Source organism: Zea mays, chromosome 4, assembly GCF_902167145.1.
Source record: "Zea mays cultivar B73 chromosome 4, Zm-B73-REFERENCE-NAM-5.0, whole genome shotgun sequence".
Classification (NCBI taxonomy): Eukaryota; Viridiplantae; Streptophyta; class Magnoliopsida; order Poales; family Poaceae; genus Zea; species Zea mays.
In genome coordinates this window covers 247,138,144-247,426,501 of record NC_050099.1, presented here as the reverse complement: position 1 = coordinate 247,426,501, position 288,358 = coordinate 247,138,144, and the positions used below count along the sequence as shown (strand labels likewise).

Here is a 288,358-nt window from a genome sequence, read left to right as displayed (position 1 = left end):
TCGACTCTCGTGCCTGGCTAAGCTCTCTAGCCTCGCTCTCGCGCGTAAACATGCGTCAGCTCTCGTACCTCTCTGGTCTCGACGGCCTAGAAGACGGCGTCGCGGACTGCGACGGCTCCTGCGACCTCCGCGACGACGGACCGCCGTGCCTCCTCCACAGCGGTCTCTGCTGCCCCACCGGTCCGCTGGACGATGAAACCGACACCGTCGCCATAGCAATCGACAACGACAAGGAGTTGTTGCAGGACCTTGCCGTGGCCGCCTCGCTGTCGTCGGGCAATAGCCCATCCAGTTCGGCGGTCGAGACCACGACGACGCTGCCGCCGACGCCCTGGCGTTTCGTCATGCCCAGGAGGAAACGGAGGAAACGACGGGACCGCAGGCCCGTCGTCATGCGCGGCAGCATTAGGCCAGGCATCCCTACACTTCACGCGGCGGCTATGTCGTCGTCGTCGTCGGGCAACTGGCCATGCAGTTTGGCGGCCGAGACGACGCCGCCGCCGCAGCTCTGGCGTCTTGTTGTGCCCACGAGGAAACGGGGCAGAAGGTCCGTCGTCATGCGCGACAGCATTAAGCGGTCTTGCTCGCTGGGCACGACGCCAGGCATCCCTACACCTCACGTGGCGGGTAATAGCAACCCTAGCAGCAGCGGCGGCGGCAGCGGCGGCGGCAGTACAGGAGCCCGCCGGCAGTTGGAGAGCCTGCAGGTGCGGCCGCGACCGCCGCCGACGAACAGGCAGCGAGTTCAGAGAGTGTGCAGCAACTGCGGCAGCACGGAGACGCCGCTGTGGCGCATGGGGTCCGACGGTTCTGCCACCCTGTGCAACAAGTGCGGCCTACGGCTATCAAGAAATCGACAAGCCGCCCAAGCTTCCTGAGCGGCATGCCCTCGAACAGCCACGGGAAGGTGGTAAGCTAAGGGTTTATTTGGTGACAAAATAATCACGGGGTGATTGGAGGGGATTGAGGGGGTAATTTCCCCCTCAATCCCCTCCAATCCTCCTGAGTCACCAAGCATGTGTTTGGTTTCGGAACGACGTAGGTCGGGTCGGAGAGCCGACCTATTTTTCTAGGTTGGGTCGGACCTGTTCCATATTTGGCTTGAGTGACAGGTTGAATCTAGTTTCTTGTTTAATTATAGAGTTAAAGTGGGTTAGAGTTGTACCATCTCTTATTTGTTTCTTGATGAAGGATGAACTGAATATGGTCATCTTCCTAGTCAAATTACCACACTCAGAAAAATATCTTCAATTCAATAAGATGACATCATTCAAAATAAATGAAACTGACATTATTTTAATATTCGAGGAATCCATAAGCATAAGATATAAATGAATTAAAGCCATTATTGACTAAGTCGTAAATTTTTAGTGACGAGGTCTCACTGTTACATTTTAGTCATAATTAAAGGAACATCCTAACAACATCAAGATGCATTTTAGTGAATTTTAACATTTGCTATCACTAGCAGGCTTGTCTAGACGGTGACGAACACTGACCTTTACCTGTTCGACGACAGCACTAGCAAGGCTCGTGGGTTATGCCTACTAGAGAACACACCGGCATCGGAGGGTAGGCCAGCGGGGTACTGACGACAGGAGGCAGGTAGGGATGGCAATCAGGCGGGTAGTACACGGATATATAATTCGTGAATCCATATCCGCGAGACAAAACTCAATACATACCCGTACCCCTAAACGTTCGTTGGTATGGATATGTATCCATACCCGTACCCGCCGGGTATTCGCTATCCAGTGGATACCCGTTACCCGCCCGCCCACTACAATTTTAGCATTCAACACCAAACAACAATTTCATCACATTTCGAAATAATTATCATTCTAGTAGCATCAAATGATAATTTAGCACCAAACAACATGTTATGGATAAGAATTGAAAAATAATAATTCATGATAATATATAAATCAGGATGGCCCACATGTTAGATATCTATTGGATAACGAGTATGGATACTGGATATCCATGCCCACAAAAAAATATATCTACGGTTACCTTATTATATCCATAACCGTATCGCGGATACCAAATTCCACCATACCCATATCCAATGGATAATTAGCCGCTGTTATTTACCCATACCCATACCCATTGTCATACCTAGAGGCAGGCGGAGGATTAACATCGAAGGGTAGGTTGGCGGGGATCCCTCGTCCCAGCATGGGTGACGAGAGGGTGGAGAGGAAGTGGGTCGAAATGGTTCGCTTGTTTTTAAGGAATCACTAGAACCCACATTTTCAATAAGTATTTCGACCCAGAACCAACCTAACTCGCGAGCCTTTTGAACCAAACACGAGTTGTTGTGGGTTGAACCCGTTCCAACCCGCATCAACCCGCTAACCAAACACACTACAAATCAGCCCTAAGGGATCAGAGACGCCCATCAGCTTTGGATACTCAATAAGATGGATTGAGATGTAAATTGAATACTATAGTATTTAAACAAAACCTTAGGGATGACGTTATCCATAGATAACTCGTGCAAATTAAACCATCAAAGCCCCTATCAAGTTATATATGTGTATCATATGTTTACTTTAATATTAAATTTACTTTTTTAATAATATCAAATATAATTGTGTGTCGTCACACCGCACAGACATCATACTAGTTTTAATATATATGTCTAAATTCATCATTGTCTATTTAATTAAATATCTCTACTCGTAATTAGCACCAGTTTTCAACTGTCGTCCTGCGTCAACGATTCCAAAAAAACACCTTACTGTTTTTTTTTCGAAACCAAACACGAGCTTCCACAATCCTAACAATCAGGTAAGATAAGCCTCGTGCGCAACCATGCAAGATGCAGCCACCAGAATCTTCCTCTGCACCGCCGCTCCGGATGACGAGTTTAGTTTTGTATTGGTTGTTGGCAAAGAATGTATGAGATATTGAGATTGATGATAATATATGTATTGTTGTTTTTATGTAAACGTTGTGACTGATCGTTATGGTGTTTAATGCTATTATCATTTCTTTTCATTTCTTTGCTTCCTTTATAAGGGTTTAATTTGCCAATTATGGGTAGTGTGTAATATATATTCAAATTTGTGGCTATTTATATGTGCATGTCTTGTTTGTTCCAAATTTGATCCTCAAGCTAGAATGATTTAGAAATTCTAAATGAGATAAGATGCTAACATCATCTCCAACAAGAAATTCTTTATTTGAGTCCTACAAAATAAAAAAGGACATAATTTGAAGTGTTTAGGGTCATAAAAATATTTACAACTCGAGCAGTTGAGTCCTACACCATGTTTATTAGAAATAGATCATGTTATTTAGAAAATAAAAAGTTGGGGTTCTATATTTAGGAACTGAGAGACCGAGCTCTATAATTATTTGATAAACTTTTATGAGATAGTTAGTCCTATGTTTCAAAATACAACTCCGTTAGGACTTCTGTTTGATCGCTATGATGTTTGATGCTATTAGTTTGATAGGATATAGCTATTAGTTTGATTTCACCTGGTATAAACTAGAATAGGAAAAATGGTGATCATGATTGGCAACTAGAAGAGCTGGTTTCAAATGGAACATCCAAAATAAATTTATTTGCTATAGTAACTTTCATGTTGATTTGGTGCTAAAACCTTTTCTTTTACAGGCAACATGGCTCCAGCAATATACGGGGCGCTGGTGAGTTCATGGATGCTCTATAAATTGATTGTGGTCTATACATGAATGTCTTGTATGTTAAAATTTTTATTGTGAAGCTAGGGTGATTCAGAAATTTGACATGAGATAGGGCAGTATATGGGTATCAAAATTGACAGTAAAGCAATGGTGATTGGTGAACTTGCTTGCCAACTAGAACGTACGACAGGCTTAATATCCCAAATGAATGTATTTGTAGGGTAACTTTCATGTTGATTTGGTGCTCAAAGCATCCCTTTCAAGTACCAAAAACAGTCATGTACTTAGTTATATCATGCAAAGAACCCACACATATTACACATCAAAATGAGCAGTCACGAAAACAATCCCTACATGTTTATCAATGGATATACCAATTCATGATAAACTCTGGCAGCAACAGCAATCTACCAAGCAAATTGTGTGGTTAAAATGGATCAACATTCAACAAGACAATTAATCGCCAAAAAACCAATATACAACTCAATTTAATACATGTTCATGGAAATGTCCATTGATCGTTGATTTACAAACACAAAAGAATAGGAATTTGATATACAAGATATAAGGAAATAAAATAAAATACCAGCCTCTTCTCTAGTGTCTATAGCCTGATTTATGCTACTTCATACATAACAAGCATATTTGCTAACTCTGCCCCCATCTTTGCTCCAAACATGCTGCATCAAAGAAGATAAAATTAGCAACAACATCAGAGTCAGGGAATGAATGGTAGACACATAGACATAGTCCTATGGAAAAACATGAAAAAAATCACACTAGAACATGATTTTTGAATATCTAGATTCTAGAAACTACTAGTGTGCATAAGTATTATCATGAAAGTCAACATCATGAAAAAACTAATGATATTGAGTATTATCTACCAGTCTAGATAATTATAATGTGAAACTTTCAGAAAATCAAATGTGCATGCAAAAAAGGCTTAGTAATGATTATGGACCCCTTTTTTCCTTATAGGAAACTCTTAAAGGCGTACCATCCAGAACCTAATTATGATGCAATTTACTATTCAGTGTTACTCTCTTTTGCCTCTTCTTATACCTAGTCTGCAACACTTTAGGATTTATGATTTGTAGATACCACAGTAGCGTCTTTATGCAGTAAAACAAATGCTTGCAACAAAATTATTCTTGTTACCTGTCGGGGACCATAATTAGGGGTACCCTCAAGACTCCTAATTCTCAGCTGGTAACCCCCATCAGCATAAAGCTGCTAAGGCCTGATGGGTGCGATTAAGTCAGGGATCAGTCCATTCGAGCGACTCGATCACGCCTCGTCCGAGCCTAGCCTCGGACAAGGGCAGCCGACCCCGGAGGATTTCCGTCTCGCCCGAGGCCCCCCCCTCCGACGGCGAACATATCTCCGGCTCGCCCGAGGCCCTGCCTTCGCCAAGAAGCAACCCTGACTAAATCGCCGCACCGACCGACCAAGTCGCAGGAGCATTTAATGCAAAGGTAGCCTGACACCTTTATCCTGACGCGCGCCCTCCGGCAGAGCCGAAGTGACCGCCGTCACTTCGCCGCTCCACTGACCGGCCGGACAGAAGGACAGCGCCGCCTGCGCCACTCCGACTGCAGTGCCACTTGACAGAGTGAGACTGACAGGCAGTCAGGCCCTGCCAAAGGCACCATAGGAAGCTCCGCTCCGCCCGACCCAGGGGCTCGGACTCGGGCTAAGTCCCGGAAGACGGCGAACTCCGCTCCGCCCGACCCAGGGCTCGGACTCGGGCTAAGACCCGGAAGACGGCGAACTCCGCTCCGCCCGACCCAGGGCTCGGACTCGGGCTAAGACCCAGAAGACGGCGAACTCCGCTCCGCCCGACCCAGGGCTCGGACTCGGGCTCAGCCCCAGAAGACGACAAACTCCGCTCCGCCCGACCCAAGGCTCGGACTCGGGCTCAGCCCCAGAAGACGACGAACTTCGCTCCGCCCGACCCCAGGGCTCGGACTCCGCCCTGGCCTCTGCCGACGACCTCCGCCTCGCCCGACCCAGGGGCTCGGACTCGGCCTCGGCCATGGAAGACAGACTCGACCTCGGCTTCGGAGGAGCCTCCACATCGCCCAACCTAGGGCATAGGCTCGCCACGTCAACAGGAGGCGCCATCATCACCCTACCCCAAACTGACTCGGGCCGCAGGGAACAAGACCGGTGTCCCATCTGGCTAGCTCCGCTAGATAGGCAATGATGGCGCCCCGCATGCTCTGTGACGACGGCGGCACTCAGCCCCCTTACGGAAGCAAGAGGACGTCAGCAAGGACCTAACCGCTCCGACAGCTGTCCCTCCGCCGGGCTCCATCGCTCCTTCGACGGCCACGACATCACACCAGCTGGGTGCCAAAATCTCTCCGGCTGCCACATCGGCATGTACTTAGGGCACTAGCTCTCCCCCGCTAGACACGTAGCACTCTGCTACACCCCCCATTGTACACCTGGATCCTCTCCTTACGCCTATAAAAGGAAGGACCAGGGCCCTCTTAGAGAGGGTTGGCCGCGCGGGGACGAGGACGAGACAGGCGCTCCCTTGGGGCCGCTCGCTTCCCTCTCCCGCGTGGACGCTTGTAACCCCCTACTGCAAGCGCACCCGACCTGGGCGCGGGACGAACACGAAGGCCGCGGGATTCCCACCTCTCTCACGCCGGACTCCGGCCGCCTCGCTCCTTCCCCCCTTCGCGCTCGCCCTCGCGCTCGACCCATCTGGGCTGGGGCACACGGCGACACTCACTCGTCGGCCCAAGGGACCCCCCGGTCTCGGAACGCCGACAGTTGGCGCGCCAGGTAGGGGCCTGCTGCGTGTTGACGAACAGCTTCCCGTCAAGCTCCAGATGGGCAGTCTCCGGCAACCTCTCCAACCCGGGACGGTGCTCCGTTTCGGGAGTCTTGAGTTCATGTCCCTCGACGACAGCTACGACATGATACTCCTTCCGCCGCCGTGCGACAATGACAATGGCGGCCGACAGCCCGCCCGCCGGCGGCGAAATCGACGACGTCTTCCCCGCGTGGCGGAAGAACAACATTCGAGCTCGTCCCGCCTTCTTCCTCGCCGACGGAGGGGAAGGCAGGGCAACCAAGGCCAAGCAGGAGGCAGCGCCTCGTCGGCTGTCGAGCAAGTCGACAGCGCCGGCACCCCAACGAGCGGTGCACCGGGTATCGACTTCGCGCCTGAGACGAAGACGAGCGCCGTCTCCCCGCGACACGCCAAACCCGAGCAAGTGGACGACGCCAGCGCGCTTGCGAAAAGCTTGCAGGACGTCGCCCTCGTACCTGAGGCGACGGTGCAGTCAGTCCTCGACGTGACTTCATCGCCGCTCGATGACCAAAAGGTATCGACCGATTCCCATCCTATGTCTTTTGGATTCAGCCTCAACCCGCCTAGCAATCTCGATTTGGCGGACGCTTTTGTGGAGGCGAGTCCAAACCCTCTGGGGTTCCGCATGCGGTCGCCTTGGGACCGGTTGATGGACGTCTCGACCTACGGGCCCTCTGGGTCCGAGGAAGACGACGACCCCAGCATCTGTTGGGATTTCTCTGGACTTGGCAACCCCAGTGCCATGCGGGACTTCATGACCGCATGTGACTTCTGCCTCTCCGACTGTTCCGACGGTAGCCGCAGCCTCGATGACGAGGATTGCGGCCCAAGCCGCGAATGTTTCCACGTCGATCTAGGGGGTCCCTCCGAAGGCAATCATCTCGGCATGCCAGAGAACGGTGATCTCCCTAGGCCGGTGCCTCGCGCTGACATCCCACGGGAGCTAGCTGTGGTCCCCGTTCTGGCGGGGGGTCACGACCCACAGCTCGAGCAACTCCGCGGGGCGCAGGCCAGGTTCGACGAGGGAGCAGGAGCGCTTGAGCCAATCCGCCGGGACGTCGGGCAGGCATGGGCGGGCCAACCCCCGGCCGGAGAAATACGTCACCTGCCCCAGGGTCTCCAGCACCGCGTCGCCGATGACGTCAGGTTCAGGCCGCCACCCGCATCCAGTGGGGTCGGCCAGAACCTGGCTGCAGCAGCGATGCTCCTCCGCGCGATGCCGGAGCCATCCACCACCGAGGGTCGGCGAATCCAGGGGGAGCTCAAGAATCTCCTGGAAGGCACCGCGGTCCGACGGGCCGAGAGCACTGCCTCCCGAAGGCAAGGATACCCCTCGGAACCTCATGCCGCGACTTCCCGATTCATGCAGGAAGCCTCGGTCTACACCGGGCGCACACGCAACACCGCGCCTGTGGCCCCGGGCCGCCTCGGCAACGAGCAACATCATCGCGACCGTCGGGCCCACCTCGACGAGAGGGTGCGCCGAGGCTATCACCCCAGGCGTGGGGGACGCTACGACAGCAGGGAGGATCGGAGTCCCTCGCCCGAACCACCCGGTCCGCAGACCTTCAGCCGGGCCATCCGACGGGCACCGTTCCCGACCCGGTTCCGACTCCGACTACTATCACAAAGTACTCGGGGGAGACGAGACCGGAACTGTGGCTCGCGGACTACCGCCTGGCCTGCCAGCTGGGTGGAACAGACGATGACAACCTCATCATCCGCAACCTCCCCCTGTTCCTCTCCGACACCGCTCGCGCCTGGTTGGAGCACCTGCCTCCGGGGCAGATCTCCAACTGGGATGACCTGGTCCAAGCCTTCGCCGAAAGTTTCTAGGGCACATACGTGCGCCCCGGGAATTCCTGGGACCTCCGAAGCTGCCGGCAGCAGCCGGGAGAGTCTCTCCGGGACTACATCCGGCGATTCTCGAAGCAGCGCACCAAGCTGCCCAACATCACCGACTCGGATGTCATCGGCGCGTTCCTTGCCTGCACCACCTGCCGCGACCTGGTGAGTAAGTTGGGTCGCAAGACCCCCACCAGGGCGAGCGAGCTGATGGACATCGCCACCAAGTTCGCCTCTAGCCAGGAGGCGGTCGAGGCTATCTTCCGAAAGGACAAGCAGCCCCAGTGCCGCCCATCGGAAGATGCTCCCGAGGCGTCTACTCAGCGCGGCGCCAAGAAGAAAGGCAAGAAGAAGTCGCAAGCGAAACGCGACGCCGCCGACGCGGACCTTGTCGCCGCCGCCGAGTACAAGAACCCTCGGAAGCCCCCCGGAGGTGCCAACCTCTTCGACAAGATGCTCAAGGAGCCGTGCCCCTATCATCAGGGGCCCGTCAAGCACACCCTTGAGGAGTGCGTCATGCTTCGGCGCCACTTCCACAGGGCCGGGCCACCCTCGGAGGGTGGCAGGGCCCGCGACGATGACAAGAAGGAAGATCACCAAGCAGGAGAGTTCCCCGAGGTCCGCGACTGCTTCATGATCTATGGTGGGCATGCGGCGAATGCCTCGGCTCGGCATCGCAAGCAAGAGCGCCGGGAGGTCTGCTCGGTGAAGGTGGCGGCGCCAGTCTACCTAGACTGGTCCGACAAGCCCATCACCTTCGACCAAGCTGACCACCCCGACCACGTGCCGAGCCCGGGGAAATACCCGCTCGTCGTCGACCCCGTCGTCGGCGACGTCAGGCTCACCAAGGTCCTTATGGACGGGGGCAGCAGCCTCAACATCATCTACGCCGAGACCCTCGGGCTCCTGCGCGTCGATCTGTCCTCCGTCCGAGTAGGCGCTGTGCCCTTCCACGGGATCATTCCCGGGAAGCGCGTCCAGCCCCTCGGACGACTCGACCTCCCCGTCTGCTTCGGAACGCCCTCCAACTTCCGAAGGGAGACTCTGACGTTCGAGGTGGTCGGGTTCCGAGGAACCTACCACGCGGTACTGGGGAGGCCATGCTACGCAAAGTTTATGGCCGTCCCCAACTACACCTACTTGAAGCTCAAGATGCCGGGCCCCAACGGGGTCATCACCGTCGGCCCCACGTACAAACACGCGTTCGAATGCGACGTGGAGTGCGTGGAGTACGCCGAGGCCCTCGCCGAGTCCGAGGCCCTCATCGCCGACCTGGAAAACCTCTCCAAAGAGGTGCCAGACGTGAAGCGTCATGCCGGCAACTTCGAGCCAGTGGAGACGGTTAAGGCCGTCCCCCTCGACCACAGTGGCGACGCCTCCAAGCAGATCCGGATCGGTTCCGGGCTCGACCCCAAATAGGAAGCAGTGCTCGTCGACTTCCTCCGCGCGAACGCCGACGTCTTCGCGTGGAGTCCCTCGGACATGCCCGGCATACCGAGGGATGTCGCCGAGCACTCGCTGGATATTCGGGCCGGAGCCCGACCCGTCAAGCAGCCTCTGCGCCGATTCGACGAGGAGAAGCGCAGAGTGATAGGAGAGGAGATCCACAAGCTAACGGCAGCCGGGTTCATCAAAGAGGTATTCCATCCCGAATGGCTTGCCAACCCTGTGCTTGTGAGAAAGAAAGGGGGGAAATGGCGGATGTGTGTAGACTACACTGGTCTCAACAAAGCATGTCCGAAGGTTCAAATTGTGGATTCCACTACTGGTGCGAAACCCTGTTGTCGGGGACCATAATTAGGGGTACCCTCAAGACGCCTAATTCTCAGCTGGTAACCCCCATCAGCATAAAGCTGCAAAGGCCTGATGGGTACGATTAAGTCAGGGATCAGTCCACACGAGTGACTCGATCACGCTTCGCCCGAGCCTAGCCTCGGCCAAGGGCAGCCGACCTCGAGAGACTTCCGTCTCGCCCGAGGCCCCCCTTTTAACGGCGGATACACCTCCGGCTCGCCCGAGGCCTTGGCTTCGCTTAGAAGCAACTCTGACTAAATCGTCGCGCCGACTGACCAGGTTGCAGGAGCATTTAACGCAAAGGTGGCCTGACACCTTTATCCTGACACGCGCCCCCCGGCAGAGCCGAAGTGACCGCCGTCACTCCACCGCTCCACTGACCAGTCTGACAGAAGGACAGCGCCGCCTGCGCCACTCCGACTGCAGTGCCACTCGATAGAGCGAGTCTGACAGGCAGTCAGGCCTTGCCAAAGGCGCCATAGGAAACTCCGCTCCGCCCGACCCAGGGCTCGGACTCGGGCTAAGACCCGGAAGACGGCGAACTCCGCTCCGCCCGACCCCAGGGCTCGGACTCGGGCTAAGACCCGGAAGACGGCAAACTCCGCTCCGCCCGACCCAGGGCTCGGACTCGGGCTAAGACCCGGAAGACGGCGAACTCCGCTCCGCCCGACCCAGGGCTCGGACTCGGGCTAAGACCCGGAAGACGGCGAACTCCGCTCCGCCCGACCCCAGGGCTCGGACTCGGGCTAAGACCCGGAAGACGGCGAACTCCGCTCCGCCCGACCCAGGGCTCGGACTCGGGCTAAGACCCGGAAGACGGCGAACTCCGCTCCACCCGACCCCAGGGCTCGGACTCGGGCTCAGCCCCGGAAGACGACGAGACTCCGCCTCGCCCGACCCCAGGGCTCGGACTCCGCCCTGGCCTCGGCCGAACGATCTCCGCCTCGCCCGACCCGGGGGCTCGGGCTCGACCTCGGCTTCGGAGGAGCCCCCACGTCGCCCAACCTAGGGCACAGGCCCGCCACGTCCACTGGAAGCGCCATCATCATCCTGCCCCGAGCCGACTCGGGTCACGAAGAACAAGACCGGCGTCCCATCTGGCCAGCTTCGCCAGATAGGCAATGATGGCGCCCCACAAGCTCTGTGACGACGGCGGCTCTCAGCTCTCTTACGGAAGCAGGGCGACGTCAGCAAGGACTCGACCGCTCCTACAGCTGTCCCTCCGCCAGGCTCCGTTGCTCCTCCGACAGCCATGACATCACACCAGCAAGGTGCCAAGACCTCTCCGGCTGCCACATTGGCATGTACTTAGGGCGCTAGCTCTCCCTCCGCTAGACACGTAGCACACTGCTACACCCCCCATTGTACACCTGGATCCTCTCCTTACGACTATAAAAGGAAGGACCAGGGCCTTCTTAGAGAAGGTTGGCCGCGCGGGACCGAGGACGGGACAGGCGCTCTCTTGGGGCCGCTCGCTTCCCTCACCCGCGTGGACGCTTGTAACCCCCCTACTGCAAGCGCACCCGACCTGGGCGCGGGACGAACACGAAGGCCGCGGGACTTCCACCTCTCTCACGCCCGTCTCCGGCCACCTCGCCTCTCCCCCCTTCGCGCTCGCCCACGCGCTCGACCCATCTGGGCTGGGGCACGCATCACACTCACTCGTCGGCTTAGGGACCCCCCGGTCTCGAAACGCCGACAGTTGGCACGCCAGGTAGGGGGCTGCTGCGTGATGACGAACAGCTTCCTGTCAAGCTCCAGATGGGCAGTCTCCAGCAACCTCTCCGGCCCGGGACGGTGCTCCGTTTCGGGAGTCTTGAGTTCATGTCCTTCGACGGCAGCTACGACATGATACTCCTTCCACCGCCGCGCGACAACGACCATGGCGGCCGACAACCCGCCCGCCGGCGGCGGAATCGACGACATCTTCCCCGCGTGGCGGAAGAACAACATTCGAGCTCGCTCCGTCCTCTCCCCCGCCAACGGAGGAGGAGGCGGGGCAACCAAGGCCAAGCGGGAGGCCGCGCTTCGTCGGCTGTCGAGCGAATCGACGTCCCCGACGCCCCGACGGGAGGCACGCCGGGCGTCGACCTCGCGTTCGAGACGAAGGCAAGCGCCGTCCCCCCGCGACACGCTGATCCCGAGCAAGAAGACGACGCCAGCGCGCTCGCGGAAAGCCTGCAGGACGTCGCCCTCGTACCTGGGACGACGGTGCAACCAGTCCCCGATGTGACTACGTCGCTCCTCGTCGACCAAAAGGTACTGACTAACTCCCATCTTACGTCATTTCGACTCGGCCTCAACCCGCCAAGCGACCTCTCTTTGGCGGGCGCTCTCATTGAGGCGAGTGCAACCCCACTGGGGTTTCGTATGCGGTCGCCTTGGGACCGGTTGACGGACGTCTCAACCTACGGGCCCTCTGGGTCCGAGGAAGATGACGATCCCAGCATCTGTTGGGATTTCTCTGGACTTGGCAACCCCAGTGCCATGCGGAACTTCATGACCGCATGTGACTACTGCCTCTCCGACTGTTCCGACGGAAGCCGCAGCCTTGACGACGAGGACTGCGGCCCAAGCCGCGAATGTTTCCACATCGAGCTAGGGGATCCCTCCGAAGGCAACCATCTCGGCATGCCGGAGGACGGTGATCTTCCTAGGCCGGTGCCTCGCGCCGACATCCCGCGGGAGCTAGCTGTGGTCCCCGTTCCGGCGGGGGGTCACGACCCACAACTCGAGCAAGTCCGTGAGGCGCAGGCCAGGCTCAACGAGGGAACAGGAGTGCTTGAGCCGATCCGTCGGGATGTCGGGCAGGTATGGGCGGGCCAACCCCCGGCCGGAGAAATACGTCACCTGCCCCAAGGTCTCCAGCACCGCGTCACCAACGATGTCACGGTCAGGCCGCCGCCCGCATCCAGCGGGGTTGGTCAGAACCTGGCAGCCGCAGCGATACTCCTCCGCGCGATGCCGGAGCCATCAACTACCGAGGGTCGGCGAATCCAGGGAGAGCTCAAGAATCTCCTGGAAGGCGCTGCGGCCCGACGGGCTGAGAGCACTGCCTCCCGAAGGCAGGGATACCCCTCGGAACCTCAGGCCGCGACTTCCCGATTCATGCGGGAAGCCTCGGTCTACACCGGGCGCACGCGCAACACCGCGCCTGCGGCCCCGGGCCACCTCGGCAACGAGCACCATCGACGCGACCGTCGGGCCCACCTCGACGAAAGGGTGCGCCGAGGCTACCACCCCAGGCGTGGGGGGCGCTACGACAGCGGGGAGGATCGGAGTCCCTCGCCCGAACCACCCGGTCCGCGGACTACCGCCTGGCCTGCCAACTGGGTGGAACGGACGATGACAACCTCATCATCCGAAACCTCCCCCTGTTCCTCTCCAACACTGCTCGCGCCTGGTTGGAGCACCTGCCTCCGGGGCAGATCTCCAGCTGGGACGACTTGGTCCAAGCCTTCGCCGGCAATTTCCAGGGCACATACGTGCGCCCCGGGAATTCCTGGGACCTTCGAAGCTGCCGGCAACAGCCGGGAGAGTCGCTCCGGGACTACATCCGGCGATTCTCGAAGCAGCGCACCGAGCTGCCAAACATCACCGACTCGGATGTCATCGGCGCGTTCCTTGCCGGCACTACCTGCCGTGACCTGATGAGCAAGTTGGGTCGCAAAACCCCCACCAGGGTGAGCGAGCTGATGGACATCGCCACCAAGTTCGCCTCTGGCCAGGAGGCGGTTGAGGCTATCTTCCGAAAGGACAAGCAGCCCCAGGGCCGCCCATCGGAAGAGGCTCCCGAGGCGTCTACTCCGCGCGGCGCCAAGAAGAAGGGCAAGAAGAAGTCGCAATCGAAACGCGACGCCGCCGACGCGGACCTTGTCGCCGCCGCCGAGTACAAGAACCCTCGGAAGCCCCCCGGAGGTGCAAACCTCTTCGACAAGATGCTCAAGGAGCCGTGCCCCTATCATCAGGGGCCCGTCAAGCACACTCTCGAGGAGTGCGTCATGCTTCGGCGCCACTTCCACAGGGCCAGGCCACCCGCGGAGGGTGGCAGGGCCCACGACGACGACAAGAAAGAAGATCACCAAGCAGGAGAGTACCCCGAGGTCCGCGACTGCTTCATGATCTACGGTGGGCATGCGGCGAATGCCTCGGCTCGGCATCGCAAGCAAGAGCGCCGGGAGGTCTGCTCGGCGAAGGTGGCGGCGCCAGTCTACCTAAACTGGTCCGACAAGCCCATCACCTTCGACCGGGCCGACCACCCCGACCACGTGCCGAGCCCGGGGAAATACCCGCTCGTCGTCGACCCCGTCGTCGGCAACGTCAGGCTCACCAAGGTCCTGATGGATGGGGGCAGCTGCCTCAACATCATCTATGCCGAGACCCTCAAGCTCCTGCGCGTCGATCTGTCCTCCGTCCGAGCAGGCGCTGCGCCCTTCCTTGGGATCATCCCTGGGAAGCGCGTCCAGCCACTCGGACGACTCGACCTCCCCGTCTGCTTCGGAACGCCCTCCAACTTCCGAAGGGAGACCTTGACGTTCGAGGTGGTCGGGTTCCGAGGAACCTACCACGCGGTACTGGGAAGGCCATGCTACGCGAAGTTCATGGCCGTCCCCAACTACACCTACCTGAAGCTCAAGATGCCAGGCCCCAACGCGGTCATCACCGTCGGCCCCACGTACAAACACGCGTTCGAATGCGACGTGGAGTGCGTGGAGTACGCCGAGGCCCTCGCTGAGTCCGAGGCCCTCATCGCCGACCTGGAGAACCTCTCCAAAGAGGTGCCAGATGTGAAGCGTCATGCCGGCAACTTCGAGCCAGCGGAGACGGTTAAGGCCATCCCACTCGACCCCAGTGGCGACACCTCCAAGCAGATCTGGATCGGTTCCGGGCTCGACCCCAAATAGGAAGCAGTGCTCGTCGACTTTCTCCGCGCAAACGCCGACGTCTTTGCGTGGAGTCCCTCGGACATGCCCGGCATACCGAGGGATGTCGCCGAGCACTCGCTGGATATTCGGGCCGGAGCCCGACCCGTCAGGCAGCCTCTGCGCCGATTCGACGAGGAGAAGCGCAGAGTGATTGGCGAAGAGATCCACAAGCTAATGGCAGCAGGGTTCATCAAAGAGGTATTCCATCCCGAATGGCTTGCCAACCCTGTGCTTGTGAGGAAGAAAGGGGGGAAATGGCGGATGTGTGTAGACTACACTGGTCTCAACAAAGCATGTCCGAAGGTTCCCTACCCTCTGCCTCGCATCGATCAAATCATGGATTCCACTGCTGGGTGCGAAACCCTGTCCTTCCTCGATGCCTACTCAGGGTATCACCAAATCCGGATGAAAGAGTCCGACCAGCTCGCGACTTCTTTCATCACGCCGTTCGGCATGTACTGCTATGTCACCATGCCGTTCGGTTTGAGGAATGTGGGCGCGACGTACCAGCGGTGCATGAACCATGTGTTCGGCGAACACATCGGACGCACAGTCGAGGCCTACGTCGATGACATCGTAGTCAAGACAAGGAAGGCTTCCGACCTCCTCTCCGACCTTGAAGTGACATTCCGATGTCTCAAGACGAAAGGAGTCAAGCTCAATCCCGAGAAGTGTGTCTTCGGGGTGCCTCGAGGCATGCTCCTGGGGTTCATCGTCTCCGAGCGAGGCATCGAAGCCAACCCGGAAAAGATCGCAGCCGTCACCAGCATGGGACCCATCAAGGACTTAAAAGGCGTACAGAGGGTCATGGGATGCCTCGCGGCCCTGAGCCGCTTCATCTCACGCCTCGGCGAAAGAGGCCTGCCTCTGTACCGCCTCTTAAGGAAGGCCGAGTGTTTCGCTTGGACCCCTGAGGCCGAGGAAGCCCTCGAGAACCTGAAGGCGCTCCTTACAAAGGCGCCTGTCTTGGTGCCCCCAGCTGATGGAGAAGCCCTCTTGGTCTACGTCGCCGCCACCACTCAGGTGGTTAGCGCCGCGATTGTGGTCGAGAGGCAAGAGGAAGGGCATGCACTGCCCGTTCAGAGGCCAGTCTACTTCGTCAGCGAGGTACTGTCCGAGACCAAGATCCGCTACCCACAAGTTCAGAAGCTGCTGTATGCTGTGATCCTGACGAGGCGGAAGTTACGACACTACTTCGAGTCTCATCCGGTAACTGTTGTGTCATCCTTCCCCCTGGGGGAGATCATCCAGTGCCGAGAGGCCTCGGGCAGGATCGCGAAGTGGGCGGTGGAAATCATGGGCGAAACGATCTCGTTCGCCCCTCGGAAGGCCATCAAATCCCAGGTGTTGGTGGACTTCCTGGCCGAATGGGTCGACACCCAGCTGCCGACGGCTCCGATCCAACCGGAGCTCTGGACCATGTTTTTCGACGGGTCGCTGATGAAGACAGGAGCCGGCGCGGGCCTGCTCTTTATCTCGCCCCTCGGAAAGCACCTGTGCTACGTGCTACGCCTCCATTTCCCGGCGTCCAACAATGTGGCCGAGTACGAAGCTCTGGTCAACGGGTTGCGGATCGCCATCGAGCTAGGGGTCAGACGCCTCGACGCCCGCGGTGATTCGCAGCTCGTCATCGACCAAGTCATGAAAAACTCCCACTGCCGCGACCCGAAGATGGAGGCCTACTGCGATGAGGTTCGACGCCTGGAAGACAAGTTCTACGGGCTCGAGCTCAATCACATCGCTCGGCGCTACAACGAGACTGCGGACGAGCTGGCTAAAATAGCCTCGGGGCGAGCAACGGTTCCCCCGGACGTCTTCTCCCGGGATCTGCATCAACCCTCCGTCAAGATCGACGACGCTTCCGAGCCCGAGGCACCCTCGGCACAGCCCGAGGTACCCTCGGCCCCCGAGGGCGAGGCACTGGACGTCGAGGAGGGGCAGAGCGGGGCCACGCCTGATCGAGATTGGCAGGCCCCGTACCTGCGATATCTCCGCCGAGGAGAGTTACCCCTCGACCAAGCTGAGGCTCGGCGGGTAGCGCGACGCGCCAAGTCGTTCGTCTTGCTGGGCGATGAGGACGAGCTCTACCACCGTAGCTCCTCGGGCATCCTCCAGCGGTGCATCTCCATCGCCGAAGGTCAGGAACTCCTGCAAGAAATACACTCGGGGGCTTGCGGCCATCATGCGGCGCCTCGAGCCCTTGTCGGGAATGCTTTCCGGCAAGGCTTCTACTGGCCGACGGCGGTGGCTGACGCCACTAGAATTGTCCGCACCTGCGAAGGGTGCCAATTCTATGCGAAGCAGACCCACCTGCCCGCTCAGGCTCTGCAGACGATACCCATCACCTGGCCCTTCGTTGTATGGGGTCTGGACCTCGTCGGTCCCTTGCAGAAGGCGCCCGGGGGCTACACGCACCTGCTGGTCGCCATCGACAAATTCTCCAAGTGGATCGAGGTCCGACCCCTGAACAGCATCAGGTCCGAGCAGGCGGTGGCGTTCTTCACCAACATCATCCATCGCTTCAGGGTCCCAAACTCCATCATCACCGACAATGGTACCCAGTCACCGGCAAAAAATTCTTGGATTTTTGCGAGGATCACCACATCCGGGTGGACTGGGCCGTCGTGGCTCATCCCATGTCGAATGGGCAAGTAGAGCGTGCCAACGGCATGATTCTACAAGGGCTCAAGCCTCGGATCTACAACGGCCTCAACAAGTTCGGCAAGCTATGGATGAAGGAACTCCCCTCGGTGGTCTGGAGCCTAAGGACGACGCCGAGTCGTGCCACGGGTTTCACACCGTTCTTCCTGGTCTACGGGGCCGAGGCCATCTTGCCCACTGACCTGGAGTACGGCTCCTCGAGGACGAGGGCCTACACCGATCAAAGCAACCAAGCTAGCCGAGAAGAATCGCTGGACCAGCTGGAGGAGGCTCGGGACAGGGCCTTACTACACTCGGCGCGGTACCAGCAGTCCCTGCGACGCTACCACGCCCGAGGGGTCCGGCCCCGAGACCTCTAGGTGGGCGACCTGGTGCTTCGGCTGCGGCAAGACGCCCGAGGGAGGCACAAACTCACGCCCCCCTGGGAGGGGCCGTTCGTCATCGCCAAAGTTCTGAAGCCCGGAACGTACAAGCTGGCCAACAATCAAGGCGAGATCTACGGCAACGCTTGGAACATCAAACAGCTACGTCGCTTCTACCCTTAAGATGTTTTCAAGTTGTTCATATACCTCGCACCCACGCAAAGTTTAGTCATCAAGGAAGGGTCGGCCTCGCCTCGGCAAAGCTCGACCCTCCCTCGGGGGCTAAAAGGGGGGAGACCCCCTCTGCGTCGAAATTTTCCTCGAAAAAGGATCTCTTCTTAGCAGAATTTCTTTCGTGCTTTTTGACTACTTCGAAAAGTGGATCCTGGAAACGACGGAGTACACGTAAGCAGCCAAGGCTGACCGAGCCGAGGGACTCCTACGCCTCCGGGATACGGATACCTCACTCATCACCTTCTGCGATAAGTAACTCGCGTTCGGATAAAGTGATTCCGCGGACCGAACAAGTCTTCACGTTCGGAAGCTCTTCTGCCGAGACGGTCCTTCAAGCCTTCTCGACTGAATCGGTGACAGGGCCTCATGGACGGGCGAAAGTACGCGTAAGCGGCAAGGCCGACCGAGCCGAGGGACTCCCACGCCTCCGGGATACGGATACCTCACTCATCACCTTCTGCGAGAAGCAACTCTCGCCCACACAAACATCCCTGTTACCGACGGAAAGTCCAGATGCTCGAAATAAGAGGAAAGAAGACGCGGCTTTACAATGCGGCGAGGGTGTGTTTTCTGGCCTCGGCGGCCGCAGAAGGCACACGCTACAAGACAATCTGATCCTGCAGGCTCAGGTCTTCACGCTGAAGGGGGCCATAGCACCCTCGGCATCGACGACGCCTTCAGCAAGGTCCGACCCAGCCTCGGACGGCGGCGCGGTCAGGGACTTCTCCGGGAATCCGGCCCGAGCAGGCGGCTCGGCCGGTTACCCCTGGGGCCTCGGCCAACCATCTTCCAAGGGCGCTAGCCCGACCCGAGGCCTCGGCTGATCGACTCCGGTGTCGGCTCCGCTGACGGACGACCCGGCTAGGCTCCGGCCAACCAGGTTCCCATTTTTGAGCCAACTCCGCCTCTGTTCGTACTGATATCGCTACCCCTGGCCTCGGCTCATCGAAGAGCGGCCGAGGGGTCTCTTTAACTAAGCTAGAGGAGCCTCAGACAACAAGGTCGATCGAGCCGATGGATTCCTACGCCTCCGGGATACGGATACCTCACTCGTCACCTTGACACGGGGCGACTCATGCTTGGTGAAGCGGTTCAGATAATCAACAGGCGAGACTTAGTGCTCGAAAATGAGGAAAAAACACGGCTCCGTGCCGAAGTTACATACATGTTCAGGCCTCGACAACCGCAATGAACAAAAACACTGGCATTCGAAGTGCCATTACGAACGGAACTCCGGTTCCCCCTCCGCAGGTACGAACGACCCCGCTCCATGGGGAAGGCCTGCGGAGCAACAGAAGACTGACGAGCGGCTCGCCGCCGCCCGTTCTGATTACAACGACAACCACCCCCGCCCCAGGCGGCGAAGCGGCTTCGGCAGCAGCTTCGAGGCAGGTGTTACGACAGGGGGGCTCTCACCCGCAGAGGACGAGAACCAGCCATTCAGGCCGGGAGACGGAGACCCAGGGCTACCGGCGCCCTAGCCGAGTAACGGCGGCCTACCTATCCCGGCATGGCTGGAGGAAGTCCCCGTGAGACTGGAGGATGCCTTTCTCCCCCAGGCGTCGGGGGAAGAAAAGGGCAGCCGGCCCATGCGGGGACAGGCCCCCGACTCGCCTCATCCTCCATCTTGGCCTGGATGACGAAAATCCTTGAGGCCAAGGGAGGGGTAAAGGCCGCAGCTTGGCTCGCTTTCCCCCACCGCCAAACTGGAGGTCACCATCTTGGGTGACCGTCGGTGGGGGGATGTGGCCGGGCTGCGTGATGAAAATCCTTGAAGCCGAACGATGGCTGAAAGGTACCAACTCCCACGGAGTTGCGTTCCTCCAACGAGGAGGCGGGAAGACGGCGGATACCCCCCATCCGGGGGCTTGGAAGATGGGAAGACACGGCGCATAAGGGAGGAAGAAGACATGGTTGCCTTCTGAAAGGGGTCGCCCTCCTTTTAAAGGCAACTCTCCCTACGTGCGCCCCCAAACGCCACGGGCTGAGTCTTCTCCAACACGCTCCAAGGCCCTCCCCTGCGACTCGGGGGCGGGGTCTCGCATGTCATGCAAACCGGCTCAGAGCAGAAGAAGCCAAACCGCCGCGCGTGGTGCGCACAACCGCCCAGCGGTTACAAGCGACCCCCACTTTTGCCCAGACCAACAGGCGGAAGGGGCGGGCAGCCATGCAGGCGGCATGCAACCGCGCCAGGTGGACGCGCTTCTCCGACTTCTGACACGTCGGCTTGGAGGCCCAGGCCCACGCGTCGCGCAACCAGCGCACCAGTTGCTGCATGCAAGCAACCGCACCGCCACTTGTGCCACCGTCGCACCTCTTCGGTTGCGGAGCCTGTGCCGCGACTCAAGGCGACCCAGCGCACGACCCAGCAGCACCAGCCTGGCGCGACGGTCAAAGCAGCCGAAAGTGGGCCGGCAGTAATGGCGGTGGCAGGCGGGCGGGCGCAGCAGTCACGTCGTCAGCCAGGCTCACGTCCCATCCTGGGACAGCAAGAAAGCCTCCTCCCACGGCGTGAAGACGGTGCACCCGTGATCCGTTCCTCGAACGGCTCGCGAACGCGCGACGGCCACCCCGCCAACCACTCGCCCCGTCGCATTAACTCCGCGGCGGGACAGGCGGCGCCTTTGGTAGGAGGAGCGGACGACGCTTCGCCTTCGCCGTAATAACCGCGTCAAAAAAGGTACGCCACGTCGTTCGATTTCGTATCCTTTTCCTTTTTCCTCTTTCTCTATCTCTTGCAACAGGGACCGGGAAAGGGGGACACCCCGAAAAGGGTCCTTCTCTGTGAAGGAACCGGGCTCCGAGCCCCCCCTACTGATCAGAGGTTCGAAGGCTGGCCCTCCGAGGGGTTCAACAGTCGCCTCAAATCGCGTGGGCCCGACACCCACTACTGGTCAGGGGTTCGAAGGCCAGCCCCCCGAAGGGCACCATGGCCGCCTCAGGCCACTCGGGCTCCGTGCCCATTACTGATCAGGGGTTCGAAGGCTGGCCCCCGAAGGGTTCACAGTCGCCTCAGACGCCGAGCGAGGGATGACCAGGGGTACGTTCGATACATAACCAAGGCTCGGGCTGCGCTCCCGAGGTACGCTAGGACATTTCCGAGACCAGCGGGAACGATCTTGTAACGGAATCCCATCGGAGGGAGGCATCGAGCCCTCGGACCCCGTCGCCAGGGGACCGGGTCCGGCAGATCACCCGCAGGTACTTTTGGGCATGCCTCTGGGCCCCTAGCCGACCCCCAACGAACGGGGCACGAACGTCCACTCGGATCACCCGCTTGCAGCTCACCGGAGACACCATGTTCGGTGCCCATCGAGGGTAACATGGCGCTCTCCCCCCCTCCTCCTTGCGGAAAGGCGACGTAGGGGCGTATGTAAAAAAGCCGAGTCTGTCCCTGATCGTCCTCTCGCCCTGTGCGGAGGCTCGGGGGCTGCTCTCGCAAACCCGGCTCCGGCCAAACCGTTGACAGCGTCAACATACCAGCCCGAGAGCTTGGGCCCCGACCGTGCACCCGGGCTACGGCCAGTTCGCATGAGGGAACAACCAGACCAGCCGAAGCATTACGCAAGGCATTAAGACCTCGAAGGAGTGTAACCACTCCTCCGAGGCCTCGGGGGCTACACCCGGCGGGTGCGCTCGCGCGCACCCACCAGAACAAAATGCAACCGAGAAAGGCTGGTCCCCTTGCAAAAAAGTGCGACGAAAGCCTCCAAGCGAGTGCTACACTCCCTTCGAGGCTCGGGGGCTACTGTCGGGGACCATAATTAGGGGTACCCTCAAGACGCCTAATTCTCAGCTGGTAACCCCCATCAGCATAAAGCTGCAAAGGCCTGATGGGTACGATTAAGTCAGGGATCAGTCCACACGAGTGACTCGATCACGCTTCGCCCGAGCCTAGCCTCGGCCAAGGGCAGCCGACCTCGAGAGACTTCCGTCTCGCCCGAGGCCCCCCTTTTAACGGCGGATACACCTCCGGCTCGCCCGAGGCCTTGGCTTCGCTTAGAAGCAACCCTGACTAAATCGCCGCGCCGACTGACCAGGTTGCAGGAGCATTTAACGCAAAGGTGGCCTGACACCTTTATCCTGACACGCGCCCCCCGGCAGAGCCGAAGTGACCGCCGTCACTCCACCGCTCCACTGACCAGTCTGACAGAAGGACAGCGCCGCGTGCGCCACTCCGACTGCAGTGCCACTCGATAGAGCGAGTCTGACAGGCAGTCAGGCCTTGCCAAAGGCGCCATAGGAAACTCCGCTCCGCCCGACCCAAGGCTCGGACTCGGGCTAAGACCCGGAAGACGGCGAACTCCGCTCCGCCCGACCCCAGGGCTCGGACTCGGGCTAAGACCCGGAAGACGGCGAACTCCGCTCCGCCCGACCCAGGGCTCGGACTCGGGCTAAGACCCGGAAGACGGCGAACTCCGCTCCGCCCGACCCAGGGCTCGGACTCGGGCTAAGACCCGGAAGACGGCAAACTCCGCTCCGCCCGACCCCAGGGCTCGGACTCGGGCTAAGACCCGGAAGACGGCGAACTCCGCTCCGCCCGACCCAGGGCTCGGACTCGGGCTAAGACCCGGAAGACGGCGAACTCCGCTCCACCCGACCCCAGGGCTCGGACTCGGGCTCAGCCCCGGAAGACGACGAGACTCCGCCTCGCCCGACCCTAGGGCTCGGACTCCGCCCTGGCCTCGGCCGAACGATCTCCGCCTCGCCCGACCCGGGGGCTCGGGCTCGACCTCGGCTTCGGAGGAGCCCCCACGTCGCCCGACCTAGGGCACAGGCCCGCCACATCCACAGGAAGCGCCATCATCATCCTGCCCCGAGCCGACTCGGGTCACGAAGAACAAGACCGGCGTCCCATCTGGCCAGCTCCGCCAGATGGGCAATGATGGCGCCCCACAAGCTCTGTGACGACGGTGGCTCTCAGCTCTCTTACGGAAGTAGGGCGACGTCAGCAAGGACTCGACCGCTCCTACAGCTGTCCCTCCGCCAGGCTCCGTTGCTCCTCCGACAGCCACGACATCATGCCAGCAAGGTGCCAAGACCTCTCCGGCTGCCACATTGGCATGTACTTAGGGCGCTAGCTCTCCCTCCGCTAGACACGTAGCACACTGCTACACCCCCCATTGTACACCTGGATCCTCTCCTTACGACTATAAAAGGAAGGACCAGGGCCTTCTTAGAGAAGGTTGGCCGCGCGGGACCGAGGACGGGACAGGCGCTCTCTTGGGGCCGCTCGCTTCCCTCACCCGCGTGGACGCTTGTAACCCCCCTACTGCAAGCGCACCCGACCTGGGCGCGGGACGAACACGAAGGCCGTGGGACTTCCACCTCTCTCACGCCCGTCTCCGGCCACCTCGCCTCTCCCCCCTTCGCGCTCGCCCACGCGCTCGACCCATCTGGGCTGGGGCACGCAGCACACTCACTCGTCGGCTTAGGGACCCCCCGGTCTCGAAACGCCGACACCTGTCTTTCCTCGATGCCTACTCAGGGTATCACCAAATTAGGATGAAAGAGTCCGACCAGCTCGCGACTTCTTTCATCACGCCCTTCGACATGTACTGCTATGTCACCATGCCGTTCGGTTTGAGGAATGCGGGCGCGACGTACCAGCGGTGCATGAACCATGTGTTCGGCGAACACATCGGTCGCACGGTCGAGGCCTACGTCGATGACATCGTAGTCAAGACAAGGAAAGCTTCCGACCTCCTTTCCGACCTTGAAGTGACATTCCGATGTCTCAAGGCGAAAGGCGTCAAGCTCAATCCCGAGAAGTGTGTCTTCGGGGTGCCCCGGGGCATGCTCTTGGGGTTCATCGTCTCCGAGCGGGGCATCGAGGCCAACCCAGAGAAGATCGCAGCCATCACCAGCATGGGGCCCATCAAGGACTTAAAAGGCGTACAGAGGGTCATGGGATGTCTCGCGGCTCTGAGCCGCTTCATCTCACGCCTCGGCGAAAGAGGTCTGCCTCTGTACCGCCTCTTAAGGAAGGCCGAGTGCTTCACTTGGACCCCTGAGGCCGAGGAAGCTCTCGGGAACCTGAAGGCGCTCCTCACAAAGGCGCCTATCTTGGTGCCCCCAGCTGCTGGAGAAGCCCTCTTGGTCTACGTCGCTGCGACCACTCAGGTGGTTAGCGCCGCGATTGTGGTCGAGAGGCAAGAAGAGGGGCATGCATTGCCCGTTCAGAGGCCAGTTTACTTTGTCAGCGAAGTACTGTCAGAAACTAAGATCCGCTACCCACAAGTTCAGAAGCTGCTGTACGCGGTGATCCTGACGCGGCGGAAGTTGCGACACTACTTCGAGTCTCATCCGGTAACTATGGTGTCATCCTTCCCCCTGGGGGAGATCATCCAGTGCCGAGAGGCCTCGGGCAGGATTGCAAAGTGGGCGGTGGAAATCATGGGCGAGGCAATCTCGTTCGCCCCACGGAAGGCCATCAAGTCCCAGGTCTTGGCGGACTTCGTGGCCGAATGGGTCGATACCCAGCTACCGACGGCTCCGATCCAACCGGAGCTCTGGACCATATTTTTCGACGGGTCGCTGATGAAGACGGGAGCCGGCGCAGGCCTACTCTTCGTCTCGCCCCTCGGGAAACACCTACACTACGTGCTGCGCCTCCATTTCCCGGCATCCAACAATGTGGCTGAGTACGAGGCTCTGGTCAACGGGTTGCGGATCGCCATTGAGCTAGGGGTCCGGCGCCTTGACGCCCGTGGTGACTCGCAGCTCGTCATCGACCAAGTCATGAAGAACTCCCACTGCCGCGACCCAAAGATGGAGGCTTACTGCGATGAAGTTCGGCGCCTGGAAGACAAGTTCTACGGGCTCGAGCTTAACCACATCGCTCGGCGCTACAACGAGACTGCAGACGAGCTGGCAAAAATAGCCTCGGGGCGAACAACGGTTCCCCCGGACGTCTTCTCCTGGGATCTGCATCAACCCTCCGTCAAGATCGACGACACGCCCGAGCCTGAGGCGCCCTCGGTCCAGCCCGAGGTACCCTCGGCACAGCCCGAGGCACCCTCAGCTCGGCCCGAGGCGCCCTCGGTTCAGCCCAAGGTACCCTCGGCCTTTGAGGGTGAGGCACTGCGCATCGAGGAGGAGCGGAGCGGGGCCACACCTGATCGAAATTGGCAGACCCCGTACCTGCAATATCTCCGCCAAGGAGAGCTACCCCTCGATCGAGCCGAGGCTCGGTGGGTAGCGCGACGCGCCAAGTCGTTCGTCTTGTTGGGCGATGAGAAGGAGCTCTACCACCGCAGCCCCTCAGGCATCCTCCAGCGATGCATCTCCGTCGCCGAAGGTCAGGAACTCCTGCGAGAGATACACTCGGGGGCTTGCGGCCATCACGTAGCGCCTCGAGCCCTCGTCGGGAATGCTTTCCGACAAGGCTTCTACTGGCCAACGGCGGTGGCTGTCGCCACTAGAATTGTCCGCACCTGCGAAGGGTGTCAATTCTATGCGAAGCAGACCCACCTGCCCGCTCAGGCTCTGCAGACGATACCCACCACCTGGCCCTTTGCTGTGTGGGGTCTGGACCTCGTCGGCCCCTTGCAGAAGGCGCCAGGGGGCTACACGCACCTGCTGGTCGCCACCGATAAATTCTCCAAGTGGATCGAGGTCTGACCTCTGAACAGCATCAGGTCCGAACAGGCGGTGGCGTTCTTCACCAACATCATCCATCGCTTCGGGGTCCCGAACTCCATCATCACCGACAATGGCACCCAGTTCATCGGCAGAAAATTCTTGGAATTCTGCGAGGATCACCACATCCGGGTGGACTGGGCCGCCGTGGCTCATCCCATGTCGAATGGGCAAGTAGAGCGTGCCAACGGCATGATTCTACAAGGGCTCAAGCCTCGGATTTACGACGACCTCAACAAGTTCGGCAAGCGATGGATGAAGGAACTCCCCTCGGTGGTCTGGAGCCTGAGGACAACGCCGAGCCGAGCCATGGGTTTCACGCCGTTCTTCCTAGTCTACGGGGCCGAGGCCGTCTTGCCCACTGACCTGGAATACGGCTCCCCGAGGACGAGGGCCTACGACGATCAAAGCAACCAAGCCAGCCGAGAAGACTCGCTGGACCAGCTGGAAGAGGCTCGGGACAAGGCCTTACTACATTCGGCGCGGTACCAGCAGTCCCTGCGACGCTACCACGCCCGAGGGGTCCGGCCCCGAGACCTCCAGGAGGGCGACCTGGTGCTCCGGCTGCGACAAGACGCCTGAGGGAGGCACAAGCTCACGCCCCCCTGGGAGGGGCCATTCGTCATCGCCAAAGTTCTGAAGCCCGGAACATACAAGCTGGCCAACAGTCAAGGCGAGGTCTACGGCAACGCTTGGAACATCCAACAGCTACGTCGCTTCTACCCTTAAGATGTTTTCAAGTTGTTCATATACCTCGCACCCACGCAAAGTTTAGTCATCAAGGAAGGGTCGGCCTCGCCTCGGCAAAGCCCGACCCTCCCTCGGGGGCTAAAAGGGGGGGAACCCCCTCTGCGTTGAAATTTTCCTCGAAAAAAAGATCTCTTCTGCCAGAATATCTTTCGTGCTTTCTGACTACTTCGAAAAGTGGATCCTGAAAATGACGGAGTACACGTAAGCTGCCAAGGCTGACCGAGCCGAGGGACTCCTACGCCTCCGGGATATGGATACCTCACTCATCACCTTCTGCGATAAGTAACTCGCGTTCGGATAAAGTGATTCCGCGGACCGAACAAGTCTTCACGTTCGGAAGCTCTTCTGCCGAAGCGATCCTTCGAGCCTTCTCGACTGAGTCGGTGACAGGGCCTCATGGACGGGTGAAAGTGCGCGTAAGCGGCAAGGCCGACCGAGCCGAGGGACTCCCACGCCTCCGGGATACGGATATCTCACTCATCACCTTCCGCGAGAAGCAACTCTCGCTCGCACAAACATCCCCGTTACCGACAAAAAGTCCAGATACTCGAAAAAAGAGGAAAAGAGACGCAGCTTTACAACACAGCGAGGGTGTGTATTCTGGCCTCGGCGGCCGCAGAAGGCACACGCTACAAGACACTCTGATCCTGCAGGCTCGGGTCTTGACGCCGGAAGGGGGCAGCAGCACCCTCGGCATCGACGACACCCTCAGCGAGGTCCGACCTAGCCTCGGACGGCGACGCGGTCCGAGGATCTCCACTCTGGAGGACGACGTCATCGCCACGCCCGGGCAACCGCTGCCAGGGACTTCTCCGAGAATCCGGCCCGAGCAGGCGGCTCGGCCGGTTACCCCTGGGGCCTCGACCAACCATCTTCCAAGGGCGCCAGCCCGAGCCGAGGCCTCGGCTGATCAACTCCGGCGTCGGTCCCGCTAACGGACAACACGGCTAGGCTCCGGCCAACCAGGTTTCATTTTCGAGCCAACTCCGCCTCTGTTCATGCTGATATCGCTACCCCTGGCCTCGGCTCGTCGAAGAGCGGCCAAGGGGTCCCTTTAACTAAGCTAGGGGAGCCTCAGACAACAAGGCCGACCGAGCCGAGGGACTCCTACGCCTCCGGGATACGGATACCTCACTCGTCACCTTGACACGGGGCGACTCATGCTTGGTGAAGCGGTTCAGATAATCAACAGGCGAGTCTTAGTGCTCGAAAATGAGGAAAAAAACACGGCTCCGTGCCAAAATTACATACATGTTCAGGCCTCGATAGCCATAATGAACAAAAACACTGGCATTCAAAATGCCATTACAAACGGAACTCTGGTTCCGTCCCCGCGGGTATGAGCAACCTCGAGCCTGCGGGGCGACGAACGTCGGGAGACCTGCCAGCGACCTCTGCAGCAGCAGCCATGGTCCCGGGTGGACACGGCCATCGGAGGGCTCTTGTTCGCGTTCCCACTCAAGGGACGCGAACCAGCTATTAAAGCCAAAGAGCGGGCCGCTCCCAAGCGCACCGGCAGGTCCTCGCCGCCGTCCTCGCCGCGAATGCGAGGGAGGGGGCGGAATGTTGCATCCTAGCTGGGCAGCAACAGTTCGCCTTCCCCGGCATGGCTGGAGGACGTCTCCGCCGCAGGGCTGGAGGGCGATTGCCACCACCAGAAGCTGGAAGAAGAGGTGGCCCGCCGACCAGCGCAGGAGGTAGAGCCCCGGCTCGCCTCGCTCACCGCCCCGGCGAGGATGACGAACACCCTCGACGCTGAGGTCGGGGTCGGGATCACAGCCCGGCTTGCCTCTCCCCATCCAGGAGCTGGAGGTCACCGTCTTGGGTGACCACCAGCGGAGGGGAGCAACCGGGCTGTGTGATGAAAATCCTTGAAGCCGAACAATGGCTGAAAGGTACCCACTCCCACGGAGTTGCGTTCCTCCAACGATGAGGCGAAAAGACGGCGGGTATCCCCCATCCGGGGGCTTGGAAGGTGGAAAGACACGATGCATAAGGGAGCGAGAAGACATGGTCGCCTTCCGAAAGGGGTCGCCCTCCTTTTAAAGGCAACTCTCCCTACTTGCGCCCCCAACCGTCACGGGCTGAGTCTTCTCCAACACGCTCCAAGGCCCTCCCCTGCGGCGCGGGGGCTGGGTCCCGCGTGTCATGCAAGCCGGCTCAGAGCAGAAGAAGCCAAACCGCCGCGCGTGGTGCACACGACCGCCCAGCGGTTACAAGTGACCCTCCACTTTTGCCCAGACCAACGGGCGAAAGAGGCGGGCAGCCATGCAGGCGACATGCAACCAGGAAAAGCGAGCGACACTTCGCCTTCGCCGAAATAACCGCGCCAAAAAAGGTACGCCGCGTCGTTCGATTTCGTATCCTTTTCCTTTTTTCCTCTTTCTCTATCTCTTGCAACAGGGACCGGGAAAGGGGGATACCCCGAAAAGGATCCTTCCCCGTGAAGGAACCAGGCTCCGAGCCTCCTTACTGATCAGAGGTTCGAAGGCTGGCCCCCCGAAGGGTTCAACAACCGCCTCAGATCGCGTGGGCCCTACACCCACTACTGGTCAGAGGTTCGAAGGCCGGCCCCCCGAAGGGTTTCCACGACCGCCTCAGGCTACTCGGGCTCCGCGCCCATTACTGATCAGGGGTTCGAAGGCTGGCCCCCGAAGGGTTCACAGCCGCCTCAGACGCCGAGCGAGGGATGACCAGGGGTACGTTCGATACATAACCGAGGCTCGGGCTGCGCTCCCGAGGTACCCTAGGACATTTCCGAGACCAGCGGGAGCGATCTTGTAACGGAATCCCATCAGAGGGAGGCATCGAGCCCTCAGACCCCGTCGCCAGGGGACCGGGTCCGGCAGATCACCCGCGGGTACTTTTGGGCGTGCCTCTGGGCCCCTAGCCGACCCCTAACGAACGGGGCACGGACGTCCACTCGGATTACCCGCTTGCAGCTCACCGGAGACACCATGTTCGGCGCCCATCGAGGGCAACATGGCGCTTTCCCCCCCTCCTCCTTGCGAAAAGGTGACGCAGGGGCGTATGCAAAAAGCCGAGTCTGCCCCTGATCGCCCTCTCGCCCTGTGCAGAGGCTCGGGGGCTACTCTCGCAAACCCGGCTCCGGCCGAACCGTTGACAGCGTCAACATACCAGCCCGAGAACTTGGGCCCCGACCGTACACCCGGGCTACGGCCAGTTTGCATGAGGGAACAACCAGACCAGCCGAAGCATTACGCGAGGCATTAAGACCTCGAAGGAGTGAAACCACTCCTCCGAGGCCTCGGGGGCTACACCTGGCGGGTGCGCTCGCGCGCACCCACCGGAACAAAATGCAACCGAGAAAGGCTGGTCCCCTTGCAAAAAAGTGCGACGAAAGCCTCCAAGCGAGTGCTAACACTCCCTTCGAGGCTCGGGGGCTACTGTCGGGGACCATAATTAGGGGTACCCTCAAGACTCCTAATTCTCAGCTGGTAACCCCCATCAGCATAAAGCTGCTAAGGCCTGATGGGTGCGATTAAGTCAGGGATCAGTCCATTCGAGCGACTCGATCACGCCTCGTCCGAGCCTAGCCTCAGACAAGGGCAGCCGACCTCGAAGGATTTCCGTCTCGCCCGAGGCCCCCCCTCCGACGGCGAACATATCTCCGGCTCGCCCGAGGCCCTGCCTTCGCCAAGAAGCAACCCTGACTAAATCGCCGCACCGACCGACCAAGTCGCAGGAGCATTTAATGCAAAGGTAGCCTGACACCTTTATCCTGACGCGCGCCCTCCGGCAGAGCCGAAGTGACCGCCGTCACTTCGCCGCTCCACTGACCGGCCTGACAGAAGGACAGCGCCGCCTGCGCCACTCCGACTGCAGTGCCACTTGACAGAGTGAGACTGACAGGCAGTCAGGCCCTGCCAAAGGCACCATAGGAAGCTCCGCTCCGCCCGACCCAGGGGCTCGGACTCGGGCTAAGTCCCGGAAGACGGCGAACTCCGCTCCGCCAGACCCAGGGCTCGGACTCGGGCTAAGACCTGGAAGACGGCGAACTCCGCTCCGCCCGACCCAGGGCTCGGACTCGGGCTCAGCCCCAGAAGACGACAAACTCCGCTCCGCCCGACCTAGGGCTCGGACTCGGGCTCAGCCCCAGAAGACGACGAACTTCGCTCCGCCCGACCCCAGGGCTCGGACTCCGCCCTGGCCTCTGCCGACGACCTCCGCCTCGCCCGAACCAGGGGCTCGGACTCGGCCTCGGCCATGGAAGACAGACTCGACCTCGGCTTCGGAGGAGCCTCCACATCGCCCAACCTAGGGCACAGGCTCGCCACGTCAACAGGAGGCGCCATCATCACCCTACCCCAAACTGACTCGGGCCGCAGGGAACAAGACTGGTGTCCCATCTGGCTAGCTCTGCCAGATAGGCAATGATGGCGTCCCGCATGCTCTGTGACGACGGCGGCACTCAGCCCCCTTACGGAAGCAAGAGGACGTCAACAAGGACCCAACCGCTCCGACAGTTGTCCCTCCGCCGAGCTCCATCGCTCCTCCGACGGCCACGACATCACACCAGCTGGGTGCCAAAATCTCTCCGGCTTCCACATCGGCATGTACTTAGGGCACTAGCTCTTCTCCGCTAGACACGTAGCACTCTGCTACACCCCCCATTGTACACCTGGATCCTCTCCTTACGCCTATAAAAGGAAGGACCAGGGCCCTCTTAGAGAGGGTTGGCCGCGCGGGGACGAGGACGAGACAGGCGCTCCCTTGGGGCCGCTCGCTTCCCTCTCCCGCGTGGACGCTTGTAACCCCCTACTGCAAGCGCACCCGACCTGGGCGCAGGACGAACACGAAGGCCGTGGGATTCCCACCTCTCTCACGCTGGACTCCGGCCGCCTCGCTCCTTCCCCCCTTCGCGCTCGCCCTCGCGCTCGACCCATCTGGGCTGGGGCACGCGGCGACACTCACTCGTCGGCCCAAGGGACCCCCGGGTCTCGGAACGCCGACATTACCGATTAGTTCAGGTCAGGTAGTTTGGATTTTATTAAATTCGGGTAATAGAAATTGTTACTAGATCACAGTTTTTAAAAAACGCGACCCGCAATTTCGGGCTCGGGTATACCCAATTTACCCGAGATATTAAAAGCACAAGTACCTCCATATCTGAATGCACATTGTAACAAGAACAAAATGCATATACAGAAAGCAACAGCTCACTGAACAAAACGCAGATTAATGAATTACTACTAACAGAACATCTTAAGATCATAATCTAGTATAGATAACAAACCTTATGTAGAGGAGCGAGAATTCAAGAACCAATACAGCCGACAGGTACTACCTACTAGTACTAATGTAGTGAGTGCTCGACGACGACAAAAGATACAAAAGTGCAAGGCTGCAAGGCATTAAGCCTGCTGCGGTGCTGCTGTTGCCTGCCAGTGACAGCCGCCAAGTGCCATTGCATTGCATCACAAATCCACAAGAAAAATACAGTTTGGACTTCACAGATGGTTCATACTTCACACTTCAGGCTTCAAAGTCCGAAATTCTCCACAGCAGTCAGCAATCCACTTCTCCACAGAAATCCAGCTCCAGCCGTCCGTAGTCCGCCTACCGGTGAGGTGAGTGAGGATGTGAGAGACAGAGGACAGAGGTGCGAGGAGTAAGGGCAGGCTTCTCACCAGCGATAGCGAGCGGTGAGCGTCGTGTCCCATGATGCATGTGGAACACTTGAGGTCGCCCCGGTGTCCGGGATCCGGGCAGGCGGGCTCCGCCGCACCGAGGAGAGTGGCGGCTAGGTTAATGGTGACCGGAGGCGGAGGAGAGCACGACGGAGAAAAGGAAGCGGCGCTGGAAATCTGGAATACTGGATTGATAGCTGATGCCTTGTTAGGTTGTTAGGTTAGATTGTCCCTATGCTATAGGGATGTGTCGATCCACTCCAAACCGAATAAAGGGTTGCCGACCACGTGGCTGACATCCACATGTATTGTACGTGGCCGACATCCGCGCGTATTGTAGACATGTAGTCCACACGACTACATGAGGCGCCCGGTGACACACACACACTATTTCGGGTAGTTCGGGACCTAAACTAAATTCGAGTAACGGGGCGTTTGGATCCCTTTATTTTAGAGAGATTGGAATTCACTCAATAAAGTAACTTATTTAGTTTAGAATTTAACATTCCACCACTTTCCAAAGTTAAGATATAAGTCTATCTCAAAAATTTAGAAGACATTGAACTAAACTTCTATAGTATATAAACTCTTTCTATATATAATATGTATATTTTAGCATTTAGAAGAGGCTTTAATAAAGCATCATAGGCTCATGAGTGGTAGGGGCTCAAACCCCACCAGTTTTGCGGCTGCCTCCGTCAAGTAAAGATGGTCTTTAGGGGTGTTTGAATGCACTAAAACTAATAGTTAGCTGGCTAAAAATTATTAGTGTAATTAGCTAGCTAACAAATAACTACTCCCTCTGTTTTTTTATAGTTGACGTTGGTTAGTGTAAAATTGCACTAGCTAGCGTCAAGTAAAAAAATAGATGTGGTACCTATCTATTAGCTAATTTACTAAAAATCGCTAATAGTTGAACTATTAGTTAGGGTGTTTAGATGTCTCAACTAATTTTAGCCGTAACTATTAGCTTTAGTGTATTCAAACATTGACACCATCGGCTAAAAAATGGGATAAAAGGTGTTTTTTTAAACCAGGACTATAGGTGCGCTCTGTACTAGCTAGCGTGGTTTATTGTTTTCGGTCACATGGCTACTTAAATTTTATTTGGGTAGCTAGCTAGCTTTGAGCTAGCTTTATTCCAGTGGATGGGAGAACTTATTTGATGAGGTGAAGCAATTCTGTAATGAAAAATTGAAAGGGAATTAGGCTTACACCTAGTTCCTAAATAATTTTGGTGGTTGAATTGCCCAACACAAATAAATTGGACTAACTAGTTTGCTCTAGTGTATAAGTTATACAGGTGTCAAAGGTTCACAACAAGCCAATTAAAAAGACCAAAGTTGGGTTCAAAATAGAGAGCTAAAGACATCCCGAAAGGCTCCCTGGTCTGGCGCACCGGACAGTGTCCGGTGCACCAGGGGACCTCGCGCAGAACTCTTCAGCCTCGGGAATTTTCAGAAGCCGGCGCGCTATAATTCACCGGATTGTCCGGTGTACACCGGACTGTCCGGTGTACACCGGACTGTCCGGTGTACACCGGACAGTGTCCGGTGCTCCAAGAGGACGCGGCTCTGGAACTTGGCAGCCTCGGGAAATCACGAAGACTGCTCTGCTATAATTCACCGGACATGTCCGGTGTACACCGGACTGTCCGGTGTAACAGCGGGGCAACGGCTACTTCGCGCCAACGGTCACCTGCAGGCGCATTCAATGCGCGCCAGAAGCGCGCAGAAGTCAGGCACGCGCGGGCTGGCACACCGGACATTGAACAGTACATGTCCGGTGTGCACCGGACATCCAGGCGGGCCCAGAAGTCAGAACTCCAACGGTCAAATTCCAACGGCTTTGGTGACGTGGCTGGTGCACCGGACATGTCCGGTGTGCACCGGACTGTCCGGTGCACCATACGACAGACAGCCTCCACCAACGGTCATGTTTGGTGGTTGGGGCTATAAATACCCCAACCACCCCACCATTCATTGCATCCAAGTTTTCCAGCTTCCAACCACTATACAAGAGCTATACATGTACATGTGGGCCGGCCTGGCCCGGCACGGCACAGGCCCACAAAAGCACGGCCCACAAAGGCACGGCCCACAAAAGCACATATCTAATTATGGGCCGTGCCGTGCCAGCACGTGTGCCCAGTCATCGGCCCACGGCACGGCCCACAATTAGTTATGTGTGCCAGGCCGGCCCAAATAGCCCAAAATACCTTAATGTGCCAGACCGGCTCATATATATACAACAGTAATATATCAACAAAAAGTATAAAATATATATGACCAAAATAAAACTAAGATGTTTTGTGGATGCACATTATAAACCTTTGGTCAGAAAGAAAAAAAAAATAGTACAACTAGCTCACAAATAATATTCAGTTCTCTATTTAGTGTTTAATTGAGTACTATACATCAATACAGAATACATATACAATGATCATCATCACTATTCACTATCCATATCTAGGTATTGGTTCTCGATGGCTTATTGAAGCTCTAGATTCTCCAAGTTATGCTAGTCATGTGGGCTTTGACGGATTTTAGTTAAATACTGAGTCTATATTTAGTGGGCCTCGGTGGGCCTTAGTTAAATGGGCCGTGCCAGGCCGGCCCGTGGGCTTGAATTGAGGCCCAGGCACGGCCCACAATGTGGGCCGTGCCGGCCCAGGCCCACAATTAGGTTGGGCCGTGCCAGATATGGGCCGTGCCAGAAATTGTGTGCTTTGGGCCGGCCTATTAGGCACAGCACAAATGTACACCTACAAGAGCTAGCATTCATTGCAAAGCACACCAAAAGAGATCAAATCCTCTCCCAACTCCACACAAAGGCTTAGTAACTAGAGAGAGTGATTTGTAGTGTTCATTTGAGCTCTTGCGCTTGGATCGCTTCTTTTCTTTCGCATTCTTTCTTGTGATCAAACACTCACTTGTAATTGAGGCAAGAGACACCAATTGTGTGGTGGTCCCTGCGGGAAGTTTGATTCCCAAGTGATTTGAGAAGAGAAGCTCACTTGGTCCGAGGGACCGTTTGAGAGCGGGAAGGGTTGAAAGAGACCCGGCCTTTGTGGCCTCCTCAACGGGGAGTAGGTTTGCGAGAACCGAACCTCGGTAAAACAAATCCGCGCGTCACACTCTTCATTTGCTTGCGATTTGTTTTCCACCCTCTCTCCCGGACTCGTTGTTTATTTATATCGCTAACCCGGCTTGTAGTTGTGTTCATATTTGTAAATTTCAGTTTCGCCCTATTCACCCCCCCTCTAGGCGACTATCAATTGGTATCAGAGTCCGGTGCTTCATTAGAGCCTAACCGCTCGAAGTGATGTTGGGAGATCACGCCAAGAAGGAGATGGAGACCGGCGAAAAGCCCACTACAAGCCACGGGAGCACTTCATCGGGAGAGTCCCGCACCAAGAGGAAGGAGAAGAAAGACTCCTCTAAGGGGAAGGAGAATAAGAAGGACTCCTCCAAAGGGAAGGAGAAGAAATCTTCTTCACACAAAGATAAGAAGGAGAAGTCTTCCTCCCACAAGCCGCAACGGAGTGGGGACAAGAAAAAGAGGATGAGGAAAGTGGTCTACTACGAGACCGATTCTTCATCGACATCCACCTCTGGCTCCGACGCGGTGTCCGTCACTTCTAAACGCCAAGAGCGTAAGAAGTATAGTAAGATTCCCCTACGCTACCCTCGCATTTCTAAACATACACCTTTACTTTCCGTCCCATTAGGCAAACCACCAACATTTGATGGTGAAGATTACGCTAGGTGGAGTGATTTAATGCGATTTCATCTAACCTCACTCCACAAAAGTATATGGGATGTTGTTGAGTTTGGTGCACAGGTACCATCCGTAGGGGATGAAGATTATGATGAGGACGAGGTTGCCCAAATTGAGCACTTCAACTCTCAAGCAACAACAATACTCCTCGCTTCTCTAAGTAGAGAAGAGTATAACAAAGTACAAGGGTTGAAGAGCGCCAAGGAGGTTTGGGATGTGCTCAAAACCGCACACGAAGGAGATGAGCTTACAAAGATCACCAAGCGGGAGACGATCGAGGGGGAGCTCGGTCGGTTCCGGCTTCGCAAAGGGGAGGAGCCACATAATATGTACAACCGGCTCAAGACCTTGGTGAATCAAGTGCGCAACCTCGGGAGCAAGAAATGGGATGACCACGAAATGGTTAAGGTTATTTTAAGATCACTTATTTTTCTTAACCCTACTCAAGTTCAATTAATTCGTGGCAACCCTAGATATACACTAATGACTCCCGAGGAAGTAATCGGGAATTTTGTAAGTTTTGAGTGCATGATCGAAGGCTCGAGGAAGATCAACGAGCTTGATGATCCCTCCACGTCCGAAGTTCAACCCGTCGCATTCAAGGCGACGGAGGAAAAGAAGGAGGAGCCTACATTAAGTACAACACCCATCGACGCCTCCAAGCTCGACAATGAGGAAATGGCGCTCGTCATAAAGAGCTTCCGCCAAATCCTCAAGCAAAGGAGGGGGAAAGACTACAAGTCCCGCCCCAAGAAGGTTTGCTACAAGTGTGGTAAGCCCGGTCACTTTATAGCTAAATGTCCATTATCAAGTGATAGTGACAGGGGCGACGACAAGAAGGGGAGAAGAAAGGAGAAGAAGAGGTACTACAAGAAGAAGGACGGTGATGCCCATGTTTGTCGGGAGTGGGACTGCGACGAAAGCTCTAGCGACTCCTCCTCCGACGAGGACGCCGCCAACATCGCCGTCACCAAAGGACTTCTCTTCCCAAACGTCGGCCACAAGTGCCTCATGGCAAAGGACGGCAAAAAGAAGGTTAAATCTAAATCCTCCACTAGATATGAATCCTCTAGTGATGAAAATGTTAGTGATGAGGAAGATAACTTACGATCTCTTTTTGCCAACCTTAACATGGAACAAAAAGAAAAATTAAATGAATTGATTAGTGCTATTCATGAAAAGGATGACCTTTTGGATTCTCAAGAGGACTTCCTTATTAAAGAAAATAAGAAGCATGTTAAGGTTAAAAATGCTTATGCTCTAGAAGTAGAAAAATGTGAAAAATTGTCTAGTGAGCTAAGCACTTGCCATGAGACTATAGACAACCTTAGAAATGAAAATGCCAATTTATTAGCTAAGGTTGATTCTCATGTTTGTAATGTTTCAACTTCCAATCCTAGAGAGGTTAATGATGATGTGCTTGCTAGGATTGAAGAATTGAACATTTCTCTTGCTAGCCTTAGAAATGAAAATGAAAAATTACTTGCTAAGGCTAAAGATTTTGATGTTTGCAACGCTACTATTTCCGACCTTAGAAGTAAAAATGAAATATTGCATGCTAAGGTTGTAGAATCAAAATCTTGCAAACCCTCTACATCTATTGTTGAGCATGTATCTATTTGTACTAGATGTAGAGATGTTGATATTAATGCTATTCATGATCACATGTCTTTAATTAAACAACAAAATGATCATATAGCAAAATTAGATGCTAAAATTGCCGAGCATAACTTAGAAAATGAAAATTTTAAATTTGCTAGAAGTATGCTCTATAATGGGAGACGCCCTGGCATCAAGGATGGCATTGGCTTCCAAAGGGGAGACAATGTCAAACTTAATGCCCCTCCTAAAAGATTGTCTAATTTTGTAAAGGGCAAGGCTCCCATGCCTCAGGATAACGAGGGTTACATTTCATACCCTGCCGGTTATCCCGAGGACAAAATTAGGAGAATTCATTCTAAGAAGTCTCACTCTGGCTCTAACCATGCTTTTATGTATAAGAGTGAGACATCTAGCTCTAGGCAACCAACCCGTGCTAAGTTGCCTAAGAAGAAAACTCCTAATGCATCAAATGAACATAGTCTTTCATTTAAAACTTTTGATGCATCTTATGTTTTGACTAAAAAATCCGGCAAGGTAGTTGCCAAGTTTGTTGGGGGCAGACACAAGGGATCAAAGACTTGTGTTTGGGTACCCAAAGTTCTTGTTTCTAATGCCAAAGGACCCAAAACCGTTTGGGTACCTAAAGTCAAGAACTAAAATTGTTTTGTAGGTTTATGCATCCGGGGGCTCAAGTTGGATACTCGACAGCGGGTGCACAAACCATATGACATGGGAGAAAAAGATGTTCTCCTCCTACGAGAAAAACCAAGATCCCCAACGAGCGATCACATTCGGGGATGGAAATCAAGGTTTGGTCAAAGGTCTTGGTAAAATAGCTATATCTCCTGACCATTCTATTTCCAATCTTTTTCTTGTAGATTCATTAGATTACAATTTGCTTTCTGTGTCTCAATTATGCAAAATGGGCTACAACTGTCTTTTTACTGATGTAGGTGTCACTGTCTTTAGAAGAAGTGATGATCCAATAGCATTTAAGGGGGTGTTAGAGGGTCAGCTATACTTGGTAGATTTTGATAGAGCTGAACTCGACACTTGCTTAATTGCTAAGACTAACATGGGCTGGCTCTGGCATCGCCGACTAGCACATGTTGGGATGAAGAATCTTCACAAGCTTCTAAAGGGAGAACACATTTTAGGACTAACGAATGTTCATTTTGAGAAAGACAGAGTTTGTAGCGCATGTCAAGCAGGAAAGCAAGTTGGTGCCCATCATCCACACAAGAACATCATGACGACCGACAGGCCGCTTGAGCTACTCCACATGGATCTATTTGGCCCGATTGCTTACATAAGCATAGGCGGGAGTAAGTATTGTCTTGTAATAGTGGATGATTATTCTCGCTTCACTTGGGTGTTCTTTTTGCAGGAAAAATCTCAAACCCAAGAGACCTTAAAGGGATTCTTGAGACGGGCTCAAAATGAGTTCGGCTTAAGGATCAAGAAAATTAGAAGCGACAACGGGACGGAGTTCAAGAACTCTCAAATCGAAGGCTTTCTTGAGGAGGAAGGCATCAAGCATGAGTTCTCTTCTCCCTACACGCCACAACAAAATGGTGTAGTGGAGAGGAAGAATAGAACTCTATTGGACATGGCAAGGACTATGCTTGATGAGTACAAGACTTCAGATCGGTTTTGGGCCGAGGCGGTCAACACCGCCTGCTACGCCATCAACCGGTTATATCTACACCGAATCCTCAAGAAGACATCCTATGAACTCCTAACCGGTAAAAAGCCCAACATTTCATATTTTAGAGTCTTTGGTAGCAAATGCTTTATTCTTGTTAAAAGAGGTAGAAAATCTAAATTTGCTCCTAAGACTGTAGAAGGCTTTTTACTAGGATATGATTCAAACACAAGGGCATATAGAGTCTTTAACAAGTCCTCTGGACAAGTTGAAGTTTCTTGTGACGTTGTGTTTGATGAGACTAACGGCTCTCAAGTAGAGCAAGTTGATCTTGATGAGATAGGTATTGAAGAGGCTCCATGCATCGCGCTAAGGAACATGTCCATTGGGGATGTATGCCCTAAGGAATCCGAAGAGCCTCCAAATGCACAGGATCAACCGTCCTCCTCGATAGTCGCCTAGAGGGGGGGTGAATAGGGCGAAACTGAAATTTACAAATATAAACATAACTACAAGCCGGGTTAGCGTTAGAAATAAACAACGAGTCCGCGAGAGAGGGTGCAAAACAAATCGCAAGCAAATGAAGAGTGTGACACGCGGATTTGTTTTACTGAGGTTCGGTTTTCGCAAACCTACTCCCCGTTGAGGAGGCCACAAAGGCCGGGTCTCTTTCAACCCTTCCCTCTCTCAAACGGTCCCTCGGACCGAGTGAGCTTCTCTTCTCAAATCACTTGGGAATCAAAACTTACCGCAAGGACCACCACACAATTGGTGTCTCTTGCCTCAATTACAAGTGAGTGTTTGATCACAAGAAAGAATGCAAAAGAAAAGAAGCGATCCAAGCGCAAGAGCTCAAATGAACACTACAAATCACTCTCTCTAGTCACTAAGGCTTTGTGTGGAGTTGGGAGAGGATTTGATCTCTTTTGGTGTGCTTTGTAATGAATGCTAGCTCCTGTAAAGTGGTTGGAAGCTGGAAAACTTGGATGCAATGAATGGTGGGGTGGTTGGGGTATTTATAGCCCCAACCACCAAACTTGACCGTTGGTGGAGGCTGTCTGCGTATGGTTTACCGGACAGTCCGGTGCACACCGGACATGTCCGGTGCGCCAGCCACGTCACCAATGCCGTTGGATTCTGACCGTTGGAGCTTCTGTCTTCTGGGCCCGCCTGGATGTCCGGTGCACACCAGACATGTACTATTCAATGTCCGGTGCGCCAGTATAGGCGTGCCTAACTTCTGCGCGCTACTGGCGCGCATTGAATGCGCCTGCAGGTGACCGTTGGCGCGAAGGAGCCGTTGCTCTGCTGGTTCACCGGACAGTCCGGTGTACACCGGACAGTCCGGTGAATTATAGCGGAGCAGCCGCTGCGTATTCCCGAGGCTGGCGAGTTCCGGAGGCCGCTCTTCCTTGGAGCACCGGACACTGTCCGGTGTACACCGGACAGTCCGGTGAATTATAGCGGAGTGCCTCTGGAAATTCCCGAAGGTGGCAAGTTTGAGTTGGAGTCCTCTGGTGCACCGGACACTGTCCGGTGGTGCACCGGACACTGTCCGGTGTACACCGGACAGTCCGGTGCGCCAGACCAAAGGTGCCTTTGGTTGTCCCTTCGCTCCTTTGTTGAATCCAATATTTGATCTTTTATTGGCTAAGTGTGAACCTTTTACACATGTATAACTTATACACTAGAGCAAACTAGTTAGTTCAATTATTTGTGTTGGGCAATTCAACCACCAAAATTATTTAGGAACTAGGTGTAAGCCTAATTCCCTTTCAATCTCCCCCTTTTTGGTGATTGATGCCAACACAAACCAAAGCAAATATTGAAGTGCATAATTGAACTAGTTTGCATAATGTAAGTGCAAAGGTTGCTTGGAATTGAGCCAATATTAATACTTATAAGATATGTATGGATCGTTTCTTTGTTTTTAACATTTTGGACCACGCTTGCACCACATGTTTTGTTTTTGCAAACTCTTTTGTAAATTCTTTTCAAAGTTCTTTTGCAAATAGTCAAAGATAAATGAATAAGATTTTGTAAAGCATTTTCAAGATTTGAAAATTTCTTCCCCTGTTTCAAATGCTTTTCCTTTGACTAAACAAAACTCCCCCTAAATGAGATCCTCCTCTTAGTGTTCAAGAGGGTTTTGATATACCATTTAAAATACTGCTTTCTCCCCCTTTTGAACACAATAAGATACAAATTGAAAAATACTCTTTGAAAAACTAGATTTTTGAAATTGGTGGTGGTGCGGTCCTTTTGCTTTGGGCTCATACTTTTCTCCCCCTTTGGCATGAATCGCCAAAAACAGAATCATTAGAGCCCTCGAAGTGCTTTTCTTCCCCTTTGGTCATAAATAAATGAGTTAAGATTATACCAAAGACGAAGTCCTTTTGCTCTCTCCCCCAAAGATGGAGAATGGCTCGGAGTGACGGCGAAGGATGAGTTACGGAGTGGAAGCCTTTGTCTTTGCCGAAGACTCTAATTTCCTTTCAATACACCTATGACTTGGTTTAAAATAGACTTGAAGGACACATTAGTCATAGCATATGAAAGAGATATGATCAAAGGTATACAAATGAGCTATGTGTGAAAGTTAGCAAAAGAAATTGCGCGAATCAAGAATATTGAGCTCATGCCTAAGTTTGTTAAAAGTTTGTTCATCAAGTGGCTTGGTAAAGATATCGGCTAATTGATCTTTAGTGTTAATGTAAGAAATCTCGATATCTCCCTTTTGTTGGTGATCCCTAAGAAAATGATACCGAATGGCTATGTGTTTAGTGCGGCTATGCTCGACGGGATTATCCGCCATCTTGATTGCACTCTCATTATCACATAGCAAAGGGACTTTGGTCAACTTGTAACCGTAGTCCCGCAGGGTTTGCCTCATCCAAAGCAATTGCACGCAACAATGGCCTGCGGCAATGTACTCGGCTTCGGCGGTGGAAAGAGCGACCGAATTTTGCTTCTTTGAAGCCCAAGACACCAAGGATCTTCCCAAGAACTGGCAAGTCCCCGATGTGCTCTTTCTATTGATTTTACACCCTGCCCAATCGGCATCCAAATAACCAATCAAATCAAATGTGGATCCCCTAGGATACCAAAGCCCAAACTTAGGTGTATAAGTCAAATATCTCAAGATTCGTTTTACGGCCGTAAGGTGAGCTTCCTTAGGATCGGCTTGGAATCTTGCACACATGCATACGGAAAGCATAATATCCGCTCGAGATGCACATAAATAGAGTAAAGAACCTATCATCGACCGGTATACCTTTTGATCCACGGACTTACCTCCCGTGTCGAGGTCGAGATGCCCATTAGTTCCCATGGGTGTCTTGATGGGTTTGGCATCCTTCATTCCAAACTTGCTTAGAATGTCTTGAGTATACTTCGTTTGGCTAATGAAGGTGCCCTCTTGGAGTTGCTTCACTTGAAATCCTAGGAAATATTTCAACTCCCCCATCATAGACATCTCGAATTTCTATGTCATGATCCTACTAAACTCTTCACATGTAGATTCGTTAGTAGACCCAAATATAATATCATCAACATAAATTTGGCATACAAACAAATCATTTTCAAGTGTTTTGGTAAAGAGTGTAGGATCGGCCTTTCCGACTTTGAAGCCATTAGCGATAAGGAAATCTCTAAGGCATTCATACCATGCTCTTGGGGCTTGCTTGAGCCCATAAAGCGCCTTAGAGAGCTTATAGACATGGTTAGGGTACTCACTGTCTTCAAAGCCGAGAGGTTGCTCAACATAGACCTCTTCCTTGATTGGTCCACTGAGGAAGGCACTTTTCACGTCCATTTGATAAAGCTTAAAGCCATGGTAAGTAGCATAGGCTAATAATATGCGAATTGACTCAAGCCTAGCTACGGGTGCATAGGTTTCACCGAAATCCAAACCTTCGACTTGGGAGTATCCCTTGGCCACAAGTCGAGCTTTGTTCCTTGTCACCACACCATGCTCATCTTGCTTGTTGCGGAAGACCCATTTGGTCCCTACAACATTTTGATTAGGACGTGGAACTAAATGCCATACCTCATTCCTAGTGAAGTTGTTGAGCTCCTCTTGCATCGCCACCACCCAATCCGAATCTTGGAGTGCTTCCTCTACCCTGTGTGGTTCAATAGAGGAAACAAAAGAGTAATGCTCACAAAAATGTGCAACACGAGATCTAGTAGTTACCCCCTTATGAATGTCGCCGAGGATGGTGTCGACGGGGTGATCTCGTTGGATTGCTTGGTGGACTCTTGGGTGTGGCGGCCTTTGCTCTTCATCCTCCTTGTCTTCCTCATTTGCATCTCCCCCTTGATTGTTGCCATCATCTTGAGGTGGCTCATTTGCTTGATCTTCTACTTCATCAACTTGAGCTTCATCCTCATTTTGAGTCGGTGGAGATGCTTGCATGGAGGAGGATGGTTGATCTTGTGCATTTGGAGGCTCTTCGGATTCCTTAGGACACACATCCCCAATGGACATGTTCCTTAGCGCGATGCACGGGGCCTCTTCATCACCTATCTCATCAAGATCAACTTGCTCTACTTGAGAGCCGTTAGTCTCATCAAACACAACGTCACAAGAAACTTCAACTTGTCCAGTGGACTTGTTAAAGATTCTATATGCCCTTGTGTTCGAATCATATCCTAGTAAAAAGCCTTCTACAGTCTTAGGAGCAAATTTAGATTTTCTACCTCTTTTAACAAGAATAAAGCATTTGCTACCAAAGACTCTAAAATATGAAATGTTGGGCTTTTTACCGGTTAGAAGTTCATAAGATGTCTTCTTGAGGATTTGGTGTAGATATAACTGGTTGATGGCGTAGCAGGCGGTGTTGACCGCCTCGGCCCAAAACCGATCCGAAGTCTTGTACTCATCAAGCATGGTTCTTGCCATGTCCAATAGAGTTCTATTTTTCCTCTCCACTACACCATTTTGTTGTGGCGTGTAGGGAGAAGAGAACTCATGCTTGATGCCCTCCTCCTCAAGGAAGCCTTCAATTTGTGAGTTCTTGAACTCCGTCCCGTTGTCGCTTCTAATTTTCTTGATCCTTAATCCGAACTCGTTTTGAGCTCGTCTCAAGAATCCCTTTAAGGTTTCTTGGGTTTGAGATTTTTCCTGCAAAAAGAACACCCAAGTGAAGCGAGAATAATCATCCACTATTACAAGACAATACTTACTCCCGCCGATGCTTATGTAAGCAATCGGGCCGAATAGATCTATGTGGAGTAGCTCAAGCGGCCTGTCGGTCGTCATGATGTTCTTGTGTGGATGATGGGCACCAACTTGCTTTCCTGCTTGACATGCGCTACAAATCCTGTCTTTCTCAAAATGAACATTGGTTAGTCCTAAAATGTGCTCTCCCTTTAGAAGCTTGTGAAGATTCTTCATCCCAACATGGGCTAGTCGGCGGTGCCAGAGCCAACCCATGTTAGTCTTAGCAATTAAGCATGTGTCGAGTTCAGCTCTATCAAAATCTACTAAGTATAGCTGACCCTCTAACACACCCTTAAATGCTATTGAATCATCACTTCTTCTAAAGACTGACACCTACATCAGTAAAGAGACAGTTGTAGCCCATTTTGCATAATTGAGATACGGAAAGCAAATTGTAATCTAAAGAATCTACAAGAAAAACATTGGAAATAGAATGGTCAGGAGATATAGCAATTTTACCCAAACCTTTGACCAAACCTTGATTTCCATCCCCGAATGTGATAGCTCGTTGGGGATCTTGGTTTTTCTCATAGGAGGAGAACATTTTCTTCTCCCCTGTCATGTGGTTTGTGCACCCACTGTCGAGTATCCAACTTGAGCCCCCGGATGCATAAACCTACAAAACAAGTTTAGTTCTTGACTTTAGGTACCCAAATGGTTTTGGGTCCTTTGGCATTAGATACAAGAACTTTGGGTACCCAAACACAAGTCTTTGACCCCTTGTGCTTGCCCCCAACATATTTGGCAACTATTTGCCGGATTTGTTAGTCAACACATAAGATGCATCAAAAGTTTTAAATGAAAGACTATGTCCATTTGATGCACTAGGAGTTTTCTTCTTAGGCAACTTAGCACGGGTTGGTTGCCTAGAGCTAGATGTCTCACCCTTATACATAAAAGCATGGTTAGGGCCAGAGTGAGACTTCCTAGAATGAATTCTCCTAATTTTGTCCTCAGGATAACCGGCAGGGTATAAAATGTAACCCTCGTTATCCTAAGGCATGGGAGCCTTGCCCTTTACAAAATTAGATAATCTTTTAGGGGGGGCATTAAGTTTGACATTGTCTCCCCTTTGGAAGCCAATGCCATCCTTGATGCCAGGGCGTCTCCCACTATAGAGCATACTTCTAGCAAATTTAAATTTTTCATTTTCTAAATTATGCTCGGCAATTTTAGCATCTAGTTTTGCTATATGATCATTTTGTTGTTTAATTAAAGCCATGTGATCATGAATAGCATTGATATCAACATCTCTACATCTAGTACAAATAGATACATGCTCAACAATAGATGTAGAGGGTTTGCAAGATTTTAATTCTACAACCTTAGCTTGTAACATGTCATTCTTAGTTCTAAGGTCGGAAATAGTAGCATTGCAAACATCAAAATCTTTAGCCTTAGCAAGCAATTTTTCATTTTCAATCCTAAGGCTAGCAAGAGAAATGTTCAATTCTTCAATTCTAGCAAGTGAATCATCATCATTATTTCTAGAATTGGTAATTGAAACATTACAAACATGAGAATCAACCTTAGCTAACAAATTAGCATTTTCATTTCTAAGGTTGTCTATTGTCTCATGGCAAGTGCTTAGCTCACTAGATAATTTTTCACATTTCTCAATTTCTAGAGCATAAGCATTTTTAACCTTAACATGTTTCTTATTTTCTTTAATAAGGAAGTCCTCTTGAGAATCTAAAAGGTCATCCTTTTCATGAATAGCACTAATCAATTCATTTAATTTTTCTTTTTGTTCCATGTTAAGGTTGGCAAAAAGAGAGTGCAAGTTATCTTCCTCATCACTAACATTTTCATCACTAGAGGATTCATATCTAGTGGAGGATTTAGATTTAACCTTCTTCTTTTTGCCATCCTTTGCCATGAGGCACTTGTGGCCGACGTTGGGGAAGAGAAGTCCTTTGGTGACGGCGATGTTGGCGGCGTCCTCGTCGTCGGAGGAGTCGCTAGAGCTTTCATCGGAGTCCCACTCCCGATAAACATGGGCATTGTCGCCCTTCTTCTTGTAGTACCTCTTCTTCTCCCTTCTTCTCCCCTTCTTGTCGTCGCCCCTGTCACTATCACTTGATAATGGACATTTAGCTATAAAGTGACCGGGCTTACCACACTTGTAGCAAACCTTCTTGGAGCGGGACTTGTAGTCTTTCCCCCCCCCTTTGTTTGAGGATTTGGCGGAAGCTTTTGATGACGAGCGCCATTTCCTCATTGTCGAGCTTGGAGGCATCGATTGGTTGTCGATTTGGTGTAGACTCCTCCTTCTTTTCCTCCGTCGCCTTGAATGCGACGGGTTGAGCTTCGGATGTGGAGGGATCATCAAGCTCGTTGATCTTCCTCGAGCCTTCGATCATGCACTCAAAACTTACAAAATTCCCGATTACTTCCTCGGGGGTCATTAGTGTATATCTTGGGTTGCCACAGATTAATTGAACTTGAGTAGGGTTAAGGAAAATAAGAGATCTTAGAATAACCTTAACCACCTCGTGGTCATCCCACTTTTTGCTCCCGAGGTTGCGCACTTGATTCACCAAGGTCTTGAGCCGGTTGTACATGTTTTGTGGTCCTCCCCTTTGCGAAGCCGGAACCGACCGAGCTCCCCCTCGATCGTCTCCCGCTTGGTGATCTTTGTGAGCTCATCTCCTTCGTGTGCGGTTTTGAGCACATCCCAAACCTCCTTGGCGCTCTTCAACCCTTGCACTTTGTTATACTCCTCTCTACTTAGAGAGGCGAGGAGTATTGTTGTTGCTTGAGAGTTGAAGTGCTCGATTTGGGCCACCTCATCCTCATCATAGTCTTCATCCCCTACGGATGGTACCTGTGCACCAAACTCAACAACATCCCATATACTTTTGTGGAGTGAGGTTAGATGAAATCGCATTAAATCACTCCACCTAGCATAATCTTCACCATCAAAAGTTGGTGGTTTGCCTAATGGGACGGAAAGTAAAGGTGTATGTTTAGAAATGCGAGGGTAGCGTAGGGGAATCTTACTATACTTCTTTCGCTCTTGGCGTTTAGAAGTGACGGACGCCGCGTCGGAGCCGGAGGTGGATGTCGATGAAGAATCGGTCTCGTAGTAGACCACTTTCCTCATCTTCTTTCTTGTCCCCACTCCGACGAGGCTTGTGAGAAGAGGATTTTTCCTTCTTCTCTTTGTGTGAAGAAGATTTCTTCTCCTTCCCTTTGGAGGAGTCCTTCTTCACCTTCCTCTTGGTGCGGGACTCTTCCGATGAAGTGCTCCCGTGGCTTGTAGTGGGCTTTTCGCCGGTCTCCATCTCCTTCTTGGCGTGATCTCCGACATCACTTCGAGCGGTTAGGCTCTAATGAAGCACCGGGCTCCGATACCAATTGATAGTCGCCTAGAGGAGGGTGAATAGGGCGAAACTGAAATTTACAAATATAAACACAACTACAAGCCGGGTTAGCGTTAGAAATAAACAACGAGTCCGCGAGAGAGGGTGCAAAACAAATCGCAAGCAAATGAAGAGTGTGACACGCAGATTTGTTTTACCGAGGTTCGGTTTTCGCAAACCTACTCTCCGTTGAGGAGGCCACAAAGGCCGGGTCTCTTTCAACCCTTCCCTCTCTCAAACGGTCCCTCGGACCGAGTGAGCTTCTCTTCTCAAATCACTTGGGAATCAAAACTTCCCGCAAGGACCACCACACAATTGGTGTCTCTTGCCTCAATTACAAGTGAGTGTTTGATCACAAGAAAGAATGCGAAAGAAAAGAAGCGATCCAAGCGCAAGAGCTCAAATGAACACTATAAATCACTCTCTCTAGTCACTAAGGCTTTGTGTGGAGTTGGGAGAGGATTTGATCTCTTTTGGTGTGCTTTGTAATGAATGCTAGCTCTTGTAAAGTGGTTGGAAGCTGGAAAACTTGGATGCAATGAATGGTGGGGTGGTTGGGGTATTTATAGCCCCAACCACCAAACTTGACCGTTGGTGGAGGCTGTCTGTGTATGGTGCACCGGACAGTCCGGTGCACACCGGACATGTCCGGTGCGCCAGCCACATCACCAATGCCGTTGGATTCTGACCGTTGGAGCTTCTGTCTTCTGGGCCTGCCTGGATGTCCGGTGCACACCGGACATGTACTATTCAATGTTCGGTGCGCCAGTATGGGCGTGCCTGACTTCTGCGCGCTACTGGCGCGCATTGAATGCGCCTGCAGGTGACCGTTGGCGCGAAGGAGCCGTTGCTCTGCTGGTTCACCGAACAGTCCGGTGTACACCGGACAGTCCGGTGAATTATAGCGGAGCAGCCGCTGCGTATTCCCGAGGCTGGCGAGTTCCGGAGGCCGCTCTTCCTTGGAGCACCGGACACTGTCCGGTGTACACCGGACAGTCCGGTGAATTATAGCGGAGTGCCTCTGGAAATTCCCGAAGGTGGCAAGTTTGAGTTGGAGTCCTCTGGTGCACCGGACACTGTCCGGTGGTGCACCGGACACTGTCCGGTGTACACCGGACAGTCCGGTGCCCCAGACCAGAGGTGCCTTCGGTTGTCCCTTCGCTCCTTTGTTGAATCCAATATTTGATCTTTTTATTGGCTAAGTGTGAACCTTTTACACCTGTATAACTTATACACTAGAGCAAACTAGTTAGTTCAATTATTTGTGTTGGGCAATTCAACCACCAAAATTATTTAGGAACTAGGTGTAAGCCTAATTCCCTTTCACTCCTCCACGCAAGCATCTCCACCAACTCAAAATGAGGATGAAGCTCAAGTTGATGAAATAGAAGATCAAGCAAATGAGCCACCTCAAGATGACGGCAATGATCAAGGGGGAGATGCAAATGATCAAGACAAGGAGGATGAAGAACCAAGGCCGCCACACCCAAGAGTCCACCAAGCAATCCAACGAGATCACCCCGTCGATACCATCCTCGGCGACATTCATAAGGGGGTAACTACTAGATCTCGTGTTGCACATTTTTGTGAGCATTACTCTTTTGTTTCCTCTATTGAGCCACACAGGGTAGAGGAAGCACTCCAAGATTCGGATTGGGTGGTGGCAATGCAAGAGGAGCTCAACAACTTCACTAGGAATGAGGTATGTCATTTAGTTCCACGTCCTAACCAAAATGTTGTAGGAACCAAATGGGTTTTCCGCAACAAGCAAGACGAGCATGGTGTGGTGACAAGGAACAAAGCTTGACTTGTGGCCAAGGGATACTCCCAAGTTGAAGGTTTGGATTTCGATAAAACCTATGCACCCGTAGCTAGGCTTGAGTCAATTCGCATATTATTGGCCTATGCTACTTACCATGGCTTTAAGCTTTATCAAATGGACGTGAAAAGTGCCTTCCTCAATGGACCAATCAAGGAAGAGGTCTATGTTGAGCAACCTCCCGGCTTTGAAGATAGTGAGTACCCTAACCATGTCTATAAACTCTCTAAGGCGCTTTATGGGCTCAAGCAAGCCCCAAGAGCATGGTATGAATGCCTTAGGGACTTTCTCATCACTAATGAATTCAAAGTCGGAAAGGCCGATCCTACTCTATTCACTAAAACTATTGAAAATGACTTGTTTGTATGCCAAATTTATGTTGATGATATTATATTTGGGTCTACTAACGAGTCTACATGTGAAGAATTTAGTAGGATCATGACACAAAAGTTCGAGATGTCTATGATGGGGGAGTTGAAGTACTTCTTGGGATTTCAAGTAAAGCAACTCCAAGAAGGCACCTTCATTAGCCAAACGAAGTATACTCAAGACATTCTAAACACGTTTGGGATGAAGGATGCCAAGCCCATCAAGACACCCATGGGAACTAATGGGCATCTCGACCTCAACACGGGAGGTAAGTCCGTGGATCAAAAGGTATACTGGTCGATGATAGGTTCTTTACTCTATTTATGTGCATCTCGACCGGATATTATGCTTTCCGTATGCATGTGTGCAAGATTCCAAGCCGACCCTAAGGAAGCTCACCTTACGGCCGTAAAACGAATCTTGAGATATTTGGCTTATACTCCTATGTTTGGGCTTTGGTATCCTAGGGGATCCACATTTGATTTGATTGGTTATTCGGATACCGATTGGGCAGGGTGTAAAATCAATAGAAAGAGCACATCGGGGACTTGCCAGTTCTTGGGAAGATCCTTGGTGTCTTGGGCTTCAAAGAAGCAAAATTCGGTCGCTCTTTCCACCGCCGAAGCCGAGTACATTGCCGCAGGCCATTGTTGCGCGCAATTGCTTTGGATGAGGCAAACCCTGCGGGACTACGGTTACAAATTAACCAAAGTCCCTTTGCTATGTGATAATAAGAGTGCAATCAAGATGGCGGATAATCCCGTCGAACATAGCCGCACTAAACACATAGCCATTCGGTATCATTTTCTTAGGGATCACCAACAAAAGGGAGATATCGAGATTTCTTACATTAACACTAAAGATCAATTAGCTGATATCTTTACCAAGCCTCTTGATGAACAAACTTTTAACAAACTTAGGCATGAGCTCAATATTCTTGATTCGCGCAATTTCTTTTGCTAACTTGCTCACATAGCTCATTTGTATACCTTTGATCATGTCTCTTTCATATGCTATGACTAATGTGTTTTTCAAGTCTATTTCAAAACAAGTCATAGGTGTATTGAAAGGGAATTGGAGTCTTCAGCGAAGACAAAGGCTTCCACTCCGTAACTCATCCTTCGCCGTCGCTCCATGCCTCTCTCCATCTTTGGGGGAGAGGGCAAAATGACTTCATCTTTGGTATAATCTTAACTCATTTATTTATGACCAAAGGGGAAGAAAGTACTTCGAGGGCTCTAATGATTCCGTTTTTGGCGATTCATGCCAAAGGGGGAGAAAGTATGAGCCCAAAGCAAAAGGACCCCGCACCACCACCAATTTCAAAAACTTAGTTTTTCCAAAGAGTATTTTCATTTGGTACCCTATTATGTTCAAAAGAGGGAGAAAGTAGTATTTCAAAAATGATATATCAAAACCCTCTTGAACACTAAGAGGAGGATCTCATTTAGGGGGAGTTTTGTTTAGTCAAAGGAAAAGCATTTGAAACAGGGGAGAAAATTTCAAATCTTGAAAATGCTTTGCAAAATCTTATTCATTTACCTTTGACTATTTGCAAAAGAACTTTGAAAAGGATTTACAAAAGAGTTTGCAAAAACAAAACATGTGATGCAAGCGTGGTCCAAAATGTTAAGAACGAAGAAACGATCCATGCATATCTAGTAAGTATTTACATTGGCTCAATTCCAAGCAACCTTTGCACTTACATTATGCAAACTAGTCCAATTATACATTTCTATATTTGCTTTGGTTTGTGTTGGCATCAATCACCAAAAAGGGGGAGATTGAAAGGGAATTAGGCTTACACCTAGTTCCTAAATAATTTTGGTGGTTGAATTGCCCAACACAAATAAATTGGACTAACTAGTTTTCTCTAGTGTATAAGTTATACAGGTGTCAAAGGTTCACAACAAGCCAATTAAAAAGACCAAAGTTGGGTTCAAAATAGAGAGCTAAAGATATCCCGAAAGGCTCCCTGGTCTGGCGCACCGGACTGTCCGGTGGCGCACCGGACAGTGTCCGGTGCACCAGGGGACCTCGCGCAGAACTCTTCAGCCTCGGGAATTTTCAGAAGCCGGCGCGCTATAATTCACCGGACTGTCCGGTGTACACCGGACAGTGTCCGGTGCTCCAAGAGGACGCAGCTCTGGAACTTGGCAGCCTCAGGAAATCACGAAGACTGCTCCGCTATAATTCACCGGACATGTCCGGTGTACACCGGACTGTCCGGTGTAACAGCGGGGCAACGGCTACTTCGCGCCAACGGTCACCTGCAGGCGCATTCAATGCGCGCCAGAAGCGCGCAGAAGTCAGGCACGCGCGGGCTGGCACACCGGACATTGAACAGTACATGTCCGGTGTGCACCGGACATCCAGGCGGGCCCAGAAGTCAGAACTCCAACGGTCAAATTCCAACGGCTTTGGTGACGTGGCTGGTGCACCGGACATGTCCGGTGTGCACCGGACTGTCCGGTGCACCATACGACAGACAGCCTCCACCAACGGTCATGTTTGGTGGTTGGGGCTATAAATACCCCAACCACCCCACCATTCATTGCATCCAAGTTTTCCAGCTTCCAACCACTATACAAGAGCTAGCATTCATTGCAAAGCACACCAAAAGAGATCAAATCCTCTCCCAACTCCACACAAAGGCTTAGTGACTAGAGAGAGTGATTTGTAGTGTTCATTTGAGCTCTTGCGCTTGGATCGCTTCTTTTCTTTCGCATTCTTTCTTGTGATCAAACACTCACTTGTAATTGAGGCAAGAGACACCAATTGTGTGGTGGTCCCTGCGGGAAGTTTGATTCCCAAGTGATTTGAGAAGAGAAGCTCACTCGGTCCGAGGGACCGTTTGAGAGAGGGAAGGGTTGAAAGAGACCCGGCCTTTGTGGCCTCCTCAACGGGGAGTAGGTTTGCGAGAACCGAACCTCGGTAAAACAAATCCGCGCGTCACACTCTTCATTTGCTTGCGATTTGTTTTCCACCCTCTCTCGCGGACTCGTTGTTTATTTCTATCGCTAACCCGGCTTGTAGTTGTGTTCATATTTGTAAATTTCAGTTTCGCCCTATTCACCCCCCCTCTAGGCGACTATCAAAAATCTATTCCAGTGCCAAATATGTTTGATGAAATACCAGTCAGAGGTAGATCGAGGCGTGAAGGGTTCACTGTTACTAACCTTCATCATTATCGGGCTGAGATTTTCTATGTTGTGGTTGATAAAATTTGTGTGGAAATGAATCATCGGTTTGGTGAAGCAAACACAGAGTTATTAGTTTGCTTCTCATGTCTTGATCCAAAAAATTCATTCTCCAAATTTGATATCAATAAGCTTGCTCGACTTGCTGAAATTTATGATGCAGATTTCTCGGATGGTGATCGTGCAATAATAAGAAGCCAACTTGAGACTTATATTCATCATGTGAGAAGACATTCTGCCTTTTCTAGTTGCATGGATATTGGAAGTTTGGCAGTAAAGATGGTTGAAACTGAAAAGCATATGGTTTTTCCTTTAGTCTACAAGCTTATTGAGTGTCACACCCGGATTTAAGAAACAAAGCCGGTTCTCATATATGCGCCAGAGAAGACAACACATATAATAACAGAGTGCATAGAGATAAATATCATAAATACTTATTACTTTGCGGAAGTCTTACAAAAATAAATGATAAAGTAAAGCGAACTAAATATTATTCTCTGGCGCCACAAAGCTGACTGGGAGACGTCACCTAGATCAAGTCGAAAGCCTCAGTGCTAGGCGGCTCCTCTTTGACCACCTATTCTTCTCCTGTGGGGGTGTGAGACAGCAAGAGTGAGCTCACATACGTTCATAGCTCAACAAGTCGTGAGGAATAATGTGCATGAATTCACCAAAGGTGGGAGTTCATGTGAAGTGTAAGGCTGATCAACAAAGTAAAGGCTGAAGCTGAGCATTGCTTTTATAAGTTGGTCAAAATTTTATTAGCAATTACTAAGTATAAGTAAATACCAAACCTTAATAATAAAGAAAAGTAATAATAAAATGATCCCAAATGCGATGCAAATGTCAAATTGAGTTTTAATTCCATAGATTAATTATGTGAGGGTCCGAGCTGCTCATGACAGTGAGTACGGCTAGTATACCAGTTTTACACTCTGCAGAGGTTGCACATCTTTACCCACAAGTCATGTTACCCATCTGCCAAGAGACGGCCAATCCCATACACCTCTACCGAGGAGGCGAGGCAGGGTAACACTACAAGGCCTTTATAAAGTTCCACTAGCTTCAGAAATCCCGCTACAGTTTATAGGAAGCTCCAGTGCAGGAATCCCTCGCCTGACCGCCATCGCAGAAAAATCAACCCAAGGACCTCCCTACACTGACCACTCCCCTACTTCCCTTGCCTCTTTCGGGTAAGGAAGACATCCACTAGCTTTCTTAGTTAATCAGCCAAGGGCGTCCCATTAAACCCTTGTGGTAGCATTGTTTTCCCGGGTGGTCGCTCCATGTTCCCATTAACATAATGATCTTAACATGAACTGTAATAGCAAAAAGATAATAAAAGTGTAATCATGAATAGTGTATCTCCGTACCCAAATCCACATAAAGCAATAGCAGGTACTACCCAAAAATATTTCAGTGGTGAACAAGGTATAAAGATAACCAAAACTGGGGTGACCTAAAGGATCCCATCAAAATTAACCTATGCAGATCATTATAATTAACAAGAACATGGCTCAGAAAAAGTAAGTGATCAAGGGCACAACTTGCCTTCAATGAGCTCCTGCTCAGCTACTTCTACTTGCTGAACCTCAGAATCCACAGTGGCTTGCTCGTCTACTCGCATCAACACAATACATACATAGTATAGCAAAAATTCACATTGCACCAAACATGTGAATGAAATACACAATAAAAATCTACACATTAAAATAAGAACCTAGGAACAGGAATCATTAATTTTGGAGTTATAGATTTTGAATTATGAATTTCCAAAGGTTTAATGTGCTTGAAATGAAATTGCATGAGAAATAAATTTTCTTTCTGTTTTCATGCCAAAACAGAGACACCAAATGATAGACAATAATATTACAAAATTTTAGAGACTGGAATGGATCGATTTGGATTTAAAATGAATTTTCTATGAATTTTACAAGTTCTAACAATTGTTTTTGTGTTAAAAAATGCATTTACTATTTCATTTATTCCTTTAAATAAATTCTAGACTGGGCGCACTATTTACAGGGAACTCAGGGGCCTCGGGGTAAAACAATTTGTAGACACAGAGCACTATTTGTAGTATTGCGGGTTGATTTCCGGAGAGGTTAGGGTCTCTTTTACAAAACCTATGGCCGAAGGGGTATCGCTTAATATCGGTCGCCCGATCTGAGATGTACGCACCAGATTAAAATCAGGCGCCAGACTCAGCCGCACACTACCCTGACCGACGGATCCGAGATCGATGGCATACAACACTCCACGCCAGGCTCCAATCTCTACTGGACGATCTGCAACCTATGGTCAAGATTCAATGAAGCGAAGGGTTTTCCTGACTTCTAATCGCAGCCGACCGAGAAGGATCGGACGGCCCCAGTCAACCCCGATACTCACCCGAGGCGGCGCTACACTCGACGGCGGCCATGGCGGCACAACACTCCGGCGAGCAATTCATAGCACCCCAGCCCACTATTCTACCAGAATTCTGTTGATACATGATGATTGAAACAACGCGAGGCTATGGGAGAGGGTCATACCGAGAGAGAAGGCGGGGACGCGGCTGCCTGCGGCGCACGGCGGAAATCTGCGGGTCTACGACGACGGTGAGCAATTCGTTGCCCTGTGATCCCAATCAACGCACCAATTGTGGCGGGGAAACGCGTGACGAACACCAGGGATCACACCCCTGCTACGAATTGGGGCTCGGGAGCTGTAATTCCCGGAGTCAACCACGGCGACCGGTCACCATTGCCTTCACTGCCCGCGACGAAGGACCAACGGATGGGGTGGATGGCGGCGCACGTGAAATTGAGGAGGAGAGAGGTTGCGGCCGGCTCTTATGGGTGCACGAGGACTGGCTTGAATTCATCGCCACGACGCCGTCAAATTCGCAACGACGCCCGCGGGGTTCGGCGAGGAGGTTGACGAGCTATCCGACGCTTCGGCCCCACACGTCAGCGTCACTTCGCCACCCGCCGCGTAGATTTGGTGAGGCGCCGACCGCTTGGTCCCTCCTGTCAGAGATGCCACGAGCGGGGCGCGAGACGAGGCTGGCGGGCGGGTCCATTGTGGCAGCGGTTCATCACGCAGAGAAGTAAGGCACACGAGGGTGACAAGTGGGGCTGCGGTGTCAGCGCCCTAATCTCCCAGTGGACTGCTGCGCGCATGGGGAAAGTGGGCCGAATTTCTAGGATTTTGGCCTAGCGGAAGTGTTCTTCGTTTTCTTTTCTTTTCTGGTTTTCTTTTCCTATCTTTTCTCTATTTCTTTGATTTCAGATTTAAATCCAAATTTGGTACTAAACATAAATACCCAAATTTAGACACTATTATGGATAAAATATTATTTACCAAATTTATTTTGTGCTACATAATATTTATCTCCCACTTTATTTATATTGTTCTCAATTCCCTAAATTGCACTTTTGGATCAAATTCAAATTTCCCTCTCATTGTTATATTTCTCTTATTATTATTTTATTATCAAGTGCACAAACAAGCAAAACTCCATCCTAATGCACAATTAAATAAAACTCAGCATGATGCACATATTAATTTATGTGTTATTGGTTATTTAATCCCCTTTTTGATGGTGTTTATTCACATGTGATAGTAATTAGAGATGGTACACACATACAGGTAAAGGAAATATTCTCTTATCATATGATTTACAATTTGAGTATTACATTGAGTTGTCATTAATACTGCTAGTTTCAACAGCATCAGTTGAAAGAGCCTTCTCTGCAATGAAAATAATTAAGAACAAACTGCGCAACAGGATTCAGATGAATGGTTCAATCACTTGATGGTGTGTTACACGGAGCGGGAATTATTCAAAGCACTTGATACTTCTACCATAACACGACGCTTTCAAAGTATAAAGACTCAAAAAATGAGTCTACCTCGTGTTATACGAGACTAGCACATTATATACATGTAAGCAATTCTTTAACTACTTTATAGTATATGTATTATTTTTTTACATCATATGATCTTTTAAAGTTGCCCAGGCTTCTAAAAATTTTTGGCTCCGCCACTGGCTGCACATTCTCGGTAGCTGGATGGACATGGATCGGCCATCGTCGTGCTCCGGCTCGGTGACTGTAGTTGGCTGCTGCATTCTCTCGAAGTCGAAGCTGACTTGGGCGGCCAACACCGGACCACCAGATAGTGGATGGACGGACTGGCCGTCGTCGTTCTCCGACTCGGCGACTGTAGTTGGCTGTTGCATTCCCTCGAAGTCGTAGCTGATTTGGGCGGCCAACACCGGACCACCAGACAGTGGATGGATGGACTGGCCGTCGTCATGCTCCGACTCGGCGACTGTAGTTGACTGCTGCATTCCCTCGAAGTCGAAGCTGACTTGGGTAGCCAACAACGGATCACCAGACGTAGGATGGATGGATCGGCCGTCGTCGTGCTCTGGCTCGGCGACATTAGTTGGCTGCTGCATTCCCTCGAAGTCGAAGCTGACTTGGGCAGCCAACAATGGATCACTAGACGTAGGATGGATGGATCGGCCGTCGTCGTGCTCCGGCTCGGCGACATTAGTTGGCTGCTGCATTCCCTCGAAGTGGAAGCCAACATAGTGCCCGTGCCCGTGCTGTTGCACATCTGCTTCTTGTTGATGGATCAAGCTGGCTGGCGTCGCTTCCGGGTGGTCCGGCTCGTCTGGCATCATCTCCATGATGTCTATGTCATAGTCGTCAACGTTTAACTCTTCTTCGATGCTGATGCTGAAGCTGGAGCCGCTGTCGTGCCCGTGTTGTTGCACATCTGCTTCTTGCTGATGGATCAAGCTGGCTGGCGTCGCTTCCGGGTGGTCCGGCTCGTCTGGCATCATCTCCATGATGTCTATGTCATAGTCGTCAACGTTTAACTCTTCTTCGATGCTGATGCTGAAGCTGGAGCCACTGCCGTGCCCTTGCTCTGACGAGCAGCAGACCTTGAACCGGACGTCGTGCTCCGTCTCGGCGTCGGTAGGCTGTTGTATTCCCGGCTCCGCCACCGGCTCGTCTGGCAACATCTTTAACTCTTCGACGATGTTGAACCGGCCGTCGTGCTCCGTCCTGGCGTCGGTTGGCTGCTGCATTCCTAGCTCCGGCACCGGCTCGCCTGATAACACGTCTGGTAACATCTCCATGATGTCTATATCGTAGTCTTCGACGTTTAACTCTTCGACTTGCTGCTGCTGGATCAACTTGCTGGCTGGCGCCGCCTCGGGGTGGTCATCGCCACAGGCCTTCTCTTCGACTTGCTACTGCTGGATCAACTTGCTGGCTGGCGCAGCCTCGGGAGCGTTTACGTCCATATTCCCAACCTCGGTCGTGTCGCGTTTGCCTCACCTCGAAAAAATTAACTATTTGCCACTATTTGTGGTGGGTGGTAAATTTTTTGCCATGTCAATGAGACAGTGACTCATGTGTCTGTGACACATGATTAAGGGGATTTCGTAAAGACGACAAATAATTAAATGTCCCCCTCACCTCGCCTGCCCCGAGGCCCATCAATCCCTTCTACTGCCCATCTACACCCCCACTAGGGATGAAAACGTTCAGAAATGGTATTTGTTCGGTAACCAGTTTTTAGTCGTTTTCTTTTATTACGAATAAATAGGATATAGAATCTACTATAAAAATGTGTATACTTGTTGTTAACAAAAAAGAATCATAAATGGTAAACTCACATTCATCTTATATTTCCTAAAATGATAGATATAAAAATAAATATGGATTCGGAAACAAATTCAGTAACCTTGTACTCCCATGGCTTCAGATCTTGTTCACCAGGGTCTTGAGCATGTTGTACATGTCAGTTGGCTCCTCACCCCTCTTCATGGAAAACCTCCCCAGCTCACCTTCCAGCAACTCTATCTTGGTGATCATTGTGGCATTGTATCCCACATGAGCAATTTTGAGGTTGTCCCATATCTCCTTGGCATTGTCCAAGCCACTAACCTTGTTATATTCATCCTTACATAGAGATGCTAAAAACACAGTAGTGGCCTTGACATTTTATGAATTTGCTCATGAATAAAAATAGCATTATCGGTACTATCAAAATGCATTCTATTTTCTACTACTTCCCAAATGCTCGGATGAAGAGAAAATAGATGACTACACATTTTATGATTCCAAAACGAATAATCATTCCCATCAAAGTGAGGGGGCTTGCCAAGAGGAATAGATAATAAATGAGCATTGGAGTTGTATGGAATTTAGGAATAATCAAAAGATTAGTTTTGGTTAACCGTCTTTTCTTGGAAGAAGAGTCGTCACCGTCATCCTTCTTTGGTGAAGATGAAGAGGCATCGTTGTCGTAGTGGATTATCTTCTTGATGTGCTTCTTATTCTTCCTGTCCTTCTTCTTGTTGTTTGAGTCTGAGTCGATGGGCTTTTCTCCCTTTGGCTCGTTGTTGACGGTCTCCTCTTTCTCGTCGATCACAATCCCCTTACCTTTAGGATCCATCTCTTTGAGCGGTTAGTCCCTTAATGAAGAGAACGACTGTGATACCAATTGAGAGCACCTAGAGGGGGTGAATAGGTGATCCTGCAAAACTTACTCAAACCAACACAAACTTGGGCTAAAATGTGAGTGAGAGGGAATTAGAACAAAGTTTGAGAATAGAGAGAAGTTCTTTCACTTAATTGCTCTATCAAGATTTCATTTAGACTTAGAGCAATATCACAAGTGAAGAATTGGAACAAGAAAGAGATAAAGATGACAATAATATAAATGACACAAGAGACACGACAATTTTATCACGTGGTTCGGTCAAGCGTAATATGTTTGGCTACTCCATGTTGTGGCGTCCAATGGACGAGGGTTGCACTCAACACCTTTCAAGTAATCTAAAGATCAAACTTGAGTACCACAGTTCTTTCTTATGTTTCACAATATCCCTTTTGTGAGGAATCTCCACAATTTGGAGTCTCTCGCGCCTTACACAAGTGATCACAATCAAAAACAAGAGTAAGGGAGGGAATAGAGTACGCACACAAGACACACAAATGTGAATAAAAAGAGAGTGCAACAACAAAATGACAGAGTAACGACTCACGAAAACCAAAACGACCTCGAATGGAAGGGCATTGCGAGGTTCAGGCACCGGAGCACATGAGTGCATCTATTTCTATTTCTATTTGATCAAAGATAGCCAACCGTATACACTTAGCATATCGTATCTAATGTATTCTGAGCCAAAAAAAATCCTCACCTATAGGATTTGAAACTGTGTAGGGAAAATCCATCAGGTTTCAATCTTGTCTCCTTAACCACTAGGACACATCACCTTCATGATTGAAGTAACCAAAGTATTTTATATATTTGCATACAGAGTTCAGATACGAAGAAGACACATTCTGATTAGAGTCACGTGTTACATGCATTGCATGCATCAGTGTAAGTCGATCTTAAGAAAGGCAACTACTGCAAGAAGAGATAATCAGCTACAATTTAAAAGAGCAAAGAATGTGCATCATCAGGTCCTTGAAGAAGCCCGCTGCGCTGTATCTTGGTTGCAGATGTGTGCACCCCACTCGGCGTGTAGCTGCACATTCTCGGTAGCTGGATGGACATGGATCGGCCGTCGTCGTGCTCCGGCTCGGCGACTGTAGTTGGCTGCTGCATTCCCTCGAAGTCGAAGCTGACTTGGGCGGCCAACACCGAACCACCAGATAGTGGATGGACGGACTGGTCGCCGTCGTTCTCCGACTCGGCGACTGTAGTTGGCTGTTGCATTCCCTCGAAGTCGTAGCTGATTTGGGCGGCCAACACCGGACCACCAGACAGTGGATGGATGGACTGGCCGTCGTCATGCTCCGACTCGGCGACTGTAGTTGGCTGCTGCATTCCCTCGAAGTCGAAGCTGACTTGGGCAGCCAACAATGGATCACTAGACGTAGGATGGATGGATCGGCCGTCGTCGTGCTCCGGCTCGGCGACATTAGTTGGCTGCTGCATTCCCTCGAAGTGGAAGCCAACGTAGTGCCCGTGCCCGTGCTGTTGCACATATGCTTCTTGCTGATGGATCAAGCTGGCTGGCGTCGCTTCCGGGTGGTCCGGCTCGTCTGGCATCATCTCCATGATGTCTATGTCATAGTCGTCGACGTTTAACTCTTCTTCGATGCTGATGCTGAAGCTGGAGCCGCTGTCGTGCCCGTGTTGTTGCACATCTGCTTCTTGCTGCTGGATCAAGCTGGCTGGCGTCGCTTCCGGGTGGTCCGGCTCGTCTGGCATCATCTCCATGATGTTTATGTCATAGTCGTCGACGTTTAACTCTTCTTCGATGCTGATGCTGAAGCTGGAGCCGCTGCCGTACCCGTGCTCTGACGAGCAGCAGACCTTGAACCTGACGTCGTGCTCCGTCTCGGCGTCGGTAGGCTGTTGTATTCCCGGCTCCGCCACCGGCTCGTCTGGCAACATCTTTAACTCTTCGACGATGTTGAACCGGCCGTCGTGCTCCGTCCTGGCGTCGGTTGGCTGCTGCATTCCTAGCTCCGGCACCGGCTCGCCTGATAACACGTCTGGTAACATCTCCATGATGTCTATATCGTAGTCTTCGACGTTTAACTCTTCGACTTGCTGCTGCTGGATCAACTTGCTGGCTGGCGCCGCCTCGGGGTGGTCACCGCCACAGGCCTTCTCTTCGACTTGCTGCTGCTGGATCAACTTGCTGGCTGGCGCAGCCTCGGGGTGGTCACCGCCACAGGCCTTCCTCTTCTTGGCCGTCGGCGGCTTGGACGAGGAGGCATTCTCGTTCTGGCCGGAGGAGGAGGAGGACGGCAACGATGACTTCCCTTTCGCGAGAGCCGTTCGATACACTTTGCAGAGCACGTAGTTGCTGGCGGCGTCGGCCTCGGCCAAGTCATCGTACTCTACCATCTTCCAGCCCAGTCTATTAACGACGACGACCGATCTAGTGGAGCGCTCCTCCGTCTTGTGCTTGCGGCCGTAGGTGAAGGTACAGAACGTGCCGCCACCGGATCCCTGGACGTTCTTGCGGCCTATCTCCGGGTGCCAGGACGCGCCGCCACCACCGGTGATGGCGCGCTGCCTGTACCCGCTGAGCTGGCCTCGCTTGTTCGTATATTTCTTGGCACAGTAGAGGTACCAGACGCTGCTATAGCCCGGCACCGGTTCCAGGTTCGCGACGAGAATCTCTGGAGCAGCATCGCACACGTCCACGCCATGGACGAAATCCACGTGCTCTCCGGCACGGATGCGACGCAGGAGGGCGATGGAAGCCTTGTCGTCCGTGGGGCGGCGATCGTTGTCGTTGGAAGCCATGTCGCTCGTCGAGATGTACTTGCTGCCGATGGATGGATGGATGGATATGATCGACGACGATCAGCTCTGGGTGGATGGGGGCGGAGTCGTTCGTGCGTGCGTGAAGGTGAAGAAGTGCAAGTCTGGCGGGGAGCGATGCTTCTGGTTCTGGTTATTTATAAGGCCTAGGGGTGACGGTGTCCTAATAATTAATTATCATATCTAATTACTTCTATTTTTCGCGGTAACAGATTCTTTTCCAATCTATTTGTTATAGATAGATCTGAAGATTCCTTTCCAATCTATTTGTTATAGATAGATAGATCTGCATTGATTCATGACGCACGACGCCGGAGTTCGGCCGGGGAGGACGCCAGGGTCTGGGACCGCGAGAAGCTCGTCGTCATCCCGGACCACTACATCTTCACCAGCGACGACCGCGCCAACCGCAACGTCGACATCCTCAGAACGCCAAGTACTTCTATGACATCAAGGACCTCAGGCAGCGATTTCGGAGCTACAATACAAAGGCGTCTGCCACCCGCCGACCAGGCGAGGTACCTTGCCGAGTCTTTCAGCTACAGCTCGCCTGTGCTTGGACATACTGGGTGCCGTTAATTAACCTGCTCCTATTTCTGTTAGGTTCTCTTGGGCACTGATTCTCATACATGCAATGCTGGAGCCTTTGGTCAGTTTGCAACTGGAATGGGAAACACTGATGCTTATAAGCTGTGCTACATTTGTTCCTTTCTTAGGATCTACCATGTAATCGGGACTTATTCCGTGTGATTGGTTGCCGCATGTTAGTAGCCTGGTTCGGCTTGGCCAGCACATGAGGAGCCATGCTCATATGGCCAGGCTAGCTTCATACGGTAGACTATTGTTTGGTTGTTTGCATTAGTGTATTCAGGTTAGATATAACTCTTGTTTGGTTGGCTGTATCAGAACAAAGATATGATAAAATAAATAAATAAATAAATCTTTAAAATTTATATGATAAGTGCACTCTAATTTTGTTCGTAAAAATATCAAGAACGTAGATCTGAAGTTAGCTTAGTTATTGAACATTTCAACTAAGATATATGATAAAAAAACAAAATAAAAAAAATATTTAGGAACACGTATCGAGGCTCTCATATGCATGCATGCAGCCTGCAAATCAAGTTATGCTTTGAGGATCCGCGGCTACAGGTGATCGGTACATGCAAGGAACCAAACATACGGATTATTCTTGTTAATTGCTACTTACAGATTATTGGTGAGATTTCAGTATCTGGTGCAACCTACAAATCAATGGAGTTTGTTGGATCAACTGTAGAAAGACTAACCGTGTGTTTCTGGCTCAAGATTATCTTAATTAATTGCCACACTGCATAACCTTGAACTTAGTCCTTTTCGCATATTTGCTAGATGGAAGAGCGTATGACACTGTGCAACATTGTTGTGTAGATGTTAGCAATACAACACAGTTTGCTACATAGATATATTTAGCAAAAACAGCTACAATTAAGGACATGTGTAACCTCATTTAATATAGAGTCTCTTGACTAATTGAAAAAAAATACAAGAGACAAACTGTTCGCAAAGAGTCTGTCTCTACACGACTATCCATACATATTGTCTCTTGACTGTATTATTTATGGTCTAGTGTTTTGGATTGTATCATACAGTCTTTTAAGAGCATGTACAAAACTAAGATACTAGTTCGATTTTTTAAGAATAAGAGACGATTAAAAGATTGCATGATATAACCCTGAGACTCTAGATCATTAATATAACTAAGAAACAACATGTATGGAAAATCGTGAAGAGACGAGTTCTTTATAAAGAGATCGTCTCTTGTATTTTTTTTAATTATAAAGGCTCCTCAAAAACTTTATAGAGAGGTTGTACATGTCCTAACTGTCTTTTGTATTTAGAAAAACGAGTCACCGTCTCATGTTTGTACATGTCTAATGTTGAAGCTTGGGAGGGTAATAAATCCTTCTCGACGACGACGGACGAATGAGAGCAAGAATAATGTAGGACGGGACAGAATCTGATGCCGTACGGTACGTACCTCCTCTCTCAGGGCCTATTCGTTTATGTCGGATTTCACTAGGAATTATTCTAGCCCATCAAATTTTATATAAGTTAGATAAACAATCTAGCTAGGAATCATTCCGGGTGCTTAAACGACCGTTAGCGGCATGCAGCGAGTCCGCGCGCCACATTTTTACATTTACAACCCTAGCCAACCCGTAAATATCTCTTATCTCTAACTAACACTACATCCAACCGTTAGCCCTGCTATATAACCAACACCCGCGACCGCGAGACAAGCGGCGGTGCATGCCTGCCTCGACTCTCGTGCCTGGCTAAGCTCTCTAGCCTCGCTCTCGCGCGTAAACATGCGTCAGCTCTCGTACCTCTCTGGTCTCGACGGCCTGGACGACGGCGTCGCGGACTGCGACGGCTCCTGCGACCTCCGCGACGACGGACCGCCGTGCCTCCTCCACAGCGGTCTCTGCTGCCCCATCGATCCGCTGGACGACGAAACCGACACCGTCGCCATAGCAATCGACAACGACAAGGAGTTGTTGCAGGACCTTGCCGTGGCCGCCGGGCGCGTTGCCGCCTCCCCGCTGTCGTCGGGCAATAGCCCATCCAGTTCGGCGGTCGAGACCACGACGACGCTGCCGCCGACGCCCTGGCGTTTCGTCGTGCCCAGGAGGAAACGGAGGAAACGACGGGACCGCAGGCCCGTCGTCATGCGCGGCAGCATTAGGCCAGGCATCCCTACACTTCACGCGGCGGCTATGTCGTCGTCGTCGTCGTCGTCGTCGGGCAATAACAGGCCATGCAGTTTGGCGGCCGAGACGAGTTCGCCGCCGCAGCTCTGGCGTCTTGTTGTGCCCACGAGGAAACGGGACAGAAGGCCTGTCGTCATGCGCGGCAGCATTAGGCGACCGTGCTCGCTGGGCACGCCAGGCATCCCTACACCTCACGCGGCGGGTAATAGCAACCCTAGCAGCAGCGGCAGCGGCAGCGGCGGCGGCAGTACAGGAGCCCGCCGGCAGCTGGAGAGCCTGCAGGTGCGGCCGCGGCCGCCGCCGAGGAACAGGCAGCCAGTTCAGAGAGTGTGCAGCAACTGCGGCAGCACGGAGACGCCGCTGTGGCGCACGGGGTCCGACGGGTCTGCCACCCTGTGCAACAAGTGCGGCCTACGGCTATCAAGAAATCGACAAGCCGCCCAAGCTTCCTGAGCGGCATGCCCTCGAACAGCCACGGGAAGGTGGTCGAGCTAAGGGTTTATTTGGTGACAAAGGAATCACGGGGTGATTGGAGGGGATTGCCCCCTCAATCTCCTCCAACCCTTTCGAGTCACCAAATCAGCCCTAAGGGATCAGAGACGCCCATCAGCTTTGGATACTCAATAAGATGGATTGAGATGTAAATTGAATACTATAGTATTTAAACAATACCTTAGGGATGACGTTATCCATAGATAACTCGTGCAAATTAAACCATCAAAGCCCCTATCAGGTTATATATGTGTATCATATGTTTATTTTAATATTAAATTTATTTTTTTAATAATATCAAATATAATTGTGTGTCGTCACACCGCACAGACATCATACTAGTTTTAATATATATGTCTAAATTCATCATTGTCTATTTAATTAAATATCTCTACTCGTAATTAGCACCAGTTTTCAACTGTCGTCCCGCGTCAACGATTCCAAAAAAAACACCTTACTGTTTTTTTTCCGAAACCAAACACGAGCTTCCACAATCCTAACAATCAGGTAAGATAAGCCTCGTGCGCAACCATGCAAGATGCAGCCACCAGAATCTTCCTCTGCACCGCCGCTCCGGATGACGAGTTTAGTTTTGTATTGGTTGTTGGCAAAGAATGTATGAGATATTGAGATTGATGATAATATATGTATTGTTGTTTTTATGTAAACGTTGTGACATCCAATAAATTAGGTGATCGTTATGGTGTTTAATGCTATTATCATTTCTTTTCATTTCTTTGCTTTCTTTATAAGGGTTTAATTTGCCAATTATGGGTAGTGTGTAATATATATTCAAATTTGTGGCTATTTATATGTGCATGTCTTGTTTGTTCCAAATTTGATCCTCAAGCTAGAATGATTTAGAAATTCTAAATGAGATAAGATGCTAACATCATATCCAACAAGAAATTCTTTATTTGAGTACTACAAAATAAAAAGGACATAATTTGAAGTGTTTAGGGTCATAAAAATATTTACAACTCCAGCAGTTGAGTCCTACACCATGTTTATTAGAAATAGATCATGTTATTTAGAAAATAAAAGGTTGGGGGTTCTATATTTAGGAACTGAGAGACCGAGCTCTATAATTATTTGATAAACTTTTATGAGATAGTTAGTCCTATGTTTCAAAATACAACTCTGTTAGGACTTCTGTTTGATCGCTATGATGTTTGATGCTATTAGTTTGATAGGATATAGCTATTAGTTTGATTTCACCTGGTATAAACTAGAATAGGAAAAATGGTGATCATGATTGGCAACTAGAAGAGCTGGTTTCAAATGGAACATCCAAAATAAATTTATTTGCTATAGTAACTTTCATGTTGATTTGGTGCTAAAACCTTTTCTTTTACAGGCAACATGGCTCCAGCAATATACGGGGCGCTGGTGAGTTCATGGATGCTCTATAAATTGATTGTAGTCTATACATGAATGTCTTGTATGTTAAAATTTTTATTGTGAAGCTAGGGTGATTCAGAAATTTGACATGAGATAGGGCAGTATATGGGTATCAAAATTGACAGTAAAGCAATGGTGATTGGTGAACTTGCTTGCCAACTAGAACGTATGACATGCTTAATATCCCAAATGAATGTATTTGTAGGGTAACTTTCATGTTGATTTGGTGCTCAAAGCATCCCTTTCAAGTACCAAAAACAGTCATGTACTTAGTTATATCATGCAAAGAACCCACACATATTACACATCAAAATGAACAGTCACAAAAACAATCCCTACATGTTTATCAATGGATATACCAATTCATGATAAACTCTGGCAGCAACAGCAATCTACCAAGCAAATTGTGTGGTTAAAATGGATCAACATTCAACAAGACAATTAATCGCCAAAAAACCAATATACAACTCAATTTAATACATGTTCATGGAAATGTCCATTGATCGTTGATTTACAAACACAAAAGAATAGGAATTTGATATACAAGATATAAGGAAATAAAATAAAATACCAGCCTCTTCTCTAGTGTCTATAGCCTGATTTATGCTACTTCATACATAACAAGCATATTTGCTAACTCTGCCCCCATCTTTGCTCCAAACATGCTGCATCAAAGAAGATAAAATTAGCAACAACATCAGAGTCAGGGAATGAATGGTAGACACATAGACACAGTCCTATGGAAAAACATGAAAAAATCACACTGGAACATGATTTTTTAATATCTAGATTCTAGAAACTACTAGTGTGCATAGATATTATCATGAAAGTCAACATCATGAAAAACTAATGATATTGAGTATTATCTACCAGCCTAGATAATTATAATGTGAAACTTTCATAAAATCAAATGTGCATGCAAAAAGAGCTTAGTAATGATTATGGACCCCTTTTTTCATTATAAGAAACTCTTAAAGGTGTACCATCCAGAACCTAATTATGATGCAATTTGCTATTCAGTGTTACTCTCTTTTGCCTCTTCTTATACCTAGTCAGCAACACTATAGGATTTATGATTTGTAGATACCACAGTAGCGTCCATGGTTAGCGGTAAAACGTTAAAACGTTATGAACCAACTTTTCAATGTTTAAACGTTTAAACGAACGTTGAAACATCTTTTCAGACTTGACATAGAATTTCAAATATAGAATAAGTTCATACATAAGTTGAGTTCACAAACCAAATAGCATTAGCATAAAAAGAAACAAATCAAGTTCAACCACACAACACAAGTTACAACTTTCATGCATGATTAGTGGGTCATAGGAGTCATTAGCCTCGCTATTTGTTGCCATTGAAATTGAAATTCACTGCCACACTTTAGCCTGCAACACACATTAGAATGGTATTATACATTTATACTGTTGCAACCACACTGGGCAGCGGCGGCTGGAGCACTGCGCACTGGCTGGTGGCTGCTTCACTGCGCACTGGCTGGAGCACTGCGCAGTGCACACTGGCTGGTGGCTGGCGGCTCGCTGGAGCACTACGCATTGGCTGGCGGCTGGACCTGGGTGGCTGCACACTGGCGGCTCGCTGGAGCACTGCGCACTGGGCGGTTGCGCCTGGACTTGGAGCAATGGCGCCATGTCCGGTTGGCGCTTGTAGGTGGAGGGAAGAGGGAGGACCGGAGGAGGGAGGAGGGGGGCCGTCGGCGTACCTGGAGGGCGGTGGAGGACGACCGACGACGGCTGGCATCTGGCGGCTCCGCGGATGTGGCGTGTGGGCAGTTTGGCGGCTGGAGCAGTTTGGCGGCTAGGCAGTTTGGCGGCTGGAGCTGGCTGGTTAAAGGCTCATTTAAGGCCCACGGACGCATAGAACGTCCGTAGAACGGGTAAAACGTCCAGAACGCGCGTTCCGACGTTAAAACGGACGTTCTACACAGTTTTTTAAAAACGTACGGACATTTTAACTCCTAATCACGTTTTAGCGCTTAAACGATGCTTTAATAACCATGGTAGCGTCTTTATGCATTAAAACAAATGCTTGCAACAAAACTATTCTTGTTACCGATTAGTTCAGGTCGGGTAGTTTGGATTTTATTAAATTCGAGTAATAGAAATTGTTACTAGATCACAGCTTTTAAAAAACGCTACCCGCAATTTTGGGTTCGGATATACCCAATTTACCCGAGATATTAAAAGCACAAGTACCTCCGTATATGAATGCACATTGTAACAAGAACAAAATGCATATACAGAAAGCAACAGCTCACTGAACAAAACGCAGATTAATGAATTACTACTAACAGAACATCTTAAGATCATAATCTAGTATAGATAACAAACCTTATGCAGAGGAGCGAGAATTCAAGAACCAATACAGCCGACAGGTACTACCTACTACTACACTAATGTACTGAGTACTCGACGACGACAAGATACAAAAGTGCAAAGCTGCAAGGCATTAAGCCTGCTGCGGTGCTGCTGCTGCCTGCCAGTGACAGCCGCCAAGTGCCATTGCATTGCATCACAAATCCACAAGAAAAATACAGTTCGGACTTCACAGATGGTTCAGACTTCACACTTCAGGCTTCAAAGTCCGAAATTCTCCACAGCAGTCAGCAATCCACTTCTCCACAGAAATCCAGCTCCAGTCGTCCGTAGTCCGCCTACCGGTGAGGTGAGTGAGGATGTGAGAGACAGAGGACAGAGGTGGGAGGAGTAAGGGCATGCTTCTCACCAGCGATAGCGAGCGGTGAGCGTCGTGTCCCATGATGCATGTGGAACACTTGAGGTCGCCCCGGTGTCCGGGATCCGGGCAGGCGGGCTCCGCCGCACCGAGGAGAGTGGCGGCTAGGTTAATGGTGACCGGAGGCGGAGGAGAGCACGACGGAGAAAAGGAAGCGGCGCTGGAAATCTGGAATACTGGATTGATAGCTGATGCCTTGTTAGGTTGTTAGGTTAGATTGGAGGAGATTAAATCCTTCCCTATGCTATAGGGATGTGTCGATCCACTCCAAACCGAATAAAGGGTTGCCGACCGAATAAAGGGTTGCCGACCGCGTGGCTGACATCCACATGTATTGTACGTGGCCGACATCCGCGTGTATTGTAGACATGTAGTCCACACGACTACATGAGGCGCCCGGTGACACACACACACACACACACTATTTTGGGTAGTTCGGGACCTAAACTAAATTCGAGTAACGGGGCGTTTGGATCCCTTTATTTTAGAGAGATTGGAATTCACTCAATAAAGTAACTTATTTAGTTTAGAATTTGACATTCCACCACTTTCCAAAGTTCAGATATAAGTCTATCTAAAAAATTTAGAAGACATTGAACTAAACTTCTATAGTATATAAACTCTTTCTATATATAATATGTATATTTTAGCATTTAGAAGAGGCTTTAATAAAGCATCATAGGCTCATGAGTGGTAGGGGCTCAAACCCCACCAGTTTTGCGGCTGCCTCCGTCAAGTAAAGATGGTCTTTAGGGGTGTTTGAATGCACTAAAACTAATAGTTAGCTGGCTAAAATTTATTAGTGTAATTAGCTAGCTAACAAATAACTACTCCCTCCGTTTTTTATAATTGACGTTGGTTAGTGTAAAATTGCACTAACTAGCGTCAAGTAAAAAAATAAATGTGGTACCTATCTATTAGCTAATTTACTAAAAATCGCTAATAGTTGAACTATTAGTTAGGGTGTTTAGATGTCTCAACTAATTTTAGCCGTAACTATTAGCTTTAGTGTATTCAAACATTGACACCATCGGCTAAAAAATGGGATAAAATGTGTTTTTTAAACCAGGACTATAGGTGCGCTCTGTACTAGCTAGCGTGGTTTATTGTTTTCGATCACATGGCTACTTAAATTTTAGTTGAGTAGCTAGCTAGCTTTGAGCTAGCTTTATTCCAGTGGATGGGAGAACTTATTTGATGAGGTGAAGCAATTCTGTAATGAAAAATCTATTCCAGTGCCAAATATGTTTGATGAAATACCAGTCAGAGGTAGATCGAGGCGTGAAGGGTTCACTGTTACTAACCTTCATCATTATCGGGCTGAGATTTTCTATGTTGTGGTTGATAAAATTTGTGTGGAAATGAATCATCGGTTTGGTGAAGCAAACACAGAGTTATTAGTTTGCTTCTCATGTCTTGATCCAAAAAATTCATTCTCCAAATTTGATATCAATAAGCTTGCTCGACTTGCTAAAATTTATGATACAGATTTCTCGGATGGTGATCGTGCAATAATAAGAAGCCAACTTGAGACTTATATTCATCATGTGAGAAGACATTCTACCTTTTCTAGTTGCATGGATATTGGAAGTTTGGCAGTAAAGATGGTTGAAACTGGAAAGCATATGGTTTTTCATTTAGTCTACAAGCTTATTGAGTGTCACACCCGGATTTAAGAAACAAAGCCGGTTCTCATATATGCGCCAGAGAAGACAACACATATAATAACAGAGTGCATAGAGATAAATATCATAAATATACTTATTACTTTGCGGAAGTCTTACAAAAATAAATGATAAAGTAAATTGAACTAAATATTATTCTCTGGCGCCACAAAGCTGACTGGGAGACGCCACCTAGATCAAGTCGAAAGCCTCAGTGCTAGGCGGCTCCTCTTTGACCACCTATTCTTCTCCTGTGGGGGGTGTGAGACAACAAGAGTGAGCTCACATACGTTCATAGCTCAACAAGTCGTGAGGAATAATGTGCATGAACTCACCAAAGGTGGGAGTTCATGTGAAGTGTAAGGCTGATCAACAAAGTAAAGACTGAAGCTGAGCATTGCTTTTATAAGTTGGTCAAAATTTTATTAGCAATTACTAAGTATAAGTAAATACCAAACCTTAATAATAATAAAGAAAAGTAATAATAAAATAATCCCAAATGCGATGCAAATGTCAAATTGAGTTTTAATTCCATAAATTAATTATGTGAGGGTCCGAGCTGCTCATGACCGTGAGTACGGCTAGTATACCAGTTTTACACTCTGCAGAGGTTGCACATCTTTACCCACAAGTCATGTTACCCATCTGCCAAGAGACGGCCAATCCCATACACCTCTACCATACACCTCTACCGAGGAGGCGAGGCAGGGTAACACTACAAGGCCTTTACAAAGTTCCACTAGCTTCAGAAATCCCGCTACAGTTTATAGGAAGCTCCAGTGCAGGAATCCCTCGCCTGACCGCCATCACAGCAAAATCAACCCAAGGACCTCCCTACACTGACCACTCCCCTACTTCCCTTGCCTCTTTCGGGTAAGGAAGACATCCACTAGCTTTCTTAGTTAATCAGCCAAGGGCGTCCCATTAAACCCTTGTGGTAGCATTGTTTTCCCGGGTGGTCGCTCCATGTTCCCATTAATATAATTGAAAGGGAATTAGGCTTTCACCTAGTTCCTAAATAATTTTGGTGGTTGAATTGCCCAACACAAATCTTTGGACTAACTAGTTTGCCCAAGTGTATAGATTATACAGGTGAAAAAGGTTCACACTCAGCCAATAAAAAGACCAAGTTTTGGATTCAATAAAGGAGCAAAGGGGCAACCGAGGGCACCCCTGGTCTGGCGCACCGGACTGTCCGGTGTGCCACCGGACAGTAAACAGTACCTGTCCGGTGCACCAGGGGACTCAGACTCCAACTCTTCACTCTCGGGAATTCTCGGAAGCCGGCGCGCTATAATTCACCGGACTGTCCGGTGTGCACCGGACATGTCCGGTGCTCCAAGGAAGCTCGGCCTCCTGAACTCGCCAGCCTCGGGTTCGCGCGGCAGCCGCTCCGCTATAATTCACCGGACTGTCCGGTGTGCACCGGACTGTCCGGTGTGCCAGCGGAGCAACGGCTCCCTGCGACGCCAACGGCTCCCTGTGGAGCATTTAATGCGCGCACAGCGCGCACAGAAGTCAGAATCGCCCATGCCGGTGCACCGGACATCAAACAGTGCATGTCCGGTGTGCACCGGACACCCAGGCGGGCCCACAAGTCAGAAGCTCCAACGGTCAGAATCCAACGGCAGTGATGACGTGGCAGGGGGCACCGGACTGTCCGGTGTGCACCGGACTGTCCGGTGCGCCATCGAACAGACAGCCTTCCAACGGCCACTTTTGGTGGTTGGGGCTATAAATACCCCAACCACCCCACCATTCATTGCATCCAAGTTTTCCACTTCTCAACTACTACAAGAGCTCTAGCATTCAATTCTAGACACACTAAAGAGATCAAATCCTCTCCAATTCCACACAAAGCCCTAGTGACTAGTGAGAGTGATTTGCCGTGTTCATTTGAGCTCTTGCGCTTGGATTGCTTCTTTTCTTTCTCACTTGTCCTTGAGATCACAACTCCATTGTAATCAAGGCAAGAGGCACCAATTGTGTGGTGGCCCTTGCGGGGAAGTTTTGTTCCCGGCTTTGATTTGAGAAGAGAAGCTCACTCGGTCCGAGGGACCGTTTGAGAGAGGGAAGGGTTGAAAGAGACCCGGCCTTTGTGGCCTCCTCAACGGGGAGTAGGTTTGCAAGAACCGAACCTCGGTAAAACAAATCTCCGTGTCTCACTTGCTTATTCGCTTGGGATTTGTTTTGCGCCCTCTCTCTTGGACTCGTTTATTATTACTAACGCTAACCCCGGCTTGTAGTTGTGTTTATATTTATAAATTTCAGTTTCGCCCTATTCACCCCCCCTCTAGGCGACTATCAATTGGTATCAGAGCACGGTGCTTCATTAGAGCCTAACCGCTCGAAGTGATGTCGGGAGATCACGCCAAGAAGGAGATGGAGACCGGCGAAAAGCCCACTACAAGCCAAGGGAGCACTTCATCGGAAGAGTCCCACACCAAAAGGAGGGAGAAGAAGAAGAGCTCCTCCAACAAAGGGAAGGAGAAGAAATCTTCTTCTCACCACAAAGAGAAGAAGGAAAAATCTTCTTCCCACAAGCCGCATCGGAAAGGCGACAAGCACAAGAGGATGAGAAAGGTGGTCTACTACGAGACCGACACTTCATCAACATCGACCTCCGACTCCGATGCGCCCTCCGTCACTTCTAAGCGCCAAGAGCGCAAGAAGTATAGTAAGATCCCCCTACGCTACCCACGCATTTCCAAACATACACCTTTACTTTCCGTCCCACTAGGCAAACCACCAACTTTTGATGGTGAAGATTACGCTAGGTGGAGCGATTTAATGCGATTTCATCTAATCTCGCTCCACAAAAGCATATGGGATGTTGTTGAGTTTGGTGCGCAGGTACCATCTATAGGGGATGAGAACTATGATGAGGATGAGGTAGCCCAAATCGAGCACTTCAACTCACAAGCCACAACAATTCTCCTCGCCTCACTAAGCAAAGAGGAATATAACAAAGTACAAGGGTTGAAGAACGCCAAGGAGGTTTGGGATGTACTCAAAACCGCGCACGAGGGAGATGAGCTCACCAAGATCACCAAGCGGGAAACGATCGAGGGGGAGCTCGGTCGGTTCCGGCTTAACAAAGGGGAGGAGCCACAACACATGTACAACCGGCTCAAGACTTTGGTAAACCAAGTGCGCAACCTCGGGAGCAAGAAGTGGGACGACCACGAAGTGGTAAATGTTATTTTAAGATCTCTCATTTTTCTAAATCCCACTCAAGTTCAATTGATTCGTGGTAATCCTAGATATACTAAAATGACCCCCGAGGAAGTTATCGGGCATTTTGTAAGTTTTGAGTGCATGATAGAAGGCTCGAGGAAAATCAACGAGCTTGGCGAGCCATCCGAAGCTCAACCCGTTGCATTCAAGGCGACGGAAGAAAAGAAGGAGGAGTCTACACCAAGCCGACAACCAATAGACGCCTCCAAGCTTGACAATGAGGAGATGGCGCTCGTCATCAAGAGCTTCCGCCAAATCCTCAAACAAAGGAGGGGGAAAGACTACAAGTCCCGCTCCAAGAAGGTTTGCTACAAATGTGGTAAGCCCGGTCATTTTATTGCTAAATGTCCCATGTCTAGTGACAGTGACCGAGGCGACGACAAGAAGGGGAGAAGAAAGGAGAAGAAAAGGTACTACAAGAGGAAGGGCGGCGATGCCCATGTTTGTCGGGAATGGGATTCCGACGAAAGCTCAAGCGACTCCTCCGACGACGAGGACGCCGCCAACATCGCCGTCACCAAGGGACTCCTCTTCCCCAACGTCGGCCACAAGTGCCTCATGGCAAAGGACGGCAAACGGAAAAAGGTTAAATCTAACTCCTCCACTAAATATGAATCTTCTAGTGATGAAAATGCTAGTGATGAGGAGGATAATTTGCGTATTCTCTTTGCCAATCTTAACATGGAGCAAAAAGAAAAACTAAATGAATTGATTAGTGCTATTCATGAAAAGGATGACCTTTTGGACTCCCAAGAGGATTGTCTAATTAAAGAAAACAAGAAACATGTTAAGGTTAAAAAGGCTTATGCTCTAGAAGTAGAAAAATGTGAAAAATTGTCTAGTGAGCTAAGCAAATGCCGTGAGATGATTGACAACCTTAGAAATGAAAATGCTATTTTAAATGCTAAGGTTGATTCACATGTTTGTAATGTTTCAATTCCCAATCCTAGAAATAATAATGATGATTTGCTTGCTAGGATTGAAGAATTAAACATTTCTCTTACTAGTCTTAGATTAGAGAATGAAAATTTGATTGCTAAGGCTAGAGATTTTGATGTTTGCAATACTACCATTTCCGACCTTAGAACTAAGAATGAAATGTTGCATGCTAAGGTTGTAGAACTTAAATCTTGCAAACCCTCTACATCAAATGTTGAGCATGTTTCTATTTGCGCTAGATGTAGAAATATTGATGTTAATGCTATTCATGATCATATGGCTTTAATTAAACAACAAAATGATCATATAGCAAAATTAGATGCTAAAATTGCCGAGCATAACTTAGAAAATGAAAAATTTAAATTTGCTAGAAGTATGCTCTATAATGGGAGACGCCCTGGCATCAAGGATGGCATTGGTTTCCAAAGGGGAGACAATGTCAAACTTAATGCCCCTCCTAAGAACTTGTCTAACTTTGTTAAGGGCAAGGCTCCCATGCCTCAGGATAACGAGGGTTACATTTTGTACCCTGCCGGTTATCCCGAGAGTAAAATTAGGAGAATTCACTCTAGGAAGTCTCACTCTGGCCCTAACCATGCTTTTATGTATAAGGGTGAGACATCTAGCTCTAGGCAACCAACCCATGCCAAGTTGCCTAGAAAGAAAACTCCTAGTGCATCAAATGATCATACTATTTCATTTAAAACTTTTGATGCTTCTTATGTTTTGACTAACAAATCCGGCAAGGTCGTTGCCAAGTTTGTTGGGGGCAAGCACAAGGGATCAAAGACTTGTGTTTGGGTACCCAAAGTTCTTGTTTCTAATGCCAAAGGACCCAAAACAGTTTGGGTACCTAAAGTCAAGAACTAAATTTGTTTTGTAGGTTTATGCATCCGGGGGCTCAAGTTGGATACTCGACAGCGGGTGCACAAACCACATGACCGGGGAGAAAAGGATGTTCTCCTCATATGAGAAAAACCAAGATCCCCAACGAGCTATCACATTCGGGGATGGAAATCAAGGTTTGGTCAAAGGTTTGGGTAAAATTGCTATTTCACCTGACCATTCCATTTCTAATGTTTTTCTTGTTGATTCATTAGATTACAACTTGCTTTCTGTTTCCCAATTATGTCAAATGGGCTACAACTGTCTATTCACTGATATAGGTGTCACTGTCTTTAGAAGAAGTGATGATTCAATAGCATTTAAGGGTGTGTTAGAGGGTCAGCTATACTTAGTAGACTTTGATAAAGCTGAACTCGACACATGCTTAATTGCTAAGACTAACATGGGTTGGCTCTGGCACCGCCGACTAGCCCATGTTGGGATGAAGAATCTTCATAAGATTCTAAAGGGAGAGCACATTTTAGGATTAACAAATGTTCATTTTGAGAAAGACAGGATTTGTAGCGCATGCCAGGCGGGAAAGCAAGTTGGAGTCCATCATCCACACAAGAACATCATGACGACCGACAGGCCGCTTGAGCTACTCCACATGGATCTATTCGGCCCGATTGCTTACATAAGCATCGGCGGGAGTAAGTATTGTCTTGTAATTGTGGATGATTATTCTCGCTTCACTTGGGTATTCTTTTTACAGGAAAAATCTCAAACCCAAGAGACCTTAAAGGGATTCTTGAGACGGGCTCAAAATGAGTTCGGCCTAAGGATCAAGAAGATAAGAAGCGACAACGGGACGGAGTTCAAGAACTCACAAATTGAAGGCTTCCTTGAGGAGGAGGGCATCAAGCATGAGTTCTCTTCTCCCTACACGCCACAACAAAACGGTGTAGTGGAGAGGAAGAATCGAACTCTATTGGACATGGCAAGAACCATGCTTGATGAGTACAAGACACCGGACCGGTTTTGGGCCGAAGCGGTCAACACCGCCTGCTACGCCATCAACCGGTTATATCTTCACCGAATCCTCAAGAAGACATCCTATGAACTCCTAACCGGTAAAAAGCCCAACATTTCATATTTTAGAGTTTTTGGTAGCAAATGTTTTATTCTTGTTAAAAGAGGAAGAAAATCTAAATTTGCTCCTAAAACTGTAGAAGGCTTTTTACTTGGTTATGACTCAAACACAAGGGCATATAGGGTCTTTAACAAGTCCACTGGACTAGTTGAGGTCTCATGTGACGTTGTGTTTGATGAAACTAACGGCTCTCAAGTAGAGCAAGTTGATCTTGATGAGATAGGTGAAGAACAGGCTCCATGCATCGCGCTAAGGAACATGTCCATCGGGGATGTGTGTCCTAAGGAATCCGAAGAGCCTCCAAGTACACAAGATCAACCATCCTCCTCCATGCAAGCATCTCCACCAACTCAAAATGAGGATGAGGCTCAAAATGATGAAGAGCAAAATCAAGAAGACGAGCCACCTCAAGATGATAGCAATGATCAAGGGGGAGATACAAATGATCAAGAAAAGGAGGATGAGGAAGAACCAAGACCACCACACCCAAGAGTCCACCAAGCAATCCAACGAGATCACCCCGTCGACACCATCCTCGGCGACATTCATAAGGGGGTAACTACTCGATCTCGGGTTGCTCATTTTTGTGAACATTACTCTTTTGTTTCCTCTATTGAGCCACACAGGGTAGAGGAAGCTCTCCAAGATTCGGATTGGGTGGTGGCGATGCAAGAGGAGCTCAACAATTTCACGAGGAATGAGGTCTGGCATTTAGTTCCACGTCCTAACCAAAATGTTGTAGGAACCAAATGGGTCTTCCGCAACAAGCAAGATGAGCATGGTGTGGTGACAAGGAACAAAGCTCGACTCGTAGCCAAAGGGTATTCACAAGTCGAAGGTTTGGATTTCGGTGAAACCTATGCACCCGTAGCTAGGCTTGAGTCAATTCGCATATTATTGGCCTATGCTACTTACCATGGCTTTAAGCTCTATCAAATGGACGTGAAAAGTGCCTTCCTCAATGGACCGATCAAGGAAGAGGTCTATGTTGAGCAACCTCCCGGCTTTGAAGACAGTGAGTATCCTAATCATGTCTATAGGCTCTCTAAGGCGCTTTATGGGCTCAAGCAAGCCCCAAGAGCATGGTATGAATGCCTTAGAGATTTCCTTATTGCTAATGGCTTCAAAGTCGGCAAGGCCGATCCTACACTCTTTACTAAAACTCTTGAAAATGACTTGTTTGTATGCCAAATTTATGTTGATGATATTATATTTGGGTCTACTAACGAGTCTACATGTGAAGAGTTTAGTAGGATCATGACACAGAAATTCGAGATGTCGATGATGGGGGAGTTGAAGTATTTTCTAGGATTCCAAGTCAAGCAACTCCAAGAGGGCACCTTCATTAGCCAAACGAAGTACACTCAAGACATTCTTGCTAAGTTTGGGATGAAGGATGCCAAACCCATCAAGACACCCATGGGAACTAATGGGCATCTCGACCTCGACACGGGAGGTAAGTCCGTGGATCAAAAGGTATACCGGTCGATGATTGGTTCATTGCTTTATTTATGTGCATCTCGACCGGACATTATGCTTTCCGTTTGCATGTGTGCAAGATTCCAATCCGACCCTAAGGAATCCCACCTTACGGCCGTAAAACGAATCTTGAGATATTTGGCTTATACCCCTAAGTTTGGGCTTTGGTACCCTCGGGGATCCACATTTGATTTACTTGGTTATTCGGATGCCGATTGGGCGGGGTGCAAAATCAATAGGAAGAGCACATCGGGGACTTGCCAGTTCTTGGGAAGATCCTTGGTGTCTTGGGCTTCAAAGAAGCAAAATTCGGTCGCTCTTTCCACCGCCGAAGCCGAGTACATTGCCGCAGGACATTGTTGCGCGCAATTGCTTTGGATGAGGCAAACCCTGCGGGACTACGGTTACAAATTAACCAAAGTCCCTTTGCTATGTGATAATGAGAGTGCAATTAAAATGGCCGACAATCCCGTCGAGCATAGCCGCACTAAGCACATAGCCATTCGGTATCATTTTCTTAGGGATCACCAACAAAAGGGGGATATCGAGATTTCTTACATTAATACTAAAGATCAATTAGCCGATATCTTTACCAAGCCACTTGATGAACAATCTTTTACCAGACTTAGGCATGAGCTCAATATTCTTGATTCTAGAAATTTCTTTTGCTAAGCTTGCACACATAGCTCATTTGAATACCTTTGATCATATCTCTTTTATATGCTATGACTAATGTGTTTTCAAGTCTATTTCAAACCAAGTCATAGGTATATTGAAAGGGAATTGGAGTCTTCGGCGAAGAAAAAGGCTTCCACTCCGTAACTCATACTTCGCCATCACTCCGAGCAACTCTCTCTTCTTTGGGGGAGAAATGAGCATCAAGGAAAAGGACTTCATCCTTGGGGGAGAGAGTAAAAGCTCAAACGCAAAAGGACCGGATTTCGTCTTTGGTATAATCTTAACTCATTCATTTATGACCAAAGAGGAGGAACTTACTTCAAGGGCTCTAATGATTCCGTTTTTGGCGATTCATGCCAAAAAGGGGGAGAAATGAGCCCAAAGCAAAAGGACCGCACCACCACCACCAAATTCAAAAACTTAGTGCTTTCCAAAAGTCTTTATCATTTGGTATCCTATTGTGTTCAAAAGGGGGAGAAAGTAGTATTTCAAAAATGGTATATCAAAACCCTCTTGAACACTAAGAGGTGGATCTCTTTTAGGGGGAGTTTTGTTTAGTCAAAGGAAAAGCATTTGAAATAGGGGGAGACAATTTCAAATCTTGAAAATGCTTTGCAAACTCTTATTCATTTACCTTTGACTATTTGCAAAAGATCTTTGAAATGGATTTACAAAAAGAATTTGCAAAAACAAAACATGTGGTGCAAACGTGGTCCAAAATGTTATATAAGAAAGAAACATTCCTTGCATATCTTGTAAGTAGTTATATTGGCTTAATTCCAAGTAACCTTTTCACTTACATTATGCAAACTAGTTCAATTATGCACTTCTCTATTTGCTTTGGTTTGTGTTGGCATCAATCACCAAAAAGGGGGAGATTGAAAGGGAATTAGGCTTTCACCTAGTTCCTAAATAATTTTGGTGGTTGAATTGCCCAACACAAATCTTTGGACTAACTAGTTTGCCCAAGTGTATAGATTATACAGGTGAAAAAGGTTCACACTCAGCCAATAAAAAGACCAAGTTTTGGATTCAATAAAGGAGCAAAGGGGCAACCGAGGGCACCCCTGGTCTGGCGCACCGGACTGTCCGGTGTGCCACCGGACAGTAAACAGTACCTGTCCGGTGCACCAGGGGACTCAGACTCCAACTCTTCACTCTCGGGAATTCTCGGAAGCCGGCGCGCTATAATTCACCGGACTGTCCGGTGTGCACCGGACATGTCCGGTGCTCCAAGGAAGCTCGGCCTCCTGAACTCGCCAGCCTCGGGTTCGCGCGGCAGCCGCTCCGCTATAATTCACCGGACTGTCCGGTGTGCACCGGACTGTCCGGTGTGCCAGCGGAGCAACGGCTCCCTGCGACGCCAACGGCTCCCTGTGGAGCATTTAATGCGCGCACAGCGCGCACAGAAGTCAGAATCGCCCATGCCGGTGCACCGGACATCAAACAGTGCATGTCCGGTGTGCACCGGACACCCAGGCGGGCCCACAAGTCAGAAGCTCCAACGGTCAGAATCCAACGGCAGTGATGACGTGGCAGGGGGCACCGGACTGTCCGGTGTGCACCGGACTGTCCGGTGCGCCATCGAACAGACAGCCTTCCAACGGCCACTTTTGGTGGTTGGGGCTATAAATACCCCAACCACCCCACCATTCATTGCATCCAAGTTTTCCACTTCTCAACTACTACAAGAGCTCTAGCATTCAATTCTAGACACACTAAAGAGATCAAATCCTCTCCAATTCCACACAAAGCCCTAGTGACTAGTGAGAGTGATTTGCCGTGTTCATTTGAGCTCTTGCGCTTGGATTGCTTCTTTTCTTTCTCACTTGTCCTTGAGATCACAACTCCATTGTAATCAAGGCAAGAGGCACCAATTGTGTGGTGGCCCTTGCGGGGAAGTTTTGTTCCCGGCTTTGATTTGAGAAGAGAAGCTCACTCGGTCCGAGGGACCGTTTGAGAGAGGGAAGGGTTGAAAGAGACCCGGCCTTTGTGGCCTCCTCAACGGGGAGTAGGTTTGCAAGAACCGAACCTCGGTAAAACAAATCTCCGTGTCTCACTTGCTTATTCGCTTGGGATTTGTTTTGCGCCCTCTCTCTTGGACTCGTTTATTATTACTAACGCTAACCCCGGCTTGTAGTTGTGTTTATATTTATAAATTTCAGTTTCGCCCTATTCACCCCCCCTCTAGGCGACTATCAATAATGATCTTAACATGAACTGTAATAGCAAAAAGATAATAAAAGTGTAATCATGAATAGTGTATCTCCGTACCCAAATCTACATAAAGCAATAGCAGGTACTACCCAAAAATATTTCAGTGGTGAACAAGGTATAAAGATAACCAAAACTGGGGTGACCTAAAGGATCCCATTAAAATTAACCTATGCAGATCATTGTAATTAACAAGAACATGGCTCGAAAAAAGTAAGTGATCAAGGGCACAACTTGCCTTCAATGAGCTCCTGCTTAGCTACTTCTACTTGCTGAACCTCAGAATCCACAGTGGCTTGCTCGTCTACTCGCATCAACACAATACATACATAGTATAGCAAAAATTCACATTGCACCAAACATGTGAATGAAATACACAATAAAAATCTACACATTAAAATAAGAACCTAGGAACATGAATCATATTTTGGAGTTATAGATTTTGAATTATGAATTTCCAAAGGTTTAATGTGCTTGAAATGGAATTGCATGAGAAATAAATTTTATTTCTGTTTTCATGCCAAAACAGAGACACCAAATGATAGACAATAATATTACAAAATTTTAGAGACTGGAATGGATCGATTTGGATCTGTCGGCGTTTCGAACCCGGGGGGTCCCTGGACCGACGAGTAAATTGTCGCCGCGTGCCCCAGCCCAGATGGTTCGGCGCGAGACGGAGCGCGAAGGGGGGAAGAAGCTAGAGGGAGGCAATCGTAAAAGGGGAAACCCGCGGCCTTCGTGTTTGTCCCGCGCCTAGGTCGGGTGCGCTTGCAGTAGTGGGTTACAAGCGTCCACGCGGGAGGGAGCGAGCGGCCTTACGCGAGCGCCGTCCCGTCCTTCCCCGCGCGGCCAACCCTCTGTAAGAGGGCCCTGGACCTTCCTTTTATAGGCGTAAGGAAATGATCCAGGTGTACAATAGGGGGGTGTAGCAGTGTGCTAACGTGTCTAGCGGAGGAGAGCTAGTGCCCTAAGTACATGCCATCATGGCAGCCGGAGAGGTTTTGGCACCCGGTTCGCGTGGTGTCGTGGCCGTCGGAGGAGCGCTGGAGCCTGGCGGAAGGACAGATGTCGGGGCTGTCGAGTCCTTGCTGACATCCTCTTGCTTCCGTAAGGGGGCTGAGAGCCGCCGTCGTCATAGAGCATGCGGGGCGCCATCATTACTTATTTACCGGGGCAAGCCAGATGGGACGTCGGTCTTGTTCCCCGTAGCCTGAGTTAGCTTGAGGTAGGGTAATGATGGCGCCTCCTGTGACGTGGTCGGTCCGAGTCCTGGGTTGGGCGAGGTGGAGGCTCCTCCGAGGTCGAGGTCGAGTCTGTCTTCCAAGGTCGAGGTAGAGTCCGAGCCCCTGGGTCGGGCGAGGCAGAGACCGTCGGCTGAGGCCAAGGCTGAGTCCAAGCCCTGGGGTCGGGCAAAGCGGAGTTCGTCGTCTTCCGGGGCTGAGCCCGAGTCCGAGCCCTAGGGTCGGGCGATGCAGAGTTCGTCTTCTTCCGGGGCTGAGCCCGAGTCCGAGCCCTGGGGTCGGGCGATGCGGAGTTCGTCGTCTTCCGGGGCTGAGCCCGAGTCCGAGCCCTGGGGTCGGGCGATGCGGAGTTCGTCGTCTTCCGGGGCTGAGCCCGAGTCTGAGCCATGGGTCGGGCGAGGCAGAGTTTCCTATGGCGCCCGAGGCCGGACTTGGCTGCTGTCAGCCTCACTCTGTCGAGTGGCACAGCAGTCGGAGCGGCGCAGGCGGCGCTGTCCTCTTGTCAGGTCGGTCAGTGGAGCGGCGAAGTGATTGCGGTCACTTCGGCTCTGTCGACTGAAGGGCGCTCGTCAGGATAAGGTGTCAGGCCGCCTTTGCATTAAATGCTCCTGCGATACGGTCGGTTGGCGTGGCGACTTGGCCAAGGTTGCTTCTTGGCGAAGACTGGGCCGAGGGCGAGCCGAAGGTGTGTCCGCCGCTGGAGGGGGTCCTTGGGCGAGACGTAAATCCTCCGAGTTCGGCTGCCCTTGCCCAAGGCTGGGCTCGGGCGAGGCGAGATTGTGTCCCTTGAGTGGACCGATCCTTGACTTAATCGCACCCATCAGGCCTTTGCAGCTTTGTGCTGATGGGGGTTACCAGCTGAGATTAGGAGTCTTGGGGTACCCCTAATTATGGTCCCCGACAGTAGCCCCCGAGCCTCGAAGGGAGTGTTAATACTCGCTTGGAGGCTTTTGTCGCACTTCTTTGCAAGGGGACCGGCCTTTCTCGGTTACATTTTGTTCCGGTGGGTGCGCGCGAGCGCACCCGCCGGGTGTAGCCCCCGAGGCCTCGGAGGAGTAGTTTGTCTCCTTCGAGGTCTTAATGCGTTTCGCGATGCTTCGGCCGGTCTGGTTGTTCCCTCATGCGAGCTGGCCGTAGCCCGGGTGCACGGTCGGGTCCCAAGTTCTCGGGCTGGTATGTTGACGCTGTCAACGGTTTGGCCGGAGCCGGGTTTGCGAGAGCAGCCCCCGAGCCTCCGCATAGGGCGAGAGGACGGTCAAGGACAGACTCGACTTTTTTACATATGCCCCTGCGTCGCCTTTCCGCAAGGAGGAGGGGGGGAAGCGCCATGTTGCCCTTGGAGGGCGCCGAACATGGTGTCTCCAGTGAGCTGCTGACGGGTAATCCGAGTGGACGCCCGTGCCCCATTTGTTAGGGGTCGGCTAGAGGCCCGGAGGCGCGCTCCAAAAGTACCTGCGGGTGATCTGCCAGACCCGGTCCCCTTTTGGTGGGGTCCAAGGGCTCGATGCCTCCCTCTGATGGGATTCCGTTACAAGATTGTTCCCGCTGGTCTCGGAAATGTCCTAGGGTACCTCGGGAGCGTAGCTCGAGCCTTGGTTATGTATCGAACGTACCTAGGGTCATCCCTCGCTCTGCGTCTGAGGCGGCTGTGAACCCTTCGAGGGCCAGCCTACGAACCCCTGATCAGTAGTGGGCGCGGAGCCCGAGTGGTCTGAGGCAGCCGTTGAACCCTTCCGGGGGGCCGACCTTCGAACCTCTGACCGGTAGTTGGCGCGGAGCCCGAGCGCTCTGAGGCAGCTGTTGAACCCCTTCGAGGGGTCGGCCTTCGAACCTCTGATCAGTAGGGGGGCTTGGGGCCCGTTTCCTTCACGAAGAAGGATCCCTTTCGGGGTATCCCCTTTCCCGGTCCCTGTTGTAAGAGAGAGAAAGAGGAAAAGGAAAAGGATACGAAATCGAAACGACGTGGCACACCTTTTTTTTTGACGCGATCGTTATGGCGAAGGCGAAGCGTCGCCCGCTTCTCCTGCCAAAGGTGTCGCCTGTCCCGCCGCGGAGTTAATGCGATGGGACGAGTGGTTCGCGGGGCGGCCGTTGCGCGTGTGCGAGTCGTTCGAGGGACGGAACACGGGCGCGCCGTCTTCACACCGTGGGAGAGGGTTCTCTCGCCGTCCCATGAGGGGACGTGAGCTTGGCTGACGACGCGACCGCTGCTTCCGCCCGCCTGCCACCGCCATTACTGCCGGCCCATTTTTGGCAGCATCGACCGTCGCGCCTTCTCTCGCGGCTGACTGGCCTGTGATCGATGCGCCTGGCTGGCACTGTTGGGTCATGCGCAGGGTTGCCTCGAGTCGCGGTACTGGTTCCGTAGTCGAGGAGGCGCGGTAGTGGCGCGAGGGGCGGTGCAGTTACTCGCACGTAGCAACCGGCGCGCCGGTTGCATGACGTGTGGGCCTGGGCCTCCATGCTAGGCGCGTTGGAGTTGAAGGGGTGCGCCCACTTGGCGCGGTTGCATGCCGACTGCATGGCTGTGTGCCCTTTCACCTGCTGGTCTGGGCGAAAGTGGAGGAACACTTGTAACCGCTGGGCAGTTGCATGCACCGCGCGCGGCGGTTTGGCTTCTTCTGCCTTGGGCCAGCTTGTGTGACGCGTGGGACCCAGCCCCTGTGTCGTAGGGGGAGGACCTTGGAGCGTGTTGGAGAAGACTCAGCCCGCGATGGCTAAGGACGCAAGTGGGGAGAGTTGCCTTTAAAAGGAGGATGACCCCCTTGAAAGGCGACCATGTCTTCGCGCTCCCTTATGCATCGCGTCTTTCCACCTTCCGAGCCCCCGGATGGGGAACACCCGCAATCCTTCCGCCTTGTCGTTGGAGGAACGCAACTTTGTGGAAGTTGGTACCTTTCAGCCATCGTTCGGCTTCAAGGATTTTCATCAGGCAGCCCGGCCGCATCCCCTCGCCGGTGGTCACCCAAGACGGTGACCACCAGCTCCTGGGTGGGGAGAAGCAAGCCGGGCTGCGGCCTCTGCCCCTCCCTCAGCTTCAAGGATGTTCATCATCAGTGCTGGGGAGGGGAGTGCGCCGAGTTGGGGTCGGTCTCTGCGCGGGCAGCGGCCCGCTCCTTCCCTCAGTGATCGGGGGGAAGGGCGTCCGCCATTCGTGGCGCTGGCAGTTGCCGCATGCCCGGCTCTCTGACCCGAGCGGCTTCGGAGCCGCTTCCGGCGCCGCCTTCCGCCACGGCAGCCGGAAGAGGTTTCTCCGCCGACAAGATAGCCGGTGCCGCCCACGGACTGACCTCCAACTCTACGGCCTTCTGCTCGTCCTTTCCTCTCGAGTGAGTAAGTGGGCGAGGGCCCTATGGCAGCAGCATCCGCCCTGAGGTCATCGCTGCTGCTGTTCGGCCCCTCAGAGCAGAAGTCGTCGTCGTCGTCGTTGGAGGGGCGGCGGCTAGCCACCCGTCAGCCTTCTGTTGCTCCGCAGGCCCCCCAATCGTGTGGGGTTGTTCGTACCTGCGGAGGTGGAACCAGAGTTCCGTTTGTAATGGCACCTTGAGTGCCGGTGTCTTGTTCATTGTGGCTGTCGGGGCCTGAACATGTATGTATTTTCGGCACGGAGCCGTGTTTTTTCCTCATTTCGAGCACTAAGACTCGCCTGTCGGCTATCTGAACCGCTTCACCAAGCGTGAGTCGCCTCGTGCGAAGGTGACGAGTGAGGTATCCGTATCCCGGAGGCGTAGGAGTCCCTCGGCTCGGTCGGCCTTGCTGTCCGAGGCTTCTCTTGCTTAGTTAAAGGAACCCTCGGCCGCTCTTTGATGAGCCGAAGCCGGAGGTAGCGGTGTCAGCGCGGACAGAGGCGGAGTTGGCTCGAAAAGAAGACTTGGTCGGCCGGAGCCTGGCCGGGCCATCCACTGGCGGGACCGACGCCGGAGTCGAGTTGCCGAGGCCACGAGCCTGGCTAATGTCCTCGGGGTACAGCTGGCTGAGGCTTCAGGGTGGCCGGCCGAGCCGTCTGCTCGGGCCGGATTCCTGGAGAAGACCCCGGCGGCGATGGCCCGAGCATGGTGCTGATATCGTCCTTCGGAGTGGAGATCCTCCGACCGCGTCGCCGTCCGAGGCTAGGCCGGACCTCGCCGAAGGTGTAGTTGACGCCAAGGGTGCTACTGCTCCCTTCAACTGTCAAGATTCGAGCCTGCAGGATCGGGTTATCTTGTAGTGTGCGTATGTTTTCTGCGGCCGCTGAGGCCCAAACATACTGTCGTCGTGTTGTAAAGTTGCGTTCCTTTTCCTGTTGTTTCGAGTATCTGGACTTATTTGTCGGTAACAGAATTGCTTGTCCGAGCGAGAGTTACTTTTCACGGAAGGTAACGAGTGAGGTATCAGTATCCCGGAGGCGTAGGAATCCCTCGGCTCGGTCGGCCTTGTTGCTTACGTGCACTCTTACTCGTCCATAGGGTTCTGTCACCGACGTAGTCGAGAAGGCCCGAAAAATCGTTTCGGCAGAGGAGTTTTCGAGCGTGAAGACTTGTTCGGTCCGCGGAATCACTTATCCGAGCGTGAGTTACTTATCGCAGAAGGTGATGAGTGAGGTATCCGTATCCCGGTGGCGTAGGAGTCCCTCGGCTCGGTCAACCTTGGCTGCTTACGTGTACTCCGTCGTTTTCAGGATCCACTTTCGAAGTAGTCGAAAAGCACGAAAGACATTCTGGCAGAAAAGATCTTTTTCCGAGGAAAATTTTGACGCAGAGGGGGTTCCCCCCTTCTAGCCCCTGAGGGAGGGTCGGGCTTTGCCGAGGCAAGGCTGAACCTTCCTTGATGACTAGACTTTGTATGTGGCCGAGGCGTATGAACGACTTGAAAGCATCTTAAGGGTAGAAGCGACGTAGCTGTCGGATGTTCCAAGCGTTGCTGTAGACCTCGCCTTGACTGTTGGCCAGCTTGTACGTTCCGGGCTTCAGAACCTTGGCGACGACGAACGGCCCTTCCCAGGGAGGCGTGAGCTTGTGCCGCCCTCAGGCGTCTTGTTGCAGCCGAAGCACTAGGTCGCCCACCTGGAGGTCTCGGGACCGAACCCCTCGGGCGTGGTAGCGTCGCAGGGACTGCTGGTACCGCGCCGAGTGTAGTAAGGCCATGTCCCGAGCCTCTTCCAGCTGGTCCAGTGAGTCTTCTCGATTAGATCGATTGCTTTGGTCGGCGTAGGCCCTCGTCCTCGGGGAACCGTATTCTAAGTCTGTGGGCAAGATGGCCTCGGCCCCATAGACTAGAAAGAATGGTGTGAAGCCCGTGGCTCGGCTCGGTGTTGTCCTCAGACTCCAGACCACCGAGGGGAGCTCCTTCATCCATCGCTTGTCGAACTTGTTGAGGTCGTCGTAGATCCGCGGCTTGAGCCCTTGCAGGATCATGCCGTTGGCACGCTTTACCTGCCCATTCGTCATGGGGTGAGCCACGGCAGCCCAGTCCACCCGGATGTGGTGATCCTCGCAGAAGTCCAGGAACTTTCTGCCAGTGAACTGGGTGCCGTTGTCGGTGATGATGGAGTTCGGGACCCCAAAGCGATGGATGATGTTGGTGAAGAACGCCACCGCCTGTTCGGACCTAATGCTATTTAGGGGTCGGACCTCGATCCACTTGGAGAATTTGTCGATGGCGACCAACAGGTGCGTGTAGCCCCCGGGTGCCTTCTGCAAGGGGCTGACGAGGTCCAGACCCCACACAGCAAACGACCAGGTGATGGGTATGGTCTGCAGAGCCTGAGCGGGCAGGTGGGTCTGCCTTGCATAGAATTGACACCCTTGGCAGGTGCGGACAATTCTAGTGGCGTCGGCCACCGCGGTCGGCCAGTAGAAGTCTTGTCGGAAGGCATTTCCAACAAGGGCTCGAGGTGCTGCGTGATGGCCGCAAGCCCCCGAGTGTATCTCTTGTAAGAGCTCCTGGCCTTCGGCGATGGAAATGCATCGCTGGAGGATGCCTGAGGGGCTGCGGTGGTAGAGCTCCTTCCCGTCTCCCAGCAAGACGAATGACTTGGCGCGCCGCGCCAACCGCCGAGCTTCGGCTCGGTCGAGGGGTAGCTCTCCTCGGTGGAGATATTGCAGGTACGGGGTCTGCCAGTTTCGATTAGGCGTGGCCCCGCTCCGCTCCTCCTCGACGCGCAGTGCCTCACCCTCGGGGGCCGAGGGTACCTCGGGCCGAGCCGAGGGTGCCTCGGGCCGAGCCGAGGGTGCCTCGGGGTGAGCCGAGGGTGCCTCGGGCCGAGCCGAGGGTGCCTCGGACTGAGCCGAGGGTGCCTCGGGCTGGGCCGAGGCCTCCTCGGGCTCGGGTGTGTCGTCGGTCTTGACGGAGGGTTGATGCAGGTCTCGGGAGAAGACGTCCGGGGGAACTGTTATTCGCCCCGAGGCTATTTTAGCCAGCTCATCCGCAGTCTCGTTGTAGCGTCGAGCGATGTGGTTGAGCTCGAGCCCGTAGAACTTGTCTTCCAGGCGCTGAACCTCATCGCAATAGGCTTCCATCTTCGGGTCGCGGCAGTGGGAGTTCTTCATGACTTGGTCGATGACGAGCTGCGAGTCACCGCGAGCGTCGAGGCGTCGGACCCCTAGCTCGATAGCGATGCGCAACCCGTTGACCAGAGCCTCGTACTCGGCCACATTGTTGGACGCCGGGAAATGGAGGCGTAGCACGTAGCGTAGGTGCTTCCCGAGGGGCGAGATGAAGAGCAGGCCTGCGCCTGCTCCTGTCTTCATCAGCGACCCGTCGAAAAACATGGTCCAGAGTTCCGGTTGGATCGGAGCTGTTGGGAGCTGGGTGTCGACCCATTCAGCCACAAAGTCCGCCAAGACCTGGGACTTGATGGCCTTCTGAGGGGCGAACGAGATCGTTTCGCCCATGATTTCCACCACCCACTTTGCAATTCTACCCGAGGCCTCTTGGCACTGGATGATCTCCCCCAGGGGGAAGGATGACACCACAGTTACCGGATGAGACTCGAAGTAGTGTCGCAACTTCCGCCGCGTTAGGATCACCGCGTACAGCAGCTTCTGAATTTGTGGGTAGCGGATCTTGGTCTCGGACAGTACCTCACTGATGAAGTAGACTGGCCTCTGGACAGGCAATGCATGCCCCTCTTCTCGTCTCTCAACCACAATCGCGGCGCTAACCACCTGAGTGGTAGCGGCGACATAGATCAAGAGGGCTTCTCCGGCAGCGGGGGGCACCAAGATGGGCGCGTTCGTGAGGAGTGCCTTCAGGTCCCCAAGGGCTTCCTCGGCCTCAGGGGTCCAAGTGAAGCACTCGGCCTTCCTTAAGAGGTGGTACAGAGGCAGGCCTCTTTCGCCGAGGCGCGAGATGAAACGGCTCAGAGCCGCAAGGCATCCCGTGACCCTCTGTACGCCTTTCAAGTCCTTGATGGGCCCCATGCTGGTGATGGCCGCGATCTTCTCCGGGTTGGCCTCGATGCCCCGCTCGGAGACGATGAACCCCAAGAGCATGCCTCGGGGGACCCCGAAGACACACTTCTCAGGATTGAGTTTTACGCCTTTCGCCTTGAGACACCGGAATGTCGTTTCAAGGTCGGAAAGGAGGTCAGAGGCTTTCCTCGTCTTGACTACGATGTCATCGACGTAGGCCTCGACCGTTCGGCCAATGTGTTCGCCGAACACGTGGTTCATGCACCTTTGGTATGTCGCACCCGCATTCCTCAAACCGAACGACATGGTAACATAGCAGTACATACCGAAAGGTGTGATGAAAGAAGTCGTGAGCTGGTTGTACTCTTTCATCCTGATTTGGTGATACCCTGAGTAGGCATCGAGGAAAGACAGGGTTTCGCACCCAGCAGTGGAATCCACGATTTGATCGATGCGAGGCAGAGGGTAGGGAACTTTCGAACATGCTTTGTTTAGACCAGTGTAGTCTACACACATCCGTCATTTCCCTCCTTTCTTTCTCACAAGCACAGGGTTGGCAAGCCATTTGTGATGGAATACCTCTTTGATGAACCCTGCCGCCATTAGCTTGTGGATCTCCTCGCCTATGGCTCTGCGCTTTTCTTCGTCGAATCGGCGCAAAGGCTGCTTCACGGGTCGGGCTCCAGCTCGGATATCCAGCGAGTGCTCGGCGACATCCCTCGGTATGCCGGGCATGTCCGAGGGACTCCACGCAAAGACGTTGGCATTTGCGCGGAGAAAGTCGACGAGCACTGCTTCCTATTTGGGATCGAGCTCAGAGCCGATCCGGATCTTGAAAGGGAATTAGGCTTACACCTATTTCCTAAATGATTTTGGTGGTTGAATTGCCCAACACAAATAAATTGGACTAACTAGTTTGCTCTAGTGTATAAGTTATACAGGTGCTAAAGGTTCACACTTAGCCAATAAAAAGACCAAGAACACGGTTCAACAAAGAGCAAGGGATAACCGAAGTGTGCCCTGGTTTAGCGCACCGGACTGTCCGGTGTGCCACCGGACAGTGTCTGGTGCATCACCGGACAGTGTCCGGTGCACCAGGGGACTTCACGCTGAACTCCTCACCTTCGGGAAAATCCAGAGGCGCTCCGCTATAATTCACCGGACTGTCGGTGCCCCAGGGAAGAGCGACTCTGGAACTCGCCTGCTTCGGGAATTTGCTCCGCTATAATTCACCGGACATGTCCGGTGTGCACCGGACTGTCCGGTGAGCCAGCGGAGCAACGGCTACTTCGCGCCAACGGTCACCTGCAGGCGCATTTAATGCGCGCCAGAAGCGCGCAGAAGTCAGGCACGCGCGCGCTGGTGCACCGGACACTCTACAGTGCATGTCTGGTGTGCCACCGGACATCCAGGCGGGCCTAGAAGACAGAGCTCCAACGGTCAGAACCCAACGGCCTTGGTGACGTGGCTGGCACACCGGACATGTCCGGTGTGCACCGGACTGTCCGGTGCACCATGCGACAGACAGCCCCACCAAACGACTAGTTTGGTGGTTGGGGCTATAAATACCCCCAACCACCCCACATTGAAGTCATCCAAGTCTTCCTACCTCAACCACTTACAAGAGCTCTAGCATTCAATTCTAGACACACCCAAGTGATCAAATCCTCTCCAAATTCCACATAACGCCTTAGTGATTAGTGAGAGAGATTTGCTTGTGTTCTTTCGAGCTCTTGCGCTTGGATTGCTTTCTTCTTTCTTTGATTCTTCATTGCGATCAAACTCACTTGTAATTGAGGCAAGAGACACCAATCTTGTGGTGGTCCTTGTGTGAACTTTGTGTTCCAAGTGATTGAGAAGAAAAGCTCACTCGGTCTAAGGGATCGTTTGAGAGAGGGAAAGGGTTGAAAGAGACCCTGTCTTTGTGACCACCTCAACGGGGAGTAGGTTTGCGAGAACCGAACCTCGGTAAAACAAATCCACGTGTCTCACTCCTTATTCGCTTGCGATTTGTTTTGCACCCTCTCTCGTGGACTCAATTATATTTCTAACGCTAACCCGGCTTGTAGTTGTGATTATTTTTGAGAATTTCAGTTTCACCCTATTCACCCCCCTCTAGGCGACTTTCAATTGGTATCAAAGCCCGGTTCTTCATTAGAGCCTAACCGCTCGAAGTGATGTCGGGAGAACACGCCAAGAAGGAGATGGAAATCAGCGACAAGCCCACTACAAGCCACGGGAAGGCCTCATCGGAAGAGTCCCGCAACAAAAAGAAAGGGAAGGAGAAGAAAGCTGTGGGGGACAGATATCCCCCGGGTCCACCGGAAGGGTAAAAGACCTCACGAGAGGCCCAAGAGCCCAATAAATCGTAAGGTCATTCCTTCATGGGCCTGGGGAGGGACAATCAGTAAAGCAGATTGATGTAAGGCCGGATTGGTGCAAGCCCGGACGGCCCCACAACGTTGAGCAAGCAACCACAACAGAAGATCCGACTTTCCCGCGCTGGAGCCCCATGCAACGGAACCAGGCGAGGATAGGTCGGCAGAATCATAGGAAAATAGACTCAAACGGTTCACTATCTTTTAGGTGCACATTGTTATCATATCCACGTGTATTGCCCCACGGTCGAATATATAAGGCCTAGGGGGCACCCCTTCAGAATGATCGACCCCATTACTATTCTACCATCCACCTCAACTCTCTACGCTTTGGAGAGCAACCTTGTATTCAATACGCAAAGCATACTCACCAGGACGTAGGGTATTACGCATTTCCAAGCGGCCCGAACCTGTAAACATTGTCCATTGTTCCTCGTGCATCGGGCACGAACCATTTAGCTACAGTCGGCGACACCGTCCTACTCCTAAAACACCTTGAGGGGCAACCCCGGGTGTGCGGTCGGACCCAAAACACTGATAGCTGGTGCGCCAGGTAGGGGGTGTGTCGACGATCCAAGCTAGCTCAATGGCCATCACTTTCCACAGCAAGATCACCCTCTGTCCCGGATCCGTATTCTGCTTTGGAACAATCTCATCCATAGCAGATGAAGATGGAACTCTACATCGCATTGTAGATCCACCGAAAAAGAAATCTCCTCCAACAAACCCCGAAAATACCGGAGAAGCGCAACTTCCAGCTCTCCGAAAAAGATCGCCTTCAGAAAGTCAGGGGCCAAGGGCCCGCTGGCCCGGAGAACTCCACTGTCTACTTCCCCGACGAAAGAATGGACACAGGTCGCAAGGAAGAAAGAGGCCAGGAGAAAGCAAGTTGTTCTTTCTGTTCCTCCGCCCTCAAAGGAGAACGGAAAAAAGATCGTCACGACCGCCGTACCATTCTACCCCGACGTCCTCTTCATCGGGAGAGTGGAGTCGCCCCCCGTCTCCGACGACGAGCCGATCGCGCCCGGAGAAGAACCACCTCAGCGGGAATCCCGCCGACGGAGAAACCGGCGCCGAAACATTCGGCGACACCACGAGGCCGGAGAACGGGATCCGGAGCAACCTGTTTCGTGGGACGAGGTCTCGGAGATAGGAGAAACTCCGGAGGAACGCGTCTTCAAAGAACGAAGGAACTCCCGACGACGTGATCGTCGCCGGGCTCAGGAACAAGCCGAGCAAGATGCAAGGCAACGCCGAGAGAATCCACTCTTCGGGCGCAACCTGAATCCCGACTTCGCCCGAGCCATGAACACGCCGAGTGAAGTCGGAGGAGTACTAGCTCGGATAGCTGATGGACTCCCTCGGACTTCTGACGCCGAGGGCTATCGACGACTGTTCACTCAGGCGGCCAACCATCTTCTACCGCTTGCTCACCCGCCGAACGATCTACGACACGCTATCAACAGACGTCGGGACGCGCGAAGCTCCATCAATGCTTCGCGTGAACGACGGCATGAGAACGAGATCCGCCGCCGGGAGGAGTACGACAGGGATCATGGCATCCCAGCTCGGAGCCAGGCCACCAGAACTGAGTCGGCAACGGCCTCAACTGGCGGTACTACCCGGGGACGGTCGAGGAACCACAACAACTACTCCCCTCCCCGGGACAGACACCATCCCCGATGACAGGAGGACACGTGTGGAGTGTCTGCTCTTACTCCATGCCTTAGGGCCATCCAATGTCCCCCTAACTTCAAGGTATCCAATGTCGATAAATATGAACCTAAGCAGGATCCAGGGGGCTGGCTAGCCGTCTACACCACCGCTGCTCGGGCCGCCAGGGCGTCCGAGGACGTGATGACCGCGTACTTACCCATTGTCCTCGGGCAAGACGCGCTGCAATGGCTGCGACATCTACCCCGACACTGCATCGACGACTGGGGCGATTTTAGTAGACGCTTCACCGCCAATTTTCAGTCCCTCTCCGACAAACCAGCGCAACCGTGGGACCTCAAATCCATCAAGCGCCGGGGGGACGAAACTCTCCGGTCATACCTCAAAAGGTTCCAGACCATGAGAAATCGTATCCCTGAGGTCACGGAGGCGACCGTGATCGAGGACTTCTACAGAGGATCCAATGACTCGGCCTTCGTCCGAGCCATATTGCAGAAGGCGCCGACTACCTCTGAGGAGCTGTTCCGGGAAGCCGACCTCTACATCACAGCCGACGAGCGAGCCCAGGACCTCATCGGAGGAGCGAAGCCCGCACTGGCAGCACCACGATGCGACGCGAACCAGCAACCCGACAAACGCTGGGAGAAGAGACCTCGCGAAGAAGTACACGCCGCCGGACCACCAGCCTCTCGTGCCCGGGGAGGACCTCGCGGAGGCGAGCGCACGCTGGACGACATCCTCGACGCCCAGTGCCCGTACCACAAGGACATGCACCACACTCTTCGGAACTGCCGAGACTTCAAGCACTCCGTCGGGCACGGCCGACCCTTCCAACCTCTACCTCCTCCTCCGCCGAGGGGAGGGCCAGAAGAACCACGACAACCCCAGCAGCAGGAGGAGGGAGGAGGAGGAGCTTTCCCTCGTGTTGACAGGGAGGTCAACGTCATCTTCGGCGGACACAGATCGCAGGAGAATAGAAGACAATAAAAGCTCAACGATCGCCAGATATTGGTGGCAACCACCGGTCCTCCCGCCCCATACCGATGGTCGGAGCACCCGATCACTTTCACTCGGGCGGATCAATAGCTCAACTTCGACCACCCAGGCAAATACCCGCTCCTCATCGATCCGGTGATCCGAGAGAGCAGGGTGAAGAAGGTGTTAGTGGACGGGGGGAGCAGCATCAACGTCACCTTCCCCTGGACACTCCAAGGCTTGGGAGTTCACCTCAAAGAGCTCCACGAGTCCGACACTCCTTTCTTCGGCATCTTGCCGACTGAAGGAGAATACCCGCTGGGCCACATCTACATGCCCGTCACCTTCGGAACTCCGGATAACTACAGAACCGAGTTCCTGAGGTTCGAAGTGGCGAACTTCGACTGCGGGTACAACGCCATCATCGGGAGGCCGGGATTGGCAAAATTCATGGCCATTCCGCATTACACGTACATGATACTGAAGATGCCAGGACCACAAGGAATCATAACTGTGCGCGCTGACCTCCAAGGCGCTGCAGAGTGTTTCCGAGTGGCCATCCAAGCGGCCCTCACCACCAAGCCGTCAACGACTTCTTGAACACAGGCGAACTCTAAGCCTGAGGAGGACCTTGTAGCACCGGCGAATGAAGCTCAGGTCGCGACCTCTATGCGGCCGACTGAAGAAACTAAAAGGATCAACCTGGGGTTCGCTGATGAACGCAAGACTGCCATCATCAGCTCCAGCCTGGATGACAAATAGGAAGACGCGCTCGTCCAGTTTCTGCAAGATAACCGAGACGTATTCGCATGGCAACCTGCGGATATGCCGGGAGTCCCAAGAGAACTGGCCGAGCACAAACTGAAGGTCTATCCCCAGGCAAGGCCGATCCGGCAAAAACTACGTCGTTTCACGCCCGACAAGAGAGAGGCCATTCGCGCCGAGCTAGCTCGCTTGGTCGCGGCTAGATTTATTAGAGAGGTGTTACACCCCGAGTGGTTAGCCAACCCTGTTCTTGTACTCAAAAAGAATAAAGTGGATTGGCGCATGTGTGTCGACTATACTGATCTCAACAAACATTGTCCAAAGGATCCCTTCGGGCTCCCAAGGATAGATCAGGTAGTAGACTCCACCGCTGAATGTTCTGTGCTATCTTTCCTGGATTGCTATTCCGGATAGGCGGATACCATCAGATTAGCTTGGCGAAGGAAGACGAGGAAAAAACAGCATTCATCACTCCGTTTGGTGCTTTCTGTTACACCTCCATGCCGTTTGGCCTCAAAAACGCTAGAGCGACTTATCAGAGAGTCATTCAAACATGCTTAGCCGATCACTGGGGCAAGCGTGTGAAAGCCTACGTAGATGATGTAGTAATCAAAACGGAGAACTCGGAAAACTTCATTGAAGACTTACAGCTGGTTTTCAACAGTCTACGGCGGTACTGATAGAAGCTTAATCCCGAAAATGTGTTTTTGGGGTACCAGCAGGAAAGTTACTCGGATTTATTGTCAGCCACCGGGGAATTGAGGCTAATCCGGATAAGATTGAAGCTATCATGAAAATGGAAGCACCACGATCACAAAAGAAGGTTCAGCAACTTACTGGATGTATGGCAGCTCTGAGTAGATTTATATCCAGGCTGGGAGAAAAAGGTTTACCATTTTACAAGCTACTCAAGAAAGTGGATAAGTTTCAGTGGACCTCAGAAGCACAGGAAGCTCTAGATGCACTAAAAAAATTCTTGACAACACCACCAGTACTGAAGCCGCCACGGCGAGCCACGTCAACTCAACCAGTTGAAGATCTGCTGCTGTATATCTCTTGCACGACTCACGTGGTAAGCACCGTGTTGGTAGTCGAGCGAGCAGAAGAAGGACATGCCTACCCAGTGCAACATCCCGTTTACTTCATCAGTGAAGTTCTGGGTCCCTCGAAGAAAAAGTATCCTCAAGTTCAGAAGCTATTATATGCAGTACTTCTAACTGCCCGCAAGCTACGTCACTACTTGTAACACCCTGAATTTGGGGGTATAAAATTTCTTTGCTCATATTCACAAATTCAGGTGTTACTTCTCTTTTCACACCCTTCCCAACCCCCTCTTTCTCTTTTCTATAGAAGAAAAGTGGCTATTTACTTTGTGTAATTATAGTCTATTAGACTAAAACTCCAAGGAGTATGTATTGTGGCATCATGTCAAACCCTAAATTCCACTTTTGTTTGGTGCATAATACTTGGAAGTGCTAATTTGAATTTGTGGCCTATTTAGAGTTGAATCAAAAAGAGTAAATAAAAAGAAAAGGGAAAACAAATGCTAGAATAAAAGAAAAAAGGAAAGAAGCCCGCACCCCCCGCCCCCTCGGCCTTTCGGCCCATCTGGCCCATCCCGCGCGCGCGCCTTCCTCCCCCCTCTTCTCTCTCTGCCCTAGCGGGCCCACCCATCAGCGCAGCCGCTTTCCCCGCGTCCGCGCCCGCTTCCCCCGCTCTCTCTGCCCGCGGGCCCCGGCTGTCAGCTCCTCCGTCTCCGCGTAACCGCCGCCCCGAGCTACGCGTGCCGCGGACTCCGTGCCCACGTCGCGCGTGGAGCTCGCAACCACCTCGCCCTCGGCCACTTGAGCCTGGAGCCTCGCCCACCCTCTCCCCCTCCCTCATTTGCGCACCTGCAGACCTCCTTTCCACCTCCCCACGCTGCTCACACGCCAAAGCGCCGCCGCCATTAACCGCCGCCACCCGAGCCCGTTTCTCCGTCGTCGTTGGAGCCCCGCCGTGCCCTCTGCCACGGTGAGCTTCGCCCCGACGTCCGCAACCCGGGACACGCCCCAATTTCCCCTCTCCCTCCCCAATTTTCTCTGCCCGCGCTCACCCGCCGTTCTCTGCGTAGTCGCCGAGGTCCGCCACCGTCGACTCGGGCTACCGCCGCGCCTTCGCCGCCACCGAGGAGTCCCCGGAGTTCGCCTTGAGGTAAGGGACCTCCCCCGCCCTCTCCCTTCCTTTTTTATTGTCCCCGCTGCGCTTAATTCCTCACCGGAGTCCTTTAGCGCCACCGCCGAGCTGCTTCGCCGTGGGCCGCCCCCCTCCGGTGCCCCTGCCCCGACCTAGTCCCCACCGGAAGGTTCCCCGCGCCCTCCCCAACCTCCCCGGCCATCCAGGTCGCCCCAAGGACCCGCAGAGCCCCCGCGCCCCTCGTCTCCGGCGAGTTCTCCGCCGCGGGAACGGGCACCGCCGCCTCTGCTAGCCGGAGGGGAAGACAGAAGCCGGCCGCCAGATCTCCGTCGCCCAGCTTAGATCGGACGACCCTGTTTCAAATAGGCCGAGCCCAATCCTAGCCGTCCGCCTGAGATCCAACGGCCCAGGGCCGTTCCCCCCCCCCCCCCGTACCCCGCCTTCCTACCATTTGGGCCCCGCCTGCCAGCCGTTCGCCCCCGCGCTGCCCGCCCGGCCCCGCCTGTCAGCCGTCCACCCCCGCGCTGCCCGCCCGGCCCCGCCGCGCGCTCGCGCGCCCGCCCGCGGATCTAATCTCGGGCGTTGATCTGAGATCCAACGGCCGTAGAAGCCCGATACCCCTTCGCCCGCGCAATTTCTTAAAGAGACCCCCGGCTTTCTGCAAATTAACACGCCGTCCCTGGATCTTCGCAGTTAGGTCCTCGGACCTTTTATTTAATCCAAAATAAGTATTTAAGGCATATTTTTAATCCCTAAACTTGTAAAATTCATAACTTTGTCATATGAACTCCAAATTAGGTGCTTCAAATTGCAAAATGTTCATAATATTTTTATCTATCTATTTAAACAATGTTTCCTTGCTGTTTTTATGTCCCAATTAATAGTTGATCACTAGGGTAAAATTAATGTTATTGGAACCCTATTTGAGATAAATAGAAGATAGTAGACTTTAATAAAAGTTGGAGCACCTAAGTTTATGGACTTAAAACCATGTAATGATTTAACCCCACCACTGACTTAGACCTGATTAGTGGATAATGAATCATTTTGTGTATTCATCTACCCTAGACCTAGGGAACACCAGATTGCCAACCCTTTTCTACTGTGAACTTGGGATCTCTCTGCTGCATATGTTTGGTTTATTGCTTTTGTTTGTTATTTCCCAAGTGCATAGAATGAATGATTACTTTACGTAGACAACGGGCAGTCTGTGTTTCCCGAGGAAGTTGCAGAAGAAGTCCCTGATCAGCAGTTTGGTGAAGGCAAGTGTCCTCTGACCCATTATGTCCTATTCACTTATAATTCACTTTCCCGCATTACTTAATTGAAACCTAAGGATTGACTAGTTGTATACTTTACCTTATCCTTGATGACCTTTTGGGTTATTATTATGGTTAGCATTTTGCTATTGCCTTAACCTAATCAATGAACATGATGTGACTATTTATGATACGATACTGTTATCCTGATGATATTGATGATCTTGTGATACTCTAGGGGGCTCAGGCTGTTTCCTGAGTACCTCTCCGTAAGGACCTGTTCGTTGAGAGACCACCCGGGATAACAGTGCAACCATGAGGGTGAAATGGGATGCCCTTAGCTAATTAATTAGAGGAACTAGAGATGTAGTTGCTCCGCCGTCGTGCCGTCAATGGGGTCCAGGCACAGTGCTTGCTCTGCCGAGGCTGAGTGCCGAGGTTCTTTCGTTTTGCTTTTTGTTAGTCACTCTCCTGCGGGGAGGGGTACTGTGTTTATTAAACTGGAGAAACCTAACGGGCAGCTATGATCTCTAGGGAATCTTTGTAAAAGCTACGTAGTGATACCCTGCCGGACCACCTAGGAAGTGATCAATGGGGATTAGCTCTCCCCGGGCAGAACGGGAATCACGGCTCATGGGTAAAGTGTGCGACCTCTGCAGAGGGTAGTGAAACTGATATATCAGCCGTGCTCACGGTTAAGAGTAGCCTTGGGATCCTCTTTGATTAGAGATACTCCGGATACACTGCAGATGATGTCTCTAATGATGATGGTTAATGTTGGTGACTTTAATTATGTATTTTGGTATTTCCTCTCAGAGGAAGTACGTTTGGGTCTATAACTTGGGCTTGATGATAAAATCTGGCTTCTACTAACAATAAATACCTGACCAACTAAAAGCAACTGCTTGAGCCTAACCCCACATAAAGCTAGTCCACTTCAGCCAAACGGGGCATTTGCTGAGTACATTGATGTGTACTCATCCTTGCTTTACCACAAAACACCAGGTTGTCCACATTGCAACCACTGCTCAGGAGAAGACGAAGCCGGGGAAGGAGACTTCCAGGAGTTCCAAGACTACGACGAGTTTTAGGTGTGGGTTGGTGGCAACCCCCAGTCAGCTGCCTGTGAAGGCCTTATCTTTACTGCGTTTCGCTTAGCACTTTGATTTACCAGTTAAGTTGATGACTATGTGGATGTCTCTGACTCTGTGATGTAATAAGTTAATACTCTTTTATGTTGTTATTCGAGCACTGTGCGATGATGTTCATTTATGTAATCGCTGTGTACGTGAGTTCTGATCCTGACACGTACATAGTTCGCATTTGGTTTGCCTTCAAAACCGGGTGTGACACTACTTTGACGACCACAAAGTCCTAGTAGTCACTGGTTTTCCAATAGGGGATATTCTTCACAACAAGGAAGCCATTGGCCGAATAGCCAAGTGGGCCTATGAACTGGGATCTCATGACATCGAATTTCGACCTCGCACTGCCATCAAAACTCAAGCATTGGTTGACTTTGTATCAGAGTGGACTGAACAACAAGTACCAGATAACCCAGAGGCTGCAGAAGTATGGCGAATGTATTTTGATGGCTCACTGAAGCTGCAGGGAGCAGGAGCAGGAATTCTCTTCACCGCACCTGGAGGCGAGCACCTCAAATATGCCCTCCAGTTGCTGTTTCCAGCCTACAACAATGCAGCCGAGTATGAAGCTCTGATCCATGGATTGAACATCGCCATATCATTGGGCATCAAGAGACTGATGGTGTACGGAGACTCTCTGGTAGTCATAAGCCAGATAAACAAAGAATGAGATTGTTCAAGCGATTCAATGGGAAAGTACTGCACCGCCGTCCGAAAACTGGAAGATAAATTTGAGGGTCTAGAATTTCATCATGTAGAAAGAGATCGGAACACGGCAGCCGATGTATTGTCCAAGCTAGGATCCAGTCGAACTCAGGTCCCACCTGGAGTCTTTGTACAAGAAATACTACAGCCGAGCATCTCAATGGATCAAGCAGAAGAGTGTAATATTGTGAATCAACCAGAGTCAGACTCTGATGACTGGAGAAGGCCCATCATCAGGTATATAAAGAATGAAGAGGAACCAGATGACAAAAATGCAGCCGCGCGTATCGCCAGACAGTCGGCTCACTACACCCTCATTGGGGAGACATTATACAGATGGGGTGCATCAGGCGTCCTCATGAAGTGCATTCTCTCATCTACTGGGAAGCGACTTCTAGACGAGGTCCATGCTGGGCAATGTGGAATACACACAGCGTACAAGACACTAGTCAGGAAGGTCTTCAGGTCAGGATTCTATTGGCCAACAGTGAAGAGTGACGCAGCCGAGTTAGTTCAGAGGTGCGAAGCTTGCCAGTACTTGTCAAAGCAACAACATCTACCAGCACAGCAACTACAGACCATACCAGTGACTTGGCCCTTCACATGCTGGGGACTAGATATGATTGGACCTTTCAAGAAAGCTCAAGGAGGATACACTCACGTACTGGTAGCAATCAACAAATTCACTAAATGGATAGAGTTCAAACCCATCGCTTCTTTAACCTCAGCTAAGGCCGTGGAATTCATACAAGACATAATATTCAGATTCGGGATACCAAACAGCATCATAACTAACCTAGGATCCAACTTCACAAGTTCAGAATTCTTCGATTTTTGCGAGCAAAAAAGCATTCAGATCAAGTATGCTTCTGTAGCACACCCAAGAGCCAATGGGCAGGTTGAACGAGCTAACGGGATGATATTGGAGGCACTCAGGAAAAAGGTCTTCGATAAGAATGAAAAGTTCGCGGGAAAGTGGATAAGGGAATTGCCCTATGTCGTCTGGAGCCTAAGAACCCAGCCTAGCCGAGCTCTGCATGGAAACACTCCTTTCTTCATGGTCTATGGGTCAGAGGCAGTGTTACCCGCCGATCTCAAGTTCGGGGCGCCAAGGCTGATCTTCGAAAGCATAGCAGAAGCCGAAGCCACTAGGATGGAGGACATTGATGTACTCGAGGAAGAACGGCTGAATGCAATAATCCAATCAGCACGATACCAACAGACTCTAAGGCGCTATCACGACAAAGCCGTGCGACAGCGATCCTTCTCAGTAGGAGATCTCGTCCTCCGCCGAATTCTAACGGGGGAGGGACGGCACAAGTTATCGCCCTTATGGGAAGGACCCTTCATAGCAGCAGAAGTCACTCGGCCAGGATCATATCGTCTCACTCAGATGGACGGCACAGAAATTGGGAACTCCTGGAATATAGAACACCTCAGGAAGTTTTATCCCTAGCTGTATTTCAAAAGCTATCGGGACAATAATGTACTCTGTAAAGTGGGAAATATGTCATCAATAAAAAAGGCTTCAAGAATACTCAGTTTGTTCATGGTCGACTTGCATTCTTACTTAACTCGGGGTGACCACTATGCCCTGCTAACGGAGCAATCTGCTTAAGTCAGCAACGACTTAAGCCGGTGCAACATGCTCGCGCTTACTTAACTCAGGGTGACCACTATGCCCTGCTAACGGAGCAATCGGCTTAAGTCGACAATGACTTAAGCCGGTGCAACATGCTCGCGCTTACTTAACTCAGGGTGACCACTATGCCCTGCTAACGGAGCAATCGGCTTAAGTCGGCAACTACTTAAGCCGATGCAACATGCTCGCGCTTACTTAACTCAGGGTGACCACTATGCCCTGCTAACGGAGCAATCGGCTTAAGTCGGCAACGACTTAAGCCAGTGCAACATGCTCGCGCCTACTTAACTCAGGGTGACCACTATGCCCTGCTAACGGAGCAATCGGCTTAAGTCGGCAACAACTTAAGTCGGTGCAACATGCTCGCGCTTACTTAACTCGGGGTGACCACTATGCCCTGCTAACGGAGCAATCGGCTTAAGTCGGCAACGACTTAAGCCAGTGCAACATGCTCGCGCTTACTTAACTCAGGGTGACCACTATGCCCTGCTAACGGAGCAATCGGCTTAAGTCGGCAACGACTTAAGCCGGTGCAACATGCTCGCGCTTACTTAACTCAGGGTGACCACTATGCCCTGCTAACGGAGCAATCGGCTTAAGTCGGCAATGACTTAAGCCGGTGCAACATGCTCACGCTTACTTAACTCGGGGTGACCACTATGCCCTCCTAACAGAGCAATCGGCTAAAGTCAGCAGCGACTTAAGCCGGTGCAACATGCTCGCGCTTACGTAACTCGGGGTGACCACTATGCCCTATTAACAGAAGCAACCGACTTAAGTCAGCGGCAACTTAAGGCGATTTGACACGCTTACGATTACTCATATAGGGATGACTTCTATATCCCGCAAACAAGTTTCAAAACCATCACACATCATTTTACTACTGCAAATTTACGTACTGATTGAATTCTGAAACAATAGGAGAATAACAATATCATTCAAGTGCTAAACTGGTGTCCTCTAACAAATGTCTGACCATGCTAACCGCGCGCTCAAAGCACGCAAAATATTTCTCTATTTCGTGATATCTTTCTCAGGAGCAATCGACGAGGAAGGGCGACTTGAGGAATCAGGAGCAGCATTCACGTCAGCCCTTATGTCTTCAGGAACAACCACGCCAGGTCTCCTCATCAAGATTCGCCCCGCCCGAATGGCCTTATCCATGGCCCTGTCGCGCTGGGCTCTCAGAGTAATGGAAGTTTCTTCAGCAACCTTGGCAGCCAATTGAGCAGTTTCTAGCTCTTGGGCGATGGATTTCTTGGACGCACGGAGTTCTTTGATAGTAGCATCCTTCGCTGATATCAACTGCCTGAGACGGATTACATCATCCGTGGATTCTTGCAGTTTACAGCGATGATTGTCTAACTCCTCCATGGTGAAGCGATGACTCCTCTCCAGGATGGTCAACGAGTTGCTAGAGTCACGATACAGTCTGTCAAGATTGTCGCGAGAAGCAGCAAGGACACGTTTTTCTTCCTGCAAACAAGAATCAACTCCTTCAAACATCAAGCAAGAAATAGGAACACAGTAAGGCAAGGCACAGTTTCATAAGTCACCTTTTCAGAATCAAGCTGAGCGCGAAGGGAAGAGCTCAGTGCATTGGCGTCATCTAGGGCAGCAGAGACCTGAGCTATTTCAATCTGGCTTTGAGAATACTTCTCTTCCAAATCAGAGCACCGCCGGACAAGTTCAGCCTAATCTCGAGAATGTTTTTCTTCAAGAGTGGAAATCTGCCGAGTCATATCTAGCAGGAGACAATCAAACAAAAGGGGTCAGAATGTAAGGCAATTCAATAATGAAGACAAAGAGAAGCAAAAAAGCACTAACCAGCACTGGTCGCCTCCAAGTCAGAGACACGATGTTGAAGTAACACCGGATTCCAACGTGCGAAAGACAAAGCTCCTTCTGGAACAGAAGCACCCTGCAACCTCAGTTGGCTAGCCATCCCGTCCACCAATGCCTGATAAGGAGAACAGATAAGTGTAATAACAGCAGTACAGGCGGTGTAAAAGTCAAGCTAAAATATATCACAGTACCTGGAGATTGGAGAAGAACGAAGGGACTCCCAAATCGTGAGAGATAAATTGATGATCGGGCGTAAGGTCGCCACCCGAAGTAGCTTGCAAAGAACCAGCAGGAACCAACTCAGTAACATCAACAGAGCCCAAAACTTGGTCAGCGGGAACGCTGCCCTCTAAAGCGACTCCCTGGTCCAAGGCTTGGGCTACCACCATGCAGCCGGAGTGCGGAGACGATCCCGCATGAACGTCCATGGAAGTACAAGAGGGAGACCTCGCTCGGACACCCTCGGGGGCTGGGTCATAGTCTGCGCTGCCCACTTGAGCCGGATCATCTCCGGCAGTACCCTCGGGGGCTGGGTAGTGGCTTGCGCTTCCCACCCGAGCCGAGTCATCCTCGACAACACCCTCGGGGGCTGGGCAAGCGTCAACACCATCCTTGAGGGCCAAGTTCTCTGCAGTAGCCGCCTCTAAGGCTGAAGGCCCCTCAGTTACTTCCATAGGATCAAGATGATTCAAGTCAGTCTCCTGACCCTCAAGACCGCGCTCTAAGGTCGATGAGGCGCGAGATGACCTCAACCCAGCATCGAGCACATCAGCACAAACCTCCATCACACCATCATCTGCTGGCTCCGATAACAGATCCTCTGGAACCATATCTTCAAGAGTCTGATCAAAATTCGCCAGGGACAATTCTTGCAGACCAATGAGAGCAGACAAAGCAGGAGAAGGAACTCCACTACTTTCACCACTGGCGACATACTGCTGACTGTTCTTCCGAGTCAGAGGGACCTCATCTTCTTCCTCCCCGTCGTTTTCACCAACAACACAAACAATACCCCCACTGGGACCAGCAGCAGATGGAGCACACCCATTGGGATCAGCAGCAGATGGAGCACACCCATCGGGATCAGCAGCAGATGGAGCACACCCATTGGGATCAGCAGTAGATGGAGCACCCCTATTGGGGTCAGCGTCAGTAAATTCAGGCACAGACACTTCTTCAGTAGCAGGAATCGAAGGACCAGCGTCCCAATCCAAACTAGATACTCACCGGAGGCGTCTCTTTTTCTTTTTATGCTCATCAGCAGAAGGATCAAGTTGATTGGCTCGGCAAGGGCGTCTCGGGCGAGCACTGGCGGGCTTCTGAATATCCAAGGTTATACCAGCTTCTGGGAGAGGCGCCATCACCAATGTCCCGGCAGGAGCAGCATCAGAAGAGTCCTCAGCCAGCAAGTCAAGCATAGCACTTATTTCTGCTTCACTAGGATCCAAAGGCACCTCAAAGTGGACCTGCCGTTCATCATCAGGAATTTCCCCGAGCGAGGCAACCAAAGTGTTAACCTCTTCGGCAGAGGGTCGCACTCTAAGGCCCAAACCGCCATCAGCGACAGGTGGATTCGACACAAAAAGAGTGAAGGCCTTGGGAGGAGGCAGATTCCATGCTGAGTATGCCACTGGGGCACCAACATTTGATACCTTGCCTCTAAGAATCATCTCAAGTCGGTTCACCAAGTCTACAGAGGGAATTCTTCTGTTGGTAACCCGAGTTGAGTCAGCTAGGCCTCGGTACAGATAAGCCGGGTATGCCCTGTCTTTCAACGACTGAATATTCTTGAAAACAAAATCAGCAACCACAGCCTCAGCAGTCAGACCCCTCTCTTTCAGCAGTCCAACTTCAGATAGCAAAGCCCCTGCCTCAGTTACCTCCTGATCCGTGGGGGACTCGGTCCAACTCGGAGTGCGAACATCCGGCTGTCTTCCCAACCGTGGGGGGAGAGAATTTCCATGGTTCTCAACAATAAACCATTCCAAGCACCATCCCTTGATACTATCTTTGAGAGGGATTTCAAGATACTCAGTCTTCCTCCCACGGCGCATCTCCAAACTAGCACCCCCAACCAGCTGATGCTGCCCCCCGGCCATCCCAGGGCGACAGTGATACAAGTACTTCCACAACCCAAAATGTGGCAGCACGCCAAGAAAAGCTTCGCACAAATGAATGTAAATGGAAATTTGCATAATGGAATTGGGATTAAGATGGGTCAGGTTAAGACGATAGAAATCAAGGAGGCCGCGGAAAAAGGGAGAAATGGGAAGACCGAGACCGCGGAGAAGAAAAGGAACGTAAATTATGGACTCATGGGTATCCTCTGTCGGGACAGTGACCCCATGACAAATCTGCCAAGAACAGAGCTCCCTCGGGGGAAGGACCCCGATGGACACGAGGTGGAGAAGGTCGGGCTCGGAGACAACATACATGTGGTTACCTGCGAAAGGCAACTGACTGTTGAGGTCGATTGGGGGAATCACCGCGGCGGATGAACTCGAGGCCTTCCTCTTGGGCGCCATCTCAACTCTACTGGCGAACAGAGCGGGAGCCGAATTGCAGAGAGGATTTGGAGGCAGGAAAGCAAGAACTAGGGCACAGAAAGCAGAGGCGGCTAAAAGCGCAGTACTTATGGGATATTCCCGAGTCAGATGTCGTTTCCAAAAGCGCCCAGTCAGCACCCGGCAGTTACTTCCAAAACACCGGTGTACCACATCATCACTCGGCTATTACCCTCAACATGGCCGACGCGGCCCGTTCTCACTTGGCAGTTACCCCTAAAACGCTGATGTCATCGAGTCACTCGGCAGATACCTCTAGAACGCTGATGTCATCAAGTCACTCGGCAGTTACCTCTAAAACGCCGATGTCGTCGAGTCACTCGGCAGTTACCTCTAAAACGCTGATGTCGTTTCAGTCGCTCGATGGTTACCTCTAAGACGCCGACGACGTCATAAGTCACTCGGCTCTTTACCTCTAAAAGCGCTGGCGCGGTCATCAGTCATTCCGACGCCGACATGGCTTCGTCACCACTCGGACGCTATCTCAAAAGCGCAAATGTTGACAATAATAGCTCGGCCATCACCCCTAAAAGCGTCGATGTGATGCCCGAGTTATTTAATTACTATCCCAAAGGAGTCAACTTCAAAAATAAGGCGGGTGGAGGAATAATTCAAAAACTCTAGGTTATGCCACAAACACAACAGCAAGATAATCGACACAGAGGAGACGAAACCATTCTTCATTAAGGGAAGTTGGCATACTTACAAATCAACTCATTATGAGTTAATACTTCCCTACTGTTACTACTACTACTACTACGCTACACTACTAAATACTACTACATTATTTTACTATACTATACTAACATCTAAGGACCAGTGGCATCTAGCCACTGGCCCTGTTGCTGCCTCTGCCGCTGCCGCCCCTGTTGCTGCCCCTGCTGCTGCTGCCGTCGCCATCCTTGCTGCCGCCGCTGCCGCCCCTGTCGCCGCCGTCACTGTCATCGCCGCCGTCACTGTCATTGCCGCCACCGCCTCCGTCATCGTCGTCGTCGCCGCCATCGCCGCCACCGCCCTCGGACGAGTCCTCCTCGTCCGAGGAGTACTCTGACTCATCCGAGCCCTCGAGCCCGGAGCGCTCGACGGCCCGGATATAAGTCCAGACCTCCGCCGCAAGCCCCTGGGAGTCGTCTGAATCGTCAGACGACTCACGCAGAGGGATGGGAGCCGGAGACCCCTCGGACTCAGAGGAGAACTCCTCTGAGTACTCCGAATCACCGAAGTCCTCCGATGGAGGAGTCGGTTCACGCTTGCGCTTGTTATTCTTGCCCATGGTGGAAGCGCAAGAAGGAGAAGAAAGCAAGCAGCGGAGAACAGCAAGAGATGTGAAAAAACCAGAGAGGCAAAGGCACTATTTATAGAAGAAGAAGGCAACCGCTCACCTCCAACCACGGTCACTGAATAGTCGCGAAGCATTCAATACACACTTCAACCCGTCTGAAGACACGTCAGGCGGCTGACGCCGTTTCACGCAACGCAACACCCATCGGGACTCCAGTCAACAGCGTGGATGATATGATTACGCCCGCCGTCGCATCACATTACTACTCAGAAGCAGTCGGCTAAAACACTCAGCGTACCAAGCCGTCCCTTGTCCACACCCATTGGGGGGGACGCCCAGGAATTATCAGTATATTTTTCAAAACTGTCACATTCGTGCAGGGCATGCAATGAATACCTCAAGACAAAAATGAGATATCAGTAAGGATCAGAGGAAAGCCAAATATAGCCAGGGAAGTACAAAATCTGACCGACAGAAGCGACGTGAAGACTAGCCCGGGAACGTCCATCAAATGTCCAATCAGTCGCAGAGCAAATAAATTGCACCACCTAGCAAGATATGGGCGGATCACGAACTCGGCTGCAAAAGACAAAATACATGCTGACCTCTGAAGCATAATATTGATGACATAATGCTGACCTCTAAAGCATAATGTGGATGACATAATGCCGACTTCTAAGGCAGAAAAGATAACCTTCAACAAAAAGACACGAAAGGAAGACCTTCGAGTGGATTATCCTCAAAAATCCACTCGAAGCTCGGGGGCTACACCCATTGGGTGCACCTCCGGTGCGCCCAATGAACCACCATTTCAAGAGGAGACAACACCAACTTCTAAGGCATAAGGCAAGATTGAAGACAAAATTGGTCCTCAACCAAAGTACAAGTGGAAAATAAAAATATTTTCTGATGAAGACCTTCGAGTGGATTATTTTTCAAAATCCACTCGAAGCTCGGGGGCTACACCCATTGGGTGCACCTCCGGTGCGCCCAATGAAGTTCAGGGTCCTACAAAGAGAAATGCCGACCTCTAAGGCACAAGCATGAAGCAAGGCTCCAGTCTACGAGTGATCAAAGCAGAAGGAGACAGTAAGAAATCGTTTTTCTCCAAATTACCTGCAAGCTGGACCCGGGATCTTTGGGCTGATTACCTCAAAATCAACCCAAAGATCGGGGGCTTGTGGGGGACAGATATCCCCCGGGTCCACCGGAAGGGTAAAAGACCTCACGAGAGGCCCAAGAGCCCAATAAATCGTAAGGTCATTCCTTCATGGGCCTGGGGAGGGACAATCAGTAAAGCAGATTGATGTAAGGCCGGATTGGTGCAAGCCCGGACGGCCCCACAGCGTTGAGCAAGCAACCACAACAGAAGATCCGACTTTCCCGCGTTGGAGCCCCATGCAACGGAACCAGGCGAGGATAGGTAGGCAGAATCATAGGAAAATAGACTCAAATAGTTCACTATCTTTTAGGTGCACATTGTTATCATATCCACGTGTATTGCCCCACGGTCGAATATATAAGGCCTAAGGGGCACCCCTTCAGAATGATCGACCCCATTACTATTCTACCATCCACCTCAACTCTCTACGCTTTGGAGAGCAACCTTGTATTCCATACGCAAAGCATACTCACCAGGACGTAGGGTATTACGCATTTCCAAGCGGCCCGAACCTGTAAACATTGTCCATTGTTCCTCGTGCATCGGGCACGAACCATTTAGCTACAGTCGGCGACACCGTCCTACTCCTAAAACGCCTTGAGGGGCAACCCCGGGTGTGCGGTCGGACCCAAAACACCGACAAAAGCCTCCTCCCACAAGTCGCATCGGAGTGGTGACAAGAAAAAGAAAATGAGGAAGGTGGTCTACTACGAGACCGACACTTCATCACCTTCCACCTCTGGCTCCGACGCGCCCTCCATAACTTCTAAGCGCCATGAGCGCAAGAAGTTTAGTAAGATCCCCTTACATTATCCTCGTACTTCTAGACATACTCCATTACTTTCTGTTCCATTAGGCAAACCGCCAACCTTTGACGGTGAAGATTATGCTAGGTGGAGTGATTTAATGAAATTTCATCTAACCTCACTCCACAAAAGTATATGGAATGTTGTTGAGTTTGGAGCACAGGTACCATCCGTAGGGGATGAGGATTATGATGAGGACGAGGTGGCCCAAATCGAGCACTTCAACTCCCAAGCCACAACCATACTCCTCGCCTCTCTAAGTAGGGAGGAGTACAACAAGGTGCAAGGACTAAAAAGCGCCAAGGAAGTTTGGGACGTGCTCAAGACGGCGCACGAGGGTGATGAACTCACCAAGATCACCAAGCGGGAAACGATCGAGGGGGAGCTTGGTCGCTTCCGTCTTTGCCAAGGGGAGGAGCCACAAGATATGTACAATCGGCTCAAGACCTTGATGAATCAAGTGCGCAACCTCGGGAGCAAGAAATGGGATGACCACGAGGTGGTTAAGGTTATTTTAAGATCACTTATATTCCTTAACCCTACTCAAGTACAATTAATTCGTGGTAATCCAAGATATACACTAATGACTCCCGAGGAAGTAATCGGGAATTTTGTGAGCTTTGAATTTATGATCAAGGGCTCACGGAAGATCAACGAGCTTGACGGTCCCTCCACGTCCGAAGCTCAACCGGTTGCATTTAAGGCGACGGAGGAGAAGAAGGAGGAGTCTACACCAAGTAGACAACCAATCGACGCCTCCAAGCTCGACAATGAGGAAATGGCGCTCGTCATCAAGAGCTTCCGCCAAATCCTCAAACAAAGGAGGGGGAAGGACTACAAACCTCGCTCCAAGAAAGTGTGTTACAAATGTGGTAAGCCCGGTCATTTTATTGCAAAATGTCCTATATCTAGTGACAGTGACAGGGGCGACGACAAGAAGGGGAGAAGAAAGGAGAAGAAGAGATACTACAAGAAGAAGGGCGGCGATGCCCATGTTTGTCGGGAGTGGGACTCCGACGAAAGCTCAAGCGACTCCTCCTCCGACGAGGACGCCGCCAACATCGCCATCACCAAGGGACTTCTCTTCCCCAACATCGGCCACAAGTGCCTCATGGCAAAGGACGGCAAAAAGAAAAAGGTTAAATCAAAATCCTCCACTAGATATGAGTCCTCTAGTGATGATAATGCTAGTGATGAGGAAGATAATTTGCGTACTCTTTTTGCCAACTTAAACATGCAATAAAAAGAGAAATTAAATGAATTAATTAGTGCCATCCATGATAATGATGATCTCTTGGACTCCCAAGAGGACTTCCTAATCAAGGAAAACAAAAGGCATGTTAAAGTTAAAAATGCTTATGCTCTAGAAGTTGAAAAATGTGAAAAATTATCTAGTGAGCTAAGCACTTGCCATGAGACTATAGACAACCTTAGAAATGAGAATGCTAATTTGTTAGCTAAGGTTGATTCAAATGTTTGTAATGTTTTAATTCCCAATCCTAAAAATAATGATGATGATTTGCTTGCTAGGATTGAAGAATTAAACATTTCTCTTGCTAAAAATTTTGATGTTTGCAATGTTATAATTTTCGATCTTAGAGATAAGAATGATATATTGCGTGCTAAGATTGTTGAACTTAATTCTTGCAAACCCTCTACATCTACCGTAGAACATACCACTATTTGTACTAGATGTAGAGATGTTAACATTGATGCTATACATGATCACATGGCTTTAATTAAACAACAAAATGATCATATAGCTAAATTAGATGCTAAAATTGCCGAGCGTAACTTAGAAAACGAAAAATTTAAATTTGCTAGAAGTATGCTCTATAGTGGGAGACGCCCTGGCATCAAGGATGGCATTGGCTTCCAACAGGGAGGCAATATCAAACTTATTGCCCCTCCTAAGAAATTGTCTAACTTTGTTAAGGGCAAGGCTCCCATGCCTCAGGATAACGAGGGTTACATTTTGTACCCTGCCGGCTATCCCGAGAGCAAAATTAGGAGAATTCATTCTAGGAAGTCTCACTCTGGCCCTAACCATGCATTTTTGTATAAGGGTGAGACATCTAGCTCTAGGCAACCAACCCATGCTAAGTTGCCTAAGAAGAAAACTCCTAGTGCATCAAATGAGCATAACATTTCATTCAAAACTTTTGATGCATCTTATGTGTTAACTAACAAATCCGGCAAGGTAGTTGCCAAATATGTTGGGCGCAAGCACAAGGGGTCAAAGACTTGTGTTTGGGTACCCAAAGTTCTTGTTTCTAATGCCAAAGGACCCAAAACCATTTGGGTACCTAAAGTCAAGAACTAAACATGTTTTGTAGGTTTATGCATCCGGGGGCTCAAGTTGGATTATCGACAGCGGGTGCACAAACCACATGACATGGGAGAAAAAGATGTTCTCCTCCTATGAGAAAAACCAGGATCCCCAACGAGCTATCACATTTGGGGATGGAAATCAAGGTTTGGTCAAAGGATTGGGTAAAATTGCTATATCTCCTGACATTCTATTTCCAATGTTTTTCTTGTAGATTCTTTAGATTACAATTTGCTTTCTGTATCTCAATTATGTCAAATGGGCTACAACTGTCTATTCACTGATGTAGGTGTCACTGTCTTTAGAAGAAGTGATGATTCAATAGCATTTAAGGGAGTGTTAGAGGGTCAGCTATACTTGGTAGATTTTGATAGAGCTGAACTCGACACTTGCTTAATTGCTAAGACTAACATGGGTTGGCTATGGCACCGCCGACTAGCCCATGTTGGGATGAAGAATCTTCATAAGCTTCTAAAGGGAGAGCACGTTTTAGGATTAACAAATGTTCATTTTGAGAAAGACAGGATTTGTAGCGCTTGCCAAGCAGGGAAGCAAGTTGGCACTCATCATCCACACAAGAACATAATGACGACCGACAAACCACTGGAGCTCCTACACATGGATCTATTCGGCCCGATTGCTTACATAAGCATCGGCGTGAGTAAGTACTGTCTAGTTATTGTGGATGATTATTCTCGCTTCACTTGGGTGTTCTTTTTGCAGGAAAAATCTCATACCCAAGAAACATTAAAGGGATTCTTAAGATGAGCTCAAAATAGTTCGGCTTAAGGATCAAGAAAATTAGAAGCGACAACGGGACGGAGTTCAAGAACTCACAAATTGAAGGCTTCCTTGAGGAGGAGGGCATCAAGCATGAGTTCTCTTCTCCCTACACACCTCAACAAAATGGTGTAGTGGAGAGGAAGAATCGAACACTATTGGACATGGCTAGAACCATGCTTGATGAGTACAAGACTTCGGATCAGTTTTGGGCCGAGGCGGTCAACACCGCCTGCTACGCCATCAACCGGTTATATCTACACCGAATCCTCAAGAAGACATCATACGAACTCCTAACTGGTAAAAAGCCCAATATTTCATATTTTAGAGTCTTTGGTAGCAAATGCTTTATACTTGTTAAAAGAAGTAGAAAATCTAAATTTGCTCCTAAGACTGTAGAAGGCTTTTTACTAGGATATGATTCAAACATAAGGGCATATAGAGTCTTCAACAAGTCCTCTGGACAAGTTGAAGTTTCTTGTGACGTTGTGTTTGATGAGACTAATGGCTCTCAAGTAGAGCAAGTTGATCTTGATGAGATAAGTATTGAAGAGGCTCCATGCATCGCGCTAAGGAACATGTCCATTGGGGATGTGTGTCCTAAGGAATCCGAAGAGCCTCCCAATGCACAAGATCAACCATCCTCCTACACTCAAGCATCCCCACCAACTCAAAATGAGGATAAAGCTCAAACTGATAAAGGAGAAGATCAAGCAAATGAGCCACCTCAAGATGACGGCAATGATCAAGGGGGAGATGCAAATGATCAAGACAAGGAGGATGAAGAGCAAAGGCCACCACACCCAAGAATCCATCAAGAAATCCAACGAGATCACCCCGTCGACACCATCCTCGGTGACATTCATAAGGGGGTAACCACAAGATCTCGTGTTGCACATTTTTGTGAGCATTATTCTTTTGTTTCCTCTATTGAGCCACACAGGATAGAGGAAGTACTTCAAGATTCGGATTGGGTGGTGGCTATGCAAGAGGAGCTCAACAACTTCACTAGGAATGAGGTATGGCATTTAGTTCCACATCCTAATCAAAATGTTGTAGGAACCAAATGGGTCTTCCACAACAAGCAAGATGAGCATGGTGTGGTGACAAGGAACAAAGCCCGACTTGTGGCCAAAGGATACTCCCAAGTCGAAGGTTTGGATTTTGGTGAAACCTATGCACCCGTAGCTAGGCTTGAGTCAATTCGTATATTATTGGCCTATGCTACTTACCATGGCTTCAAGCTTTATCAAATGGACGTGAAGAGTGCCTTCCTAAATGGACCAATCAAGGAAGAGGTCTATGTTGAGCAACCTCCCGGCTTTGAAGATAGTGAGTACCCTAACCATGTGTATAAGCTCTCTAAGGCGCTTTATGGGCTCAAGCAAGCCCCAAGAGCATGGTATGAATGCCTTAGAGATTTCCTTATTTCAAATGGATTCAAAGTCGGAAAGGCCGATCCTACACTCTTTACCAAAACACTTGAAAATGACTTGTTTGTATGCCAAATTTATGTTGATGATATTATATTTGGGTCTACTAACGAGTCTACATGTGAAGAATTTAGTAGGATCATGACACAAAAATTCGAGATGTCTATGATGGGGGAGTTGAAGTATTTCTTAGGATTTCAAGTAAAGCAACTCCAAGAGGGCACCTTCCTAAGCCAAACGAAGTATACTCAAGACATTCTAAGCAAGTTTGGGATGAAGGATGCCAAACCCATCAAGACACCCATGGGAACCAATGGGCATCTCGACCTCGACACGGAAGGTAAGTCCGTGGATCAAAAAGTATACCGGTCGATGATTGGATCTTTACTCTATTTATGTGCATCTCGACCGGATATTATGCTTTCCGTATGCATGTGTGCAAGATTCCAAGCCGACCCTAAGGAAGCTCACCTTACGGCCGTAAAATGAATCTTGAGATATTTGGCTTATACTCCTAAGTTTGGGCTTTGGTATCCTAGGGGATCCACTTTTGATTTGATTGATTATTCGGATGCCGATTGGGCGGGGTGTAAAATCAATAGGAAGAGCACATCGGGGACTTGCCAGTTCTTGGGAAGATCCCTGGTGTCTTGGGCTTCAAAGAAGCAAAATTCCGTAGCTCTTTCTATCGCCGAAGCCGAGTACATTGCCGCAGGCCATTGTTGCGCGCAACTACTTTGGATGAGGCAAACCCTTAGGGACTAAGGCTACAAATTAACCAAAGTTCCTCTTCTATGTGATAATGAGAGTGCAATCCGCATGGCGGATAATCCCGTTGAGCATAGCCGCACTAAACACATCGCCATTCGGTATCACTTTTTGAGGGATCACCAACAAAAGGGAGATATCGAGATTGCATACATTAATACTAAAGATCAATTAGCCGATATCTTTACCAAGCCACTTGATGAACAAACTTTTAACAAACTTAGGCATGAACTAAATATTCTTGATTCTAGGAACTTTTTTTGTTAAAATTGCACACATAGCTCATTCATATACCTTTGATCATGTCTCTTTCATTTACTATGACTAATGTGTTCTCAAGTCCATTTCAAACCAAGTCATAGGCGTATTGAAAGGGAATTGGAGTCTTCGGCGAAGACAAAGGCTTCCACTCCGTAACTCATCCTTCGCCGTCACTCCGAGCAACTCTCCATCTTTGGGGAGAGATCACTGTTCTACTTTGGTATAATCTTAACTCATTTATTTATGACCAAAGAGGAAGAAAGTAATTCTACGGGCTCTAATGACTCCGTTTTTGGCGATTCATGCCAAAGGGAGAGAAAGTATTAGCCCAAAGCAAAAGGACCGCACCACCACCTAATTTTAAACAGAGTTTTTCAATTGGTATGATTCTCAATTAATAAATTTAAAATTGGTATCTTATTGTATTCAAAAGGGGGAGAAAGTAGCATTTCAAAATTGATATATCAAAACCCTCTTGAACAATAAGAGGAGAATTTTGGAGTCTTGTTTAGTCAAAGGAAAAGCATTTGAAACAGGGGGAGAAAATTTCAAATCTTGAAAATGCTTTGCAAAATCTTATTCATTTGCCTTTGACTATTTGCAAAAGAACTTTGAAAAAGATTCACAAAAGAATTTGCAAAAAACAAAACATGTGGTGCAAGAGTGGTCCAAAATGTTAGAAATAAAGAAACAATCCATGCATATCTTATAAGTATTTATATTGGCTCAATTCCAAGCAACCTTTGCACTTACATTATGCAAGCTAGTTCAATTATGCACTTCTATATTTGCTTTGGTTTGTGTTGGCATCAATCACCAAAAAGGGGGAGATTGAAAGGGAATTAGGCTTACACCTATTTCCTAAATGATTTTGGTGGTTGAATTGCCCAACACAAATAAATTGGACTAACTAGTTTGCTCTAGTGTATAAGTTATACAGGTGCTAAAGGTTCACACTTAGCCAATAAAAAGACCAAGAACAGGGTTCAACAAAAGAGCAAGGGATAACCGAAGTGTGCCCTGGTTTGGCGCACCGGACAGTGTCCGGTGCATCACCGGACAGTGTCCGGTGCACCAGGGGACTTCACGCTGAACTCCTCACCTTCGGGAAAATCCAGAGGCGCTCCGCTATAATTCACCGGACTGTCCGGTGTACACCGGACAGTGTCCGGTGCCCCAGGGAAGAGCGACTCTGGAACTCGCCTGCTTTGGGAATTTGCTCCGCTATAATTCACCGGACATGTCCGGTGTGCACCGGACTGTCCGGTGAGCCAGCGGAGCAACGACTACTTCGCGCCAACGGTCACCTGCAGGCGCATTTAATGCGCGCCAGAAGCGCGCAGAAGTCAGGCACGCGCGCTGGTGCACCGGACACTCTATAGTGCATGTCCGGTGTGCCACCGGACATCCAGGCGGGCCTAGAAGATAGAGCTCCAACGATCAGAACCCAACGGCCTTGGTAACGTGGCTGGCACACCGGACATGTCCGGTGTGCACCGAACTGTCCGGTGCACCATGCGACAGACAGCCCCACCAAACGGCTAGTTTGGTGGTTGGGGCTATAAATACCCCCAACCACCCCACATTCAAGTCATCCAAGTCTTCCTACCTCAACCACTTACAAGAGCTCTAGCATTCAATTCTAGACACACCCAAGTGATCAAATCCTCTCCAAATTCCACATAACGCCTTAGTGATTAGTGAGAGAGATTTGCTTGTGTTCTTTCGAGCTCTTGCGCTTGGATTGCTTTCTTCTTTCTTTGATTCTTCATTGCGATCAAACTCACTTGTAATTGAGGCAAGAGACACCAATCTTGTGGTGGTCCTTGTGGGAACTTTGTGTTCCAAGTGATTGAGAAGAAAAGCTCACTCGGTCTAAGGGATCGTTTGAGAGAGGGAAAGGGTTGAAAGAGACCCGGTCTTTGTGACCACCTCAACGGGGAGTAGGTTTGCGAGAACCGAACCTCGGTAAAACAAATCCACGTGTCTCAATCCTTATTCGCTTACGATTTGTTTTGCACCCTCTCTCGCGGACTCAATTATATTTCTAACGCTAACCCGGCTTGTAGTTGTGATTATTTTTGAGAATTTCAGTTTCGCCCTATTCACCCCCCCTCTAGGCGACTTTTAGATCTGCTTGGAGGCGTCGCTGCTGGGGTTGAGAGGGACGGATTTAACCGTCTCCGCTGGCTCGAAGTTGCCGGCGTGGCGCTTCACGTCTGGCGCCTCCTTAGAGAGGCTCTCCAGGTCGGCGATGAGGGCCTCGGATTCGGCGAGGGCCTCGGCGTAATCCACGCACTCCACGTCGCATTCGTACGCGTGTCGGTACGTGGGGCCGACGGTGATGACCCCGTTGGGGCCCGGCATCTTGAGCTTGAGGTAGGTGTAGTTGGGGACGGCCATGAACTTGGCATAGCATGGCCTCCCCAGCATTGCGTGGTAGGTTCCTCGAAACCCGACCACTTCGAACGTGAGGGTCTCCCTTCGGAAGTTGGAGGGTGTCCCAAAGCAGACGGGTAGATCGAGTTGTCCGAGGGGTTGGACGCGCTTCCCGGGGATGATCTCGTGAAAAGGCGCAGCGCCTGCCTGGACCGAGGACATATCGATCCGCAGGAGCCTGAGGGTCTCGGTGTAGATGATGTTGAGGCTGCTGCCTCCGTCCATGAGGACCTTGGTGAGCCTGACGTTGCCGATGACGGGGTCGACAACGAGCGGGTATTTCCCCGGGCTCGGCACGCGGTCAGGATGGTCGCCCCGGTCGAAGGTGATGGGCTTGTCGGACCAGTCTAGGTAGACTGGCGTCGCCACCTTTATCGAGCAGACCTCCCGACGCTCTTGCTTGCGGTGCCGAGCCGAGGCGTTCGCCACTTGCCCACCGTAGATCATGAAGCAGTCGCGGACCTTGGGGAACTCTCCTACCTTGTGATCCTCCTTCTTATCGTCGTCGCGGGCCCTGCCACCTTCCGCAGGTGGCCCGGCCTTGTGAAAGTGGCGCCGAAGCATGGCGCACTCCTCAAGGGTGTGTTTGACGGGCCCCTGATGATAGGGGCATGGCTCCTTGAGCATCTTGTCGAAGAGATTGGCACCTCCGGGAGGTTTCCGAGGGTTCTTGTACTCGACGGCGGCGACAAGGTCCGCGTCGGCGGCGTCGCGTTTCGCTTGCGACTTCTTCTTGCCTTTCTTCTTGGTGCCGCACTGAGTTGACGCCTCGGGGACATCTTCCGGTAGGCGGCCCTGGGGCTGCTTGTCCTTCCGGAAGATGGCCTCAACCGCCTCCTAGCCACAGGCGAACTTGGTGGCGATGTCCATCAGCTCGCTCGCCCTGGTGGGGGTCTTCCGACCCAGCTTGCTCACCAGGTCGCGGCAGGTGGTGCCGGCGAGGAACGCGCCGATGACATCCGAGTCGGTGACGTTGGGCAGCTCGGTGCGCTGCTTCGAGAATCGCCGGATGTAGTCCCAGAGAGACTCTTCCGGCTGCTGGCGGCAGCTTCGGAGATCCCAGGAGTTTCCAGGGCGCACGTACGTGCCCTGGAAATTACCGGCGAAGGCTTGGACCAGGTCGTCCCAGTTGGAGATCTGCCCCGGAGGCAGGTGCTCCAGCCAAGCTCGAGCGGTGTCAGAGAGGAACAGAGGGAGGATGCGGATGATGAGGTTGTCATCGTCCGTTCCACCCAGGTGGCAGGCCAGCTGATAGTCCACGAGCCACAGTTCCGGTCTCGTCTCCCCCGAGTACTTTGTGATAGTAGTCGGGGTTCGAAACCGGGTCGGGAACGGCGCTCGTCGTATGGCCCGGCTGAAAGCCTGCGGACCAGGTGGTTCGGGCAAGGGACTCCAATCCTCCCCGCTGTCATAGCGTCCCCCACGCCTGGGGTGGTAGCCTCGGCGCACCTTCTCGTCGAGGTGGGCTCGACGATTGCGGTGATGGTGCTCGTTGCCGAGGCGACCCGGGGCCGCAGGCGCTGTGTTGCGCGTGCGCCAGGTGTGGACCGAGGCTTCCCGCATGAATCGGGAAGTCGCGGCGCGATGTTCCGAGGGGTACCCCTGCCTTCGGGAGGCAGAGCTTTCGGCCCGTCGGACCGCGGCATCCTCCAGGAGATTCTTGAGCTCTCCCTGGATACGCCGCCCCTCGGTGGTAGATGGCTCCAGCATCGCGCGGAGAAGTATTGCCGCTGGAGCCAGGTTCTGGCCGACCCCACTGGAAACCGGTGGCGGCCTTACCCTGACATCGTCGGCGATGCGGTGTTGGATGCCCTGGGGTAGATGACGCACTTCTCCGGCCGGATGTTGGCCCGCCCATTCCTGCCCAATGTCCCGGTGGAACGGCTCAAGTGTTCCTGCTCCCTCGTCGAGCCTGGCCTGCATCTCGCGGATTTGCTCGAGCTGTGGGTTAGGACCCCCCGCTGGGACGGGGACCACAGCTAGCTCCCGAAGGATGTCAACGCGAGGCACAGGCCTAGGGGGATCACCGTTCTCCTGTATACCAAGAGGGTTGCCTTCGCCGGGACCCCCTAGATCGACGTGGAAACATTCACGACTTGGGCCGCGGTCCTCGTCACCGAGGCTGCGGCTACCGTCGGAACAGTCGGAAAGGCAGTAGTCGCATGCGGTCATGAAGTCCCGCATGGCACTAGGGTTACCAAGTCCGGAGAAATCCCAACTAAAGTCGGGCTCGTCATCTTCCTCGGAACCCGAGGGCCCGTAGGTCGAGACGGCTGTCAGCCGGTCCCAGGGTGACCGCATACGATACCCCAGAGGGTTTGGACCCGCCTCTATGAGAGCGTCCACCGAAGCAAAGTCGCTTGGTGGGTCAAGGCCGAATCCAAAAGGCACGAGATGGGAATCGGTCGGTACCTCTTGGTCGACGGGCGGTGACGAAGTCATGTCAGGGGCAGACTGCACCGTCGTCTCAGGTACGAGGGTGATGCCCAGCAAGTCCTTCGCGAGCGTGCTGGCGTCGTCCGTTTGCTTGGGGTTGGCGTGTTGCGGGGAGACGACGCTCGTCTTCGTCTCAGACGCGAGGTCGATGCCCGACGTGCCCCCCGTTGGGGCGCCGGCGCCGTCGACTCGCTCGACAGCCAACGAGGTGCCGCCTCCTGCTTGGCCTTGGTTGCCCCGCTTCCTCCTCCGTCGGCGGGCGAGGGGATGGGACAAGCCCGAATGTTGTTCTTCCACCACGTGGGGAAGACGTCGTCGATTCCGCCGCCGGCGGGCAGGTTGTCGGCCGCCATTGTCGCTGTCGTGCGGCGGGGGAAGGAGTATCATGTCGTAGATGCCGTCGAGGGACATGAACTCAAGACTCTCGAAACGGAGCACCATCCCGGGCTGGAAAGGTTGCTGGAGACTGCCCATCTGGAGCTTGACGGGAAGCTGTTCGTCAACACGCAGCAGGCCCCTACCTGGCGCGCCAACTGTCGGCCTTTCGAACCCGGGGGGTCCCTGGACCGACGAGTAAATTGTCGCCGCGTGCCCCAGCCCAGATGGGTCGGCGCGAGATGGAGCGCGAAGGGGGGAAGAAGCCAGAGGGAGGCACGCGTAAAAGGGGAAACCCGCGGCATTCGTGTTTGTCCCGCGCCCAGGTCGGGTGCGCTTGCAGTAGGGGGTTACAAGCGTCCACGCGGGAGGGAGCGAGCGGCCTTACGCGAGCGCCGTCCCGTCCTTCCCCGCGCGGCCAACCCTCTGTAAGAGGGCCCTGTACCTTCCTTTTATAGGCGTAAGGAAAGGATCCAGGTGTACAATGGGGGGGTGTAGCAGTGTGCTAACGTGTCTAGCGGAGGAGAGCTAGTGCCCTAAGTACATGCCATCGTGGCAGCCGGAGAGGATTTGGCACCCGGTTCGCATGGTGTCGTGGCCGTCGGAGGAGCGCTGGAGCCTGGCGGAAGGATAGCTATCGGGGCTGTCGAGTCCTTGCTGACGTCCCCTTGCTTCCGTAAGGGGGCTGAGAGCCGCCGTCGTCATAGAGCATGCGGGGCGCCATCATTACTTGTTTACCGGGGCGAGCCAGATGGGACGCCGGTCTTGTTCCCCGTAGCCTGAGTTAGCTTGAGGTAGGGTAATGATGGCGCCTCCTGTGACGTGGTCGGTCCGAGCCCTGGTTTGGGCGAGGTGGAGGCTCCTCCGAGGTCGAGGTCGAGTCTGTCTTCCAAGGCCGAGGTCGAGTCCGAGCCCCTGGGTCGGGCGAGGCGGAGACCGTCGGCTGAGGCTAGGGCTGAGTCCGAGCCCTGGGGTCGGGCGAAGCGGAGTTCATCGTCTTCCGGGGCTGAGCCCGAGTCCGAGCCCTGGGGTCGGGCGATGCGGAGTTCGTCGTCTTCCGGGGCTGAGCCCGAGTCCGAGCCCTGGGGTCGGGCGATGCGGAGTTCGTCGTCTTCCGGGGCTGACCCTGAGTCCGAGCCCTGGGGTCGGGCGATGCGGAGTTCGTCGTCTTCCGGGGCTGAGCCCGAGTCTGAGCCCTGGGTCGGGCGAGGCGGATTTTCCTATGGCACCCGAGGCCGGACTTGGCTGCTATCAGCCTCACTCTGTTGAGTGGCACAGCAGTCGGAGCGGCCAGGCGGCGCTGTCCTCTTGTCAGGCCGGTCAGTGGAGCGGCGAAGTGATTGCGGTCACTTCGGCTCTGTCGACTGAAGGGCGCGCGTCAGGATAAGGTGTCAGGCCACCTTTGCATTAAATGCTCCTGCGATACGGTCGGTTGGCGTGGCGACTTGGCCAAGGTTGTGTTGGGGACTTGTTCTCAAGTGCTATGAATTAAGAACAAGGCAACATAAAGTGTTAAATGTTAACGTCCTTCGTCCATGAAACATTATTCCGTTGAGGATAATGGGCCTTGGACGAAGGTTGATGAGAGTAAAATTACGGAGCTTAAATCTTCGTAATTAAATTTCAATAGATATTGTAAGACGACATGAAATAAAAAGTACAAAAAAGGGATAAATAAATCATAGACAAGTCATATTATATTTATTGAATACAATAATACCTCTGCCTTGACAAAAAGGAGGATTCCAGAATATGCGATTGCAAAAATACTAGAGTCCGTGAACAGCAAAGGAATACTGTTCACTATTTATAGGCACAGGACGCAGCCTGTGAGGAATTACAAGTATGCCCCTTATAAAAGCTTACAACATTGACTCAGACCTTCATGGACTAAAAAGTCATTCTATCTTTAAGTCGGTTTATACTGTCGAAGCTTCATGGAGAGGAACCTTCGGCCATCTCATACAAACAGCTTCAGCCGAAAGCCGCTTCTCCCTTGAAGACCTTCGGCGACGAAGCATAGACCCAACAGTAGCCCCTTTCGCGGCGCTAGATCGTTTTTCGTAACGAGCTTGATCCGTGAAAAAAGTCTCTTAAGCTTCGGGGAGCCGAAGGTCCAAAAAACACCTTCCCTGAGCTCGTTGCCGAGAAACGATTTAATTTCCCAGCACGTCGCGGTCCCACCTTGCAGAGTTTACTGTTTGTCCCTGCGGTCCACCGCGCAGCGAGCGCAAGCGGGTGTCCGTCTGGTGTAAAAATTCTGGCGCTTCGCCTTCTTACCTGCAGCACTATATAAACAGACGAGTAGGTGTGAAGTTACCACAGCATTCATTGCTATTTGCACTGTTTTGCTGCCAAAATTTTTAACCATCGCCGAAGCTTGTCTGTCGGAATCGAACGGAGCTCCAGTTTGAAACCTGCTTCGGAGGAAGAAAATATTAAAGTTTCACAAGTTCATAATTAAATGGCCAGAGTCCGCTCTACCGCCAGGGTTGAGCGCGAGGGGGAGGAAACTGAAGCTTCGGAGACTCTCCCTATCTCCGAAGCTATGCAACGATCGGGTCTAGTGACTTCGGAAAAGATCCCTCATGATGATGCAGAACAAGCAGAACAAGCAATCGCTGAAGCAGAGGAAGAAGATATTGAGGAAACTGATTCCGAAGATGATTATCGCATTGCCATGCCAAGCAAGCCGAGCCACTTGGACTTCGGGAAATCTACTGTTTCGAAGGCTGATCTGTCCAAGATGGTAAAATCGGGCTTTTTTACTGAAAATCAGAAGAAGCTTTTGCGCTTCGGGGGAGAAGAGACTACCCCAAAACCGGAGAAAGACGAAATTGTTGTTTTCAAGAGCTTTTTAAAGGCTGGATTAAGATTCCCCCTACATGGGATCATTGCAGAGGTGCTGAAGAGGTTCGGTATCTATTTTCATCAGCTGACCCCTAACGCTATCGTTAGGCTTATTGTTTATATCTGGGCACTCCGAAGCCAAGCAGTGGAACCATTTGCGGACAGCTTCTGCCGGGTTCACGAGTTGCATTATCAAACAAAGGCTAGAAAAGATGGATTGCACGATAATTTTGGTTGCTATAACTTCGCCTATCGGAAAACTACAAAGTTTCCTGTAATTAGCTACCGAAGCAAGTGGGCAGCAGGTTGGAAATCAGAGTGGTTCTATGTTAAGGTTGATGACGACAAGGAAAAGCTTGTACAAAGCCCGCTGGAATTAATCTTCGGAGAAACCCGACCTCGCTGCAACATGACACCCGAAGGTCCAACACAACAAGCAATGAGTGAATTTAGAATTATTGCAGAGCATATCAGCACAAGGGACCTGGTTCAAGAGTTTTTAGCATTCAAAGTTTTTCCCAGTTTGAAAGAATGGGAAATGCCGAAGCTACAGGGGGAAAAGAGAGAAGGTGAACTCGTACGTTTACCTTACTATTTCAAGTTTAAAAAGTACTTTAAAGCACCCTGCCAAGAGTGGCTTGATACGATTGAAGCAATGTGTAATGAAATACTTGGCAATTATTCCAAAAAAGAAGATCAATTGATGACCGCAGCCTTCGGCACCCGTCCGAAGCGAAGGCTAAATCGAGTGTTGGACGCCTTGGGCTTTGATTACCCTGATTATGAAAATCTGAACAAGGGTGCTGGGGGTCAAAAAAGAAAAAGGATAACTGAGGCCATGAATGAAGAAAAAGAACCATTAAAAAAGAAAATTCCGAAAAAGAGGAAAGCTTCTTCTCCGAAGCAACAAATATCCGAAGCAGAAGAAACCCCCGCATCACCTTCTGCTGCTGTCGTTGAGGAAATTCTGAAGGTAATGACCGAATCTTTACCTGCGAAGCTAAGTCCACTGGGCCCTCAACTGACAAAGTTTTTTCAGAAGGACAAGGAGCCCGAAAAATTGAAGAAAACAATCAAGGCGAAGAAACAAAGAATTATCACCGTGACAGAGGTGATCGACAAGACGCCGCCAAGAGCTTCAGCCCAGAAAATTCCAGCAGCTGCAGAGGGGACAGATATTGAAATTGCACCTTCGGAGGTAGCAGCTGCTGAAGCTGCCTCAGCTGGAGATTTGAACCTGGAGAGTACAATTGAACACATTGACCAAATACTGTTAGACATGGCTGCAGAAGAGGCTACAACCGTCGCCAAAGAGGCAGTAACCGCAGCGTCGGGGAAAGGAAAAGAAATCGCTGATGAAGCTTCGGAAAACGAAGCCTTCATGTTCCAGAATTTAGTTGGAGAACAATTATCAAAAGCTGAAATGGAAGAGCTTAGAGAATATGCTAAATCCTGTGGATACAAGCCTGGGGCACTCCTCTTCGGAGGCGTTGATGATGAAAATTTAAATTGTATTCGAGATCAAATAGGAGCCAAAGTTATCAGTACTCTGTCCAAGAATATCGGCTTTCCGAAGCTAGAAACAGACATCAGTCGCTACCGACGACAACATATCGTCGGTAGTTTATTTTACTCCAACTTCAAGGTGAACTACTTTTACCTTAGCTCATTGTTTCTAATGATGAAAACATGTCTGACGAAGGTTGTTCTTGTGCAGAGTATGCTATTGAGCAAAGCCTTGCAAATGCAGCAAGATTTTGAAGATAAGAAGCAAGAAGTTATAATTGAAAATTTGGAAAACAAAATAAAGGAGCAATCAGATGTTATTGAGAAAAAGAACTTTGAGCTGCAGGCAGCCGAAGGTTCGTTGACGGAAGCTGAAGCAAAAATAACAGAACTGAACACGAAGCTTCTCCGCCAGTCTGAACAGTTCGAGCGAGAAAAGCTAGAGCTTACTGCAAAACTTGAAGCCGAAGCTCAACAAAATTCAGACTTGAGAAAACTACTGACAAGTCTTCAAGAAAAATGCTTGGAATTTAGCAATAAATGCATTCAACGATTAAGAAAGATTTTTTACTCAGTTGGAGCCAGCAGTGAAAAATTCACCCCCTCAGCTGAAGATCTACCGAAAACCTTCGAACATATTGAGGGGGAGATTGACGAGCTCGACGAAGTCATAGCTGGGCATGGTGACTTCTGTGCCTGGGTGGCTTCTCGAGGCACTGCTGCAGCTTTCCTGAAGGCTGGCTGCGATCATGCAAAGATTGTCAACAGGCCAAATTTCACCTTATCACCATCAATCCTGGATGATATCCCTAATCTCGCCCGGAGTATCTCGAATAGATTTATAAAAATGATATGGACAAAAGGTGGGCGGGAAAAGGCTGGAGACGAAGCTCGTAGCCACCTTGAACCAGTAAGAAATCATACCTTATGCTTACCTTTTCCTGAGAGCTTAATTTTGACTTACAATGACCTTAATCATATAGGATGACGAAGCCGAAGCTGATGATCAAAAATGACGCCGAAGCTAAAGCTCCTTGGAGATTAGATAGTAGACTGTAAACAGTACTTGAGAAACTTCTGAGATAACTTTTGTAAATGTAACTAAAATTTTTGAGATAACTTCTGTTCATACCTTATCATATTTGTATGAGAAATGCTTTGGTGTGGACGAAATTTTCTTTTGAGCCGAAGGCGAAAAAACACCTTCCCTTCTTTTCGTACGCAGCAAAGCATAGAAAACAACATTTTTCCTTTTTTCCGAAGCTTTCCTTTTTGTACACGAAGCTCTTTTTTCCTTTTCTCTTTTTTTTCTTTTTGCCGAAGCAACCATTTATGCCATGAAGATGATTATCCTACATATGCCTAAATGAATGTTTATGAATGCAAATGTTATGATGTAATGTGATGTGCAAATGAATGGCCAAACACGTATCCGAAGCCATATTCATAGCCACTATTTTCTTAAAAACAATCACCCCTCAGCTGTAAGCTCTGCATTCCCTTAGGAACGACTTTGGAGCTTCTTCGCCTTTACTTTTGGCGGAATCAGCGTTGACTTTTCGCTGTAAGCTCTACATTCCCTTAGGAACGACTTTGGAGCTTCTTCGCCTTTACTTTTGGCGGAATCAGCGTTGACTTTTCGCTGTAAGCTCTGCATTCCCTTAGGAACGACTTTGGAGCGTCTTCGCCTTTACTTTTGGCGGAATCAGCGTTGACTTTTCGCTGTAAGCTCTGCATTCCCTTAGGAACGACTTTGGAGCTTCTTCGCCTTTACTTTTGGCACTCGATGGTGCGTTCTCAGCTTTTACATTTACATTCCTTGGGGGATTTTGCTCTTATAGAACTAAAAAAGGAAATTACATATGCTGGCCCCATTAAAAACCTTTCTCCCCCTTTGGAAAGGAAAAGGGTGCCATGAAAGAAAAAGTAAAAAATATGAAAAATTACATCAAGTTATACATAATATCGCCGAAGCCCATCCGCATTCCAAGACCTAGGAATGTTATTGTCGTCCATATCCTTCAATCTATATGAACCGGGTCTTGACGAAGATGCTACTAAGAAAGGTCCGTCCCATTTCAACTGCAATTTGCCCACTATTTCTGGATTGGCCACTCTCTGAAGCACCAAGTGCCCTGGCTCAATATTTTTTAGCCGAACCTTTCTGTCCCGCCATTTGACTGTTTCGGCTTGATATTTATTGATATTTTCCACAGCTTGCAGTCTGATCCCTTCTAAAGCATCTTTTTCTATAGAATAAGTAGCTTCGGAATCTGATTCTGCCGAAGCTAATATCCTTATTGATCCGGCTTTAGCTTCCTCCGGAGTTATTGCTTCGTCACCGAATAACAACTTAAATGGAGTAAAACCTGTAGACCTTGATGTTGTTGTGTTGTGGTCCCACACCACTTTGGTTAACTGATCTGGCCATTTTCCCCTGGGTTGGTTGAAGATTAACTTCATTATTCCTGTCATTATAATACCGTTGGCTCTTTCAACGAGTCCATTTGACTCCGGGTGCCTAACTGATGCAAAATGGATCTTCATACCAATTTGGTCACAGAAATCCCTGAAAGCTTCGGAGTCAAACTGTGTCCCATTATCCACAGTTATAGCCTTTGGTACCCCGAAACGACAAACAATATTCTGCCAGAAAAACTTTTGGACAGTGGCCGAAGTTACTGTGGCCAAAGGCTTCGCCTCAATCCATTTAGAAAAATATTCCACAGCTACTATAACATATCTCAGGTTCCCTTGGGCCGGTGGTAACGGACCTAACAAGTCAAGGCCCCACCTTTGCAATGGCCAAGTGGGTTGTATGAGCTGTGTTAAAGATGAAGGTTGTTTTTGATCTTTTGCACATTTCTGACAACCTTCGCACTTTTGAACCAATTCTGCTGCATCCGAAGCTGCCTTCGGCCAATAAAATCCTTGGCAGAAAATTTTCCCAAGTAACGGCCTAGATCCGATGTGAGATCCACACAGGCCTGCATGTATTTCTTTCATTAACTCTATACCTTCGGCTCTGGATAAACATTTGAGTAGCGGAGCACAAACTCCATGCTTGTACAACTCCCCTTCTATTATGACATATGGACGAGCTCTTGCCTCTATCCTCTTGTTATAAGCTTCGTCATCTGAAAGGAATTTACCCTGAAGGTAAGAGATGATCTCAGTTCTCCAATCTTCGCTAAAAACAGGAGATATATTAAGGACTGCTCTTTCAAGAAGTTCCACCGAAGGTGCTTTTATTGTTTCGAAGAACACATCCGAAGGTAAAGACAGCCCCTGTGCTGCTGACTTAGCTAGCAAATCAGCATGCTCATTTTGTCCTCGAGGGATATTTTTGACAGAAAACCCTTCGAAGGAGGCTTCAACTCTTCGAACCATATCCAGATATTTTTCAAGCTTCGGATCCTTAGCCTTGCAACTCTTGTCAATATGACCCGAAACAACCTGGGAATCAGTTTTAAGTATGGCCCTTCTGATTCCCATTGCTTTTAACTTCCGAAGGCCTAGAATCAATGCTTCGTACTCAGCAATGTTATTTGTGCAACTAAAATCAAGCTTTGCCGCATAACAAGTTTTGATTTTGGAAGGTGAAATCAACATAGCAGCCGCTCCTGCTCCGAAGGTTCCCCAAGATCCGTCACAAAACACTGTCCAGGCTTCGTTGTCTTTATTCGTTTCCTCCTCCTGAGCCCCTGGCGTCCAGTCAGCAATGAAGTCTGCCAACGCCTGGGACTGAATCGAAGATCTATGAACATATTCAATACAAAATTCATTGAGCTCTGCAGCCCATTTTCCAATTCTTCCAGTAGCTTCTCGGTTCCTCATAATATCCTTCAGGGGTTGTGAAGAAGGAACAATTATGTTGTAAGCTTGGAAATAGTGCCGAAGCTTCCTGGAGGCCATCAAGACAGCATACAGTACCTTCTCCAACTCTGTATAATTTTTCTTTGATAAACTAAGAACCTCGGAAATAAAATATATTGGGGCTTGCCTCTTGTTTTGACCATCAATCTTCTCCTGGACAAGTGCTGCACTTACCGCTGAGTGCGAAGCTGCCACATATAATAATAAAGGAGCCCCTGGCATTGGTGGAGTCAATGTTGTTAGATCTATCAAATACCGTTTCAGTTCTTCGAAAGCCTTCTGCTGGATTGGTCCCCATTGAAAGACTTCGGCTGACTTCAGCACTTCGAAGAATGGTAAGTTTCTCTCTGCTAATCTAGATATGAATCTATTGAGAGATGCCAATCTCCCTGTCAATCTTTGAGCCCCCTTCTTTGTAGTTGGTGGCTCCATCCGAAGTATAGCTTCAATTTTACTTGGATTAGCTTCAATTCCCTTTGTTGAAACCAAGCATCCAAGAAATTTCCCCTTCTTCACTCCGAAGACGCATTTTTCTGGATTTAACTTTAAGCCAGCTTGCCTGAAACTGGCGAAGGTCTCCTGCAGATCAGCAATATGATTCTCCTGCTTCGTGCTTTTTACAATGATGTCATCAACATAAGTTAGCACATTTCTGCCTATTTGAGATTGGAGAACCTTCGCAGTCATTCGGCTGAAACTTCCTCCAGCGTTTTTGAGCCCTTCAGGCATCCGAAGATAGCAATATGTGCCACTTGGAGTTATGAAACTAGTCTTCGGCTCATCTTCCTTTTTCATCCAAATTTGGTGATAGCCTGAATAACAGTCTAACAGACTCATGAGCTCTGAAGAAGCTGCTGCATCAACTAAAGAGTCTATCCTTGGTAGTGGGAATTCATCCTTCGGACAAGCCTTGTTAAGATCTGTAAAATCGATGCACATTCGCCACTTGCCATTGGCCTTTTTTACCATAACAGTGTTAGCTAGCCATTCTGGGTACTTCACTTCTCTGATAACTCCTGCACTGAGGAGTCTTTTGACTTCGTTGCGAGCACCTTCGGCCTTATCATCTGATATTTTCCGAAGCCTTTGCTTTTTGGGTTTAAAGGATGGATCGACATTGAGCGAGTGCTCAATAACATCTCTATTAACTCCACAAAGATCATTGGCTGACCATGCAAAAACATCTTTGTTATTGAACAAAAACCTTATCAAGGTTTTCTCCTGCTCTTCGGATAATTGAGAGCCTAACAGCACCTTCTGCTCTGCTATGTCCTCACATAAGAGCATAGGCTTCGGCTGATCTGCTGAAGCTGCTTTCTCCCTTCTGAATTTGTACTGTTCACAAGCTTCAGCTCCATCTATGTTATGGATTGCTTTTGAATCAGTCCAATTGCCTTCGGCCCTTCTTGCAGCTTCCTGACTTCCATGGATAGCAATGGGTCCCTGATCCGAAGGTATCTTCATGAACCCGAAGGTCACTGACATGGTGATCTTGCCCAATGCTACAATCTGCCTTCCTCCGAAGCCACAGAGAGGATGTGTAGCATCATGAATCTTATCTTCTGGCTCTTGCATTTGTCTGAAGGCCTTAGCAAATATGATGTCAGCTGCACTGCCTGTGTCAACCAAGACATTATGGACCAGAAATCCTTTGATGACACAAGAGATAACCATGGCATCATTGTGTGGGTAATCTTTGAGCTGAAGGTCCTCTTGGGAGAAGGTAATAGGAATGTGAGACCATCTTGACTTGATGAAGGGTCCTTGCACCCCAACATGTTGTACCCTTCTCTGCGCTTCCTTCTTTTGTTTCTTGTTAACTGGTTCTGAGGACGAACCACCTGTGATCGGGAGCACCAGCTTCGGGTCCGAAGCAGCTCCAGCTCGGTCATTGGACGAAGCCATCAGCTCAAAAAGTGGAAGTGAGTTCACCGGAGGTGGGCGCCAATGTTGGGGACTTGTTCTCAAGTGCTATGAATTAAGAACAAGGCAACATAAAGTGTTAAATGTTAACGTCCTTCGTCCATGAAACATTATTCCGTTGAGGATAATGGGCCTTGGACGAAGGTTGATGAGAGTAAAATTACGGAGCTTAAATCTTCGTAATTAAATTTCAATAGATATTGTAAGACGACATGAAATAAAAAGTACAAAAAAGGGATAAATAAATCATAGACAAGTCATATTATATTTATTGAATACAATAATACCTCTGCCTTGACAAAAAGGAGGATTCCAGAATATGCGATTGCAAAAATACTAGAGTCCGTGAACAGCAACGGAATACTGTTCACTATTTATAGGCACAGGACGCAGCCTGTGAGGAATTACAAGTATGCCCCTTATAAAAGCTTACAACATTGACTCAGACCTTCATGGACTAAAAAGTCATTCTATCTTTAAGTCGGTTTATACTGTCGAAGCTTCATGGAGAGGAACCTTCGGCCATCTCATACAAACAGCTTCAGCCGAAAGCCGCTTCTCCCTTGAAGACCTTCGGCGACGAAGCATAGACCCAACAGGTTGCTTCTTGGCGAAGACTGGGCCTCGGGCGAGCCGAAGGTGTGTCCGCCGCTGGAGGGGGTCCTTGGGCGAGACGTAAATCCTCCGGGGTCGGCTGCCCTTGCCCGAGGCTGGGCTCGGGCGAGGCGAGATCGTGTCCCTTGAGTGGACCGATCCTTGACTTAATCGCACCCATCAGGCCTTTGCAGCTTTGTGCTGATGGGGGTTACCAGCTGAGATTAGGAGTCTTGGGGGTACCCCTAATTATGGTCCCCGACAGGATTAAAAATGAATTTTCTATGAATTTTACAAGTTCTAGCAATTGTTTTTGTGTTAAAAAATGCATTTACTATTTCATTTATTCCTTTAAATAAATTCTGGACTGGGCGCACTATTTACAGGGAACTCAGGGGCCTCGGGGTAAAACAATCTGTAGACATAGAGCACTATTTGTAGTACTGCGAGTTGATTTCCGGAGAGGTTAGGGTCTCTTTTACAAAACCTACGGTCGAACGGGTATCATTTAATATCGTCCACCCGATCTTAGATGTACGCACCAGATTAAAATCAGGCGCTAGACTCAGCCGCACACTACCCTGACCGACGGATCCGAGATCGATGGCATACAACACGCCACGCCAGGCTCCAATCTCTACTGGACGATCTGCAACCACTACACGACGGTTGATATTTAGCGACCCTTATTAGGTACCAACTGTTGGTTGCTAAAGGTTAGAGACCGACGGTCAGTCGCTAAATCTTTTTGTAGCAACGGTCGGTTGGTCGCTAAAAGTTTAGAAATTTAACAACTTATGGTTGGTCGCTATAGATGTCGTCGGGGACTAGCGGTGGGTCGCTATAGAGCAAGGATAACTATCAAATCTTATATCCTTAACGTACCTATAGATGTTAGTGACTAAAAATTAATTAAAACAAGTAAACATTGATCGCTAAATTGCGTGGTGATTTATTTCTTTTTTATATTGCTTGTATGTTTATTTCATGGTTTGTTTATGTATGGACATGACTATAGTATGCAACTATGTTCTTTGTGCTTATATGATATTAGATTCGAGTTGAAAGTTGTTTCAAATCCTACATAAAGAGTATGGATAAATCATGGATCACAAGTGAATGTTTTTCTAGGGAGACAAAGGTTTATAAACAAGGGGTGAACAGTTTCTAGCTTTTTATGAATTTTTGAGTAATTTAAAAAAAATGCTTGTTATTTATTTACCTTTGGAATGATTTTTGATTGCTTATAATTAATTTTTTGGATATTTAATAAACATTTCTTGTTCAATAAAAATCCTAGTAAATTAATAATATAATTATTAATCCCAAAAATAAATATTTTATTTATAAATAGTTTTTAGTTAATTGTTATTATAAATTTTATGGTTATTTAAAATTATATTTTGAAATTAGAGAGGAATTAGAAAAGAAATAAAAAAAACTAACCTAACCTAACCTAGCCGGCCCACCAGGGCCCATGAAACCGGCCATGCCCCCAACCCTAGCCGCCACTACCCTGCTCCCTCTCCCAAGCCGCCGCCACTCCTTCTCCCTCCCCCTTTCTCTCTCTTCTCTCTCTACCGCCCCAGGCCCCCCGATCTCCTCCTCCCACTCCGATCGCCCGACCGATCGCCGAGCTTCCCTGTTCCCTCCCCGCCCCCGCGACGCCATGGAGCCGCCGCACGCCGAGCAGGCCGTCGCCGTCGCACGCTGAGCAGGCCGTCGCCGCTGTAGCAGCAGGAGGAGAGGGTGGCACTGCAAGCCCGGGCACCGGCCTCGAAGGTGCTGTCTGCTTAACGTTTTTTGTTTCGTTCAGATCTATGGCCGGACGAGGCGGACTGTGGCTACTACCTCCGCACGACGCTGCGACGGGCGCTCCTCAGATCGGCAGAGACCTCTTTCGAACGCAAGGTCCGACCCCCCTCCTCCCCCCCTCTTCTCCGTATCCTTGACATTTTGTTCGGTTGGATTCAGTAGCCGGGAGATTCGGAATCCCGCGCGCGAGTTGGGCCTGGCCAGCAGATAATCGAATTGCTTTGCCGTGGAAACAGGAGAAGGTAATTGATCATTAATAATAAGCGGTAGAAGAAGCATGCTTTTATTTATGAAAATCTTGATTGCTTTCTCTTGGTAATGGTAGGAAGAATGCAAAACACGTAGTGAGTTCAGTTGTGACACAAGCACCAAACTTTGATGGGTATCAGTGGAGAAAGTACGGGCAGAAGTGGATTTTTTCAGATATGTTGTGACTTGCACATTCATTTCTTGTATGGAAATATGAACTGATCTGAGATCCTGAAACCATATCATTAATTTTACTGTTTTCTCCTGATTCATGTACAATCCTTATCTTCGTGTCATTCAGTAATTTTTCTGCTACAACCAGATCTTGTAGAAAACTGTAAAAAAATTGGTTGTGATGTTCTAGTTCTTATCTAGTCACTGTCTCTTCTTTTTCCTTTTTTTGAATAGTGTAAAAAGCACTTTTTCCTAACAATATGTTATTTCCCAGACTACTATGATTCGTTGGCATGCCCCTCACTTTTAACTTTCTTTCAGGCTGCAATTGAGTATATTCATTCTTTATCAAGGGCACAGCCTGCTCGTTCTCTCAATGGTGCTGGCCTTTGTCCTGCTAGTAGATCACTTAGCACCCAGGCCGCCACTACGTCAAGCACACCACAGTTGAAAGCACACCCCACGTCAAGCAGCCAGGCCGCCACTACGTTAAGCAAAACAGAAGACGAGAAGAACTGATGTAGCCATGTTCATGCTTCCACTGTTGAAATGCATATTCAGCATAGCTTACTTAGTTCCTATCTGCTGTTTCAACGTTGATTTAAAAGAAGAGCTGGTAGTTGTGAGCTATCTGTAAATGATCTAGTTGTGAATGATATTATAATTGTGATGCTTTTGTGAATATATAATTGTGGTGCTTTTGTGTTTATGTGATGGATCTATGATTGTGGTATACTGATTAACTGTGTATGTCTTTATGATTTGTGTATAAAAATCTGTGATTTGTGGTGCTTAATTAAATGTATATTTTTATTAATAACAACTGTAAAAGAACGACTTTCTGTTGGTTGCTAAATGTATAGTATGACGACTTACGGTTGGTTGCTAAATCGATAGTACAGCAATCCACGGTTGGTCGTTAAATATAAAATATTAGCAACGGACGGTCGGTCGCTAAAAAGATGTCGGTCGCTAAAGCTTTTAGCGACGGCACTTACAGCGACCATCCTTATGGGTCGCTAAAGGTTTTTAGCGACCAACCGTAGGTCGCTGAAGGCCGTTTTAGCAACCAACCGTAGGTCGCTGTAAGTGAACCGTCGTGTAGTGAACCTATGGTCAAGATTCAATGAAGCGAAGGGTTTTCCTGACTTCTAATCGCAGCCGACCGAGAAGGATCGGACGACCCCAGTCAACCCCGATACTCACCCGAGGCGGCGCTGCACTCGACGGCGGCCATGGCGGCACAACACTCCGGCGAGCAATTCATAGCACCCCAACCCACTATTCTACCAGAATTCTGTTGATACATGATGATTGAAACAACGCGAGGCTATGGGAGAGGGTCATACCGAGAGAGAAGGCGGGGACGCGGCTGCCTGCGGCGCACGGCGGAAATCTGCGGGTCTACGACGACGGTGAGCAATTCGTTGCCCGGTGATCCCAATCAACGCACCAATTGTGGCGAGGAAACGCGTGATGAACACCAGGGATCACACCCCTGCTACGAATTGGGGCTCGGGAGCTGTAATTCCCGGAGTCAACCACGGCGACCGGTCACCATTGCCTTCACTGCCCGCGACGAAGGACCAACGGATGGGGTGGATGGCGGCGCACGTGAAATTGAGGAGGAGACAGGTTGCGGCCGGCTCTTATGGGCGCACGGGGACTGGCTTGAATTCAACGCCACGACGCCGTCAAATTCGCAACGACGCCCACGGGGTTCGGCGAGGAGGTTGACGAGCTATCCGACGCTTCGGCCCCACACGTCAGCGTCACTTCGCCACCCGCCGCGTAGATTTGGTGAGGCGCCGACCGCTTGGTCCCTCCTGTCAGAGATGCCACGAGCGGGGCGCGAGACGAGGCTGGCGGGCGGGTCCATTGTGGCAGCGGTTCATCACGCAGAGAAGTAAGGCGCACGAGGGTGACAAGTTGGGCCGCGGTGTCAGCGCCCTAATCTCCCAGTGGGCTGCTGCGCGCATGGGGAAAGTGGGCCGAATTTCTAGGATTTTGGCCTAGTGGAAGTGTTCTTCGTTTTCTTTTCTTTTCTGGTTTTCTTTTCCTATCTTTTCTCTATTTCTTTGATTTCAGATTTAAATCCAAATTTGGTACTAAACATAAATACCCAAATTTAGACACTATTATGGATAAAATATCATTTACCAAATTTATTTTGTGCTATATAATATTTATCTCCCACTTTATTTATATTGTTCTCAATTCCCTAAATTGCACTTTTGGATCAAATTCAAATTTCCCTCTCATTGTTATATTTCTCTTATTATTATTTTATTATCAAGTGCACAAACAAGCAAAACTCCATCCTAATGCACAATTAAATAAAACTCAGCATGATGCACATATTAATTTATGTGTTATTGGTTATTTAATCCCCTTTTTGATGGTGTTTATTCACATGTGATAGTAATTAGAGATGGTACACATATACATGTAAAGAAAATATTCTCTTATCATATGATTTACAATTTGGGTATTACATTGAGTTGTCATTAATAATGCCAGTTTCAACAGCATCAGTTGAAAGAGCCTTCTCTGCAATGAAAATAATTAAGAACAAACTGCGCAACATGATTTCAGATGAATGGTTCAATCACTTGATGGTGTGTTACACAGAGCGGGAATTATTCAAAGCACTTGATAAGTCTACCATAACACGACGCTTTCAGAGTATAAAGACTCGAAAAATGAGTCTACCTCGTGTTATACGGGACTAGCACATTATATACATGTAAGCAATTCTTTAACTATTTTATAGTATATGTATTATTTTTTTTACATCATATGATCTTTTAAAGATGTCCAGCCTTCTAAAAATTTCTGGCTCCGCCAGTGGCTGCACAATCTCGGTAGCTGGATGGACATGGACCGGCCGTCGTCGTGCTCCGGCTCGGCGACTGTAGTTGGCTGCTGCATTCCCTCGAAGTCGAAGCTGACTTGGGCGGCCAACACCGGACCACCAGATAGTGGATGGACGGACTGGCCATCATCGTTCTCCGACTCGGCGACTATAGTTGGCTGCTGCATTCCCTCGAAGACGTAGCTGATTTGGGCGGCCAACACCGGACCACCAGACAGTGGATGGACGGACCGGCCGTCGTCATGCTCCGACTCGGCGACTGTAGTTGGCTGCTGCATTCCCTCGAAGTCGAAGCTGACTTGGGCAGCCAACAACGGATCACCAGACATAGGATGGATGGATCGGCTGTCGTCGTGCTCCGGCTCGGCGACATTAGTTGGCTGTTGCATTCCCTCGAAGTGGAAGCCAACGCCGTGCTTGTGCCCGTGCTGTTGCACATCTGCTTCTTGCTGCTGGATCAAGCTGGCTGGCGTCGCTTCCGGGTGGTCCGGCTCGTCTGGCATCATCTCCATGATGTCTATGTCATAGTCGTCGACGTTTAACTCCTCTTCGATGTTGATGCTGAAGCTAGAGCCGCTGCCGTGCCCGTGCTCTGACGACGAGCAGCAGACCTTGAACCGGACGTCGTGCTCCGTCTCGGCGTAGGTAGGCTGTTGTATTCCCGGCTCCGCCACCGGCTCGTCTGGCAACATCTTTAACTCTTCGACGATGTTGAACCGGCCGTCGTGCTCCGTCCTGGCGTCGGTTGGCTGCTGCATTCCTGGCTCCGGCACCGGCTCGCCTGATAACACGTCTGGCATCATCTCCATGATGTCTATGTCATAGTCGTCGACGTTTAACTCTTCTTCGATGCTCATGCTGAAGCTAGAGCCGCTGCCGTGCCCGTGCTCTGACGAGCAGCAGACCTTGAACCGGACGTCGTGCTCCGTCTCGGCGTCGGTAGGCTGCTGTATGCCCGGCTCCGACACAGGCTCGTCTGGCAACATCTTTAACTCCTCGACGATGTTGAACCGGCCGTCGTGCTCCGTCCTGGCGTCGGTTGGCTGCTGCATTCCTAGCTCCGGCACCGGCTCGCCTGATAACACGTCTGGTAACATCTCCATGATGTCTATATCGTAGTCTTCGACGTTTAACTCTTCGACTTGCTGCTGCTGGATCAACTTGCTGGCTGGCGCCGCCTCGGGGTGGTCACCGCCACAGGCCTTCTCTTCGACTTGCTGCTGCTGGATCAACTTGCTGGCTGGCGCAGCCTCGGGGTGGTCACCGCCACAGGCCTTCCTCTTCTTGGCCGTCGGCGGCTTGGACGAGGAGGCATTCTCGTTCTGGCCGGAGGAGGAGGAGGACGGCAACGATGACTTCCCTTTCGCGGGAGCCGTTCGATACACTTTGCAGAGCACGTAGTTGCTGGCGGCGTCGGCCTCGGCCAAGTCATCGTACTCTACCATCTTCCAGCCCAGTCTATTGACGACGACGACCGATCTAGTGGAGCGCTCCTCCGTCTTGTGCTTGCGGCCGTAGGTGAAGGTGCAGAACGTGCCGCCACCGGATCCCTGGACGTTCTTGCGGCCTATCTCCGGGTGCCAGGACGCGCCGCCACCACCGGTGATGGCGCGCTGCCTGTACCCGCTGAGCTGGCCTCGCTTGTTCGTGTATTTCTTGGCACAGTAGAGGTACCAGACGCTGCTGTAGCCCGGCACCGGTTCCAGGTTCGCGACGAGAATCTCTGGAGCAGCATCGCACACGTCCACGCCATGGACGAAATCCACGTGCTCTCCGGCACGGATGCGACGCAGGAGGGCGATGGAAGCCTTGTCGTCGGTGGGGCGGCGATCGTTGTCGTTGGAAGACATGTCGCTCGTCGAGATGTACTTGCTGCCGATGGATGGATGGATGGATATGATCGACGACGAACAGCTCTGGGTGGATGGGGGCGGAGTCGTTCGTGCGTGCGTGAAGGTGTTCGGGGAGCGATGCTTCTGGTTCTGGTTATTTATAAGGCCTAGGGGTGACGGTGTCCTAATAATTATCATCTAATTACTTCTATTTTTCGCGGTAACAGATTATTTTCCAATCTATTTGTTATAGATAGATCTGAAGATTCCTTTCCAATCTATTTGTTATAGATAGATCTGCATTGATTCATGACGCACGACGTCATTTCAAGGAGTTCAAGAAGGAGTTCGGCCGGCCGGGAGGACGCCAGGGTACGCTACAACCGTTGGCTTCTCTGCCTGGTATCAGTAATACCAGAATTTAGGTTCCTTGTAGCTTCCCTCTTCCGGAGCATTTTACATTTCGGAGTTGTCTGGTATCTAAGAAGATAAATTTTGAAAACCAGTCTTGCAGAACCAAAAAAAGAAAAGAAAAGGGTCAGGGTATATGCAAACTGAACTGTACTTCTATTTCATCTATCATTCGGGATAGTGACAAAAAAATGTTTATTTTAAATCAAAATCCAAGATAAATTGTTGTTACACTAACTTGCATTTCATCAAAGGATAGCAACAAAATAAACATTGAGTGCCGTATCCAGTATTTCAGTTAGCACTATTAAGTACTTACTTATACTTCAGTTATGCATTTATTTTCTTTCAGTGAAACAACACTAAGTGTAATTTCCGTCAATTCGAGAAAAAGAATATAGAGCTGATTTGGTGACCCGGGATCCCGGGAGGATCGGAGGGGATTGAGAGGGAAATTAGTTTATTTCCCTCTCAATCCCCTCCAATCCTCCCGGGATCCCCTTGTCACCAAATCAACCCATAGTGTTTGATCTGTTTTAATGTTCATTTCAGGTGCCACCTACTATAAGGTTTATATTAGATGGAGAGATGCCGCCTTATTTACTTGCAAAGGACCTGATTTTGCAAGTAAGCTTATAAGCTGTGCTACATTTGTTACTTACAGATTATTGGTGAGATTTCAGTATCTGGTGCGACCTACAAATCAATGGAGTTTGTTGGATCAACTGTAGAAAGTCTAACCGTATGTTTCTGGCTCAAGATTATCTTAATTAATTGCCACACTGCATAACCTTGAACAGATTAGTCCTTTTCGCATATTTGCTAGATGGAAGAGCGTATGACACTGTGCAACATTGTTGTGTAGATGTTAGCAATACAACACAGTTTGCTACATAGATATATTTAGCAAAAACAGCTACAATTAAGGACATGTGTAACCTCATTTAATATAGGGCATGTTTGGTTCAGCTTTTTCTGACCAGCTTTTTTGAGAATTTGGCTGTGAGGAGAATCTGGCTGTGGAGAGAATCTGAGTATCGTGGGGATTACGTGCGGAGGAAGATGAAGTGGTCTAAAGGGTTCAGGATCTAGAATCGACGGATTCCTACTATCGTGACGACTCGACCGGTTCTGTGTTTATGTTGATTTTGGACGTTTTTTACCAAAGCGATTCTTATATAAGCTAGCTGAAAAGTCGAGGCGTTTGGCGGTCCGTAGCAGCTTTTAGTGGTCAGAAGCTGAAAAAACCCAAACAAACAGGGCCATAGAGTCTCTTGACTAATTGAAAAAAAAATACAAGAGACAAACTGTTCGCAAAGAGTCTGCCTCTACACGACTATCCATACATATTGTCTCTTGACTGTATTATTTATGGTCTAGTGTTTTGGGATTGTATCATGCAGTCTTTTAAGAGCATGTACAAAACTAAGATACTAGTTCGATTTTTTAAGTATAAGAGACGATTAAAAGATTGCATGATATAACCCTGAGACTCTAGATCATTAATATAACTAAGAAACAACATGTATGTAAAATCGTGAAGAGACGAGTTTTTTATAAAGAGATCGTCTCTTGTATTTTTTTTAATTAGATCCATAGAGTCTCCTCAAAAGATCTTATAGAAGTTGTACATGTCCTAACTGTCTTTTGTCTTTTGTATTTAGAAAAACGAGTCACCGTCTCATGTTTGTACATGTCTAATGTTGAAGCTTGGGAGGGTAATAAATCCTTCTCGACGACGACGGACGAATGAGAGCAAGAATAATGTAGTACGGGACGGAATCTGATGTCGTACGGTACGTACCTCCTCTCTCTCATCTGTTTTGGATGGATCTGGTCGCGGTCCAGCACAGTAGCGAACGACCGTTAGCGGCATGCAGCGAGTCCGCGCGCCACATTTTTACATTTACAACCCTAGCCAACCCGTAAATATCTCTTATCTCTAACTAACACTACATCCCTGCTATATAACCAACACCCGCGAGACAAGCGGCGGTGCATGCCTGCCTCGACTCTCGTGCCTGGCTAAGCTCTCTAAGCCTCGCTCTCGCGCGTAAACATGCGTCAGCTCTCGTACCTCTCTGGTCTCGACGGCCTGGACGACGGCGTCGCGGACTGCGACGGCTCCTGCGGCCTCCGCGACGACGGACCGCCGTGCCTCCTCCACAGCGGTCTCTGCTGCCCCATCGGTCCGCTGGACGACGAAACCGACACCGTCGCCATAGCAATCGACAACGACAAGGAGTTGTTGCAGGACCTTGCCGTGGCCGCCGGGCGCGTTGCCGCCTCCCCGCTGTCGTCGGGCAATAGCCCATCCAGTTCGGCGGTCGAGACCACGACGACGCTGCCGCCGACGCCCTGGCGTTTCGTCGTGCCCAGGAGGAAACGGAGGAAACGACGGGACCGCAGGCCCGTCGTCATGCGCGGCAGCATTAGGCCAGGCATCCCTACACTTCACGCGGCGGCTATGTCGTCGTCTTCGTCGTCGTCGGGCAATAACAGGCCATGCAGTTTGACGGCCGAGACGAGTTCGCCGCCGCAGCTCTGGCGTCTTGTTGTGCCCACGAGGAAACGGGACAGAAGGCCCGTCGTCATGCGCGGCAGCATTAAGCGGCCGTGCTCGCTGGGCACGACGCCAGGCATCCCTACACCTCACGCGGCGGGTAATAGCAACCCTAGCAGCAGCAGCGGCGGCGGCAGTACAGGAGCCCGCCGGCAGTTGGAGAGCCTGCAGGTGCGGCCGCGGCCGCCGCCAACGAACAGGCAGCGAGTTCAGAGAGTGTGCAGCAACTGCGGCAGCACGGAGACGCCGCTGTGGCGCACGGGGTCCGACGGGTCTGCCACCCTGTGCAACAAGTGCGGCCTACGGCTATCAAGAAATCGACAAGCCGCCCAAGCTTCCTGAGCGGCATGCCCTCGAACAGCCACGGGAAGGTGGTCAAGGTAAGGGTTTATTTGGTGACAAAGGAATCACGGGGTGATTAAAGGGGATTGAGGGGAAAATTAGTTAATTTCCTCCTCAATCCCCTCCAATCCTTCCGAGTCACAGCCCTAAGGGATCAGAGACGCCCATCAGCTTTGGATACTCAATAAGATGGATTGAGATGTAAATTGAATACTATAGTATTTAAACAAAACCTTAGGGATGACGTTATCCATAGATAACTCGTGCAAATTAAACCATCAAAGCCCCTATCATGTTATATATGTGTATCATATGTTTACTTTAATATTAAATTTATTTTTAATAATATCAAATATAATTGTGTGTCGTCACACCGCACAAACATCATACTAGTTTTAATATATATGTCTAAATTCATCATTGTCTATTTAATTAAATATCTCTACTCGTAATTAGCACCAGTTTTCAACTGTCGTCCTGCGTCAACGATTCCAAAAAAACACCTTACTGTTTTTTTTCCGAAACCAAACACGAGCTTCCACAATCCTAACAATCAGGTAAGATAAGCCTCGTGCGCAACCATGCAAGATGCAGCCACCATAATCTTCCTCTGCATCGTCGCTCCGGATGACGAGTTTAGTTTTGTATTGGTTGTTGGCAAAGAATGTATGAGATATTGAGATTGATGATAATATATGTATTGTTGTTTTTATGTAAACGTTGTGACATCCAATAAATTAGGTGATCGTTATGGTGTTTAATGCTATTATCATTTCTTTTCATTTCTTTGCTTTCTTTATAAGGGTTTAATTTGCCAATTATGGGTAGTGTGTAATATATATTCAAATTTGTGGCTATTTATATGTGCATGTATTGTTTGTTCCAAATTTGATCCTCAAGCTAGAATGATTTAGAAATTCTAAATGAGATAAGATGCTAACATCATCTCCAACAAGAAATTCTTTATTTGAATCCTACAAAATAAAAAGGACATAATTTGAAGTGTTTAGGGTCATAAAAATATTTACAACTCCAGCAGTTGAGTCCTACACCATGTTTATTAGAAATAGATCATGTTATTTAGAAAATAAAAGGTTGGGGTTCTATATTTAGGAACTGAGAGACCGAGCTCTATAATTATTTGATAAACTTTTATGAGATAGTTAGTCCTATGTTTCAAAATACAACTCCGTTAGGACTTCTGTTTGATCGCTATGATGTTTGATGCTATTAGTTTGATAGGATATAGCTATTAGTTTGATTTCACCTGGTATAAACTAGAATAGGAAAAATGGTGATCATGATTGGCAACTAGAAGAACTGGTTTCAAATGGAACATCCAAAATAAATTTATTTGCTATAGTAACTTTCATGTTGATTTGGTGCTAAAACCTTTTCTTTTACAGGCAACATGGCTCCAGCAATATACGGGGCGCTGGTGAGTTCATGGATGCTCTATAAATTGATTGTAGTCTATACATGAATGTCTTGTATGTTAAAATTTTTATTGTGAAGCTAGGGTGATTCAGAAATTTGACATGAGATAGGCCAGTATATGGGTATCAAAATTGACAGTAAAGCAATGGTGATTGGTGAACTTGCTTGCCAACTAGAACGTACGACAGGCTTAATATCCCAAATGAATGTATTTGTAGGGTAACTTTCATGTTGATTTGGTGCTCAAAGCATCCCTTTCAAGTACCAAAAACAGTCATGTACTTAGTTATATCATGCAAAGAACCCACACATATTACACATCAAAATGAGCAGTCACGAAAACAATCCCTACATGTATATCAATGAATATACTAATTCAGGATAAACTCTGGCAGCAACAGCAATCTACCAAGCAAATTGTGTGGTTAAAATGGACTCAATAAGACAATTAATCGCCAAAAAACCAATATACAACTCAATTTAATACATATTCAGGGAAATGTCCATTTACCGTTGATTTACAAACACAAAAGAATAGGAATTTGATATACAAGATATAAGGAAATAAAATAAAATATCAGCCTCTTCTCTAGTGTCTATATCCTGATTTAAGCTATTTCATACATAACAAGCATATTTGCTAACTCTGCCCCCATCTTTGATCCAAACATGCTGCATCAAAGAAGATAAAATTAGCAACAACATCAGAGTCAGGGAATGAATGGTAGACACATAGACACAGTCCTATGGAAAAACATGAAAAAATCACATTGGAACATGATTTTTTTAATATCTAGATTCTAGAAACTACTAGTGTGCATAGATATTATCATGAAAGTCAACATCATGAAAAAACTAATGATATTGAGTATTATCTACCAGTCTAGATAATTATAATGTGAAACTTTCAGAAAATCAAATGTGCATGCAAAAAAGGCTTAGTAATGATTATGAACCCTTTTTTCATTATAATAAACTCTTAAAGGTGTACCATCCTGAACCTAATTATGATGCAATTTACTATTCAGTGTTACTCTCTTTTGCCTCTTCTTATACCTAGTCAGCAACACTGTAGGATTTATGATTTGTAGATACCACAGTAGCGTCCATGGTTATTAAAGCGGTAAAACGCTAAAACGTTATGAACCAACTTTTCAACGTTTAAACGTTTAAACGAACGTTGAAACATCTTTTCAGACTTGACATAGAATTTCAAATATAGAATAAGTTCATACATAAGTTGAGTTCACAAACCAAATAGCATTAGCATAAAAAGAAACAAATCAAGTTCAACCACACAACACAAGTTACAACTTTCATGCATGATTAGTGGGTCATAGGAGTCATTAGCCTCGCTATTTGTTGCCATTGAAATTGAAATTCACTGCCACACTTTAGCCTGCAACAAACATTAGAATGGTATTATACATTTATACTGTTGCAACCACACTGGGCAGCGACGGCTGGAGCACTGCGCACTAGCTGGTGGCTGCTTCACTGCGCACTGGCTGGAGCACTGCGCAGTGCACACTGGCTGGTGGCTGGCGGCTCGCTGGAGCACTACGCATTGGCTGGCGGCTGGACCTGGGCGGCTGCACACTGGCGGCTCGCTGGAGCACTGCGCACTGGGCGGTTGCGCCTGGACTTGGAGCAATGGCGCCATGTCCGGTTGGCGCTTGTAGGTGGAGGGAAGAGGGAGGACCGGAGGAGGGAGGAGGGGGGCCGGTGGCGTACTTGGAGGGCGACCGATGACGGCTGGCATCTGGCGGCTCCGCGGATGTGGCGTGTGGGCAGTTTGGCGGCTGGAGCAGTGTAACGCCCCGAATTTTGCAGTTGAATTTTTTCTTTTCTTTACTCGCCAAAATTCGGGCGTTACCTTTTCTTTTTTCTTTTTCCCCTCGCTAAACCTTGACCTTTTCCAAAGTTCTAGCGGGATTCGGTTTGGATTTCCCGTGTAAGAAAAACCCTAAATACCTTATGTTGTTTGATGCACCATGCCGAACCCTGCATTTCTTTTGATTGCTTTGAAAGCGCAATTGCATTCATGTAGAAAGATCGGATTTCGAAAATGTGGAGAAGATCTTTTCTTTCTTTTTTTTCTCCCTCTCTTTTTCTCTCCTCTTTTTCTCTCTCTCCCGCGCCGTGGGCCGACCCCGGCCGGCCCAAGCCCCTGCGCCCCCCCCTCTTGGGCCCAAAGCAGGCCCAGCCGCCCCCACCCCCCCCCTCTTTTTCCCCAAATCCCCTCTCCCTCTCCCTCATTCTCTCCCTCTCTCCCTCCCCACCCAAGCCGCCGCCCCCACCCACCTCCCTGCCCTAGCCGCCGCCGCTGCCCCGACCCCGGCTGCGCGCCCTCGCCGTCGGCCACCCCCCTCGCCGGTGAGCCCCCTCCCCTCCCCCTTCTCCCTCCTCTCTCCTTCCCCCTCCCCTCCTTCTCCCCTTGGCCGCTGGCCCTTGGCCGCGCCCGGCCGCCCGACCGCGCCGCCCGGCCGCCCGGCCGCCCCCAGCCCCGCCCGCTCGGCTCCCTGGCCGCGCCCGCCGCCCGCTCGGCCCCCTGGCCGCGCCCGCCGCCCGCCCTGGCCCCTGGCCGCGCCCGCCGCCCGCCCTGGCCCCTGGTCGCGCCCCCCCCCTGTCCCGGGCCAGTTCAGCCGGCCTCGGCCCCGGCTCAGCCGCCCCCGGCCCCAGCTCGGCCGCCCCCCCCCCGCGCTCGGCCGCCCCAGCTCGGCCGCCTGCCCCCGGGCCGGTTCAACCGCCCCTAGGGCCGGTTCAACCGCCCCCCCCCTCTGTTTTTTTTATTTTTATTTTTTTTTTATTTTATTTTATTTACTTTCTGTGATCATAATTACTGTATTTTAAGTAGGCTAATCACTGTTCATGCTATGGGAAAATAGGAAGTTTAATTTAAAATTCCGTTATGTTATTGATTCACGTAGTTAATTGTTTACCCTGTGCAATGTTGATCAACTAAAAGTGATTATGTTTCCATTAGTATATATAAATATATATAACAGAATTATTTTGTTAAAAACCAATTGTGTCATTAGTGCATAAGATTTAACCCCCTGCGAGACCTTTCCCGTTTCTTTCTAACCATAACAAATGCGTTATCGAATGTCATACTTGATGCATATTCGCTTTATTTGTTATCTTGTATGGTGTACTGTTCTTTTGTATTAAATATGTGGATGTATGTATGTATGTTTGCGCTCGCATAGAGAACGATCCGGTCGAAGAGCCCGAGGAATTCGCAGGAGAAGCCCCTGAGCAGCAGTCGGTTGGTGGAGGCAAGTGTCCTTTGACCTATCTATGTCCTATTCATTCTTTAATTCACCTCCCGCATTACACCTTTATACCTAAGGATTGACTAGCTTTTGTTATCCATGTCCTTGTTTACCTATTTGGGTCGGATTATTACTACTTAGTCTGATGCTATTGCTCAACTCTAATCAATGAACATGATGTGATTATCTATGATACGCTGTTTTCCCGTTATTCTTTATGATTATACTTGTGGTATTCAAGGGGGCTCGAGCGGTTTCTCGAGTGCCTCTCCGTAAGGACCTGTTCTATGGATGACCGCCCGGGAAAACAGTGCAACCATGAGGGTGGAATGGGGTGCCCTTAGCTGAATAATTAGAGGATCCGGGGTGTAGTTCACTTAGCCGTCGTGCCGTCAATGGGGCTCGGTGTATGCGGCTCGCTCTGCCAAGTTTGGGTTCGCCCCTTGGGGAGGAGTGCGGTGCATTTAGGAAACCTAACGGGTGGCTACAGCCCCGGGGAATCTTTGTAAAGGCTTCGTAGTGAATCCCTGGCCATTCACCTCGGGAGTGAATAAGGGTCTTGCAAGCCCGGGCTAGAGAGGGAATCACGGCTTGTGGGTAAAGTGCACAACCTCTGCAGAGTGTTATGAAACTGATATATCAGCCGTGCTCGCGGTTATGAGCGGCCAAGGGAGCTCCAGTGATTAGTGGTACTTGATCAGAGGCATTGTGGTACAGGTGGTTATGAGATTGATGGTTCTGGTTATGATTATGGTATTGGTAAGTGGTATTCTTTCCGTTTGGAAAGGATACATTGGGTTAATAACTTGGGTTAATGTTAAAACCTGGCTTTCTACTAGTAAGTAATAACCTGACCAACTAAAAGCAACTGCTTGACTTATCCCCACATAAAGCTAGTCCACTACAGCCAAACAGGATACTTGCTGAGTATGTTGATGTGTACTCACCCTTGCTCTACACACCAAACCCCCCCCCAGGTTGTCAGCATTGCAACCACTGCTCAGGCGAAGATGAAGCCGTGGAAGGAGACTTCCAGGAGTTCCAAGACTACGACGAGTTCTAGGTGTGGGTTAGCGGCAACCCCCAGTCGGCTGCCTGTGAAGGCCGCGTTATCTACGTTTCTTTTCCGCACTTTGATTTATTGTAAGAACTATATGGACGTCTCAGACGTATGATGTAATCGACTATTTCCCTTATTAATACTATTTTGAGCACTGTGTGATGATGTCCATATTATGTAACTGCTGTGTACGTGAATAACTGATCCTGGCACGTACATGGTTCGCATTCGGTTTGCCTTCTAAAACCGGGTGTGACATAAGTGGTATCAGAGCCGTGCTGACTGTAGGACCGCTAACCTAGAGTAGAATGGTCGTTCTAAGGACTATAGACCTCTGTCCCTACCTTGACTTTGATATCTCTTCAAAAGTTGGTCCTACCGACCAAACCTATGTTCTACTATATACTATACCTTGCTGAAAATCATGTTTTATTCCAATCCTTCATTTACTTATGATTCATTATTTGCTGGTCATATTAATTCTGTTCTTACCCTTTTGCTTGCGATGTCTTTTGTAGATGGCTCAACTTAGACACACTGCACGAAAGTCAGTCATCCCCTTCTTACCTTCCCGCCTTGCTGAGCGTCCGCTTCGCCGTCCCGTGGCCGGACAGTCCAGCCACTTGGAGAGACTACACCACCGCCTGCGTGAGGAGCAGGAACGTCGACGACAGGAGCAGCGGAGCTCTTCCCTCTCGCTCCACCAGGAGATAGAGTCTGTGAGGAGCTGCTCCCCTGTGCTTCCTTTGGAGCCGCCCCCTGCACCACCACTGGGCGCCCCAGCTTCTGGAGTAGCTGCTGGAGGAGACCCAGACGACGGAGATGGCGACGACAGCTCGAGCCACGACACCGACTTCTCTGCTAACCCCGAGCCGGAAGGATGGGTTGCTCGACCCATCACTCGCGACGCTGCTCGCGGGTGTCACTTCCACGATGCGCTCGACACCCTGCTACGTCGGGCATTTGACCGGCATACTTGGTCCGTCGAGTATCGCTGTGTGGTCTACCAGCATAGTCGCGGGGTCTACCCGGACCGCTGGGAGGCGACTTGCTTGGTGCGCTGCCCGGAGGACAGTCTCCAGGGTGCAGAGGCCTGTTCAGAGCACTATTCTATCTCTGAGCGGGACTCAGCTGAGGCAGCCATGCAAGATGCTGCACGGCGTGCGCTTTCGCACTACTGCTCGGTTTTCGGTGGGGCAGCTGACGGTCTTGACCTGAAGTATTACCCCCGCCGTTCATCTGGCAGCACAGGAGGCGTGATTGTCTCACCTGTCGGTGAGGGCAATCCTAGGTTGAGCAGCACAGTCAACCTAGCCGCCGTGCTAAACACGGAGCTGGACCATGCACTAGATGAGCTGAGTAGGGCTCGTGCTGAGATCGCCCTGCTGCGGGCTGAGCGCGCGGAACGTCGTTATCTGGACGGTGGTTCCCCCGCTCCCGTTGGGACTCAGCACCCGTACCGCTCACCTCAGCGTGGACACCAGTCTTATGGCAATCCCGCCTGCAAGACCAAGATAAATCTAGAACCATAGATCGTTAGAGTTGGATCTTGTAATTAATACGAAATAAATATATACATGGAAGCTTCAGTCTTAGCGTTAGTCTCGGTCTTAGTTAGTTTTAGTTAGACAGGGTAGTTTGCTATATCCTGTGCATTTATGTTTGTCATGATGAACTATGTTTGGTTTGGATCTTTGTAATGATTGTCACCAGAGTGTGGGTATCCCCTGCATTTTGGTTTACATACCATGTCAATAAAATTAGTTATATAGTTGGGAAACCCATTATTCTCCTTTCCTCTTTATCTGAGAAGCTGTGTGGTCTGTGTTGGAGATCAGTGAAGATGCTCATCTGTTCAGTGCTGTTGGAGAATTCTATACTCTTTTCTTATGCTGCAAGCTTTGCCAGATCAGTTCTGATGTGTGGTTGCGTTCTGCAGATGTCAGAGAACAGGCGTAGAGGAGGAAGGCGTGCTCAGCAGGAGCGAGCCGCTCCGCAGGATGAGGTGCCCCAGCAGCAGCACCTGCCGCCCCCGCCCCCGATGTCGATTGAGCAGATGTTTCTGATGCAGACTCAGGCAGTTCAAGCCATCGGTCAGACTCTGGCCGCCATTCAGCAGCAGCAGCAGCAGCAACAGCAGCAAGCACCACCCCAGCCTCAGATGCCTCAGATGCCTAGAGACAAGCGTGCTGAATTCATGAGAGGTCATCCACCAACGTTCGCTCACTCTTCTGACCCCATGGATGCTGAAGATTGGCTGCGCACTGTGGAGCGGGAGTTGCATACCGCTCAGTGCGATGACAGGGAGAAAGTTCTGTATGGTCCCCGTCTGTTGAGAGGAGCAGCCCAGTCATGGTGGGAGTCTTACCTCGCCACCCATGCCAACCCCGACACCATCACCTGGGAAGAATTCAGATGTAGCTTTCGTCAGTACCATGTGCCTGCAGGTCTGATGACAGTGAAGAAGGAGGAGTTCCTGGCCCTTAAGCAAGGGTCATCGTCTGTCAGTGAGTATCGGGACAGGTTTCTGCAATTGTCTCGCTATGCTCCTGAAGATGTCAACACCGACGCCAAGCGACAGTACCGTTTCCTGAGGGGCTTGGTTGACCCTCTGCAGTATCAGCTGATGAACCACACCTTCCCGACATTCCAGCACCTGATTGACAGAGCAATCATGACAGAGAGAAAGCGCAAGGAGATGGAAGATCGTAAGCGCAAGATCAGTGGACCCCAGCCTGGAAGCAGCAGCCGTCCCCGTTTCTCAGGCAATCAACCTCAGCAGTTCAGGCAGAACCAGCGTCCACCTCAGCAGCATCAGCAGCGTCAGCAGTATCAGCAGTTTCAAAGGCAGTACCCTCAGCATCAGTACCAGAACCGTCAGAGCAATCAGTCAGGAGGTCAGTTTCAGAAGCAGAATCAGCAAGCACCTCGTCTTCCTGCCCCAGCAAATCAGCAGAACAGTCAGGCAGCACCAGCTCAGGTTGGAAACAGGGCATGTTTCCACTGTGGAGAGCAAGGCCACTGGGTGATGCAATGTCCGAAGAAGGCAGCCCAGCAGCAGTCAGGCCCCAATGCCCCAGCAAAGCAGAATGTGCCTCAGCCTGGAGCAGGCAATCGCTCTCAGCAGCGCTATAATCATGGAAGATTGAATCACTTGGAGGCTGAAGCAGTTCAGGAGACCCCCGACATGACAGTAGGTATGTTCCCAGTCGATTCCCATATTGCAGAAGTGTTATTTGATACTGGAGCAACACATTCTTTCATTACTGCATCATGGGTAGAAGCACATAATCTTCCAACTACTACCATGTTAACCCCCATTCAAATTGACTCAGCCGGTGGTAGAATTCGAGCTGATAGCATTTGTTTGAATGTAAGTGTGGAAATAAGGGGGATAGCGTTTCCCGCCAACCTTATAGTAATGGGTACTCAGGGAATAGATGTCATCCTAGGGATGAATTGGCTAGATAAGTATCAGGCAGTTATCAGTTGTGATAAAAGGACAATCAAGTTAGTGTCCCCACTAGGAGAGGAAGTGGTGACCGAGTTAGTCCCGCCTGGGCCGAAGAAAGGAAGTTGTTATCAGATGACTGTCGATAGCAGTGAAGCAGATCCAATTGAGAGTATCAAGGTTGTGTCTGAATTCCCAGATGTGTTTCCAAAGGATTTACCGGGTATGCCACCAGAGCGGAAAGTTGAATTTGCTATAGAGCTTCTTCCTGGAACCGCCCCTATCTTCAAGAGAGCTTACAGAATATCTGGACCAGAATTGGATGAACTTAAGAAGCAAATTGATGAGCTGTCAGAGAAAGGTTACATTCGGCCAAGCACCTCGCCTTGGGCCGCTCCTGTCTTGTTCGTAGAAAAGAAAGATGGTTCTAAGAGGATGTGTATTGATTACCGAGCTTTGAATGAGGTCACGATCAAGAACAAGTATCCTTTGCCCAGAATAGAAGATCTGTTCGACCAGTTGAGAGGAGCCAGTGTGTTCTCCAAGATCGATCTGAGGTCAGGTTATCATCAGCTCAGGATCCGACCTTCGGACATTCCGAAGACGGCATTCATTACCAAGTATGGTTTATACGAGTTCACAGTGATGTCTTTTGGTTTGACCAATGCGCCAGCGTTCTTTATGAACTTGATGAACAGTGTATTCATGGATTACCTTGATAAGTTTGTGGTGGTATTCATTGATGACATTCTGGTTTATTCTCAAAGTGAAGAAGAGCATGCAGACCATTTGAGGATGGTATTGCAGAGATTGCGAGAGCACCAGTTGTATGCAAAGTTGAGCAAGTGTGAGTTCTGGATCAGTGAAGTCCTGTTCTTGGGTCACATAATCAACAAGGAAGGATTGGCTGTGGATCCGAAGAAAGTGGCAGACATTCTGAACTGGAAAGCGCCAACGGATGCTCGAGGAATCAAGAGCTTCATTGGAATGGCCGGATATTATCGGCGATTCATTGAAGGGTTTTCGAAGATTGCGAAACCAATGACAGCGTTGCTAGGCAACAAGGTTGAGTTCAAGTGGACCCAGAAATGCCAAGAGGCCTTTGAAGCGCTGAAAGAGAAGTTGACAACAGCGCCTGTCCTAGTCTTGCCTGATGTGCACAAGCCCTTCTCGGTGTATTGCGATGCTTGTTACACAGGTTTGGGATGTGTGTTGATGCAAGAGGGAAGAGTTGTGGCTTACTCGTCCCGACAGCTGAAGGTTCATGAGAAGAACTACCCAATCCATGATCTAGAGTTGGCAGCAGTGGTTCACGCACTGAAGACATGGAGGCACTATCTGTATGGACAGAAATGCGATGTTTACACAGACCACAAGAGTCTGAAGTACATATTCACTCAGTCAGAATTGAACATGAGGCAACGAAGATGGTTAGAGTTGATTAAAGACTATGAGTTGGAGATTCATTACCATCCAGGCAAAGCAAACGTAGTGGCAGATGCTCTGAGCAGAAAGAGTCAAGTCAATCTGATGGTCGCTCGTCCGATGCCTTATGAGTTGGCCAAGGAGTTTGACAGGTTGAGTCTCGGATTTCTGAACAATTCGCGAGGAGTCACAGTTGAGTTGGAACCTACCTTGGAGCGCGAAATCAAAGAAGCGCAGAAGAATGATGAGAAAATCAGTGAGATCCGGCGACTGATTCTAGAAGGCAAAGGCAAAGATTTTCGAGAAGATGCAGAAGGCGTGATATGGTTCAAAGATCGCTTGTGTGTTCCCAATGTCCAGTCTATTCGGGAGTTGATTCTTAAGGAAGCTCATGAGACAGCTTATTCGATTCACCCTGGCAGTGAGAAGATGTATCAGGATCTGAAGAAGAAATTCTGGTGGTACGGAATGAAAAGAGAAATCGCAGAGCATGTGGCTATGTGCGATAGTTGTCGAAGAATTAAGGCAGAACACCAGAGACCTGCTGGATTGTTGCAACCGTTGCAGATCCCTCAGTGGAAATGGGATGAAATTGGTATGGATTTCATAGTCGGATTGCCTCGCACTCGAGCCGGCTACGATTCCATTTGGGTAGTAGTGGATCGCTTGACCAAGTCAGCCCACTTCATACCTGTCAAGACCAACTACAACAGTGCAGTATTGGCAGAATTGTATATGTCTCGGATCGTTTGTCTTCATGGTGTGCCAAAGAAGATAGTGTCAGACAGAGGAACGCAGTTCACCTCTCATTTCTGGCAGCAGTTGCATGAAGCCTTGGGCACGCATCTGAATTTCAGTTCAGCTTATCACCCGCAGACAGATGGCCAGACCGAAAGAACCAATCAAATTCTCGAAGACATGTTAAGAGCCTGTGCGTTGCAAGATCAGTCCGGATGGGACAAGAGATTGCCTTATGCGGAGTTTTCCTATAACAACAGTTATCAGGCCAGTTTGAAGATGTCACCATTTCAAGCGCTGTATGGAAGGAGTTGCAGAACTCCGTTGCAATGGGATCAGCCTGGAGAGAAGCAGGTGTTTGGGCCAGATATTTTGCTTGAAGCCGAAGAGAACATCAAGATGGTCCGAGAGAATCTGAAGATAGCGCAATCGAGGCAGCGAAGCTATGCAGACACAAGAAGAAGAGAGCTGAGTTTCGAAGTCGGAGACTTCGTCTATCTGAAAGTGTCACCGATTAGAGGAGTCAGAAGATTCGGAGTGAAAGGCAAGCTAGCACCCCGCTACATTGGTCCGTATCAGATTCTTGCAAGACGTGGAGAAGTGGCCTATCAGCTCAGTTTGCCCGAGAATTTGTCTGCTGTGCATAATGTCTTTCATGTGTCTCAGTTGAAGAAGTGCTTGCGTGTGCCAGAAGAGCAGTTGCCAGTGGAAGGTCTCGAGGTCCAGGAGGACTTGACCTATGTTGAGAAGCCAGCTCAGATCCTTGAGATTGCAGATAGAGTCACCCGAAGGAAGACCGTCAGAATGTGCAAAGTCAGATGGAGTCACCACTCTGAGGAAGAAGCAACCTGGGAGCGTGAAGATGATCTGATGGCTAAGTACCCTGAGCTCTTTGCTAGCCAACCCTGAATCTCGAGGGCGAGATTCTTTTAAGGGGGATAGGTTTGTAACGCCCCGAATTTTGCAGTTGAATTTTTTCTTTTCTTTACTCGCCAAAATTCGGGCGTTACCTTTTCTTTTTTCTTTTTCCCCTCGCTAAACCTTGACCTTTTCCAAAGTTCTAGCGGGATTCGGTTTGGATTTCCCGTGTAAGAAAAACCCTAAATACCTTATGTTGTTTGATGCACCATGCCGAACCCTGCATTTCTTTTGATTGCTTTGAAAGCGCAATTGCATTCATGTAGAAAGATCGGATTTCGAAAATGTGGAGAAGATCTTTTCTTTCTTTTTTTTCTCCCTCTCTTTTTCTCTCCTCTTTTTCTCTCTCTCCCGCGCCGTGGGCCGACCCCGGCCGGCCCAAGCCCCTGCGCCCCCCCCTCTTGGGCCCAAAGCAGGCCCAGCCGCCCCCACCCCCCCCCTCTTTTTCCCCAAATCCCCTCTCCCTCTCCCTCATTCTCTCCCTCTCTCCCTCCCCACCCAAGCCGCCGCCCCCACCCACCTCCCTGCCCTAGCCGCCGCCGCTGCCCCGACCCCGGCTGCGCGCCCTCGCCGTCGGCCACCCCCCTCGCCGGTGAGCCCCCTCCCCTCCCCCTTCTCCCTCCTCTCTCCTTCCCCCTCCCCTCCTTCTCCCCTTGGCCGCTGGCCCTTGGCCGCGCCCGGCCGCCCGACCGCGCCGCCCGGCCGCCCGGCCGCCCCCAGCCCCGCCCGCTCGGCTCCCTGGCCGCGCCCGCCGCCCGCTCGGCCCCCTGGCCGCGCCCGCCGCCCGCCCTGGCCCCTGGCCGCGCCCGCCGCCCGCCCTGGCCCCTGGTCGCGCCCCCCCCCTGTCCCGGGCCGGTTCAGCCGGCCTCGGCCCCGGCTCAGCCGCCCCCGGCCCCAGCTCGGCCGCCCCCCCCCCGCGCTCGGCCGCCCCAGCTCGGCCGCCTGCCCCCGGGCCGGTTCAACCGCCCCTAGGGCCGGTTCAACCGCCCCCCCCTCTGTTTTTTTTATTTTTATTTTTTTTTTATTTTATTTTATTTACTTTCTGTGATCATAATTACTGTATTTTAAGTAGGCTAATCACTGTTCATGCTATGGGAAAATAGGAAGTTTAATTTAAAATTCCGTTATGTTATTGATTCACGTAGTTAATTGTTTACCCTGTGCAATGTTGATCAACTAAAAGTGATTATGTTTCCATTAGTATATATAAATATATATAACAGAATTATTTTGTTAAAAACCAATTGTGTCATTAGTGCATAAGATTTAACCCCCTGCGAGACCTTTCCCGTTTCTTTCTAACCATAACAAATGCGTTATCGAATGTCATACTTGATGCATATTCGCTTTATTTGTTATCTTGTATGGTGTACTGTTCTTTTGTATTAAATATGTGGATGTATGTATGTATGTTTGCGCTCGCATAGAGAACGATCCGGTCGAAGAGCCCGAGGAATTCGCAGGAGAAGCCCCTGAGCAGCAGTCGGTTGGTGGAGGCAAGTGTCCTTTGACCTATCTATGTCCTATTCATTCTTTAATTCACCTCCCGCATTACACCTTTATACCTAAGGATTGACTAGCTTTTGTTATCCATGTCCTTGTTTACCTATTTGGGTCGGATTATTACTACTTAGTCTGATGCTATTGCTCAACTCTAATCAATGAACATGATGTGATTATCTATGATACGCTGTTTTCCCGTTATTCTTTATGATTATACTTGTGGTATTCAAGGGGGCTCGAGCGGTTTCTCGAGTGCCTCTCCGTAAGGACCTGTTCTATGGATGACCGCCCGGGAAAACAGTGCAACCATGAGGGTGGAATGGGGTGCCCTTAGCTGAATAATTAGAGGATCCGGGGTGTAGTTCACTTAGCCGTCGTGCCGTCAATGGGGCTCGGTGTATGCGGCTCGCTCTGCCAAGTTTGGGTTCGCCCCTTGGGGAGGAGTGCGGTGCATTTAGGAAACCTAACGGGTGGCTACAGCCCCGGGGAATCTTTGTAAAGGCTTCGTAGTGAATCCCTGGCCATTCACCTCGGGAGTGAATAAGGGTCTTGCAAGCCCGGGCTAGAGAGGGAATCACGGCTTGTGGGTAAAGTGCACAACCTCTGCAGAGTGTTATGAAACTGATATATCAGCCGTGCTCGCGGTTATGAGCGGCCAAGGGAGCTCCAGTGATTAGTGGTACTTGATCAGAGGCATTGTGGTACAGGTGGTTATGAGATTGATGGTTCTGGTTATGATTATGGTATTGGTAAGTGGTATTCTTTCCGTTTGGAAAGGATACATTGGGTTAATAACTTGGGTTAATGTTAAAACCTGGCTTTCTACTAGTAAGTAATAACCTGACCAACTAAAAGCAACTGCTTGACTTATCCCCACATAAAGCTAATCCACTACAGCCAAACAGGATACTTGCTGAGTATGTTGATGTGTACTCACCCTTGCTCTACACACCAAACCCCCCCCCCCAGGTTGTCAGCATTGCAACCACTGCTCAGGCGAAGATGAAGCCGTGGAAGGAGACTTCCAGGAGTTCCAAGACTACGACGAGTTCTAGGTGTGGGTTAGCGGCAACCCCCAGTCGGCTGCCTGTGAAGGCCGCGTTATCTACGTTTCTTTTCCGCACTTTGATTTATTGTAAGAACTATATGGACGTCTCAGACGTATGATGTAATCGACTATTTCCCTTATTAATACTATTTTGAGCACTGTGTGATGATGTCCATATTATGTAACTGCTGTGTACGTGAATAACTGATCCTGGCACGTACATGGTTCGCATTCGGTTTGCCTTCTAAAACCGGGTGTGACAAGCAGTTTGGCGGCTAGGCAGTTTGGTGGCTGGAGCTGGCTGGTTAAAGGCTCATTTAAGGCCCACGAACGCATAGAACGTCCGTAGAACGGGTAAAACGTCCAGAACGCGCGTTCCGACGTTAAAACGGACGTTCTACACAGTTTTTTAAAAACGTACGGACGTTTTAACTCCTAATCACGTTTTAGCGCTTAAACGATGCTTTAATAACCATGGTAGCGTCTTTATGCATTAAAACAAATGCTTGCAACAAAACTATTCTTGTTACCGATTAGTTCAGGTCGGGTAGTTTGGATTTTATTAAATTCGAGTAATAGAAATTGTTACTAGATCACAGCTTTTAAAAAACGCTACCCGCAATTTTGGGTTCGGATATACCCAATTTACCCGAGATATTAAAAGCACAAGTACCTCCGTATATGAATGCACATTGTAACAAGAACAAAATGCATATACATAAAGCAACAGCTCACTGAACAAAACGCAGATTAATGAATTACTACTAACAGAACATCTTAAGATCATAATCTAGTATAGATAACAAACCTTATGCAGAGGAGCGAGAATTCAAGAACCAATACAGCCGACAGGTACTACCTACTACTACACTAATGTACTGAGTACTCGACGACGACAAGATACAAAAGTGCAAAGCTGCAAGGCATTAAGCCTGCTGCGGTGCTGCTGCTGCCTGCCAGTGACAGCCGCCAAGTGCCATTGCATTGCATCACAAATCCACAAGAAAAATACAGTTCGGACTTCACAGATGGTTCAGACTTCACACTTCAGGCTTCAAAGTCCGAAATTCTCCACAGCAGTCAGCAATCCACTTCTCCACAGAAATCCAGCTCCAGTCGTCCGTAGTCCGCCTACCGGTGAGGTGAGTGAGGATGTGAGAGACAGAGGACAGAGGTGGGAGGAGTAAGGGCAGGCTTCTCACCAGCGATAGCGAGCGGTGAGCGTCGTGTCCCATGATGCATGTGGAACACTTGAGGTCGCCCCGGTGTCCGGGATCCGGGCAGGCGGGCTCCGCCGCACCGAGGAGAGTGGCGGCTAGGTTAATGGTGACCGGAGGCGGAGGAGAGCACGATGGAGAAAAGGAAGCGGCGCTGGAAATCTGGAATACTGGATTGATAGCTGATGCCTTGTTAGGTTGTTAGGTTAGATTGGAGGAGATTAAATCCTTCCCTATGCTATAGGGATGTGTCGATCCACTCCAAACCGAATAAAGGGTTGCCGACCGCGTGGCTGACATCCACATGTATTGTACGTGGCCGACATCCGCGTGTATTGTAGACATGTAGTCCACACGACTACATGAGGCGCCCGGTGACACACACACTATTTCGGGTAGTTCGGGACCTAAACTAAATTCGAGTAACGGGGCGTTTGGATCCTTTTATTTTAGAGAGATTGGAATTCACTCAATAAAGTAACTTATTTAGTTTAGAATTTGACATTCCACCACTTTCCAAAGTTCAGATATAAGTCTATCTCAAAAATTTAGAAGACATTGAACTAAACTTCTATAGTATATAAACTCTTTCTATATATAATATGTATATTTTAGCATTTAGAAGAGGCTTTAATAAAGCATCATAGGCTCATGAGTGGTAGGGGCTCAAACCCACCAGTTTTGCGGCTGCCTCCGTCAAGTAAAGATGGTCTTTAGGGGTGTTTGAATGCACTAAAACTAATAGTTAGCTGGCTAAAATTTATTAGTGTAATTAGCTAGCTAACAAATAACTACTCCCTCCGTTTTTTTATAGTTGACGTTGGTTAGTGTAAAATTGCACTAACTAGCGTCAAGTAAAAAAATAAATGTGGTACCTATCTATTAGCTAATTTACTAAAAATCGCTAATAGTTGAACTATTAGCTAGGGTGTTTAGATGTCTCAACTAATTTTAGCCGTAACTATTAGCTTTAGTGTATTCAAACATTGACACCATCGGCTAAAAAATGGGATAAAAGGTGTTTTTTAAACCAGGACTATAGGTGCGCTCTGTACTAGCTAGCGTGGTTTATTGTTTTCGATCACATGGCTACTTAAATTTTAGTTGGGTAGCTAGCTAGCTTTGAGCTAGCTTTATTCCAGTGGATGGGAGAACTTATTTGATGAGGTGAAGCAATTCTGTAATGAAAAATCTATTCCAGTGCCAAATATGTTTGATGAAATACCAGTCAGAGGTAGATCGAGGCGTGAAGGGTTCACTGTTACTAACCTTCATCATTATCGGGCTGAGATTTTCTATGTTGTGGTTGATAAAATTTGTGTGGAAATGAATCATCGGTTTGGTGAAGCAAACCCAGAGTTATTAGTTTGCTTCTCATGTCTTGATCCAAAAAATTCATTCTCCAAATTTGATATCAATAAGCTTGCTCGACTTGCTGAAATTTATGATGCAGATTTCTCGGATGGTGATCGTGCAATAATAAGAAGCCAACTTGAGACTTATATTCATCATGTGAGAAGACATTCTACCTTTTCTAGTTGCATGGATATTGGAAGTTTGGCAGTAAATATGGTTGAAACTGAAAAGCATATGGTTTTTCCTTTAGTCTACAAGCTTATTGAGTGTCACACCCGGATTTAAGAAACAAAGCCGGTTCTCATATATGCGCCAGAGAAGACAACACATATAATAACAGAGTGCATAGAGATAAATATCATAAATATACTTATTACTTTGCGGAAGTCTTACAAAAATAAATGATAAAGTAAATTGAACTAAATATTATTCTCTGGCGCCACAAAGCTGACTGGGAGACACCACCTAGATCAAGTCGAAAGCCTCAGTGCTAGGCGGCTCCTCTTTGACCACCTATTCTTCTCCTGTGGGGGTGTGAGACAGCAAGAGTGAGCTCACATACGTTCATAGCTCAACAAGTCGTGAGGAATAATGTGCATGAACTCACCAAAGGTGGGAGTTCATGTGAAGTGTAAGGCTGATCAACAAAGTAAAGACTGAAGCTGAGCATTGCTTTTATAAGTTGGTCAAAATTTTATTAGCAATTACTAAGTATAAGTAAATACCAAACCTTAATAATAATAAAGAAAAGTAATAATAAAATAATCCCAAATGCGACGCAAATGTCAAATTGAGTTTTTAATTCCATAAATTAATTATGCGAGGGTCCGAGCTGCTCATGACCGTGAGTACGGCTAGTATACCAGTTTTACACTCTGTAGAGGTTACACATCTTTACCCACAAGTCATGTTACCCATCTGCCAAGAGACGGCCAATCCCATACACCTCTACCATACACCTCTACCGAGGAGGCAAGGCAGGGTAACACTACAAGGCCTTTACAAAGTTCCACTAGCTTCAGAAATCCCGCTACAGTTTATAGGAAGCTCCAGTGCAGGAATCCCTCGCCTGACCGCCATCGCAGCAAAATCAACCCAAGGACCTCCCTACACTGACCACTCCCCTACTTCCCTTGCCTCTTTCGGGTAAGGAAGACATCCACTAGCTTTCTTAGTTAATCAGCCAAGGGCGTCCCATTAAACCCTTGTGGTAGCATTGTTTTCCCGGGTGGTCGCTCCGTGTTCCCATTAACATAATGATCTTAACATGAACTGTAATAGCAAAAAGATAATAAAAGTGTAATCATGAATAGTGTATCTCCGTACCCAAATCCACATAAAGCAATAGCAGGTACTACCCAAAAATATTTCAGTGGTGAACAAGGTATAAAGATAACCAAAACTGGGGTGACCTAAAGGATCCCATCAAAATTAACCTATGCAGATCATTGTAATTAACAAGAACATGGCTCGGAAAAAGTAAGTGATCAAGGGCACAACTTGCCTTCAATGAGCTCCTGCTTAGCTACTTCTACTTGCTGAACCTCAGAATCCACAGTGGCTTGCTCGTCTACTCGTATCAACACAATACATACATAGTATAGCAAACATTCACATTGCACCAAACATGTGAATGAAATACACAATAAAAATCTACACATTAAAATAAGAACCTAGGAACATGAATCATATTTTGGAGTTATAGATTTTGAATTATGAATTTCCAAAGGTTTAATGTGCTTGAAATGGAATTGCATGAGAAATAAATTTTATTTCTGTTTCCATGCCAAAACAGAGACACCAAATGATAGACAATAATATTACAAAATTTTAGAGACTGGAATGGATCGATTTGGATTTGTCGGCGTTTCGAACCCGGGGGGTCCCTGGACCGACGAGTAAATTGTCGCCGCGTGCCCCAGCCCAGATGGGTCGGCGCGAGACGGAGCGCGAAGGGGGGAAGAAGCCAGAGGGAGGCAGTCGTAAAAGGGGAAACCCGCGGCCTTCGTGTTTGTCCCGCGCCCAGGTCGGGTGCGCTTGCAGTAGGGGGTTACAAGCGTCCACGCGGGAGGGAGCGAGTGGCCTTACGCGAGCGTCGTCCCGTCCTTCCCCGCGCGGCCAACCCTCTGTAAGAGGGCCCTGGACCTTCCTTTTATAGGCGTAAGGAAATGATCCAGGTGTACAATGGGGGGGTGTAGCAGTGTGCTAACGTGTCTAGCGGAGGAGAGCTAGTGCCCTAAGTACATGCCATCATGGCAACCAGAGAGGTTTTGGCACCCGGTTCGCGTGGTGTCGTGGCCGTCGGAGGAGCGCTGGAGCCTGGCGGAAGGACAACTGTCGGGGCTGTCGAGTCCTTGCTGACATCCCCTTGCTTCCGTAAGGGGGCTGAGAGCCGCCATCGTCATAGAGCATGCGGGGCGCCATCATTACTTATTTACCGGGGCGAGCCAGATGGGACGTCGGTCTTGTTCCCCGTAGCCTGAGTTAGCTTGAGGTAGGGTAATGATGGCGCCTCCTGTGACGTGGTCGGTCTGAGTCCTGGGTTGGGCGAGGTGGAGGCTCCTCCGAGGTCGAGGTCGAGTCTGTCTTCCAAGGCCGAGGTCGAGTCCGAGCCCCTGGGTCGGGCGAGGCGGAGACCGTCGGCTGAGGCCAGGGCTGAGTCCGAGCCCTAGGGTCGGGCGAAGCGGAGTTCGTCGTCTTCCGGGGCTGAGCCCGAGTCCGAGCCCTAGGGTCGGGCGATGCAGAGTTCGTCGTCTTCCGGGGCTGAGCCCGAGTCCGAGCCCTGGGGTCGGGCGATGCGGAGTTCGTCGTCTTCCGGGGCTGAGCCCGAGTCTGAGCCATGGGTCGGGCGAGGCAGAGTTTCCTATGGCGCCCGACGCCGGACTTGGCTGCTGTCAGCCTCACTCTGTCGAGTGGCACAGCAGTCGGAGCGGCGCAGGCGGCGCTGTCCTCTTGTCAGGTCGGTCAGTGGAGCGGCGAAGTGATTGCGGTCACTTCGGCTCTGTCGACTGAAGGGCGCTCGTCAGGATAAGGTGTCAGGCCACCTTTGCATTAAATGCTCCTGCGATATGGTCGGTTGGCGTGGTGACTTGGCCAAGGTTGCTTCTTGGCGAAGACTGGGCCGAGGGCGAGCCGAAGGTGTGTCCGCCGCTGGAGGGGGTCCTTGGGCGAGACGTAAATCCTCCGGGGTCGGCTGCCCTTGCCCGAGGCTGGGCTCGGGCGAGGCGAGATCGTGTCCCTTGAGTGGACCGATCCTTGACTTAATCGCACCCATCAGGCCTTTGCAGCTTTGTGCTGATGGGGGTTACCAGCTGAGATTAGGAGTCTTGGGGTACCCCTAAGTATGGTCCCCGACAGTAGCCCCCGAGCCTCGAAGGGAGTGTTAATACTCGCTTGGAGGCTTTTGTCGCACTTTTTCGCAAGGGGACCGACCTTTCTCGGTTGCATTTTGTTCCAGTGGGTGCGCGCGAGCGCACCCGCCGGGTGTAGCCCCCGAGGTCTCGGAGGAGTAGTTTGTCTCCTTCGAGGTCTTAATGTGTTTCGCGATGCTTCGGCCGGTCTGGTTGTTCCCTCATGCGAGCTGGCCGTAGCCCGGGTGCACGGTCGGGTCCCAAGTTCTCGGGCTGGTATGTTGACGCTGTCAACGGTTTGGCCGGAGCCGGGTTTGCGAGAGCAGCCCCCGAGCCTCCGCACAGGGCGATAGGACGGTCAAGGACAGACTCGACTTTTTTACATATGCCCCTGCGTCGCCTTTCCGCAAGGAGGAGGGGGGGAAGCGCCATGTTGCCCTTGGAGGGCGCCGAACATGGTGTCTCCAGTGAGCTGCTGACGGGTAATCCGAGTGGACGCCCGTGCCCCATTTGTTAGGGGTCGGCTAGAGGCCCGGAGGCGCGCTCCAAAAGTACCTGCGGGTGATCTGCCAGACCCGGTCCCCTTTTGGTGGGGTCCGAGGGCTCGATGCCTCCCTCTGATGGGATTCCGTTACAAGATCGTTCCCGCTGGTCTCGGAAATGTCCTATGGTACCTCGGGAGCGTAGCTCGAGCCTTGGTTATGTATCGAACGTACCCAGGGTCATCCCTCGCTCTGCGTCTGAGGCGGCTGTGAACCCTTCGAGGGCCAGCCTACGAACCCCTGATCAGTAGTGGGCGCGGAGCCCGAGCGCTCTGAGGCAGCTGTTGAACCCCTTCGAGGGGCCGGCCTTCGAACCTCTGATCAGTAGGGGGGCTTGGGGCCCGTTTCCTTCACGGAGAAGGATCCCTTTCGGGGTATCCCCTTTCCCGGTCCCTGTTGTAAGAGAGAGAAAGAGGAAAAAGAAAAGGATACGAAATCGAAACGACGTGGCGCACCTTTTTTTTGACGCGATCGTTATGGCGAAGGCGAAGCGTCGCCCGCTTCTCCTGCCAAAGGTGTCGCCTGTCCCGCCGCGGAGTTAATGCGACGGGACGAGTGGTTCGCGGGGCGGCCGTTGCGCGTGTGCGAGCCGTTCGAGGGACGGAACACGGGCGCACCGTCTTCACACCGTGGGAGAGGGTTCTCTCGCCGTCCCATGAGGGGATGTGAGCTTGGCTGACGACGCGACCGCTGCTTCCGCCCGCCTGCCACCGCCATTACTGCCGGCCCATTTTTGGCAGCATCGACCGTCGCGCCTTCTCCCGCGGCTGACTGGCCCGTGATCGATGCGCCTGGCTGGCACTGTTGGGTCATGCGCAGGGTTGCCTCGAGTCGCGGTACTGGTTCCGCAGTCGAGGAGGCGCGGTAGTGGCGCGAGGGTCAGTGCAGTTGCTCGCACGTAGCAACCGGTGCGCCGGTTGCATGACGTGTGGGCCTGGGCCTCCATGCTGGGCGCGTTGGAGTTGAAGGGGTGCGCCCACTTGGCCCGGTTGCATGCCGACTGCATGGCTGTCCGCCCTTTCACCTGCTGGTCTAGGTGAAAGTGGAGGAACACTTGTAACCGCTGGGCAGTTGCATGCACCGCGCGCGGAGGTTTGGCTTCTTCTGCCTTGAGCCAGCTTGTGTGACGCGTGGGACCCAGCCCCTGTGTCGTAGGGGGAGGATCTTGGAGCGTGTTGGAGAAGACTCAGCCCGTGATGGCTGAGGACGCAAGTGGGGAGAGTTGCCTTTAAAAGGAGGATGACCCCCTTGAAAGGCGACCATGTCTTCGCGCTCCCTTATGCATCGCGTCTTTCCACCTTCCGAGCCCCCGGATGGGGAACACCTGCAATCCTTCCGCCTTGTCGTTGGAGGAACGCAACTTCGTGGAAGTTGGTACCTTTCAGCCATCGTTCGGCTTCAAGGATTTTCATCAGGCAGCCCGGCCGCATCCCCTCGCCGGTGGTCACCCAAGACGGTGACCACCAGCTCCTGGGTGGGGAGAAGCAACCCGGGCTGCAGCCTCTGCCCCTCCCTCAGCTTCAAGGATGTTCATCATCAGTGCTGGGGAGGGGAGTGCGCCGAGTTGGGGTCGGTCTCTGCGCGGGCAGCGGCCCGCTCCTTCCCTCAGTGATCGGGGGGAAGGGCGTCCGCCGTTCGTGGCGCTGGCAGCTGCCGCGTGCCCGGCTCTCTGACCCGAGCGGCTTCGGAGCCGCTTCCGGCGCCGCCTTCCGCCACGGCAACCGGAAGAGGTTTCTCCGCCGACAAGATAGCCGGTGCCGCCCACGGACTGACCTCCAACTATACGGCCTTCTGCTCGTCCTTGCCTCTCGAGTGAGGAAGTGGGCGAGGGCCCTATGGCAGCAGCATCCGCCCTGAGGTCATCGCTGCTGCTGTTCGGCCCCTCGGAGCAGAAGTCGTCGTCGTCGTCGTTGGAGCGGGCGGCGGCGAGCCACCCGTCAGCCTTCTGTTGCTCCGCAGGCCCCCCAATCGTGTGGGGTTGTTCGTACCTGCGGAGGTGGAACCAGAGTTCCGTTTGTAATGGCACCTTGAGTGCCGGTGTCTTGTTCATTGTGGCTGTCGGGGCCTGAACATGTATGTATTTTCGGCACGAAGCCGTGTTTTTTCCTCATTTCGAGCACTAAGACTCGCCTGTCGGCTATCTGAACCGCTTCACCAAGCGTGAGTCGCCTCGTGCGAAGGTGACGAGTGAGGTATCCGTATCCCGGAGGCGTAGGAGTCCCTCGGCTCGGTCAGCCTTGCTGTCCGAGGCTTCTCTTGCTTAGTTAAAGGAACCCTCGACCGCTCTTCGATGAGCCAAAGCCGGAGGTAGCGGTGTCAGCGCGGACAGAGGCGGAGTTGGCTCGAAAAGAAGACTTGGTCGGCCGGAGCCTGGCCGGGCCATCCACTGGCGGGACCGACGCCGGAGTCGAGTTGCCGAGGCCACGAGCCTGGCTGATGTCCTCGGGGGACAGCTGGCTGAGGCTTCGGGGTGGCCGGCCGAGCCGTCTGCTCGGGCCGGATTCCTGGAGAAGACCCCGGCGGCGATGGCCCGAGCATGGTGCTGATATCATCCTTCGGAGTGGAGATCCTCCGACCGCGTCGCCGTCCGAGGCTAGGCCGGACCTCGCCGAAGGTGTAGTTGACGCCGAGGGTGCTGCTGCTCCCTTCAACTGTCAAGATCCGAGCCTACAGGATCGGGTTATCTTGTAGTGTGCGTATGTTTTCTGTGGCCGCCGAGGCCCAAACATACTGTCGTCGTGTTGTAAAGTTGCGTTCCTTTTCCTGTTGTTTCGAGTATCTGGACTTATTTGTTGGTAACAGAATTGCTTGTCCGAGCGAGAGTTACTTTTCACGGAAGGTAACGAGTGAGGTATCCGTATCCCGGAGGCGTAGGAATCCCTCGGCTCGGTCGACCTTGTTGCTTACGTGCACTCTTACTCGTCCATAGGGTTCTGTCACCGACGTAGTCGAGAAGGCCCGAAAAATCATTTTGACAGAGGAGTTTTCGAGCGTGAAGACTTGTTCGGTCCGCGGAATCACTTATCCGAGCGTGAGTTACTTATCACAGAAGGTGATGAGTGAGGTATCCGTATCCCGGAGGCGTAGGAGTCCCTCGGCTCGGTCAGCCTTGGCTGCTTACGTGTACTCTGTCGTTTTCAGGATCCACTTTCGAAGTAGTCAAAAAGCACGAAAGACATTCTGGCAGAAAAGATCTTTTTCCGAGGAAAATTTTGACGCAGAGGGGGTTCCCCCCTTCTAGCCCCTGAGGGAGGGTCGGGCTTTGCCGAGGCAAGGCTGACCCTTCCTTGATGACTAGACTTTGTATGTGGCCGAGGCGTATGAACGACTTGAAAGCATCTTAAGGGTAGAAGCGACGTAGCTGTCGGATGTTCCAAGCGTTGTTGTAGACCTCGCCTTGACTGTTGGCCAGCTTGTACGTTCCGGGCTTCAGAACCTTGGCGACAACGAACGGCCCTTCCCAGGGAGGTGTGAGCTTGTGCCGCCCTCGAGCGTCTTGTTGCAGCCGAAGCACTAGGTCGCCCACCTGGAGGTCTCGGGACCGAACCCCTCGGGCGTGGTAGCGTCGCAGGGACTGCTGGTACCGCGCCGAGTGTAGTAAGGCCATGTCCTGAGCCTCTTCCAGCTGGTCCAGTGAGTCTTCTCGATTAGATCGATTGCTTTGGTCGGCGTAGGCCCTCGTCCTCGGGGAACCGTATTCTAAGTCTGTGGGCAAGATGGCCTCGGCCCCATAGACTAGAAAGAACGGTGTGAAGCCCGTGGCTCGGCTCGGTGTTGTCCTCAGACTCCAGACCACCGAGGGGAGCTCCTTCATCCATCACTTGCCGAACTTGTTGAGGTCGTCGTAGATCCGCGGCTTGAGCCCTTGCAGGATCATGCCGTTGGCACGCTCTACCTGCCCATTCGTCATGGGGTGAGCCACGGCAGCCCAGTCCACCCGGATGTGGTGATCCTCGCAGAAGTCCAGGAACTTTCTGCCAGTGAACTGGGTGCCGTTGTCGGTGATGATGGAGTTCGGGACCCCAAAGCGATGGATGATGTTGGGGAAGAACGCCACCGCCTGTTCGGACCTAATGCTATTTAGGGGTCGGACCTCGATCCACTTGGAGAATTTGTCGATGGCGACCAACAGGTGCGTGTAGCCCCCGGGTGCCTTCTGCAAGGGGCTGACGAGGTCCAGACCCCACACAGCAAACGGCCAGGTGATGGGTATGGTCTGCAGAGCCTGAGCGGGCAGGTGGGTCTGCCTTGCATAGAATTGACACCCTTGGCAGGTGCAGACAATTCTAGTGGCGTCGGCCACCGCGGTCGGCCAGTAGAAGTCTTGTCGGAAGGCGTTTCCAACAAGGGCTCGAGGTGATGCGTGATGGCCGCAAGCCCCCGAGTGTATCTCTTGTAAGAGCTCCTGGCCTTCGGTGATGGAAATGCATCGCTGGAGGATGCCTGAGGGGCTGCGGTGGTAGAGCTCCTTCCCGTCTCCCAGCAAGACGAACGACTTGGCGCGCCGCGCCAACCGCCGAGCTTCGGCTCGGTCGAGGGGTAGCTCTCCTCGGTGGAGATATTGCAGGTACGGGGTCTGCCAGTTTCGATTAGGCGTGGCCCCGCTCCGCTCCTCCTCGACGCGCAGTGCCTCACCCTCGGGTGCTGAGGGTGCCTCGGGCCGAGCCGAGGGTGCCTCTGGCCGAGCCGAGGGTGCCTCGGGCTGAGCCGAGGGTGCCTCGGGCTGGGCCGAGGCCTCCTCAGGCTCGGGTGTGTCGTCGGTCTTGACGGAGGGTTGATGCAGGTCTCGGGAGAAGACGTCCGGGGGAACTGTTGTTCGCCCCAAGGCTATTTTGCCAGCTCGTCCGTAGTCTCGTTGTAGCATCGGGCGATGTGGTTGAGCTCGAGCCCGTAGAACTTGTCTTCCAGGCGCTGAACCTCATCACAATAGGCTTCCATCTTCGGGTCGCGGCAGTGGGAGTTCTTCATGACTTGGTCGATGACGAGCTGCGAGTCACCGCGAGCGTCGAGGCGTCGGACCCCTAGCTCGATAGCGATGCGCAACCCGTTGACCAGAGCCTCGTACTCGGCCACATTGTTGGACGCCAGGAAATGGAGGCGTAGCACGTAGCGTAGGTGCTTCCCGAGGGGCGAGATGAAGAGCGGGCCTGCGCCTGCTCCTGTCTTCATCAGCGACCCGTCGAAAAACATGGTCCAGAGTTCCGGTTGGATCGGAGCTGTTGGGAGCTGGGTGTCGACCCATTCAGCCACAAAGTCTGCCAAGACCTGGGACTTGATGGCCTTCCAAGGGGCGAACGAGATCGTTTCGCCCATGATTTCCACCGCCCACTTTGCAATTCTACCCGAGGCCTCTCGGCACTGGATGATCTCCCCCAGGGGGAAGGATGACACCACAGTTACCGGATGAGACTCGAAGTAGTGTCGCAACTTCCGCCGCGTTAGGATCACCGCATACAGCAGCTTCTGAATTTGTGGGTAGCGGATCTTGGTCTCGGACAGTACCTCACTGATGAAGTAGACTGGCCTCTGGACAGGCAATGCATGCCCCTCTTCTCGTCTCTCAACCACAATCGCGGCGCTAACCACCTGAGTGGTAGCGGCGACATAGATCAAGAGGGCTTCTCCGGCAGCGGGGGGCACCAAGATGGGCGCGTTCGTGAGGAGCGCCTTCAGGTCCCCAAGGGCTTCCTCGGCCTCAGGGGTCCAAGTGAAGCACTCGGCCTTCCTTAAGAGGCGGTACAGAGGCAGGCCTCTTTCGCCGAGGCGCGAGATGAAACGACTCAGAGCCGCAAGGCATCCCGTGACCCTCTGTATGCCTTTCAAGTCCTTGATGGGCCCCATGCTGGTGATGGCCACGATCTTCTCCGGGTTGGCCTCGATGCCCCGCTCAGAGACGATGAACCCCAAGAGCATGCCTCGGGGGACCCCGAAGACACACTTCTCAGGATTGAGTTTTATGCCTTTCGCCTTGAGACACCAGAATGTCGTTTCAAGGTCGGAAAGGAGGTCGGAGGCTTTCCTCGTCTTGACTACGATGTCATCGACATAGGCCTCGACCGTTCAGCCAATGTGTTCGCCGAACACGTGGTTCATGCACCTTTGGTATGTCGCACCCGCATTCCTCAAACCGAACGACATGGTAACATAGCAGTACATGCCGAAAGGTGTGATGAAAGAAGTCGCGAGCTGGTTGGACTCTTTCATCCTGATTTGGTGATACCCTGAGTAGGCATCGAGGAAAGACAGGGTTTCGCACCCAGCAGTGGAATACATGATTTGATCGATGCGAGGCAGAGGGTAGGGAACTTTCGGACATGCTTTGTTTAGACCAGTGTAGTCTACACACATCCGTCATTTCCCTCCTTTATTTCTCACAAGCACAGGGTTGGCAAGCCATTCGTGATGGAATACCTCTTTGATGAACCCTGCCGCCATTAGCTTGTGGATCTCCTCGCCTATGGCTCTACACTTTTCTTCGTCGAATCGGCGCAGAGGCTGCTTCACGGGTCGGGCTCCAGCTCGGATATCCAGCGAGTGCTCGGCGACATCCCTCGGTATGCCGGGCATGTCCGAGGGACTCCACGCAAAGACGTCGGCGTTTGCGCAGAGAAAGTCGACGAGCACTGCTTCCTATTTGGTATCGAGCTCAGAGCCGATCCGGATCTTGAAAGGGAATTAGGCTTACACCTATTTCCTAAATGATTTTGGTGGTTGAATTGCCCAACACAAATAAATTGGACTAACTAGTTTGCTCTAGTGTATAAGTTATACAGGCGCTAAAGGTTCACACTTAGCCAATAAAAAGACCAAGAACAGGGTTCAACAAAGAGCAAGGGATAACCGAAGTGTGCCCTGGTTTGGCGCACCGGACTGTCCGGTGTGCCACCGGACAGTGTCTGGTGCATCACCGGACAGTGTCCGGTGCACCAGGGGACTTCACGCTGAACTCCTCACCTTCGGGAAAATCCAGAGGCGCTCCGCTATAATTCACCGGACTGTCCGGTGTACACCGGACAGTGTCCGGTGCCCCAGGGAAGAGCGACTCTGGAACTCGCCTGCTTCGGGAATTTGCTCCGCTATAATTCACCGGACATGTCCGGTGTGCACCGGACTGTCCGGTGAGCCAGCGGAGCAACGACTACTTCGCGCCAACGGTCACCTGCAGGCGCATTTAATGCGCGCCAGAAGCGCGCAGAAGTCAGGCACGCGCGCGCTGGTGCACCGGACACTCTACAGTGCATGTTTGGTGTGCCACCGGACATCCAGGCGGGCCTAGAAGACAGAGCTCCAACGGTCAGAACCCAACGGCCTTGGTGACGTGGCTGGCACACCGGACATGTCCGGTGTGCACCGGACTGTCTGGTGCACCATGCGACAGACAGCCCCACCAAACGGCTAGTTTGGTAGTTGGGGCTATAAATACCCCCAACCACCCCACATTCAAGTCATCCAAGTCTTCCTACCTCAACCACTTACAAGAGCTCTAGCATTCAATTCTAGACACACCCAAGTGATCAAATCCTCTCCAAATTCCACATAACGCCTTAGTGATTAGTGTGAGAGATTTGCTTGTGTTCTTTCGAGCTCTTGCGCTTGGATTGCTTTCTTCTTTCTTTGATTCTTCATTGCGATCAAACTCACTTGTAATTGAGGCAAGAGACACCAATCTTGTGGTGGTCCTTGTGGGAACTTTGTGTTCCAAGTGATTGAGAAGAAAAGCTCACTCGGTCTGAGAGATCGTTTGAGAGAGGGAATGGGTTGAAAGAGACCCTGTCTTTGTGACCACCTCAACGGGGAGTAGGTTTGCGAAACCGAACCTCGGTAAAACAAATCCACGTGTCTCACTCCTTATTCGCTTGCGATTTGTTTTGCACCCTCTCTCGCGGACTCAATTATATTTCTAACGCTAACCCGGCTTGTAGTTGTGATTATTTTTGAGAATTTCAGTTTCACCCTATTCACCCCCCTCTAGGCGACTTTCAATTGGTATCAAAGCCCGGTTCTTCATTAGAACCTAACCGCTCGAAGTGATGTCGGGAGAACACGCCAAGAAGGAGATGGAAATTGGCGACAAGCCCGCTACAAGCCACGGGAAGGCCTCATCGGAAGAGTCCCGCAACAAAAAGAAAGGGAAGGAGAAGAAAGCTGTGGGGGACAGATATCCCCCGGGTCCACCGGAAGGGTAAAAGACCTCATGAGAGGCCCAAGAGCCTAATAAATCGTAAGGTCATTCCTTCATGGGCCTGGGGAGGGACAATCAGTAAAGCAGATTGATGTAAGGCCGGATTGGTGCAAGCCCGGACGGCCCCACAGCGTTGAGCAAGCAACCACAACAGAAGATCCGACTTTCCCACGCTGGAGCCCCATGCAACGGAACCAGGCGAGGATAGGTCGGCAGAATCATAGGAAAATAGACTCAAACAGTTCACTATCTTTTAGGTGCACATTGTTATCATATCCACGTGTATTGCCCCACGGTCGAATATATAAGGCCTAGGGGGCACCCCTTCAGAATGATCGACCCCATTACTATTCTACCATCCACCTCAACTCTCTACGCTTTGGAGAGCAACCTTGTATTCAATACGCAAAGCATACTCACCAGGACGTAGGGTATTACGCATTTCCAAGCGGCCCGAACCTGTAAACATTGTCCATTGTTCCTCGTGCATCGGGCACGAACCATTTAGCTACAGTCGGCGACACCGTCCTACTCCTAAAACACCTTGAGGGGCAACCCCGGGTGTGCGGTCGGACCCAAAACACCGACAGCTGGCGCGCCAGGTAGGGGGTGTGTCGACGATCCAAGCTAGCTCAATGGCCATCACTTTCCACAACAAGATCACCCTCCGTCCCGGATCCGTATTCTGCTTTGGAACAATCTCATCCATAGCAGATGAAGATGGAACTCTACATCGCATTGCAGATCCGCCAAAAAAGAAATCTCCTCCAACAAAACCCGAAAATACCGGAGAAGCGCAACTTCCAGCTCTCCGAAAAAAGATCGCCTTCAGAAAGTCAGGGGCCGAGGGCCCGCTGACCCGGAGAACTCCACTGTCTACTTCCCCGACGAAAGAATGGACACAGGTCGCAAGGAAGAAAGAGGTCGGGAGAAAGCAAGTTGTTCTTTCCGTTCCTCCGCCCTCAAAGGAGAACGGAAAAAAGATCGTCACGACCGCCGTACCATTCTACCCCGACGTCCTCTTCATCGGGAGAGTGGAGTCGCCCCCCCCCCCCGTCTCCGACGACGAGCCGACCGCGCCCGGAGAAGAACCACCTCAGCGGGAATCCCGCCGACGGAGAAACCGGCGCCGAAACATTCGGCGACACCACGAGGCCGGAGAACGGGATCCGGAGCAACCTGTTTCGCGGGACGAGGTCTCGGAGATAGGAGAAACTTCGGAGGAACGCGTCTTCAAAGAACGAAGGAACTCCCGACGACGTGATCGCCACCGGGCTCAGGAACAAGCCGAGCAAGATGCAAGGCAACGCCGGGAGAATCCACTCTTCGGGCGCAACCTGAATCCCGACTTCGCTCGAGCCATGAACACGCCGAGTGAAGTCGGATGAGTACTAGCTCGGATAGCTGATGGACTCCCTCGGACTCCTGACGCCGAGGGCTATCGACGACTGTTCACTCAGGCGGCCAACCATCTTCTACCGCTTGCTCACCCGCCGAACGATCTACGACACGCTATCAACAGCCGTCGGGACGCGCGAAGCTCCATCAATGCTTCGCGTGAACGACGGCATGAGAACGAGATCCGCCGCCGGGAGGAGTACGACAGGGATCATGGCATCCCAGCTCGGAGCCAGGCCACCAGAACTGAGTCAGCAACGGCCTCAACTAGCGGTACTACCCGGGGACGGTCGAGGAACCACAACAACTACTCCCCTCCCCGGGACAGACACCATCCCCGACGACAGGAGGACACGTGTGGAGTGTCTGCTCTTACTCCACGCCTTAGGGCCATCCAATGGCCCCCTAACTTCAAGGTATCCAATGTCGATAAATATGAACCTAAGCAGGATCCAGGGGGCTGGCTAGCCGTCTACACCACCGCTGCTCGGGCCGCCAGGGCGTCCGAGGACGTGATGACCGCGTACTTACCCATTGTCATCGAGCAAGACGCGCTGCAATGGCTGCGACATCTACCCCGACACTGCATCGACGACTGGGGCGATTTCAGTCGACGCTTCACCGCCAATTTTCAGTCCCTCTCCGACAAACCAGCGCAACCGTGGGACCTCAAATCCATCAAGCGCCGGGGGGACGAAACTCTCCGGTCATACCTCAAAAGGTTCCAGACCATGAGAAATCGTATCCCTGAGGTCACGGAGGCGGCCGTGATCGAGGACTTCTACAGAGGATCCAATGACTCGACCTTCGTCCGAGCCATATTGCAGAAGGCGCCGACTACCTCCGAGGAGCTGTTCCGGGAAGCCGACCTCTACATCACCGCCGACGAGCGAGCCTAGGACCTCATCGGAGGAGCGAAGCCCGCACCGGCAGCACCACGACGCGACGCGAACCAGCAACCCGACAAACGCTGGGAGAAGAGACCTCGCGAAGAAGTGCACGCCGCCGGACCACCAGCCTCTCGTGCCCAGGGAGGACCTCGCGGAGGCGAGCGCACGCTGGACGACATCCTCGACGCCCAGTGCCCGTACCACAAGGACATGTGCCACACTCTTCGGAACTGCCGAGACTTCAAGCACTCCGTCGGGCACGGCCGACCCTTCCAACCTCTACCTCCTCCGCCAAGGGGAGGGCCAGAAGAACCACGACAACCCCAGCAGCAGGAGGAGGGAGGAGGAGGAGCTTTCCCGCGTGTTGACAGGGAGGTCAACGTCATCTTCGGCGGACACGGATCGCAGGAGAATAGAAGACAATAAAAGCTCAACGATCGCCAGATATTGGTGGCAACCACCGGTCCTCCCGCCCCATACCGGTGGTCGGAGCACCCGATCACTTTCACTCGGGCAGATCAATGGCTCAACTTCGACCACCCAGGCAAATACCCGCTCCTCGTCGATCCGGTGATCCGAGAGAGCAGGGTGAAGAAGGTGTTAGTGGACGGGGGGAGCAGCATCAACGTCACCTTCCCCTGGACACTCCAAGGCTTGGGAGTTCACCTCAAAGAGCTCCACGAGTCCGACACTCCTTTCTTTGGCATCGTGCCGACTGAAGGAGAATACCCGCTGGGCCACATCTACATGCCCGTCACCTTCGGAACTCCGGATAACTACAGAACCGAGTTCCTGAGGTTCGAAGTGGCGAACTTCGACTGCGGGTACAACGCCATCATCGGGAGGCCGGGATTGGCAAAATTCATGGCCATTCCGCATTACACGTACATGATACTGAAGATGCCAGGACCACAAGGAATCATAACTGTGCGCGCTGACCTCCAAGGCGCCGCAGAGTGTTTCCGAGTGGCCATCCAAGCGGCCCTCACCACCAAGCCGTCGACGACTTCTTCAACACAGGTGAACTCTAAGCCTGAGGAGGACCTTGCAGCACCGGCGAATGAAGCTCAGGCCACGACCTCTATGCGGCCGACTGAAGAAACTAAAAGGATCAACCTGGGGTTCGCTGATGAACGCAAGACTGCCATCATCAGCTCCAGCCTGGACGACAAATAGGAAGACGCGCTCGTCCAGTTTCTGCAAGATAACCGAGACGTATTCGCATGGCAACCTGCGGATATGCCGGGAGTCCCAAGAGAACTGGTCGAGCACAAACTGAAGGTCTATCCCCAGGCAAGGCCGATCCGGCAAAAACTACGTCGTTTCACGCCCGACAAGAGAGAGGCCATTCGCGCCGAGCTAGCTCGCTTGGTCGCGGCTGGATTTATTAGAGAGGTGTTACACCCCGAGTGGTTAGCCAACCCTGTTCTTGTACTCAAAAAGAATAAAGTGGATTGGCGCATGTGCGTCGACTATACTGATCTCAACAAACATTGTCCAAAGGATCCCTTCAGGCTCCCAAGGATAGATCAGGTAGTAGACTCCACCGCTGGATGTTCTGTGCTATCTTTCCTGGATTGCTATTCCGGATACCATCAGATTAGCTTTCGAAGGAAGACGAGGAAAAAACAGCGTTCATCACTCCGTTTGGTGCTTTCTATTACACCTCCATGCCGTTTGGCCTCAAAAACGCTGGAGCGACTTATCAGAGAGTCATTCAAACATGCTTAGCCGATCACTGGGGCAAGCGTGTGGAAGCCTACGTAGATGATGTAGTAATCAAAACGGAGAACTCGGAAAACTTCATTGAAGACTTACAGCTGGTTTTCAACAGTCTACGGCGGTACTGATAGAAGCTTAATCCCGAAAATGTGTTTTTGGGGTACCAGCAGGAAAGTTACTCGGATTTATTGTCAGCCACCGGGGAATTGAGGCTAATCCGGATAAGATTGAAGCTATCATGAAAATGGAAGCACCACGATCACAAAAGAAGGTTTAGCGACTTACTGGATGTATGGCAGCTCTGAGTAGATTTATATCCAGGCTGGGAGAAAAAGGTTTACCATTTTACAAGCTAATCAAGAAAGTGGATAAGTTTCAGTGGACCTCAGAAGCACAGGAAGCTCTAGATGCACTGAAAAAATTCTTGACAACACCACCAGTACTGAAGCCGCCACGGCGAGCCACGTCAACTCAACCAGCTGAAGATCTGCTGCTGTATATCTCTTGCACGACTCACGTGGTAAGCATCGCGTTGGTAGTCGAGCGAGCAGAAGAAGGACATGCCTACCCAGTGCAACATCCCGTTTACTTCATTAGTGAAGTTCTGGGTCCCTCGAAGAAAAAGTATCCTCAAGTTCAGAAGCTATTATATGCAGTACTTCTAACTGCCCGCAAGCTACGTCACTACTTGTAACATCCTGAATTTGGGGGTATAAAATTTCTTTGCTCATATTCACAAATTCAGGTGTTACTTCTCTTTTCACACCCTTCCCAACCCCCTCTTTCTCTTTTCTATAGAAGAAAAGTGGCTATTTACTTTGTGTAATTATAGTCTATTAGACTAAAACTCCAAGGAGTATGTATTGTGGCATCATGTCAAACCCTAAATTCCACTTTTGTTTGGTGCATAATACTTGGAAGTGCTAATTTGAATTTGTGGCCTATTTAGAGTTGAATCAAAAAGAGTAAATAAAAAGAAAAGGGAAAACAAATGCTAGAATAAAAGAAAAAAGGAAAGAAGCCCGCACCCCCCGCCCCCCTCGGCCTTTCGGCCCATCTGGCCCATCCCGCGTGCGTGCCTTCCTCCCCCCTCTTCTCTCTCTGCCCTGGCGGGCCCACCCGTCAGCGCAGCCGCTTTCCCCGCGTCCGCGCCCGCTTCCCCCGCTCTCTCTGCCCGCGGGCCCCGGCTGTCAGCTCCTCCGTCTCCGCGTAACCGCCACCCTGAGCTGCGCGTGCCGCGGACTCCGCGCCCACGTCGCGCGTGGAGCTCGCAACCACCTCGCCCTCGGCCACTTGAGCCCGGAGCCTCGCCCACCCTCTCCCCCTCCCTCATTTGCGCACCTGCAGACCTCCTTTCCACCTCCCCCACGCTGCTCACACGCCAAAGCGCCGCCGCCATTAACCGCCGCCACCCGAGCCCGTTTCTCCGTCGCCGTTGGAGCCCCGCCGTGCCCTCTGCCACGGTGAGCTTCGCCCCGACGTCCGCAACCTGGGACACGCCCCAATTTCCCCTCTCCCTCCCCAATTTTCTCTGCCCGCGCTCACCCGCCGTTCTCTGCGTAGTCGCCGAGGTCCGCCACCGTCGACTCGGGCTACCGCCGCGCCTTCGCCGCCACCGAGGAGTCCCCGGAGTTCGCCTTGAGGTAAGGGACCTCCTCCGCCCTCTCCCTTCCTTTTTTATTGTCCCCGCTGCGCTTAATTCCTCGCCGGAGTCCTTTAGCGCCACCGCCGAGCCGCTTCGCCGTGGGCCGCCCCCCTCCGGTGTCCCTGCCCCGACCTAGTCCCCACCGGAAGGTTCCCCGCGCCCTCCCCAACCTCCCCGGCCATCCAGGTCGCCCCAAGGACCCGCAGAGCCCCCGCGCCCCTCGTCTTCGGCGAGTTCTCCGCCGTGGGAACGGGCGCCGCCGCCTCTGCTAGCCGGAGGGGAAGACAGAAGCCGGCCGCCAGATCTCTGCCGCCCAGCTTAGATCGGACGACCCTGTTTCAAATAGGCCGAGCCCAATCCTAGTCGTCCGCCTGAGATCCAACGGTCCAGGGCCGTTTCCCCCCCGCACCCCGCCTTCCTGCCATTTGGGCCCCGCCTGTCAGCCGTCCGCCCCCGCGCTGCCCGCCCGGCCCCACCTGTCAGCCGTCCGCCCCCGCGCTGCCCGCCCGGCCCCGCCGCGCGCTCGTGCGCCCGCCCGCGGATCTAATCTCGGGCGTTGATCTGAGATCCAACGGCCGTAGAAGCCCGATACCCCTTCGCCCGCGCAATTTCTTAAAGAGACCCCCGGCTTTCTGCAAATTAACCCGCCGTCCCTGGATCTTCGCAGTTAGGTCCTCAGACCTTTTATTTAATCCAAAAGAAGTATTTAAGACATATTTTTAATCCCTAAACTTGTAAAATTCATAACTTTGTCATATGAACTCCAAATTAGGTGCTTCAAATTGCAAAATGTTCATAATATTTTTATCTATCTATTTAAACAATGTTTCCCTGCTGTTTTTATGTCCCAATTAATAGTTGATCACTAGGGTAAAATTAATGTTATTGGAAGCCTATTTGAGATAAATAGAAGATAGTAGACTTTAATAAAAGTTGGAGCACCTAAGTTTATGGACTTAAAACCATGTAATGATTTAACCCCACCACTGACTTAGACCTGATTAGTGGATAATGAATCATTTTGTGTATTCATCTACCCTAGACCTAGGGAACACCAGATTGCCAACCCTTTTCTACTGTGAACTTGGGATCTCTCTGCTGCATATGTTTGGTTTATTGCTTTTGTTTGTTATTTCCCAAGTGCATAGAATGAATGATTACTTTACGTAGACAACGGGCAGTCTGTGTTTCCCGAGGAAGTTGCAGAAGAAGTCCCTGATCAGCAGTTTGGTGAAGGCAAGTGTCCTCTGACCCATTATGTCCTATTCACTTATAATTCACTTTCCCGCATTACTTAATTGAAACCTAAGGATTGACTAGCTGTATACTTTACCTTATCCTTGATGACCTTTTGGGTTATTATTATGGTTAGCATTTTGCTATTGCCTTAACCTAATCAATGAACATGATGTGACTATTTATGATACGATAATGTTATCCTGATGATATTGATGATCTTGTGATACTCTAGGGGGCTCAGGCTGTTTCCTGAGTACCTCTCCGTAAGGACCTGTTTGTTGAGAGACCACCCGGGATAACAGTGCAACCATGAGGGTGAAATGGGATGCCCTTAGCTAATTAATTAGAGGAACTAGAGATGTAGTTGCTCCGCCGTCGTGCCGTCAATGGGGTCCAGGCACAAGGCTGAGTGCCGAGGTTCTTTCGTTTTGCTTTTTGTTAGTCACTCTCCTGCGGGGAGGGGTACTGTGTTTATCAAACTGGAGAAACCTAACGTGCAGCTATGATCTCTAGGGAATCTTTGTAAAAGCTACGTAGTGATACCCTGCCGGACCACCTAGGAAGTGAACAATGGGGATTAGCTCTCCCCGGGCAGAACGGGAATCACAGCTCATGGGTAAAGTGTGCGACCTCTGCAGAGGGTAGTGAAACTGATATATCAGCCGTGCTCACGGTTAAGAGCAGCCTTGGGATCCTCTTTGATTAGAGATACTCCGGATACACTGCAGATGATGTCTCTAATGATGATGGTTAATGTTGGTGACTTTAATTATGTATTTTGGTATTTCCTCTCGGAGGAAGTATGTTTGGGTCTATAACTTGGGCTTGATGATAAAATCTGGCTTCTACTAACAATAAATACCTGACCAACTAAAAGCAACTGCTTGAGCCTAACCCCACATAAAGCTAGTCCACTTCAGCCAAACGGGGCATTTGCTGAGTACGTTGATGTGTACTCATCCTTGCTTTACCACAAAACACCAGGTTGTCCACATTGCAACCACTGCTCAGGAGAAGACGAAGCCGGGGAAGGAGACTTCCAGGAGTTCCAAGACTACGACGAGTTTTAGGTGTGGGTTGGCGGCAACCCCCAGTCAGCTGCCTGTGAAGGCCTTATCTTTACTGCGTTTCGCTTAGCACTTTGATTTACCAGTTAAGTTGATGACTATGTGGATGTCTCTGACTCTGTGATGTAATAAGGTAATACTCTTTTATGTTGTTATTCGAGCACTGTGCGATGATGTTCATTTATGTAATCGCTGTGTACGTGAGTTCTGATCCTGACACGTACATAGTTCGCATTCGGTTTGCCTTCAAAACCGGGTGTGACACTACTTTGACGACCACAAAGTCATAGTAGTCACTGGTTTTCCAATAGGGGATATTCTTCACAACAAGGAAGCCATTGGCCGAATAGCCAAGTGGGCCTATGAACTGGGATCTCATGACATCGAATTTCGACCTCGCACTGCCATCAAAACTCAAGCATTGGTTGACTTTGTATCAGAGTGGACTGAACAACAAGTACCAGATAACCCAGAGGCTGCAGAAGTATGGCGAATGTATTTTGATGGCTCACTGAAGCTGCAGGGAGCAGGAGCAGGAATTCTCTTCACCGCACCTGGAGGCGAGCACCTCAAATATGCCCTCCAGTTGCTGTTTCCAGCCTCCAACAATGCAGCCGAGTATGAAGCTCTGATCCATGGATTGAACATCGCCATATCATTGGGCATCAAGAGACTGATGGTGTACGGAGACTCTCTGGTAGTCATAAGCCAGATAAACAAAGAATGGGATTGTTCAAGCGATTCAATGGGAAAGTACTGCACCGCCGTCCGAAAACGGGAAGATAAATTTGAGGGTCTGGAATTTCATCATGTAGAAAGAGATCGGAACACGGCAGCCGATGTATTGTCCAAGCTAGGATCCAGTCGAACTCAGGTCCCACCTGGAGTCTTTGTACAAGAAATACTACAGCCGAGCATCTCAATGGATCAAGCAGAAGAGTGTAATATTGTGAATCAACCAGAGTCAGACTCTGATGACTGGAGAAGGCCAATCATCAGGTATATAAAGAATGAAGAGGAACCAGATGACAAAAATGCAGCCGAGCGTATCGCCAGACAGTCGGCTCACTACACCCTCATTGGGGAGACATTATACAGACGGGGTGCATCAGGCGTCCTCATGAAGTGCATTCTCTCATCTACTGGGAAGCGACTTCTGGATGAGGTCCATGCTGGGCAATGTGGAATACACGCAGCGTACAAGACACTAGTCAGGAAGGTCTTCAGGTCAGGATTCTATTGGCCAACAGTGAAGAGTGACACAGCCGAGTTAGTTCAGAGGTGCGAAGCTTGCCAGTACTTGTCAAAGCAACAACATCTACCAGCACAGCAACTGCAGACCATACCAGTGACTTGGCCCTTCGCATGCTGGGGACTGGATATGATTGGACCTTTCAAGAAAGCTCAAGGAGGATACACTCACGTACTGGTAGCAATCAACAAATTCACTAAATGGATAGAGTTCAAACCCATCGCTTCTTTAACCTCAGCTAAGGCCGTGGAATTCATACAAGACATAATATTCAGATTCGGGATACCAAACAGCATCATAACTGACCTAGGATCCAACTTCACAAGTTCAGAATTCTTTGATTTTTGCGAGCAAAAAAGCATTCAGATCAAGTATGCTTCTGTAGCACACCCAAGAGCCAATGGGCAGGTTGAACGAGCTAACGGGATGATATTGGAGGCACTCAGGAAAAAGGTCTTCGATAAGAATGAAAAGTTCGCGGGAAAGTGGATAAGGGAATTGCCCTATGTCGTCTGGAGCCTAAGAACCCAGCCTAGCCGAGCTCTGCATGGAAACACTCCTTTCTTCATGGTCTATGGGTCAGAGGCAGTGTTACCCGCCGATCTCAAGTTCGGGGCGCCAAGGCTGATCTTCGAAAGCATAGCAGAAGCCGAAGCCACTAGGATGGAGGACATTGATGTACTCGAGGAAGAACGGCTGAATGCAATAATCCAATCAGCACGATACCAACAGACTCTAAGGCGCTATCACGACAAGGCCGTGCGACAGCGATCCTTCTCAGTAGGAGATCTCGTCCTCTGCCGAATTCTAACGGGGGAGGGACGGCACAAGTTATCGCCCTTATGGGAAGGACCCTTCATAGTAGCAGAAGTCACTCGGCCAGGATCATATCGTCTCACTCAGATGGACGGCACAGAAATTGGGAACTCCTGGAATATAGAACACCTCAGGAAGTTTTATCCCTAGCTGTATTTCAAAAGCTATCGGGACAATAATGTACTCTGTAAAGTGGGAAATATGTCATCAATAAAAAAGGCTTCAAGAATACTCAGTTTGTTCATGGTCGACTTGCATTCTTACTTAACTCGGGGTGACCACTATGCCCTGCTAACGGAGCAATCGGCTTAAGTCGGCAACGACTTAAGCCGGTGCAACATGCTCGCGCTTACTTAACTCAGGGTGACCACTATGCCCTGCTAACGGAGCAATCGGCTTAAGTCGGCAATGACTTAAGCCGGTGCAACATGCTCGCGCTTACTTAACTCAGGGTGACCACTATGCCCTGCTAACGGAGCAATCGGCTTAAGTCGGCAACGACTTAAGCCGATGCAACATGCTCGCGCTTACTTAACTCAGGGTGACCACTATGCCCTGCTAATGGAGCAATCGGCTTAAGTCGGCAACGACTTAAGCCGGTGCAACATGCTCGCGCCTACTTAACTCAGAGTGACCACTATGCCCTGCTAACGGAGCAATCGGCTTAAGTCGGCAACGACTTAAGCCGGTGCAAAATGCTCGCGCTTACTTAACTCAGGGTGACCACTATGCCCTGCTAACGGAGCAATCGGCTTAAGTCGGCAACGACTTAAGCCAGTGCAACATGCTCGCGCTTACTTAACTCAGGGTGACCACTATGCCCTGCTAACGGAGCAATTGGCTTAAGTCGGCAACGACTTAAGCCGGTGCAACATGCTCGCGCTTACTTAACTCAGGGTGACCACTATGCCCTGCTAACGGAGCAATCGGCTTAAGTCGGCAATGACTTAAGCCGGTGCAACATGCTCACGCTTACTTAACTCGGGGTGACCACTATGCCCTCCTAACAGAGCAATCGGCTAAAGTCAGCAGCGACTTAAGCCGGTGCAACATGCTCGCGCTTACGTAACTCGGGGTGACCACTATGCCCTATTAACAGAAGCAACCGACTTAATTCAGCGGCAACTTAAGGCGATTTGACGCGCTTACGATTACTCATATAGGGATGACTTCTATATCCCGCAAACAAGTTTCAAAACCATCACACATCATTTTACTACTGCAAATTTACATACTGATTGAATTCTGAAATAATAGGAGAATAACAATATCATTCAAGTGCTAAACTGGTGTCCTCTAACAAATGTCTGACCATGCTAACCGCGCGCTCAAAGCACGCAAAATATTTCTCTATTTCGCGATATCTTTCTCAGGAGCAATCGACGAAGAAGGGCGACTTGAGGAATCAGGAGCAGCATTCACGTCAGCCCTTATGTCTTCAGGAACAACCACGCCAGGTCTCCTCATCAAGATTCGCCCCGCCCGAATGGCCTTATCCATGGCCCTGTCGCGCTGGGCTCTCAGAGTAATGGAAGTTTCTTCAGTAACTTTGGCAGCCAATTGAGCAGTTTCTAGCTCTTGGGCGATGGATTTCTTGGACGCACAGAGTTCTTTGATAGTAGCATCCTTCGCCGATATCAACTGCCTGAGATGGATTACATCATCCGTGGATTCTTGCAGTTTACAGCGATGATTGTCTAACTCCTCCATGGTGAAGCGATGACTCCTCTCCAGGATGGTCAACGAGTTGCTAGAGTCGCGATACAGTCTGTCAAGATTGTCGCGAGAAGCAGCAAGGACACGTTTTTCTTCCTGCAAACAAGAATCAACTCCTTCAAACATCAAGCAAGCAATAGGAACACAATAAGGCAAGGCACAGTTTCATAAGTCACCTTTTCAGAATCAAGCTGAGCGCGAAGGGAAGAGCTCAGTGCATTGGCGTCATCTAGGGCAGCAGAGACCTGAGCTATTTCAATCTGGCTTTGAGAATACTTTTCTTCCAAATCAGAGCACCGCCGGACAAGTTCAGCCTAATCTCGAGAATGTTTTTCTTCAAGAGTGGAAATCTGCCGAGTCATATCTAGCAGGAGACAATCAAACAAAAGGGGTCAGAATGTAAGGCAATTCAATAATGAAGACAAAGAGAAGCAAAAAAGCACTAACCAGCACTGGTCACCTCCAAGTCAGAGACACGATGTTGAAGTAACACCGGATTCCAACGTGCGAAAGACAAAGCTCCTTCTGGAACAGAAGCACCCTGCAACCTCAGTTGGCTAGCCATCCCGTCCACCAATGCCTGATAAGGAGAACAGATAAGTGTAATAACAGCAGTACAGGCGGTGTAAAAGTCAAGCTAAAATATATCACAGTACCTAGAGATTGGAGAAGAACGAAGGGACTCCCAAATCGTGAGAGATCAATTGATGACCGGGCGTAAGGTCGCCACCCGAAGCAGCTTGCAAAGAACCAGCAGGAACCAACTCAGTGCCATCAACAGAGCCCAAAACTTGGTCAGCGGGAACGCTGCCCTCTAAAGCGACTCCCTGGTCCAAGGCTTGGGCTACCACCATGCAGCCGGAGTGCGGAGACGATCCCGCATGAACGTCCATGGAAGTACAAGAGGGAGACCCCGCTCGGACACCCTCGGGGGCTGGGTCATAGTCTGCGCTGCCCACTTGAGCCGGATCATCTCCGGCAGTACCCTCGGGGGCTGGGCAGTGGCTTGCGCTTCCCACCCGAGCCGAGTCATCCTCGGCAACACCCTCGGGGGCTGGGCAAGCATCAACACCATCCTTGAGGGCCAAGTTCTCTGCAGTAGCCGCCTCTAAGGCTGAAGGCCCCTCAGTTACTTCCATAGGATCAAGATGATTCAAGTCAGTCTCCTGACCCTCAAGACCGCGCTCTAAGGTCGATGAGGCGCGGGATGACCTCAACCCAGCATCGAGCACATCAGCACAAACCTCCATCACACCATCATCCGCTGGCTCCGATAACAGATCCTCTGGAACCATATCTTCAAGAGTCTGATCAAAATTCGCCAGGGACAATTCTTGCAGACCAATGAGAGCAGACAAAGCAGGAGAAGGAACTCCACTACTTTCACCACTGGCGACATACTGCTGACTGTTCTTCCGAGTCAGAGGGACCTCATCTTCTTCCTCCTCGTCGTTTTCACCAACAACACAAACAATACCCCCACTGGGACCAGCAGCAGATGGAGCACACCCATTGGGATCAGCAGCAGATGGAGCACACCCATCGGGATCAGCAGCAGATGGAGCACACCCATTGGGATCAGCAGCAGATGGAGCACCCCTATTGGGGTCAGCGTCAGTAAATTCAGGCACAGACACTTCTTTAGTAGCAGGAACCGAAGGACCAGCGTCCCGATCCAAACTAGATACTCGCCGGAGGCGTCTCTTTTTCTTTTTATGCTCATCAGCAGAAGGATCAAGTTGATTGGCTCGGCAAGGGCGTCTCGGGCGAGCACTGGCGGGCTTCTAAATATCCAAGGTTATACCAGCTTCTGGGAGAGGCGCCACCACCAATGTCCCGGCAGGAGCAGCATCAGAAGAGTCCTCAGCCAGCAAGTCAAGCATAGCACTTATTTCTGCTTCACTAGGATCCAAAGGCACCTCAAAGTGGACCTGCCGTTCATCATCAGGAATTTCCCCGAGCGAGGCAACCAAAGTGTTAACCTCTTCGGCAGAGGGTCGCACTCTAAGGCCCAAACCGCCATCAGCGACAGGTGGATTCGACACAAAAAGAGTGAAGGCCTTGGGAGGAGGCAGATTCCATGCTGAGTATGCCACTAGGGCACCAACATTTGATACCTTGCCTCTAAGAATCATCTCAAGTCGGTTCACCAAGTCTACAGAGGGAATTCTTCTGTTGGTAACCCGAGTTGAGTCAGCTAGGCCTCGGTACAGATAAGCCGGGTATGCCCTGTCTTTCAACGACTGAATATTCTTGAAAACAAAATCAGCAACCACAGCCTCAGCAGTCAGACCCCTCTCTTTCAGCAGTCCAACTTCAGCTAGCAAAGCCCCCGCCTCAGTTACCTCCTGATCCGTGGGGGACTCGGTCCAACTCGGAGTGCGAACATCCGGCTGTCTTCCCAACCGTGGGGGAGAGAATTTCCATGGTTCTCAACAATAAACCATTCCAAGCGCCATCCCTTGATACTGTCTTTGAGAGGGATTTCAAGATACTCAGTCTTCCTCCCACGGCGCATCTCCAAACTAGCACCCCCAACCAGTTGATGCTGCCCCCCGGCCATCCCAGGGCGACAGTGATACAAGTACTTCCACAACCCAAAATGTGGCAGCACGCCAAGAAAAGCTTCGCACAAATGAATGTAAATGGAAATTTGCATAATGGAATTGGGATTAAGATGGGTCAGGTTAAGACGATAGAAATCAAGGAGGCCGCGGAAAAAGGGAGAAATGGGAAGACCGAGACCGCGGAGAAGAAAAGGAACGTAAATTACGGACTCATGGGTATCCTCTGTCGGGACAGTGACCCCATGACAAATCTGCCAAGAACAAAGCTCCCTCAGGGGAAGGACCCCGATGGACACGAGGTGGAGAAGGTCGGGCTCGGAGACAACAGACATGTGGTTACCTGCGAAAGGCAACTGACTGTTGAGGTCGATTGGGAGAATCACCACGGCGGATGAACTCGAGGCCTTCCTCTTGGGCGCCATCTCAACTCTACTGGCGAACAGAGCGGGAGCCGAATTGCAGAGAGGATTTGGAGGCAGGAAAGCAAGAACTAGGGCACAGAAAGCAGAGGCGACTAAAAGCGCAGTACTTATGGGATATTTACGAGTCAGATGCCGTTTCCAAAAGCACCGAGTCAGCACCCGGCAGTTACTTCCAAAACACCGGTGTACCACATCATCACTCGGCTATTACCCTCAACATGGCCGACGCAGCCCGTTCTCACTTGGCAGTTACCCCTAAAACGCTGATGTCATCGAGTCACTCGGCAGTTACCTCTAGAACGCTGATGTCATCAAGTCACTCGGCAGTTACCTCTAAAACGCCGATGTCGTCGAGTCACTCGGCAGTTACCTCTAAAACGCCGATGTCGTTTCAGTCGCTCGACGGTTACCTCTAAGACGCCGACGACGTCATAAGTCACTCGGCTCTTTACCTCTAAAAGCGCTGGCGCGGTCATCAGTCATTCTGACGCCGACATGGCTTCGTCACCACTCGGACGCTATCTCAAAAGCGCAAATGTTGAAATAATAGCTCGGTCATCACCCCTAAAAGCGTCGATGTGATGCCCGAGTTATTTAATTACTATCCCAAAGGAGTCAACTTCAAAAATAAGGCGGGCGGAGGAATAATTCAAAAACTCTAGGTTATGCCACAAACACAACAGCAAGATAATCGGCATAGAGGAGACGAAACCATTCTTCATTAAGGGAAGTAGGCATACTTAAAAATCAACTCATTATGAGTTAATACTTCCCTACTGTTACTACTACTACTACTAAGCTACACTATACTACTCTACACTACTAAATACTACTACATTATTTTACTATACTATACTAACATCTAAGGACCAGTGGCATCTAGCCACTGGCCCTGTTGCTGCCTCTGCCGCAGCCGCCCCTGTTGCTGCCCCTGCTGCTGCCGCCGTCGCCATCCTTGCTGCCACCGCTGCCGCCCCTACCGCCGCCGTCACTGTCATCGCCGCCGTCACCGTCATTGCCGCCACCGCCTCCGTCGTCGTCGTAGTCGTCGCCGCCGCCATCGCCGCCACCGCCCTCGGACGAGTCCTCCTCGTCCGAGGAGTACTCCGACTCATCCGAGCCCTCGAGCCCGGAGCGCTCGGCGGCCCGGATATAAGTCCAGACCTCCGCCGCAAGCCCCTGGGAGTCGTCTGAATCGTCAGACGACTCACGCAGAGGGATGGGAGCCGGAGACCCCTCGGACTCAGAGGAGAACTCCTCTGAGTACTCCGAATCACCGAAGTCCTCCGATGGAGGAGTCGGTTCACGCTTGCGCTTGTTGTTCTTGCCCATGGTGGAAGCGCAAGAAGGAGAAGAAAGCAAGCAGCGGAGAACAGCAAGAGATGTGAAAAAACCAGAGAGGCAAAGGCACTATTTATAGAAGAAGAAGGCAACCGCTCACCTCCAACCACGGTCACTGAATAGTCGCGAAGCATTCAATACACACTTCAACCCGTCTGAAGACACGTCAGGCGGCTGACGCCGTTTCGCGCAACGCAACACCCATCGGGACTCCAGTCAACAGCGTGGATGATATGATTACGCCCGCCGTCGCATCACATTACTACTCAGAAGCAGCCGGCTAAAACACTCAGCGTACCAAGCCGTCCCTTGTCCACACCCATTGGGGGGGACGCCCAGGAATTATCAGTATATTTTTCAAAACTGTCACATCCGTGCAGGGCATGCAATGAATACCTCAAGACAAAAATGAGATATCAGTAAGGATCAGAGGAAAGCCAAATATAGCCAGTGAAGTACAAAATCTGACCGACAGAAGCGACGTGAAGACTAGCCAGGGAACGTCCATCAAATGTCCAATCAGTCGCAGAGCAAATAAATTGCACCACCTAGCAAGATATGGGCGGATCACGAAATCGGCTGCAAAAGACAAAATACATGCTGACCTCTGAAGCATAATATTGATGACATAATGCTGACCTCTAAAGCATAATGTGGATGACATAATGCCGACTTCTAAGGCAGAAAAGATAACCTTCAACAAAAAGACACGAAAGGAAGACCTTCGAGTGGATTATCCTCAAAAATCCACTCGAAGCTCGGGGGCTACACCCATTGGGTGCATCTCCGGTGCACCCAATGAACCACCATTTCAAGAGGAGACAACACCAACTTCTAAGGCATAAGGCAAGATTGAAGACAAAATTGGTCCTCAACCAAAGTACAAGTGGAAAATAAAAATATTTTCTGATGAAGACCTTCGAGTGGATTATTTTTCAAAATCCACTCGAAGCTCGGGGGCTACACCCATTGGGTGCACCTCCGGTGCGCCCAATGAAGTTCAGGGTCCTACAAAGAGAAATGCCGACCTCTAAGGCACAAGCATGAAGCAAGGCTCCAGTCTACGAGTGATCAAAGCAGAAGGAGACAGTAAGAAATCGTTTTTCTCCAAATTACCTGCAAGCTGGACCCGGGATCTTTGGGCTGATTACCTCAAAATCAACCCAAAGATCGGGGGCTTGTGGGGGACAGATATCCCCTGGGTCCACCGGAAGGGTAAAAGACCTCACGAGAGGCCCAAGAGCCCAATAAAGGCCCAAGAGCCCAATAAATCGTAAGGTCATCCACACAAGAACATAATGACGACCGACAGACCACTGGAGCTCCTACACATGGATCTATTCGGCCCGATTGCTTACATAAGCATCGGCGGGAGTAAGTACTGTCTAGTTATTGTGGATGATTATTCTCGCTTCACTTAGGTGTTCTTTTTGCAGGAAAAATCTCATACCCAAGAAACATTAAAGGGATTCTTAATACGAGCTCAAAATGAGTTCGACTTAAGGATCAAGAAAATTAGAAGCGACAACGGGACGGAGTTCAAGAACTCACACATTGAAGGCTTCCTTGAGGAGGAGGGCATCAAGCATGAGTTCTCTTCTCCCTACACACCTCAACAAAATGGTGTAGTGGAGAGGAAGAATCGAACACTATTGGACATGGCTAGAACCATGCTTGATGAGTACAAGACTTCGGATCGGTTTTGGGCCGAGGCGGTCAACACCGCCTGCTACGCCATCAACCGGTTATATCTACACCGAATCCTCAAGAAGACATCATACAAACTCCTAACCGGTAAAAAGCCCAATATTTCATATTTTAGAGTCTTTGGTAGCAAATGCTTTATACTTGTTAAAAGAAGTAGAAAATCTAAATTTGCTCCTAAGACTGTAGAAGGCTTTTTACTAGGATATGATTCAAACATAAGGGCATATAGAGTCTTCAACAAGTCCTCTGGACAAGTTGAAGTTTCTTGTGACGTTGTGTTTGATGAGACTAATGGCTCTCAAGTAGAGCAAGTTGATCTTGATGAGATAAGTATTGAAGAGGCTCCATGCATCGCGCTAAGGAACATGTCCATTAGGGATGTGTGTCCTAAGGAATCCGAAGAGCCTCCCAATGCACAAGATCAACCATCCTCCTACACTCAAGCATCCCCACCAACTCAAAATGAGGATAAAGCTCAAACTGATAAAGGAGAAGATCAAGCAAATGAGCCACCTCAAGATGACGGCAATGATCAAGGGGGAGATGCAAATGATCAAGGCAAGGAGGATGAAGAGCAAAGGCCACCACACCCAAGAGTCCATCAAGAAATCCAACGAGATCACCCCATCGACACCATCCTCGGCGACATTCATAAGGGGGTAACCACAAGATCTCGTGTTGCACATTTTTGTGAGCATTATTCTTTTGTTTCCTCTATTGAGCCACACAGGATAGAGGAAGCACTTCAAGATTCGGATTGGGTTGTGGCTATGCAAGAGGAGCTCAACAACTTCACTAGGAATGAGGTATGGCATTTAGTTCCACGTCCTAATCAAAATGTTGTAGGAACCAAATGGGTCTTCCGCAACAAGCAAGATGAGCATGGTGTGGTGACAAGGAACAAAGCCCGACTTGTGGCCAAAGGATACTCCCAAGTCAAAGGTTTGGATTTTGGTGAAACCTATGCACCCGTAGCTAGGCTTGAGTCAATTCGTATATTATTGGCCTATGCTACTTACCATGGCTTCAAGCTTTATCAAATGGACGTGAAGAGTGCCTTCCTAAATGGACCAATCAAGGAAGAAGTCTATGTTGAGCAACCTCTCGGCTTTGAAGATAGTGAGTACCCTAACCATGTGTATAAGCTCTCTAAGGCGCTTTATGGGCTCAAGCAAGCCACAAGAGCATGGTATGAATGCCTTAGAGATTTCCTTATTTCAAATGGATTCAAAGTCGGAAAGGCCGATCCTACACTCTTTACCAAAACACTTGAAAATGACTTGTTTGTATGCCAAATTTATGTTGATGATATTATATTTGGGTCTACTAACGAGTCTACATGTGAAGAATTTAGTAGGATCATGACACAAAAATTCGAGATGTCTATGATGGGGGAGTTGAAGTATTTCTTAGGATTTCAAGTAAAGCAACTCCAAGAGGGCACCTTCCTAAGCCAAACGAAGTATACTCAAGACATTCTAAGCAAGTTTGGGATGAAGGATGCCAAACCCATCAAGACACCCATGGGAACCAATGGGCATCTCGACCTCGACACGGAAGGTAAGTCCGTGGATCAAAAAGTATATCTGTCGATGATTGGATCTTTACTCTATTTATATGCATCTCGACCGGATATTATGCTTTCCGTATGCATGTGTGCAAGATTCCAAGCCGACCCTAAGGAAGCTCACCTTACGGCCGTAAAACGAATCTTGAGATATTTGGCTTATACTCCTAAGTTTGGGCTTTGGTATCCTAGGGGATCCACTTTTGATTTGATTGGTTATTCGGATGCCGATTGGGCGGGGTGTAAAATCAATAGGAAGAGCACATCGGGGACTTGCCAGTTCTTGGGAAGATCCCTGGTGTCTTGGGCTTCAAAGAAGCAAAATTCTGTAGCTCTTTCTATCGCCGAAGCCGAGTACATTGCCGCAGGCCATTGTTGCGCGCAACTACTTTGGATGAGGCAAACCCTTAGGGACTATGGCTACAAATTAACCAAAGTTCCTCTTCTATGTGATAATGAGAGTGCAATCCGCATGGTGGATAATCCCGTTGAGCATAGCCGCACTAAACACATCGCCATTCGGTATCACTTTTTGAGGGATCACCAACAAAAGGGAGATATCGAGATTGCATACATTAATACTAAAGATCAATTAGCCGATATCTTTACCAAGCCACTTGATGAACAAACTTTTAACAAACTTAGGCATGAACTAAATATTCTTGATTCTAGGAACTTTTTTTGTTAAAATTGCACAAATAGCTCATTCATATACCTTTGATCATGTCTCTTTCATTTACTATGACTAATGTGTTCTCAAGTCCATTTCAAACCAAGTCATAGGTGTATTGAAAGGGAATTGGAGTCTTCGGCGAAGACAAAGGCTTCCACTCCGTAACTCATCCTTCGCCGTCACTCCGAGCAACTCTCCATCTTTGGGGAGAGATCACTCTTCTACTTTGGTATAATCTTAACTCATTTATTTATGACCAAAGAGGAAGAAAGTAATTCTACGGGCTCTAATGACTCCGTTTTTGGCGATTCATGCCAAAGGGAGAGAAAGTATTAGCCCAAAGCAAAAGGACCGCACCACCACCTAATTTTAAACAGAGTTTTTCAATTGGTATGATTCTCAATTAATAAATTTAAAATTGGCATCTTATTGTATTCAAAAGGGGGAGAAAGTAGCATTTCAAAATTGATATATCAAAACCCTCTTGAACAATAAGAGGAGAATTTTGGAGTCTTGTTTAGTCAAAGGAAAAGCATTTGAAACAGGGGGAGAAAATTTCAAATCTTGAAAATGCTTTGCAAAATCTTATTCATTTGCCTTTGACTTTTTGCAAAAGAACTTTGAAAAAGATTCACAAAAGAATTTGCAAAAAACAAAACATGTGGAGCAAGAGTGGTCCAAAATGTTAGAAATAAAGAAACAATCCATGCATATCTTATAAGTATTTATATTGGCTCAATTCCAAGCAACCTTTGCACTTACATTATGCAAGCTAGTTCAATTATGCACTTCTATATTTGCTTTGGTTTGTGTTGGCATCAATCACCAAAAAGGGGGAGATTGAAAGGGAATTAGGCTTACACCTATTTCCTAAATGATTTTGGTGGTTGAATTGCCCAACACAAATAAATTGGACTAACTAGTTTGCTCTAGTGTATAAGAATATAGGTGCTAAAGGTTCACACTTAGCCAATAAAAAGACCAAGAACAGGGTTCAACAAAAGAGCAAGGGATAACCGAAGTGTGCCCTGGTTTGGCGCACTGGACTGTCCGGTGTGCCACCAGACAGTGTCCGGTGCATCACCGGACAGTGTCCGGTGCACCAGGGGACTTCACGCTGAACTCCTCACCTTCGGGAAAATCCAGAGGCGCTCCGCTATAATTCACCGGACTGTCCGGTGTACACCGGACAGTGTCCGGTGCCCCAGGGAAGAGCGACTCTGGAACTCGCCTGCTTCGGGAATTTGCTCCGCTATAATTCACCGGACATGTCCGGTGTGCACCGGACTGTCCGGTGAGCTAGCGGAGCAACGGCTACTTCACGCCAACGGTCATCTGCAGGCGCATTTAATGCGCGCCAGAAGCGCGCAGAAGTCAGGCACGCGCGCGCTGGTGCACCGGACACTCTATAGTGCATGTCTGGTGTGCCACCGGACATCCAGGCGGGCCTAGAAGACAGAGCTCCAACGGTCAGAACCCAACGGCCTTGGTGACGTGGCTGGCACACCGGACATGTCCGATGTGCACCGGACTGTCCGGTGCACCATGCAACAGACAGCCCCACCAAACGGCTAGTTTGGTGGTTGGGGCTATAAATACCCCCAACCACCCCACATTCAAGTCATCCAAGTCTTCCTACCTCAACCACTTACAAGAGCTCTAGCATTCAATTCTAGACACACCCAAGTGATCAAATCCTCTCCAAATTCCACATAACGCCTTAGTGATTAGTGAGAGAGATTTGCTTGTGTTCTTTCGAGCTCTTGCGCTTGGATTGCTTTCTTCTTTCTTTGATTCTTCATTGCGATCAAACTCACTTGTAATTGAGGCAAGAGACACCAATCTTGTGGTGGTCCTTGTGGGAACTTTGTGTTCCAAGTGATTGAGAAGAAAAGCTCACTCGGTCTGAGGGATCGTTTGAGAGAGGGAAAGGGTTGAAAGAGACCCGGTCTTTGTGACCACCTCAACGGGGAGTAGGTTTGCGAGAACCGAACCTCGGTAAAACAAATCCACGTGTCTCAATCCTTATTCGCTTGCGATTTGTTTTGCACCCTCTCTCGCGGACTCAATTATATTTCTAACGCTAACCCGGCTTGTAGTTGTGATTATTTTTGAGAATTTCAGTTTCGCCCTATTCACCCCCCTCTAGGCGACTTTCAGATCTGCTTGGAGGCGTCGCTGCTGGGGTTGAGAGGGACGGATTTAACCGTCTCCGCTGGCTCGAAGTTGCCGGTGTGGCGCTTCACGTCTGGCGCCTCCTTAGAGAGGCTCTCCAGGTCGGCGATGAGGGCCTCGGATTCGGCGAGGGCCTCGGCGTACTCCACGCACTCCACGTCGCATTCGTACGCGTGTCGGTATGTGGGGCCGACGGTGATGACCCCGTTGGGGCCTGGCATCTTGACCTTGAGGTAGGTGTAGTTGGGGACGACCATGAACTTAGCGTAGCATGGCCTCCCCAGCATTGCGTGGTAGGTTCCTCAAAACCCGACCACTTCGAACGTGAGGGTCTCCCTTCAGAAGTTGGAGGGTGTCCCAAAGCAGACGGGTAGATCGAGTTGTCCGAGGGGTTGGACGCGCTTCCCGGGGATGATCCCGTGAAAAGGCGCAGCGCCTGCCCGGACCGAGGACAGATCGATCCGCAGGAGCCTGAGGGTCTCGGTGTAGATGATGTTGAGGCTGCTGCCTCCGTCCATGAGGACCTTGGTGAGCCTGACGTTGCCGATGACGGGGTCGACAACGAGCGGGTATTTCCCCGGGCTCGGCACACGGTCGGGATGGTCGCCCCGGTCGAAGGTGATGGGCTTGTCGGACCAGTCTAGGTAGACTGGCGTCGCCACCTTTACCGAGCAGACCTCCCGACGCTCTTGCTTGCGGTGCCGAGCCGAGGCGTTCGCCACTTGCCCACCGTAGATCATGAAGTAGTCGCGGACCTCGGGGAACTCTCCTGCCTTGTGATCCTCCTTCTTATCGTCGTCGCAGGCCCTGCCACCTTCCGCAGGTGGCCCGGCCTTGTGAAAGTGGCGCCGAAGCATGGCGCACTCCTCAAGGGTGTGTTTGACAGGCCCCTGATGATAGGGGCATGGCTCCTTGAGCATCTTGTCGAAGAGATTGGCACCTCCGGGAGGTTTGCGAGGGTTCTTGTACTCGGCGGCGGCGACAAGGTCCGCGTCGGCGGCGTCGCGTTTCGCTTGCGACTTCTTCTTGCCTTTCTTCTTGGTGCCGCACTGAGTTGACGCCTCGGGGACATCTTCCGGTAGGCGGCCCTGGGGCTGCTTGTCCTTCCGGAAGATGGCCTCAACCGCCTCCTGGCCACAGGCGAACTTGGTGGCGATGTCCATCAGCTCGCTCGCCCTGGTGGGGGTCTTGCGACCCAGCTTGCTCACCAGGTCGCGGCAGGTGGTGCTGGCGAGGAACGCGCCGATGACATCCGAGTCGGTGACGTTGGGCAGCTCGGTGCGCTGCTTCGAGAATCGCCGGATGTAGTCCCGGAGAGACTCTCCCAGCTGCTGGCGGCAGCTTCGGAGATCCCAGGAGTTTCCAGGGCGCACGTACGTGCCCTAGAAATTGCCGGCGAAGGCTTGGACCAGGTCGTCCCAGTTGGAGATCTGCCCCGGAGGCAGGTGCTCCAGCCAAGCTCGAGCGGTGTCAGAGAGGAACAGAGGGAGGTTGCGGATGATGAGGTTGTCATCATCCGTTCCACCCAGGTGGCAGGCCAGCCGATAGTCCGCGAGCCACAGTTCCGGTCTCGTCTCCCCCGAGTACTTTGTGATAGTAGTCGGGGTTCGAAACCGGGTCGGGAACGGCGCTCGTCGTATGGCCCGGCTGAAAGCCTGTGGACCGGGTGGTTCGGGCGAGGGACTCCGATCCTCCCCGCTGTCATAGCGTCCCCCACGCCTGGGGTGGTAGCCTCGACGCACCTTCTCGTCGAGGTGGGCTCGACGATTGCGGTGATGGTGCTCGTTGCCGAGGCGATCCGGGGCCGTAGGCGCTGTGTTGCGCGTGCGCCAGGTGTGGACCGAGGCTTCCCGCATGAATCGGGAAGTCGCGGCGTGATGTTCCGAGGGGTACCCCTGCCTTTGGGAGGCAGAGCTTTCGGCCCATCGGACCGCGGCATCCTCCAGGAGATTCTTGAGCTCTCCCTGGATACGCCGCCCCTCGGTGGTAGATGGCTCCGGCATCGCGCGGAGAAGTATTGCCGCTGCAGCCAGGTTCTGGCCGACCCCACTGGAAACCGGTGGCGGCCTTACCTTGACATCGTCGGCGATGCGGTGTTGGATGCCCTGGGGTAGATGACGCACTTCTCCGGCCGGATGTTGGCCCGCCCATTCCTGCCCAATGTCCCGGCGGAACGACTCAAGTGTTCCTGCTCCCTCGTCGAGCCTGGCCTGCATCTCGCGGATTTGCTCGAGCTGTGGGTCAGGACCCCCCGCTGGGACGGGGACCACAGCTAGCTCCCGAAGGATGTCAACACGAGGCACAGGCCTAGGGGGATCACCGTTCTCCGGTATACCAAGAGGGTTGCTTTTGCCGGGACCCCCTAGATCGACGTGGAAACATTCACGACTTGGGCCGCAGTCCTCGTCACCGAGGCTGCGGCTACCGTCGGAACAGTCGGAAAGGCAGTAGTCGCATGCGGTCATGAAGTCCCGCATGGCACTGGGGTTACCAAGTCCGGAGAAATCCCAACTAAAGTCAGGCTCGTCATCTTCCTCGGAACCCGAGGGCCCGTAGGTCGAGACGGCCGTCAGCCGGTCCCAGGGTGACTGCATACGATACCCCAGAGGGTTTGGACCCGCCTCTATGAGAGCGTCCACCGAAGTGAAGTCGCTTGGTGGGTCGAGGCCGAATCCAAAAGGCACGAGATGGGAATCGGTCGGTACCTCTTGGTCGACGGGCGGTGATGAAGTCACGTCAGGGGCAGACTGCACCGTCGTCTTAGGTACGAGGGTGATGCCCAGCAAGTCCTTCGCGAGCGTGCTGGCGTCGTCCGTTTGCTTGGGGTTGGCGTGTTGCGGGGAGACGGCGCTCGTCTTCGTCTCAGACGCGAGGTCGATGCCCGACGTGCCCCCCGTTGGGGCGCCGGCGCCGTCGACTCGCTCGACAGCCGACGAGGTGCCGCCTCCTGCTTGGCCTTGGTTGCCCTGCCTCCTCCTCCGTCGGCGGGGGAGAGGGCGGGGTGAGCTCGAATGTTGTTCTTCCACCACGCGGGGAAGACGTCGCCGATTCCACCGCCGGCGGGCGGGCTGTCGGCCACCATTGTCGCTGTCGCACGGCGGGGGAAGGAGTACCATGTCGTAGCTGCCGTCGAGGGACATGAACTCAAGACTCCCAAAACGGAGCACCGTCCCGGGCTGGAGAGGTTGCTGGAGACTGCCCATCTGGAGCTTGACAAGAAGCTGTTCGTCAACACGCAGCAGGCCCCTACCTGGCGCGCCAACTGTCGGCCTTTCGAACCCGAGGGGGTCCCTGGACCGACGAGTAAATTGTCGCCGCGTGCCCCAGCCCAGATGGGTCGGCGCGAGACGGAGCGCGAAGGGGGGAAGAAGCCGGAGGGAGGCAGGCGTAAAAGGGGAAACCCGCGGCCTTCGTGTTTGTCCCGCGCCCAGGTCGGGTGCGCTTGCAGTAGGGGGTTACAAGCGTCCACGCGGGAGGGAGCGAGCGGCCTTACGCGAGCGCCGTCCCGTCCTTCCCCGCGCGGCCAACCCTCTGTAAGAGGGCCCTGGACCTTCCTTTTATAGGCGTAAGGAAAGGATCCAGGTGTACAATGGGGGGTGTAGCAGTGTGCTAATGTGTCTAGCGGAGGAGAGCTAGTGCCCTAAGTACATGCCATCGTGGCAGCCGGAGAGGTTTTGGCACCCGGTTCGCGTGGTGTCGTGGCCGTCGGAGGAGCGCTGGAGCCTGGCGGAAGGACAGCTGTCGGGGCTGTCGAGTCCTTGCTGACGTCCCCTTGCTTCCGTAAGGGGGCTGAGAGCCGCTGTCGTCATAGAGCATGCGGGGCGCCATCATTACTTGTTTACCGGGGCGAGCCAGATGGGACGCCGGTCTTGTTCCCCGTAGCCTGAGTTAGCTTGAGGTAGGGTAATGATGGCGCCTCCTGTGATGTGGTCGGTCCGAGCCCTGGTTTGGGCGAGGTGGAGGCTCCTCCGAGGTCGAGGTCGAGTCTGTCTTCCAAGGCTGAGGTCGAGTCTGAGCCCCTGGGTCGGGCGAGGCGGAGACCGTCGGCTGAGGCCAGGGCTGAGTCCGAGCCCTGGGGTCGGGCGAAGCGGAGTTCGTCGTCTTCCGGGGCTGAGCCCGAGTCCGAGCCCTGGGGTCGGGCGATGCGGAGTTCATCGTCTTCCGGGGCTGAGCCCGAGTCCGAGCCCTGGGGTCGGGCGATGCGGAGTTCGTCGTCTTCCGGGGCTGAGCCTGAGTTCGAGCCCTGGGGTCGGGCGATGCGGAGTTCGTCGTCTTCCGGGGCTGAGCCCGAGTCTGAGCCCTGGGTCGGGCGAGGCGGAGTTTCCTATGGCGCCCGAGGCCGAACTTGGCTGCTGTCAGCCTCACTCTGTTGAGTGGCACAGCAGTCGGAGCGGCGCAGGCGGCGCTGTCCTCTTGTCAGGCCGGTCAGTGGAGCGGCGAAGTGATTGCGGTCACTTCGGCTCTGTTGACTGAAGGGCGCGCGTCAGGATAAGGTGTCAGGCCACCTTTGCATTAAATGCTCCTGTGATACGGTCGGTTGGCGTGGCGACTTGGCCAAGGTTGCTTCTTGGCGAAGGCTGGGCCTCGGGCGAGCCGAAGGTGTGTCCGCCGCTGGAGGGGGTCCTTGGGCGAGACGTAAATCCTCCGGGGTCGGCTGCCCTTGCCCGAGGCTGGGCTCGGGCGAGGCGAGATCGTGTCCCTTGAGTGGACCAATCCTTGACTTAATCGCACCCATCAGGCCTTTGCAGCTTTGTGCTGATGGGGGTTACCAGCTGAGATTAGGAGTCTTGGGGGTACCCCTAATTATGGTCCCCGACAGGATTAAAAATGAATTTTCTATGAATTTTACAAGTTCTAGCAATTGTTTTTGTGTTAAAAAATGCATTTACTATTTCATTTATTCCTTTAAATAAATTCTGGACTGGGCGCACTATTTACAGGGAACTCAGGGGCCTCGGGGTAAAACAATCTGTAGACACAGAGCACTATTTGTAGTACTGCGGGTTGATTTCCGGAGAGGTTAGGGTCTCTTTTACAAAACCTACGGTCGAAGGGGTATCGTTTAATATCGTCCGCCCGATCTTAGATGTACGCACCAGATTAAAATCAGGCGCTAGACTCAGCCGCGCACTACCCTGACCGACGGATCCGAGATCGATGGCATACAACACGCCACGCCAGGCTCCAATCTCTACTGGACGATCTGCAACCTATGGTCAAGATTCAATGAAGCGAAGGGTTTTCCTGACTTCTAATCGCAGCCGACCGAGAAGGATCGGACGACCCCAGTCAACCCCGATACTCACCCGAGGCGGCGCTGCACTCGCCGGCGGCCATGGCGGCACAACACTCCGGCGAGCAATTCATAGCACCCCAGCCCACTATTCTACCAGAATTCTGTTGATACATGATGATTGAAACAACGCGAGGCTATGGGAGAGGGTCATACCGAGAGAGAAGGCGGGGACGCGGCTGCCTGCGGCACACGGCGGAAATCTGCGGGTCTACGACGACGGTGAGCAATTCGTTGCCCGGTGATCCCAATCAACGCACCAATTGTGGCGGGGAAACGCGTGACGAACACCAGGGATCACACCCCTGCTACGAATTGGGGCTCGGGAGCTGTAATTCCCGGAGTCAACCACGGCGACCGGTCACCATTGCCTTCACTGCCCGCGACGAAGGACCAACGGATGGGGTGGATGGCGGCGCACGTGAAATTGAGGAGGAGAGAGGTTGCGGCCGGCTCTTATGGGCGCACTGGGACTGGCTTGAATTCAACGCCACGACGCCGTCAAATTCGCAACGACGCCCACGGGGTTCGGCGAGGAGGTTGACGAGCTATCCGACGCTTCGGCCCCACACGTCAGCGTCACTTCGCCACCCGCCGCGTAGATTTGGTGAGGCGCCGACCGCTTGGTCCCTCCTGTCAGAGATGCCACGAGCGGGGCGCGAGACGAGGCTGGCGGGCGGGTCCATTGTGGCAGTGGTTCATCACGCAGAGAAGTAAGGCGCACGAGGGTGACAAGTTGGGCCGCGGTGTCAGCGCCCTAATCTCCCAGTGGGCTGCTGCGCGCATGGGGAAAGTGGGCCAAATTTCTAGGATTTTGGCCTAGCGGAAGTGTTCTTCGTTTTCTTTTCTTTTCTGGTTTTCTTTCCCTAACTTTTCTCTATTTCTTTGATTTCAGATTTAAATCCAAATTTGGTACTAAACATAAATACCCAAATTTAGACACTATTATGGATAAAATATCATTTACCAAATTTATTTTGTGCTATATAATATTTATCTCCCACTTTATTTATATTGTTCTCAATTCCCTAAATTGCACTTTTGGATCAAATTCAAATTTCCCTCTCATTGTTATATTTCTCTTATTATTATTTTATTATCAAGTGCACAAACAAGCAAAACTCCATCCTAATGCACAATTAAATAAAACTCAGCATGATGCACATATTAATTTATGTGTTATTGGTTATTTAATCCCCTTTTTGATGGTGTTTATTCACATGTGATAGTAATTAGAGATGGTACACACATACAGGTAAAGGAAATATTCTCTTGTTATATGATTTACAATTTGAGTATTACATTGAGTTGTCATTAATACTGCCAGTTTCAACTTCATCAGTTGAAAGAGCCTTCTCTGCAATGAAAATAATTAAGAACAAACTGCGCAACAGGATTCAGATGAATGGTTCAATCACTTGATGGTGTGTTACACAGAGCGGGAATTATTCAAAGCACTTGATACTTCTACCATAACACGACGCTTTCAAAGTATAAAGACTCAAAAAATGAGTCTACCTCGTGTTATACGAGACTAGCACATTATATACATGTAAGCAATTCTTTAACTACTTTATAGTATATGTATTATTTTTTTACATCATATGATCTTTTAAAATTGCCCAGGCTTCTAAAAATTTTTGGCTCCGCCACTGGCTGCACATTCTCGGTAGCTGGATGGACATGGACCAGTCGTCGTCGTGCTCTGGCTCGACGACTGTAGTTGGCTGCTGCATTCCCTCGAAGTCGAAGCTGACTTGGTCGGCCAACACCGGACCACCAGACAGTGGATGGACGGACCGGCCGTCGTCATGCTCCGACTCGGCGACTATAGTTGGCTGCTGCATTCCCTCGAAGTCGAAGCTGACTTGGGCAGCCAACAACGGATCACCAGACATAGGATGGATGGATCGGCTGTCGTCGTGCTCCGGCTCGGCGACATTAGTTGGCTGTTGCATTCCCTCGAAGTGGAAGCCAACGCCGTGCTTGTGCCCGTGCTGTTGCACATCTGCTTCTTGCTGCTGGATCAAGCTGGCTGGCGTCGCTTCCGGGTGGTCCGGCTCGTCTGGCATCATCTCCATGATGTCTATGTCATAGTCGTCGACGTTTAACTCTTCTTCGATGTTGATGCTGAAGCTAGAGCCGCTGCCGTGCCCGTGCTCTGACGACGAGCAGCAGACCTTGAACCGGACGTTGTGCTCCGTCTCGGCGTCGGTAGGCTGTTGTATTCCCGGCTCCGCCACCGGCTCGTCTGGCAACATCTTTAACTCTTCGACGATGTTGAACCGGCCATCGTGCTCCGTCCTGGCGTCGGTTGGCTGCTGCATTCCTGGCTCCGGCACCGGCTCGCCTGATAACACGTCTGGCATCATCTCCATGATGTCTATGTCATAGTCGTCGACGTTTAACTCTTCTTCGATGCTCATGCTGAAGCTAGAGCCGCTACCGTGCCCGTGCTCTGACGAGCAGCAGACCTTGAACCGGACGTCGTGCTCCGTCTCGGCGTCGGTAGGCTGTTGTATTCCCGGCTCCGCCACCGGCTCGTCTGGCAACATCTTTAACTCTTCGACGATGTTGAACCGGCCGTCGTGCTCCGTCCTGGCGTCGGTTGGCTGCTGCATTCCTAGCTCCGGCACCGGCTCGCCTGATAACACGTCTGGTAACATCTCCATGATGTCTATATCGTAGTCTTCGACGTTTAACTCTTCGACTTGCTGCTGCTGGATCAACTTGCTGGCTGGCGCCGCCTCGGGGTGGTCACCGCCACAGGCCTTCTCTTCGACTTGCTGCGCATGCTGCTGGATCAACTTGCTGGCTGGCGCAGCCTCGGGGTGGTCACCGCCACAGGCCTTCCTCTTCTTGGCCGTCGGCGGCTTGGACGAGGACGAGGAGGCATTCTCGTTCTGGCCGGAGGAGGAGGAGGACGGCAACGATGACTTCCCTTTCGCGAGAGCCGTTCGATACACTTTGCAGAGCACGTAGTTGCTGGCGGCGTCGGCCTCGGCCAAGTCATCGTACTCTACCATCTTCCAGCCCAGTCTATTGACGACGACGACCGATCTAGTGGAGCGCTCCTCCGTCTTGTGCTTGCGACCGTAGGTGAAGGTGCAGAACGTGCCGCCACCGGATCCCTGGACGTTCTTGCGGCCTATCTCCGGGTGCCAGGACGCGCCGCCACCACCGGTGATGGCGCGCTCCCGGTACCCGCTGAGCTGGCCTCGCTTGTTCGTATATTTCTTGGCACAGTAGAGGTACCAGACGCTGCTATAGCCCGGCACCGGTTCCAGGTTCGCGACGAGAATCTCTGGAGCAGCATCGCACACGTCCACGCCATGGACGAAATCCACGTGCTCTCCGGCACGGATGCGACGCAGGAGGGCGATGGAAGCCTTGTCGTCGGTGGGGCGGCGATCGTTGTCGTTGGAAGCCATGTCGCTCGTCGAGATGTACTTGCTGCCGATGGATGGATGGATATGATCGACGACGATCAGCTCTGGGTGGATGGGGGCGGAGTCGTTCGTGCGTGCGTGAAGGTGTTCGGGGATCGATGCTTCTGGTTCTGGTTATTTATAAGGCCTAGGGGTGACGGTGTCCTAATAATTATCATCTAATTACTTCTATTTTTCGCGGTAACAGATTCTTTTCCAATCTATTTGTTATAGATAGATCTGAAGATTCCTTTCCAATCTATTTGTTATAGATAGATCTGCATTGATTCATTCCTTGGACATCTTCAAGAAGGAGTTCGGCGCCAGGGTCTGGGACCGCGAGAAGCTCGTCGTCATCCCGGACCACTACATCTTCACCAGCGACGACCGCGCCAACCGCAACGTCGACATCCTCAGGGACTTCTGTGCGGAGCAGAACGTCAAGTACTTCTATGACATCAAGGACCTCAGGCAGCGATTTCGGAGCTACAAAGGCGTCTGCCACTGCCGACCAGGCGAGGTACCTTGCCGAGTCTTTCAGCTACAGCTCGCCTGTGATTGGACATATTGGGTGGCGTTAATTAACCTGCTCCAATTTCTGTTAGGTTCTCTTGGGCACTGATTCTCATACATGCAATGCTGGAGCCTTTGGTCAGTTTGCAACTGGAATCGGAAACACTGATGCTTATAAGCTGTGCTACATTTGTTCCTTTCTTAGGATCTACCATGTAATCGGGACTTATTATTCTTGTTAATTGCTACTTACAGATTATTGGTGAGATTTCAGTATCTGGTGCAACCTACAAATCAATGGAGTTTGTTGGATCAACTGTAGAAAGTCTAACCGTGTGTTTCTGGCTCAAGATTATCTTAGTTAATTGCCACACTTGCATAACCTTGAACTTAGTCCTTTTCGCATATTTGCTAGATGGAAGAGCGTATGACACTATGCAACATGGTTATTGAAGCTGGTGGAAAGAACGGTGTTGTGCCTGCTGATGAAACTACATTTAAATACCTTGAGGTACAAAAGTAGTCCCTTGAAATGCTCATAATAAAGTTGGGCCAATGTGCTTTTCTTTCATAACGTTCCAATAACTTTGAGATAGAGAGTGCTCTTGTACTAAGACCAATTTGCAAAAATGAGCTTCTACTATTTAGTTTGTACGATAATTCTGACGTCATTGCCGTTGTGTTGGTATACTGCAGGGTAAGACATCAGTCGATTATGAACCTGTCTACAGTGATGCTCAAGCCAGGTATCTATAGGCTGTCCTGGGTTTTCATGACCTTTAGCTCATGTTATGTATGCATCTATGTGCATGTTTTCAGTTCTAAAGATATTTGCTTTACAGATCATGAGTCCTTGTTAGACACATCGAACTTTGAAAGTAAATGAATAAAAGATGCAACACTGGTTTTTCCATGTTCTCTTATCTCTCGTCTTTAAAAGTGAGCACATACAAGAAATACAATTTGTTGTCTAATTCTTTCTTTCCAGACATTTGACTATGTAGTCTCTATGTGATCATCTGATATAGCATGCATATGTTTTATTGCTTATTTTTATTTGATTGCCTTTTTTTCTCCAGATTTTTTAGCGACTACCGGTTTGATGTATCAAAACTGGAGCCAGTAGTTGCCAAGGTTTGTTGGCGCATTATTTTCTGCAATCGACATCTTTTGTTGGTTTTCCTATAAAAACAAAGGAATACCTGTCTTGGACCTGCAGCCACATTCGCCTGACAACCGTGCTCCAGCAAGAGAATGCAAAGATGTGAAGATCGACCGAGTCTATATTGGGTGTTGTTTGGTTCATGAAATGTAACGTAAAGGGTAATGTTAATGGTTTCCATTCGATTACTGGCGGTAACAAGTTTGAATAGTCCGGTATCAATTTTTAGTATGGTATCTGATTACGGTTGGACTAAAACAAACATGATTTAACGTTATCACTTATCCATTACGTTACAAATATTTGAACCAAACGCTACCTTGGTTCTTGCACTGGTGGTAAGACCGAGGATTTCCTTGCTGCTGCAAAGGTGTTCTTAGCCTCGGTAAGAATCCTGAATCAGATCATGGTGTATGTACCTGTCATCTTTCAGACCTCCTATCCCATGGCTACTTGGCTTACTTGAAACTTTTTTTTCTTAATCCAGGGAAAGAAGGTTAAAGTTCCCACATTTCTTGTCCCTGCCACGCAAAAGGTTTTATTTAAAATTTTAAAAAAAATCCAATGTGATGACCGTGTAGACATGTTCATAATTTGGAAATGTTGTGAAATCCCCGCAGGTGTGGTTGGACGTATATAGCCTCCCTGTACCAGGATCTGGTGGCAAAACTTGCTCCCAGGTATTTGAGGAGGCTGGTTGTGACACACCAGCAAGTCCTAATTGTGGTGCTTGTTTGGGTGGCCCTCGTGATACATATGCACGGATGAATGAACCTACTGTAAGTATCTTATGCAAATCTAGAAACATTTATATATAATAGGCATTCCGATGTTGTTACTGAATAGTTATGGCTGGAATCACTAAACAAAAATTCTGAATAGTTACTGAATAGTGCAGAGTCTAGCACTAGCACCGTCTTAGAAGATGTTGAAAAAATAGACAAATTCCAAATTAAATTCCGAATATAAATCATGACCAAATCAGAAGAACTGAAATAAAAGCCAAATCAGATGATGCGTACTGATTAGACTTACTGATTGTTGGCGCGCGCCAGGATCAGCTGAGTCGACGATGTCAGAAGATCACGAGCAGTCGCGTGAAGACGCTTCCCAAAAACCTTATTCGTCCTCTCCCGGTGCAGGATCTAGAAGACGAAGGGTTCCGGAGACCTGCTCTCCTGATCGCAGATGCACCTCTGCGGTCGGGACGAAGGGAACTAAAAGGCGGCTCAGCTATGAAGAGAGGCGAAAGCTAACTGGGATCTGGGGATAATTTGGAGGCTGGCTGCCGGGCTCCTTTTATAGGGCCGAGTCCGCGACCCCCCGTGCTTATCCGCCCACGAAAATCTCGCAATCAGTTGAGATTTTATAGCGATCGGTTAGGATAAGCGTAACAGCCAAGAAACCAAAAAATCAAACGGCAAAAGGTAGCCGCGCCCCCGCAAGGCGAGGGGCCGGATTTCGGCGGACCATTCACGCGCATGTCGTGCGCCCGCGCCCTTCGCCCTTCGCCCCGCCCCGGCCAGGCCAGGCGAGGCGAGGCGAGCGAGCGCGCGCGCGCGTGTGGCTCTCCACACTCTCTCCTCTCATCCATGACTTGGTGAGTGAGTGTGGCTTCCATATTTAAGTTAGCTCTACTCCACAAGAGCTAGCAATATGGTGCTATTGGTTCCACCTATCCCTTTGCCATCCACTTATATGGGCTTTTGAGATTTTCCTGGGATTTATTTGAATAACTTAATTGGGCCAAGCCCATAAATCCTAACAATCCCCCACCAGATCTCAAATGCCCATCTGCAGTTTTCGCCACTGTTCACTACTGTTTAATATACTAGTTTTTCAGCAGAGACTGTTAAGTTGAACTTCCGCCTAGAACTCCAACTTACACCAACCCACAACTTGGACAATGGACTATGCCTTGAATTGCAAGTTTTGCGTGAATGGGTTTCACTTGAAGTCATGACCAGTACTTGGCTACCAGTAGTCCCCTTCTCGGGTGGAGCATATACGTCGTACTCCAAGGTCTCTTCATAAGTTTATAGAGATCACCCAAATCTCATAGACTGCGACGTTAGACAGTCTAACTCATATAGGTGTGTTCTTTCAAAGAATGTTCTGCAGGACAACATCTTCGCTAATACAAGCCAACAGAACACATTAAGGCACAAAGCCAACCTGCCTTACAGCATTTGAGAGTATTGCATCTTTACTTAGAGAGGGTCAAAGGCTACTCTCCTCAGTTCACCAATGGCTTGTTCTTCCCAGGACCTAATTCACGGGATCTCCGATCACATAGACTGGGTTTCCACCATGGCAACTTTATTCGGGTCTCATACCCATCTCTCTCGATGCGATTTCTATCACATTACGTGGTAGTCCCTTGGTAAAAGGATCTGCCAGATTTTTATCTGTTGAAATATAAGTCACACTTATAACTCCGGAGTTTCTCAACTTTCTGACAGACTTCAATCGTCTTTTGACATGTCTTGATGACTTTCCATTATCCTTAGAACTCGTCACTTTAGCGATCGCTGTCTGATTGTCACAGTTCATAAGGATAGCTGGTATTGGTTTCTCAACCACCGGCAAGTCCATCAAGAGTTCACGCAACCATTCTGCCTCAACGGTTGCTGTGTCAAGTGCAGCTAGCTCGGCTTCCATGGTTGACCTCGTCAAAATGGTCTGCTTGCATGACCTCCATGATACCGCACCTCCACCAATAGTAAAGACATAACCACTGGTGGCATAAAGCTCGTCTGCATCAGATATCCAGTTCGAATCACTATATCCTTCAAGTACTGCATGCTGACCAGAATAGTGAATTCCATAACTCATTGTACCTTGCAGGTAGCGCATAACCCGCTCAAGTGCATGCCAATGATCAGTCCCGGGGTTTGACATGAACCTACTCAATTTGCTCACAGCAAACGAAATATCGGGCCTTGTTGCACCAGCAAGATACATGAGTGAACCGACAATCTGAGAGTATCTCAATTGGTCTAAACCAATTCTCTTGTTCTTTCGCAGTGTCACACTGGGATCATAAGGTGTTGGAGAAGGTTTGCACTCAGAGAAGCCAAATCGCTTCAAAACCTTTTCAACATAGTGAGATTGCGAGAGAGTAATCCCACCATCTGCCTTAATCAGCTTGATGTTTAGAATCACATCAGCTTCTCCCAGATCTTTCATATCAAAACTCTTTGATAGAAAAGACTTGACTTCATTGATCACATCAATGTTTGTGCCAAATATCAATATATCATCAACATATAAGCACAATATAACTCCTTCGCCCCCACCACAGCGATAATATACACACCTGTCTGCCTCATTAATGGCAAAGCCTGCAGACGTTAGAGTAGTGTCAAACTTCTCATGCCACTGCTTTGGTGCTTGCTTCAGACCATACAAAGATTTCAATAACTTGCACACCTTGCTTTCTTGACCCTTTACTACAAATCCATCAGGCTGTTCCATATAGATTTCCTCGTCCAACTCTCCATTAAGAAAAGCTGTCTTTACATCCATCTGATGAACAAGGAGACCATACGAGGCAGCCAAAGAAAGTAGTACTCGAATAGTGGTCATTCTAGCAACAGGTGAGTAAGTATCAAAGAAGTCTTCTCCTTCTTTCTGAGTATAGCCTTTAGCCACAAGCCTAGCCTTGTACTTTTCAATTGTACCATCAGGCTTGAGCTTCTTTTTAAACACCCACTTACAACCCACGGGTTTGCATCCATAGGGTCGATCAGTGACTTCCCACGTACCATTTGAAAGAATAGAGTCCATCTCATTATGAACTGCTTCTTTCCAATCATCTGCATCTGGAGATGCAAATGCTTCTGCAATGGTAGTAGGAGTATCGTCCACAAGGTACACAATGAAATCATTACCAAAGGATTTTTCAACGCTTTGTCTCTTGCTCCTTTTAGGAGCATCATTGTCATCCTCCTCTAGGACAATTTCATGTGGCTGTTCAAAACTCTCAATAGGTGTATTATGTTCAGGAATTATCTCAGAAGAGTATCTAGAATTGCTATGAATGTCTTTCATTGGAAATATATGCTCAAAGAAAGTAGCATCACGTGATTCCATAATAGTATCAACATACACATCAGGAACTTCAGATTTAACTACTAAAAATCTATAAGCTATGCTACACGAAGCATATCCAAGAAAGACACAATCCACTGTCCTTGGACCAAGCTTGCACTTTTTATTAATTGGTACATTGACTTTCGCCATGCACCCCCAAGTGCGCAAGTATGAAAGTGATGGTTTTCTCCCAACCCACTTCTCATAAGGGGTTTTCTCTTCTTTGCCCATAGGAATTCTATTCAGAACATGACATGAAGTCAGGACTGCCTCCCCCCACCATGCCTTAGATAAACCACAAGTGTCTAACATGGCATTCACCAGGTCAGTCAACGTACGGTTTTTCCTTTCAGCAATCCCGTTTGACTCGGGTGAATAGGGAGGAGTCCTCTCATGAATAATGCCATGTTCTGCACAGAAATCGTCAAAGACTTTGGGAAAGAACTCACCACCACGATCTAATCTAAGACGTTTGATCTTTCTCTCTAGTTGGTTTTCAACCTCAGCCTTATAGATTTTAAAGTAGTCTAAAGCCTCATCTTTAGTTTTAAGCAAGTATACATAGCAAAATCTAGACGCATCATCAATCAATGTCATGAAGTATCTCTTACCACCTTTTGTCAACACACCATTCATCTCACAAAGATCAGAATGTATGAGTTCTAGCGGTGCCAAGTGTCTCTCCTCAGCAGCCTTATGAGGCTTTCGAGGTTGCTTCGACTGCACACAACTATGGCACTTAGAACCTTTGACTATGGTGATATTCGGAATTAAACTCATGGTTGCAAGCCGAGACATAGAGCCAAAATTAATATGACACAAACGAGAATGCCAAATACTCGCAAGATCATCAACATTAGCACAAATATGGTTCACAGACTTATTATTGAAATCTAACAAAGAAAAGCGGAACAAGCCTCCGCAATCATAGCCTTTACCAATAAATTGTCCAGACTTGGACACAACTAATTTATTAGACTCCAAAACTACCTTGAACCCATCTCTACATAGAAGGGTTCCGCTAACGAGATTCTTGTGTATAGAAGGGACATGATGCACGTTCTTCAGCTGCACGATCTTTCCCGAAGTAAACTTCAGATCCACCGTGCCAGTGCCATGAACAGAAGCATGTGACCCATTCCCCATTAGCACGGAAGAATCCCGGGCGCCCTGATAAGAAGAGAACAAGTTAATGTCAGAACACACATGAACATTAGCACCAGTATCAAGCCACCAACTAGGTGATTGAAATACTGAGAAGATGAAAGGTAGATTACCATACCCTTTGTCTTCCTCATTGCTAGCGATCACTGTGTTGACATTGCCCTTTTTGCCACGGCGATCCGCTCGATCAGGACAATCCTTGGCAAAATGACCCGCCTCGCCACATGCGAAACATGTCAATTCAGCCTTGTTCTTCTTCTTCTTGAAGTTGGTAGTTTTATTGGGCTTGTTAGATTTTGGCTTTCCTTTGCCCTTGTTGTGGTTCTTCTGAACCATGTTAGCGCTGGAGTGGCCCTCGCCTCCTTTAGATCCCGTGTCCTTAGCCCGAGCTTTCTCCTCAACATCCAGAGACGCTATCAGATTTTCAACTGATATCTCCTGTCTCTTATGTTTCAGAGCTGTGGCGAAGTTCCTCCATGTAGAAGGCAACTTTGCAATAATGCACCCAGCCACAAATCGGTCAGGAAGGACTATCTTAAGGTGGTCGAGCTCCTTGGCTATACACTGTATTTCATGAGCTTGCTCTACAATAGAGCGATTATCAACCATCTTATAATCATGAAAGCTCTCCATGATATACAGGTCACTGCCAGCATCTGATGCACCATACTTAGTAGTAAGTGCATCCCACAACTCTTTCCCGTCTGTATACTGCATATTCGCATCAACCAGACGGTCAACAAGGGCGCTAAGAACGGCTCCCGTGAACATAGTATTGGCATGGTCGTACTCTTTCTCCTGTTCAGGAGTCAGTGGACCCTCAGGTCTGCCTTTACTAACATGGAAGACATTCATAGCAGTAAGCCAGAGCGTGGCCTTGACTTGCCATCTCTTAAAGTGCATACCATTGAACTTTTCTGGCTTCAGCGCGTCGGCAAAAGCAGCCATAGAAAAACTAGGAAATTGTCTACTATAAGGTTTTTGGATTGTTGAAAAAATAGACAAATTCCAAATTAAATTCCGAATATAAATCATGACCAAATCAGAAGAACTGAAATAAAAGCCAAATCAGATGATGCGTACTGATTAGACTTACTGATTGTTGGCGCGCGCCAGGATCAGCTGAGTCGACGATGTCAGAAGATCACGAGCAGTCGCGTGAAGACGCTTCCCAAAAACCTTATTCGCCCTCTCCCGGTGCAGGATCTAGAAGACGAAGGGTTCCGGAGACCTGCTCTCCTGATCGCAGATGCACCTCTGCGGTCGGGACGAAGGGAACTAAAAGGCGGCTCAGCTATGAAGAGAGGCGAAAGCTAACTGGGATCTGGGGATAATTTGGAGGCTGGCTGCCGGGCTCCTTTTATAGGGCCGAGTCCGCGACCCCTCGTGCTTATCCGCCCACGAAAATCGCGCAATCAGTTGAGATTTTATAGCGATCGGTTAGGATAAGCGTAACAGCCAAGAAACCAAAAAATCAAACGGCAAAAGGTAGCCGCGCCCCCGCAAGGCGAGGGGCCGGATTTCGGCGGACCATTCACGCGCATGTCGTGCGCCCGCGCCCTTCGCCCTTCGCCCCGGCCCGGCCAGGCGAGCGAGCGCGCGCGTGTGGCTCTCCACACTCTCTCCTCTCATCCATGACTTGGTGAGTGAGTGTGGCTTCCATATTTAAGTTAGCTCTACTCCACAAGAGCTAGCAATATGGTGCTATTGGTTCCACCTATCCCTTTGCCATCCACTTATATGGGCTTTTGAGATTTTCCTGGGATTTATTTGAATAACTTAATTGGGCCAAGCCCATAAATCCTAACAGAAGACATTACTAGTTTACTACCAGACCCCAAATATTGTAGATGCTACCATCAATGGCATTTGAAACTACAAGTATTATAGAGCTTGTTGTCATTTGAAACTACAAGGAAAACAGCAAGTGCTCTGAAATTCTAGTTTGTTGACACATGGATCTGGTAACCTGGATGTGCAGGTCTGTGTGTCCACCACGAACAGGAACTTTCCGGGCAGGATGGGGCACAAGGAAGGGAAAATCTACCTGGCGTCTCCCTACACCGCGGCTGCCTCAGCCCTGACGGGGTACGTTACGGACCCTAGGGACTTCCTCATGTAACCGTCTTGAAACAACAACAGATTTCATGATGTAACAGAGCGGTTGTACTGCTGTTTTTCGTGATGAACTTTTGTCTAGGCATGTCCTTCGTTGAGAAATAAACTGCACTAGAATAAGCAGCGACCTCTCGGGCGCCATAGCAGATGTGACCTCATATTTATTTGTGCAACTTTTTTTGTTTTTGGCTCTGAAGTCATGCAAGGAAACCACATCATATCCACCATAGCTGTACAAAGCTTGAACTTTTGTCAACATAAAAAATAAAAGAGTGATTTATGTATGCGTCAGAATCAAACAATAATTTGATGTCAAAAGCTCAAGATAGACATGGTTCTGTAATAAGAACACACTTTAAAGCAGAAGTTTACAGATATTTGAATGTAGTTGGATGCTCCTCAGGGATATAAGTTTAACCGTAAGTCAACTCTGCTACATGCAGGTTAAACGGCCCAGGTATTCTGTCGTCTCTAGAACATAGGAATAACAACCGCTAATTTAGTAAGAGGGTGTTTGGTTTCTAAGGACTAGTTTTTAGTCTTTCATTTTATTCTATTTTAATCTATAAATTAATAAATACAGAAACTAAAACTATATTTAGTTTCTAGTTTCCAAAACGAAAGATAATCATAAGTGGAATTATAAGACGATCGACGAAATTGTGACATTTATTTGTGCTCAATTGCCTCACCAACTCCTTCAGACGATCGACGAAATTGTGTAATAATGGAAAATGGTAGCTACACAATAATAGACTGGCCGGCCATGCATGCCAGCAGAAGAAACGAAACGAAGGAGAGCAAGAAACACATGGAAAGAAGAGAAATCTTCTCCATTGATTGTTGCGTAGATGTTAGCAATACAACACAGTTTGCTACATAGATATATTTAGCAAAAACAGCTACAATTAAGGACATGTGTAACCTCATTTAATATAGAGTCTCTTGACTAATTGAAAAAAAAAATACAAGAGACAAACTGTTCGCAAAGAGTCTAGCTCTACACGACTATCCATACATATTGTCTCTTGACTGTATTATTTATGGTCTAGTATTTTGAGATTGTATCATACAGTCTTTTAAGAGCATGTATAAAACTAAGATACTAGTTCGATTTTTTAAGTATAAGAGACGATTAAAAGATTGCATGATATAACCCTGAGACTCTAGATTATTAATATAACTAAGAAACAACGTGTATGGAAAATCGTGAAGAGACGAGTTCTTTATAAAGAGATCGTCTCTTGTATTTTTTTTTAATTATAGAGGCTCCTCAAAAGACCTTATAGAGGTTGTACATCAGTACATGTCCTAACTACTGTCTTTTGTATTTAGAAAAACGAGTCACCGTCTCATGTTTGTACATGTCTAATGTTGAAGCTTGGGAGGGTAATAAATCCTTCTCGACGACGACGGACGAATGAGAGCAAGAATAATGTAGTACGGGACGGAATCTGATGTCGTACGGTACGTACCTCCTCTCTCTCTCATCTGTTTTGGATGGATCTGGTCGCGGTCCAGCACAGTAGCGAACGACCGTTAGCGGCATGCAGCGAGTCCGCGCGCCACATTTTTACATTTACAACCCTAGCCAACCCGTAAATATCTCTTATCTCTAACTAACACTACATCCCTGCTATATAACCAACACCCGCGAGACAAGCGGCGGTGCATGCCTGCCTCGACTCTCGTGCCTGGCTAAGCTCTCTAAGCCTCGCTCTCGCGCGTAAACATGCGTCAGCTCTCGTACCTCTCTGGTCTCGACGGCCTGGACGACGGCGTCGCGGACTGCGACGGCTCCTGCGGCCTCCGCGACGACGGACCGCCGTGCCTCCTCCACAGCGGTCTCTGCTGCCCCATCGGTCCGCTGGACGACGAAACCGACACCGTCGCCATAGCAATCGACAACGACAAGGAGTTGTTGCAGGACCTTGCCGTGGCCGCCGGGCGCGTTGCCGCCTCCCCGCTGTCGTCGGGCAATAGCCCATCCAGTTCGGCGGTCGAGACCACGACGACGCTGCCGCCGACGCCCTGGCGTTTCGTCGTGCCCAGGAGGAAACGGAGGAAACGACGGGACCGCAGGCCCGTCGTCATGCGCGGCAGCATTAGGCCAGGCATCCCTACACTTCACGCGGCGGCTATGTCGTCGTCTTCGTCGTCGTCGGGCAATAACAGGCCATGCAGTTTGACGGCCGAGACGAGTTCGCCGCCGCAGCTCTGGCGTCTTGTTGTGCCCACGAGGAAACGGGACAGAAGGCCCGTCGTCATGCGCGGCAGCATTAAGCGGCCGTGCTCGCTGGGCACGACGCCAGGCATCCCTACACCTCACGCGGCGGGTAATAGCAACCCTAGCAGCAGCAGCGGCGGCGGCAGTACAGGAGCCCGCCGGCAGTTGGAGAGCCTGCAGGTGCGGCCGCGGCCGCCGCCAACGAACAGGCAGCGAGTTCAGAGAGTGTGCAGCAACTGCGGCAGCACGGAGACGCCGCTGTGGCGCACGGGGTCCGACGGGTCTGCCACCCTGTGCAACAAGTGCGGCCTACGGCTATCAAGAAATCGACAAGCCGCCCAAGCTTCCTGAGCGGCATGCCCTCGAACAGCCACGGGAAGGTGGTCAAGGTAAGGGTTTATTTGGTGACAAAGGAATCACGGGGTGATTAAAGGGGATTGAGGGGAAAATTAGTTAATTTCCTCCTCAATCCCCTCCAATCCTTCCGAGTCACAGCCCTAAGGGATCAGAGACGCCCATCAGCTTTGGATACTCAATAAGATGGATTGAGATGTAAATTGAATACTATAGTATTTAAACAAAACCTTAGGGATGACGTTATCCATAGATAACTCGTGCAAATTAAACCATCAAAGCCCCTATCAGGTTATATATGTGTATCATATGTTTACTTTAATATTAAATTTATTTTTTTAATAATATCAAATATAATTGTGTGTCGTCACACCGCACAGACATCATACTAGTTTTAATATATATGTCTAAATTCATCATTGTCTATTTAATTAAATATCTCTACTCGTAATTAGCACCAGTTTTCAACTGTCGTCCTGCGTCAACGATTCCAAAAAACACCTTACTGTTTTTTTTTCCGAAACCAAACACGAGCTTCCACAATCCTAACAATCAGGTAAGATAAGCCTCCTGCGCAACCATGCAAGATGCAGCCACCAGAATCTTCCTCTGCACCGCCGCTCCGGATGACGAGTTTAGTTTTGTATTGGTTGTTGGCAAAGAATGTATGAGATATTGAGATTGATGATAATATATGTATTGTTGTTTTTATGTAAACGTTGTGACATCCAATAAATTAGGTGATCGGTATGGTGTTTAATTCTATTATCATTTCTTTTCATTTCTTTGCTTTCTTTATAAGGGTTTAATTTGCCAATTATGGGTAGTGTGTAATATATATTCAAATTTGTGGCTATTTATATGTGCATGTCTTGTTTGTTCCAAATTTGATCCTCAAGCTAGAATGATTTAGAAATTCTAAATGAGATAAGATGCTAACATCATCTCCAACAAGAAATTCTTTATTTGAGTCCTACAAAATAAAAAAGGACATAATTTGAAGTGTTTAGGGTCATAAAAATATTTACAACTCCAGCAGTTGAGTCCTACACCATGTTTATTAGAAATAGATCATGTTATTTAGAAAATAAAAGGTTGGGGTTCTATATTTAGGAACTTAGAGACCGAGCTCTATAATTATTTGATAAACTTTTATGAGATAGTTAGTCCTATGTTTCAAAATACAACTCCGTTAGGACTTCTGTTTGATCGCTATGATGTTTGATGCTATTAGTTTGATAGGATATAGCTATTAGTTTGATTTCACCTGGTATAAACTAGAATAGGAAAAACGGTGATCATGATTGGCAACTAGAAGAGCTGGTTTCAAATGGAACAACATCCAAAATAAATTTATTTGCTATAGTAACTTTCATGTTGATTTGGTGCTAAAACATTTTCTTTTACAGGCAACATGGCTCCAGCAATATATGGGGCGCTGGTGAGTTCATGGATGCTCTATAAATTGATTGTAGTCTATACATGAATGTCTTGTATGTCAAAATTTTTATTGTGAAGCTAGGGTGATTCAGAAATTTGACATGAGATAGGGCAGTATATGGGTATTAAAATTGACAGTAAAGCAATGGTGATTGGTGAACTTGCTTGCCAACTAGAACATACGACAGACTTAATATCCCAAATGAATGTATTTGTAGGGTAACTTTCATGTTGATTTGGTGCTCAAAGCATCCCTTTCAAGTACCAAAAACAGTCATGTACTTAGTTATATCATGCAAAGAACCCACACATATTACACATCAAAATGAGCAGTCACGAAAACAATCCCTACATGTTTATCTACATGTTTATCAATGGATATACCAATTCATGATAAACTCTGGCAGCAACAGCAATCTACCAAGCAAATTGTGTGGTTAAAATGGATCAACATTCAACAAGACAATTAATCGCCAAAAAACCAATATACAACTCAATTTAATACATGTTCATGGAAATGTCCATTGATCGTTGATTTACAAACACAAAAGAATAGGAATTTGATATACAAGATATAAGGAAATAAAATAAAATACCAGCCTCTTCTCTAGTGTCTATAGCCTGATTTATGCTACTTCATACATAACAAGCATATTTGCTAACTCTGCCCTCATCTTTGCTCCAAACATGCTGCATCAAAGAAGATAAAATTAGCAACAACATCAGAGTCAGGGAATGAATGGTAGACACATAGACACAGTCCTATGGAAAAACATGAAAAAATCACACTGGAACATGATTTTTTAATATCTAGATTCTAGAAACTACTAGTGTGCATAGATATTATCATGAAAGTCAACATCATGAAAAAACTAATGATATTGAGTATTATCTACCAGTCTAGATAATTATAATGTGAAACTTTCAGAAAATCAAATGTGCATGCAAAAAAGCTTTAGTAATGATTATGGACCCCTTTTTTTCCTTATAAGAAACTCTTAAAGGTGTACCATCGAGAACCTAATTATGATGCAATTTACTATTCAGTGTTACTCTCTTTTGCCTCTTCTTATACCTAGTCTGCAACACTGTAGGATTTATGATTTGTAGATACCACAATAGCGTCTTTATGCATTAAAACAAATGCTTGCAACAAAACTTTAAAGCTGAGATGTGCACCCCCTCCGAGACTGGGCCTTCGGGTTACCGATTAGTTCAGGTCGGGTAGTTTGGATTTTATTAAATTCGGGTAATAGAAAGTGTTACTAGATCACAGATTTTTTAAAAAAAGCTACCCGCAATTTCAGGTTCGCGTATACCCAATTTACCCGAGATATTAAAAGCACAAGTACCTCAGTATCTGAATGCACATTGTAACAAGAACAAAATGCATATATAGAAAGCAACATCTCACTGAACAAAACGCAGATTAATGAATTACTACTAACAGAACATCTTAAGATCATAATCTAGTATAGAGAACAAACCTTATGCAGAGGAGCGAGAATTCAAGAACCAATACAGCCGACAGGTACTACCTACTACTACACTAATGTACTGAGTACTCGACGACGACAAAAGATACAAAAGTGCAAGGCTGTAAGGCATTAAGCCTGCTGCGGTGCTGCTGCTGCCTGCCAGTGACAGCCGCCAAGTGCCATTGCATTGCATCACAAATCCACGAGAAAAATACAGTTCAGACTTCACATATGGTTCAGACTTGAGGCTTCAAAGTCCGAATTCTCCACAGCAGTCAGCAATCCAGCTCCAGCCGTCCGTAGTCCGCCTACCGGTGAGGTGAGTGAGGATGTGAGAGGCAGAGGACAGAGGTGGGAGGAGTAAGGGCAGGCTTCTCACCAGCGATAGCGAGCGGTGAGCGTCGTGTCCCGTGACGCCTGTGGAACACTTGAGGTCGCTCCGGTGTCCGAGCTCCGGGCAGGCGGGCACCGCCGCACCGAGGAGAGTTGCGGCTAGGTTAATGGTGACCGGAGGCGGAGGGGACTGGGGAGAGCACGGCGGAGAAAAGGAAGCAGCGCTGGAAATCTGGAATACTGGATTGATAGCTGATGCCTTGATGGGCTGCCGGCCGCGTGGCCCACATCCGCGTGTGAGTGTGACTACATGAGTCGCCAGGTGACACACACACTATTCCATGTAGTTCCGGTACCTGCCGGTGGTAACCGAATTACCCAAACTAAATTAGATTATCCAAACTAAATTCGGGTAATAGTTTTACTATATCTGAATTAGACTGCGGTTAATACGGGTTCGGGTAATTCAGTTCCGGGTCTGGATTTTTCGGGTTCGGGTCGCGAATAATATGTCCAGTCTTACCTACCCCCGCACAAAAGGCTACTTCGCCGAAGAAAACAAAAGAAATCGTTGAAATAAAAGAGAAATCATGAAATAAAATAATAAAAATTTTTACTTTTAGATGTCCGCCTAAAAGTCCAAACCAAACCCTGTTGTAGTAGTCCCGGTTGATGTTAACAACTGAAATTAAATTTCTCCTCCGGTCTTGGTTACCTGAGATGAAGGCCAAAAAAAAAATTAGAAGCGAATGAAGTAAACTTTTATAGTACATAAGCTCTTTCTATATTATATCATGTATATTTTAAAATTTAGAGGAGGCTTCAATAAAGCTTCGTAGTCTCAGCAGTGGTAAGGGCTCAAACCCCACCCGCTCTGCCGCTGCCTCCGTCTCTGCCTGAGATCTAGAAGTGATTTTTAACCAGGGCAATAGGTGCACTCTGTACTAACTACTAGCTAGCGTGGTTTATTGATTTTGATCACATGGCTACTTAAATTTTAGTTGGGTGGCTAGCTAGCTGCTACGCGTACGATCATGAGATTGCAGCTTGTTCACATACATGTCTCACTCTCACATGCTAGGTAGCTTTGAGCTGGCTTTATTTCAGTGAAAACAAAATTAAGCAAGCATGCATTTATTAGTGGAGACGACGGCACGGTGGTGGTCCAAAAGCTTGCTTGTTGCTTAATTAGTATTGCTTACTATTATTAATGGCCGTCAGTTTCACGTGTCAGTGCAACGTTTAACACACGGCCGGCCGCACTGATGATGGGGCAGGGGCAGCTCTGTCCCTTGAGCTGAGACACGCATCCGTGTCACCAACTTTCTTGCGATGGATTTGTCTTCCCTTTGCAAGGGATAGCTGCAACCTGTCAAAAGGTAATGAGGCCGCCTTTGCTCATCAAACTAGAGATGTTACCTTTTCTTTTCTTTTTTTTTTTGCGTTTAGAACCCTTGGCAGATGCAACCTTAATTCACGACAAGCGCAGGTAGCTCTCTTAATACTGCACCGAAGTCAGCTCTCTCATGTTTTTACATGTACTCACGGGAAATATATCAAAAGGATATCGTACTCGTATACACATTTTAAATCTAGTATAGTCATCTCTAATCTAACCGCACTACTAATTTTATAAATAACCCCTTCCACCTGTCTCTCTCCCGCGGTAGGAGGGGTTATTTACTTATTTGTAAAATAGCAGAGATGGGTGTTAACTAACTGCCACCGTAACTATCGGAAAGGGACTGTTACCGCTCGCTAACGGTGCATGTGCAGGGACGGGGTCAACCTCTGCGGCAGCGACCTGTCCGGCGTCGGCGACGGCGAGGCGAGCCGACGTGGCTGCGCGGCGTTGGACGGAGGTCTGCAAGCGGTGGCCTCTCCCCCGCCTTATCGCTTGGCGTGGGCGCGTGGCTGGAGCCTGGAGGGCAGGCCAGCCAACCCCCACCCACGTCGCTACACTGGATGCACCCGGTCCACACGCGCGCATCGCATCGCTCCGCCCGCCAAAAAAGAAGATAGTCCATGCACCATGTCCACACCTCAGTGGCCTCATCATCCCTGCCCGTGCACCACGCGTTCCCCCTCCTCCCACCCCAAACCAAACGAACAAAAAAAAATCCAAAAAAAACGAGTCTTTAATCCTCGCCATCGACCGCAAAGCCCCCCTCTGCCCCCTCCTTTTCCCCTCCCTCCCACACGCACCGCCGCGTCCGCCCCCTTCGCTGCCCCTGCCCGGTCGGTTCCGATGGGGTACGTGCTGTCGGCGGTGGCGAGGGTGCTGGAGCAGCCCACGGCGTGGGGGGCGGCCCCGGAGATGGCGCTCCTCGCGGGGCCGCTCTGGGCGGCGGTCCTCCTCGGCCTCCTGCTCGGCTGGGCCTGGCGCCCGCGCTGGGCAGCTGGCCTCGTCGCCGCCCCCGCCCCCGCCGCCGCTGCGCAGCCGCCCTTCGCCACGCTCGGTTTCTGGAAGGCCCAGCTCCCCGCCCGTCTCCGCGCCCCGCTCGGCTCCGCCGCCGCCGTGCGGCACGGGGAGGAGGAGGAGGAGGACGAGGTCTCCGTGCGAGGGTACGTAACCGTGACACTGTGCGCGCGCTGGCAGCCTGGCCGGACCAATGTTCGTTGGCGCGCCAAAGGAAGGAGCTGCCTTGGACGGAATCACGGAACGGGTGGTGCTTGGCTGGCAGTGGCAGGTCGTCGGAGGCGGGGAGCGAGGAGCTGGCGGTGGGGAAGCGTGACCTGGCCAACCTCTGGAGGCTGGTGGAGGGCAGGGACGGCGGCCCGGCCTGGATCAAGATGATGGACAGGTCGCTTCCCACCATGACCTACCAGGCGTGGCGGAGGGACGCGCAGGTGAACGTGAACACGACCTTTCCGTTTTGCACATGTCAACTGCCGAGTGCTTAGCTTGCTTGATTTCATGTGCACGTAATGATTGGGTTCTGTTCGGATGGCTTCAGACCGGACCACCACAGTATCAGAGTAGCAGCATCTTTGAGGACGCCACTCCGGAGGAAGTGAGGGACTTCTTCGGGGACGACGAGTTCCGTGTGTCCAACAAGTGGGACGACATGCTTGTTTACCATAAGACGCTGGAGGAGTGCCAGACCACCGGGACGATGAAAGTGCATTGGGTCCGGAAGGTAAGCGGGTCTGGGGATTTGCTCTGAGGTCTCTCTGGTTGACTGTGATCACGTTTATCAGCTTATGCTTTGATCTGTTGCAGTTCCCCTTCTTCTGCAGTGACAGAGAGTACATAATTGCTCGCCGGATATGGAAACTGGGGGGCGCCTATTATTGTGTCACAAAGGTAAAATGGAGTAATAGACTTGAAAAACTACTGCTTCTTGTCATTTTGTAGCACTGACTTATTCGGGGATTGATTCCAGGAGGTAATGGAACTTATGTTTGATCCCCCCCCCCCCCCCCCCCCCCCCAAAAAAAAGTTTCTTGGATGTTTTTTGTTACATAGGCTGATGGTTATAGCATGCAGTACATATGGACTGTGTTGTTGACAATTTATGTTGCTGCCCCTCAACTAACTCTGCTAGGAATAGCCACAGATGCACGGCTCAGAAGTTCAGTGGTTGCAGCTTACACTTCACGTGGACTGTAATATATGTTGGCAAAATTTATGTAGTTGCCCCTCAACTAACTCAGATTCGAATGGGCACAGATACACGACTTAGAAGTTCAGTGGTTGTTTCTCAACCCTGATATTTCATGATAGCAACGTGTAGCTAATGATACTGACCTGTGGCCACCTGTCCACCTTTGGAGTACACTTACTTAAACAGTCTTTTAACATCATTTAAGTGTTGGTGTTAATGTTGAGTTGTTGACAGTGAAGTCCTCTTTTATTCCTTTTCATCATTATTCCTTCGAAAGCAAACTATTGAGGGAACCTCCATTGAATAGAAACTGCTTGTTACAGCAAGGAGAAGATAGGAAGTAATAATATATCAGTGTTGAACTTAGAAATATGTCAGCTCTGGCTATATTTCCTTGTGGGATGTGTTCTCTATTCTCTGTTGTTTCAGCATAGAAGCCATAAGCATTGGAAAAAAAATGAAATGAACAAAGAAACCACAAGAGTGTATCTTTTAATTAATACCTTATTACCTTGAATGATTGTGTTTCATTTTTGTACACCTTTTTTTAGTTTGCCCCAATTCCATTCCTGAAACAGCAACAGCTTTCGTAGGGTTTCTATTTCTTTTTTTTTTCTTCACACTGTTAGATAATCATGTACACTATTTCTCCTTTTCCTATGCTTATGTGTTCATATTTTCATAATAAGTCGTTTTCCTGTTACTCCATCTCTATTTGTTCTTCTATTTCACCCAAGTTTTTCTCTGCAACTAGGTCACTCTGTTGCATTTTAGAATATCCATTCTTATGCCTTCAGAATAGCCGAATAGGCACAGATGCATGGCTCAGAAGTTCAGTGATTGTAGCTTATGTTTCATGTCAACTGTAATGTTGGCAAACTTTATGTAGTTGCCCCTCAACTAACTCAGTTTGGAATAGGCACAGATATACGACTTAGAAGTTCAGTTGTTGTTTCTCAATCCTGATATTTCATGATGGCTACGTGTATCTAATGATACTGACCTGAGACCACCTGTCCACCTTTGTACTACACTTACTTAGACAGTCTTTTAACATCATTGAAGTTTTGATGTTAATGTTGGGAAGTTGTTGACAGTGAAGTCCTCAATTCTTCCTTTTCATCATTATTTCTTCAAAAGCAAACTGTGGAGGTAACCTCCATTGAATAGCAACTGCCTGTCACTGCAAGGAGAAGCTAGGAAGTAACAATATATCGGTGTTGAACTAATAAATATGTCAGTTCTGACTTCTGACTATATTTCTTTGGGTGATGTTTTCTCCGCTCTCTGTTATCTCAGCAAAGAAGCCATTCGCAACAGCAACAGCTTTCTTAGGGTTCCTCTTTTTTCACACTGTTAGATAATCATGTACACTATTTCTTCTTTTCATATGCTTATGTGTCCGTATCTTCATAATAAGTATTTTTTCCTGTTATTCCATCTCTACTTATTCTTCTACTAGGTGAGTGCCCGTACGTTGCAACGGAATCGTATAGATTAAGGCTCTTATTCGTCTCAATCCACATAGATTAAGATAATTTATGGTGTAAATTAATTCTATACGTTCACTCGATCCACATAGATTAAGGCTCTTATTCACCTCAATCCACATAGATTAAGATGATTTATGGTGTAAATTAGTTCTATACTGGATGGTATTGAGTCGATTTAAATCTATAGAAGTCAAAGTCCACCCTAATCCACTCCCATTCACGTGGAATTAGAAGTGGAATTAGAATAATGAGTCTGAGAATACTTACAGCTCCTTATCTCCGTTCCCGTGAATAAATGTTGTACGAACCATTTTGAAATTAGATTTATATAAGCTTGTTCGTTGTGAAAGTCAATTTTTTCACATGTGCCTTCCCAAGAACAATGGCATGACTTAAATACACAATTACACGAACACACATACTCTAGAAATATTTTACTTCATCCGTCTATAGATCGTGACAATACCCGAACAAAAAAGCTTCCATCCGTTCAATAGAACTGGTGATATAAGAACAATGCAATCAGTACCGAACAAGCGTCCTTGCTGCCGAAGCAGAGGAACACGACGCTCCGCTTGGGCTGCGTGTCCAGCCACGCCAGGCACTCGTGCCTCCCGCCGCTCCCCGCCGTGCTGCTGCCGTCGTTGACCAGTGGCCCGACGCAGAAGACCCTCGGCGTCGGGCGGCCGGGCACGCAGACGCCGTCGCCGAGCGCTCTCAGTGCCATGGGCTCCAGCCAGGCGAAGCTGTTGACCAGCACGCCCCTCCCCTCCGGGATGCGGCGGAACTGGTACATCCGGACCTTGATCCGGTCGCTGTCCCTGTCCTGCACCGTCAGCGGCATGTCCATCGCCCGAACCGGCGGCATGCCGGGGCAGCGCACCAGCGCCTCGCTCATGTCCCTGAACGACGGCAGGGTGGGGTAGAGGTACGGCAGGTTGAGGAACATGGCGAGGTCCCCCGCCGCGGAGGCGAAGAAGAAGTAGGCCGGGACGCCGAGCTCCGCCGCGACGTCGAGCGCGTCGACGCAGAACATGTCGAGGATGAGCGCGGTGGCGGGCTGGGACCGGAGCAGGAAGTCCCGGAGCACGGGGTTGGCGAGCCGGAGCGTGTCCAGGTCGCGCTTCACCCAGTCCGCGCCGGCGTCCGGGCTGGCCGGGACCGGCAGGAGGCGGAACGCGATGGCCGGGTTGGCCGCCGCGAGGCGCTCCACCGCGGCGACCGACACGGCGTCGGTGTCCGGCGGGTTGACCACAGCGATGAGCGCGCCGTGGCCGTGGCGCAAGAGGTGCTTGGCCAGCTCCACCATCGGGATCAGGTGGCCCACGCCCAGCGACGGGTAGAGCACGAACGTCCTCTTCTTTCCCGTGACCATGGTGGTGTTGGATCCTGACGTTGCTGGAGCTTGAATTCCTTCGTCAGGCTGGGGATGCTGGAAGGGATAAGATCTGGGGACAGACGCGGGCAAGATCTGGGGGCGAGGAGAGCGGGGGCGCGGCGGGGATTGCGGCCTCGGTGCAGGGAGAGGAGAGCGGGGCGGCGGGGACAGACGCGGGCAAGATCTGGGGGCGAGGAGAGCGGGGGCGCGGCGGGGATTGCGGCCTCGGTGCAGGGAGAGGAGAGCGGGGCGGAGGGATTGCTGCGGTGTCGGGTGGAGCCGTGGTAGACGCCCTCCTTGCGTCCTTATAGAGTAGTAGAGATTTCACCCAAGTTTTTCTCTGCAACTAGGTCACTCTTGCATTTTAGAATATCCATTCTTATGCCTTTACATAGTAATGCATACTTCTCTGCTGCCTTATTTTTACTCCTTTTCCTAATCCATCAGCCTTCACTCAGTCGATATAAATATTTTTGCTATTTCTCTGCATCAACTTCCAGTTAGATGATATGAATGAGTCACTATTTTCATTGAAAAAAAGGAGAAGAACTAGTCACTTTTTTCCTTCTATCAGTCAATATGGGTGACGGTTTCCCTTCAGGATTCTTGTTTGAGCCTATATATATGGTTGTATGCCTAGCGTACCTAGTGCCGTAGGCTTTCCGCACTGTGCGGGGTCCGGGGAAAGGTATCTTTAAGCGCCAAACCTTGCCCGCATAATATGCAGAGGCTAGGGCTCGAACCCGGGACCTTACGGTTATAGACGGTAGGCTCTACCACTGCACCAGGCCCGCCCTTCATTTAGGTCCTAATGGCTGTATGCCTAAGAGAGAGAAAAATCATTTAGGTCCAAATTGCATTGGGAGCTTAGTTAGTAATATTTTGAGATTGTTTTGGAGCATTCATTCCATATACAGTGGTTTGTAGGATGCTTCTCTAATCCTAGATGTTTTGTACATCGATGCGAAGTAAAAGAAATTGTTGATGATCCTGTTAGCAATCAGTAGTTTGAGGCTAGTTCCACTTGCACTGTATCAGATCACTAAATCGGCATGTAACCATAGAGATTATTAGGTTACTCATACCACGCTCTGATGCCCAACCATTAATGTATTGGTATAATGCGACGCAGGGTATACCATGCTCGTCCATTCCACGGCGCAACAAACCTCGAAGAGTTGATCTGTATTATTCAAGCTGGTGCATCCGTGCAGGTAACCATTTTCCTTTGCTTACTTTTCTTGAGGTTGGGAAATAACAAAAGCCAAATAGCCAAAAAAATCCCCTTTTCTTTCTGTGGCACTTCTCTAACTAGGAACTTTCTCTTGAACTGATGTTGGAACAGTGGAATCCAGGAGAGGGAACGGAGGGTCGACAGCTTGTGAGGTGCTCTTGTTCCACCACGAGGACATGGGCATCCCGTACGAGATCGCAAAGCTCGGTATCCGGCAAGGGATGTGGGGATGCGTGAAGAGAATCGAGCCTGGGCTCCGGGCCTATCAGCAAGCCAGGGCTGCAGGGGAGCCGGTGTCACGGAGTGCCCTGATGGCCCAGATCAACACCAAAGTCGGCGACAGCTTTGTCCGGTCGCTGGAGTCCGACAGCGACGGGTCCGAAACCGTGGAAGCGGAAGAGAAGCCTGCGAGGAACCGTGTGGCGAGGTTCCTTGTGCTTGGAGGGGCAGTTGCTCTGGCCTGTACTCTTGACCAAGGGCTCCTGACGAAGGCTCTCATCTTCGGCGTCGCGCGGAAATTCGTCGGGCAGAGGAAGGCACTGTAGCATCTCTGGCATTTATTTCTCAGCGTCGTCCGCTTGGCCCGTGGTCCGCACTAACCGGACCTGTCCTTTCACTGTCGTAGAGTGGAGGATAGAGGTGGTTCAGTGTCTGCCTAATTGGGGCAAATGCCATTGACCATTGTGGCTGAAAGAGAACAGAGCTGATGAAAAACATTTTGGTGTACAGATATGCTGCCGGCTGTTGGATAGCGAGGAATGGGGAATAGAGCAAACAATGTACTTCTCGTTTGGAGAACGGAACTCCTACGATATATATAAATGTGTTTCATCTAATCTTGTATCTCAGACAAGAACAGATCAGATGACTGTGCAGATGAGAACAAGCATTTTTCTATGTAGCTTACTGCGGCTACGGCTTCTACAATATTTTGTTTCTATGGATTGCAGGATTGCAGCCGCAGCCACTTGCAGCCGCAGCAGTGGCTGTCAGCCAACTGAACAATAATTTGAATCTAGAATTTGAATTCCATTCTATATATGACGACGCTCGAATTTTTTAATCTAGAATTTGAATCTGCAGGGCGACATTAGTTTGAACATCATTGGTCTCCCGTGGGCACGGTTTCCCTGCTCCCATAGCAATTTGAATCTAAAAGGGCGGACTTGATTTGGATGAATAATCTCAGAAACGCCGCCTGTTACGTGCGGAGTGAAAACCCAGCCGTTTCCGAGCAACCAGCAGCTCAGGATTTCATTTCCTTTTATTTTATAAAAAGAATGCACGCACGGTGAAAAAAATTGATCATAATTACTTTTTTATTTTATTTTCATCTGGATGAGCCTGCACTCATGGTTGTCCAAGATTTGTAAGGCCAAGGAGAGGCTGGTTAGGGATCGAAGGAAACTGCACACCGGTTGGTGCACAGCGGTGCTGGGAGCCGGAGAAAGTGTACTGCGGCAGGATACTGTTAATTACAAGTATCTGTGAAAAAGACATTCGATTTTATACTACCCATGAACTAACTGATTCAACCATGTGGTATGATCTGCCAAAAGTTAAGATAGTGATATTAAAATGCATAATTGGGTTGGTGCTAGATTTTGAGAATATACGCGACTTTCTCATAAACTTGTAGCTATTGCTATCCCCACTTTATACGAACCGCGTGAATTTTTTTTTTAAAAAAAAACAGTTTCTATCGCACAAGTCAAACATTGTGTGGTCTTATTAACCTCTTCTAGAAGATGGTTACCTGAGTGATGGTCCAAAAGACTGTTGGGACCAGATTTGGAAAGCCACTATGAACTATCACCGCCATATATGGAGGGAAAGATATTGTGTTGTGGAAATTTGAGGAAAAAAACTGGAAATTTGTTTTGACTGGTTCTGATGAGCGCCAATCCTTCAAGATAATATGGAAAGAGAAGGTTCCTTACAGCCGCAGCATGGCCACGTACCATACCATACGAACGAACATCTGGTGCAGCCAGCGCTTAAAATATGGTATGAAACAAACAAACAAACAAAAAATATCAATGCAAGTTCTTGGCTCTATACAATAATCCAGGTCCCAATACAGGTATCGACAAACGTAGCTGGCAGTTTCGTGGACTGCGATCGAATTGAATTTCCGGCTATTCTACATTAAAAAAAGAGATGAATTTCCAGAAATTCTACAGGCAAAATCCCTACATCCCTCAAACTGGGGTCATCTAATCAAAAGCAAAAAGAAGCAAGAATACAGAAGCAGTAAAAAAAAAGCATCATGTATCTGTAGCAGCAGCTCTTACTTCCACAACAACACGTAGAAACAGTAGGTTACAACAATCTTCTAGGGACGGGTTACCATCCCAGGTTGGCATGTACGACGACCTAAACACCAAGTTAAAGAGCAGTATCAGACAATCTACTAAACAGAAGTACGCTTTAGCACACAACAACCCAGACATACCATTTCATAGTCTGAGCTTGTTAAAATAAAAGTTTTATTGTTGAGTCAATATGTAATTCTAGCTCCAAATAGGAATATTAGGCCAGGGTCAGGGCCAAAACCATAACGGCCTGGCTATGTGGTTGACTCCAGTATGTTAAGGATCCATCCACATAACTGGAAAAAAGAGAGGTTCAATGGCAGATTTGTATTATACGTTTTAGCTTTGTCATATACCGTCTATTGATTGAAACATTCTTCTGAAAATGAGCATGACTGTCAAAAACTCAAGTTAAGAACTCTGTAACATCGTTTGAGAGGATTTAGTTAGAACATCAGGACTTCATACCTCACATACATTATACAGCTGAGAGACTGCCGATCTTTCCCATCTCATATGTATCAGCATAGTAGTACAACTTGATCTTATTTGACAAAGACAGTCCCGACGCCAAAGGAAGATTCCGCAAGTTTAAGTTCTCAAGCTCAGAAATGTCGTCGACAAAGGCAGTGACGTCACCAAGCAATCTAAAGATAACACAGCGCGCATCCTGTTGTAGATCTGGGAAATCAAAATATAGTGGCGTGTTTGCTTTTACTTCTGGTAAACGGTATTCCTCTACAACCAACTTGCCGGACTCCTGTACAAAATCACAAGCACAGCAGAAATGTTTTATGCACACATACAAAATAGGCCCTCACAAAACTACAAGTAGCAAAAGGTTCAACCCTCAATTAACAGCTCGTCTAGAATTATCATAGTTTGCAGCAAACCTCAAAAAACCATCATGGCATAGGTGAACAATATTTTGTTGTAGTCATTCGTTCAGACAACATTGACTTCCACCAGTATATGTAAATGAAGTTTCGAAGACAGATCAGTTGGACATTCCACTAATTAGTATATTAGAACTGTCTGCTGACACAGGCCTTACTCGACAAAACTAGTTCACATGACCATCTGGACCCATGCCATGGCTATTTGAACCGTTCAGGGACAAGCATTGAAGGAGATTTCAAGAAGCATAAAATAACCAAACCATAGCTACCGAAGTGAATTTTGAAGAGTGACAGTGGCCTATTACCTTAACAACTGTGACCTGTATATACAGAATTGCTGGGTTTATAAATCTATCTTCCATTCGTGTCAATGAAAACTCCCTCATGTCCAACTCTGATGAAGAAGGTGAATGGGTCACACGAGGTCTTATAACACTGAAAGAATCAAGCCGGAATCCAGCTATTCCAGGTGAATTAGCTAAGAGATATTGCTCAAGAACAAGATCATTATCTCTCAGCCTCTCAGCTTCAACTGGGATCTGGAAAATAAAGAAGAGAAGTTTCAGCCACTGCTAGAATGCAAAGCTCAAAACTGTCAGCAAAAGACATAGGGTTTACCCTAAATCTCCCCAAGGCCGGTGATCTGTCTAAATAACTTTTCATTCTCATTATCCCCCCTGATGTGTCAGGCTCCATCTCCTTTCTCAACAAACTGCCAAAAACTACAATTCTTTTTGCATGGATAAATGAATTATGTAAATTGGTTGGCTTCGATTCATAAGATGAGCTATCATTCAATGATAGAAGATCAAACTCCTCACTAAACTTGGTTGAATGAGAACCTCTATGGGAAAGTGTCATTTTTATTGAAATTATACGACAACGGATAGGATTTGGGAAGTGAAATTTAATGTGTCTTGGTTCTTCACTCAATCTACTAGATTTTTCAGGTCCACGAAGCTGTGGAGATGAAGATATTATATCCTGTACATCCCACTTTCCTATAAATGTACGATCTTCTCGGTGTATTTTATTACTCGCCCATATCTCTACCTGCACAAGCAGCATGATTATGAACATTAAAAGGAAAAAATAAATCAAAGGAATGGAAAAAAATGAAAACAGCTCAACAGGCTAGCTTGTTATATACAAATAGCTAGCTATCACAGAATATGGAAACACTGTTTTGCAGGAAAATGCACAAAAAAAAGAGAGATGAGATAGCTCAGCAGGCTAGTTAAAATAATCCGCTGGTTGTGCATAGATAGCTAACTCTGCAGTACATGAAAAGGACATCTTGCAGTTCTTGCACATTGCACTAACTCCAGACAAAGATTATGTCAACAAATTAGATATATTTGCTTTTCATAGCAACACTAATGGTATGTACAGAAAGATAGGTGATCGACACAAAATTACGAAGCCACAAGCATCATATGGTTGTTAAAACAAGTTATTGCCGAATTACAAAGGACATAAGTTGTTAGCTATAATCCTGTGTGTCCATGCATGTGTCCAGGTTCACTCTGTCTAGGTGCAGTCTTTAGTACTAGCAGATTTTCAGCTAGTTCTAAGGAGACTAATAGGCAAACATAGGAGTTACGACTGCAGTAAATAGGATGATATCATGGGCAGGTTTATCAGCTATATATATGAGAACATGGCGAGGGCTGAGAGAGCCGCATCAATCAAAAGAGATAAAGGGAGTGATTTCCTCGTGTGTTTGTGATAAACATTGGAGTGATTTCCTAGTGTGTGTTTATGATAAACACTGAAGATAAAGAAAGTGTGAAATCCTAGTGTGTTTGTGATAAACACTGAAGACAGAGGGAGTGATTTCCTAGTGTGTCTGTGATAAACACTGAAGAAAGGCTAGGGAGTGATTTCCAACATGAGCTCTTTTCTTTCTTGGAAATAAGTGGACTAAAGCAAGAGGCGTCTTTCAAGACAATGTGACATACAATTATGTACATGAAGATAGTATTTTTCATATTGCTTCCCTTGTTAACATGTATCATGCTCAACTTGTTAATGGTACATCCGTACTGAAATGTTTTCCTCCTCTTGCTCAGGAAGAACATATATTCAATCAAGCTTCGTGATTTTATGATTAAAAAGGATGATTTCAGTAACTCTAGTAAATATCCTTCTTTGTTCTCAATCATTAAGAAAACAGAAATGAAAGATATGCCCATAGTTCCATATAGCTAGGATACTGTGTATACAATATTAAGTATGCCTAGCTAAAATTGTCAGTACTGATTTTATAGATAAAAATAAGGATAGCATGATGAAGGAAGAGAAAGTAAGATATGCTATCTTACAATTGGGCAGTCAGATGCTGAGTAACCGCAAGAACTGACAATTATGGAAACTCCTGCAATATCTGATAAACCACCAAGAACAATTGAGAATTCCACTGAAGTGATACCTTGTGGAGCTTTCCAGTAAGACGTATACTCTCCAGTACCAAAAGGCGCCAGTAATGAAAGCAGTGGTTCAGAGTCATTGGCAGTTTCAACCTGAGTATAGAGCATAAGGCATGATCAAAGAATTATCAATGGTAAAGCAAACTTCATAGAAGAAAAAGAGAAAGGGGGTGAGGGATCATAAAAAATTGTTATCAAAAGGCCAAGTTTATTGACTGCTTTTACATGGTCCATGGGCAACATCAATAGTGTTCCAAATACATCAGAGTGTATGGATAACACAGGGCAAGAAATCATGCAGGAGTGCAATTTATGATCACTTGGTACAAAGTTGAGAAATACCATTTGTAAAAAGTTTGCATATGGAAATTCTGCAAGGGATTCTTCACCATCAAGGATCTGCTTCAATTGTCTCTGACCAAATTGAATACTTTGAGATAAATCAGATGCTTTCTTGTACTCCAGTTGGCAGACCTGATTCACAGCACTCAGTGCTGCTTTCTCTGAACGATCTTTTCTGCGCAAACTATGAAGAACCCGGACATAATCCACATACAATGCACGTTTGATAATTTCACTGCAGCACGATTTGCACACAAAACTATCTGTGAGTGCTGAGTAGCCACCACTTTGACTCCCACCATATATCTTCAACTCCCTGTAGGTGTTAAGCAAAAGGAAGGCCCCTTTCCCAGCACAGCAAGCTTTGCAAACTGTCTTTTCACACTGGAAACATTCCATGAATACCGATTGATTTTCTCTAGATGCTAAAGCTTGTAATGAAGACAGAGCACGGACTTCACATGCCCCACCATAGCAGAATTCATCATTTTCACTGATGTTCCAAAAGTCTATAGCATGTTCACTGCCCTTTTCAAGCCCTATTGAAGCATTAGCGCGATCCTCAAGGACTGTATGGCCCAGCAGTGCTAGATTATCAGCTAAGCTGGATAACTTCAATAGGTAAGAATAATCAATTAAACGGTTTGGATCTAATGTGGCAGGAATTACACCAATTGATAACAACGCCTGGTCCCTTTCAGCGGCTGAAAGACCAAGACGGAGACGTTTTATTTCAAGCTTCATCGTTTGCTCAAAGTCAAGACCCTTTCCCTGGAAGATGAATAAAGTTTAATGTATTTTGGATTTAAATTCATAAACACTTTTTCAAAATAGGTATGCTTTTGTTCCTTCATTATTTTTTTCAGAATAAACAAGTATGGTTGAAAAGCAAGGGAAGTAATAATGCCAGACCTTAAACATGTGTAACCTGAATATACCTAAAGATTCAGTTACTCTATCATAAATTGGAACCTGTCTTTGTTAGGGGGAGGGGGGGGGGGGGATGGTTCATTAGAGTTGCTACTAGAAACTTCAAACTAGAACGGTAGAACCTTCTAGCTCATTTATCTGAACAAAGAAGCAATTCAAGATTTTACTGGCAACTTCAGGATAAGGTCAGTTTCAAAGTATTTTTTAAGCAATGCTCAACAAAGATTCAAGAAAGTTTACCAAGAACAGAACATAGAAGGGGCAGACCTAGTGCCGGAGGCTCCCACATGAGTGGGGTCTGTCTGGGGCAGGGATAAACCGAGGCAAGCCTTTCCCCACAAATACTGAGAGGCTGTTTCAAGGTTTCGAACCTGCAACCTGGTGACTCAGTGAGACAGCTCTCACGACCACATCAGGTCTGCCCTTCTAAGAACAGAACATAGAAGAATAGAAATAAAAAGAGACGAAATTTTCACAAATGGATACCTTATTATAGCCAGAAAGGGATTCAAAAAATTTAATATAAAGCTGGGTGCTGCCACATTCTTCAACCTCCTTGTTTACTTTAGCAACAGGAACAGGCACTTCCAATGCAGGGGCGAAAGGATTAACATCAAATCCATCATCTAAGAAGTTTGTTTGTTCTCCAGCACCAAAAGTATTTTGAGTTATATGGGACTCCGACATGTCAAAATCACCTGTGAGAAAATCCAACAAATTTTCCGAACCACACGGTTGAACTAATGATGAACTTTTAGTATAAGACTCATCAATACCATGAGAATCATTCCCAGGCATGGAAGAATTTCCAAAAGACTTGGAACCTAGATTACAGTGAGCACTTGATGATTTTTTATTGATAAACTCCATAAATTCAGGAGCACGTTCACTATTGGTTAACATGTCTGCCCATGGAAGGGAAACTCCAAGTACTTCAATCTGTTAAAGAAATTTATACAACTCATCAAGGAAAAGGATAGATGAATAGTCATAGCAAAAATAACTTTTTAATAGCATCACAATCTAGAAAATTCATCAATTTTACCTCGCCAAGAGTAATGGGTGTTCTTGATACAGCAGATGGATGAAAAGATAATGCAACAACCCGATTCAAAAAGTTTAATTCTCCTTCTAGCTCTTCAAAGTCATATAACAAAGGAAGATAGGAGCTCTCTTGAACATTGGGCCTCGCACTTTTCCCTGTAACAGCCAAGTCCTCTGGATCAGTTCTCCCAGTGACTGGAATCAGTAAATTTGTCCCATTAGAGCATTGTGGAATGCAAGCACCCTACACAAATAATTTCCCAATTAATATTCATTAACCAGTTAAGTAAGATGTTCAAAATATAACAGAGCAACGAGAGGGCCTCTAGCTAAGTTGGTTAGGCGGTCTAAGTACCAATGCTCAGGTCCTGAGTTTGACTCCCCGTGGGAGCAAATTTTAGGATGTGGTTACAAAAAATCCCCTCGTCTATCCCACGCCAAAGCACAGGTCTAAAGCTCGGCCCCGATCGCGGTCGTTCTCACATGAGCTACGGTGCCGCTGTGTATAGGTGGGGCGGGGTTCGGGGGGTTTCTTGACCCGTGCGAGAAGGTCTTCTTCTTAATACAACGTCCACGAGCTAGCTTACCCACTGCGGGTCGAGTTTTTAAAATACAACAGAGCAAACAAATGGAAACGATCAAATGAAAAGGCCCTGATTTGGCTAGTAAAGAACGACATGTTGCCTCAAAACATGAGCTATATAAAGGGTTAAATATAGTTTTTGATGCATCTGCAAGCTTTAATGGATTTCAATTTCATAGACAAAAACATATCAAATATTCAAATTCAAAGCTGCTAGCGTACACAGAAATTGTTGAAAGAAACAATTGTATAACTGTAGAAAATGCAAAACAATATTCAACCAATGACAGTAATGTATCAGACGAAACCAATACAAGATGAAGCAATAACCGATTTTAAAACAACACCACCTAAACATGATGTGCGTACTGGATAGGATTATGAACCTAACCAAAATCCAGGCCAAACTCAGGAAATGTGGTTAGCTAATCTCAGCTCAACCAAAGTATTCAGCACACAGCTCAGCATAGGTTCTGAACCAAGCAAAAGTCATGGTCTTCAAGTCAGATTTAATGACAAATGAAGCTCAATTTTAGCAAGGACGGTAATTTTTGTATCTGGCGCCTCTTGGGTCTTGAATTTGGGTACAGGGTTGCCAGTTCATCAAACCAAATCTTGAGTATGGAAACTAAATCGATATTTGCAAAGAAACTTGACGAAACAGCTGGAGCAAAAAAAAAGGATATTATAATAAAACCGGTGAGGTAAGATAGAGACAAGGACCTCAACCACGAGTTTGAGGGAGTCGATGCTTGAGCCAACTCTAACATCTACGGTTGCTGGATATGAAGAATCTTCAGCACCGTGGGAGACAGTAAGAAGCAGTTGACAAACGTGACAAGGTTCCCCAAGGTATATAAAAAGTTCAACATAGTCTGCACCTTGCTGACACACCTGCATGCACAAGAGCCTTTAACATCCTATATGAAGAAAACATCATAGCAATAATTAAATAAACCAGAAAACTATCAGGAAGACTCTTTCAGATGCATTGAGAAGAGTCTTTAAGGAAGAACTATACCCAAATAAGATCCTTCCTTTTGAAGCTCAGAAGACTGGAACCACCATCAGCCATTGGGATGATACTAGGAACTGGTTTTAACATGCATCCAGATGGCCTTGATAGCACCTGAATTGTCAATATCAGGAATGTTATCACAAAAGCTATAAATAATATAATACTGCATCAAGACCAATAGTATTAGTTTGCAAGAGATATGGTTATAATGAGTAAGTTTACCTACTTTGAGAGGGAACATAGGGATGGACGGGAGATGCCTATATAGCCTCAAACCAAGAAACATCTCTAACTGCTTTTGACGGGAACTATCATTCATAAAATTTTGGTACCTTCTTAGCACCGTAATTTTCACATTCTCAACAGCTGAGAATTTACTAAACTTTCCTGTTTCCTCCTTGAATATGTTCAGAATATCACTGTGCATAGCTTTTGAGCCAGTGTACAACGTAGCATGGATATCGCCTGCCAAAAGAAAAAGTTCAGCAAGCTGGTTCACTGGAGCAAGCATTGTTGAGCCTTTGAACTGATCAAATGTCATATCAAATCTCTTCCAGGGCTTCTGTGGAGCCTCCTGGCATGGATGTTCCCATGTGGTAGTACGTGTATTATGATCAATATAAAATGATTTCCCTGTTACAGAGTCAAAGCGCTCCTCCCATCCAGGGGGCAAAGAACGAGTGTTTCTACCATCATATTCAGAATATCTACTTGACAACCCAAACATTGCATCTATGTCAAGCGAGATGCTCAATCGACTACACTGTTCAACAAAAACTTGAAGTGCACCAAAGTAACTAGCAGCATTGGTTCGATCAAGAGAGTCTGCACAGTTGAATCGTATCACCCCATTTTGAATAGATTCCATGCAAAACCCACCATTTACATCGTCATTGCAGATAACTGATCCTTTACATTCATTAAGCTGCTGTCTTGCATCATAGTAATTCCCTTCACTGAAGCCAATGACCATTGTAGGTGGTTTAAGATGCCTCCATAGGCCCTCAACTGTCTGCTGCTGCCCTTTTAACTTCACAGTGGCATGCCAGTCATAATTTATTAACTGAATCCACGTGCTTCCCAGCTTTCCAGTAGAGTTCATGTACCGTATAGATTCTTTGAAATGATCAACAAGAACTGACTCTGTTTTTCCTTCGCCGTATCTTAGCAAGTTAACACAAATAATGGGAACCCTTCCAGAACTTTTTTGCCTGGACACGTTCGCTTCAGATGATTTATTCCCATATCTTTTACCCAACCGTTGGTAGTACTGTAAGCTTCCGTTGTAAGGATCGTTGGCAACGTAAATTTCAGCCTCCACTGACACCGCGTTTTTTATTTCTGCGCCCCACCATATTGGAATAGTTCCACGGCGCCAGATATACGAGCTAAAAGGGATGCGCTGTCCGCCCTTCCGTGGAACCCAAACGAGTTGCTCGCACTCTACCTCATTGCCTGTGCCTGAACATGCGTTCAGTCCACGGGCCAAATAGCGAGTTCCAGGATGCAACCGACTTCGGCGTGCAATAAGGGCGACTAACCCACCTTGCTGCCCAGCACCTCCAAAGTTCCGGCACTCAGCGAACCCCTGCAGAAGAATGACACAGTGTCCTGGCAAACCAATGTCCTTAAAGGGCTTTGACAGCCACTCGTTCCAAACAAATTCCTCATCTGGTTCCCGTAGTGTAATAGGACTCGGGAAGGGCCTGGTAACATCCCTTGTCTCGCAAAAGAAGAACTTGCCATCAATGTCTAGATTGGCCAGCTCACGTATGTTCTTCTGTTCTCCAGTCCCCTGGGGCTGAGGATTCTGCAGCTGGATCTTTATCCACTGGCTCTCTGCCAATGTGTATATGCACCCGCCTCCCGGCAGATTGGGGACCGACGCGCTCAACTGTGTCGCGACCAAGAGCAGAGCATGGCTTCCTAACACCGCGTATCCCAGCACTGCCTTGGCATATGTAGTGCTCTTGGATAGAACCCTTGATCCGTTGGTGATGTGGTTCAGCGCCGCCGCCTCCGAATCAAAGACGTCCTCCCCATGCTTCCCCAGGTAGCGCAGGGCGCCGGTGGTCGGATCGACGTATACGACCTGGGTGTCTCTCCTCGTCGACAAGCTGATCACAATGTACACTTCTGTCGTCTCAAGGACGACCACCACCACCGATGTGTCCTTGGGCCTAGGGAGCGACTTGCTGTGGAACATCTGGGGATTTCTGGAGAGATGGACTGAGCGGACCTGGGTGTGCGCACATTAATTTGTGCCAAAAAAAGAAAGAATTGAAGCTGTTAGGGCGCACGTATATACGCTTCGTTAGATCAGATCCAGAGACAACAGACAAATAGTAATTGGATCAGATCCAGGTTCAAGTAGACAGATCGCTTAAGTTAGGGTTTCGGGTGATCGGTTTCGCACAGCAGGTAGGGAAGAGAAGGACCTGGTGGGTGCTCGTCGCCGGCGAAGACCTGGGCGAGCAGGCTGCGGGCCGCGGGCGCTTGAAGTATGTCCCTCGTCTTCCGCCTCACTTTTTCTCTCCGTTGTTCAGCTCCAACGTCGCACGGCACGGGAGAGGGGTGCCCCGTTTGGTAGCCTGCGGAGCCCCGTGGGCTGCAACGTGCCCCTGTTTCGCAGTCTGGACGGTGTTTTCGGCCTGGCCCAGCGGATGATGAACAAATGGGCGGACCTACCGGCCGAATATTTTTGTAGTTTGATCTTTTTTCGGAAAAAAAAATCATGTTTAGATCTTTAAACAACTTAATTATGTTTTTTATCCTTTGCTCGGTGTCGTAGGTCATGACGCCAAGATAACACAGCTCGACGCCACAGCCTATAACCTATTGGTCGTTTCTGCCTCCTTTCGCCCGACACCCGTCTCTTTCGTCGCCGGCGGCTATCTCTCTTGACAGATGTCGCCCACGCACTCTCCTACGAGCCCGGGCTTCCCGGTTGGTCCCCGTCGTGCCCGCCCGCCGCCTCGAGCCTGCCACCGCTGCACAACTTCGCTGTCGTTGAAAGTTCCCTTTGACCCGGGAACAGGATCTGGATGTCGCCTAGAGGGGGGTGAATAGGCGAATAAAGCTTATTACTTTAAAACTTAAATTCTTACTCTACTCGAAGACTTAGTACGCAGTGGAGTGAAACAACTCTTCGAGTAGGTTGCAGCGGAATAGAAGATCCTGTCTCAAAATGTCCTGCACTTCAAATAAAGTTTATACCACAGATAAGTATTGAAGTGCAGATATAAAGACGAGTAAGACAGAGAGTCAGGATACAATACAGAACAGAGCACACAGACGCAAGGATTTATCCCGAGGTTCGGCCAAGCCTGAAATGCTTGCCTAGTCCTCGTTGGAGTTAGCCACACCTGGGCTTGGAGTCTATTTCAACTCCTTCCTCCGTTTGCTCAGATCTGTCAGTATGACAGATAGAGCCTTTCACTATTGAGTTGGGTTACAACAACACCGTGGCTGCTTACAAACTTTTTGGCAGCACCTCGGCAGAGTAACGATACGCTCAAGATCTTACTCTAGCTCTTAGCAGCACTTCTCCTCTCTTTAAAGGCTTATAGTTGTGCCTTCTACACAAACTATAGAGTTACACACAAGAGGGAGAGTGAGAATTGATTCGAGTGATGTCTACACTTGTTGGTTGCGCTTGTATATAGCTTGAGGCGCCTAGGGGTCCCTTTTATAGGCACAAGGGGCCTAGGAGCCGTTGGAAGCAATCCAGGAAGACAAATCTTGCCTTCTATCGGGTGGCGCACCGGACAGTCTGGTGCACACCGGACACTGTCCGGTGCCCGATTTCTTTCCTTCTATGGCGAAGCCGACCGTTGGCAGTCTTGGAGCCGTTGGCGCACCGGACATGTCCGGTGCACACCGGACAGTCCGGTGCCTCCTTCTAGCCGTTGGCTCGGCCACGTGTCCCGCGCAGATCGCGCGGCCGACCGTTGGCTCACCGGACAGTCCGGTGCACACCGGATAGTCCGGTGAATTATAGTCGTACGTCGCCCGTGAATTCCCGAGAGCGGCCAGTTTGCTCGAGCCAGCCTGGCGCACCAGACACTGTCCGGTGCACCACCGGACACTCCGGTGCACCCAGACTGATTTGCACCTCTTTCCTTTTCTTCTTCTTTCTGTTTCTAACACTTAGACAAGTATATTAGTACACTAAAACCAATGTACTAAGTCTAGAAACATACCTTCTCTTAATTATTACATCTATAGCATTTCACATGCTTGAGCTTTGATGTTGGACTCATAAATCATCAAGTCTGCTTGACTTGATCTAGATTGACATTTCTTGGCTCCAACATCCTGCAAATGTCACATAGAACATCTCCAAACATAGGAACAACCCAAACTAAAGATCAAGGTGAACTTAGCTCTTTTGGGCTGCTTCCAGTTCTGGTTTTGACACTTGTTCTCCTTCTTAGAGCTTGGTCTTGAGCCTTATGACTTACACCACATAACTGTAGTTGTTACCTCATTGGTTGTAAGTCACGTCCTTATGTAGTGATCCTTGATGTGTCGTAGCTGTTCTCAACTCGATCACCCTTGACTTTGCAAGCCTTCTTCTTCACCCTTGGCTTTGGGTTCCTCAACCTCCTTGACCTTCTCCCGTGCACTTGGTACCTCGAAGCTCTTCTTGCCTCCGTCCTTGGCTTGATCAGTTGTCTCCGAGCTACACACCCGAGTCTCACTTTATGCAATGTCCATCTTACTTGTGATGTCCATCATGCATCCATAATCCAGTCCTTGGAACATCACATTTGTTCACTTGTGTTAAACCCTGTAGGCTTTACCCACTAGTACAATTTGGCTCTATACAAGCGGTAGGCTTTTTACATCACAGGCGGTTCGGTTAGAAAACCGCTTGTGATGTCCCAGGCGGTTCAGTACGCCTGTGATGTAATAGTATCACAAGCGGTTTTTGTTTAGGACCGCCTGTGGTGCTCTATCCTTTTCACAAGCGGACCCTAAGACAAAACCATCTGTGATTGTAAAAATATGAAAATACAATTTAAATATGAAAATAATTTTAATTTTTAACAGAAATATGCAAATACGATTTAAATGAATTAATATTTAATTTTTAACAATAATATGCAAATACAATTTAAATGAATTATAATAGCACACATAGATAACTATAGAGATTTTAAATTAATTGGCAACCACAATTCATAGTCGATCATACATGATAACAAATACAATTTGATTCATACAATTTTTCATGAACTACCATTTTTCCGCATGTATGGCTTTAAGTTCTTATCAATTTTCTTTTCCACAAGCTTGATTCTCTCTGGACCGTTAAAGACGAACATCTCTTCATACTTATTGTATTCCTCATCTTGGTCTCCCACATTCTCAACTCCAACAATTTTTTGCTTTCCAGAAATAACTACATGCATCTTCTCATCTGCTGGATCGAGTACATAGAACACTTGTGCAACACATTCGGCGAGAACCCACGGGTCATCTTTATATCCTACTTTCTTTAAGTCTACCAGTGTGAGTCCGTAGTTATCCACTATCACCCCCACGGGATGTTGTACCCATTGGCACTTAAATAAGGGTATTTTCATGCTTGGGCCATAATCAAGTTCCCATATTTCCTCTATGAATCCAAAATATGTGGTCTTCTGTCCATGTAGGTCAAAAGCATCGATACGAACACCGCTATTTTGTGCAACACTTTTCATGTCTTTTGATTTAGTGTAGAATGTGTACCCATTGATGTCATATGCTTGCCATGATGTCACAAAACACGATGGCCCAGAAGCCAAATTCTTCATTGTTTTCTCTTCCAAAGAGTCTCTGAAAGTCGCCTAGAGGGGGGGGTGAATAGGGCGAAACTGAAATTTACAAATATAAACACAACTACAAGCCGAGTTAGCGTTAGAAATATAATCGAGTCCGCAAGAGAGGGTGCAAAACAAATTGTGAGCGAATAAGGAGTGTGACACGCGGATTTGTTTTACCGAGGTTCGGTTCTCGCAAACCTACTCCCCGTTGAGGAGGCCACAAAGGCCGGGTCTCTTTCAACCCTTCCCTCTCTCAAACGGTCCCTCGGACCGAGTGAGCTTCTCTTCTCAAATCACTTGGGAATCAAACTTCCCGCAAGGACCACCACACGATTGGTGTCTCTTGCCTCAATTACAAGTGAGTGTTTGATCACAAGAAAGAATGTCAAAGAAAAGAAGTGATCCAAGCGCAAGAGCTCAAATGAACACTACAAATCACTCTCTCTAGTCACTAAGGCTTTGTGTGGAGTTGGGAGAGGATTTGATCTCTTTTGGTGTGCTTTGCAATGAATGCTAGCTCTTGTATAATGGTTGGAAGCTGTAAAACTTGGATGCTATGAATGGTGGGTGGTTGGGGGTATTTATAGCCCCAACCACCAAACTAGTCGTTTGGTGAGGCTGTCTGCGCGATGGCGCACCAGACAGTCCGATGCACACCGGACATGTCCGGTGCGACAACCACGTCACCAAAGCCGTTGGGTTCCGACCGTTGGAGCTCTGACTTCTGGGCCCGCCTGGATGTCCGGTGGCGCACCGGACATGTACTGTAGAGTGTCCGGTGCGCCAGCATGGGCAGCGCGCAATAAATGCGTCGCAGGTAGCCGTTGGCGCCGAAATAGTCGTTGCCTCGCTGTTGCACCGGACAGTCCGGTGTACACCGGACAGTCCGGTGAATTTTAGCGAAGCAGCAGAAGTGAATTCCCGAGGCTGGCGAGTTCCGGAGGCCGCTCTTCTTTGGAGCACCGGACATGTCCGGTGTACACCGGACAGTCCGGTGAATTATAGTGGAGTTGCCTCTGGAATTTCCCGAAGGTGACGAGTTTGAAGTCGGGGTCCTCTGGTGCACCGGACATGTCCGGTGGCGCACCGGACAGTCCGGTGCGCCAGATCAGAGGTGCCTTCGGTTGTCCCTTTGCTTTTTGGTTGAACCCAATACTTTGTCTTTTTATTGGCTAAGTGTGAACCTTTAGCACCTGTATATCTTATGCACTAGAGTAAACTAGTTAGTCCAAATATTTGTGTTGGGCAATTCAACCACCAAAATTAATTAGGGACTAGGTGTAAGCCTAATTCCCTTTCAATCTCCCCCTTTTTGGTGATTGATGCCAACACAAACCAAAGCAAATATAAAAGTGCATAATTGAACTAGTTTGCATAATGTAAGTGCAAAGGTTGCTTGGAATTGAGCCAATAAATGTTACTTACTAGATGTGCATGGATTGTTTCTTTATTTTTAACATTTTGGACCACGCTTGCACCACATGTTTTGTTTTTGTAAATTCTTTTTGTAAATCCTTTTCAAAGTCCTTTTGCAACATAGTCAAAGGTAGATGAATAAGATTTTTGCAAAGCATTTTCAAGTTTAAAAATTTTCTCCCCTTGTTTCAAATGCTTTTCTTTTGACTAAACAAAACTCCCCCTAAATGAGATCCTCCTCTTAGTGTTCAAGAGGGTTTTGTTATATCATTTTTGAAATACTACTTTCTCCCTCTTTTTAACATAATAAGATACCAATTTGAAATTTACCAATTGAAAATCTCTCCAATTTTAAAATAGGTGGTGGTGCGGTCCTTTTGCTTTTGGGCTCTTACTCTTACTCTCTCCCCCTTTGGCATGAATCGCCAAAAACGGAGTCATTAGAGCCCTTTGCTAACTATTTTCTCCCCTTTGGCAAATAAAACGTATGAGTGAAGATTATACCAAAGACGGAGAGTGATGCGGATCGACGGCGAAGGGTGAGTAGTAGAGTGGAGTGGAAGCCTTGTCTTCGCCGAAGACTCCAATTTCCTTTCAATATACCTATGACTTGGTTTGAAATATACTTGAAAACACATTAGTCATAGCATATATATAAGATATGATCAAAGATATACTTATGAGCTATGTGTGCAAATTAGCAAAAGAAGTTCCTAGAATCAAGAATATTGAGCTCATGCCTAAGTTTGGTAAAAGATTGTTCATCAAGTGGTTTGGTAAAGATATCAGCTAATTGATCTTTAGTATTAATGTAGGCAATCTCGATATCCCCTTTTTGTTGGTGATCCCTAAGAAAATGATACCGAATGGCTATGTGTTTAGTGTGGCTATGCTCAACGGGATTATCCGCCATGCGGATTGCACTCTCATTATCACATAGAAGAGGAACTTTGGTTAATTTGTAACCATAGTCCCGCAGGGTTTGCCTCATCCAAAGCAATTGCGCGCAACAATGGCCTGCGGCAATATACTCGGCTTCGGCGGTTGAAAGAGCGACCGAATTTTGCTTCTTTGAAGCCCAAGACACCAAGGATCTTCCCAAGAACTGACAAGTCCCCGATGTGCTCTTCCTATTAATCTTACACCCCGCCCAATCGGCATCCGAATAACCAATCAAATCAAATGTGGATCCCCGAGGGTACCAAAGCCCAAACTTAGGTGTATAAGACAAATATCTCAAGATTCGTTTTACGACCGTAAGGTGGGATTCCTTAGGGTCGGATTGGAATCTTGCACACATGCAAACGGAAAGCATAATGTCCGGTCGAGATGCACATAAATAAAGCAATGAACCAATCATCGACCGGTATACCTTTTGATCCACGGACTTACCTCCCGTGTCGAGGTCGAGATGCCCATTTGTTCCCATGGGTGTCTTGATGGGCTTGGCATCCTTCATTCCAAACTTGGTTAGAATGTCTTGAGTGTACTTCGTTTGGCAAATGAAGGTGCCCTCTTGGAGTTGCTTGACTTGGAATCCTAGAAAATACTTCAACTCCCCCATCATAGACATCTCGAATTTTTGTGTCATGATCCTACTAAATTCTTCACAAGTAGATTCGTTAGTAGACCCAAATATAATATCATCAACATAAATTTGGCATACAAACAAATCATTGTCAAGAGTTTTAGTGAATAAAGTAGGATCGGCTTTTCCGAATTTAAAGCCATTAGTAATAAGAAAATCTCTAAGGCATTCATACCATGCTCTTGGGGCTTGCTTGAGCCCATAAAGCGCCTTAGAGAGCCTATAGACATGGTTAGGGTACTTACTATCTTCAAAGCCGGGAGGTTGCTCAATGTAGACCTCTTCCTTGATTGGTCCATTGAGGAAGGCACTCTTCACGTCCATTTGATAAATCTTGAAGCCATGGTAAGTAGCATAGGCTAATAATATGCGAATTGACTCAAGCCTAGCTACGGGTGCATAGGTTTCACCAAAATCCAAACCTTCGACTTGTGAATACCCCTTGGCCACGAGTCGAGCTTTGTTCCTTGTCACCACACCATGCTCGTCTTGCTTGTTGCGGAAGACCCACTTGGTTCCTACAACATTTTGGTTAGGACGTGGAACTAAATGTCATACCTCGTTCCTCGTGAAGTTGTTGAGCTCCTCTTGCATCGCCACCACCCAATCCGAATCTTGGAGTGATTCCTCTACCCTGTGTGGCTCAATAGAGGAAACAAAAGAGTAATGCTCACAAAAATGTGCAACACGAGATCTAGTGGTTACCCCCTTATGAATGTCGCCGAGGATGGTGTCGACGGGGTGATCTCGTTGGATTGCTTGGTGGACTCTTGGGTGTGGCATCCTTGGTTGATCATCCCCCTTGTCTTGATCATTTGCATCTCCCCCTTGATCATTGCCGTCATCCTGAGGTGGCTCATCATTGTGTTCTTCATCTTTATCATCTTGAGCCTCGTCCTCATTTTGGGTTGGTGGAGATGCTTGCGTGGAGGAGGATGGTTGATCTTGTGCATTTGGAGGCTCTTCGGATTCCTTAGGGCACACATCCCCAATGGACATGTTCCTTAGCGCTATGCATGGAGCCTGTTCTTCACCTATCTCATCAAGATCAACTTGCTCTACTTGAGAGCCGTTAGTCTCATCAAACACAACGTCACAAGAAACTTCAACTAGTCCTGAGGACTTGTTAAAGACTCTATATGCCCTTGTGTTTGAATCATATCCTAGTAAAAAGCCTTCTACAGTTTTAGGAGCAAATTTAGATTTTCTACCTCTTTTAACAAGAATAAAGCATTTGCTACCAAAAACTCTAAAATATGAAATATTGGGCTTTTTACCGGTTATGAGTTCATAGGATGTCTTCTTGAGGATTCGGTGTAGATATAGCCGGTTGATGGCGTAGCAAGCGGTGTTGACCGCCTCCGCCCAAAACCAATCCGGTGTCTTGTACTCATTAAGCATGGTTCTTGTCATGTCCAATAGAGTTCGATTCTTCCTCTCCACTACACCATTTTGTTGTGGTGTGTAGGGTGAGGATAACTCATGCTTGATGCCCTCCTCCTCAAGAAAGTCTTCTATTTGTGAGTTCTTGAACTCCGTCCCATTGTCGCTTCTAATTTTCTTGATCCTTAAGTCGAACTCATTTTGAGACCGTCTCAAGAATCCCTTTAAGGTCTCTTGGGTATGAGATTTTTCCTGCAAAAAGAACACCCAAGTGAAGCGAGAATAATCATCCACAATAACTAGACAGTACTTACTTCCGCCGATGCTTATGTAAGCGATCGGGCCGAATAGGTCCATGTGTAGGAGCTCCAGTGGCCTGTCACTAGTCATGATGTTCTTGTGTGGATGATGAGTGCCAACTTGCTTCCCGGCTTGGCATGCGCTACAAATCCTGTCTTTCTCAAAATGAACATTTGTTAGTCCTAAAATGTGCTCTCCCTTTAGAAGCTTATGAAGATTCTTCATTCCAACATGGGCTAGTCGGCGGTGCCAGAGCCAACCCAAGTTAGTCTTAGCAATTAAGCATGTGTCGAGTTCAGCTCTATCAAAATCTACCAAGTATAACTGACCCTCTAACACTCCCTTAAATGCTATTGAATCATCACTTCTTCTAAAGACAGTAACACCTACATCAGTAAATAGACAGTTGTAGCCCATTTGACATAATTGGGATACGGAAAGCAAATTGTAATCTAATGAATCTACAAGAAAAACATTTGAAATAGTATGGTCAGGTGATATAGCAATTTTACCCAATCCTTTGACCAAACCTTGATTTCCATCCCCGAATGTGATAGCTCGTTGGGGATCTTGGTTTTTCTCATATGAGGAGAACATCTTCTTCTCCCCTGTCATGTGGTTTGTGCACCCGCTGTCGAGTATCCAACTTGAGCCCCCGGATGCATAAACCTACAAAACAATTTTAGTTCTTGACTTTAGGTACCCAAACGGTTTTGGGTCCTTTGGCATTAGAAACAAGAACTTTGGGTACCCAAACACAAGTCTTGGAATCCTTGTGTTTGCCCCCAACAAACTTGGCAACTACTTTGCCGGATTTGTTAGTCAACACATAAGATGCATCAAAAGTTTTAAATGAAATGCTATGATCATTTGATGCAATAGGAGTTTTCTTTCTAGGCAACTTGGCACGGGTTGGTTGCCTAGAGCTAGATGTCTCACCCTTATACATAAAAGCATGGTTAGGGCCAGAGTGAGACTTCCTAGAATGAGTTCTCCTAATTTTGCTCTCGGGATAACCGGCAGGGTACAAAATGTAACCCTCGTTATCCTGAGGCATGGGAGCCTTGCCCTTAACAAAGTTAGACAAATTTTTAGGAGGGGCATTAAGTTTGACATTGTCTCCCCTTTGGAAGCCAATGTCATCCTTGATGCCAGGGCGTCTCCCATTATAGAGCATACTTCTAGCAAATTTAAACTTTTCATTTTCTAAGTTATGCTCGGCAATTTTAGCATCTAATTTTGCTATATGATCATTTTGTTGTTCAATTAATACCATGTGATCATGAATAGCATTGATATTAACATCTCTACATCTAGTGCAAATAGAAACATGCTCAGCGGTAGATGTAGAGGGTTTGCAAGATTTTAATTCTACAACCTTAGCATGTAGTATATCATTCTTATTTCTAAGGTTAGAAATATTAACATTGCAAACATCAAAATCTTTAGCCTTAGTAATCAATTTCTCATTCTCATCTCTAAGGCTAGCAAGAGAAACATTTAACTCATCAATCCTAGCAAGAAGTTCAACATTATCATCTCTAGGATTGGGAGTTGAAACATTACAAATATGAGAGTCAACCTTAGCAATTAATTTGGCATTTTCATTTCTAAGGTTGGCAATGGTCTCATGGCATGTGCTTAGCTCACTAGATAATTTCTCACATTTTTCTACTTCTAGAGCATAAGCATTTTTAACCTTAACATGCTTTTTATTTTCCTTGATTAGGAAGTCCTCTTGGGAGTCCAAGAGATCATCTTTCTCATGGATGGCACTAATTAATTCATTTAATTTTTCTTTTTGTTGCATGTTTAGGTCGGCAAAAAGGGTTCGCAAATTATTTTCCTCATCACTATCATTATCATCACTAGAGGATTCATATTTAGTGGAGGATTTAGATTTAACCTTCTTCCTTTTGCCGTCCTTTGCCATGAGGCACTTGTGGCCGACGTTGGGGAAGAGGAGTCCCTTGGTGACGGCGATGTTGGCGGCGTCTTCGTCGGAGGAGGACTCGGTGAAGCTCTCGTCGGAGTCCCACTCCCGGCAAACATGGGCATCGCCACCTTTCTTCTTGTGGTACCTCTTCTTTTCTCTCCTCTTGCCCTTCTTGTCGTTATCCCTGTCACTGTCACTTGATAATGGACATTTAGCAATAAAGTGATCGGGCTTACCACATTTGTAGCAGACCTTCTTGGAACGGGATTTGTAATCCTTCCCCTTCCGTTGCTTGAGGATTTGGCGAAAGCTTTTGATGATTAAAGCCATCTCCTCATTGTCGAGCTTGGAGGCGTCAATTGGTTGTCTACTCGGTGTAGACTCCTCCTTGTTCTCCTCCGTCGCCTTGAATGCCACCGGTTGTGCTTCGGGCGTGGAGGATTCATCAAGCTCGTTGATCTTCTTTGAGCCCTTGATCATACATTCAAAGCTCACAAAATTCCCGATGACTTCCTCGGGGGTCATTAGTGTGTATCTAGGATTACCACGAATTAATTGAACTTGAGTGGGGTTAAGGAAAATGAGAGATCTTAGAATAACCTTAACCACCTCGTGGTCGTCCCACTTTTTGCTCCCGAGGTTGCGCACTTGGTTCACCAAGGTTTTGAGCCGGTTGTACTTATCTTGTGGCTCCTCCCCTTGGCGAAGACGAAAACGACCGAGCTCCCCCTCGATCGTTTCCCGCTTTGTGATCTTGGTGAGTTCATCACCCTCGTGCGCGGTCTTGAGTAGGTCCCAAATCTCCTTTGCATTCTTCAACCCTTGCACCTTGTTGTATTCATCCTTGCTTAGAGAGGCAAGGAGTATGGTTGTGGCTTGGGAGTTGAAGTGCTCGATTTGGGCCACTTCGTCCGTATCATAGTCTTCATCCCCTACGGATGGTACCTGTGCTCCAAACTCAACAACATTCCATATACTTTTGTGGAGTGAGGTTAGATGAAATTTCATTAAATCACTCCACCTAGCATAATCTTCGCCATCAAAAGTTGGCGGTTTGCCTAATGGAACGGAAAGTAATGGAGTATGTCTAGGTGTACGAGGATAGTGTAAGGGAATCTTACTAAACTTCTTGCGCTCTTGGCGCTTAGAAGTTACGGACGGCGCATCGGAGTCGGAGGTCGATGTTGATGAAGTGTCGGTCTCGTAGTATACCACCTTCCTCATCCTCTTGTGCTTGTCGTCTTTCCGATGCGGCTTGTGAGAAGAAGATTTCTCCTTCTTCTCCTTGTTGTGTGAAGAAGAGGATCTTTTCTCCTTCCGTTTGGAGGAGTCCTTCTTCTTCTCCTTCCTCTTGGTGCGGGACTCTTCCGATGAAGTGCTCCCTTGGCTCGTAGTGGGCTTGTCGCCGGTCTCCATCTCCCTCTTGGTGTGATCTCCCGACATTACTTCGAGCGGTTAGGCTCTAATGAAGCACCGGGCTTTGATACCAATTGAAAGTCGCCTAGAGGGGGGTGAATAGGGCGAAACTGAAATTTACAAATATAAACACAACTACAAGCCGGGTTAGCGTTAGAAATATAATCGAGTCCGCAAGAGAGGATGCAAAACAAATCGTGAGCGAATAAGGAGTGTGACACGCGGATTTGTTTTACCGAGGTTCGATTCTCGCAAACCTACTCCCCGTTGAGGAGGCCACAAAGGCCGGGTCTCTTTCAACCCTTCCCTCTCTCAAACGGTCCCTCGGACCGAGTGAGCTTCTCTTCTCAAATCACTTGGGAATCAAACTTCCCGCAAGGACCACCACACGATTGGTGTCTCTTGCCTCAATTACAAGTGAGTGTTTGATCACAAGAAAGAATGTCAAAGAAAAGAAGCGATCCAAGCGCAAGAGCTCAAATGAACACTACAAATCACTCTCTCTAGTCACTAAGGCTTCGTGTGGAGTTGGGAGAGGATTTGATCTCTTTTGGTGTGCTTTGCAATGAATGCTAGCTCTTGTATAATGGTTGGAAGCTGTAAAACTTGGATGCTATGAATGGTGGGTGGTTGGGGGTATTTATAGCCCCAACCACCAAACTAGCCGTTTGGTGAGGCTGTCTGTGCGATGGCGCACCGGACAGTCCGGTGCACACCGGACATGTCCGGTGCGACAGCCACGTCACCAAAGCCGTTGGGTTCCGACCGTTGGAGCTCTGACTTCTGGGCCCGCCTGGATGTCCGGTGGCGCACCGGACATGTACTGTAGAGTGTCCGGTGCGCCAGCATGGGCAGCGCGCAATAAATGCGTCGCAGGTAGCCGTTGGCGCCGAAATAGTCGTTGCCTCGCTGTTGCACCGGACAGTCCGGTGAATTTTAGCGAAGCAGCAGAAGTGAATTCCCGAGGCTGGCGAGTTCTGGAGGCCGCTCTTCTTTGGAGCACCGGACATGTCCGGTGTACACCGGACAGTCCGGTGAATTATAGTGGAGTTGCCTCTGGAATTTCCCGAAGGTGACGAGTTTGAAGTCGGGGTCCTCTGGCGCACCGGACAGTCCGGTGCGCCAGATCAGAGGTGCCTTTGGTTGTCCCTTTGCTTTTTGGTTGAACCCAATACTTTGTCTTTTTATTGGCTAAGTGTGAACCTTTAGCACCTGTATATCTTATGCACTAGAGTAAACTAGTTAGTCCAAATATTTGTGTTGGGCAATTCAACCACCAAAATTAATTAGGGACTAGGTGTAAGCCTAATTCCCTTTCAGTCTCCGAATGGGATGTTTTTGTCCATTAACCATTCGCTGAAACGATGTTTGTGCTCCCTCATGATCCAGTCCTCTGTGCGGTTCTGATTTTCTTTACGAAGCTCATCCAGGTGTTCCTCTATGTAAGGCTCGGCTATCGTGAGATGTTGTAGTACACTACCATGAGCACAATGTACTAGCTTGTAATCCTCAACGCGAAAAGTTTTCTTGCCCATTCTCCCTCTCCCACATAGTTTACCCTCATGTTTAGGTACATGCACACCTATCATTGTTCCGTCACTGATGTAATCTATACAGCTCTCAATCACTTCTTCTGTAGTGTATACCCTCCATGATTGAACCCTCTGGGTGAGCGCGATTTCGCACATAACCTTTTAATACTCCCAGGTATCGCTCCAACTGAAACATATGATGTAAATATAGTGGCCCTAATATTTTTATCTGATCCACGAGATGTATGATTAGGTGTACTTTCATATCAAAAAATGATGGAGGAAAACACATTTCAAGCTTGCACATAGTCTCGATGATGTATGCCTTTAGATAGTCCAAGTCTTCTAAAGCTATTACTTTTTGTGAAACTGCATTGAAAAAGTAACACAAGCGTGTGATGACAACTTTGACATGCTCTGTTTCGAGGGCTCTTACCGCAATTGGGAGGAACACCGTCATCATCACATGGCAGTCATGAGAGTTGTAGCCAAATAGAGACAAGTCCTTCATCCTGACTAGTCTGCTGATATTGGATGAGAAACCTGTGGGCACTTTGACTCCACGCAAACATTTGCAAATCTTTGTTCTCTCCTCAACTGACAAGTTGTAGCTAGCTGGGGGGAGGTAAGGCTTCCCTTTGCCACTATCCACTGGATGAAGTTCTGGTCTGATTTGAAGATCTACTAGATCATTGCGTGATTTGAGTCCGTCTTTTGTCTTACTCGGCATGCCCAGCAAGGTTCCAATGATGCTGTCAAAAACATTTTTTGTTACATGCATCAAATCAATGCTGTGGCAAATTTCCATATCCTTCCAGTACGGTAGGTACTTGAAAAAAATTGATTGCTTCTTGAAAGTTGTGTAAGTTGAAGGGTCAGTTCTCTTTCTCTTTTCTCCTTTATTTTTTCCCTTTCCGAATACAACATGAATGTTCTTTACAATTTCAAAAACAAGTTTCCCACTATAAGGCTTTGGTGCACCTTCACTTTCCAGTTGATTGTTAAATTCCGCTTTCATCTTTCGATACTTATGTTGCTTCATCAAGAACCGTCTGTGTCCCATGAACACCAACTTCTTGGATGATTTAAGGTACATGGAAGCAGTTCCATCGACGCACACTACACAACCATTCTTTCCTTTAGTCTTTTGCCCTGATAGTGTGGCGCCACCGGGAGAATCATGGGTGGTAACAAATATAATTGCTCTTAAGTTGAAATACTCATGGCAATACTCATCCCATATTCTAACTCCTTCATTACAGAGCTTTGTCATATCTTCCATAAGAGGTTCTAGGAACACATCAATATCAACACCAGCTGATTTCGGACCTTGAATAAGAATAGTCAACATAATGTACTTTCTTTTGTGACACAGCCATGATGGAAGGTTGTACATCATTAAAGTCACGGGCCAGGTGCTATGTACACTTCTTTTTTCACCAAATGGATTCATTTCGTCTGTACCCAAAGCAAATCTTACATTTCTGGTTTCTTTGGCAAACTCAGGATACATAAGATCGAAATTTTTCCATTGTGATGCATCAACAGGGTGTCGAATCTGTTTGTTATTCTGCTTGCGATTTTCAGCATGCCAACGCATAAGCTCAGCCTCCCTAGGATTTGAGAACAAACGTTTTAAGCGATCAATTACTGGAAGATACCACATCACCAAAGCTGGGTTCTTTGACTTCTTTTTCCCATCCATGTCATCAAAAGTGTCATCGTCACTTTCAGGTCCAATAGTGGATTTCTTGTTTTTATTTTTCTTCGGGAATTTTTTTACACAGTCTTGATTGTAGCTCTTCTTGTATCGACTGACATTGCAAACTGGGCATCTTGATGCATTCTCAAAATCGCCACGATACAGAATACAATGGTTCGGACATGCATGAATTTTTTGCACACCCAGAGCTATGGGAGATATAAGCTTCTTCGCTTTATAAGTGCTTGTTGGTAGTTTGTTGGGTTTTGGTAGTAATTGAGACAGAAATTTCAAAAGATCTGTGAAGCTATTATCACACCATCCGGCGCTAGCCTTCAACTTCAGAAGTTCTAGAACTGTACGCAGTGTAGTAAACTCTTTGTCACAACCCTTTGATTCATCATATAAAGGTTCTTTTGAAGCACTTTCCAGTCCCTCCATTTTAGATAGCCCTTTCTGCGATCCCACAGAACTCAACATTTCTGGTTCCATATGGCGCAACATCTCTTCGCAATCAAATTCTTCAAAATCTTGATTAGCATCCACATTATCCACTTTACCATCAACTTTAAGATCTAAAATTCCGACAACTCTCTCGTCATTACCAGGCACTTCACACGGATCCAACTCACCATGTTCTGACCATATCGTGTAATTGTTTGTAAACCCTCTTTTTAGCAGATGTGATTGGATTACTCCTGTATCTCTCCAAGCTATCTTATTATCACAGTCGATGCACGGACATAATATCTCCTTGCTCTTTCGCAAATTCGTGTGCTTTTTGGCCGCTTCAATAAAGCTTCTCAATTTTCGAATATATGACGGATGTGGTCTTGGCACATTGTACATCCAACCTCGGTCCATTACCTATCCTTATATTGATTAACATCAATAAAATCATTAATTAATTGAATTCATCCATAAAACATGAAACGAATTGATATGTATGAAAATAAAACAAACATTGCAATAATAGATACCTTGAGGTGAGACAATTGTGTTTTTAAACAATCTTTAAACTAGATCAACTATTATAAGTCCAAATCTTGAATTCCAAAGCTTTTCTTCAAATCCGTTCTATATTACAAAATTAAGGCAAAAAATCGCATCAAAATGAGAAAGAAAACAAATGGAGATCATATATATGCATAAACTATTGAAATCAATCAATAAACTCAAAAACAAAACCATCTCCCTGTAGATCTCAAAAAAACCCGCCGCCACTATTGAAATTAGGGTTCTGCGAGTTAGGGTTCTGGAACCCGTCGGGGGGCTAGCCCTTTTATAGTGTACACACATCACAGGCGGTTATTTAGCCAAACCACCTGTGATAGACAACATCACAGACGGTTTTTGTTGTCGACCGCCTGTGAAGTTAATTTATCACAGGCGGTCGGAATTAACAACCGCCTGTGATGTTGTCTATCACAGGCGGTTTGGCTAAATATCCGCCTGTGATGCTTTACAATATAAAAAGCTGAGCGCCGCCAGGAACCCTAACTCTTCTCGCCCGAGCAAGAACCCGAGCGCCGCCAGGCTGCCGCCGTGTCCCCGTCCCCGAGCACGAACCCGAGCGCCGCCGTCCTAGTCCCCGAGCTCGAGCGCCGTCGTCCCCGTCCCCGAGCCCGAGCGCCACCGTCCCCGAGCGCCCGAGCAACGCCGTCCCCTTCACCGAGTCCAAGCGCCACCGTCCCCTTCACCGAGCTCGAGCCCCGCCGTCCTCGTCCCTGAGCCCGAGCGCCGCCGTCCCCGAGCGCCCGAGCAACGCCGTCCCCGAGACCGAGCCCGAGCGCCGCCGTCCCCTTCACCGAGCCCGAGCGCCCGCCGTCCCCGAGCCCGAGATCGAGCCCCGCCGTCCTCGTCCCCGAGCCCAAGGGCCGCCGTCACGGTCCCCGAGCCCGAAGCGCCGCCGTCCCCAAGCTCTTAAACTTCTTCCTCTCGTAGTAAGGTCAAAGTTCAGGTTCATTTCTTCTAAGTTCATAGCTCGAATTTCCTATATGTGTTTGAATCATATATGTGTTTGAATCATATATGTTAATTGATGGCAGATTACTTGTGTTTGAATCATATATGTGTTTGAATACACAGCTGGATATATATATGTTTGAATCATAGCTTAGGTTAATCAAATGGTTAGGTTAATCGAATGCTTAGGTTAATCAATGGTTCAAACACATTAAGGTGTTAATCAATGGCTATCCCTGATTATCAGTTCTTAGATTAATTACTGTTGTTGTTTTCACTTACATATTTTGTTTGGTTGTCAATATGCTTATTGCTTATTGCTTGGTTGTCAATTACTTGTTTGGCTATCCCTGAATTTTGTGTCCCTCCATCGATTGGGATCTATTTTTATCCCTTCTGATTAAATGTTTTTTCACTTACATATTCAGTTATAAGAAAATCATGGAAGTACATAGCCATGACAATGTTATTATCTCCCTATGTTATAAGACTTGTTCTTATCTCCCTTCTTAGTTTTTTGACTACCTATCTTTGCTTCCCAACCCTATGTTATAAGACTTGTTCTTATCTCCCATCTTTGACTTGTTCATAGCCATGACAATGTTATTTGGACCCCTCTTTTTGCCCTATAAGCCACATCCTTGTTTTCACTTTGATCCCTGCCTTTGTTGCGATCTCAATTTTGATTGTGAGACTTGGCCATTTTCAGTTTTAAAGATGGAAAAAGAGCCACTTGACATGGTTGAGAGCTCAGTTCGAGTCATCGAGACACATGTTGACATCATTCGCAGTCTAGTGACTGATGGGGTTGTGGATACTAGTGAACCGGAATCAGTGTACACACTTAAGACCACTTTGTTTCAAATTGGAGATGTATGCGACATGCTTGAGAAGTGTGCTCTATCCATCAAAAAGTATGCTGACTCCAAGAGGGCTAAAATTATTCAAGATGAAGCCCTGCAATATGTTGAAGATGATGAAGCTGCAAATGATTTGGAGGAACTCCCAAGCCCAGATCTCCTTACTCAAGCCGACATATTGGAAAAATATTTTGGAATTGAGTATGATAGCGACCAGTCAAGGGGTTGTTGATGTTTAGTCCTAAACAACACGATATGAGTATCGTAGGTTTCACTCTTAGAGATAATGTATTTTGTATGAACCTCTTAGAGAGTGTCAAGTCAATGAACTATCTTCGAGTACTATTGGGAAGTGGATCTCTTTGATGTATTTTTTTTCTAGTGATATCGATGGTGCCGAGTAGCACCAAATTTGGACTTGTGTCCATATCTATAGATGCTAGTAGTTGAGCACTAGCGCCTACAATCTTGACTACCTCATCCCTATTCTCTGTTTGGGACTTATATGGAGAATGGCATCGGCTGTGATGTTATAATGTTGAAGGACCCCAAGAAGAGATTAAGTCCTGTAGTCTACCACCTCCCGTTATTTGTGGGCTTCACCGATGGCTGGAAACATTTGGTGATAGCAAACGACCTTCGGGCTGAAGACGTCTGCGAGCTTGTTAAGGGGCCAGACGATGGTGAGCCGGTGTACTATGTCCGGATGTGTGGTCACAAAATTTAAAGCTGCCCCGGCTGCATGTGTGTGCTTATCTTCTCTTAGGTGGGGTGCTAAGTGATCTTAGTAGCCGACATAAGAGAAGAGAAGCGCACAGATGAAGCCGGGGCGGCTTTAAATTTTGTGACCACACATCCGGATAGAGTACACCGGCTCACCATCGTCTGGCCCCTTAACAAGCTCGCAGACGTCCCCAGCCCGAAGGTCGTTTGATGTCACCAAATGTTTCCTGCCCTCGGTGAAGCCCACAAATAATGGGAGGTGGTAGACTACAGGGCTTAATCTCTTCTTGGGGTCCTTCAGCATTATAACATCACAGCCATGCCTTCTCTGTCTAACTGCATTGGAAAGTGCACTTCTATCTGCGAGCTTGCTTCCCGACCCGATCCTGCCCCGGAGGCGGGTTTGGGCTCGATTTCTTTTGAATCACCTTTTCTCCAAGTTCCCTTATTGATGGAACCTACAATCTTGACTACCTCATCCCTATTCTCTGTTTGGGACTTATATGGAGAATGGCATCGGCGGAATGCCTGAATCGGGTCGGAAAGCAAGCTCGCAGATAGAAGTGCACTTTCCAATGCAGTTAGACAGAGAAGGCATGACTGTGATGTTATAATGCTGAAGGACCCCAAGAAGAGATTAAGCCCTGTAGTCTACCACCTCCCGTTATTTGTGGGCTTCACCGATGGCTGGAAACATTTGGTGATAGCAAACGACCTTCGGACTGAAGACGTCTGCGAGCTTGTTAAGGGGCCAGACGATGTTGAGCCGGTGTACTATGTCCGGATGTGTGGTCACAAAATTAAAAGCCGCCCCGGCTGCATGTGTGTGCTTCTCTTCTCTTAGGTGGGGTGCTAAGTGATCTTAGTAGCCGACATAAGAGAAGAGAAGCGCACAGATGAAGCCGGGGCGGCTTTAAATTTTGTGACCACACATCCGGACAGAGTACACCGGCTCACCATCGTCTGGCCCCTTAACAAGCTCGCAGACGTCCCCAGCCCGAAGGTCGTTTGATGTCACCAAATGTTTCCCGCCCTCGGTGAAGCCCACAAATAACAAGAGGTGGTAGACTATAGGGCATAATCTCTTCTTGGGGTCCTTCAGCATTATAACATCACAGCCATGCCTTCTCTGTCTAACTGCATTGGAAAGTGCCCTTCTATCTGCGAGCTTGCTTCCCGACCCGATCCTGCCCCGGAGGGGGGGTTTGGGCTCGATTTCTTTTGAATCACCTTTTCTCCAAGTTCCCTTATTGATGGAACCAGTATATCAGACTAACAGTATATCCCTTTATCGATGGAACCAGCTTGAATGGCAGACGACGAGCAGCCTAGTATGGATGTGGTCTGCACCGGTGCGTCTAACAAAGTTGATGAAGACGCGACCAAACTTGAATGGCAGACAACGAGCAGCTCCGGTGAAGGGAGCGGGGAGGATAGTTCTAGTGACGACAATCCTTGTACTCCTATACCTCCAAGGAAGAAAAAAACATCAGATGAGCTTGATGCCGACTATATTCCCAACGATGAAGAGGTAAATAGAAATATGCCGACTATATTCTAAAATAATGTTCATATATGAAAGGCCATTAATTTTTTCACTATATAGATTTCAAATGAAGAGAAGAAAGAGGATGCATCTTCTACACGAAACACGGAGGATGCTCCGATGCCTGAATCATCCGTTTCACATAAGCGGAAACGAGGGCGACGAGATCCAAATCAGATGAAAGAAGGTGCAGTTATGTACGTAACAAAACTAAATGCAGAGGGGTTTCCTGAAGAACCACTTGACGTGGTTACAAAGTTTCGAAATTCCTGCGGGTCTACTGTTAGAGATATAGTGCCAATCACACTTCAAAAATGGAAGGATTTAGATGAAGACACCCGCAACAAGCTATGGGCTAAGTTGTCTGAGTCATTCAAGTTCCCAAAAGGCACAGAGGATGCAGTAAGGAAGTCGATGCTCTCTGCTATGGCCAAGATGTTTCGTGGGTGGAAGGCCGAGATGAATAGGGAATTTGTTAAGAAGAATAAGGTTCCTCCGCCCAAGAAAATGGGGAAAATCACTCAAGCTCAGTGGGAGGAATTTGTTCGTCAGAAGACCGAACTGAAGGCCAAAGAACTGGGCGAAACTAATTCTCAGAGAGCGAAGATGAACAAACACCCCCATCGCCTGGGGTCAAGCGGATATCACCATAAAGTTGTGCAGTGGAACATGATAATCGAGGAAGCTATAACTAACGGCACTTTGGACCCTGAAAGGGAATTAGGCTTACATCTAGTTCCTAAATAATTTTGGTGGTTGAATTGTCCAACACAAATAATTGGACTAACTAGTTTGCTCTAGTGTATAAGTTATACAGGTGCCAAAGGTTCACACTCAGCCAATAAAAAGACCAAGTACTGGGTTCGACAAAAGAGCAAAGGGACAACCGAAGGCACCTCTGGTCTGGCGCACCGGACTGTCCGGTGCACCACCGGACATATCCGGTGCACCAGAGGACTCCAAACTCAAACTCGTCACCTTCGGGAAAATCCAGAGGCAGCTCCACTATAATTCACCGGACTGTCCGGTGCTCCAAGGAATAGTGGCCTCCGAAACTTGCCAGCCTCGGGAATTCATTTCAGCTGCTCCGCTATAATTCACCGGACATGTCCGGTGTACACCGGACTGTCCGGTGTAACAGCGGGGCAACGGCTACTTCAGTCGCCAACGGCTACCTGTGACGCAATAAATGCGCGCCAGCGCGCGCAGTTGGCAGGCACGCCCCTGCTGGCGCACCGGACACTCTACAGTACATGTCCGGTGCGCCACCGGACATCCAGGCGGGCCCAGCGTCAGAGCTCCAACGGTCGAATCCCTGACGGCCGGGTGACGTGGCTGTCGCACCGGACATGTCCGGTGTGCACCGGACTGTCCGGTGCACCATACGACAGACAGTTTTCACCAACGGCTAGATTTTGGTTGGTGGCTATAAATACCACCCCAACCGGCCACTTGAATGGGTGAGAGCCCAAGCAACATTCCAAGTCATCTAGTTGACATACTCAAGCCCTCCCAACCACATATATTCATTGATCCATCCTATACACAAGATTTAGACCACTGCAACCAACACAAGTGCCACAAAAGAGAGAGCAAGCAATTGAGAGCTACTCAATTGAGTTTAGCCCTAGTGCCTTGTAAGATTCCTTGAGAGATAGTGTGTGCTACATCTTTGTGTTCATTTGCGCGTGGAGTATTGACTCCCATCGAACTTCCTCCAAAGTTTTGGAGGCTTGTAAAAGCAAGCAAGAGACACCAAAGAGTGTGGTGGTCCTTGTGGGATCGAGAGTGATCCTTGAAAAGAAGAAGAGCTCGCTGATCCTTGTGTGATCGGTAGAGAGAGGGAAAGGGTTGAAAAAGACCCGTCCTTAAGTGGACTCCTCAACGGGGACTAGGCCTTCGAGGGCCGAACCTCGGTAAAACAAATCACCCGTGTCTGGTGTGCTTATTGCTTGTGATTTGTTTGTTCTCTCCCTTTCTAAGTTTCTCTGGCACTACTCTTTGCTAATTCTATTTGGTGTTGCTTTAAGTTATATTCTCATTTAGTGAAGCAACTCATTGCAAGAGAAAACTTGTGTTATTGCTCTTCTTGCCTAAGCCCTCTTGCTTTATTCTCATAGACTTATTAGTAGTATTGATTTATCAATTCCGCATTATTTGAAAGCAATACTCCTTACAAGCAAGGACTTAGTTTTATACTCCGATAATTATATATCTTGTTCTAACCACCAATCAAGGGATCTAGTTGGGGGATAAAGTTTTAATTTTCAGGTTTCGCCTATCCACCCCCCCTCTAGGCGACTTTCAATTGGTATCAGAGCTAGGCACTTCATCTTGAGTCTAACAACTCGAAGTGATGGCTCGTAGAAGATCCCAAAAGAACAAGAAGACTCCTCCATCGAACGTAACTCAAAAGGAGGTAACTCTTGAAATATTATTTGATGATTGTTCTAGTTATGACTCATGGTCCGCTAGTGTGATAAATGCTTTTAGAACCATAGATCCACGATTAGAACAAATTATAGACAAGAGTATTTTTTCCTCTAATTTCAATGGAGAAATTAATTCTGAGGAGGATCAAAGATGTTATCGCTTAAACTATCTAGCTTTTGACATCTTAACTAATTCTCTTAGCAAAGAAGATTATCGTGCCTTCATATCAAAATATGATGAACCTATTCATGATGTGCATGATATTTGGACTAGAATTAAAAGCAAATTTGATGAGTCCAAACATGATAGTTCATTTTATGCTTCTACTTCCTTTGGTATTTGTGATACTAACCCTTGCAAGGAAGAAGAAGAAAATGAACGATGGAGACCAAACGATGAATCCACCTCTCCAAAAGGTTTGTCTTCCCATTTTAATTCCCACATGTGTTGTGTGGCTAATACAAATGATAGCGGAAGCACAAATGAGGATGAGGAGGAAGAAAGAAGCTTTGTGCAACTCTACGCTCGCTTAAGCCAAGAAGATAAGGCGGTCATGCTCAAACTTGTAGAAAGAGCGAGAGAGCAAGGCGAAGCTCGTCAAAGGCTAGAAAGTATTCTCTCCATGAAGATGCAACACTTTGACGAGTTGACTAAAGAACATGAGGAGCTAAAGTGCTCTCATGTTGATTTGGTCCAAAGGTATGAAACTATTTCAATTGAGCAACATAACACTTTACATTGTATCGCTCAATTAGTAAATAGGAATACCTTGCTTAAGGACCAAGTAGAAAAGCTAAAAATTGAAAATCTAGCTTTTCAAGATAAATATGATATGCTCCTATGCTCTCATGAAAATCTTAGAGATGATCATATCATATTAAACATTGCTCACGAGGTTGTGATAGAAAACTTAAAATCCCAACAACCTCACTCATGCACATGTATTCAAATTGATACTATATTACCATGTGCTAATGCTTGTTGTCCGTCAACAAGCATATCTTCTTTTGAGCTAGAACTTGCAGGAACAAAAGATGATACATATCAAAAGCTCAAAGAAGAGAATGAGAGGCTAAAGATGAACTTGACACAACTAAAAGGGAAATGCATTGCCCAACCTTCTCAAGATAACCGTGATCACATGGTGAAGAAGCTTGAGACGAGAACAACCGTGGCATGCACTACATCCCTTCAAGAAAATGTCAAGGATTTGAGGATTGCCAAGAGGAAGAAACAAAAGATGAAATTTAACACCTCCTCCAAAAGCCTCAACCATGCCTCCACAAAAGGTAACATCCAAGGTAATGATCAAGCCACACTTCACATTAAGAGGTGTAGTGAATGCTTTGAAGAGGGGCACTTGATTAGGTCATGTCCCTACATTAAAAATGGCTTGATTATTAACAAGGATGATAGACTTTGTTTTAAATGCTCCAATAAGGGACACCTGCTTAGATCTTGTCCCCATTTAAAACAAAAAGGCATAGGGTTAGAAAAGAAAGTTCTTACTAACCATGTAGCAGGCAACAAACAAGGAAAGAAGAAAACTTCAAAACTTAAAAAACGCCTATGCTACACATGCCGAAAGAAGGGACATCGATGCAAGGATTGTCCCATTGGTAACAATTCCACTCCTAGCTTGTCAATTAATTCTTATGTAACTAGGCAACCCAAAATTGCAACTTGTGCTAGAAAGGTAATGAGTTTACCTAATGCTAACACAAAGGACTTTTGGGTTCCTAGATTTTTGTTGACTAACCGTGATGGACCCATCAAGCGATGGGTACCAAAATATGCTTGACAAGCTTTGTAGGAAAAGGAGATGATATGAAGCCTTGGGGTGCTTGAGAGAGTCCATTCAATTTTTATCAACTCAAGCTATCAATCTTCAATGATCTATATTCGTGATTGACCCAAGGTTATTTTTCAAATTGCTATATCTTAAACTCATATCATCTCGAGGAAGATATTATATGTTGTAGGAAATGAAGAGATATCATATGCGAAAAATCAAGGCCTACAACATGGAGGAAAACCAAAGGATGGTAATACTCATCTTTTAAGTACAAGTATTTTAGAATATCATTTCTTATGTGTCTTGTGTAGTCACATAGAAAAATTGAAGCACTTCAAACGCCTTTAAATTTATATTACCATTCTTTGAAGAATTTCCTATCATATGGTAGATTGCATACTCATCATTTCCATCCTATGGCAATCTACATGCTTTAAATTGTTGAAAGTACCACATGGCATGTTTTTCGCTAAGTTATTCTATTATTGCCATGATTCTAGATATAGAGAGATATTTCAAGAATAAGGTGTCATGTAAGGAATTCAAATCCTTAGGACACTTATAAAAGGAAAACTCTCTCTATAACTAGAATAGTGAGACTAATGATTTTATCTAAGTAATCCAAGTAGTCTCACTTGTAGAGAATAAGTTTCTCTTTGGAAGCATGTAATCTAACATGAAAAGTAAAATCAATCCAGTGTTTTATGATGTATTTCTACTTGCTCAAACTGGATTTGATTCTTTCACATTTATCGCTTTCCATATCATGAATTAGATTTATTCCTATAAACTTAAGGGTTCATTTATGCTTGTTTTATGAGATAAAATTGAGCATAACATCATCTATAGGATAATCTAGCTCATGCTATGAAGTTTCCATGTTTTAGTAATCCATCCTTTCATTCCTTATCAAAATGGTTACAAAAATGGAAACTAGAGCTTGTATTACTAACAAAGCATCTCTTGAGCTTACTTTTGAATATCTACAAAAGAAAATGCACAAGCCTCATGGGTTGCTCTTCACCCAAAAGAAGAAAGGTAAAAAGCAAAGGTATGGGAACTCATCTCTTTAATATAGTTCCCATCAATGATTGTTTACTCTAAATTATGTCTTTGTGAAGAAATAGATTCTTTATTAAATTTAATTTGGCTAAGTTGTGCATTCAATCTCATTCTCATTAATGCACTTATTCATTAGAATCTATTCATACCTTTGCAATAAATGTTCTCATATTGACTTGTTTATGTAATAATTATTAAAGATCAATATGAAGAAGTAAATTCCTATGATTGATCAAATTTCAAAAATAGTGCATGTTCCTCTTTTCAAGTAAAAGTGCACTAATGTTAAGGATTTTACTTCATGTCTGTGTGACTTATGGATGATGAATTGTGCTTATTTCCTATCTAAAAGAAATCATCCTTCATTATATACTCCCTTGTGCTATTAACATCTTTCTTGAGTATTTTCAATAAGTTTGAAAGGAAAAGGAAAACAACTACAAAGGGAGGACTCTCAAATGAAAGAGGAGGACATCAAGAACAACAACACCGACTTGGACAATAAGGTCTACAAAACAATCAATGGTGTGGTTGTGAGTATTCTAAATACTTTCATTATGAGAATACTAGGCTTAAGTTGTTTATTGCAAAATTTATGAGCCTTGATCAAGATGTATAATGCTTCTCCCTATTTGTCTTTATAATAAATACATCCATTCAACTCAAATACTCAATGCATATCTTTAGGGGGAGTCTATTCTTATATCTTGATTTTGTTGAGACTATTGCTTTATCTCAGTAATTTCATATAGTCTCTTGCATAAGAATAAGTTTCTCATGAAGTATGCTACTGTTTTTAAATTCTTGTCTTTCACTCTAAAGTAGCATATTTGCTAGATTCTCCTACTCTAAGCTTAATTGATAATTTAATGCGTATGTTGTTCTTTTGATCACATCTGTTATTTGTTTGATCATTGAATGACTTCAATCAACAATCATGCTTCTTGGTGCCGTATATACTATCAATCAATATCTCTTGATATGCACTAAGTTAAAAGGAGAATTCATGATACATTTATGCAACTTGTGATCCATTTGATATATGCTAACTATAACTTGAAAAGATCACTAGTTGTAGAACTCTCTCTTGTGCAAAATATTTCCATATATTGTCATTAAGAATAGGTCTTAAGCATCTAAGACTAAGGACAAAGCACAATGAAGAGAGCGTCCCTATGTAAAGGTACAAAAAGGTAAAACTACCTCCTTTCATTTAAACTTGTACCTAAATCTTCCTTTTCTATACTCTCTTTACATATCTTGTTTAAAAGGAAGAGAAAGCATGTCTATGCATATCCCTGCTTCATATCTAGTTTAACTTCTCAAAAATTCATTCATGCTTTAATGCATCTTTGTTGAAACTAGATGAAGTAATTTAATTGTCAAAGAGCTTAAAGCTTAACCTTGTAACGAGGATAAGCTGTCTTTATTCCAAAGGTGGATGGTCCTTAAGCCTCTTTGAAATCCTTAAGGGAAAATGCTTGAAATGTTTACAACATGCTTTCATAAGTGCATAATCTGTCATGAGCATCACACTTATAATATGACACAATGCACTTCACATTTCGTATAATATAGATATGTTCTCATTAACCTAATTGTGTGCAATTGGCATTTAAGGCCAAAATATATGTTCCTCTCCATGCACATATTTAGGGGAGCAATCTATGTTATATAGAATTATGATCATGCTTAATTTAACATATCCTTTTGATCATATCTCTTTTATGTCTATGACTAATGTGTTTTCAAGTATATTCTCATGCTTAGTCATAGGATTGAAAGGGAAATGGAGTATTCGGCAAAAACGACGCTTCCACTCAACTCCATCGGTATTATCCACTCTTTGCCGGTATTCCGCATAGTTCTTCACTTTGGTATAATCTTCACTCATATCTCTATTTCAATTGAATATTTCAATTGTTTGCCAAAGGGGAGAGAAAGAAAAGGGCCTATATTTCATTCTAAGTATCCGTTTTTGGTGATTCATGCCAAAGGGGGAGAAAGTATTGGCCCAAAGCAAAAGGACCGCACCACCACCCCAATTTTAAAATTAATGATTTTCAATTGGTAAATTTCAAATTGGTATCTCGTTATGTTCTAAAGGGGGAGAAAGTAGTTCTTTCAAAATTGATATCTTAAAACCCTCTTGAACACTAAGAGGAGAATTTATTTGAGGGGGAGTTTTGTTTAGTCAAAGGAAAAGCATTTGAAACAAGGGGAGAAAATTTCAAATCTTGAAAATGCTTCGTAAAATCTTATTCATTTACCTTTGACTATTTGGAAAAGGACTTTGAAAAGGATTTACAAAAAGAATTTGCAAAAACAAAACTTGTGGTGCAAGCGTGGTCCAAAATGTTAAAAATGAAGAAACAATCCATGCCTATCTTGTAAGTATTTATATTGGCTCAACTCCAAGCAACTTTTGCACTTACATTATGCAAACTAGTTCAATTATGCACTTCTATATTTGCTTTGGTTTGTGTTGGCATCGATCACCAAAAAGGGGGAGATTGAAAGGGAATTAGGCTTACACCTAGTTCCTAAATAATTTTGGTGGTTGAATTGCCCAACACAAATAATTGGACTAACTAGTTTGCTCTAGTGTATAAGTTATACAGGTGCCAAAGGTTCACACTCAGCCAATAAAAAGACCAAGTATTGGGTTCGACAAAAGAGCAAAGGGACAACCGAAGGCACCTCTGGTCTGGCGCACCGGACTGTCCGGTGCACCACCGGACATGTCCGGTGCACCAGAGGACTCCAAACTCAAACTCGTCACCTTCGGGAAAATCCAGAGGCAGCTCCACTATAATTCACCGGACTGTCCGGTGTACACCGGACATGTCCGGTGCTCCAAGGAAGAGTGGCCTCCGGAACTCGCCAGCCTCGGGAATTCATTTCAGCTGCTCCGCTATAATTCACCGGACTGTCCGGTGTAACAGCGGGGCAACGGCTACTTCAGTCACCAACGGCTACCTGCGACGCAATAAATGCGCGCCAGCGCGCGCAGTTGGCAGACACGCCCCTGCTGGCGCACCGGACACTCTACAGTACATGTCCGGTGCGCCACCGGACATCCAGGCGGGCCCAGCGTCAGAGCTCCAATGGTCGAATCCCTGACGGCCGGGTGACGTGGCAGTCGCACCGGACATGTCCGATGTGCACCGGACTGTCCGGTGCACCATACGACAGACAGTTTTCACCAACGGCTAGATTTTGGTTGGTGGCTATAAATACTACCCCAACCGGCCACTTGAATGGGTGGGAGCCCAAGCAACATTCCAAGTCATCTAGTTGACATACTCAAGCCCTCCCAACCACATATATTCATTGATCCATCCTATACACAAGATTTAGACCACTGCAACCAACACAAGTGCCACAAAAGAGAGAGCAAGCAATTGAGAGCTACTCAATTGAGTTTAGCCCTAGTGCCTTGTAAGATTCCTTGAGAGATAGTGTGTGCTACATCTTTGTGTTCATTTGCGCGTGGAGTATTGACTCCCATCGAACTTCCTCCAAAGTTTTGGAGGCTTGTAAAAGCAAGCAAGAGACACCAAAGAGTGTGGTGGTCCTTGTGGGATCGAGAGTGATCCTTGAAAAGAAGAAGAGCTCGCCGATCCTTGTGTGATCGGTAGAGAGAGGGAAAGGGTTGAAAAAGACCCGTCCTTAAGTGGACTCCTCAACGGGGACTAGGCCTTCGAGGGCCGAACCTCGGTAAAACAAATCACCCGTGTCTCGTGTGCTTATTGCTTGTGATTTGTTTGTTCTCTCCCTTTCTAAGTTTCTCTGGCACTACTCTTTGCTAATTCTATTTGGTGTTGCTTTAAGTTATATTCTCATTTAGTGAAGCAACTCATTGCAAGAGAAAACTTGTGTTATTGCTCTTCTTGCCTAAGCCCTCTTGCTTTATTCTCATAGACTTATTAGTAGTATTGATTTATCAATTCCGCATTATTTGAAAGCAATACTCCTTACAAGCAAGGACTTAGTTTTATACTCCGATAATTATATATCTTGTTCTAACCACCAATCAAGGGATCTAGTTGGGGGATAAAGTTTTAATTTTCAGGTTTCGCCTATCCACCCCCCCTCTAGGCGACTTTCAGACCCAATATTAAAAGATATCGATGAGAGAGCTATTCGTTGGATCTTAGGTCGGGCAGGTTTGAGTGAGGATGGCAAACTTTTGCATCCAGAATTGGTAGGCGAAGTTTCGACAAAAATTCAAGAATATGCAGATAAGATAAAAAAGGAGAATTTAAGCCTCGGAGGGAGAATGACATACTAACTGCAGCACTAGGCAATCCTGAACACATTGGACGGGCTCGGGGAATCTCTTCTAAGATTTCCTGGAGAGAGGCGTTTCCAGAGTATGCGTCGTCATATAGGAAACATGAGAAGTCGAAAAGGACCCTTGAAGAGACTATTGATGAAAGGGTACAAAAGGCTATTAATGACGTGATGAACAAAATGAAGAAAACAGAATGCATATCATTTGAACTCAAGCCAAGCCACATGAGTCCACCTATAGTCCCTAGCAACGTTGGATCTGTGCAAGACTTGACCAAGTACCCTGTAGACGATATTGTTGAGGACAAGCCTTGCTTTCTTCATATTCCAATCAATCGATCTGGGACAAAAACAAAGCAAGCTGCTACTGGTTTGGTAAAACCAGGACTTGTTAACTACAAGGATAATCATGTCCCGCCACACTATGCTGTGGTCCAAGTTCTAGAAATCACAGACAGTGGTTGTGAAGATTGGGAGATAGATTTTCCAGTTGAGGGGATCATAACTTTGCAGGAGGCAATGAACGAGTTGGTCCTTTGGCATCGACGCGACATCAAGTTGGGTGATGAGCCGAATTCAACACCAATGCAACAAAAAGATAGTTCGATCATTCCACACCCCATGGTGCAGGAAAATATGACACCGACCTCCAAAAAAATCGTTGAAACAATCATATCGCCTCTTGCGAAGGAACTCGACGAGGGGGACGTAGACAAAATTGTTCCTCAGAATGTCGACGTCAACATCAAAAAGGAACCAAAGGTTGGCACCAATGTTGAAGGGCCAACTATTTCAAAGAAAATTCATAAGCGAATCGCCACTGACGATGTCAATAAACCGTCAGAATCAGTGGCACGCTACCTGCATAAATTACAGAGAGTTATGACAAATCAATCAAAAGCGGAATCAGCATCTCATGGAGTAGGCACACGGTCGACCCAAATAGACAATTTCGAAGTATGGGAAGAAGATGGAATGATTCATACTCGAGAATCATTACGTCTTAAAACCAATATCTCGGTATACAAGAAGGAGGATGTTCCTCCTAAATTTGTGAATGGGAGGTCGTTCTTAACGACGGTGCAACTTTCTAAGTTGTCGACTCCGGAGATTAGAATGCATGAGTGGTACATGGTGGCTAGCAACAAATACAAACTCGAGGAATTCACATTTGTTGTGCCAGAAGATGCATTTTGGAGCAATGATCATATAGATCCTGTGCAGCATTTATTCTTTGACGATCTCTGGTCGTTGTACCACCGACAAAGGATGGAAACCAACTACTTAACCCTCTTTTGCTTGTAAGTACCTCTAAACTTTCATATTTGTTAGTTTTGTACACGCACACATAAACGAGAGTCTAACGATTAACACTATTACACGTAGGATGCAATACATGGATGATAAGAAGAAACAACTTAAGACAGGGTTTCTTGACCCGTTGATGATATCCCAAGCTCGCTACAAAGTAGTTGCTCGGAGGCATGGAGAAGAATATAAAGACTTGAACGATGCTGAATTTGAGAAAGCCGTCAAACAGAATCAGAGAAAGAAAATGAAGGTAATGGCGGCATACATTGGACGAGCCATGTATAATCATGTACAACATGGCAAGGACTTAATAATAGCTCCGCACCACTTTAAGTAAGTTATCGACATGGTTTAATTTTGAACTATAAATTATGGCAATCGTGATATTAACATGTGTTTTCGTCTATGTCTATATAGTGACCACTACATTTGTATCATGATCTGGCCAAAGGATGGTAAAGTCGTGGTCTTCGACTCACTGAGAATGGAAAAGACTACATATAATGACTTCTTGAAGATTTTAGAGAAGTATGATTATTATTGCACACTTGTACTTATTACAACTTAACAAATGTATTCTTAATCTCACAATGCTATTCTTATATGCAGTGCATACCGTTTTTATTGGAAAGATCTTGGCGGCGAACATCCAGAGGACAAGCCTAATTTGTCAATATCATTATTTCCATATGGTGACAAACAACCTCCGGGTACTGTCCTGTGCGGTTATTATGTATGCGAATGGTGTCGTGTCACCTTCCATTACATGGTCAATCGTGAGGATGTAAGTTCGCTATCATTGTCTATGTTGCAATTTTTATGTTATATTGTTGCTCATCACATTACTCTTAGCACCGATTGCTTTTTGCTTTCATTGCAGGTTCCTAAATCCAAGATCAATGCTGAATGGTTAGAAAGAGATATGGTTTCCGTCGGCGTTGCTAAGGTTGTAAGAGACTTGCTTTACTTTATGCGCCGTGAAGTTCTTCATCAACAAGGGCTATTCTACAATGTAAATGGAAATTTGCAAAAATTCCCAGAACTAAGTTTGTACACAATATCACACAGTGTTTAGGTCTTTAGTTAGGAACTTTAGATGTTTAGTTGTCTATGGAACTTTGAGATGTTTAGTTGTATAATTCTGTGTATGACGATGGAACTTGATATGTGGATGAATCTGTGTATTATCCCTGTTATGGAACTTGTAATCTGTGTATTATAGCTGTTATGGAACTTGTAATATGTGTAAATCTGTGTATGTGGATGAATCTGTGTACAATCTGTGTATTATGCAATCTGTGTGAATCTGTGTATAATCTGTATATATGAATCTGTTTATACCTGTTTGAAAATTCTGTGTATCATACCTGTTTGAAAATTCTGTATATATGAATCTGTATAATGAAAACCGTCTGTGATTTATAGTGTATGCAGTCGGTTCCTTTGAACTGGACCGCCTGTGATGTGTGTCTATCACAGGCGGTTCCGTTGAACTGGACCGCCTGTAATCTGTGTTTTTCACAGGCGGTTTTTGATTGACCGCCTGTGATGTTGTTTTACATCACAGGCGGTGCACCACAAGCGGTTCCTAGAACCGCCTGTGTAGTGGCGAACCAGACCGCCTGTATAGAGGTGTGCTGTAGTAGTGACCTTAAGCACTTGTTCAACACTTAGTACACTTGTTAGTCCTTTAATTGAGTTGTCATCCAAACACCAAAACTCACAAGAGAGCTTTCAGTCGTGCGCCATCGCCTCCGGCGGCCTAGTTTGATACCGCGACCGCCGGCCAACCTGGCCACCGCGCTCCGCGACCTTGACAGTGAAGGTATGTACATGTTAGTTAATAATTAGGTAGTTGTTTAGTAACCAAGTTTCTTAGTTGGTTAGTTGGTAATTTAGTTATCATAGTGGTTACTTAGGTTACATATATAGTTATTAAGTTAGTTAGCAAATTAGTAATTTAGTTAGGTTACATATATGTTACATTCTTTATAAGAATTTAATTAGTAAACTTGGTAGTTTGTGCGGTGAATGTGAATGTTGGTTAACTTGTAATTTTGTTATCTAGTTTTTCCGGTGACTGTTCATGGCAGCCATCGTTTAAAGCTTATAAAGAAAGATTAGGGACATCTCAGAGAACCTCGATGGTTTTTAATCTCACATTATTGATCCATGCAGAAGAAGACCTTTCGGTTCTAGAGGAACCCTTCTCACATCAGGAAATTGACTTGGTTGTCAAAAACATGTCGTCTAATAAATCCCCGGGCCCAGATGGATTTAACACAGACTTTGTCAAAAAATGTTGGCCTAATATTGCCTCGGGCTACTATGAACTCTTTGAGAAGTTTTATGAGGGATCTACATGATTGCAAAGAATAAATGGGTATTATGTCACTCTAGTACCCAAAAAAAGACTCCCCTTCTATAGTGGGAGACTACAGGCTGATATCCCTGCTAAACATGAGTGTCAAAGTGCTAACAAAGTTTCTTGCAAACTGCCTACAATGAGTGATCCTCTATCACCCTTCTCTTGCAAACCGCCTGCAATGAGTGATCCTCTATCACCGCCTGCAATGAGTGCTAACAAAGCTTCTTGCAATCCACAGGCCCCAGATGGATGAAATGGATCACGATGATCATGAACTTAGGAACGTCTGAGGTGCTTTTAAACGGGGTTCTAGGCAAACACTTTCACTGGAAACGTGGTGTCAGACAGGGTGATCCTCTATCACCCCTTCTCTTTGTCCTAGTAGCTGACCTTCTGCAATATATTGCCAACAAAGCAAAGGAAACTGGTCTTCTTTGACTCCCTCTTTAGACTGGCTGCGAACAAGACTTCCACATTATACAATATGCAGATGCTCCGGTCATGGTAATGGAAGCATGCCCAAAATAGTTATTCTTTCTAAAGGCGATGATAAATTCCTTTGCAGGATCAACTGGTCTCCACGTCAATTATCATAAGTCCAACATATATACCCAATTAATGTGTCAAGCCAAAAGATGGAGATCGTAGCAGACACTTTCCAATGTCAGCTTGGGACACTACAATTCACATACTTGGGACTACCCATGGGAATGAAAACCCGAACCTACAAGCTTTCCTCCTACTAATTTAGAAAATGGAAAGGAGACTGACACCAATCTCACTCTTTTTGTCTTAGGTCGGCCAATTGCAGATGGCCAACATAGTCTTTTCATCCCTCCCCATGCATTACATGTGCACACTCAAACTCCCCAAAACAGTGATCAATCATATAGGCAAATATAGGAGACATCGCTTGTGGAGGGGCACATACATCAACGCGAAGAAACCACCACAAGCTACATGGGACCTAGTCTGAAAGTCAAAGAAGCAAGGGGGATTATGGTTTCTCCACATAGAAAATCAAAACAAAGCGCTCCTAATGAACAATTTGCACAAGCTGCTCAGCAGGTTAGACACTCTGTGGGTAAACATCATTTGAAATAATTATTACAGTGATGACACAGTCCTAATAGAGAAGCTAGTGGGCTCGTTTTGGTGGAGAGGCATCCTAAAACCCCTCCACATCTACAAATAATTAACATAAGTGGAGGTGGGAGATGGAAGAACAACTCTACTTTGGCATGACAGATGGGATGGTGATCTCAAATCAAAAAAATACCTAGCGATGTTATCGTTTGCAGTCAACAAAAACTTCACAATAAGACAGGTGAGGTCAGACAACCCTCGAGAAATGTTCCATACTCCTCTATCAGAAGAAGCCTTCCAGCAACTCCAACGTCTAAATGTCTCACTTGTGGACCATCCTAACAATGACTAACACGATAGATGGCTATGCCTTGGAGGATCACACCCTGACTCATCTCAGAGGGCGTATAGACACATGGCTAGGGAGGCCTCGACCCACCCTTTTTATTCGTGGACGTGGAAGACAAAATGCTAACAAAAGCAAAAAGTTTTCTTCTCACTGCTACTAAAAGATAGATTGAACACCAAATCTTCTCTCTGATGTCGGGGCATACCTTTGGACTCTTACACATGTGAAAACTGTATCTTACAATTGGAAAATATCCCACCTTTTCCTGTGGTGCAACTTTGCCCGAAGGTGTTGGCTCATTATTGGAATCACACCACCCCGTACTGTGGATTTGCCACTTGCGGTGCTACATATTAGAGCAAGACTGACAAATGTTGTGGAGAATGGAAGCTATTATAATCATGTATTGGTGCATCTGGAAATACCGAAATAATTGGATATTCGAAGACACCTCGTCGACGGTGATGACCTGCAAGGAAATGTTCAAGACAGAAATGAACTACATCTGTTACTTGGTTAAGCCCGAGATAAGAGATAGGATTAGAAACTGGATACAACACTCTGTAACATAGTGCCCCTCTCCCTTCACATTCTTTTACCTATGAACTGCACATACAATCCCCAACCAATAAAAATAATGTCGGGGACCATAATTAGGGGTACCCTCAAGACGCCTAATTCTCAGCTGGTAACCCCCATCAGCATAAAGCTGCAAAGGCCTGATGGGTACGATTAAGTCAGGGATCAGTCCACACGAGTGACTTGATCACGCTTCACCCGAGCCTAGCCTCGGCCGAGGGCAGCCGACCTCGAGAGACTTCCGTCTCGCCCGAGGCCCCCCTTTTTACGGCGGACACATCACCGGCTCGCCCAAGGCCTTGGCTTCGCTCAGAAGCAACCTTGACTAAATCGCCACACCGACTGACCAAATTGCAGGGACATTTAACGCAAAGGTGGCCTGACACCTTTATCCTGACACGCGCCCCCCCGGCAGAGCCGAAGTGACCGTCGTCACTCCACCGCTCCTCTGACCAGTCTGACAGAAGGACAGCGCCGCCTGTGCCACTCCGACTGCGGTGCCGCTCGACAGAGTGAGTCTGACAGGCAGTCAGGCCTTGCCAAAGGCGCCACAGCGAACTCCGCTCCGCCCGACCCCAGGGCTCGGACTCGGGCTAAGACCCGGAAGACGGCGAACTCCGCTCCGCCCGACCCCAGGGCTCGGACTCGGGCTAAGACCCGGAAGACGGCAAACTCCGCTCCGCCCGACCCCAGGGCTCGGACTCGGGCTAAGACCCGGAAGACGGCGAACTCCGCTCCGCCCGACCCCAGGGCTCGGACTCGGGCTAAGACCCGGAAGACGGCGAACTCCGCTCCGCCCGACCCCAGGGCTCGGACTCGGGCTAAGACCCGGAAGACGGCGAACTCCGCTCCGCCCGACCCCAGGGCTCGGACTCTGGCTAAGACCCGGAAGACGACGAAACTCCGCCTCGCCCGACCCCAGGGCTCGGACTCCGCCCTGGCCTCGGCCGAACGACTTCCGCCTCGCCCGACCCCATGGCTCGGGCTCGGCCTCGGCAACAGAAGACAGACTCAACCTCGGCTTCGGAGGAGCCCCCACGTCACCCTGCCTAGGGCACAGACCCGCCACGTCAACAGGGAGCGCCATCATCATCCTACCCCGAATCGACTCGGGTCACGGAGAACAAGACCGGCATCCCATCCGGCCAGCTCCGCCGGATGGGCAATGATGGCGCTCCACCAGCTCTGTGACGACGGCGGCCCCCAGCTCTCTTACGGAAGCAGGACGACGTCAGCAGGGACTTGACCGCTCCAACAGCTGTCCCTCCGCCAGGCTCCATCGCACCTCCGACAACCACGACATCACGCCAGCAAGGTGCCAAGATCTCTCCGGCTGTCACATTGGCATGTACCTAGGGCACTAGCTCTCTCTCCGCTAGACACGTAGCACTCTGCTACACCCCCCATTGTACACCTGGATCCTCTCCTTACGACTATAAAAGGGAGGACCAGGGCCTTCTTAGAGAAGGTTGGCCGCGCGGGACCGAGGACGGGACAGGCGCTCTCTTGGGGCCGCTCGCTTCCCTCACCCGCGTGGACGCTTGTAACCCCCCTACTGGAAGCGCACCTGACCTGGGCGCGGGACGAACACGAAGGCCGCGGGACTTCCACCTCTCTCACGCTCGACTCCGGCCACCTCGCCTCTCCCCCCTTCGCGCTCGCCCACGTGCTCGACCCATCTGGGCTGGGGCACGCAGCACACTCACTCGTCGGCTTAGGGACCCCCTGTCTCGAAACACCGACAGTTGGCGCGCCAGGTAGGGGCCTGCTGCGTGCTGACGAACAGCTCCCCGTCAAGCTCCAGATGGGCAGTCTCCAGCAACATCTCCGGCCCGGGACGGTGCTTCGTTTCGGGACTCTTGAGTTCATGTCCTTCGACGACAGCTACGACATGATACTTCTTCCACCGCCGCGCGACGACGACAATGGCGGCCGACAACCCGCCCGCCGGCGGCGGAATCGACGACATCTTCCCCGCGTGGTGGAAGAGCAACATTCGGGCTCGCACCGTCCTCTCCCCCGCCAACGGAGGAGGAGGCGGGGCCATCAAGGCCAGGCGGGAGGCCGCGCTTCGTTGGCCGTCAAGCGAATCGACGCCCCCGACGCCCCGACGGAAGGCACGCCGGACGTCGACCTCGCATTCGAGACGGGGGCAAGCGCCGTCCCCCCGCGACACGCTGACCCCGAACAAGAAGACGACGCCGGCGCGCTCGCGGAAAGCCTGCAGGACGTCGCCCTTGTACCTGAGACGACGGTGCAACCAGTCCCCGATATGACTACGTCGCTCCTCGTCGACCAAAAGGTACCGACTAACTCCCATCTTGCGTCATTTCGACTCGGCCTCAACCCGCCAAACGACCTCGTTTTGGCGGGCGCTCTCATTGAGGCGAGTGCAACCCCACTGGGGTTTCGTATGCGGTCACCTTGGGACCGGCTGACGGACGTCTCGACTTACGGGCCCTCTGGGTCCGAGGAAGATGACGATCCCAGCATCTGTTGGGATTTCTCCGGACTTGGCAACCCCAGTGCCATGCGGGACTTCATGACCGCATGTGACTACTGCCTATCCGACTGTTCCGACGGAAGCCGCAGCCTTGGCAACGAGAGCTGCGGCCCAAGCCGCGAATGTTTCCACATCGAGCTAGGGGATCCCTCCGAAGGCAACCATCTCGGCATGCCGGAGGACGGTGATCTTCCTAGGCCGGTACCTCGCGCCGACATCCCACGGGAGCTAGCTGTGGTCCCCGCTCCGGCGGGGGGTTACGACCCACAACTCGAGCAAGTCCGCGAGGCGCAGGCCAGGCTCAACGAGGGAACAGGAGCGCTTGAGCCGGTCCGTCGGGACGTCGGGCAGGTATGGGCGGGCCAACCCCTGGCCAGAGAAATACGTCACCTGCCCCAAGGTCTCCAGCACCGCGTCGCCAACGATGCCAGGGTCAGGCCGCCGCCCGCATCCAGCGGGGTTGGTCAGAACCTGGCAGCCGCAGCGATGCTCCTCCGCGCGATGCCGGAGCCATCAACCACCGAGGGTCGGCGAATCCAGGAAGAGCTCAAGAATCTCCTGGAAGGCGCTGCGGCCCGACGGGCCGAGAGCACTGCCTCCCGAAGGCAAGGATATCCCTCGGAACCTCATGCCGCGACTTCCCGATTCATGCGGGAAGCCTCGGTCTACACCGGGCGCACGCGCAACACCGCGCCTGCGGCCCCGGGCCACCTCGGCAACGAGCACCATCGGCGCGACCGTCGGGCCCACCTCGACGAAAGGGTGCGCCGAGGCTTCCACCCCAGGCGTGGGGGGCGCTACGACAGCGGGGAGGATCGGAGTCCCTCACCCGAACCACCCGGTCCGCGGGCCTTCAGTCGGGCCATCCGACGGGCGCCATTCCCGACCCGGTTCCGACCCCCGACTACTATCACAAAGTACTCGGGGGAAACGAGACAGGAACTGTGGCTCGCGGACTACCGCCTTGCCTGCCAACTGGGTGGCACGGACGACGACAACCTCATCATCCGTAACCTCCCCCTGTTCCTCTCCGACACTGCTCGCGTCTGGTTGGAGCACCTGCCTCCGGGGCAGATCTCCAACTGGGACGACTTGGTCCAAGCCTTCGCTGGCAATTTCCAGGGCACATACGTGCGCCCCGGGAATTCCTGGGACCTTCGAAGCTGCCGGCAACTGCCGGGGGAGTCGCTCCGGGACTACATCCGGCGATTCTCGAAGCAGCGCACCGAGCTGCCCAACATCACCGACTCGGATGTCATCGGCGCGTTCCTCGCCGGCACCACATGCCGCGACCTGGTGAGCAAGCTGGGTCGCAAGACCCCCACCAGGGCGAGCGAGCTGATGGACATCGCCACCAAGTTCGCCTCTGGCCAGGAGGCGGTTGAGGCTATCTTCCGAAAGGACAAGCAGTCCCAGGGCCGCCCATCGGAAGAGGCTCCCGAGGCGTCTGCTCCGCGCGGCGCCAAGAAGAAAGGCAAGAAGAAGTCGCAATCGAAACGCGACGCCGCTGACGCGGACCTTGTCGCCGCCGCCGAGTACAAGAACCCTCGGAAGCCCCCCGGAGGTGCGAACCTCTTCGACAAGATTCTCAAGGAGCCGTGCCCCTACCATCAGGGGCCCGTCAAGCACACCCTCGAGGAGTGCGTTATGCTTCGGTGTCACTTCCACAGGGCCGGGCCACCCGCCGAGGGTGGCAGGGCCCGCGACGACGACAAGAACGAAGATCACCCAGCAGGAGAGTTCCCCGAGGTCCGCGACTGCTTCATGATCTATGGAGGGCATGCGGCGAATGCCTCGGCTTGGCACCGCAAGCAAGAGCGCCGGGAGGTCTGCTCGGTGAAGGTGGCGGCGCCAGTCTACCTAGACTGGTCCGACAAGCCCATCACCTTCGACCAGGCCGACCACCCCGACCATGTGCCGAGCCCGGGGAAATACCCGCTCGTCGTCGACCCCGTTGTCGGCAATGTCAGGCTCACCAAGGTCCTGATGGATGGGGGCAGCTGCCTCAACATCATCTACGCCGAGACCCTCAAGCTCCTGCGCGTCGATATGTCCTCCGTCCGAGCAGGCGCTGCGCCCTTCCACGGGATCATCCCTGGGAAGCGCGTCCAGCCCCTCGGGCGACTCGACCTCCCCGTCTGCTTCGGGACGCCCTCCAACTTCCGAAGGGAGACCCTGACGTTCGAGGTGGTCGGGTTCCGAGGAACCTACCACGCCGTACTAGGGAGGCCATGCTACGCGAAGTTCATGGCCGTCCCCAACTACACCTACCTGAAGCTCAAGATGCCGGGCCCCAACGGGGTCATCACCGTCGGCCCCACGTACAAACACGCGTTCGAATGCGACGTGGAGTGCGTGGAGTACGCCGAGGCCCTCGCCGAGTCCGAGGCCCTCATCGCCGACTTGGAGAACCTCTCCAAGGAGGTGCCAGACGTGAAGCGCCATGCCGGGAACTTCGAGCCAGCGGAGACGGTTAAGGTCGTCCCTCTCGACCCCAGCGGCGACACCTCCAAGCAGGTCCGGATCGGTTCCGGGCTCGACCCCAAATAGGAAGCAGTGCTCGTCGACTTTCTCCGCGCAAACGCCGACGTCTTTGCGTGGAGTCCCTCGGACATGCCCGACATACCGAGGGATGTCGCCGAGCACTCGCTGGATATTCGGGCCGGAGCCCGACCCGTCAGGCAGCCTCTGCGCCGATTCGACGAGGAAAAGCGCAGAGTGATGGGCGAAGAGATCCACAAGCTAATGGCAGCAGGGTTCATCAAAGAGGTATTCCATCCCGAATGGTTTGCCAACCCTGTGCTTGTGAGGAAGAAAGGGGGGAAATGGCGGATGTGTGTAGACTACACTGGTCTCAACAAAGCATGTCCGAAGGTTCCCTACCCTCTGCCTCGCATCGACCAAATCGTGGATTCCACCGCTGGGTGCGAAACCCTGTCCTTCCTCGATGCCTACTCAGGGTATCACCAGATCCGGATGAAAGAGTCCGACCAGCTCGCGACTTCTTTCATCACGCCGTTCGGCATGTACTGCTATGTCACCATGCCGTTCGGTTTGAGGAATGCGGGCGCGGCGTACCAGCGGTGCATGAACCATGTGTTCGGCGAACACATCGGTCGCACAGTCGAGGCCTACGTCGATGACATCGTAGTCAAGACAAGGAAGGCTTCCGACCTCCTCTCCGACCTTGAAGTGACATTCCGATGTCTCAAGGCGAAAGGAGTCAAGCTCAATCCTGAGAAGTGTGTCTTCGGGGTGCCCCGAGGCATGCTCCTAGGGTTCATCGTCTCCGAGCGAGGCATTGAAGCCAACCCGGAGAAGATCGCGGCCATCACCAGCATGGGACCCATCAAGGACTTAAAAGGTGTACAGAGGGTCATGGGATGCCTCGCGGCCCTGAGCCGCTTCATCTCACGCCTCGGCGAAAGAGGTCTGCCCCTGTACCGCCTCTTAAGGAAGGCCGAGTGTTTCGCTTGGACCCCTGAGGCCGAGGAAGCCCTCGGCAACCTGAAGGCGCTCCTTACAAAGGCGCCTGTCTTGGTGCCCCCGGCGGATGGAGAAGCCCTCTTGGTCTACGTCGCCGCGACCACTCAGGTGGTTAGCGCCGCGATTGTAGTCGAGAGGCAAGAGGAAGGGCATGCATTGCCCGTTCAGAGGCCGGTCTACTTCGTCAGCGAAGTGCTGTCCGAGACCAAGATCCGCTACCCACAAGTTCAAAAGCTGCTGTATGCTGTGATCCTGACAAGGCGGAAGCTGCGACACTACTTCGAGTCTCATCCGGTAACTGTGGTGTCATCCTTCCCCCTGGGGGAGATCATCCAGTGCCGAGAGGCCTCGGGCAGGATCGCAAAGTGGGCGGTGGAAATCATGGGCGAAACGATCTCGTTCGCCCCTCGGAAGGCCATCAAGTCCCAGGTGTTGGCAGACTTCGTGGCCGAATGGGTCGACACCCAGTTGCCGACGGCTCCGATCCAACCGGAGCTCTGGACCATGTTTTTCGACGGGTCACTGATGAAGACAGGGGCCGGCGTGGGCCTGCTCTTCATCTCGCCCCTCGGAAAGCACTTGCGCTACGTGCTGCGCCTCCATTTCCCGGCGTCCAACAATGTGGCCGAGTACGAAGCTCTGGTCAACGGGTTGCGGATCGCCATCGAGCTAGGGGTCAGACGCCTCGACGCCCGCGGTGATTCGCAGCTCGTCATCGACCAAGTCATGAAGAACTCCCACTGCCGCGACCCGAAGATGGAGGCCTACTGCGACGAGGTTCGGCGCCTGGAAGACAAGTTCTTCGGGCTCGAGCTCAACCACATCGCTCGGCGCTACAACGAAACTGCAGACGAGCTAGCTAAAATAGCCTCGGGGCGAACTACGGTCCCCCCAGACGTCTTCTCCCGGGATCTACATCAACCCTCCGTCAAGATCGACGACGCGCCCGAGCCCGAGGTACCCTCGGCTCAGCCCGAGGCACCCTCGGCTCAGCCCGAGGCACCCTCGGCACAGCCCGAGGTACCCTCGGCCCCCGAGGGCGAGGCACTGGACGTCGAGGAAGAGCAGAGCGGGGCCACGCCAGATCGGGATTGGCAGGCCCCGTACCTGCAATATCTCCGTCGAGGAGAGCTACCCCTCGGCCAAGCCGAGGCTCGGCGGGTAGCGCGACGCGCCAAATCATTCGTCTTGCTGGGCGATGAAGAGGAGCTCTACCATCGCAGCCCCTCGGGCATCCTTCAGCGATGCATCTCCATCGCCGAAGGTCGGGAATTGCTGCAAGAAATACACTCGGGGGCTTGCGGCCACCACGCAGCGCCCCGAGCCCTTGTCGGGAATGCTTTCCGACAAGGCTTCTACTGGCCAACGGCGGTGGCTGACGCCACTAGAATTGTCCGCACCTGCGAAGGGTGCCAATTCTATGCGAAGCGGACCCACCTGCCCGCTCAGGCTCTGCAGACAATACCCATCACCTGGCCCTTCGCTGTATGGGGTCTGGACCTCGTCGGTCCCTTGCAGAAGGCGCCCGGGGGCTACACGCACCTGCGGGTCGCCATCGACAAATTCTCCAAGTGGATCGAGGTCCGACCTCTGAACAGCATTAGGTCCGAGCAGGCGGTGGCATTCTTCACCAACATCATCCATCGCTTCGGGGTCCCGAACTCCATCATCACCGACAACGGCACCCAGTTCACCGGCAAAAAATTCTTGGATTTTTGCGAGGATCACCATATCCGGGTGGACTGGGCCGCCGTGGCTCATCCCATGTCGAATGGGCAAGTAGAGCGTGCCAACGGCATGATTCTACAAGGGCTCAAGCCTCGGATCTACAACGACCTCAACAAGTTCGGCAAGCGATGGATGAAGGAACTCCCCTCGGTGGTCTGGAGCCTAAGGACGACGCCGAGTCGCGCCACAGGTTTCACGCCGTTTTTCCTGGTCTACGGGGCTGAAGCCATCTTGCCCACTGACCTGGAATACGGCTCCCCGAGGACGAGGGCCTACACCGATCAAAGCAACCAAGCTAGCCGAGAGGAATCGCTGGACCAGCTGGAGGAGGCTCGGGACAGGGCCTTACTGCACTCGGCGCGGTACCAGCAGTCCCTGCGACGCTACCACGCCCGAGGGGTCCGGTCCCGAGACCTCCAGGTGGGCGATCTGGTGCTTCGGCTGCGGCAAGACGCCCGAGGGAGGCACAAGCTCACGCCCCCCTGGGAAGGGCCATTCGTCATCGCCAAAGTTCTGAAGCCCGGAACATACAAGCTGGCCAACAATCAAGGCGATATCTACGGCAACGCTTGGAACATCAAACAACTACGTCGCTTCTACCCTTAAGATATTTTCAAGTTGTTCATATACCTCGCACCTACGCAAGTTTAGTCGTCAAGGAAGAGTCGGCTGTAATACCCTAAATTTAGCAAATGCAAACAACCCTATTTGAATTATTAAATTTCAGTGGAAAGATTTTTTTTGTTTTTCAAATAAGGAAACCTTGATATATATAATTTGAAAATTTTTTAAATAGATAAAATTTTACAGAGTGTTTGAATGCATTCGTGCCGAAGCATATATTTTGTTTGATTCCATTTTCAAATCTAATTCTGGGATTTAATTTTGTGAAGAAAACTTTATTTTATAGAGTAATAATGAATTGTTAAAATAATATACATAGATTAATAATGTTCGTTTGTAGGTACTTCATTTAATTGATTTCCTTTTCATGGAGCCCAAACTATTTAAATAATAGACTTTTGACTAAAATAATTTATTCTTTAAATTAGGTATTTTTATTTATAAAATACTGTCTTTTAAACTTATTATATTTTTTGAAATATTTATATATATTCACATTTAACTATTATAAAGGAATTTCGAAATTAAAAAAAAAACCCAAACGTCGGACGCTCGCCCCAGCTTTTTTTTTCTTTGCTTTCAGCCTATGACGTGTGGGTCTTCTGGGAGCTTCTTCAATCTCCTGGTTTTCTCTTCTCTGCTCATATGCACGGACGATTTGTCTGCGTCTACTCGCTGAGCCACCTCTCGCTTATGCCACCGCTTCACCTCCAGCGACCGCTCAGCTCCGTAGGGCGCCGCCGAGCCACGCCTGCTACTCTTCTCCTCCCCATTAGCCGTGCCATCAAGCAGCTCCACTCAGCTATTAATGGTCACAATTTTTTCTCTCTAATTACTACTATTATGGCATCCGTTACTCGATCCCCTCCGCAATCCACTGCCAGCGCCGATTCGCCTCCTCACGTTCAATTACAACAGCCACGACCACGTTGTCTGTTGTCCTCCCCATTTCGTGTCTTTCGTTTCGTCTACTCTGCTGTAGCACGCCATTAATGGCCATCACGAAGCCGGCACCGCTTCGCTTCCTTGCCCAGCTTATAAAAGCCACGCCGCGGCCACGAACCCCTCCCTTTCCCCAGCTGCTCGTCCATGCTCTCTCGCCCTGCTTCTCGCACAGCTCCCATGCCAGCGCGCTGCTGCTGCTCTTCGTTGTGTTGCGCAACACCTCACCGGAGCTCCGCCCTTCACCATCTCGCCATCTCACCAGTGCCTCACTAACGTCGCCTCCAGACCCAGCTCACCGTGCCTCCCTGTCGTGCCCATCGCCGTCGTTGCCCGCGCCGGAGCTCGCTCACGCAGCACCCCGACGACCGTGCCCACGCCATTCATCGATCGTTCGCCATCCGTGGAGCCTCACCGGAACTCACGCCCCACCGTCCGAACGCATCGTTGGAATTACGTCGTCCGCCGTCGACGCGACCGCGCAACACACCAACTGGACCATCCGTGCCTCGCCTCACCGCGACCAAATCCCTCCATTCACCACAAGGTTGAAGACAATCCGTTAATTTATTTTCTAAATTATGTTTTGAATTATTGTGGTAATATTGAGACGATGCGATTCAAGCGTATGGTTTTAGAGATCTCGATGTATACGGGTAGCCAAAATCGAACCCGCGACAACGCTTTGAATATGCGTATGATTTTATAATTCTAAAAATGAACACGATCACTATTCACTACTTCCGTGGTTTTCATACTAAAATTTTTTATAATTAATTTCGCTTTATTGTGTGGAACGATAATTGTTAGTAGTATTCTAAGTGTAAACTTAGTTGCATGAAGAAATTGAAATAGACACTAAGTTATGTATTTTCTAGTCAAATGAAAATATGTATTCTACTATTCATAATAAATGAATTCATAAGTATAACACTTAAGTACTTAGAATTAGTAGGATATTTATTTATGTCATAATAACCATGAATATGTTATTAAAAGTCTTATTTAGTAATTTACAATTAATCATTAGAATATTAATGTTATAAGAATTAAGTAAATAATTTTAGCCACACGTATAAATTCTATTTAGAAAAGAAAGGAGAAAAGAGAAAGAATAGAATTTTCTAAAAAGATACTAAAATAATAGAATTTGTGTTCATATCTTTAAAATGATGATCTATCGGTTTGAATGTAGTTTTCTCAACAAATATAGATTTAGTGTTTTCTTAATAGAATGATAATTATTTATTATCCCTTCACATAAAACTCATTTAGTCTCATGTTTAAGTACCCATAATAATATGCTTTACAATAGAATTATGTCATATACCTTTTCTAATAATGGCTTAATTAAGTGCACACACCGTCATAACTAAAATGATAGTTAATAATATACCAATAAATATAGTATTTAGTCTAATTATCTAGATCATTTGTTCCTACAATAGAATTAAAGATAATTAATAGATTAATTATCCTTTATCATAATTTATTAATCAAACCGATAGTCAATTTATTCTTAACTAGATTTATAACATGATTAATGAGTTCATAGAATTTAGTCCACCTTATATATGAATCACTTAGTTGTTCCTAAAGAATAAAATAAAATAATTAGTGTTCATATCCTTTTCATAATTAAAAGGTTAGTTTATATATTTGTTTTGTATATAGCTTTCTTAACAAAGAATAAAGGACATGTACTTTCTAATAAAAATAAAATATAGTTGTTTGTTCATTGTCTCTTACATAAAAGTTCATTAAAGCATATATCATTTCCATAAATAGATGTTTAATAATAATGATCTTTTCACATAAAACCTATTTAGACTTATATCTTAAATTATCATAAGTGAATGATTAACAATACGCTCCATAATGCTTCTACAATTAATAACGTGATTAGTAGCCCATTAACATTAGATATAACATATATCTTTTCTAAAAGATTAGAAATGTTTAATATGGTTATAACGTGTTCTATCATCTTATAAACCCTTAATCTTAGATGTATCACATATGATGTTTTATAAAAGATTAAATTGATGAACCAAATATTTGTATATTTTAATTAAGATATTTTAAGCTCATGTCTTGTTTTATAAAATATAGATCACACATTTTTGAAAAGAATACCCTCTGTTACTTGCGACGTTTTTGAAAAGCGAACGCTCTTTTCGTTAAGCTTTCTTTTAGCCTTACGTATGGTGAATGTTGTATGTTATTGAGTGGTGTTTGTTCTTCTTGTTTGTTTGTGTGATATTCAGTGGTTGATCTAGTAGTTAAGAATCAAGATCTATTCCAATCCGTGGAAGAGTCTCAAGTTTTCAATAAGCAAGGCAAGTGGACTTCTCCCTCTGCATACTCTGTTTGATCCCAAACAATACATTTAATAAAGTTTATTCTTTTGGATATATATGCATAATTTGACGGGTTACCTATTTAGATAACCTTTCTAACCTTATTCCTTGATCAAACTTGGGAATTATACTTTACCTTCGTAGCTATGCTATTGCTACAACTTAACTTTATGCAGTCACTCCCGCTTATGATATTAATGTTCCAAAATGGTAAGTTTACATTATTGTTGTTAACCCGATGGTTAAACAAGATTATTGCATATTAATTGGAACATGGAGTGACCATCCGGGAAAACAGTGCAACCACGAGTGCTATCATGGCTCTGGCTTTGGTAATTAACTCTATATGCTTAGTGCCTAGCAACCTTACCTGAAATATGGGCAAGAGGGGGAGCGGTAGGTGTTGGCAGCCCACGTTAACATGGGGACGTATTCTTGGCTAAGGTACCTCACCCAGGGGGCCACCACCATCGTCTTTAGAAACCTTAGCGGGTTGCTTCGTATTAAGTATTCTGTGAAAGCCTCATAGTGGATCCCTAGCCACTCACCTCGGAAGTGTTTACGGGTTTTGGCCGACCCAGGCTAGAGGGGATACACGGCTTGTGGGTAAAGTTGTACCACCTCTGCAGAGTGTAAAACTGATATATCAGCCGTGCTCACGGTTATGAGCAGTCTGGACTCCTCACATGATAATTGAACTTGAAGATGGAAATAAATCGAGATCCGATGATCTGCCAATGGTTTGCTTAAGTGGTTTCACTTAAGTGTTTTTGACATACTCTTGTACCTTTGTTTAATGGGAATACTTGGGATTCACACTTATTATTAAGACAGGTGTTGTTAATAAAATGTTGACCAACTAAAATGCTTACTGCTGAACCTCAGCCTCACCTTGTTAGACTTGCATTAGTTTTTCCCCCACTTGCTGAGCCCCGACCATAAGTGAGCTCACCCTTGCTTAATTTTGATCAGAAGTTGCAGATGAAGATATGATGTTGAACTCCATGGATGCTAGTCTAGTGATACCCCCGGTCATCTTCCTGTGGATGGATGTCCTTGTTTCGCTGTACTTTGATGAATAAAGGTTAAGACATTATGTCTGTTCGAAGTGTAATATGTTAATATAATCGTTATTTATGCTTTTATGCATTGTCCTTTTGATATATTACACTTGTGACGTCAACATATGTGTGGAAATAGATCCTGGCACACATATGCTATACACCCAGCTCTGCCCCTTGGAAACGGGTGTGACAGAAGTGGTATCAAAGCAATGTGACTGTAGGTCGCTAGATTAGTTAGAAATGGAAAGCCCACTCAGTCGTTCAAAACTTGACTTAATTGTCTCCGTAAAAACTTACTTTATATCAAAACTCGTCTCTTTTATTTTCAACTCCTCTTGTCTGATTCTTCGTCTATCAGAAGGTTCTAATGAGAATCATTGCAAGATGATCAAGCTAGGATTGCGGAACTTGAAGCGAAGTTTGCCAGAAGAAATCCTTTCGAAGCTATCGACGATGCCCTATTCTCTGTCTTATCCCCATTCCGCAAGAAGTTTTGCTATGGATTCTTTGGATCTATTACCAGACTTCTTGGTTAGGTTGATAGGATAGTTCTATAGTGTTAAGTTTTCGACTAGATCGATAAAGACGACGCTATATTGTGGTTGTTTTCTAACTCATAACATTGCTATATAACCCTTGATTTCTTCTACTCTTGTTTTCTTTCCATTGTATTGTCATCCTTGGACAATATCTACCTCAATATATTGAACCCCTTTGCCTCTCTACTTCTCTCCTTGATAATGCCTTTGTATTTTGTATCCTTAAAAAAACTTTCTCATATCCTTGGTTGTATAATTTATCCTCGCTTCACCAGTTAGTGGTTATCTTATTTCATTATTGGTCATTAACAATAATGTTTTGGTCTTGTCTAAATCCTTGATAATTCTTACCTGACTCCTTGACTTTATAATATCTTTCTTATTCCAAACCTTGTCTCACCTTTTGTTTTGGTTGAATGAGTAGAATTGGATTGTGTTGTGCTGATATGTTTGAGTTCATGTTAGTTATATTTGTGACTATGTTTGATTTGCTTCTTTGTAATGATTGTTGTGGTTTTGTGTGACTTTTGTCCACAATGACATAAGTTAGCTAGGAAAAACCTTAGATAGATGGGTTTTCTCTGCTCTCTATAATTCGTCTTTGCTCAACCCTTTCATCCCTTCCATTCTTCCATACCCATACAGATGTCAGACTTTGGAATGTCAACTACAAGTGATGTCACTAAGTGCAAAGAATACATTGTGTTGGCAACTCCTCCAGCTAAGGATCAGATGGAACAGTTCAGGAAGGCGCATGCTCAGTTTCTACAAGCAACATCTCAAGTGGTAGCTAGACTCCAACAAGTTGATTTAGCAGAATTTATAGCACATGAGCAGACTACCGATAACCATATGACATCAACCCCAACATCACCCTCGATAGTTGACTTAGAAAAGCTGTTACATGCACAAGCTCTTGTAATACATAATGTATCGCAACTCACCTCCTCATACCAGCAAGTGTTGGCAAGTCGAAACGTCACTAGAAATGAAACAACTGATGAACAGACACAAAAGGATGCACACCAACAGACAAATGATCTTGGAACATGTTGTTGTTGTGAGTACTATGGAATTCCTTGTCGCCAGATCAGTACAAACGAAAGTGAAACTACAAAACAGAAGAACCGTATTTTATTTTTTGGTATAAAAAGTCAATGGTCTTCCCAAGAACAACTAGTAGCAGATGCGCTGTCAGACGATGAATTGCCAGGTTTTCCAAAAAGGAAACATCACAAGGATGCTCAGCTCCAAAAAGAAGCAAATGAGTGTTACATTGATGGATGGACTATCACCTGCACACAGTTTCAGCCCCGTCGCTGCATCAGGTCCAAGAGACGAAAAGAGAAACATGGAAAAAGTCAAGAAATAACTACAAGAAAAGCTTGCTATCAATGTGGACACGAAGGTCATTACTTCCGTAACTGTCCTGAGAAGAGTTCACTACCGGATACCTCCGAGATAAAGCTATCTCAGTCTCCAAACATGGGATATGAACCAAAATGCACAGAAACTTCTATCAACATCGTGAAGAACAATAAAAGGAATAGAAAAATGTTTGGATATATGAGTAGTCCACCTCAACCACAAGCAAAAGCTCCGAAACACATGGATACCCAAACAAAAGAATCAAGCCAGACTCAGCTATATGAGATACAGACACCCAGTCATCCCTCATCACCTGTTGGTCAAGCAAAGTTGACTCGCAAAGAACTCAAAACAAGAGGTGCTTGCTTCTACTGCAAGAATGAAGAACATATTATTCGTGAATGCCCCAAGAAGCGTCTAGACCGACTAAAGAAGAAGACGGTGAAGCAAGACCTAAACAATAATCCAGAAGACCAACCAGTTATAAGTATGATGATGAAGATCGCTTGATTTGTAGTCATTGCGGAGCGAAGAAACAATAAGTTCCTTAAGTTTAGAAGAGTTCAATGTGAACCAAAAACCTACGAGTAACCATATATCACCATTGTTTTCTTGCTAGCCTTT

The 288,358-nt window shown here is 49.1% G+C and overlaps 5 protein-coding genes, 4 long non-coding RNA genes and 1 pseudogene across 14 annotated transcripts; 3 read left to right on the top strand and 7 right to left on the bottom strand.

Annotated features, from left to right (window-relative positions):
* Positions 51–878, top strand: LOC103654946 (uncharacterized; annotated as a pseudogene).
* Positions 31,844–32,578, bottom strand: LOC103654945 (uncharacterized). Its single transcript, XR_566452.3, has 2 exons — positions 32,351–32,578; positions 31,844–32,279 (listed from the first exon to the last, which is right to left on the bottom strand). It is a non-coding gene; the product is annotated as an uncharacterized lncRNA (long non-coding RNA).
* Positions 32,579–67,741: 35,163 nt separating this feature from the next.
* LOC100277759 (uncharacterized) lies at positions 67,742–70,316 on the bottom strand. Of its 2 annotated transcripts, XR_566451.4 has the most exons (3): positions 70,044–70,316; positions 69,650–69,972; positions 67,742–67,965 (listed from the first exon to the last, which is right to left on the bottom strand). It is a non-coding gene; the product is annotated as an uncharacterized lncRNA (long non-coding RNA). The 2 variants fall into 2 exon arrangements; XR_566450.4 differs by lacking the exon at positions 67,742–67,965 and having other exon boundaries at positions 69,537–69,972.
* A 64,036-nt stretch (positions 70,317–134,352) lies between these two features.
* Positions 134,353–135,774, bottom strand: LOC100381632 (uncharacterized). The gene has a single exon (NM_001174449.1). It carries the CDS (start codon positions 135,158–135,160, stop codon positions 134,642–134,644), a length of 519 nt encoding a protein of 172 aa, NP_001167920.1. The 5' UTR covers positions 135,161–135,774; the 3' UTR covers positions 134,353–134,641.
* A 4,010-nt stretch (positions 135,775–139,784) lies between these two features.
* On the top strand, positions 139,785–212,769 carry LOC103654943 (3-isopropylmalate dehydratase large subunit, chloroplastic). The gene is made up of 11 exons (XM_008681747.2): positions 139,785–139,892; positions 140,732–140,806; positions 140,844–140,921; positions 204,436–204,531; positions 204,717–204,766; positions 205,100–205,154; positions 205,240–205,310; positions 205,507–205,567; positions 205,670–205,717; positions 205,803–205,961; positions 212,423–212,769. The coding sequence occupies exons 1-11, from the start codon at positions 139,785–139,787 to the stop codon at positions 212,561–212,563; spliced, it is 942 nt and encodes a 313-aa protein (XP_008679969.2). The 3' UTR covers positions 212,564–212,769.
* LOC103654942 (uncharacterized) lies at positions 158,638–159,368 on the bottom strand. The gene is made up of 2 exons (XR_566449.4): positions 159,145–159,368; positions 158,638–159,073 (listed from the first exon to the last, which is right to left on the bottom strand). It is a non-coding gene; the product is annotated as an uncharacterized lncRNA (long non-coding RNA).
* Positions 212,770–217,046: 4,277 nt separating the features above from the next.
* On the bottom strand, positions 217,047–218,747 carry LOC103654939 (uncharacterized). The gene is made up of 3 exons (XR_566448.3): positions 218,438–218,747; positions 218,068–218,366; positions 217,047–217,270 (listed from the first exon to the last, which is right to left on the bottom strand). It is a non-coding gene; the product is annotated as an uncharacterized lncRNA (long non-coding RNA).
* A 1,737-nt stretch (positions 218,748–220,484) lies between these two features.
* Positions 220,485–227,031, top strand: LOC100274389 (uncharacterized). 3 transcript variants are annotated; one of them, XM_008678654.2, is made up of 7 exons: positions 220,497–220,956; positions 221,076–221,241; positions 221,349–221,531; positions 221,615–221,698; positions 226,003–226,084; positions 226,216–226,636; positions 226,834–227,031. In XM_008678654.2, the coding sequence occupies exons 1-7, from the start codon at positions 220,640–220,642 to the stop codon at positions 226,871–226,873; spliced, it is 1,293 nt and encodes a 430-aa protein (XP_008676876.2). In that variant the 5' UTR covers positions 220,497–220,639; the 3' UTR covers positions 226,874–227,031. The 3 variants fall into 3 exon arrangements, with proteins under 3 accessions (XP_023157937.1, XP_008676876.2, NP_001142221.1); XM_023302169.2 differs by having other exon boundaries at positions 220,485–220,956; positions 226,216–227,031; NM_001148749.2 differs by lacking the exon at positions 226,834–227,031 and having other exon boundaries at positions 220,569–220,956; positions 221,082–221,241; positions 226,216–226,829.
* On the bottom strand, positions 223,904–224,893 carry LOC109946117 (anthocyanidin 5,3-O-glucosyltransferase). Its single transcript, XM_035967572.1, has one exon. The coding sequence runs from the start codon at positions 224,865–224,867 to the stop codon at positions 223,983–223,985; it is 885 nt and encodes a 294-aa protein (XP_035823465.1). The 5' UTR covers positions 224,868–224,893; the 3' UTR covers positions 223,904–223,982.
* A 1,083-nt stretch (positions 227,032–228,114) lies between the features above and the next one.
* Positions 228,115–238,382, bottom strand: LOC100273993 (uncharacterized). 3 transcript variants are annotated; one of them, XR_564925.3, is made up of 13 exons: positions 238,103–238,382; positions 235,891–237,903; positions 235,668–235,775; positions 235,370–235,540; positions 234,065–234,307; positions 233,506–233,958; positions 232,090–232,860; positions 231,643–231,840; positions 229,937–230,371; positions 229,624–229,857; positions 228,888–229,179; positions 228,560–228,715; positions 228,115–228,480 (listed from the first exon to the last, which is right to left on the bottom strand). XR_564925.3 is itself a non-coding variant. In XM_020551380.3 (12 exons), exons 2-11 carry the CDS (start codon positions 237,868–237,870, stop codon positions 228,898–228,900), a joined length of 4,875 nt encoding a protein of 1,624 aa, XP_020406969.1. In that variant the 5' UTR covers positions 237,871–237,903; positions 238,103–238,382; the 3' UTR covers positions 228,130–228,480; position 228,897. The 3 variants fall into 3 exon arrangements, 2 of the variants coding, with proteins under 2 accessions (XP_020406969.1, NP_001141851.2); XM_020551380.3 differs by lacking the exon at positions 228,560–228,715 and having other exon boundaries at positions 228,130–228,480; positions 228,897–229,179; NM_001148379.2 differs by lacking the exon at positions 228,560–228,715 and having other exon boundaries at positions 228,140–228,480; positions 238,103–238,202.
* Between the last annotated feature and the right edge of the window lie 49,976 nt (positions 238,383–288,358).

Coding starts and splice junctions, on each gene's coding strand:
- LOC100381632 (NM_001174449.1), bottom strand. CDS start 135,160: ATGAATCAGGAGAAAACAGTAAAATTAATGATATGGTTTCAGGATCTC.
- LOC103654943 (XM_008681747.2), top strand. CDS start 139,785: ATGTCGCTCGTCGAGATGTACTTGCTGCCGATGGATGGATGGATGGAT. Junction 204,767..205,099: donor TACAGTGATGCTCAAGCCAG/GTATCTATAGGC, acceptor TTTTTTCTCCAG/ATTTTTTAGCGACTACCGGT. Junction 205,962..212,422: donor CACGGATGAATGAACCTACT/GTAAGTATCTTA, acceptor CTGGATGTGCAG/GTCTGTGTGTCCACCACGAA.
- LOC100273993 (XM_020551380.3), bottom strand. CDS start 237,870: ATGTTCCACAGCAAGTCGCTCCCTAGGCCCAAGGACACATCGGTGGTG. Junction 235,776..235,890: donor TCCCTATGTTCCCTCTCAAA/GTAGGTAAACTT, acceptor TTGACAATTCAG/GTGCTATCAAGGCCATCTGG. Junction 230,372..231,642: donor CAGCATCTGACTGCCCAATT/GTAAGATAGCAT, acceptor CTGCTTGTGCAG/GTAGAGATATGGGCGAGTAA.
- LOC100274389 (XM_008678654.2), top strand. CDS start 220,640: ATGGGGTACGTGCTGTCGGCGGTGGCGAGGGTGCTGGAGCAGCCCACG. Junction 221,532..221,614: donor AAGTGCATTGGGTCCGGAAG/GTAAGCGGGTCT, acceptor GATCTGTTGCAG/TTCCCCTTCTTCTGCAGTGA. Junction 221,699..226,002: donor CCTATTATTGTGTCACAAAG/GTAAAATGGAGT, acceptor AATGCGACGCAG/GGTATACCATGCTCGTCCAT.
- LOC109946117 (XM_035967572.1), bottom strand. CDS start 224,867: ATGGTCACGGGAAAGAAGAGGACGTTCGTGCTCTACCCGTCGCTGGGC.